Genomic DNA, 247,718 nt, shown 5'->3' with positions numbered 1-247,718 from the left:
TATCTGTATGGCTGAGTCCCTTGCTGTTTATCTGAAACTGTCATAACATTGTTTGTTAATCAGCAATAGAAAATAAAGCATCTTTCTAAAAAAGAAATAAAATGCACAGCAAGTGTAATGTGCTTAATCATCCCCAAGCCACCACCCCAGTCCATGGAAAAACCGTCTTCCACGAAACTGGTCCTTAATGCCAAAAAGGCCGGTGACCGCCGCCTTAAAGGGTTTTGAGGGTCAGTTCCTGGGTTACTCTAATCGGCAGGAGCCACCTGCGAGGGTGCCTGAGCTCTCAGACCCCTCCTGCCTCCCAGCCCAGACTCCCTGAAGCCCTCCTCTGCCAGTTAACCACAGGGAACCGAGTCTAAGTAGTGCCCATCACTCAGGACATCCTCTGTGTCTCCAACGCGGATGGAAGTACCAGTGGTACCTGCTGTCCTGAGGCTCCTTATCTGCCACAGGTGTGCTGACAGGGAAGCTAGCGGAGCGGAGGCACTCTTGTTACGCCGGTCTCTGAATAACAGGACAGCTGATGGCCCTTCACCTTTTGGGGCTGAATGCTCGGAGCGCTCATGACACGCGGGGCTCACTGTTTTCTTCCTGAGGGCAAGGAGCTTTGGCAGGGGAGCTGGCCTTTGGTTTCCTCGGGTCTTTGTGGGCACCATGGCAACATCAAGGAAGGTTCTGAGCACTTCCTGTTCTAGGCTCAGTCCCCTTGCAGGCTGTGGGCTGTGGGAGGGATAGAGTCTTACAGAGATGAACTGGGGTGCCACCGACCTCCACCTCAATCGCCCTCCTTAGGCATGCAATGTCATTACCATTTCTATGTAGCGCCAGGCTTTTTACAGGGCCTGGGGGAACGCAATACTTTAAAAGGGGCCACAGTGAGAACCAACCCCCAAATCCTCAGGCCTCATCTGTAGCATAAGATTAGACTAGATGGTAACGATGACCCTGTAAGCAAGACAGCAAAAGAGACACAGATGTAAAGAACAGACTTTGGGACTCTGTGGGAGAAGGCGAGGGTGGGATGATTTGAGAGAATAGCATTGAAACATGTGTATTATCATATGTGAAATAGATCGCCAGTCCAGGTTTGATGCACGAGCCAGGGTGCTCAGGGATGCTGCACTGGGATGACCCTGAGGGATGGGATGGGGAGGGAGGTGGGAGGGGGGTTCAGGATGGGGAACACATGTACACCCATGGCTGATTCATGTCAATATATGGCAAAACCACTACAATATTGCAAAGTAGTTAGCCTCCAATTAAAATTTAAAAAAAAAGATTAGACTAGAAAGTTCTCATATAGCTCCCAGCCTTGACACTCTGGGGAGCTCCTTTCCTAGTTCTAGTATCTAGAAATGCTTAGACAGAAATATTTAAACAAAAATTGGAGTGTTTTATATTATTCAATGGAGAAGGCAATGGCACCCCACTCCAATACTCTTGCCTAGAAAATCCCATGTAAGAGGAACCTGGTGGGCTGCAGTCCATGGGGTCGGGCATGACTGAGTGACTTCCCTTTCACTTTTCACTTTCATGCATTGGAGAAGGAAATGGCAACCCACTCCCCTGTTCTTGCCTGGAGAATCCCAGGGACGGGGGAGCCTGGTGGGCTGACATCTATGGGGTGGCACAGAGTCAGACACGACTGAAGTGACTTAGCAGCAGCATATTATTCAAAGCTATGCCTATGACTTACTTTGCTGGTAGATGATGTTTAATTTGCTCTCTCTGAGAACTGTCTAAAAGTTGGGGACAGGCTGAGACCCTTCATTCCAGGGGCCAAGGTGGAATCTCACAGTGTTCTCGGTGCCTTGGTCTGTGAAGCCTGTGAGGCGGGGAGGTGGGACCCTCCTCTATCACACCCGTGGAGCCTCACCCATCAAAGTCCTGGACCTCCACCCCAGGGCTCATTGAAACGCCAACAGTAAAAGGGGCCTGGAGTCAGTGCAGCTCGTTAAGGCCTGAGGGTCTTCAAGCACAGCCCTTTCTAAGTCACATAAATTATATAGCAAGATAGGAGAGTAGCTACTCTACCTACTGGTAACTGTGTCCTAGAAACTATAACACACTTGATCAAGGAGAGGCATCTCCGAATGTACCTCGCTCCTCGCCCTCAGATCTGTGGTTCTACCCCCCTGACACCCACTTCCTGCTGTGTAGTCAGTGACAGAGGAGTGTCCACTGGGGGCTTACCCACCCGTGTCCCCCCAGAGCCCAGCACCAAACTCGGGCCCTGGGCCATGCTCAACAAACTTCTCAGCTTGGATAACTGGAGGTACCAGTCCATACCCACCACTCTGTCTCTGTACGTGGATGAGCACTGTGTGTGTGTGTGTGTGTGTGTGTGCGTGTGCGTGTGCATTTCTCTGTGTGTCAAGGTTCCATCTCGGTAGAAGTTTGTCTGCAAATAAGCAGATTCACTCCCTCGCTGTGGCTCTCTTTTATCCACCCAGCTTTCCCCCAGTCACCTGTCCCTGGAGTGCTGGGCCTCATGTAAGATTTCAGTTTAAGTGTGAAAGATCTAGCAGTCCTACTCACTCCACTATGGGCCACACCCGCCGACGCTCTTAGGTACCACTCCTTAGGGCACAGAAAACAGGCCCTTGGGCGCCCTCTGGTGTCCACCCTAAGAAAGCATGCCAGGGTGGCACACTTCTCTGTGCATTAACAGGAACCCTGGCCTTGGCTGCATACATCATTTCCTCCAGTTCTAAGCTCGAGCATCCAGCTTAACAGCTCATTCTAAGCTGAACGTCCTCTTTACATACATCTCTCCACAAATCTTGGGAGCTGAGTTACTAGCCAAAGTCAAAAACAACAAATACAAATAAACAGAAATGGCCCCTCAGCAGGCTTCTCTAAGGGCTTCAGACGGCAACTGAACAACAAATGCTTCCCTAAAGCTCTTTTTCTGGTGGTGTCCAGTTGCTTGGATGTGTAGTGACCCAGCCCCATAGGCCCCACAAGTCAGAAATCCCAAGACTTTGGTGGTCCCAAGACTTCACTTCAGGGGCTCAGACACCAAACCTCACTGAGCACAGCTCTGAGCTACAACCACATTGTACCAAAATCTCCCGCGCCATAGTGACAGGATTCCAGTGTGAGTCCATTTTATTCTAGAACACTCCAGGGATGAGGAGCTCACTCCCTTCCCAGAGGGTCCCAGATGGTCCCTTTCAGCCACTCCATCTGGTGACTCAGTGGACAGGCGGTGGGATACATGGGAACAGCTGACTTGGCTCTGGTTCTAGCACTGGCTTCCCCGATGGCTCAGATGGTAAAGAATCTGCCTGCTATGTGGGAGACCTGGGTTCGAGCCCCGGGTCAGGAAGATCCCGTGAAGAAGGGAATGGCAACCCATTCCAGTATTCTGGCCTAGAGAATTCCATGGACAGAGGACCCTGGCGGGCTACAGTCTGTGGGATCACAAAGAGTTGGACACGACTGTGTGACTAACACACACATTAGCACTGACTAGCTGTGTAACCCTGGCCATGACTTTATCCTCCCTTGGTGGAGAGCGTAGACTCAGAGCCTCTAGGTCTCAGAAACCTGAGTGTTGGCTCTAAAGTCTCTGGTTCTAGAAGAATCAGGACCCTGACACTGTGTGTGTGCAGGGGAAGGCCCCATGGGTATCAGGATCAGCTGGCTGATCCCCAAGGTATGGGGAGCTGTCTGTGCAACGGGTCCAAGCCAAGGCTAGAGTCCTAAGCTAGTCAGTCCCAAGCCTGCTTACCCTGCTCACCTGGTCCTTCCGTCGGGAACCAAGAAGGCGGCTCTCGTGCAAGTTTCCCCCTTTCCCCCTCTACCTCCTGATCGGCCCTAGTGCGTCTCCACCTGGTCCTGCTCCCCTCCTCCTGGGAGCCATAACAATGTCTTCAGTGGCAACTGTCTCCTCATCTGTTGGCCTCATCCTCCCTGAATAATAATAAAAGCTACATTTTCTTGGAGGAAGTGACATTAAGCATGAGCCTCTAGGGGGTAGGGATTGGCTGAGAGACACAATGATGAGGCAGGGGTGTCGCAGGGGGAGGGACCAGCACGTGCTGGACTGGAGTGGAGGAGAGTGTCCATGTAGTCTGATGGCAGGAAAGGCTGGGAACAGGGACTGGGATGTCAGACAGGGAGCAGGGTCCAGGTCTCCCAGGGCTTGGAGGGGCCGAAGAGTCTGGGTTTTGTCTAGTCCTACCACTTTTGATCCCCAGGTTGTTTTTCCCAGCTCCTAATAAACCCAAGGGCTTCCCAGTGGCTCAGGCAGTCATAAAGAATTCACCTGCAATGCAGGAGACATGAGTTCAAACCCTGTGTGGGGAGATCCACTGGAGAAGGGGATGGCTACCCACTCCAGTACTCTTGCCTGGGAAATCCTATGGACAGAGGAGCCTGGCGAGCTACAGTCCATGGGGTCACTAAAAACTGAACAAACTGTCCAAAAGACTGATGTGAACTCTCCAGATTCTGCTGTTGCTGTTTCCGGGAACCCAGAAGCCTGGTTGGGTGCCACCAGCCTGGGGAGGCGCCACAGGTCCACCGACTGCAGAGGGAAACACACAAGAGGCCAGAAGAGCAAAGCCACTCAGGTCAGCCCAACAGTGCACACATGGGGCAGCCTCATTGCCCTTCCCACTCATTGAAATAAACGAACAGGCTTTTCATCATCTGTAAAAAACAATAGTAGAGACAGCCCCAGACTCAAGGCAGAGCCATCAATCAGACGAACGAAAGAATGGGCGTGAGGGCCACAGCAGGCATCAGAGGGCATCCCCTCTCCCCACTTCTCCTCCTGCCACTTCCTGTCCTGACCTCCCGGGGAAGGACTCTCTTAACCTGGGGAAAAGCAAGGACTTTGCAGTCACCGAGGATCTGGAATTCAGTCTCCTGGCTGAGTGATTCAGTCAAGTCCCCGGGGTTTTTTAACCTCTCTGAGCCTCTGTTTCCTTCTTGTAAAATGGAAATAAAAATAGTTCTCACGCACCAGAATATTTCGAGGGTGAAATGAGCTAGAGAACGCTTACCTTGAGGTGCCCCCGTGGGTGCGCACGTGTCAACATCCTTCTGCCTGTCCGGTGCCTCGCACATGCGCACACCTCCACCCCGGCTGCGCGGGGACACCCGCCTCGTCCTGCTCAATTTTTCAAATGCAACGTCCTGGAAAGCACAGAAGCTTTGCTGAGAAACCTCGGCATCCCACAAGGGCCAAGGATTTCGTTAATGGAGCTGGTAAGGGACTCGGGCAGCCCTGTCTGGGCCCATCACCTCCAATGCGGAGCAAAGTCCTTCTTCCCCCATATTCACCCGTTCCTACCTGCCGCTTCTTTCTTCCCAACTCAGAAGCCTGGAGTGGGGAGGGGCGTCGGCAGGGGTTGTCCCTGGCATGACCTCGGGCCCCTCAGATCTCACATTTAAGGGGCTAGTCCCCAGAAACGTGCCCCTCCAGTGCCAGCGACCCCTCCCTCTTTTCTCTCCCCCGCCCCAGGCCCTATGCTCAGAAGGTAATTTTAGTATCTCCCTAAAGTCACCTATGAGAGCCCCAAACGAGCTCTCAGAAAAGAAAAATGATACAAGCAGCCCAAGCCGTCAACTGACTTGGCAAACTGAAGTTCTAAGGATGCTGAGATCTCAAAGGTTGCGATGCCAGGAGGTCAGGTGCCCGCTTCTCCTGTTCCTCCTGCAAAGCCAAGTAACTTAAATGGTCCTCAGCGGCCACCACCTGGGCGAACATTTGCAAGCACAGGTGCCATTATATGAGGCTTCCCAGGTGGCGCTAGTGGTAAAGAACCCGCCTGCCAACACAGGAGATGGGAGCTCGATCCCTGGGTTGGGAAGACCCCCTGTAGGAGGGCACGGCAACCCACTCCAGTATTCTTGCCTGAAGAATGCCATGGACAGAGGAGCCTGGCGGGCTACAATCCATAGGGTTGCAAGGAGGTGGACCCAACTAAAGTGACTTGGCACGTGCGTGTGGCATTATATACACTGAGTGCAGGAAAAGAGTGGCTGATCCCAACCCACAGGGGTCCCGGAGGCCAGGCACTCCCCACGGTCGCCCCAGGTATAGTGAGGTGGCTAAGCTGGAGGGTAGCCTTGGACTTCTGGCCTCTAGAACTGTGAGAGGATAAACTTGTTTAAGCTGTTAAGTGATTTATGACGGCCATCCTGGGAAACTGGACACCTCCCCAACCCCTTTACTCCCCGTATATACCATCCTTCCAACCTGGGGTCCCTGGGAAGGTCAGGAGTAATTAGAGACTCTAACCGCCGATATCCCTCGTTTAATCTCCAAAGTGGCTTAACTATCTGTCACCCATGGTGAATTGCCCACCTTTTCCTATTCCCCTGGGACAGGAATGGACATTTCAGGGTTGATCTGCACAGACTAAAGGAATGAGCACGAAGAGTGACAGCCTGCTGCTTCTTTGAGCCAATAAAGGGAAATAGATTTTGCCCCCTAAAATCAAAGAGAATTTGTAAAAAAACAAAGTCCAAGCTAATTTAATACACTCAATTATTTAAGTAGCAAGTCAATATTCCTCAATTGTTCCATCTTACAAACACAGCCATGATAACAAAGGAAACATTATTTAAATCTGTGGCCAAAAAAGTGAGCCTAGATAAAAAGAGCAAAAGGCTAAATCTGATATGATTTAACAAAGGCGAGAAAAGACCCAACCCTTCCCAGAAAATAAATCATAGCCACACTTATTGCCAAGATCCAAAGAAAAAAATTTATTTACAATAGAGAATTTTATTTGAAACATGCATTTTTCTTTTTTCTTTTTTTTTTTAAACAAATCAGCAAATGCAGATCAAGTTTACACTCCTTAAGGCAAGAGTCCCTTTGCAAGCTGTACATGATCATATTAAATCCAAACCCGCTCACCCTGGAAACTCATGTACAAAGGGCAAGGCCAAGGTCAGCGATTTGTCTTTTACTAGAGAATCAGACAATCTCCCTGATACAGGAACTCTGAGGTCAACTTGCTATGAATTATACTAGGAAAATGCAAACCAATAGCAAGAAATTCTGATCGTCTCCTTAGTACTGCATACAATCAAATCAACTTTATTTAGAAAGGAAATACAGTAGTGCATACGAAAAAGTGAAAACAGAGCCTGTCCACATAACCGGAGGGACAGCAGTGTGCGACGGTCATATTGCACCCAACGGTCGAGTCTAAACATTTGGTTCAGAGTTAGCTTTTCCCCATTTTGGCAATCAGTTCATCACAAATCTTGGTGAGTTCTTCGATCTCTTTATTCTGCAAGTGAAGACAAAAAAAGAGGTTGCTGAAATCTCCTGGTTGTTGGAAATCAAGCCAATCAGAATGGTCACTGGGTTTTTTAGTGTCCACCGGGCTGACTGGTCCCCCTGAGGATATCTAAAGCAGCAAAAGAAATGACCTGGAGCCAAGTAATCTGTACATCCCAGCTCTAGCTGTGTGGCCTTGGGCAAGTTACACAACCTCTCTGAGCCTCGAGTTTCCTTATCTCAAAAGTGTGGATGATCACATCCATCCCTCTCAGAATTTAGTGAGGTAGGAAATGCCAAGCTTCCTAGCACAGGGGCCAGCACAGAGTATGGCTTAACCAGCATTCATCATCTTCTGCTTATTTGTCCCCAAGGCTGCGGGCACAAAAGGGTGGTCTGCAGTGAGCTCTTTGGTAGCTCTTTTTGAGAAATGCCACCAGAGGGGTTAAGCAATTCTACTTGGATGGGACCCGTAGCATTATTCAGAGGATGCCAAGGGAGGCGGTGCTGTGGACACAGGGCGTGCGGAGAGGGGTGAGGGCAGACACAGGACATCTTCAGGGGCTTCTTGGGCCACACCTTGCCCATCCTCTGAAGCCCCATCAAGAGGAGCCAACCACGTGTTCATCTCACAGCAGAGATCTTCAACACTGTCCGTTCTCCAGCAACAGGCATCCAACAGAGTGGGACCTCCATCTGGACGGTGGTGGCTTTGCTCTCAGATGGACTAAATGCCATGCCTGATGCCCATCTGGCTCAGCAGGCAGTCTTGGCGGGTCCTCTCCAACGGGGCGAGACCTTTCCGTATCCCTGGAACATGGTGCAGCCAGCTTTCCTTTGAGGCCCCCGTGGAAGGCAAGTCTTAAGTCACAAGGCTGTGCTCTGAGGCTACACTGAGGCCCTTCTCTAAAAAGCTCCGGGCCTCCTAAGACATGGTCCAGCCGGGAGCCACATGCCCTGGGTACCCGGGCTGGGGTACCCGGGCTGGGCTCCAGGTGCCTCTCATCGCTGAGCCGGTGCTCCGGAGAAATCCGGCCTCCTTAGCAGAGGAGGTTCAGTCCTGCCTCCAGTCCCCACGGGGAGACAGCTCCGCCAGGAATACACCTCGGCCCACCTCCCGCCTAAAGTCCTGTGCTCTCGGAAGCACTGCAATGCCTGTTGGGGGATGGATTCTGCATGGGATGCAGGACAAGCCACTAATCCTGGAATTCCTGTTATCACCGCTCGGGCTGCTCGCAGTGATGTTTCATGTTACTGGAACACTTTTAGCACATGCTGGTCAGCGTGCAAACCCAGCGCAGGCCCTGGATTGTGCTCCATTCTCATCATAATCTCTTAACGGAAGCCATTATTATACCCCTACTTTTCAGTGAGGAGACTGAGGCTCAGAGACGGTAAGCGTTTATGCGTAAGGTCACAGAGTTGGTCAGACACAGCAAACCTGAAACACGAATTCCAGTCGGCCTGGTTCCTAACAGCTTGGTTATTTCACGTGTTAGGCACAACACCTAGTGACTGATGACCCAGGGGCACAAGCAGACCCACTAGCTGTGGATTCTTGGAGGTTCTCCAAGCTCTCTCCTGGTGCCATCAGCCACCAGCCAGGAACCTGCCCTATCACGGAGCTCAGCTCACCAGGCAGAAGTCCCAGGTCCCTTATCAAGTCTCAACTGGGCGAAATGCCCAATGCCTTCACCTAAGAGATGCTTGGGCTGGGGGATAGGGGGAATAATGCTTCTGAATCTCCTGAAAACAGAGACCACCCCCTCCATATCACTTGGAGTCCTTTAGGGAAGAACTCATGTGGTTGACCCACTCCTCCTGAGTTTTAGTTTAAGACAAAATTATGTTTGCGGATACATTTTTGTTTTTCTGTTATCCAAATCAGTGCAGAGCTTACTTGCTTTCTTATTTGTCTTCTAGCTTGCCAGAAAACCTAACATCCATCATCTTCACTTTGCAACTACAATCATCTGAACAGGCCAGGTGCCTTTAAAGCATCTCTCCTGACTCTGGTTTTAGCTTTATTGTTCTAGCTAATATCCTGATGCGATTTAAACACCATCATACCCTGATGGAAATAGGAGGGAACAACTTCACACCTTCAAGATCTTCCGGTTTAGTCCCTCAGCATTACAAACCGAGGTGAAGTGCCGGGCCTGCCAAGGGGCAGGATGGACGGCAGGGAGGTGTGGGGACCTGAATCTCCCGAGTTCCGAGCTCTCTCCCTGAGACCGTGTAGGGGATGTGAGAGGTGGTATCCGCCCACTGCAGAGGTTAGTACTGCTTGGCCCAGAACCCCTGGGGCCCAGCCAGCCACACTGGAAGCCAGCTGGGTGCTTCGAGAGGAGCAGAAGCCATTTGAGAGACAAACTGGACTCTTGATGCCACCTGCCTTTAAAGTACCCACACCAATGCCCATCAAGACCCCAGTGCATGAGAAGCGCTGTTATCCCAGGCCACCAGGCCCTCGATGACCATCCTGGGGCTCAGTAAATCAACCAGAATAGGGGTGCATGTCTGGAAATCCAGGGAGGAATCTGACTAGCGCACACTCACTCAGAATCAGCCTCAAGGCTCTCCTGGGTGGAAGAGACTTTTCTGTAGGACATCCAGGGAGCTGGTGTGTAAGGTGACCCAAGCCCTTGACTTGGACATCAGGAAATCTGGGCGCAAGCTGAGAATCCTCAGGAGTATCCCCCTCTAAGCCTTGGGAGTAGGAGGACACCTGGGGGCCCTTCTGACCCTGGCACTGCCCATGTTTTGCAGGTGTCTGTGCCCAGGGCGTTGCCTGGTGGGCACCATCCTGCTCGCTATGTGCAGGGGTTAAAGCATGATGCTTGGCACACCGCAGCTGCTGAGCAAACATCTGACGAATGAATGTTGAAAAGGAATGGAAAATGATAGTTCCAGGGAAGGCAGAAAGGGAGCCAGTCTCAGGGCTGGGTTAACCTAGAGGGAGGGCAAGGCCACGCCCACGAAGCATGACCCTGCCCCAGGAATGCCTGACGGGTGGCCCAGAGTGAGAAGCCCAGCTCCGTATGTCTGAGCCTCTGAGCTGCCGTGGGCGCAGAGAAGCCCAGCCTCCGTGTGTCTGAGCCTCTGGCCAGCTTCGCCCGCCTGTTACCTTCTGCTCCAGCGTTCTCTCCAGAGCGTCTACTCGCAGCTGCTCCTTCCGTAGGCTGGCCTGGTAGGCAGCCTGTTCCTGCTGGGCCTTGCCCCGGACTTGGGCGATCTCGGCGTTGGCCCTGCAGGAACGGGTTGGGGATGGGGTTCAGAGATGATCAATCTTCCCTGGAGACGCCTCCCACCCTCTTCCTCCCCAGTCTGGGCAAGTGTGCTTGCTCAGTCGCTTCATTCGTGTTCGACTCTGCGACCCCATGGACTGTAGCCCCCAGGCTCCTCTGTCCATGGGATTCTCTGGGCAAGAATACTGGAGTGCGTGGCCATGCCCTCCTCCAGGAGGTCTTCCCGACCCAGGGATCGAACCTGCGTCTCCTGTCTCCTGCATTGGCAGGTGGGTTCTTTATCACTAGCGTCACCCGGGAAGCCCTTCAGATCTGGGCAGGGGGAACCAACCATCTGGCTCCAGCTCCCTCCAACAGGGGCCTGAGCACAGGAGCCCATGAGAACCCCTGTCCCTGTGATGCCGAGCTACTTCCAGTGGGTACTCTGGAGATTGCAACATGCATCCCTCACTTATCAAGATGGATACTGATGGAGAGTGTGTTAATTTATCAAGATGGATACTGACGGAGAGTGTGTTATCCTAAACTGTACTGAAAAATGCAGCTGGATGATCCACTCAGCTGTGGGATTGGGATTGGGAATTATCCATTATCCCAAGGCGATGGCAGGGTGGCCAGGGAGCTCCCAGCCAGCCTTGGCCAGAGCTGGCTACTGAGGGGCCCTTTTGGAGCAGACTCCGGGCGGCCTTACCTGTCTAGCTTCTCCTCCGCATGGACCTTCAGCGCCTGGTACCTCTGTTCCTCTTTCTTTACTCGAGACAGGTACTCTTGTGCACACTTCTTCAGCACCTCTTCATTCTGATGATAGAGCACGGGGGTCAAGGCCACAGAAGAAAACCTAAGGAGGGCTGGGGACCCCGAGGGCTACGGATGTGGGTGTAACCCCTGACCGCCGTGCCCTAGCCCCCATCCGGTGAGGATGGCCTTCCAGAGCACCCCACGATCCTCACAACCTGCGCCTCCTCCCCTACCACGTGGGTCTCGCCCTCCCTCCCCACGAACGCCAGCACACCTTGCGGAAGCCCTCTAGGACCTCCTTCATCTTCTCATATCTCCTGAAGAGATCAGCCAGAGATTTCTCCACGGAGTTCAGGTCGGCCAGGGCCTGCTCCTTCTCCAGGACCAGCTGCTGGACGGTCTGGTGGGAGACCGACTTCTCCCTCTGTTCATCCTCTGGTGGGAGACACAAGGAGCACAACGATGGAGCCCACAGCTTCTGGACCAGGTCTCGGGGGCCAGCAGAGGCCTCGGGTGCAGCTCAAGTCTGACCTGTGGGCCAGCTAGGGCCTCAGCTTTCGGTTGACAGAGACCCACTCCCTCAAGCCCGCCCAGACTCCGCCTCTAAAGGAACAAAATCCACGGCTCCATCATCCCAGACCTGGGCCTGTGCCACGTTAGATGGGATGGAAATGAACCAGTATCTTTTAACCTGATCACTGCAGCCCCTTAAACTACCTTGGAGACCCTACTGATTCTATTTGGTTGTTGATAGCATAAGGACCAATCCATAAGGTAAAAAAGAAAACATCACTCCCGAATTTGGTGTTGAGCCAGAATAAAATGTGCTGTAGACTGAGCTGTGAGGGAAGGAATACCCCTTCTTAAGCATGATGAAGCTAAAGAGATGGGCACTGGAAAAGAAAAAGGCTTCTTTATCCTTAAAACATCCCATTAACCCCAAGCCCACATAACCGTGGCCCTGAAATCCTGCTCCACAAAAACGGCCATTTCTTTTGATACGGCAAGTATCTTCTTTAATTCCCAGGAAAATGGAGCTATTTCTGTTGGAGTGACTTTCTTAGTGTTGCACAAAACAATTAAATTCTGGCCCCATCTGGAGTGGCTGATTCTGGTGGCATGCTCTGTATACCAGTCTGTCATTGGTCTGCGTGGGGAAGGAGCCGCTTGCTCTGATCGGTCTGGAACTTTGCTGGCAGCAGAGAGTTGGTGGAGGGGAGCACCCCTGCTTGGAGCTCCTGTCCGTCCTCAGGTCACCTGGGGGGACGCCTGGGCCAGAGGATGGACAGCAGCTGTCATCGAAGACAGCGCCACAGCAGAGCAGCGGCCTGTGTGTACTGGGCTCCTACACGTGTCAGGCGCTGGGCTGACCGTCCTCTTGACTCAGTGCCCTTCAGCCAGCACCCGGCAGTTGGTCTGGGCTTTGAGAAGTTCAAACCGGGTCAACCCCTCCTCCCAGGGACCCCCCTGTGCACTGGAATAAACCCCCACCCCACATGCTCTCTGCTCTCAGCACTGCTGCAACTCTGCTGGGAAAGCTGACCTGGAGCCCCCCGTGGCCCCACCTCGCTCAGAGACACTTTCCTGAACCCACGTGGGAAACGCCTCATCTCCATGCCCAGCATGGGCTTCCCTGGTGGCTCCATGATAAAAGAATCTGCCTGCCGATGTAGGAGCCGCAGGTTTGATCCCTGGGTCAGGAAGATCCCCTGGAGTGGGAAATGGCAACTCACACCAGTATTCTTTTCTGCTAAATCCCATGGATAGAGGAGCCTGGCAGATTACATACAGTCCATAGAGTCGCAAAAGAGTGGGGCACGACCGAGCGACCAAGCAACCAAGCACCCAGCACGGTGTCTGGCAGTGACCACTCCTTATCGTTACACCAGACGTGTGGTGTGCACGTGTTTGTATAAAGAATGCACACTCCACGAGGGCAGGGTCCTGTGAGTCTGTTCTGTCCACGGCTCTGTCGCAGGCCCACAACAGGGCCTGACTCACAGGACGCAGCAACACACGCCTGTTGTGCAGTGAATGAATGAGCAGGGCAGCCCTAAAGCTGAACTCCAATCTCCTGCACAGGAGAAGCTGAGTCCCTTGTTCACTGAGGATGCAACAGAGCCAGAACCAGACCCAAGGCTGTGCTCGCAGCTGTGTCTCTACGTGAGCCTCTTACTAACGCAACTGGAAGGATCAGTTCAGTTCAGTTCAGTTCAGTTGCTCAGTCATGTCCGAATCTTTGAGACCCCACGGACCACAGCAAGCCAGGCCTCCCTGTCCATCACCAACTCCCGGAGTCTACTCAAAGTCATCTCCACTGAGTCAGTGATGCCATCCAACCATCTCATCCTCTGTCGCCCCCTCCTGCCTTCAATCTTTCCCAGCATCAGAGTCTTTTCAAATGAGTCAGCTCTTCGCATCAGGTGGCCAAAGTATTGGAGTTTCAGCTTCAACATCAGTCCTTCCAGTGGAAGGATGGAGCTCCCTTAAAAGTGGGGAGATGTTGCTTTGGTTTCTCTCTCCTTAGATTCTCAATAGAGAGGCACCTTTCTGTATCCTGACGTTGGGCGTTTTCCTGACTGTGTGTGGACAGGAGTGAAGAGCACAGAACAGGGACCATATTGGGGTTTCGGCTCCAGCCCTGACCGTAAACTTGCCCAAAGTCCTCACTTGAGGTCCCAGGGCCTCAGCTCCAAAATGAGGGGCTTCGCACATGTGAGCGTGCACTCTGATCGACTGGGAGCTTGTTGAAATGCAGGAGACTGAGCCCACCCAGGGGGGTCTGATTCAGTCATTCTGCGGTGGGATCTGTGCGTGTGACAAGGTCCCCAGCAACGCTGAGACGGCTGGTATAGGGACCACGTCTGGAGAACCACAGGCTGGGATGACACCTGATGTCCTGCCTCTCAGAGTTGCTCCTCCCAGGGCAGAGGTGAAGAACCAGGAGCCAGAGTCTGACAGCCCACGTCCCAGTCCTAGCTCTGATAATTCCTGGCAGTGTGACCTTGGGCAGAGCTTTTCAGCTCTGTCCTCCACATCTGAAAACACGGGATGAGAGGATATATCTATGACATTTGGGGAAGATTAAATATAAAGCCCTCAACATATAGTAAGAACTCAGGATCAGTGATCTGTTATCAACAGCATCACTAGCTCCCTGAACTGCTATGATGTCAAGTTGCAGGGACCCACGAAGAGGGAGCTTTTGAACATCGAGTGAGACAAGAACCACCACCAATCTGCTTGCTAAGTCTAGACTCCTAAAAGAAAGGGCACTTCAAAGCTCCACCAGTAACCAAATGCTTGTTTTTGTTCTTTGAATTTTAGCTGCTTCCTTAGTTCTCAGCAAGCTGTATAATACACATTCTGGGCTGGTTTCAGGCCATGTATACATTTCACTTGGCTTGGTAAAGGAGTCATTTATCAAACGGAATCCATCTGATTTCCTGGATCTGAGATTAGACTGCCTCAGGCTTCCTTTCCTCCTCCCCACCGACCACAACCCTTGTAAAAATAGAATTTCCCTGTTCCCAGGAGACCGAAAAGGAGAGAATGCTTCACACATCTTTTTTTTTTTTTTGTAAATGACAAATGCTGCTAGGTTCTTCAAATCAGGAAATCAGCTCAAAACCCAAGATGTTCTAGACAACACAGTAAAACAATGGCCCTGGAGATTTTTTTCGCTTTTTCAGGCAAAACACTATAAAACCCTGTGGGGAATGCAGCCAAAACACAAAAGCAAAAGTAACAAAAATAGAAAAACAAACAAATAAGGGTTGCAATGGGTGGGTGTCAAATTAGATGAAAAAGCATTTACTTACCAGGCTTGCCTGTTTGTTTTGCAAGCAAAGGGAAAGAAGCAACAGAAAATGGAAGCAAAACAGATAATCAGGGCAGTTGTTAGGAAAGCAGGGAGAAAAAAAAAAATCAATTGCAACAACCTGGAATGCAGAAAGCACAGAAATCCCTTTTCATCCTGAATTCTGAACAGTCAATATTTGAACTTAATGAAATAGTCTCTTTAGTATCATATGATGAGAATGAACAGTGATGGCAGGACAGATGTTACACTGACATAGAGCATTTGTAAAGGTTAAATGGAAGCCAGGGAGCCAGGCGGGAACCAGGAAAGGCTAGTGGAGGTGGAGTGGAAGTTGGTTTTAACCTCAGAACGCTGTTACATTTATTCTGGGCCCTGAACTGCCCAGCTCTCTGAGTTTGCCCTTCCATGGGGAAGGTTGGGTGGGTGAGTGGGAATGAGAAGAGACACGATCCAGATAGGAAACATGGCTGGGTTTCCTGCTCAGAAAGAAGGCAGGTCCCACCCATGGCTACAGTGAGTCCCAGCCACGCTGCAGCCCCAGTGTCCTCAGCAAGGACGAGGGCCCTGAAATCGACAGGGGCCCCAGTCGGCGACCTGCACTAATGACTAGGGATGACACGCACAGATGGGCCACCGTGCTCCGATGAGACCCCCTCTGGGAACATGGATGATGAAGAGGGCAGTGAGTGCCAATGGGGATATAAAAGGGCACCACCAGAGTGACAAAGCTGCTTCCAGTGCGGATGTTGGGGGCTGGCAGAGTCACCGGAGAGTGCTCAAGCACCCCCAAACAGGAAATCGCTCAAAGCGGGTGACCTTAGAGCTCTGGAAGAGATGGACCCTCAGGTCAAACACGCCAGGTCTCTTGGGAGGGGAGATTGGGTGTGTGTGGCCTTAATCCCTGGAGTCAGGGTTCCACACGCCCCTCAGATGGTCTAGAACTGAAAACACTGTTCTAATGACTGTCGCCTGCAGATACACAGTAAGAAAAGCATCAGAGGGGAATAAGCTTTCTGTCCCCACTTACGGTGACCACGTAAGGACAGGCCACTTACGTCAACTAGAGATTCTGAATCTTGTCAGTTTTCAAGAGGGAAATGTCAGCTTCTATCAAACTGCCAGTCGAGCAAGTAAGTTAGGTTGCTGTGGACAGCCTGCTGTCAGGGCAAAGGCTCATGTTCTCTCCAACAATGGCCTAACCGTCGTCAAGAATAAAAATAAAAATGTACGACTCCAAGGTGTGGAAGGATGTTTCTAGATGAGCCAGGTAGGTCTGAGTGATGCTTTCATGTCCCGACTCCAGGAGGTGGAAAGGTCTCATTCAGCTCACTAAACAGTGTATATTGCAAGATATAAATGCTTCCTTCTGAACACTTTCAGCAGTACTTTCAGTTCCAGGAATTTTTTTTTTAATCTCATCCATATGTATCCATAAATTTTTATGCCCATTTAACAAAGAGGTTTCATTTAATAGAAAGCATACACCATGAGGCTCATCCTTAAAAAAGATCCCAGTGGGCTTTCCCCTGAGCTCTAGGAGAAATGGCCTTTATTATAATAAACCAAAATGAAACTTTTTTGAAAGGAAAGCACTCAATAGGCAGCTTCTTCAGTGTTCCCAAGGCTCCTGTCATGCTTATCTTGGGACAAAAGCTAGAGGTATGGTATGGCTCATATAATATGAGAAGTCATCAGCTGAAACAAGCATCAAGTTGGGACACAGAAACTGTGGTCTGCAGTGAGCACATGTCCTTAGGAGTAAAAAAAAAAAAAATTTAAATCCAGTATCATGGACCTAAGCAAATGAACAAATAAGCAAAAATTCCACACCTGACCCCCAGAGTCTTAACAGCATTGCTGAATAGTGATCATCAGTGAAAAATCTTGGGCTTGGCACTTCTGCAAGGTCTTTTCTCGATTTGTCTTTAAAAGCACAAGAGCGAGTTACTTGAGGTCTGGTTACTTGAGGCCTTCTTTCATTGCAGGCCAAAGTAATCTGTCACTACTGGCTGCCAGGGATGCTGTGTTAAGACAGTTTCTGAGGCAGTATCCAACCTCAGGAAGAAAGAGCAGTGATCAGTTAATAGGGCAGGCAGCTGGGCTGTCACATGTTCTAATATTCCTTGTTCTGGACCCTATGTAAAGGCCAGTGGTTTTTTTTTGTTTTTTACTTGCATCTAATCTATATTAGGGTTTAGTGATTTGATCTTAGAGATCTAATTCTCCCTCATAAGCAAAAAAGCCTCCAAACATCTTAGGAACCAACCCCAATTTTTGATTAGGGTTGGGCCCCCATGAGGTGGACTATCCTGGCTGGGTCAAGGGGTGACCATCAAGGTGATGGCCATGGGTCCCCACTGCATACTAAGGGATGTGCAGGCGGGCGTTTCCAGGAGGTCCCCAGACTCACCACCTGCAGCAGAGCCTCGTTCTGGGAGCCTCTGGTCCCTCCCTAAAGGGCTTCATGAGCTAAGAGGAGCCTGAGAGGAACACACTCTGGGTCTCTAGCTTCAAAGCCCTCCCCACAGTTCACAAACCTCAGGGCAGGCCTGAGCCCCTGCCAGTGAAGACACTCACCTATCATCTGGGCAATGGTCTTCTCATACTCAGCCACGATTTTCCTGTAAGAGAAGTGGAAACAGGTTGGTACTAGGCCCACACAATGGTTTTTACTTTCACGCGGGTGCCCATGCGCTAGACATCAACAGCTTGAGCACTGTCCAAGAGGACAAGTCCTTTGGGTCCCAGGTGGCTCAGAGGTCGTGGGTCCCCTCCAACCTCAGCCCTCTCCTTGCACACCCAGGTAGGTTCATGCTCCTAGTGCACGACTCTGAACACATCACTCCCTTGTATTATACAAAACATTCTGTGTCTCTTCACTGCTCATTGAGAAAACAGTAAGGCTAAAACTTCAGCCTGATAGTCAAAGCCTTCTGTAACCCAGGCCTGATCTTCTTTGTCAACCATCCTGTGCAATGATAGCAAATGATTTCTTATCTGCTCTGAGCTTTCTTGTCTTTGTGGCCTTGAACATGGTTGTTCACTTCCCCTCTATCTCCACCTGTCAGAATCTGTTTCTCAAGGTCCACTTCAAATGCTCTCTCCTCCAAGAAGTCTTCCTTGATTTCCCTTTAGAACCCAAGAACATTTTCTTTTTTTTAAATTTGGCTTTGGTCAAGTCACTTAACCTCTCTGAGGCTTCAAACGGGGCTGACCATCCCCTTAAGGGCTGTGGGGAGAAACAGATCGTGTGTCTCCAGACAAAAGCACAGAGCTTGGCGCACAGTAGGTGCTTCCCATGTGGTAGACATCATACTTCTACGACTATATGCAGAAAATGAAAATAAATCACTCAGGTGAAATCTGAAAGACACCCTAAATGTTTATCCATTGAGACTGGTGAAATTAATTGTATTAGACCCTCATAAGGACTGTCAAACAATTGAACAATAAGACTGAGATGTATAAAAATCTAAGTTATCTTTTTTTTTTAATAAGTTATCTTAAGTTAAAAAAGAATGTAGGGTCGTGTACACTTCTCTACTACACTAAAGAAAAAAGGAGGTTATACTGATACCTTAACACATTTGGGATCAGAAATGCAAAAGTCTAGGAAGGATACCCCTGAAATGGTACACAGCGGTTACCTGGTTGTGGAACCAGAGGCTGAGTGGGAAGGAGATTTGTTTTTCATTGTAGGTATATTTTGCTGTTGTCCAGTCATCAAGTTGTGCCCGACTCCCTGCGACCTTACAGGCTGCAATGTGCCAGGCTTCTTCAATCATGTCGACTGAGTCGGTGATGCCATCCAACCACCTCAGCCTCTGCCGCCCCTTCGCCTCCGGCCCACAATCTTTCCCAGCATCAGGGTCTTTCCCAATGAGTGCATTTTTTAACTCATGCTCGTGGTATTTTAATAATAGTAATATACTAAGAATCCCCGTGGAATAAAGAGTAACTTCTATAGAGGACACTGTTCACGGGGCCACACCAGTTCTAGCTGTTATCAAACCACAGGTAAGCATTCCCCAGGTCACCAGGAAGCCCAAGCATCACAACTGACCTCATTTCCATCACTTCCCGCCTGCTTTCTTCATATTTATCTTTCCACTCTGAGACCTCTCTCTCCTTGGTTATGATCTAGTATCAGGGCAAAGAAGAGGAAAGGTTAGTCCCAGATGAGTCCATTCTGATATGAGCAATTCACAGACCGAGACAAGGAGACATGAACAAACATGGGATTAAAACCTGCTGCACCAAACAAGTATTGTCCCGAGAGAATTTCCCCAAGCGTGACAGAAATAAGCCATACGCCAGACTTTCACGGTGCCCTCGGAACGCAACAAAAACGTGTGTGCTTTTTTTCGTTATAAATCAAACGAGGCCAACAAAGGCTTACTAAACAATAGTGTCCAAGATCAAAACCCATGGTTTGCTACCTATCTCTGCCGGCAGTGGTCAGAGGAGAAGGTCTGTGTCCAGAGATGCTGGCTTTGTGGGCCATGGGGATGTATGTTTATTTACGAGTGGCAGAATGGGAGTTTTTCGCAGGCACCCAGAGCTAGCCCTGCCTTCTCGGAGGCACCCGCACAGCACAGTACCTCTGCCCTGGCGATCTGGAGCGCGGAGTCCAGGTCGGGCTGCTGGAACAGAAGGCCTGCGGGTTTCTCCACCTCGGCCGTCCCGATGCGGGAATACAAGGCTGTTTTGGAGATGGAGACATCCGGTGGGTGAGCAGCTTCTCTCTGTGGAACGGTTTTTAATTTTAAAAAGTGACCATCACACTTCTGACAAAGAGAACTGCATTCATCCTCTCACGAATGGGTTGGTTGTATGGTTTTGAAACAAAGAACATCGCAAGTATGAGAAAATGCTAAGTCTAATGAATGGGAAATGCCAGATACAGTCTATGGCAGTCTTATCATTTTGCACCTGCACAGGCTGACAAAGAGGCTGGTGGCAGAGGCCTCCCCAGCTCCCGGCCCCTGGAGTCAAGCACGTCTAGTGCCCGTTTATCACTGCTGTTTATCAGACACAGGCATTTAGCCACAGCGAGTATTTACCAAGGCCACCTTCCAGCAGGCACCACTTCCAAAATAAAAGCCTGACGACGAACAATGCTGAATTCTACTCTATGTTTGCCTCATTTTGAATAACCACACATCTGATGGTTTTGTGAGACTGTCCACATTTCAATTTAGGGGGCATCGGTTAGCTCTCTTTGAAAGTATATGTACAAAGTTTTAAGACCTACTGTAGACATCAAGCAATGTCACTTTCAGTGAATGAGTTTCTGGATGCCAAAAGGTAAGCATTACCCTGGAGTTCAACGGTGTCAATGGGAAAATAGAAAATTGGATTACTGACAATGTTCATGTGCGTGAATGTGTGCAAATAAGACCCTCGACGAGCACTGTGATTCCCCACCGCCCACAACTGACACTGGACAGTCACCAGGGAGCAGAGGTCTACACTGACTATTCTTCCTTTTGCACAAACGCTCAGCCGTTTCCAACACACTTGAAATGCAGTGTTAGGAACATCACCAACCAGCGCAGCAGGGTTGTCAGTCTAGCTCTACTGCAAAGAAACGCCAAACCAATCACACTCTCAGTCCCATTCATTAACCTCCTGGCCCGTCGTGGTTGCCAAGGCAAACCTCCACCCTGGTTATTAGAGTCTGATTCGATGCAAAGCAATGGTGGTCCAATGGGAGCAGGGCAACTGCTTCTTCCTTGGGAAACGTGTACAAGAAACGGAGTCATGAACAGAACAGGGATGTAGAAGAAAGAAATGTGGGGATGGAACAGTGAGGATTTATCATGTAGGTGGAAGCAGAGATTAAAGAACCAGTAGTAAGTGGGAAGGGAGTGACCTGAAGGTGCTTGAGCACAGTCTCTCTCTTCAATCATGGGAACAGGTACGCCTACCCTACTGTGGCCTCAGAGACAAGGAACCTGAGACAGCTTGGAAAATGTAGGTAGAAGCTTAATGGATAGGACTGGAGGTCACAGGGTTAGGACTAGTTAGTTGTACACATGCACAATGAACGAAGTGGTTTATGCTCTCCTGAAAGCAAGGGTCTGCTGTGTGGCTGTCACACCCCAGCCTGATCTTGAGTATCTGGGTTAACTCTCACGTGCAGTCAGAACGACTGCTGTTCAGAGGGAAGAACACAGTTTTGTTCAACCAGGTATTAGGGATGCCCACCCATCAGATGGAATGCCAGGATCCTTCAGCCTCAGGTCCTAAAGGTACTCTGTGGCCGGACATTTGAGCAGAACAGCTAACAGCCAGAGCTAACAGCTCTCGGGAGCAGGCAGACTGACCTCTTAGAAGAAAGAGGGCCACCAACCAGATTGGAGGGCAGAACCTCTCCTGTCTAGGGGTTAATCTGTAATGTCTGCAACGTTTTCAACATTCTGCTTGTCAAAAGGGAAACTTCTCAGGAAGTAAATGGAAAATTATAATGGCATCAAGACTCAGTACTTACATTTATCATGAGAGTTCAAAAACATAAAATTCTGGAGAGGATTTTTTTAAAAAATTGTTCCTATCAGTTAAATAAAACAATGTGTTCTTTGAAAAAAAATGAGAATAAAATTTCAAAATGGAAAGAACATCCCAGTCCCTCTGATGATGAAAAAAATGAGAATCTAAATAAGATTTGGCCAAATCATTTCCTAGAATGAGATTTAATTCTGACTCCAAATAAACCAGCTCTTTGAAGTAGAAGAGAAAAATGAATAAAAACTAATTTGACTGTACTGGGCAGAAATGAAATAAGATCAATGCAGGAATTAATTATTTTTAAGCTGCCTCATGTCCTTTGTAAAACAAGGATGAGGATGAAAAACAAACAAAAGGATGAGCTTTCTAAGTAAATGCAAATAGTTACTACCGAAACAGTGATTCACCATCTCTGGTCATCCTGGCCACCTGTGTTTTCAATATAGAAACGATGACTTTCAGAGTCCACCTGAATTATCACCCAAGTAGCTGCATGTCAATGAAATTCAAGATACACATCCTGGTTTTCTCTTACAACCAAGGATTGTTTTAAACTGAAATTAGTAGCTCTGTCTCTTCCTGATATTTTAAGATCAGACTTAGGTTAAGCTGTATTTCTTTCACATACTCTCCCACTTGCTACTTTAGAGGAGCCAGGAAGCCCCTAGAATAGCAAATTAAAATGTGAAATGGCCGTGACTCAGATCACATGGGACTGTGGAATTGACGTCCATGCCTTCAATCCTCTCCCTCGAACTTTGATCCCTATGGGGACCCCTGGGGCACGGTCACCCCAGTGAGACCTACAGACATGCCTGGGGTCCTTCTAGCCTTGCAGCCAGGGGCTGTGGGCCCTGCCCCTCATCCGGGCTCACAGTCCCCGTCCTGGCCAATCCCCTGTTGCCAGGTTTACGGGAAGCTGCCACGTCTGGGACCAAGGCAGGATTGCTGTCCCTCGGAACCGGGAGGCACAGCAGTGAGAGCACAGGAGTGGGGCCCAGGAGACGAGATCGGGCCATGGGCCAAGGTCATGGAGCATGGACACAGGCTGGACGCTTGGGGGTGTCTGGGCCACACAGTGCCAGGTCAGGCAGAGAGCAGCCTCACCCTGCTGCTGTGCTACCCAAGTCTGACAACGGGCGGTCTCGAGCTCAGGATGACAAACAAGAGGAAGGGAGTTGATACGTGCCCTTAATCCACTCGCACAGGAGGCACCACCAGCGCCAACTGGCCACTCCATCCCAGTGGGTCAAGATATGGCCTCAGAAAAGAGGGTGGAACAGATTGAGAGAATAGCTGACATATATTCACTACCATGTATAAAACAGATAGCGAGTGGGAAGCTGTAGAGCACGGCTCAGTGCTCTGACCCAGAGGGGGAGGACGGGGGCCAAGGGGGGAAGGGAGGCTCAAGAGGGAGGGAACAGATGCATACTTATGGCTGATTCATGGTGTCGTAGAGCAGACAGCAACACAGCACTGTAAAGCAGTCATCCTCCAATTAAAACATAGATTTAAAAAGCATGCATTAAAAAAAATAAATTTAAAAATAAAAAATATAAAATATTCTCCCTTTAAAAAAATAATCAAATTTCTGGAGGGTAGGGGGGAAGGCATGGCCTTAACCCTCAATGTTAGGCTGCAGGTGATAACCACAAATTCTTGCAACTGGGCAGTAAGCTGAAACCCATGTGTGAGCCCTTTGTCACTGCTCTTCAGATGGTCGCTGTGGGTTTGAGGCATCATGTGTGGGGGCCTGGACACAGCAGGAGAAAGGGACCCTAGGACATCAGGCTGGTCAGCAACCCTCATTTCTAACCTTTTCTGACTAACGAGGAGGAGGAAACCCCACTGCAGTCCCTGGGAGGCTGGCTTTGCTGACCCTCAGTCTAAAGGGAAACACGAGTGAAGCTGCTCCAAGGAGCGACCAGAAATCACCCCTGACATATTTCACAATGCTTTTCATCCCCTCGGTGTGAGTTTGTTTTTTTTTTTCATTCTGAGAGATTTCATTTTGTGTGAGCCACAGTTTAAGATCACGCTGCCAAAAAGATGGGGGCTGTGTCACTTGCAGCTGAAATATACGGGCAGCAAAAAGAGCCAATTGGATATACAGCTGCTGTTTTCTCTTCCTATATATCAACAGTTTCCAATGCACTAAGGGACTATCAAGCATCTCACGAACAAGAAACCCAGAGGGACCTAATTGGGTTCAGGCAAATGGATCACCCTAGAGCTAATTAACTACAGGAAAGAGCATCTATTTTCCATGGGCCAAGGTCCCTAGATAATAGACTTCTTACAAAAGCGGTACAAGTTCCTACAGTGGAGGAAAATACTCCTCAGACTCCAAGACCCTATGGAATCTTTTAACACGCCCTTCTGGAATATCCAAGGAGGGAGCGGGTGCTGTCTCTCCAAACTACACTCAGGAGATTTCATGTGACAGTATTTTCTAAACCAGAACCAGGACACATGGTCTGAGAACAGGCTGTAACTGCCTGGGAGTCAACTGCTGGCCATCTCTGAGAAAGCAGGCAAGGGTACCACACAGTTCCAAACACTTCATACTCAATAAGAACTACTTAGAACATGATTCTGCCACACACTTCTGGACAAGAATAAACTGTATTCATAGTGACCAAACTTTAAGCAATTCATTCTTTGTTTAGGCCACTAACCAAGAATACCAAGAAATAAACTTAAGGGGGGAAAATTCCTTACTGCGTAATGTATTCTAAAAATCTCATTTCACGGAAATTTAACACAGGTTTACAAGTTGGCCACAAGAACAAGGACACCAACAATTAGACTTTACATTCGTGTCTCGACTCTGGGTCCAAATGCTCCTGGTATGGACATCCAAGAGGAGACATCTCAAGAGATGTATCTGGAAGGGGGGTCCCTGTTTGGCTCCAGGGGGACCACATGCAGGGGGCCCTCACTCAAGGCAGGAGCAGCGTGAATTCCTGATCCTGTATCAAGGATGAGAGATGGTCCTGCTGCTAGGCGAGCTGTCACTTGAGATGGACGGGCAACAGGCTCCCATCTGGAGATGTAAGCACTAGCTCTCAGAAAGCCAGTGAATCACCATCAGGCTTTGGGCTGGCTCCCAGGCTCCATTTTCCCCCTGTGTAAAACAGGACCTGGGCCTGCCGTATGAGGAGAGATGCTGGGAGCGTCTCACTGGGAAACAGAGGCACCAGTGAAGGTCAGCGCCCATTCACTGATTGCAGGCCTACTGTGCACCACGCATGGTGCCGCTCTCTGCACATCACCTACTGTCCTCACAGCAAGCTTGCTATTAGCCTCTTGACACAGATGGAGAACCTGAGGCTCAGCCACTGGTTCAAGGCCATAGAGTGCACTGGGGCTCAGTTCTTATCTAATAGCCCAGGTTTTTACTGGGCTGCCACCTGGGGGTTGGGTGTGGGGGAGGGAATGAGGAGGCTTCTCAAACTCCAAGGGCACCCATCAGCCCTGGGAGTGGGCTAAACCTCCGTGGACCATGTGCTGTATCGCACAGCAACAGTAACTCATCCCAACTGTTGAGCAAAATGACTCCAAACTTGGAAGCCAGCAAAACAATCTCTGCAGGGACTATCAATATCATATTCTCCTCTAGAGAAAGGCTGGCAAACTATAATGAGAAAGCAAAAGTTTGAGTCGCTCAGTCATAGGACTCTTTGCGACCCCATGGACTGTAGCCCACCAAGCTTCTTTGTCCATGGGGATTCTCCAGGCAAGAAGAGTGGAGTAGGTTGCCATTCCCTTCTCCAGGGGATCTTCCCAAGCCAGACATCAAACCTGGGTCTCCTGCACTGCAGGCAGATTCTTTACTGTCTGAGCCAAATTATAGGGTGTGGGCCTCATGGCCTAATGCCATTTCCTGTAAAAGGTTTTTACCAGGCCCCGCCATAGCCAATCATCCAGTGCTGTCCACTGCTGCTTTGGCAAAGCTCCAGAGTTGAGTAGCTGTCCAGAGATCAGATAGATAACCGCAAAGCCTCAAACATTACGCTCTCTACTTGCAGGAAAGGATAGCTTTTTTTGTAATCCTCTTGACCCTGGCCTAAGGGTCATCTGACATGTCAAGAAGGTCTTGTTTTCAGCTATTTACTATTTCACCTATTTACTAGGGTCTAGTCTCAGTATAATCATTAGTATTATTCTATAATAACTGTAGAAAACAGAAAGGCTACAAATTATTTTTCATCAACAGAGAAGCAAATGATTTCTGTAGGAAGAAAAAAGAACTTCAAAGGTCAGGATTTATCTGTCCTGTTTAACTATGAATAGAATTAACCAGTTTTATATCTAACTTTGCGATCTGAATCCAGTTTCCTCCCTCCTCTGACTGTACGTGAGCTTCTCGTATTTTCCTCCATTCAACCAGCTTTTCCACCCACCCTGCTTGGTTCCTCCCTAACTGAGCGGACCAGATCTTAAGACATGCACTCAGTGTGTACTTATGCATGAGCTATGCCTTTAGCTTTTTGGAGGTATCCTTTGTCGAACACCTGCCTGGCCGCAGTTAGCAAAGAAGCTTCTGGACCACACAACATTCTCCAGAGGCAGCACACAGCAGCAGCAAACCGGTACCTTGGTGTCCTGGCGGCTACGGGCAGCCAGGGCGATCTGCCTGGCCAGCTTCAGGGCTTCTATCCGCATGATGGCAAACTCTAACTCCTCCTGCCGGAGGGGTGGGGAATGAGCAGACCGCAGGGAAAATGCAGCGAGACAGGACGGAAATGTTTGTCCACATCCAAGAAACGAATGGGCCACGTGAATGTGTCGTAACAGGTACTCGGGAAAACACACGCACTGGCTTTCTTTCACAATTAACACCTCAGCAGATCATGAAATAGGTGCTTAATTTCCGTTTTTTTTGTTTTGTTAAATCACCCTTTGGAATGTCTGTCAGAAGTATCATGCCATCAAATGTGAAATGATTTTTAAAACGGGGTCAGAATTTTTAGTGCACCGTTTCATTCGATTTCTCTTTTGTTCATTTCATGTAAGGTTGGCCAACAATTTCCGTGAGTGGATCTGCATCTCTCAAAGGACTATAAGCCATCTCTCTAGGTTTGCTCTGCACGTCCCAGTCTAGGGGAATATCAAATTAAGTGGTCAAATTTAAAGCGCAGGGTAGAGAGAATGGTTTTGGTTCCAGATGCGAGACCTGAGTCCAGATGTTATCTCAATGGGGGTCTGAGATAATCTCATATATATAAACAGCCTGGCTCGCTGGTGAGCTAATACCCTTGGTTCCATCAATAAATCACAGAAAGCTGCTTTTGGGGCTATCAAGACGTCTGAAAAATGACTGTTTGGATCCAGTTTCCAAATTGAAATACAAATGGTTTGTTCCATATAGAATGACACGATTTATATCACTCTGGCGTCCCGGGTAGAGAACGCCACATCCATCAGTCTTGGAGGGGAAGTGATTCCATCTGGAATATTCACAGCAATGCTCCATGAACTCCTGCCTCGAGGCTTTTGGAGTTTGGAGATTCATTCTCTACTGAGGTTTTTGACAAACTCCCCCAAAGTCACACATGGGCTACAAACCTGAAGTTTCTGAGCAAAGACTGGGGGGTTCTTTTCTGCTAAGTCGGGCTCCAGATAGTCAAGCGCACCACAGAGAGAGGCTGGATGAGCTAGCCTGCTGAGGAGGGCGTCAGCAGAGGCAAAGGAGCCCTCGGGAGCTGTCTGAAGGCCGGCAGAGGAGGACACAGAGGAAAAACAGAGGAGACAGTGACAGCTTCTGAGCAAGGACCACCCATCTATCGGCTGAACATTTCTGCCTTAAGGCCAAAGAGAGGATCAGGTGCCAATACTTCCCTCTTCACCTGGACGGATGTCCACATGCTGATGACGGGCATCTCGAGACTGGCAGGCCCAACCCCCTCCCCCAAAGCACCGTCTTAGGGTCCTTCCCCACCCCCACCCCACCCCCCACTCCATAACCAGTTGCTGGGAGGACAGCTGTCCTTAGTTACTTGAAAACCTCAGCAGGTGGGAGACAAGCTAGCTGATGGGGATTCCAAACGTAACATAACTCATCAGGAAAATACCTTCCAGTGTAAATATCCAAAGTAAGGTTTTGGTAAAAGGTTATTTTCTAAATAATGGAAAGATGCTTTCAAAAGAAAAAGATCAGAAAGACTTCAAAACCGGAAGCCAACTTGGCAGAAAGTTGAATTAAGCATGACTGCCTCATGATGTCTGTTTGAAAGATGCTCTGAGTCCTGTCTGGACCATGTTTTTGCTCATAATTATCTTTCCAGTGTCCAACAGACAGACACACAGGTGCTAAATTAAGTACTTGATGCAGGCGTTAAATGAACGTCTACTCATCCGGAACAACAAGGTAACATGCTAAGTCAATGGCCTCAAATCCTCTTAGGGACTGCGAGCAGGGAGGTAAAATAAGCAAAAGAAAATTCATCCACAAGGATGATTCACTTTAGATGTGTGGAGGTTGGGGGGGGGGTCTTGAGCTCAGGTCTATTTGCTCTGCGAAAGCCCCACAGGGCTGGGGAAGGAAGAGGTGTTAAGTCCTGGTCTATACGCAGAAGGCACTTCCCATCACCAAGGCCCAGGAGAACCAACTGTCTCTCTAAAGGAGAGCGTTTACCTACTCCACCATTCTCTGCCCTCTGCCAGAGAAGACAGAGAGGTAGGATATAGATGGGTGACAGCTCCAAAGCCACAGTCCAGCTGGAAGGGGCTGGAAGTGGAAAGTTAATAACCCTGACAGCAAATAACGCACTTAGGTGAGAACTGCAAAACCACCTTGGTGAGGACGGAGAGCCTTCCTCTGATCATTACAGGGTGGGGTGACCTAGGCTAGCTTCCAGCCCCATGCCCGGTACCAGGCAAGTGGTGCTTTAAAGACCTGGGCCAAGCAGTGATGGAAGCCCACTGGTCCTGGGTTCATCCACAGTTCATCTCAGGTCCCTCCGACCCCACTTACAATTTCCATCACTTCCGACGCGGTGCCCAAGGCCATGGCCTCCAGCTCTTTCTGGGAGGACTTCTCTGGCACCTGCAAATGTGGCTCCTGGTTGGGGGTCAGCCCTCGTGCAACGGGATGTTGGATCTTTGTCCCGGTATTCACAAGGGCTTCAGTCTCCTCGAAACTTGAGCTGAGGAAGCAAAGGGCATCTTTAGAGTCTGCACTGGAAACCCCACCAAAATCAGCCAGGATACCTCGACTAATATGCCAAGGGATGCTGGACTTTCAGGGTTATATTACCCCAGGAAAACGGACAGGTCTTAGACAGTCAAGGGGCCTGCTGGCTGAGTGGAGGGTGGTCCAGTCCCACCCTAAGGCCTGCTGACACGGTAGAACCAGAAGTCCAGATGCCATCTAGCTAAGGACACAAAGTGTGAAAGTATTAATTGCTCAGTAGTATCTGACTCTTTACAACCCCAGAGACTGTAGCCCACCAGGTTCCTCTGTCCATGAGTTTCTCCACGCAAGAATACTGGAGTAGGTTGCCATGCCCTCCTCCAGGGGATCTTCCCAACCCAGGGATTGAACCCAGGTCTCCTGCATTACTGGCGGATTCTTTACTGTCTGAGCCACCAGGGAAGCCCAAGGACACAAGCTCTGGAGTTAAGCAGACCACTAGGCCCCTGGCTGTGCACCTCAGGAGAGATTAGGGGCTGTAACTTAGTGAAGATCAAGGGAGATGCTGCCTGCATGGGACACATGTTGACACCGTGCTGGTCGCAAGGCACCATGCCTGCTGTTGTAATAATGTCATCATTTCATTCTCCCCGCCCCGGGCAGATTTTGGAGGAAGTGTGGGAAGTCAAAGCAAGTGCTTTCACTCCTGCTCAGTGACCAGCCCAGCAGGGGAGGGCAGGAAGGTCCCAGTCTCAGCATGAAACCCCACCCGCACCCGACCCAGCACCACACAGCTCAGAACCGGACCCTGACAAAGGATTACATTCACATCTTATTAACAATCAGCACTTATCAGGCACTTTATTTGTGCCAGGCCTCGTGACCAGTGTTCTCCTTACAGCATCTCCATTTACTCCACCTGATGACTTTTTGGACAGGGACCCCTAGCTCTGTCCCCACTGGGGGAAGCCTGTAAGACTGAGCACCTCAATTCATCTTCATAAAATCCCTACAAGGACAACTGTATTCCTTACTCTCAGTTTACACATGAGGGCAGAGCAGCCCAGGAGGGCTCAAGTGACCCGTGAGGACCAGCAGTGGGACTGCAACTCGGAATGGAATCCCAGAATCAAGCGGCGTGTGTGCTGGGAGGTGATGAGAGGGGTGCACACGTTCAGTTGGTTAAAGGGCCCCAGCGCAGTCCAAAGGGCAGCCAGGGACAAACCCGCTGCATCTGCGTCAGAGTGGATGCTGAGATGGGGACGTGGGCTGCATGTGTACAAATGAATCGAGGTCAGGAGGGAAGTGTAGGGGCTCAGAGGCCGGGGACCTGCCTCCCAGGGCATAGCTCTCTCATCACGGCAGTCATACCCTGAACACGGCGTTGGAGACTCGGACATCCGGACGGGGGGAGACTTGACCGGGCTCTCCTGAGACGTGTCGAACATAAGGTACAAGGCCTGCTTCTTCGGGGCGTCGCTGTCCTGCTACAGGGATCAAAGTCACATGTCAGCTCAGCCACCGTGGTCTGAATGCACTACTGAGACGAAAACCAGAGCACACTTCGATGGGGACAGCTAACTGGTCAGGAAGGAGCCTTCCTTTCTCTCCAGCCACCCGGAAGAGAGGAGAAAGTGGTACCAGCTAGGAGAGAGGAGACGAGGATGGCAGGAAGGGGAAGGCAGAAAGAGAGAGTGCGACTCCACCCAGGGGGGAACGTTTCCGAGAAGGATTGACTGCGATGGGGTTGGTGTGAGACACGCGCACTGCTGCTCGGCCAATGACTTGAGTGGCCATCCTCTCTGGGTGCACAAGCACGCTGATCACCCGGGATAAACAGAGGGGTCAGAGAAAGCCCGCCCAGGTGTTGCCCACAGTTGAATGGGGGGACGCAGGCGTGATGGATTAGTGTGATCAGCATCACCATCGAGGTTCACTGACTTACAGCAACTGGTTTAGAAGCAGCGACCTCACATCTACGAACGACACAGAGAAAGAAATAGAAGAGCAACAAGTCTGGGATCCTGCGTGTCGCACAAGCGCCACCCCCCACCCCCGGGCATCGCCACGCCCCTGTGGGTGTTGTCTGAAGACAGCACAGCGCAAAGAGGAGTTCAAGACCAAATGCCCGGGGGCAACACATATGAAGCCAGGGAAGACAGCCGCCCATCATAGTGACTCAAAACGAAAAAAGAATGGGGGACAGACTTACTGCTCAAAGGGATCATCTTCAATTACAGAAAACAGTTAGTCTGAAGAAACCAGACCATGGTATATCTTAGAAACCACTAGCCTTCTGCCTTTTCAAAAGAAATCTCTAGCTCTTTCTCAGCCAGAGGAAGTAGTTCTGCAGGAAGTCTAACAGCATCCTATCATTTTCTCCCTGAAAATGGCATCTGAAGTGGACTGAGACAAACCTCAACACCGTCCCTCACTCCAGCCCCGGGTCACTAAACTGACCCCAAAACAGGGTGGAAAGCAAGTCCCCTGCTGGCTGGAGGCAGAAGAACTTACAGGTAAGGAGGAACCGATTTTCTCCATATATTCGATTTCATAGGAGTTTCTGTAATCCAACTCTGCAAAAGAAACAAAAGGAGAGGTGAGCACCAGAGAGGGAAAAAGGAAAACAAAAGATTTATTTGGCTGGGCAAGGTGGGGCCTGGAACAAGGCTTTAAGCTTTCTGACAATGTCCACTGACTGAGATTTCCAATACAGTCAAAAGCAGAGGCTCGCCTTAGCTATTTTCAGACAAGTGGTAAACCTCTTACCATAAAGGGGCTTCGGCCACTTGGGAGTCTGAGAGTCCACAGGAATTAAATGTCAAGACCAAGCACGGATTTGATTGGGAAAAGATCTGAGCATCCTGCACTGAGTTTTCAGATCAGAGCGTGTGTACCCCTGGGTGTTGCTTTCTCTGAAAGTCTCAAGTGCAGTTCAGGGAATCTTCCCAAGTCCTGGTGACATTTTGGAACTGGACCCGAGCTGCCCATCTGGTTGATGGAAGCAAGGGGGAAGAGCAGGGCTGCTATAAGAGAAGCTCTGCAAGTCGCTTAGAACATTCCCCCCAGTTCTGCCAGTACCAAGGGGCTGGTCTGAATCAAATGTTCAGACACAAAGACTATTAAAGTCCAATTTGGTGGAGTAATGGCCTATTTCAAGTTGACAGGAGACTTTAGGCTACAAGGAAAACTCCAGATACTCTCACTGGAGACTAGAAATCCCATTGCCTGCCTCGGCTCCCAGGCAGTTACAGGTGGAGACCCAGCTCTGCCACTCCATCCAAGTCCCTGTCTGGTGAATGGACTCTGAGCACCTACTAAGTGCCTGACAGTGCAGGGCACGGTGGATACGGTAGTGAACAAGACAGAAGAGGACCCTATCATCGCAAAAACCCCAACCCACAGCTACCCGACAGCTCTTTTCCACTTAAGAAAAGCAAGACATGACATGACCCACTCAGAAAGCAAGAGTGTCAATGGCAATCCCTCAAGCCCACTGACTTAATTTTTTTTAAATAAACAGAAATAGCAGCAGTTCTTCTGGTTTAAACTCCCTCATTCCTACCTATTCATAAGCATATGCAACAGAAGGGATCGTTTTTTAAATGATCCTTTAAATATGAGCTTTAAAATGAGATATATCCAGGACTTCCTGGTGGTCCGGCAGTTAAGACTGCAGGAGGTATGGGTTCGATCCCTGGTCAGGGAACTAAGACCCTGCATGCCGTGAGGCAAGGCCAAAAAAATAATAAATGAGGGATTTCCTCAAAGACTTTCTCAAAACTTGCAAGTGTGTGTGGTTTTGGCTGAATAAACTCCAGTACTTAACCCCGTGGATGACTTTTCAGGAATCTCTGGGATGAAGCAAATGCATCTTTCTGGCAGGCGTGACCTGCTCATGGGAATGGAGATGGTTTTGTGGATTAATGGCCAGAAAGACCTCACACATCCTGAAGGTGCTGACTTGTGCATCCCTGGGGAGGAACACGGACTAAGCCGAATCGCATGTTGGGCAGGAGCTCAGTGTCTATAACCGTGCTGTGAACCTGTCCCCGGGGTCTGCCTCGACTGAAGACACAGAAGCGTTCATTTATTAAGACTTACTATCTTCCAAAGGCAGGGGATAGTGAAAGACAGAGTGATTTCTAGGGCCTCTTCTGGACGATGCCAGCGCTCATTTTTATTGTTCTGCTAAAGACTAAGTGGAGAAGATGCTACAAAATCAGCTCTTTGCTCCTCCAAGGTATCACTGCTATTGCCAAGGCATGATTTTATCCTAATTGATTTAACAGAAAGCCTCCCACCACCACCCCCAACACACACACACACACACCCCCTACAGTGGCACAGAGCACCCGGAATGCACCGAATAACCTGGGGGCCACCGTGGAGGTTTTCTGGGCCCTGAGACCCCAGGTTAGCTAGCTCTGGTTACCAGCTCGCCTCAGGGTCCCACCTGGAATCTGTGCTCGTTTTCCTGGCAGCAGATCTGGGTGAGTTTTAGGTCGCTGAGCTCATTTATCTGCCTTCTTTCCTACCTGCCAAGAGCATCTCAGATATATTCTTTTTTGTTTTTTGGCTGCACCACGTGGTATGTGAGGATCTAACTTTTCTGACCAGGGATCAAACTCACACCCCCCTGCAGTGGAAGCATTGAGTTTTAACCACTGGACCACCAAGGAAGTCCCAGGTTCTCAGATATTTTGAGAAAACACCTTACTGAACTTGCTTTTCAAAATCTCACTCACCTGCCTTAAATTCTAAGCCTCAGAGGGTAGGCTCGGAGAGGGGAGCCACATGCAATTTTAGCCCCTTTTTTACATCATGCCACACACAGCTGGCAGACCAGCAAAGAAAGGTAACAGCAATTATACCAAGCAGCTCAATGTCTTTACATCTAAGAGGCAGCTCACTAAAGCATGTGCTGCTCTGAGCTGAAGAGGCCTGACGTTACTGTTAATGAGTCCTGTCATTCTGAAGGCAATGCACAGTGAGAGGGCTGGACTGCTGTTTTCACGGGACTCTCTTTGTTGGAGCTTTGCTAGACGACCAGAAGGAGCCTGAGCAGAAGCCGGAAGGATGCAGCTGAGTCCAGATTGTCATTCCCAGGATCAAGGAAGCCACCTCACCAACTTCTCTAGGCCTACTGACTCATTCATAAAATGGAGTTCAACGTACACAAGTCTTACAGGATAAAATGAATTGATGTAAAGCCCCACATCTGGTCATGCAAAAGATAATGGATTTCAACCAGGTCTATTATTGCTCACTGCTAATATTTCTGAAACTTTTAACATATGTGGTAAGACGAGAAGAGGCTTTCAGAAAGGGACAAGGACACTGCTCCAATTTCCCAGGGTGGCCCTTCTATATGTCTGTATCTCAATGGCAATGGTGCCCACCACTGAAGCTGAAGCTCCAATATTTTGGCCACCTGATGTAAAGAACTGACTCACTGGGAAAGACCCTGATGCTGGGAAAGATTGAAGACGGGAGGAGAAGGTGACGACAGAGGATGAGATGGTTGGATGGCACCATGGACTTGATGGACATGAGTTTGAGTAAACTCTGGGAGTTGGTGATAGACTGGAAAGCCTGGCATGCTGCAGCCCATGGGGTCAAAAAGAGTCAGACACGACTGAGTGACTGAACTGAACTGAAGAATAGGTTAGGCTTCCTCCCGAGGACACCTTCCCCTCTAATGGATGTAGGAGGGAGAGGCTGATGCCCTAGCAATGGGCCGTCCAAATCTGTGAATCTAAAGCCACCACTCCCTCATGGTCTTGGACCAGAGACAGGGGGGATCTCGGAGGCTCTGTCGCCCAGTGGTTCCTAAACTTTTCATCCCTGGGAACCACATGGACTAAGTTTCCTCTCAAGGCATCACGTTTCAAAAGACCACCCTAGAAAATGGCATTTGCTAAGCAAGGGTTCAAAGGAAAATGTTTGATCATAAAGCTCCGGTTTTAAGCAATTGGAGACGACTGGTGTCGCCACAGAGCTGATGTGCTTACAGACCCCAAACATGCAATTCTAACTAGCTGGGCATCCATCTAAACTAGGTCTATTCAGGTTTTTTTTTTTTTTTTGAATATTAAGATGATTTGAATCTCCTGTGGACCCAGGAAAGGAAGTTCAACATCCTCATTCTACACTTAACGAAAGGAAGCCTGAAAGACAGTCACATAAAGACTGTGGTGGGGAAGAAGAGACCCTTCGAGTCGGGCAAACCTGGTCCTACATGGATTAGCCCCTCAACACTGAGCAAATCTTTAACAGCTCAGATCCTCCACGCTCAGGTTCTTTCTGGGGAACATATCTGCTCCCCACCCTCCACCTGGTGTGGCCAGATGTGACCTCATAAACAGGAAGGACAATTCAAGAACAGGGCTCCATCAGTTTCTATGTCCAGTTGCTGGAGGGAATACCCAAGAGATGGACACAGACCACACCTCCCGAAACGGCAGCTCTTCTTTATTCACACGTCCAGTGGATTTCCCATTGCCCACCAGCTACAACTACGGGCAGGGCTTCCCAAATCTTCACAGTTATTTTCTAAGAAGGCAGAGTTTACTAGAGTTTTGTTCCAAACTTATGGATTTACCTATTTGTAAATTTTTTTTGCAGAAAACAATTCTCGAATATGTCAGTGAGCTAGTGAGTGGTCTTCGTTCCAAGTTGAAGATGAAGAAATGGATGTCCCCACTGAATGAGGCACCTATTAGCTTAAAAGGTATTATTAGGATCTTTCTATTTTCTTGCGTGCTTAGTCACTCAGTCATGTCTGAGTCTTTGCAACCCTCTGCACTGTAGCCTGCCAGGCTCCTCTGTCCATAGGTTGCCATTTCCTTCTCCAGTGGATCTTGCTGACCCAGAGATTTTCTGTTTTCTATGAAAATAATGCATGTAAATTTGATTCCTGGTAATACAACCACATATATATACCACAAAACACAGAGACTTTTTGATTCCTGTCTACAATGGCAAGCTCAGGTTGGCTTCTATACATTTCTATGACATTTAACAGAGCCTTTTCAAACCTCAAGAGACGTGAACCAGCAGGAGCTACCAAAATGGCCAGGTCCCCGCTGGTCCTCACCTACTCCTGCTGCGATGCCCACACACCTCCGCACATCTCCCTCACACAGGACGGGAGTGATGCAAAAATCAGACTATGTGGACACTACCCTGTATACCTGCCTAGCCTTCTATTTTCTCTCCCCACAAAGCTGTCTTTAGCTCCCACTGTGTTCATGGCGCTGTGAGAAAAGCTGCCTCAGATAGGGTTCTTGTTGTCAAGAAAGACACAATCTAGGGGAGAGATGCACTTGAATCATTGTTACCGCATCAAGCAACCTCAAAGTAGGTTCAGAGCAGGCACTGAGGATAGGCAGTGAGGGGCCACGACCAGGGAAAGGCTGGGAGTGGGCAGGACAAGCCCGAGAGACAGGGAGGTGTGGGGTATCCTGCAGCAACCACCGCAGAGGGGCTGGATGGGGGTCCCATCCGGTGGGGTTCCTGGCCCAGGGGTGTGTGCAGAGAGGAAGAGGAAGACTGAAGTAGAGCTGAGGCCAGATCCCAGGCCCCCAAGGTCACGGTGGAGTAAGATGGTCACTGTTAAGCCTCCCAAGCCCCGTCCACAGGGCTAACCCGACAGCCAACCAAAGCCTCCATTATTCAGAAAATACAGTGCCCTGAAGTCCAAGTCTTTCAACATCAAAATACAGAAAGGCGTGTCTTAAGATAAGCATCCGCAGTCTCCCCCAGACTTGAAACGGCTCTCACTGTACCACTACTGAGAAACCTCTGGGCACAAAGCAAGCCACCCAGGCCCCGGATCAAGAAGAGCCTCCAGAGGAAGCTTTCCAAGTTAAAAAGGGCAGCAGTGGAGACAAGAACATAGAGCACAGACTTGAGGACACAGTGGGGTAAGGAGAGGGCGGGATGAATTGAGAGAGTGGCATGGACATGTGTAAATTACCACGGGTAAAACAGCCAGAGGGGGTCTGCTGTATGACGCAGGGAGCTCAAATCAGATGCTCTGTGACAACCTAGAGGGGTGGGAGTCCCCTGGTGGTTCAGACGGTAGAGAATCTGCCTGCAATGTGGGAGACGTGGGTTCGATCCCTAGGTCGGGAAGATCCCCTGGAGGAAGGCATGGCAACCCACTCCAGTATTCTTGCCTGGAGAATTCCATGGACAGAGAAGCCTGGTGGGCTACACCCCATGGGGTTGAAAAGAGTCGGACATGACCGAGTGACTTCACTTTCACTTTTCACTTTCAGAGGGGAGGTGGGAGGGAGGTTCAAGAGGGAGGGGACATGCGCACACCCATGGCAGATTCACGTTGACGTATGGCAGCTGCGGCTGCCGCCAAGTCGCTTCAGTCGTGTCCGACTCTGCAGCCCCATAGATGGCAGCCCACCAGGCTCCTCTGTCCCTGGGATTCTCAAGGCAAGAACACTGGAGTGGGTTGCCATTTCCTTCTCCGATATGTATGGCAGAGATCAATACAATATTGTAAAGCAATTTTCCTCCAATTAAAAATAAATTTTAAAAATTTGCTTGGTTACACCCTCGCTCCACCCAGGTCGGGGGCAGGAGGTGGCCTCATAGAGATCACGGTTCCTTATTAGCAGCAAAGAAGTGGATCAGGTTTCCCTGTATGATTGTCCTCATACTGAATGCTACTTAGTTTTTAAGACTTGCTAGAAATTAAGATCTTAGAAAGGGGAAACTTAGACCCATCAACGACAGCCCAGAGTACTGGAATGACGGCCGAAGACTAGGCTCACAAGCCCCACATGAGGTGGGTGGAGGACAGGCCCCATGAGGACTGGGAATGCAGGGTCCCATCATATCCCTCCCTGGAAGGTTCTAGTTGCTGACTTAAAGTATATGGATTTTTCAAGCCAAAGAACCAGGCAGACAGCTGCAAGTTGATACATGTTAAGGGGGAAGAAGATATGAATGAAGTAAGTGACAGGCCTAGGGCCTGTGAGAAGGACTCAGGGTTCTCGCAGGCAAGCCGAGGGGGAGCCTCTGGTTTAGGGCTTGAGCAGAAGGTGCTGGTCACATGGTGGAAGGTCCCTAGGGGCCAATGAACTGTGGGGACCCCGAGAGGCCCCCGGGCCAGTTTACCCAGCTGAGCATTCGACACAAAATCCTCAAGGAACACAAGCCATACAGCTTAGAAGGTACAAAGCTCAGGGGAGCTCAGGGCCAGGTGTTAGTGGGCGCTCTGCCAGCTCTTAGCAGGTGCTTACGGGTCACGGCACAGCTGGGTTCAAGCCTCAGGCTGTGTTAACAGGCAGCCTAGCTGAGGAAGACCCGGGCGGCAGCGATCCACAGCACAGTTACCTGGCTTAGTGGCTTCTTTCCTGGCCCTTTGCTCCCTAGGGGCAATGGCCTCCAAGGCAGGGTGGGAGTCCAGCTGGCCACCACGTTGCTTACCCTCCGTGGGTGAATTGAATTTGGTCTCGTTCACAAAGGTGGACAGGTCCGAGGGCTGGGGGTAGTCCTGTTTGTCAGCCTCCAGATCCACCGTCATGCACGTCCACTTCTGATTGGTGACCGCCAGCTTCTCCTCGTCAGTTGCGTGGACCACCGCTGAGATCACGGGCGGCGTTTCCGGCGTGGCCGCGGGGGTGGGGTCCTACCAGGAGAAGGGAAGCCGTCTCTGCTCTCGTCCCGTATCTGTGCCCACCCACGGGACCTGGGTACCTCCACCAAGGACGGGACCCTGTCACATTCCCTCTGCTCAAAACTGTTCCAAGGAAACAAATTCTTTCCTCTATGAATTTCCTTTTCTGATGGCTTGCTTCAGGGGGTGATGCCCATGGGTTTAAAAAGGAATCAGGATTTTGTGTTTTGATTATTTGAGACATTCCTGCTCATTCACTTTGAGAAAAATAAAAGAAAATTTTTACAACTGGCACTTTTATTAGGACAACTATAGTGTTATGCCCACAAAGGGCTGGACATCAATACCACCGACATCGCCCAACAATCGTCATGCCTGATGCCAGAGGTAGAGAAAGTGAGTTTCAGCCCCATCTCCACAGAGGTGTGCAGCTGAGCAGGGCAGGGTGGGAGCCCAAAAATGTTGCCACAGAGGTGGCCCTGGACCCAAGACCCCTCTGGGGGGGCTGGGCGCCTCTCTGCAGCCCTGCCCTGGCCAGGGTTGGCCTGGCTGGGGTCTCACTGGCTTGGATGAGCGCGACAGAGGAGATCTGCTTGTTTTATGACCTTGAATGGCCTGACACATATTCCTGGTCTATAAAGGTGAGAGGAACTGCTAAGAGGGAGATGGGGAGCTGTATGAAGAAAGATCCCAGCCCCCATTTCTTTAGGGGATGGAGTCCCTTTTCCACCCCAGTCCTGGTGCTGGTTACACAATCCAGGGCTCCTTGCGCACGTTCAGTTCTTTTTTCACTGAATATGCGTTTATCTCCACAGACTTCCTCAACTTCACTGAATATGCGTTTATCTCCACAGACTTCCTCAACTTAATATTTAAGGATGTTCTCAGCAGATTAACTGGCCAGAACGGACTAGCACGATTCCCAGAGAACTAACATTTTTCCTGGGCATCTGCCAATTCTGGGGACATTCTCTGACATTTCCCCAAGGGAAGTGATCAAAACCAAGTCTTGCAAACACTGAGGGACCCTCCATGTAGACAAAAGGAGAAGGTGTTGGAAACACGGCCGTGATGAGCAACTGACTAGTCGAGGATAAACCCCATCAGTCTCGACTCCCGCTCCCCCACCCCCGGGGAGCAATAAAACGATAAATATCAAGGAAACAGTATACCTGAGAAGGTGGATCAGAGAGAGGAGACCGTTTTGGCGACTTTTTCACCCTAAATGTGTCACTGGAAACAAAATGAGAAATGTAAACACAACGGACAGAGGCACAGAACATTCCAGAGCCGACTGAGGCCCGCAGTGTGAGGGCCGAGTATCTGGCCCAGACCACCCTCCCGTCCACACCACTCCCACCCCGAGTGACAGACGCCCACACCGACAATCCATTCTGACTTTTTACAGACACTGTTGCCCTCGAGGGAAAGATTCATCAAGCCAGAAGTGTTTTGAAGAGCTGCCATTGTGGAGAGCTGACCCAGAAAGTGAAGCTAACTTTGCCCAGATGCTCTTATTTTAAAAAACCAGAATCTGGTGAGCGGATTAACACGTCTGCATTCATCCAGGAGGGTCTGAACCAACTAAGGTCGGAGAGGGGATGTGAGTTCATGACACTGATGAACAGGAACCACTGACAGAAGGCCAAGCCAACACGGCACTCAAACAGCTGAAGGAGCCGTGCAGAAATAGGAAGGCAAGGTCTGGGTCTTCGGAGGGAACTGGAAGATTCCCTCCTACGTGCAGCAACTCGGAGCTTAATGGGTTCCCGCACCTCTGACCTTCTGGGTGGGATTCTGACTAAAGGCAGGGCCAGGGGTGACGTCATTTTTTTTTTTCCATTTATGGCAGAATACACATAAAATTTACCATCTCAAACACTCTTAAGTGTACAGTTCAGTGAAGTACATACACACTGCTGGGCAACCAAACTCCAGAACTATTTTTTCAGAGATGAGATCATCAAAAAAAAAAAAAAAAAAGCCTTTCCTAATCACAATTAACGACTCTGGTCGCTTTTTTTTGTCCTTCATATAAATAACTGGGGGTGAGAGTCGGGGAGAGGAGGACCTAGGCAAAGGAGACATCAGCTCAGATTCCTGAAAGAGTCAGAAGGAAGGGATTTTTTAGCATAGATGGTTCCATTATATCTACTGGGTGATCGGGGGGTAATTTCCACAACCAGAATGGAGACTTCTCCACCTGTAGACCAGACTCTGCCCCATGGTCTCAGGCCCCTCAGTGGTCTGGTCTGGCCCCCAGAAAGGCAAGGGCCTGGCGGGGGGTCCCCTCATCTTACACTCCTACTCCCCATCTGCTGCTCCAGTCGGTAACTACATGGACAGAGCAACTGGGCACCAAGTTCCTCCTTGTGTTCTCTCAGATAAAACACTCCGACAATGGCATTCGGTTATGAAAGAAATACCATAAATGGTTATTTACAGCATGTGGCAGCTGTCACGTGAACAGTGCAATTACAGCTTGAAGCATATATTTATTCACGCATTTAAGTACGCAACTGCGTATTTTACAGTTGCTAAGTGGCTCTAAAATACTGGAGAAACCCCTGGGGCAGAAGAGACCCTGAGAGACTCCACTCTATCCCAGGGCTGCTGGGAGCCTGGGACCAGGCCAGCTTCTCTTGGAAAGACATTGAGGCAAAGAAGAAGCCTGTCCATGGGCCCTTGGGAGCGGCCTGCACGATCTCTCACGGCCTGGAGTGCACAGCACTACAGGCACAGAGGTGGTCCGACCTGTTGCTGTTTCCCTCAACAAGGCAACCCCCAGATGGCATGCGGATACCCTGCCCAGAAGCCGCATGGCGATGGCTCTCACAGCTGTGTGCTCCACTCTGAGCTGACCCTGCATTTCAGGGGGCTCCCATCGGTCTCAATTTGAAACAGCCCAAACATTTCTGCTTCACATGTAGCCAGAGCAAGCAACAGCAGTTCCTGCCTGTGGTCGGACTGGATGGTTATTTTAAGGTGAAGCCACAATACTTTGAAAGCAATCGCCTACTTGTCCCGTTTAAAATGGAAGAATGGAATGAGAGTTTAAAAATAAAAAAAAAAAGTATGGGTTTCAGATGAAGACATCCACTATGCAAGGGGAGGAAAAAAAAAAAGAGGTTCCATTCCTGACAAGCAGGCAGATGTTGGATAATCACATTTTCACAGCCAAGCAGTTTCACTTATGCTAATCACTATGAAACAGACAAATAACCTCTGCTACTGGGAAGCCCCATGCCCCGTCATTCCCAGGCCTGCCACAGAAATGTGTAAGCAGCAGCCACGGAAAGGAAATAAAAAAGAGCTTGGAAGCAAAAGCAAAGGCAGGAAAAAGCACATTTGGCATAAGAAGCAGATTCCGTTAAATTTACTTACAACAGAGAACATACAGACATCACATCTTCAACCATCCTAAGACAAGAAGACAAAGAAAAAGAGAGACAGACAGAAGGAACTGACAAAAAAGATAAATCTGCAGGTGACTGGCTATTGAAGGGGCCATCCAGTGTTTGGCTTGGGCGTGGGGGCAACATCCCAGCTTTTTGGAGAGGAGCTGTCAGGGAACACCTTCCTCCCTCGGTTCCAAATATCCCATAAAGTGTTGGTGGCTCAAAGAGTCTTGCAACCCCAATGAAGGACTCCTAGCCATCTGCACCAGAGGTGAGACCTGGGGACAGGTAGGCGTCCCTGATCTCAGCTGGCTCTGGTGACAGAACAGAACAGAACCAAGCTGTCTTGTGGGGAAGGAGAAGGTGATGGCTTCAAGTTGACTCTCATCCCCCAAAATGAGAGAAATGGCTTTGTGGTGTGGGCATTTCCTTTTTCTCCTGTTCAAGGTTTAAAATAAAGCTTCCAACACAGATTCTAGGGAATCCTTAAGAAGGGCCTGGTTTAGCAGGTGATCTAAAAAAAACAAAGTCCAATTTTTGGCCAGGACTGCCTTCCAGCCACCACCACCCAAGGTCAAAGCCTGCTTAGAGACCCTCTTCCCAGGAAGCCTCGGGTTCTTCTCAAATGTTAAATGCTTGAGGGCAGTGGGGAGTGCAGAAAGAGAGGTAAGCAGGTTACCCTATCTTGATCTGTGCCAGGCAGACTCAGAGGGGCCAGCAGCCATGGTCTATTCTGCTGAGGTGCCACCAGAAGCCTGGCCTTCTGGTCAAATGATTGATGATACTTCACTCGAGAGCAAGGAGAAAGGCTCCAAGCACCAAACCACACTACACTTGGACCAAAGCCCCAAGGATGGACCTGCAGCCATCCTGGGCTGGACTCCAGAGGCATGGACACGTGTATCAAGTGCAATCCACTCAGCCACGGTTTGGACAGCAGACCTGATTACTCATGGCCTCCTGAAGACTGTGGGGACCACTTCTCCCTTTCAGGTTCCATTGATCTTTTCTGGATCCACAGGGCCTGTGGACTCATCTATGAAGATGAGTAGATAAAGGGGCAGAAACAACGTGGGTGCTTCCTACAGCGTAGCCGGGGTACAGAAAGGGGCCCAGACCAGGCCCCTCTCTCATGGGCTTCTTGAGTCTATTGTGTTTGCCTCTTGGGCTTGTTGTTGTTCAGTCACTAAGTCGTGTCCAGCTCTTTGCGACCCCATGGACTGCAGCACGCCAGGCTTCCCTGTCCTTCACTATCTCCCTGAGTTTGCTCAAACTCATGTCCACTGAGTCAGTGATGCCATTCAACCATCTCATCCTGTCACCCCCTCTCCTCCTACCTGCAGTTTTTCCCAGAATCAGGGTCTTTCCAATGGCCTAATGTCTCATTAAAAGGGAGAAACAAATACTACAAAATTTTAATAACATTTTAAAGGGTGGATCCCTTAGTTTCCAGGCCACTCCAAAAAGCAATGCACATGTTAAACAGAAAATGCTAAATCACCAATAGGGAGGCTGACCAGGCCACCACTGGGCTGCTCCCTTTCCACGGATTCCCCCACTCTCTCCTGAAGTTCAAGGTCAGGTCTTCAGCTACAAGTAAAGCTTTAGACCACTAACTGATCGAGGCAAGAGGTCAAGGACTCTAGACCCAAAGGGATGTGAGGATGGGACACAGCACCACTATGGGCGCGGAGAGGAATGAAAATGGGTACCCTGCTGCAAGCATGTGGCGCTGTGGCAAATGGCGGGGGGCAAGGCAGCCCAGGTTTCCAGGCAAGTGAGCAATGATGCAGCCAGCGCCCAGGCCCGCCTCTGACCTTACCACCTGCACCCCTGAACTTACGTCTTGAGGGGCGTCTTCTTCTTCTTGGCGGGCTTGTTCAGCCCATCCCCGTCCACTCCATTGGCTTCGACGGCACTGGCTGGGATCTCAAAGGAGGCTGGGGATTTAGAAGGTGAGCTGGGGGCCTTAGAGCACGTCTTAAAGGGATCAGTGGACTCATCACAGGCGTCCGGGTCAAAGTTGTAGGATTGTTGGGGCAGTTTGGGAGACTCCTGCATTTTTGAGGTGGAAGAAAAAGGGTTAAAATTGGGGTCATCCCACTTGTCAATATCAAAGGTGTAGGTACCTTTAGCGATAGGGATGTCATTGGGTTCAGCAGGGGACCTGGTAGGCGAGGCAGGGGTGTTGTCGAGTTTTTCGGCTGTTTTTTTCATCTTTGGCCTCCTTAGGGGCATTTTGGCAACCGGCTTTTTGCCTATCTTTTTAGTGGGAGGCGGGGTTTCCTGCTGGGTGTCCCAACTACCCTTGTCCTCAGAATAGTCAAACTCCAGCCTCACTGAGAGGCCTTTGGCTGGGGAGTCCTCTTGCCCCCCACTATCTGATGGGGTCACCTCCACTGCCTCAGGGGCCGTGGCCGGAGGCAGGGTTCTCCTTCCAACGGGAGGTGAGTTTTGCACTCTGCCACCCCCCGAAGCTGGGGGGACGGCCCTTTCTGCAGCCTCACAGTCCAGAGGGCAGGCCGCCTTGGGGCTAGCAGCAGGTTCTGGGGGTGCCTCCTCTGATAAGGCTGATCTGGAGCCTTCTGCCCTGGCCGGTTCTGGTCTCGTTCCGGCTGTTTGATTCTCTTCGCTGGGGTCAGGGCTCTCTCCGGTCGGCTCGTGCTGTGTCTCTCTCACTGGGGGCGTTTCAGGGGGTTTCTTAGTGGTCTGTTTCTTTTTTAAGGAAGGTGGCCTCGGTTTCTTAGTTCGCTTAAGGGTACTGGAAGCACTGCTCGAACCCGCACTGTACGCATCCGCGACTGGGGCCGTGGCCTCGGGGTTGCCTGAGCAAGAAGCACCATCAAAGTCACTGGCTTGCAGACTGAGCGAGCGGGACAACGTCGACTTAGAGGTGGGGACGGAGTCCGTGGACTTCCTCCGTGAGTTCACCTTGCAGTCCTGATTCTTAGGGTCTGAGGGGCGAGGCTCCAAGGTCTGAAGGTTATCCACCAGCTCGATGTTGTCAAAGTCCAAGTTGTAAGTCCCGCTGCTGGCTATCGGCTTGTCTTCATCGAAGACGGCGGAGAAGGAGTGTGATGGTGGATGGAAAGGACTGCCTTCCACGGAGCTGCTGCGGGGGCCATCGGGGACGGAGACCGGCTCAGAGCCGCATCCTGAGGGAACGGAGACAAAGCCATCATTGAAGGACACAGGACACTTAAGAGAGTCCCTCATCTCGTGTCAGACCATCACCACCCTCTAACACCAGAGCCCTGGGCCAGCCCGCCCACCCCTCAACAAGCACGCTGCTTGGGTACAAATCCTGCTCTCACCAGGCAGCTCCAGGCCCTAGACAAGCAGACCCCCAGATTTCTCATTTGTAAAATGGGACCAATAAGAGCTGTTTAAAGGATACCTTTAAACACTGTCATCTAAAACACATTTACCTAGACTTCCCCAGTGGTCCAGTGGCTAACACTCTGCACTTGCAGTGCAGACGGCCCAGGGTTCGACCCCTGGCTGGGGAACTAGACCCCACATGCTCCAACTAAAGAGCCCTCCTGCTGCAACTTTAAAAAAAGAAGAAGAAAAAAATAAAAACCCTGTATGCCAAAACTAAAAATGCAATGAACATCGATGATCCTGTGTGCCACAACTAAGGCCTGAAACGGCCAAAAAATAAATATTAAAAAAATTTTAAACACATTTACCAAGCGCCAGAACAAAGCAAGGCACCATTCTGGGCATTGGGGCCTCCATAACAAACAAAATCCTTGCCCTCCTGCAAGTTAGGTTCTTTAGGGAGAAGACAATCAAGAAGCAATTAACAAGTAACATGTATGGGCTGTCAGATGGCGGTAAGTGCTAAGGAAAAAAAGAAAGGGTAGGAGTGTTGCAACTTTAAAATAAGGTAGTTGGGCAAAGCCCATCAAGGAAAAAACATTTAAGCCAAGATCAGAAACAAGATAAAGGTGTTTATCTTTATCTGTGGGGATATCTGGGAGAAAGCATCCAAGGCAAAGGGAACAGCAAGTGCAAAGGTCCTGGGGTCAGTCCACACATGGGGTGTTGCAGAAATACCAAAGGCCAGTGTGGCTAAAGTAAAGGAGAGGAGCAGGAAAGGAAGACAGAGAAATAATGCAGGTAAAACATAGTGAGCCTTCAGTAAATCTTAGCTACTATCATCACCCAGCCTGCTGTAGAGTATGCAGAGCCTTTAAGTGCAGGCCCCAGGCAACTGCAGCACAGCTAAGCTTATGCATCTGCCACCTGTCCCGACTCTAGGCACCCCCTGAAATCTCTCCCTCCAACCCTACCTGCCACGCCTCTCTTCTCAACCTCCCTCTCACCCATTCTCTCTCCATTTTTTTGCAGCTTCCTCCCAGCTTCCCCTCCCGCTCAGCCAGTGCCAGCCAAGGATGCTGCTTCTTATTTTAAAACATGCTGTGGATGCCCCAGGGCTTCCCAGGTGGCACGAGGGGTGAAGAACCCACCTGCCAAGGCAGGAAACGGAAGAGATGCGGGTTTGATCCCTGGGTTGGGAATATCCCCTGGAGGAGGGCGCAGCAACCCACTCCAGTATTCTTGTCTGGAGAATGGGCTACAGTCCATGGGGTCGCAAAGAATTGGACACGACAGAGCATACAGGCACGTGGACGCTCCAGATGCTGGTCAAGAGGTGCTCCATCATCTCATGGCCCCGCTGCTCCACGGGGATGCAACCAGCCTGGCCTTGTCTTGGCTGCCCTGGGTTCTGCGTGCTCTCCTGGCTTCACAGAGACCCTGGGCAGTCTAGATGCCAGAAAATGATTGGCCAGAAAACCAAAGATGTGTAAATAGACAAAGGGGAGGAAACATTGCAAAGTGGTCCGCAGGAGAAGGAATTAAAGAGCTGGCACAGGGACTTCCCTGATCCAGTGGTTTGGCCTCCACACTTCCACTGCAAGGGGTGGGGCACGGGTTCAATCCCTGGCCAGGGAACTGTTAATAAGATCCCACATGCTGCATAGTGAAGCCAAAAAAGGGGAAAAAGAGAGAGAGAGCTAGCATATATGCGACTTGGACCAGCATTCCCAAAGTGTGTTTCACTGACAGGAGTTATATCCTGCAGTACCTACCCCATCCCCTGCTAGAACAGCTGCCAGATGAAATATAGGATGTTCAGTTAAATTTGGATTTCGGATAAATGAACATGTTTTTTATATAAATATGTCCCAATCACTCATTATTTATCTAAGATTCTAATTTAACTGGATGCTCTGTACGTTTGTTTGCTAAATCTGGCAGCCCTAACGCCTCATTCCAACAAACTAACAAAGATTGGGAGATGCTTGCTTCCCTGAGAGCTCGGTTGGTAAAGAATCTGCCCGCAATGCCAGAGACCTGGGTTCGATCCCTGGGTTGGGAAGAGCCCCTGGAGAAGGGAAAGGCTACCCACTCCAGTATTCTGGCCTAGAGGGATCACGAAGAGTCGTGCATGATTGAGCGACTTTCACTTTCTTTTTCACTTAACACCCGAACTGGCTTCTCACTGTAGATTTTTCAGGGCCACTCACGCTCATGGCTGCAACTCCAAGGGGGAGAGCACTTGGCAGAGAACCCAAGGAGATGAAGGGCTACCCGGGAGATGACAACACAAGGAAACTTCCAGCCTCCTGAGTTCAGGAGCTGCTCTGATTTATCTTTGTCTTCCCCGGACCTGTTACACTTTCTCTTGCTGGCTGAATAAATGCCTCTGGCATTGAGATGACCTTCTGGAAGCAGCCAATCATGGTTTCAAACCTTCCCTTCTCTTTGGCATCCAAAGCCACCCCAGGCCCTGCTTGGAGCATATGTCCTAGAAGATGGAACCTCTCAACCTTTTCCACCAAAAGATTCGCCATGTCTCAAACACACTCCTGATTCGTGCTCATCTCAAAAGAAGATGTCCCCTCCCTCCTCTTTTCTAAAACCAATTTCCTCCAGAGACTTGCACCCTCCTTCCATCAGCAGTTGGCTCCTCTTCCTGCCTTGGACACATAGTGCAGAGGGCACAGAAGGGCCAGGGAACACAGAGGATGCAGCGTTTCAAGTGGGCCTTGCGGGCAGCAGAAGGAGCCTCAGTGCTTCCCATCATTTCCAAAGCAAGGCCCACAGCTGCCAGCCTGCTTTCTCCCAGACTACTAGGCACATCCCAGCAGCCTTATGAAGCCCTTCAGATGTCAGGAGTTCTCCCCAAACCACGAAACACACAGCAGATACTCAGCTTAACCATCTGCTCACTCTTTTCCCCAGAAGAAAAGCTCTCTGACTGCCTAATGTGGCTTTCCTCTTTAGACATGACATACCATAATTAAATCACCATGGACCAGGAAATCGAATCTTGGTGCAGGGTTTCTAAGCCCCTGCACTGTGCCCATGTCAGGATGGTAAGTATTTTGTCTCAGTGTGTGTGGGGGGGGGGAGTTGGGGGAGATACTGTTCACTGTAGGATATCTAGAAGAATCTTTGGCTTCTGCCTACAAGATGCCTTTACCCTCCCCAACCCTGAACTGTGACAACCAAAAATGTGTCTGAAAGCCTTAGCTGATCAGTCGTGTCCAACTCTTTGCAACCCTATGGACTGTAGCCTGCCAGGCTCCTCTGTCCATGGGGATTCTCCAGGCAAGAATACTGGACTGAGTAACCTATCCCTTCTCCAGGGAATCTTTCCGACTGAGGGATCAAATCCGGATCTCCTGCATTGCAGGTGGATTCTTTTTACAGTCTGAACCAGCAGAGAAGCCCAAAAATGTGTGTCAGTTCAGTTCAGTCGCTCAGTCATATCTGACTCTTTGTGACTGCAACATGACAGGCTTCCCTGTCCATCGCCAACTCCTGGAGCTTGCTCAAACTCATGTCCATCGAGTCCATGATGCCATCCAAAATGTGTCAAAAATGTGTCTCACTCAGTTCAGCTCAGTTCAGTTTAGTCGCTCAGTTGTGTCAGACTCTGCAACCCCATAGACTGCAGCACACCAGGCTTCCCAGTCCATCACCAACTCCCGGAGCTTACTCAAACTCACGTCCATTGAGTTGGTGATGCCATCCAACCATCTCATCTTCTGTTGTCCCTGTCTAGAAATTGCCAAATGTCCCCCGGGGATGGGGCATCCCTGGTTGAGAACCACCGTCTTACTGTCTGGCAACCAGAGCAGGGTTGGGAGGGCCCTTCGGTTCTCTTCAGAAGAAGCCCTAGACCGGAGAAATGGGCCACTGCCACACGCAGGCCTTGATTTTCCAGAGCAGGTGTGGGCCAGTTGGATTCCCAGTAGCCCGCACTGGACTTCTAAATGCTCACACACCATATCAACACGAAGACAATGTATTCATTCATTCCTATATATCGGGGCCTCCCCAGTGGCTCAGTGGTAAAGAGTTGCCCTGCCAATTCAGGAGGTACAGGTTTGATCCCTGGGTTGGGAAGGTCCCCTGGAGAAGAAAATGGCAACCCACTCCAGTATTCTTGCCTGGGAAATCCTATGGACAGAGGAGCCCGGCAGGCTACAGTCTATGGGGTCAGACTGAGCACACACACACATTCCTATACATCAGATAATCTGGGTGCCTCCTATACGTCAGCCACTGGGAGGCATGCTGTGGACACAGAGGTAAAGAAGGTCAGGACCCCAGAGGGATCCACCCAACCAGGGCAGACCTGGACAGTGCTTGCCCTGGCTCCAGATTCTGGCTCACTCTGAGCACAAAGTCAGCCTCCTTGGTTCATGACGCTCAAAGGCTCACTAGGTGGTTCCCAGCTCGGGCCACTGGAACAAATCCACAGGCTGAATGAAGAGCTCTGGAGGCCGGAAGTCCAAGGTCAGGATGTCCCCAGTCCTCCTTGACTTGCCGACGGGCATCTTCTGTCTGTATCGCACACGTATTTGCTCAATATGAACTCACCTCCTGACATCTCCTCTCCCCCGACTGTCTTCAAAGGCCACATCACTTAGCCGCGCTGACCGCTTCTAACTGGAGCATTTCTGCCAGCTGTGCTGCGCGTCTCTCCCCTTCCCCCATCCCCTGTGAGCTCACCCTGGGCAGAGATCCATGGGTCCAGAGGCACAAAGGTGCTAACACAAGGCACCCTTGCCCTCAGACGCTTAGCTTCATCCAATATATCAAAAGGGAAATGGTGCCATACAGAGGGAGCCTAGCTCTACATCCTCCAAGTATATGAATAATAACCGATTGTAATTAATAAGGCCTTCCCTGGTGGCTCAGGGGTAAAGATCTGCCTGCAACGCAGGAGCCCCAGAAGATGTGGGTTCGATCCCTGGATTGGGAAGATCCCCAGGAGGAAGAAATAGCAACCTACTCCAGTATTCTTGCCTGGAGAATCCCATGGACAGAGGAACCACTGGGCTACATTTTATAGGGTTTACTCCCACATCTCACTGGAAAGCAGGTGATGAGATGCCCCACATATACAGGCTTAGAGCCCTGGGGATCCTTCCCTCATCCGAGCTGGGATGAAACGTGCAAATAATTTAGCACAGGTCTGGTACACAGTGGACGCTAAATGGAGCTATTGTTTAATTACAGGACATTTCATTACATCTTTCGGTGGCTAGTCCTGAGTTCGAATAATGCGGCCACCCTACAGCAACCAAGCGTCCTGATCACAGCAGCATGAGAAGTGGGAATGGAAAGGATCTCAGAGGACTCACGGGTGACTCTTTTCATTTTACAGATAAAAAAACTGGACTCAGGTAAGCCACATCCTGGCACAGCCCAGAAGAGCGGCAGACGCAAGGTGGCCACCAGGGTCTCAGCCCCCCTCCTCTCCCGTGGCACACAATCATGCAAAGCCCAAAATAAAGTGATGGATTACTTTGCAAAATGTAAGTTTCCAGGAGGAAAAATTATGTCCTTATTCATAGCCCAAGGTCTCGTCTATTATTTCCTGGGGTTCTCTTGGTACCTTTAGCAATGATGCAGGCACTTCACAGTGGCAAACCAAACTGCCCTTTCTCTCCTGCAGTTCCCAGAAGGATGCTTTCTTCTCCTCCACGGGCATGCACGGCCACCTCCCCACTCTGGGTAATGTCCCATGATGTCTACAGAAGGGACAAGCAGATCTTTCAAATGAATGTGGTAAATCAAACAGACTTCTGTGCAGGCCAAGCCAGGGGGCTTTTAGGCAGACACAATCCCAACCTTCACCGTCCTCACTGTATAACCCACATTTAGCCTCACTGTAGTCTTCCAAGGAGGAGAAGCAAAGTCGGACTCCAACCAGTGCAATCGAAAGTTCTGTGGGGCTGTGACTCATGGCCATGCATGCCTCCAACCCCTTCTGGCAGGGGGTCTCTCTTAATCCTCCATAATATTCACTCTTTCAGAAACTGCCATCTAAGCCAGGGGCGGGTATTGTGCTTGAGAGTGTGTGTGTATGTTAGAATGGAGATTGTTCATTGCTTTATTGAAAAAAGAAGTAGGCAGAAGGAACAAAGACAGGCTGAAGAAAAGAACGAGGGTTGCAAACCATCCCCAGAAGCGATCAGGACATAAAAAACCGGAAATCCCAGAGGACACACGCATGCTGGCGGCAGTGACCGCCCTTGGGAAGCCGTGTGATGCTCAAGGATGGACCACACTTTGTCTTGGGCCTTCATTCTCCTTCTAACATCCTTTCTAAGGTATCCCACACATGCAGAGTGTGAACTTATTACACCCATAAAAAAAGGATCATTTATTCTTAAGTGGATGTTTGATGTAAGGATTAAAATGTATTTGTCATTCAGCTGCTTTCCATTAAAACCTCAGGGTGAAAGTTCTATGATATTGTAGGAAATGGAATTTTTACATACTTTACTATATGCAAAAGACTCTCTGAGAACTATAAGCAGCCCTTCCTGCTTCTTCGCCACCTTAAAATCAAATAAATTTCAATCATCACCCTCTTAGAGCTTAGCACCTAGACTAATGGTGCAGAATCAGGTACTACTAACTGATAGCTGTCAAAAAAGGGAAACTATGAAGACTGCATTCATCAGATCCCAGCAAAGGTGTCTCTTCCTCTCCCCCCAGCACCAGGGAGCATATGTGCTTAGGAACAAAGCCCCAGGAGTATCTGCCTTTAATCAACAGCCAGGCTGAAGCCAGAGCAGATGGAATGGATTCCACCTATTTCTTTCTAAGACCAACATCAAGGTCAAAATGGCCTTTTATCTTGCCATTCACCTGGCTCCTGGCTAGGGCAGGAGTACAAATGGACACTGGCCCCCTCCTCCATTCCCCAGCCTCCATCCCTCACCTGGGGCAGCCTCTAAGCACAGGTGCGTGGACATCCACTTGTATGTCCCAGCCCCGGCCTTGGTTCCTTCTCGGCTAAAGGGTGTAAACATGGGCACAGTCAGCTTCGGGAAGATGGGACAGAAGAAGGAGCCTGGGTGGGCCCAGGAAGCGGGTGCTCCCAGGTATCCAGGACATGGTCCGGGGGAGCTCAGCGCTACAGACTTATCTTACTGCCAGGGCTGCGGCCGAGAAAGGCCAGAGTGGGGGCCTCTGAACTTCAGGGTCCAGAGGAGGCTGTCCAGCTCTGGAGACGGCACCACCTGGCCCCCTAACTGGCCTAAGGGGGCCATTTCTGAGCCACGTGGTCTCTTGACCAGCCTGTGTGGACATTTCTGGGACCACCTGGCCCCCAACCAGCTCGTGGGGTCATTTCCAGCAACCTCCATCTCTTTCCAGGCCTCATGTGAAACTCTGATGCTCGAGGTGGTCCTACGCCTGCTGTTGTCACTGGAGGATACACACAGATGACAGCAGTCAGGTGGGCAGGTTGGAGGCTGGGGCCCGAGATCTGTCCTGTCCTCCCCCATCCCCACCCCCGGTGATCACTGCATCTGAAAGGTCTTTAAGTCACACTAGTGGAGAATGGATGTGGGGAAGTGATAGGAAATCTGGATAGTCTGAAGTTCATGAGGAATAAAGGAGTCACCCCTGCACAGATTCAACCCGCCCATCACTTTCTCTTCTTGCCCATTTACTAATTATCATCCCTAAGCCCACGTGGCCTTCTGTTGTTCAGTCACTCAGTCGTGTCCAGCTCTTTGTGACCCCAAGGATTGCAGCACGCCAGGCTTCCCTGTCTCTCACCACCTCCCAGAGTTTGCTCTAACTCATGTCCATTGAGTCAGTGATGTCATCCAACCATCTCATCCTCTGTCTTTCACTTCTCCTCTCGCCTGTGTCCTTTAATAAAAATGCAGGTCACATGGGTAACCAGAACCAGTGCTCTTATGGGAGCCAGGGGCCAGATATTAGAATCCAAGATTGCACCAGAAAATTCCAAGACCCCACTGTCCCATACAAACCCAGCTCTGGGGGTTGGCTGAAAGGCACCCAGAGTTAAATGCACTATTTCTTCAGAGACCACCTCTAAACTTCTGCAAAGCAAACACAAAATAACCCACCATACTCCTGCACCCTTAGTTTTTACCACATAAAACAAAGCCCAGCGCTGAGAGGCCCAGAGGCTGGGGAGGACCTAAAGAGCTCCAGCGACAGTCCCCGGGGGTGGGCGGCCTCCTCCAGCTGGGTCCCCAGAGGAGCCGCTGTGAGTGTCCCCGGGGACAGTAGGGCTGCTCCCACGCCACCCCAGGGGTGCTGGGCCCTTGGTTACCTGGTTCTTCCAGGGGAGCCTGCACGCTGACCTCAGGTTCTGCAATGACTTCGGGGGGTGGTGGGGGTGGGGCTGGTGGAGCTTTGACGGGGGTCGTGGACTCCGGAGTCTCAAATGCTTCTTCAGAGTCAGAACTCCTGATGGAGAGAGACAGGGAGAAGCACAGGTTAGACAGGGGCCAGGGCTGTATTTGCTCCAAGGGACCGGTGCTGAGGAGCAATGCACGGCCTAATGACCCCTCCCGGGACCACTGCAGCCAGGCCCGCGGCCCAATTAAATGGTCCAGGGCCAGCCTTGAAGCAGCGTGCTCCCCAGGAGTGAATCTCATTATCACCAGCTTTGGACCCAAATGACACAGTCTTTGAACTCAGCTCTACTCGAAATACACATTTCTGACCTCAGTGGCAATACAACAGTAGAATCCTCTGATCGACTCTGGCACGTGTTACTTGGCATCAATTCAGTCAAACCAATAGGAAAGCATTCCCAGGGACACTTGGCAATGCTGTGGTTCCAACGCATTCCAAGGACCCTCACCCCATGAAGTGGAATCTCATTCGGCCCCTTCCCCTCACCCCACCACTCTCTCCCACTGCCGTTCCTTCCCCAGCGCATCACATAACTTGTCATTATAGATGTATTCACTTTCTAATCATGTTAATTATATTTCTCCTCGACTGAGCTGAAAAGGCCAAGAGGGCAGCCTTTTTTGTTTTGTGTTTTTTTATCACTGCCTCCCCGAGTCCAGACCAGGAGGCAGTGAATAAACATCTGTTAAGTCAATGAAGGAAGGCATGAAAGCTGGCAAGTCAGTGGAGCATGTGTCAGACTAAAGCTCAAAGCACAGCCTGCTGATCCTAGCAGTATGAAAATCGCCCTTGCTGGTCTGCGGTGATGTCCGCTCTCAAAGAAGATTCTTCACCCAGAGAAAGACCCCAAAACCCCACCCAGAGGAATGCCCGCCTTTCCACCCTGTAACAAGGGGAAGGGCCTCACAAAGCTAAAAAAGCCTTATCCTGGCTTGAAAATCAAGGGCAGGCAGCCCTTCTCATCACCCTGCTTCCACTAGGGACTCAATTTCGAGCCAGAAAGGATGAGGCATCCCCAGATCACTGAGCCAGGCATGTGTCCTCAGGTTGGAGGGCAGCTCCTTATGGGCTCAGATTGTGGAGGGGTCTGTGGTGCCAGCTTCAGCTCGCTTTGAGGATCAGCAGCATCACCCGGGCTCACTCCCATCTCAGGATATTTTAAGTTGACCAAAATGCCATTTATTTATTTGCAACAAGGAAGGTAACTATCACGACGGTGGATACTTAGGGTTGCTGCTGGCACAAGCGACCCAGCAGGCAATTTGGCAGAAGATATACAATCAGAGAGCGATGCATCAGGTACATGTGGACGCTGAAATGCTCATAGAGCTGAACATCCACAAGGATCAAAGGACCAGTGTCCTCCCCAGAAGTCAGCAGCTTCTAAAGACCGTCTGCCAGCCAGCAGAGAGCATCACAACCAACCAATCCCTCCTCAGTCAGCCAGGGCAGGAGAAAAAGAGCCATTTGGTGAGTCTCCTCCAGAAAATCTCCATCGAGGTTTTTTACAACTTGTGTGTCAGAGACTCACTTTATCGGAGCCAAAGATTCCCCACTCCCATCCTTCCAAGGACCCTGGCTCCTGCAACCAGCCACATAGCTCTCCAGGGACACAAAGAGGTGAAGAGAAATATCAGAGCTGGACTCGACGGAATCCAATGAGCTGAAGCCTGTTTACTATCAAATTTCACAAGACTTAATTTATACAAATGCAACAGGGGCCATACCAACTTTTACAAACACACATTAATATTAAACGTAGCTTTCATCTGGGGTGGCGGGGTGGGGTGGGGGGCGGGGCGGGATTTAAGATCCATGCCTGGACAACCACAGATCTAGGTAGCTGAACTTTTGCAGAATCTTTTTACTGGCATGAAAAACACAAGGAAGTCATGCAACCAAGCATCAAAGACGAACAGTAGTTTAGATCTGCCTGGTGGGCTCTGGGTGTAGACCTGGCCCCCAGCTTTGCACGCATCCGCAGCAATGTTGAAGAGACTCACACAGACAACTTGCCTCTTTCCTCGGTTTCCATGAAGGACCCGCAGACCCGAATCCCTGCTGCCGGTTACCGTCGTCCACATCCACCGGGCCCATTCCACCGGGGGCCATGTCCACCAGGACGCCAAAGCCATTTTCGCTGAAGAAGAGCTTCTGTCCCCAAACTTCTACCCCTAATTCCTTTGCTGAAACGTCTGGGTTCTGAATCTCTTTACGATGCCACAAGAAACTTAGCCGCTGCACCACCAGGCAGGGATGCTCTGAGCTTCCCCAGAGCCCAGCAGAGATGCAGAGGGAGCTCTTCCCGCAGCTTCTGCATCCCCAGGCTCCAGCGATGTGTGGCTTCAGAGCACAAAGGGCCCCTGATCTTTCCCAGCAGCATAAGCAAGCGACAGGGAGGGCCGGACGCTCGTGAATTCAAGCTGCAGAATTCCAATGAGGTCTCCCCAGCTCGCAGCTGCCCAGCATGCACACCTGCTCAGAGAGCACCACTATTCACCAGGGCCCCGTGTGGGAGGCAGTGTCAGGGGAGGGCAAGGGTACACCAGGCCCCTTGTGAGGCTCCTCGCCTTGTTTACTACGAACCTTTTCTGCATCAGAACACCAGAGGCTACCAGGGACCCCTACAGTGGCATTCACTTCCAGCACCACGCGCTGTTTTCATATTTTCACACCCTCCCCCAGGAGTGGAGAGCAAGTTAATTAGAGGAGGTGGACGGCAGCTTTTTTAATTAGCTCTTTTCTCCCTATTCGGCTTCTCAGAGGGGGCTCAGAAACATTCCCAAGAGCGGGGATTTCTGCAGTCCACCCACAAAGAGCCTGGACATAAACATAAAGCAGTATTCCAGAGTCTCAGTGCATGAAAGCAGCTTTCCTTGGCTGTGCAATTATTTTTTTTCCTACAAGAAGAACTGAAAGTACAGGAAATTATTCTGCAAAGGCACCACACGTTTTTAAAATGAAAAAGCAAGTAAGTTAATTTACCAAGAAGCTGTGTCAGAAAGAGAAATGTGCCATTACAGTCCACTAAAATGACTAAATTACAGAGAAATGTATTTACCAGGATATGCAAATACTAGGTTCTCCATAAGTAAATATGTAAATGAATGCAAATATAATAAGGTATATGCACTTCCAAAGTGTAAAGGTGTACCTCTTAATGGCCGGGCATGAAATATAATGACTTTAATTCCCAGCATAAAGAGCATTCTAATAGCTACCATATGTTGAACTTTTTTGTTACATATCAAGCACCGGACTAAGCCATTTGCACATTTCTCTATAAGCTACAAAATATCCCCCTACTGGAGAGCAGGCCCATTCTGCAGATGACACAGCTTAGAGAGGCACACTGCTTAGCCCAAGGCTACCTCATTAGTAAACTAGGGAAGTGCAGGGCTCAAATCTAGAAATGTCTGCCTCTAAAATCTGTGCTGTCTTACTACTACATCAGTGGCTTCTAAACCTTTCCAGCAACAAAACTATTTTTCTAAATGCATCTTATGCGAATTTCCTATGCACAGAGAAAAGTAGTATTTCACTCTCTTTATAAGGTCATTGTATGATATATTCTTATAAAGTCTATAGCCTTTCCTTTCCCTTCTCCAGGGCATCTTTCCAACCCTGGGATCAAACCCAGGTCTCCCCCATTGCAGGCAGATTCTTTACCAGTTGAGCCACCCAGGGAAGCCCAAGAATACTGGAGTGGGTAGCCTATCCCTTCTCCAGCAGATCTTCCCAACCCAGGAATCAAACCGGGGTCTCCTGCATAGCAGGCGGATTCTTTACCAGCTGAGCTACCAGGGAAGTCCATCACTGAGAACAATTAAGCTATTTTTATGAACTTAAACAATCTGACCCTGGGGGGTGAGGATGCCAACTGCAGCACTGAGCCTGTTGATTTCTAGAAGTCCTGATGAGCAACCACGAACAGCACCTGTTCTGAACAGCCTGTCCTGTGACCATGGGACATTCTTTAATAAGGCAGTCAGGACAGGAGAGCTACCTAACTGGGCAAAACCAAATTAATCTATCAGCACAAGGCCATATGCTGGTGGCAGGCGACACACACAGCGTGTGTGTACAGAGAAGGGGAGACGGAAATGCTTAACTACGGGCGTAGACTGTGCTGCCCGCTGAAACCTGAGTCTGCCAGGCTCCCTAGTGTGCTTGCAAAGTTTAAAAATACTTCCTCAAATATTTTTCTCAGATTTTGCAAAGTCTCTATAGGACCTAAAGCCCCACCAAGCACACTATGGAAACCTCCTCCACACAATGAGGAATCCAGACCCTTCATAGATGGCACCTTGCATCAAAACAAGAGTATTTTATCTTCGTTTGGGGTTTTTTTGGGGGGAAGGCGTTGCCTTTATTAACTTTTACTTTGTATTGGGGTATAGCTGGTTAACAATGTTGTGGTAGTTGCAGGTGAACAGTGAAGGGGCTCAGCCATACATACACATGTATCCATTCTCCCCCAAACTCCCCTCCCATCCAGGCGAAAGAGAGTATTTTATGGCAACTCTCCCCAAAGCAAGACAGTTTAGCCAGCAAAATGCAGAACCCTGAGGCCTATCAACCTATATTTTTGGTTTGGTTTAAACACATTACGTTTTATTTCTGTAAACGACAATAGTGAAGGCGTATAAGATCAACATCCACATAATAATAATGTAACACAATATAACAAAGTTATATCATATAGACATAGAAGTTAGTATAATACAATACTTGGCTTCCCTGGTGGCTTAGATGGTAAAGAATCTGCCTGCAATGTACAAGACCCAGGTTCGATCCCTGGGTTGGGAAGATCCCCAGAGAAGGGAATGGCATACACATGCATACGTATAAACACACATATATGTGTGAATATGTGTATTTACATATAAAATATTGGAACCTTTTAATAAAGAACTATAAATGCCATCTTCCAGCATATCATTAAATGGCTTGTTGTTCACGCTCTGTCGTACCCAATTCTTTGCAACCCCATGGACTGCGGCACACCAGGCTTCCCTGTCCTTCACCATCTCCCAGAGTTTGCCCAGACTCACACCCATTGAGTCAATGATGCCATCCATGTATCTTATCCTCTGTTGTCCCCTTCTCCTCCTGCCCTCAATCTTTCACATTTTGCTTAAGTTCTACTACAGATCATTCAAGGGTTCAGAAGAATAAATTTCAGAGAACATAGAATCTTTCACCTTCAAAGCGGGAAGAAAATTTAGAGACTATTTCCTACTTCAATACACTCATCATATCTTTTTATGCAGGTGAGGAAACTTAGGCCTGGAGAGCTGAAGTGCTTCCCAAGGCCTATTCCTGGCAGGTCTTCCATGGAACTGGGCTTGCCTGCATGAAACTGCTGCCAAATAAGAGCTTTAGTTCTAAATATAACTAATATAATTAATATAATATAATTAATGCCCCTCCTGTTCCAGAAATCTAAAATTAACAACGGCACCCCACTCCAGTACCTTTGCCTGGAAAATCCCATGGACAGAGGAGCCGGTAGGCTACAGTCCATGGGGTTGCAAAGAGTCAGACACGACTGAGAGACTTCACTTTCACTTTCACTTTACAGGATATCAGATAGTGATTATCAAAATGCAGTTTGAGCTTAAGGATGGCTAGAGGAAAGGGGGGGTTCCACATGTGAATCAACCCCTCACATGCAGAGCAGCTCCTCAGAACTCCAGTTTGCACTTCTCACCATGAAAGCGATCCGGCGCTGTAAGTTCTTGCCACCACCCACCAAGAGGGAAAGGACACAGTGCAGACACTGAGAGGTGGGGGTCTTCCCAGGACACGAGCCCCAGCCTCTGAGCTCCTGGGGAGACCACCTGAGCAAGAAGTGTGAGCGCTCCTTCTGGTAGCCCTCCCCCTTGAAGACAAACCCAGAGTGTGGGCCCAAAGCCCAGCCAGGGAGGAGAGCTCACGTCCTCCGGGCCAGAAGACCATCTGCCATCCCAGAGACAGAGGGAGACCTTCCAGGAAGGAACCCGGGCTCTCGGCGCATCAGACCACTTCATTCATCTCTGCACCTCGTGTAAGAATCTGATGCGTTTGTGAGTGAGCAGATATCTTAGAAACTGCTGTGCCCTAAATTCTATTCATCAGAATATTCCGCTGTGACAACCTTGTCAAGAAACTCTGTCTCTGCCCCAGTGTGCATGCACGAGCGCATGCGCACACACATGCACACACACTCTTCCCTCCTGCTTAAAACAACTTGGCCACACTGGTCAGTTTTTTTCAGGCTGATGGAAAAGCGTCTGTCGCTTTAATTTCCCCATCCTGGATACAGAAACAGGATTTTGCTCAGCAACGTGACTCCTCAATAAATCAGTGAAGGGAGACTGTGATTTCAACACAGTCAAAGGCTGAGGTGCTCCTTGGTCTGTCAGGTGACCGAGGAGCCAACAGTCAGGTGCTGTCTCCCGTGAACACAGCCCCCAAGCGTCCTGGCCAGGCAGCTAGGATCTTCCAGCCTGACGCTCTAGGCAAAGTCCCACTGATGCCGACACCCGCACCCTAAGATTCCCAGCACCTAACATGCGTCGGGTTATAAGGCAGATGCATTTTCAGATTCAAGCAGCTTTCGTTTGGTGGTTACGAAGAGCTGTCAGCAGGGTTCCCAGGAGTATCAACGCACTGGCTACAAGGGAAATACAATCACAAAGGGGAAGAGTATCCTCAGAGACAGAGGAGTCCCGCAGACCTGGTGATGGCCAGTTGTGAACTGACTAAAGTAAGAAACAGGAACCCGCTAGATAACTAAAGCAACAGTGGAATTTATTAAAAGGCTACGGTGGCTGAGGAGTCAGATTTGAAGAGACAGGACTAAGCATCCAACTGGCCCGCCTTGGGTCGTATGTTCATCATTCAGCTAGAAGAAGGTGTGAGTGCTGAGTGCTCGGTCACTAAGTTGTGTCTGACTCTTGCTACCCATGGACTGTAGCCCGCCAGGCTCCTCCATCCATGGGATTATCCAAGCAAGAATACTGGAGTGGGTTGCCATTTCCTCCTCCTGGGGATCTTCATGACCCAGGGATCAAACTCGCATTTACTGCGTCTCCTGCACTGGTAGGCAGATTCTTTACCACTTAGCCACCTGGGGAAGCCCAGAAAAGGGTGAGGAACCCTAATAAATAAGCAACTCATAACACTCCCTGGAGAAAGAAATGGGAACCCATTCTAGTAGTCTTGCCTGGAGAATCCCACGGACAGAGGAGTCTGGTGGGCTATAGTCCATGGGGTTGTAAAAGAGTCAGACATGACTTAGCACAATCCAGACTCAATGGAATGGGGGAGACAGACTGTCCCCCAAAGAAATCAGCAGTTGGAATGAATGGAACGAAGTCCACAAGCTCTCACTACACTATAACTATGTCACTTGCTGTAACTGAGTCAGCTTAGACAAGTCACTTGACCTCCCAAGCCCTTGGATTGTTGCCCAGTAAGTGGGAATAAAAACGGTGAGGATACTGCTCTCCACCTTATTACTGCAGCTCGGATTCTTTATTTTTAATCTTTATTCATTTATTTGGCTGCACCGTGTCTTAGTTGTGGCATGTGGGATCGAGTTCTCTGACCAGGAATCAAGCCTGGGCTGGGAGCTCGGATCCTTAGCCACTGGACCAGCAGGGATGTCCCTGCAGCTCCGGCTCTGCCCTTGGCATCCAAGCATTAGAAATTCTGGGAAATGTGATTTGCTAGCTAGTTAAGACTCCCATCTGGTCAAAGCTCCTGAGTTAGGCATGAAAGAGAATCTGGAGGCCACACGCAGTGTGGGAGGGCCGCCCTGCCAGGTGGTCCGCGGACACAAGTGTATCCAGGAGAAGCAGCCACACCGAGCTGGACTTCACCCTTCCCTTGAGGGGCACACACCCACTTCGCCAGGGACGGGGAGAAGGCTTGGGGTGGCACTGTGCACATGTGTCTGTGTACACAGGTGCCCAATGAACCCTGCTACCCCTCCCCCCCACACACACAACGCAAGTTTTGAAACTGACTTAACTGTAATGACACCAAGTACTTAGCAAAGGGGAAGGGACTCTCAGTGGCCTCAATCCCCACTGCAGGTAGTAAAGAATCAACCCTGAACGGGCTCTGGGCTCTTGGTGCCCCAGATTTGTAACTGGATCGTGTTGTTCCTTCCTGGAGAAAGGCCAGACTGACTCACGCCTTAGGAAAAATAGAGGGAGAAGGGACTCAGGCAGTCCTTTTATGTTCTTGCTTTCATACACTGGTAGTCCTGAAATCCCATCTTTGTAGCCTAACTCGTTGCTTGAGTAACCTAAATTAGCATCTGTAAGTTCAGATTCTCAAAAAAATCTAACTGGAAATAAGACATTTATGGTGATGGAAGTCGCTCAGTCGTGTCCGACTCTTTGTGACCCCATAGATTGTAGCCTGCCAGGCTCCTCTGTCCGTGGAATTCTCCAGGCAAGAATACTGGAGTGGGTTGCCATTCCCTTCTCCAAAGACATTTATGGATGCTAGTGAAAAAAAAAAAAAAGACTGTAAAAGACACAAGTAGGCGCTTCTGATGGGCTGTCATTTAAAAGTCCTTCTCTTCTCTCTAGCGAGAACTATAGAACACCCTACCTAGTGAGAAGCCACTCAACACGCAGGCAGTATCTTCAGCTGGCCAAGAGACAGCTAGCTTCCAAGAAAATACAAAAATGTCTCTGCTCAACCAAGTCATATGACCCAGAGCTTGCACTAAAGCTCCTGCACTCAGAGAAACCTCTTTTGGTCTTGTTCAACAATACACTTAGCTTTCTTTCATATACTATTCCAACAGGTTGGTGTTATGGACTGAATGTGCGTGTCTCTCCAAATTCACATCAAAACTTCATCCTCGACGTGACGGTATTAGGAGCTGTGGTCCTTAGCAGGTGACCAGGACATGCAGGTGGAACCCTCAGGAATGGGATTAGTACCCTTATAAAAGACCCCAGAGAGCTCCCAGCCCCTTCTGCCATGTGAGGATTCAGTAAGAAGACATCCAGACACCAAATCTGTTCATGCCTTGAGCGTGGACTTTCCAGCTCCAGAACTGTAACATTTGCTGCTTAAGCCCATGAGCCTATGGTAATTTTTACAGCAGCCCAAACAAAGACAATTCAATAATCTGGTTTCTGAAATCAAACCACATTAGAAGACAAAGGGTGCTGTTAAAAACAGGCAGATAAATAACATCTATAAAGAATAAGTGAAAAAAAGAGACAGAACAACGATAGGAGAGGATGTAAAAACTCAAAAAGAGCAGTCAAGTCTGGTCAACCACTAGGACTTCCGCCAGCACCTGGCAAGTATTAATAACAGACCCTCCCTCAGAACCACATGCTGTTTACATGTACAGTCAGGAAAACTGCAAGCTAAATAATTAGTAGAAAAAGATAGCAGATTAAGGAATGTATGTACAGTATGAGCTTATTTTGGATACAACAATTATATATAAACATAACAAATACACATAAACACATATGCATATTTAATACCTCTCTACCGATCCACCAGGGGTTCCCTGGTGGCTAAGACGGTAAAGAGTCTGCCTGCAGCGCAGGAGACCTGGGTTCAATCCCTGGGTCCAGAAGATCCCCTGGAGAAGGAAATGGCAAACCACTCCAGTACTCTTGCCTGGAAAATCCCATGGACGGAGGAGCGTGGCAGGCTACAGCCCATGGGGTCCCAAAGAGTCAGACAAGACTGAGTGGCTTCACTCACTACACACCTATGCAGAGACAAATATACACACATGCAGGCAACATGTACACAGGAGTCCTGGGTCGGGAAGATCCCTGGGAGAAGGGAAAGGCTACCCCACTCCAGTATTCTGGCCTGGAGAATTCCATGGACTGTACAGTCCATGGGGTCGTGAAGAGTTGGACAAGACTGAGCCACTTTCAAGGCTAGGCAACATATATGTGTTGTGATTGTAATCAGAAAAAGATATTGAAACAGGAGGACACGTTTGGCTGGGTACAGGGGAAGATGCAGGCCTGAACAGGGTGGAGCCCAACCCAGCTGCTGGGAACACCTGGGATCTTTCCAGACCTGTCTGGCTTATTCTCCCAGATCTCATTCTGGTCCAGGACACAAGGAATAGAACACAGCTGGGGTCTGATTAGCTGGATTATGTCCAGGTGACAGTGGTAGAAGGGAAGGAGCTGACAAGGAGCCTGGACAAAGCAGAAGGGCAGCTAGAAGGCAGCACCCCGCCCACCCCACCCCCACTGCACGGTTCAGGGCGGACACGCCCACCTGGGGGCAAGCCCCCTGGGGGCTCCACCCTCAGGGGTGCCGTGGGGCCACAGTCCAGGTCCTCTCACAGCCTGAAAGAAGCACCCATCCTTCCACCCTCACCTTCTGCACTCAACAAGCATTCTTCTGCTAACAAGGTGGTCTTCCAGGCAGGTACCTGGGTCCCAGGATGGGGATGCCCCCACCAGGGACTCCGAGGCCCAGGCTGCTCATCTCAGCCAATACTGTGCAATTAGTACCTCGGAATGTCCTTACCCACCCTCTCATGTGATCCTCACAACAGGGCAGGCATGTGAATTTCACTCCATGACAATTTCAGCAGGACCCGTCAGGTGCTGGGCACCTGGGCAGCTGAGTCAGATCAGCTTCCCACTCTCAAGAAGCACGCTTCTTCCCACTCGCAAGGCTCAGTGACCCGTCAAAGGCTCCAGCACGTGTCCTCCATCTCTCACCCTAACCCAGGAGCCATCCTCCACATCCTAGAGGCTCCTGGACATCGACAGGCTGCGCTCCTCACTTGCAAATCAGTCCCTGGTACACTTGGATGCTGTCGGTTTCCCAGGGCATGCTCACTTCCAAGGTGACCGATGAAACGGAGTTTCTGCATCTGGATCCATAACCGGCCACCGGGGCAGCCAGCCAGGCCAGCCTGGGCCCCCTGCCTCTGCACACCCTCTCCCTTTGCTTTCGTTTGTTGTTTAGTTGCTAAGTCATGCCCGACTCTTTTACAATCCCGTGTTCTGTCCGTGGGATTTTTCAAGCAAGAAGACTGGGATGGGTTGCCATTTCCTTCTTCACCCCTTCCTTTTGGCCATACCTTAATTCCCTCCCTCATTCAACCAGTGAGTGTCTAAGCTTAAGGTTCTGGGAACGTACAGGGAGTGAGAGGGGAGGTCATGGGCCACCCAGACCTCTGGGGTCAGGAAAGTGGCCTCTGCCGGAGAGCAGAACAGTGACCCTGAGTGAGGCATGTAGAGACCCTGAGGTTCTGACAACTTAGTACGTGCCTCCAGAAGTGGTTTGGGTTTTGCTGTATTTCTTTTATCTGAACAAATATGTTCCACAGTCGCTTTCTGCTAAGCAGAAAGATGCTTTCTGCAGAAAACCTCTTCCCCAGCTCTGCGAAATGAAGGATAACTTGTGGTCCTCTGTGGGTCTCGATGAGCCTCAGTCATGATGCTGCACACAGAAACGGATGCACACACCTGGACTCAGCGTGGAGTGGCCAGAATACTTAGGTAAAAAGTCGGACGTTTTAAAAGTGTTAAAAGCTCACTTTTTACCACTGTCTGCAAACAGTGCTTCTGTACAATAAAGAGAGAGGAGGACTTCAATCTTTTGTCCCTTTCTTTCCCATCTCTTTACATGATAAAAAGGAGAAAGAACAGCTTGTAAACAGCATGCCAGTTGCAGAGAATAAGTAGTGTTCAACGCCTTGAAAATGTGCTTTTCCCTTGAGGCACTGCCTGTCTCAGTTTATTGTCACGCCCTGTTCACTCATACATAATGCAGCGACACCAATCCAGTCTTTGACCCACTTATTAAAAATTCTGAACTGATGAAATCTAAATGAAAGCACTTTCTTCGTGTATAATATACGAACTTATGATTCTTATCATTTCGTAAATACACACAGCAGAACACGCACCGAATATAAAAAATGAGATCAACAGATTTGGTTCCAAAATTCCTGCTCTGCCACCTGTTAAACACTCAGGACAGTTTCCACAACATTTCCGGGGCCTCAGCCTCCTCGTCTATGCAGTGTGGGCAGTAGCGGGTAATAGGTGGCAGTAATAGCCACCAGCCACATGGGGTGGCTTTGGGAAGTGAGTTTACACCTAGACAGTGCCACGCATGAGGCCAGGAAGTTAGAACACATTTACCCTCGCCAGTCCTCAAAGTGTTAAAATTCTACAACCAAGATCATTGTATCCACACCATCTAAACATAATTCAGAGAATTAGAATAAGTTAGAGAAACACTAAGCGCAGTCTTCTTTTCTTTAAAGCCCCCTGTAGTCAGGGAACAGCTGTACCAGTGATTTCTGAGTTTACAGAGTCATGAAAAAAGAGTGTGATTTCTTGCTCTTCCCACACACCTAACACCAACCCCTGCCCCCAGACAATCACTGCTAAAACGGCTGTGGGCGAGGAATTGTAAAATGAAGCAAGAAACTCCCCTCGAATATTTACTGAATTAATTCACAGCCACTGGGAGAGGAACTGCAATCAGCGAAACAGAAGAGTGCTGACAATGGTTTGTTTCAGGCTCTGGGCTGCACTTGGAGCTTCTCTCTCTCTCTCGGGTTCCCTAGAAGGAAGGCTTTTTAGAGACAGACATGAAGAAGGAGGAAGGAGCCAGACCCCACAGAGCTGGGGAAAGAAGGTTCTGGACAGAGGGAACCACAAGATGAAGTGCCCGGAGGTGAGGAGTTTGCCAAGTGCAAGGAATGGGGCTAAGGCCCCAGATCTTGAGGGCACGGTGGGTGGGTGGGAGGAGAAGGTTGCCTTAAAGAGCTGGACACGGGTCGGGGTTCTACTCAGGGAGACAGCTCACCTTGACTCATGTTTGTATGTTTGTTTGAAGTTTTTTTGTTGTTGTTAATGTAGCTCATTCTTGAAGGCTTCCCTTGTGGTTCTGCCATGCAGTAGACCCGGGTTTGATCCCTGAATCGGGAAGATCCTCTGGATTAGAAAATGGCAATCCATTCCAGTATTTTTGCCTGGAGAATCCCCATGGACGGAGGAGGCTGGCGGGCTACAGTTCATGGGGGTGAAAAGAGTCGGACACGACCAGGCGACTAACACGTTTCTACTTTCACTTTCATTCTTAAAGTTTTTACTGAATCTGTTCTGTTTTGGGCCCCGAGGGATGTGGGATCATAGCTCTCAGACCAGGGATGGAACCCAAATCCCCTTCATTGGAGGGCCAAGTCCCAACCGCTGGACAGCCAAGGAAGTCCCCGACTTATATTCTCAAAAGGTCATTCTGAAGAAACTCACTGACTAAGAGAAGGAACATATGGTTGTCAGTGTGGGAGGGGATAGTTAGGAAGCTTGGGATGGACACGTCCACACTTCTATATTTAAAATGGATAACCAACAAGGACCTACTGCCCCGCACGTGGACGCTACTCAGTGTTCCGAGGCAGGGAGGGGAGTTTGGGGGAGAATGGATGCATGTATCTGAACGGCACAGTACCTTCCCTGTCCACCTGAAACCATCCCAACATTGTTAAACAGGCTATGGTAGCTGCTCAGTCATGTCCAATTCTTGTGACCTCACGGACTGTAGCCTGCCTGGCTCCTCTGTCCATGGGATTCTCCAGTCAAGAATACTGGAGTGGGCAGCCATCCCCTTCTCCTGGGGATCTTCCGGACCTAGGGATCAAACCCGAGTCTCCTACATTGCAGGCAGATTCTTTACCACCATGCCCACCTGGGATGCTGCAATACAAAATAAAAAGATTTAAAAAAAAGGTCATGTGGTTGTTCAGAGAACAGCAGCAGAGGTAGAAGTAGGGTGGGAGGAGGGGGAGATGATCAGATCATCATCAAAGAGATAGTAGAATCCAGAGAAGAAGGGGCTCAGGCCAGCAGATGAGCAAGGACCACGGTCGTGAGCAGTGGCCAGAGCTTCCCAGGTGCCCGTGGAAAGTTCAGAGCTCGCTGTCAGGAATGGAGCAGAGAATGCTTTCAAAAACTTCTGGTTAAACCTGTCTTTTTAATTGCACCATAACTGATACAAGGAAAGAGTTTTTCTCGACTTCGAGAGACTCTGAATCATTTTTTATACCAGTTGATATAATAACAAAAATAGCAGAGTCATATTACTAGTTTAAATATGACAAGGCCGGTAAGTAACCTCAGATTTCAATTATGTATAACAAAGCTCCAACAAACAACACAATCTCCCTCATCAAACAGGCAAACTGTCTCAAAGTTAAGGTATTTGTGACAATAAGCCAATTGGGTTAAAATAGACTCTCAGGGCTGGCCTTCTTGCCACAAACAACTCAATTTCATGATAAAAGGACCAGAACATGGTACAAATCTGACCACAGTCACCGGTTATTTCTGTTCATCTTGCCTTCAAGCCCAATCACTTACAACCATGCTCCAGCCTCCTCCCTCTCTCATTTTTAGGGTAAGATGTTAAAGGCCAGCTTTGTGCTTTGTTTTCCAAATCTCTTGCATCAAAGGCTCAAAGTTCTCCATTATCTCAAGGTTCCTGCTTTGTAAAAGTCCTGTGCTTCTGGTTTCAGCTGAAAATCTTAATGTAAAATGAATTAAATAATTAGGGGCTTATCTCTTCTTTTCTTTGTCTCAGGATATGTGGATGGATGAAGCCACAGGACACATGAGTGGATTAGGTTAGAAGGAAAGAATCAGGAATTTCCTTCAAGCCTTGGCTCACAAAACTGGGGGAGCATGAATGGAGAAAATGATACATTTTACCCAAAATTAAGATGGAAAAGCTCTGACTCTAGACATTTCCACACCCACACTTCCTTCAAAAAACACCAGAGAGGTCTCATTTGCTTGGCTTGGATGATGAGGATCAGTGGGACCACTGGGAGAACTGGTCAGCTGAGATCACAGTCCTGGATGAAAACCCACCAACCGAATCCTCATTCCACAGCCGCTAGCCTCAAGTAAACAGAAATCTTACAACAAAGATTACAGGGACGGAAAAAGAGCACTTCGGCCAAAGAATGAAAAGTACTCGGATATGGAAAAATAATCAGACACTTCCTAAACACCATTTCAAGACGGAGGCCCCACAAACCCTCAATTTCCCCCTTAGACACTATTTTCACCCTAGGCCTTGGAAATCAAGGAAATCAAGTCCTGAATATTCACTGGAAGGACTGATGCTGAAGCTCCAATACCTTGGCCAACTGACTCACTAGAAAAGACCCTGATGCTGGGGAAGATTGAAGGCAGGAGGAGAAGGGGATGACAGAGGATGAGACGGCTGGATGGCATCATCGACTAGATGGACATGAGTCTGAGTAAACTCCGGGAGTTGGTGATGGACAGGGAAGCCTAGCGTGCTGCAGTCCATGGGGTTGCAAAGAGTCAGACACGACTGAGCGACTGAACTAACTAAGGCCTTGGAAGCAATGCCTCAGAATGAGCCAAAAGGAGAGCGAGAAGGGGTGGGTATTTGTCACTCAGAACAAGGACTCCATGGGCACAAACGCTTGCCTCTGAGCCCATAAGAGATGCTCGTCTAAGGGATGCCCAGAGGTCCACTCATCCATCTTTTCTGATGCATTGAATCTGTTACAAAATTGTTTCTGTTCTGTGTTTTGGCATTTTGGCGATGAGGCACGTGGGATCTGAGCTCCCCGACCAGGGAGGGAACCCACACCCCCTACTGGAGGGTCGAGTCCTAGACACTGGACCTCCAGGGAAGTCCCTAACCCACCTTATCATGGAGTATCCAGGGCCCTCCACCTTAGATTCTCCAGGTCCCAGACAAGAGAAGATGAAGACTCACTTCCAACACATGGACACACTGTCAACGGGGTACGTGGAGATCTTGCAAAGACGTGGAATGCTGCTCTGTCGTGTCCCCATACCCGCTGAAGGCTGAGGTCTCCAGCCTGGTCTCGGAAGCCCGGGTGCTCAGCTGGGGTGTGCGGCATCAGCCTCCCCAGCAGATGTGGGTTCGCGGCAGCTCCCTGGCCCCCAATTCCTCATGTGCAGCCATAACTCTGTCACGTGGGTCTCGTCTCTCTTACAACTTGACTGCTCCAATTTCATAGACTTCCATCCCCAGGTTCCTTTTCTTACCAATAAAAGGTTACATCTGGGTGTGGGGGAGATATTCCCCAGGGCCCCTCATATTTGGGCAATCCATACCATCTCCAGGAAAGCTGTACCCATTTGCCCCTACATCTCTGGCCCAGTCCACCCACCACCGTAGGCATTTAAGCCTCGAGGTTTAGAAGAGGTGGTCACATTTGAAGAGGTGGGAGAAAGCCAACATCCAGGAAATTACAAATATCATGTCATGTCATAGTACATTGTTGCTGTTCAGTCACACAGTCATGTCTGGCTCTTTGCAACTGTAGCAAAGTCAGCCTCATAGACTGTATCACTCCAGGCTTTCCTGTCCTTCACCATCTCCCAGAGTTTGCTCAAACTCATTGAGTTGATGATGCCACCCAGCCATCTCATCCTGTCATAGCATATTAATACTATATTAATATAGTATAGTATTAATACCATTTAATACTTTGAGCACAGGTTGGGAAATATAACATGTAAACCCAAGAGAGTGGGCACAGAGAAGTAAAGAGCAGTATTAAGGATCCCCTTCCCTTGCAAGCTGGCTCTGAGATTTAGCATCTTCTTTTCCACTTCACAAGCACTAAGGGCTTTTCCTGTTGTTATAAACCATTCAGACAAGTGATATTAACGTAGGTTCTTTGCTAGTGGCAAAGAACCCATCTTTATGTTCCCTCCAATGCAGGAGACATAAGACACAGGCTTGATCCTTGGGTCAGAAAGATCCTCTGGAGGAGAGCATGGCAACCCACTCCAGTATTCTTGCCTGGAGACTTCAATGGACAGAGGAGCCTGGCAGGCTACAGTCCATAGATCTGCAAAGAGTCGGACACGACTGAAGTGACTAAGGGTGCACACACGTGCTGCCCAAGATGCTGGCATTTCAGGGCATTTCAGGGCTTTCTGCAACAGACTTCAAAGCAACTATGAAAGTGAAGAGAAAGTCGCTCAGCCGTGTTCAACTCTGTGACCCCATGGACTATACAGTCCGTGGAATTCTCCAGGCCAGAACACTGGAGTGGGTAGGCTTTCTCTTCTCCAGGGGATCTTCCCAACCCAGGGATCGAACCCAAGTCTTCTGCATTGCAGGCAGATTCTTTACCAGCTGAGCCACAAGGGAAGCCCCAAAGGAACTATGTTATATTCAAACCCACAAAAAGACAGGAACATTTCATATCATTTCTTCACATATATTCTCTTTCTTAGGTGCAGAATCCTTCTGCAACAAGCAAAGGATGGGGTGTTAACCCCATTTCATGGATGTCATAACTGAGCCGGCAATGCTTTGCGTCCAGGAACCAGGAACAGTTCTGCATTGCGTGCAGTGGTCCCGTGTTTTCAGGTGGTATTTGTTACCTTTGATGTGCTTGTGACCCTGACCTCAGACAGTCCTCAGAGGTCAGGGGCAGGGCCAAGCAATACGGAGAGACTCACACAGAGAGGGCAGGCAGCAGAGAAGCTGCCCGCTACAGCCTCTGCCCACTGTCTCATCGGGACCAAGTGGCCAGTAACCTCGGGGCTATGACTCAATCCCGCGATGGCCTTGGCGGTTGGGGACAGCCCCAATTCCGTGCAGTCTAGCGGGTGGTAAGAGCTATGCCCTGCAGCGGGGTGAGCAATCATGGTGTACGGTCCACAGGGTGGGCTCAGACCCGTTCTCCCTCATCTGTTGCTGGAACAGTTGGGTGTAAGGGGCGTGGAGAACAAGCACCTCTCCACTCCTGACATCCAGCTTCTCTATCCTCAAGGCAGCACGCTGAGCACCACCTCTCCCCAGAGTCGGCCTTGCCCTTCTCACTTGGCGGTCCTTCCCACTGAACCCCACCTCAGGGTATCCCCCAGAACTATTAGCAGCGAGTCTCTGGGGAAATCACAGATAGAAGCTTCCAGCCACGCATGACCAAGCTCCTCCTGCTCTTTACCTCTCCAGGCGCCTGTGGTCTTCTTCCAGGCCTGGCCCTGGGACCCGAACATACTCAAATACAGGCGCCAAAACACCCGAGAGTCATCCCAGGAGCAGGCTCGCCTTCCACGACACGCCTGTTAGGGCCCCAGACACAGGCTGAGCCACCGAAGGTCAGTTCATCAGCCAAGTGAGCACCAGCCCAGAGCACCAACCCATCTCCTCACAGCCCCGCCGGGTCTGAACCCCAGCAGCTGGTAGCCCATAAGGCATCCCAAGGCTAGAGGGGCAGCTCCAGGAGGAACTCAGCTGCTGTAGATCAAAAAAACTTGAGTCTAAACGCTACAAGCTCTGATGCTTTAAATTTTTCAGGTTTTTGTCCAGTTTTTTTTTTTTTTTTTGGCGGGGGGTGGAGTGGGGGAGGAGATCCCATTTTCTAAGCCATCCTGATAATGACCACCTGTCAATTATAGGAAACATTTTTCCTCTTTTCTTTCCTTCTATTTATTTACTTTTTTGCTCTGGACCTTTATTTTATCTTTTAGCCATTTTTCAAAAATTGAAGTATAGCTATTATATTAATAATTTACAAAGTTGTATTAGTTTTGGGTATAGAGCAAAGTGATTCGGTTACATACACACCTATACACATTCTTTTTCAGATTCTTTTCCCTTACAGGTTATTATAAGATAATGAATATAGTTCCCTGTGCTATGCTCAGTAGGTTCTGGTTGGATATTTATTCTATATATAGTGGTGTGTACCTGTTAATCCCAAACTCCTAATTTATCTCTCCCTGCCCTCTTTCTTAAAGTCAGTTTGAAGTTTTGGTTTTCCTAGTGCCAGCAAAGGTGCCTAGCTGAGGCCACAGGTAAAGCCCTGCTGAGAAAGAGACACACTCAGGCTGGAGTCCCAGTCTGACCCCTGCACCACCCACACACACCCATCATCTGTCTCTCACACACTCTCTGGGCACCCCTGCCTCTTCCTTCTCCCCAGAAGCAGAGTTCCTTGGAGACCGATACTATGAGTGTTGACCTCACTCCCCCAGCAGCCCTGAGGGCAGGGAAGTGTCTCCAGGATCAGTCTTTCTCTCCTAGGGCATTAAAGGAAATGAACACAGTCACAGGATCCTCTCTGAACAAAGTCGGGCTGGGAAATTCCACGCAAGGCTACATGTGTGCAGATGTTTCCAAAGTAAAGCCAGCCTCTCCTGCCTCCTTCCTGGAGGGAAAATACTTCCAGACTGCTCCCTTTAAAGGGACTCCCCTTTAAAGGAGAACAATGAATAATTAGCGCATCCCACCAGGGCCCTGACCAAAGAGCAACTCTCAGATGCTGCAGCCCTCTTTGATCCAGATTGCTTCTGAAGTCCCCAAGATCCAGATCCATACCCCATTAAAGATGGAGGCTGCATGCAAGTTGGGGGTGGGGAGTTGCAGAAAGGATGGCTCCTCCTGGGCAGGCAGCCGCTCACGGGCTGGCAAATATCAGTGTGATATTCTCCCCTGGCCTCAATTAAGAGTGGCTGGGTGTTTAATAAGGTCAAATTCAACGTAGATGAACTTCAGCACCTCCCACTTGGATAAACAGGGTAAATGCCCGCTTCCTTTAGAAACTGACCTCTGGAACATCCCTGAGATGATGCAAGGAATAAGAAAAGAAAAAGACACGTGAGGGCAAAGCCACAAGCTGAGACTGGCCTGGACCAAGGGCCCCATCAGTCATTTTTATCCCCAAATAAACTATCCACTACATTTTCTCAGCAGGTAGAGAATTTGCACTCTTAAGAGATTTCACTGGGAACACACCTCTGATTTCAGTCCACCAAATGATATATCTAAATATATTGTTTAAGGGATTTCCTTGGTGGTCCAGTGGTTAAGAATCTGTCTTCCAATGCAGGGGATGTAGGTTTGATCCCTGGTCCGGGAACTAAGATCGCAAATGCCGTGAAGCAGCAAAGCCCAAGAAACGCAACTGGAGAGAAGTCTGTGTGCCATAACAAAGAGCCCATATGCCACAACTAAGACCTGAAGCAGCCAAAATAAATAAATAAATATATATATTTTTAGCAAATCAGAAGTTAAAGGGAAAAGATTAAAAGGATTACCTGACTGAGTCTGAATCATGACTACCAGGAAAGGCCTGAGTGATATTTCATGAATGATATGCGCTCATGAGACAAACTTTCTGTTAGGAAAAAGTCCCTGTGATATCTAAGATCCTGATGCTTCCAGCTCTAAAATTCTCAGGCTCTGGAACTCTAGCAGCACCTTGAAGGAAATGAAGCTGGGATACTGACCGCAAACTGGGTCCAGCAGTTGGCCTGAGCAGTCAGTCCCAGAAGGACACAGAGCTGCCAGGATCCACCTCAGAGCAGGGCTGGAGCAAACTCTGGGCAAAAGGGCCACCCCCACCCCTGTTTCCACCCCACCCTCCCCGGCCCAGAGCCAGGAGCTGCTGCTGCTTCCATTTAAGGAGAAAGCAGGAAACACTGAAAGCAGTAAAGGGAATATTCCTTCTAAATAAGGAAGGTTGGCAAGTACAAAAAACCTGCGGGAAGTCCACCTCTCCAACAGGTAATTTATTGCACACCCGTGGGACGCACTGTGCACAAGGCCCACCTTCCCAACCCCAGGAGGTGCTTTCCTTTGCCAGGGCAAAGAGTGAGAGAACAAAGGCAATTTGCTGCTCACAGCCCAAGCCCAGTTTCCCTGCAAGCCTCTGCTCTGCCTTATCTACCTATCAAGCAGCAGCTTCCAAACGGACAAGGAGATGAAAGCAAGGAAAAGAAACCAGCTGAGAGATGGACAGAGACACCCTTAGGTGCACAGAGGTTTGGGAGACAACAGACATCTAAGAGAAACAAACCATCCAGGAGGGGAGAGGAAAAGGCTGTGGTACGTGTCCAGCGGTGACCTGAGTAATCTGCAGGCTGCAGTGCATGCTGGGATATTCTGCAGGAGCACTGAGGCAGGGATGTGGGCTTTCCAGGTGGCTCAGTGGTAAAGAATCCACCTGCCAACGCTGAAGACAGAAGAGACTCGGGTTCGATCCCTGGTCCGGGAAGATCCCCTGGAGGAGGGTTTGGCAACCCACTCCAGTATTCTTGCCTGGAGAATCCCATGGGCAAAGGAGACTGGCGGGCTAGAGTCCAGAGTATCACAGAGTTGGACGTGCCTGAGCGACTGTGCACGGCGCACACATGTGCTTCCTTTAACCTGGTGCTCTGGCAGGATCCTGAGATGTCACACAGTGGCGACAGGAAGGTTGAGGGTTGAACCGGCTGTCTTCCTGGGTCAAGTCCCACAGAACCTTAATGTCTAGGGTCCAGCTGAGTCTCTCCCTGCCCCTGTAAGTCCCTCATTAGCACAGCTCAGTGTGGAGCAGATATGCCTAGAATTCTTTCAGCTAGTGAGACATTCATTCATTTATTCATGCATTCATTTATTCAACAAATTGTTTACTGAAAAAAGGGATGTGGGTACACAAGCATAAACAAGTAGAATTATAATAACAGAAAAGACCCTGATGCTGGGAAAGATGGAGGGCAAGAGGAGAAATGGAGTGACAGAGGATGAGATGGTTGGATGGCATCACTGATGCAATGGACATGAGCTTGAGCAAACTCAGGGAGATAGTGAAGGACAGAGAAGTTTGGCGTGCTGCAGTTCATGGAGTCGCAAAGAGTCAACATGACTTAGCAACTGAACAACAGCAATGGAAAAAGGCTTCTCGGGTGGCTCAGAAGTAAAGAACCCACCTGCCAATGCAGGAGACTTGGGTTCTATCCCTGGGTTGGGAAGATCCCCTGGAGTAGGAAATGGCAACCCCCTCCAGTATTCTTGCCTGAGAAATCCCATGGACAGAGGAGCCTGGTGGGCTACAGTTCATGGAGTCAAGAGTCAGACACGATTTAGCAACTAAACAACAAACAGCAACAATAATGGAAAAGAATATGAAAAAGAATATATGTATATCTGAGTCACTCTGCTATACAGCAGAAATTAAATACATGGTTCGATCCCTGGGTAGGGAAGATCCACTGGAGAAGGAAATGGCAACCCACTCCAGTATTAGTGCCTGGAAAATCCCATGGACCGAGGAGCCTGGTAGGCTACAGTCCATGGGGTCACAAAGAGTCGGACACAACTGAGTGACTTCACTTTAAATACATTATACTTCAATAAAATTCAAATAAATAAATTAAAAGCTGCAAAAAAGAAAAAAAACAAGGAAAATGCCCTCACATGGATCACATCCTGATAACAACAGTTAAAGACACAAATTAAGAAACTCCACCTTTCGCTAAGTTTTGCAAAGGCCTCAAACAAAAGAGTGACACGCTGAGCTGTGATGACCGTCTGCTACAACAGCCGCTTGCCATATGTGGCTATTTTAATTTAAATCACACTAAATAAAATTAAAGATACAGCTCCTCGGATCCACCATCCACATTTCGAGTGCTCAAGAGCCAAGTGTGGCTAGTGGCTACCATATGGGACCATGAGAATATAGGATCTCTCCATTGTCACAGGTCCTACTGGACAGCACCAGAGATGAGGGCAAGGAAATCCGAGAATGGAAGCTGAAGAAGGACCGGCCATGCCAGCATAGGGCAGAATGCTTCCTAGACGCTTACTGCACGTGCAAAGGCCCCGGAGCAGGTGGGCATTGAATGTTCAGAGAACTGACAGGTGACCAGTGTGCTAGTGGGCTCCAACACGGGGTTGGATTTTAGACTAAAAGCAACAGGAAGCAGACACAGGGAAGAACCATCATCTGAACTGTTTTAGGAAGCAGGGAGCTAAGGGAAAAGGACAAGGCTTGGCCACCAGGTTTCTGCTCAGAGCAGCTGGGAGGCGTGGACCGCATGCTGAGATGGGGAGCTGGGGTGAGGGCTGGGCCGCTTTTGTTTTTGATACAAGGAGCTCCATGAGAAACCCTAGAAGAGATACAAAGTAAGCAGCTGGATAAGCATGGTGTTGTCCCCACGGGATAAGCATATAAATGGGGGCGTTCTGAGTACATGATGGTATTACACCCATGAGTGTGGAGGAGACCTCTTAAAGGAACAAAGAAGGTGGCCCAGGCGGAAGACTCGAAGACTCTAGTGTTGATAAATGGCCATGAGGTCATGAGGGGTGAGCACACGAGTCCAAGCCCTGTACAAGCAGGGGCCAGCAAAATAAAACTCTCTGTCTCTTTTTGTAACTAAAGCGTAACTGGGACATTGATTTACTAACTGTCCGCAGCTACTTTTACACTTGGGTTGTTGCAACGGAGATCTTACACCCTGCAAAGCCAGTCTGGCCCTTCACAGAAGGCGCCTGTCAACCCCTTGATTTAAGCATGGAGTGCCCTCAGTCTCTCGGAGAAGGCAATGGCACCCCACTCCAATACTCTTGCCTGGAAAATCCCATGGATGGAGGAGCCTGGTAGGCTACAGTCCATGGGGTCACGAAGAGTCGGACACAACTGAGCAATTTCACTTTCACTTTTCACTTTCATGCACTGGAGAAGGAAATGGCAACGCACTCCAGTGTTCTTGCCTGGAGAATCCCAGGGACGGGGGAGCCTGGTGGGCTGCCGTCTATGGGGTCGCACAGAGTCGGACACGACTGAAGTGACTTAGCAGCAGCAGCAGCAGCCCTTGTCTCCGTATCTATAAAATGGGGGCGGAAGTGCCTGGGTTGCAGTAATGGATATGTGTCTGCAATGGGAAACACCTGAGTCTATACTCAACAAGGCTAAGAGAGGAGCTCTTCATTCTCACAGCATCCAGCGCTGTTTCCACGTGTGGCAAAAGCACGCAGCACCCACCCGCGCTCTAGAAACAACTGCTAAAGTGAATTTGTAAATATAAACAGAGCCAGTGTCCTCTAAGCCACCATTTCCAATGTAGAATGGATATAAACTGAGCAGTTCTAAGTCTGTTCTTTGTGGCCAACCAATCTCCCTCCGACTCCCATCCAACCTGAAACAAAAGCATGAGTCCACGAACAACTGGTTTTCATGGAAAAAAGTTGTTTACAAAGCCTATGTCCTCATCATTAATCTTAGGTGGAGAGGATGGAATTGTTCACCATCCTCTGCTTACCCCGGAACGCTGCCCCAGCTCAGGCTATCCATCTAGTAAGAACAGCCAATCATATTGGCTATTCAGACTACACTGGTTTCTAGGCAACCAGAACTATAGCCACAGAAACAGGCTGTTGATGGCAGGAAGAAACATGAAGACAGGGACAGGGGGTTGATGCGGAGAGTGCCCTGAAGCCAATGACCTAGACGGAACACTTGCCCAGTCACTTAATCCATCTCCCAATCCTAGCTGCTCACCCGTCATCAGCAGGTGCCCTGTCCCAGGGCCCCAGCAGAAGCGGGTGGCATGACTCCCTGGATCACTGGCAGCTACCTGGATGGCTTTCAGAATGTCCCTGCCTTCAGCCCCCCTTAGCGAAAGCCAGCAGATAAGCAGAGAGAGGGTAGGAAGGGCCAAGATCCTTCTGGACACAGGGCCCATGATGGAGATATTCAGAAATGATAACCAAGGAAAAGTACTTGCTATGGATGGACTCACTGCTTGTGTCTCCCCAAAATTTGTTATGTTGAAACTCTACCCCTCAATGTGATGGTATTAGGAGGTGGGGCCTTTGGGAGATGATTAGGTCATGAGGGGGCTTCCCTCATAGCTCAGTTGGCAAAGAATCCACCTGCAATGCAGGAGATCCCGACTTGATTCCTGGCTCAGGAAGATCCCCTGGAGAACGGATAGGCTACCGACTCCAGTATTCTTGGCCTTCCCTTGTGGCTCAGTTGGTAAATAAGCCATCTGCAACGTAGGAGACCCTGGCTCGATTCCTGGGTCAGGAAGATCCCTAGAGAAGGGAAAGGCTACCCACTCCAGTATTCTGGCTCGGAGAATCCCATGGACTATATAGTCCACGGGGTCGCAAAGAGTCGGACAGGACCGAGCGACTTTCACTTTCACTACCTTCTGGGTCATGAGGGTGGAGCCTTATAAGGGCATCAGTGTCCTTGTAAGAAGAGAACGTGAGTGCTTGCTCTGCTCTCTTTCACTGCCTTGATGTCTGAGGACAAGAAGAGGACAAGGAGACAGCCGTTGACATTGACATTGACAATGATATTGGATTATGTTGCCTCCAGAACTATGAGAAATGCCTATCTGTCGTTTAAGCCGTGTCCTCTGTGGTATTTTATGTTATAGCAACCTGAACTAAGACAGCTCCTTTGGGACTCAGGCAATGTCCATTCTACAAACGACTTTACAGCTTATTCAGTTTCAGGGGGGAAACGGCTCATCCTTTCATCCAACCATAATATCCAAAGTGAAGTATCTGCTTCTAGGAACTGAGAGGCCCACAGTCAAGATGCTGTCGCTGAAGCTAAATGACTTAGCCAAGGGTCACCTTAAGAAATAAGACTTTGAAAGAAATCCAATGAGACCTAAAGAAAGCTCCTGCCAGAAGCCCCAGGGGCCCTTTCTGGGCTTCTGAGCAACGGACATGCTGGCAACTTTCAGACGCAGAAGCATTCCTGCCTTTCCTGCTGGCTGGTGCCTATGTCTTCTCAGGGTCTTCACAGACACGGAACCTCACCCCCGAGAAGCCGTAAGAGGCAGGCCAGGCAAGCTCAGAGCCGCCAGATCCTCTCGACAGCCCCCAGACTGAGAGGGAGAGGAGCCACACGAGAATGCGAGAGACCAAAACTCCACTTTCCCATCTGTGGCCACAGCCGCCCAGAGAGCTCCAACCCCATCCCAGAAGCACTCACCTGGTGCAGCTGATGCCCAGGGCCTCTCGCGTACTGGGCACTCTCTCGGCTACAATTCTGATCCCAGCCCAAACTCATCAACCTTCCCCCAGATGCGCTCCCAAATTCCACTTCCTTGTCTTGGCAAACGCCGCATCCTCTCCTTGGACATGTAAGCATAAATCCTCTGGTTGTATTCCCCGCTGTCTTTATAACCTTCCCTCCCCTGCTCATCAATCACTGCAGCCTGTTGCTTCATCCTTCATCACTTCCCACCATCCCTCCCAGCCCTTCTATTTTGCTGCTCACGGGTCCACACAGGCAGCAGTTTCCCTATTTGTGATTTTGGGGTTTTTGTTTTTTTTTTTTTTCGGGTCATGAGCGGTTCCACAGCTGAAGCAGGCTGAACTCACCCATACAACCACCACTTTTACCCTCAGATGCTGATGGCCCTTGGCTGTCCCTGCAGAGCCTGGGTGTGGGAATCTGCAGGAAGCAGGGGGAGCCCCCGGGGTGGGGGTCTCTGGCTGCACAAAAGACAGAGCACTTAACGCTGCTTTTCTCAGCAGAAGCCCAGCCTCGAGGGGCTGCAGCGGAAGGAGGGCACAGCAGCGGGGTCTAATCGATGGACTCAGATCACATTGAAGCAAGTACGTCCCGTCCCTTTCCTGTGTGTGTCTCAAGCGTCCGTGCTGAGAAGTAAGTGTCTTCTGCAGCGGAATTCTCCTCTCCCTGACTCCTCCACCACCACCCCCACCCCCCGCCCCGCCCCCGCCGTCTTCTATCTGGAAACAAAGGCTACTATTGCTACCAGAACTTCTTTTCCAGATAAGAAAGCGGCAGTTAGAGAAGTGTCCAGCGGTTTCTTAGGAACCCAGATGGAGGGACTCAACCCGGATGGAGAAGCTCAGGGCTTCTCAAACTTTCCTGCCTAAAAGTCATCTGGGCATCTTTATAAATCACTGGTTAAATGGAGATTCTGACTTAGACTCAAAGGTGGGCCCTTTGATTCTGCCTTTCTAAGGAGCAAAGCGGAGGGTGATGCTGCCCTCCCGGGAGGGGTGGACCATCCCAAGAGTCACAGGGATTTCAACATGTGAACCTCCATCTCCGCCTCCCCTCTCAATCCCATGTGCCATCCTGCACCTCCAGTCTGCTGCTGCACCCAAGAGGGGAGACACAGGACTCCCCATCTTCCTCCTTCCTTATTCCACTGCTCTCCGGGGACAGAATGAAGCTATCAGGTGGGGCTACAAAAGTTGCCCAAAGGCACCCCAAACCTGAATGCAGAAGCACAGAAATCCTGCAACTAATAGAGACAATATTCTGCAGGGACTTTCAAAACATCCCCGTCTTCGGTTTCACTCTTACACCCAGAGCCTCCTTGATTTGCTCTTTCACAGGGAACCATCATAGAAAAAGAGACACGTGTTCAGTCTAGTTACCAGCTGTCATGGACTGTACCCCGCCAAGGCAGGTTGTGCTCCCTGAGTTCCTCTCCACCCCTGCAGCCCTGACAGCATTACCCTGCAGTGAAAGCTTCTTTCCTGCCACAGACCACACATGGCTACCCTGTCTTATTATTCTTCACAAGCATGTGACTTTAGATGCACAGAAAGGTACTCTCTTAATACACTTTTTAAAATCTCTAGACTGGAAATAAGCAAATCGATAGTAGAAAAACTCCCAGTTATTCAGACAGCAGAGACGCGATTTTAGAGAACAGTTGCCAGGTATGGAACCAGCCCCAATCATTTCCACTCTCTCCATTTTTAAAAAACAAAAGTGTTAGGGGATGGAGGGTGGGATTCTGTGAAGGAGTAAATATACTATCTTAAAGATTTAAAGACATTTCAGAAATTGTTTCAAGGAGAGAAGACTCTGGCTAGTACACATGGACCAGCTCATCCAGGCAATATTTGAGAAGGAGCTTCCATTACAACGTGGCCGTTTGGCCTGGAGTTTTATTTAAACACCCTGGTAGGTGGGCTTCCCAGGTGGCGCTAGTGGTAAAGAACCCGCGTGCCAATGCAGTGAGACGTGTGTGGGTTTGAACCCTGGGTCAAACATGGCAACCCACCCCAGCATGCTTGCCTGGAGAATCCCATGGACAGAGGAACCTGGTGGGCTCTAGTCCACAGGGTCACAAAAGAGTCAGATATGACTGAAGCAACTTAGCACACACTTCCCTGGTGGCTCAGCAGTAAAGAATCCACCTGCCAATAGAGCAGATGCCAGTTTGATCCTTGGGTTGGGAAGATCCCCTGGAGAAGGAAATGGCAACCCATTCCAGTATTCTTGCCTGGGAAATCCCATGGACAGAGGAGCCTGGAGGGCTACAGTCCATGGCGTCACAAAAGAGTCAGACACGACTTAGTGACTAAAACAATAACATCCTCCTAGGATGGACTTAGGACACCTTAACCCAGCGTCCATCTAACAGAATCTCTCCCAACTCAGCCCTCAGCCAACAGAACCCTGGTCATTTATTAACTCAACTGGGAAAGAGGGCAGGGACGCTGGGGACACATGAACTGAATCCCTGATGGCTGAGAAGCGGATTTTCCCAAACACATGGTCACATTATCTTTTTTGTGTCTCCCGAAAGCTTTTAGACAGATCAGAGCCCTGACAGCTAGCTAGGTCAGTAGCCGATTAGCGCCTACCACTCTTTAACTGATTTTCAGTTTAGAGACTTCTCAAAAATAGGTTGGAACTGTTCTTTTCGGCTTAGGCTCAAGTCCCAGGTGGTAGTACATATTTCCATGCATCGAACAATACTACATACGAATGAAAACCAGGGCAGGCAAAGCGCAGGGCTCCTGGCACTGAAAAGCCTCCAACACGGCACGCCTCCATTGTAAGATGATGCTGTCTGGAGCTACGAGGAGGAAGACAAATGATCGGTGCACACCTGCTCTTTAGAATGGTTCGCCTCTAAAGAGCTGGAGCCTGGAAAACCACGAGGCTCAGCCTAGCATTACATCACCGCACTGAGCCAGGTCCTCATTGAAACCCCAGGCACAGGGACGAGTGAGGAAGCCCCACATGGCACCCCGCGTCCCTACTACAACACACAGACCAATCCCTGGAGTCCTTTCATCTACACATCAGCGGCTCCCATGACCACTTTACTGCCTCTCCACCCCCAAACCCCCACAGAACACTCTTCTCTGAAACACATTCTTCTCTTTGGGAAAGGATAGCAGGTAAGGAGGGGATGACCTGCAGCCAGATCTATTCAATAAGCCCCATCCTCCAGACAGGCCCAGGTAGGTAATGGAGATGACCATTTAAAAACGGAAATCCTAATAAACACCCATCCAGTATAAAGGCCCCATTGGCTCTTGGTTTACAGAAACTGGATGCACAGTCAAATGCTGCTTCCACCAATGGACCAATGACAAGACTGTTTGGCTGGCTTTACTAATAGCGAGCAGCCTTGTCTTCCGATGTTCACCAGTCAGTGTGTGGACGCTTGGGTTAATCCTACAGAACGTCTAGCAACGAAGCTCCACGCCAATACGTCTAGCTAGCTATGTGAGTGGCTGCCCCTAAACTGGTCTGTCTCCATGGGCACGGCACTGCCACCCTCAAGGATTCTTCCCATGAGGCCCTTGTTAATGCCCGGCTGTTCCCTTTGCAGGAAATACCACTGTGCCGGGGGGGTGCGGTGTTAAGATGCAGGGAGAAGCCCCCCAAGCACGCACTGGGCTGCTGAACAACCATCAAATTCCAGAGGGGTCATTTCTGCCCCCAGGAATCTCCACGGGCTGCCAGATGCTCATTCCAGAGGGGGGCGCGAAACGCTAAAAGGGGAGCCACCAGGTAAAAACCACGCTAGGCTGCCCGAGAACATCAGGGCCAGCCCCAGCTCCAGGCTGCACGGGGCATCAGGGGAAACGATACTAACAAAGCCCCAGCACCCTCTCCTCCTGGGAGGATTCGGGGGGGCCCTCCGGAACGACGGGCGGAGCACTTACATTGCCTCGGAAGCCTCCTGGTTCAGGTCGCTGGCTGGGACTGGCTGCAGAGACTGCGACCCTCCCATCCTCGCTGCGCCCTGGAGTGCAGGCTAGCCGCGAGCAGGGCCAGCGTCCTGGCACGGTACTTCCAGCGGGAGCCCGGGGTGGGCCGGCCGGCGGCCGGGGCTGCTGCACTGCAGATGGGAGCAGCTGCTGGCATCCGGGGCGGCGGCGGCGGCGGCGGCGGGGAGCTGCGGCTTTGGGGCCCGAGCCGGAGCCCGGGGAGCGAGCGCCGCGGAGGTGTGCGCGCGAGGGTGACCGGCGCGCGCCCCCAGTGTGTGCGCGAGGGTGGCCGGCGCGCGCGGTTCTGCCCGGGGCGCGCAAGTGTGAGCGTGAGCGCCGGCGGGGTCCGAAGGGATCTGCTCTTAAAGCCCCCGGCAGCTCGGCTCCCGCGTAGGACACGGTGATGTCATCATCCGCGAGCAGCCCCCGACGCCTGCATCTTCACAAAGCTCCAGCGCTGGCTCGGGAAACCGGGCCGGGGGGAGGGCGGGCGAAGACCCTCCCTCTCTACCCCCGAGTCGCCTCCCCCAGCCTTCCGCAGCCTCGCCCCGATCGCCGGCATTGTGTGGCTTGGAAATGCAAATACACTTCGGCCCCGGGAGCCGGGGGCCCCGGGCGGGAGGGCCTTGGTGGTCCCGGCCAGGCGCACCATGGTAGGGGGCGGGGGAGGGCATCCTCTTCCCGGCCGGCTCACCCCTCCCGGAGGGAGGCAATGGACTCTCCCAGGGCCGGGCGGGCAGGTACACAGGCTGCAGCGGAAAATGTGCTAGACGCTTGCAGTGTCCCGGCGGCTTCTGCCTCCTTCAGGCTGAGGCCTGTACCAGGGAGATGCGACGGCCTGGCTCCCGGGTCCCCCCCTGCCACCCGCCCCGCCACCTCACCTGAGCCCAAGTCCGGCCTCCAAGGACACAGTTTGGGGGTAGGGCGGATTGGGGCAAGCCTGCAGCACCCCCCATCTTTAGCCACCACAGGAGGCTCCACGGAGACGCCCCTTGCAAAGGCTCATTCCCAGCCATCAGAGGTCAGACCAGCTGAGAGGGCCCATCCGTGTCAGGCCTTTAAGACCACCAGAGTGTCCAGGGGAAAAGCAGCTCTCCATGACACACGATCTAACCATCTGTCTCCGTGATTCTGAGCCCAAACCGGGGCTGCAGGAATGCCTGTGACACCCTATTAAGTGACCCCAGCCCCCACCCCCATTCCTCTGCTGGGGTAACCTGTTACCTGCTAGCCAGGCCCCCTCACCAGGCTCTGGCTGCTCTCAAACCCTCCAGACTTCCTTGGGCTCCTGGGCCTCCTCCTTGCAGGCTACTCAAGAAGGATTTCATCTCCTTTTGGTTCAGGAGATTTGGGGGCCCACCTGGAAACTGACCGTCCATCCCCATTCTGAGCTCCAATCAGACTCACAATGGAATTAAAGTGGAACCTCTGAGGAAATGGCAACCCACTCCAGGATTCTTGCCTGGGAAATCCCAGAGAGAGAGGAGCCTGGTGGGCTACAGTCCAAGAGGTCGCAAAAGAGTCGGACAAGACTGAGCTACTGAGCACATCTGATGTGTAAGTTGAAAACTCATCTTCATTTTCCCAGCATTTCTTTAGAGTCAGCCTAAAATGCATGTAAATTATGGCCAAAACAAAAATAAAATGGAAACAAAACTGCTCAAAACATTCTGAAATGTCCTCCACACACTGAGTGTTTCCTAAAACTGTGGCTGAGGATGTTTGGACAGCTACTTTTGAAGTTGTGACTCAAATGTCAGGATGGTTCCAGAGCTTCATGGTGGGCTGACTTTCCTCTGCTGATATTTAAAATTAGTGTCAAACAGAGACCCAGAAAGCCAAAATTGTTTCCTGGGCTGCAACAACATGAAATGTCCAGGCTACACTAAGAAGGTTGACTTTCTCAAATTTATATGAAAACAGCTAATGATCCTGTCAGTCTCACAGAGAAGGTGACTGTCGGGGGTGGCCGGGTGAGGCTTGCTCCTGAAAGCACGTCCCATGACCTGTCACTCACAGTTAGTGCCAAGAGTCACCTGGTGGAAGGGATTCTGAGCTTTGCTCATCCAGTCATTCTCGGCACCCCGAGGGTCTGTTTTTTCATCAGAAAACAGACCTCTTGGGCCTCATATGCAGTTAGAAGTCCAAAGAACCTTACCATGTGGAGCTGAAAACTTCCTAAGTGCTAACTTAGGGAAAGCTATGACAAACCTAGACAGCATATTAAAAAGCAGAGACATCACTTTGCCGACAAAGGTCGTTATGTCAAAGCTACGGTTTTTCCAGTAGTCATGTATGGTTGTGAGAGTTGGGCCATAAAGAAGGCTGAGCGCTGAAGAATTGATGCTTATGAATTGTGGTGCTGGAGGAGACTCTTAAGAGTCCCTCAGACAGCAAGGAGATTAAGCCAGTCAATTCAAAAGGGAATCAACCCCGAGTGTTCACTGAAAGGAATGATGCTGAAGCTGAAGCTCCAATATTTTGGCCGCCTGATGTGAAAAGACCCTGAGGCTGGGAAAGACTGAAGGCAGGAGGACAAGCGGGCGATGGAGGATGAGATGCTTGGATAGTATCACTGACTGAATGGATATGAATTTGAGCAAACTCGGGGAGACAGTGGAGGTCAGAGGAGCCTGGTGTTCTGCAGCTCACAGGGTCCCAAAGGGTCAGATACAACTTAGCGACTGAAGAACAACAAGCCTAGACTTCACCTTGTGAGGAAAGTGACCACTTCCCTGGGCGTTGATGGTGTATGTATGGCCTGCAGCCAAACCCAGCCCTAGGAAAATACACAGGGAAAAAAATGAGAAACAACCATTAGAACTCTCCGCTCATTTTTTTTCATGATACACAAAAGCACAAAACCTTCCAAGTGTCCTGATCCGTAACAGGTAGGGGTCTGCTACAATTACTAGAGAGGGCTTTGAAATGAGACAGGAGGTCAAATCCTGACTTCTCCCTCGTTTGCTGTGTGGCCTTGAGCCAACTGCTTGAAGGTACTGAACCACCGATTCCTCAGCTGGCAAGAGAGAGAAAGCATCTGTTTTGCATAGTATTGGGAAAACTGAATTCTATATATGAAATCCCAGAACCAGGACTAACTGATGCTTGAGCGGTGTTAATTTTCTTTCCCTCTTTATTAGGAACATTTTCCCCTGAGCACAGCACCACATAGAAAATGAGGGGGCATTACAGCGAAGGGCTTTTATTTAGAATCTCAACAATCGTAAAGTTACGATCCAGTGACACTTCATTTATGTGTCACTGACACCATCGCAGTGATGTTAACAATGTGGCCAAGAACCAGGGGAAAAACAAATACAATCTGGATGCCGTTGAGGTCAATGCAACTGAAATCCGTGCGTTACTAGTTTGTATAATAAACTTCTGGAAGAACTTTTCAGACTCTCATTTAAGACATTTGATGGTTTACTTTACACACAGTTTACAACAAGCCTGAGGACTTCCTTGGCAGTCCAGCGGTTAACACGCCGCACTTCCACCGCAGGGGCATGGGTCTGACCCCTGGTCAGGGAACGAGGATCCCTGCATGCCACACAGTGCAGCCCAAAAATAATTATAAAACAAGCTTGGCTATCTAGTAATTCAGCCTACAGGAAAAAAAAAAGGAAAACGTAAAAACCATGGAGAGCGGGAGTGATTAGAGAGGAAAAGAGCTGTGCTATGGACTGAATGTATCTACCCCAAAAATGTCATATACTGAAGCCCGGATATCCAATTTGATGGTATCTGGAGGGGGCCTTTGGGATGTAATTAGGGTTAGATTAAGTCACAAGGGTCTAGCATCTCCAACTCAATGGACATGAATCTGAGCAAATTCTGGGAAACAGTGAAGGAGAAGCCTGGCGTGCTACAGTCCACGGGGTCACAAAGAGTCAAGACACGACTTAAGAGACAGAACTACAGCGACAAAAGGAGAAAGAGACACATAATCTCTCTCTCTGCTGTTTCAAGGACACAGCAAGAAGGCAACCATCTGCACACCAGAAGCAGGGCTCTCTTTAACCTGACCATGCTCGCACCCTGATCCCGCCTCACAACTGTGAGAAATCAGTGTTTTTGTTGAAGTCACCAGGCCCAGTTCTTTGTGTTATAGCGGCCCAAGCAGACCAAGCAAGACAGGCTGTTTAAGATACAGTGCTAAGGGACCAAGAATAACTAAGAAGAAGGTAAAAGATTAAAAAAAGAAAGAAAGAAACAACTCTCCAAGTTAGAACAAGGAAATTCGAAACAATTTCAGGGCCATGTAACCCAGCTCAAATGCATCGCAGATCCTGGGTTCTTGTTCCACAGGAACCACTGATAGCTCAGAAACCACTGGCTACATCCCACTCTGGCCTGTTTACTGCCTCCAAATCCTCTCTTCCTCACCCACCCCCACCCCAAGTGATGGCCAAGGAAGCTAAATAATGGGTTTGCACAATAAGAAAGCACAAGTTCCACCCCAAATTATTAAAATGCAAGCAGCTAGCCTTGCAATCACACATTCCCTAGTGTATTGAAACCTGCACTGAGCACTCACTTGGGCCAGGCCCTTGGCTGGAGCTGAGGCTGCAGACAACCTGTCAGTGTGCTCCGCTTTGTCCCGACCTTCCTTGCCAGGCGCTGCTCTCAGGCGGCCCACTCCTCCCCTCCTTACCGCCTCTTCACGCCCAGCCCACACCCCAGACTCTACCCTGGCCACCCTGGGAGGGGCAGAGGCCGCCATCGCAGGGCACCTCCTCTCTCCACCAAATCAGGGATGCCGGGACTTCCTAACCGCGGCCCTTGTTGCTAAGCCGTGTCCGACTCCTGTGACCCCGTGGGCTGTAGCCCACCAGGCTCCTCTGTCTATGGGATTTCCCAGGCAAGAGTACTGGAGTGGGGCTGCCATTTCCATCTCCAGGGGATCTTCCCAAATCTGGGGTGGAAACTGCGTCTCCTGCGTTGGGAGGTGGATCCTTTACCACCGAGCCACCAGGGAGACCCTGAGGTCCCTCCCTCTGTCAGCTTCTGGACCGGAGCATGCATATTCTACGATGCTAAAGGTAGGCTAAGCCCACTTAGATGGGCTCCACTGCCAACCCTCCTACTGATGGCCCCAAGACATCCTAGAAACCTAGATAAATCAAAGAATGCACCCATCATTTCTAGAACAATTAGAGACTCCACACATACTAGTGCACTTAGCATCTGCCTGGCCTATAGAAGATGAATCTGTTCTCAAGTTACTTCCTGACACATATGTACCAGAAAGTTCAGCAAACCTGCCCAATCCCGTAGCTGAGAGATAAGATATATGATACAGACTCTGAAATCCCACTCAGGTCCAAGGGACTGAACCACACATAGTCAGAAAGGGCAAGTAATTTGAAGCACCTCTGACACCCCAAGGAAAACACACTTAAACGGCTTTATCTTTGTATCCAGCCTCAGGGAAGTCTCCAGTTGCCATAGCAGCAATGCTCTCCAAACAGGACCAATGGACCCCTGTGCTGCTAATTAGCCTGTGCACACTTGCTAAAAGAAAGTAGGTCAGATTACAGGAAAATCCATCTGGAGAGCACTGGGAATGTAAATACAGATGGAAAATGGGCCTGGGCAAGGTCCTGTTTCTTCAAGTCTCTCGCCTTCACCATCATGGGGGGTGGAGGGGGTAGCAGCTAGTGGGGGGACAGCAGAGAGGCTGCACAAAAGCACGTGGAGCTTCTCTTCAGGAAGCCGACCTTTCCACAGGTTCCAGCATCGCCACCCGCTTGCAACTTGTTCCTTCATCTGAGACCCAGAAAGTGCAGCTGCACACCCCACAACTCCACCCAGCTTGTCACGTACTGCCTTGCCTAAAACTGCAAGAGCTGTGGACTTTCCTGGTGGTCCAGTGGCTAGGACTCCACGCTCCCAGTGCAGGGGACCCAGGTTCGTTCCCCAGTCAGGGAATTAGATCCTACATGCCGCAACAAAAATCGAAGACCCCAACTGAGACCTGGCATAGCCAAATAAATAAAATTAAAAAGAAAAAATACTTTTATTTTTTTCCCAGCTGTAAGAGCTGGGAGCCGTTTGATTTCAGACCCGAGTTCAGGCCCATGTTCAGCAACCGAGGTAAACAGGAGCCTGAGACAAACGAAGCTGACCAGCAAATAGGAGACCAGCCTGCAGGTCAAGAGTGGCATGTTGCTGGCACTTTATCCATCCAGGTTTTATGTGCTGGGGTCCATTTCCCTGGGCTTTTGAAGACACAGCTTTTATGTCGCAGAGCCATGCTCTAAAAGTTGTCCGCTGGCTTCAGGAGAAAGTCCCAATACGATATCCTGGCCTTGATCCCAACATTGGGTCCATCCTGCACTGGAACAGGGCTCAGGTCCCCCCATTCCTCCTGTGCATCAGCGCCTAACTCCCACTCAGCTTCTACAAGGGGTAAGTCTCCAGCCCACAGATGTCCTCACCATGCGCTACCTCCAGCAACTTTTAGCTTTGGTGCTTTCTCACCTCATCGGAATCTCACTGTATCCTGTGCCTGTGTCTGGCATCCCTGCTCTCCTGCCTGCCCTGGCAAAAGTCTTCATTCTTACGATGAACAGAGAAAAGGGAGCAGCTTGTCAGGCTTCCCAGGTGGTTCAGTGGTAGAGAATTCATCTGTCTACGCAAGAGACGCAGGAGAGTCGGGTTCGATCCCTGGATTGGGAAAATTCCCCTAGAGTAGGAAATGGTAACCCACTCCAGTATTCTTGCCTGGAAAATCCCATGAGTGGAGGAGCCTGGCGGGCTACAGTCCATGGGGTTGCAAAGAGTTGGACACGACTGAGCAGCTGAGCTCATTGTCAGGTCCCCTCATTTTCAAATCTGACCATCTTTTACACTCCAACATTAAATCTCATGTGGTCACCCTGGGCAGTCTGAGTGGTTAACTTGGGCTGAAGAGCCAGCTCAGGTAAAACCCCATCTTTTCCAGCGTTCTCTTGCTCATTCTTTGAAAAGGGCTGATCTATATTTTTTTCACCTCCTTTACCATATTTACACCTGAGATCTTTCAAAGATCCTTTCAAGCAAGGACCACTCCAACAGCTACTCTTCATGGGGGAAAAATTCATTTCTGTTATGATGCAGCCATGAAATTAAAAGATGCTTGCTCCTAGGAAGGAAAACTATGACCGGCCTTGACAGCATATTAAAAAACACAGACATCACTTTGCTGACAAAGGTCCGCACAGTCAAAGCTATGGTTTTTCCAGCAGTCCTGTACATATGTGAGAGTTGGATCATAAGACGGCTGAGCACCAAAGAACTGATGCTTTTCAAACTGGGGTGCTGGAGTAGACTCTTGAGAATCCCTTGGACAGCAAGGAGATTCAACCAGTCAAACTGAAAGGAAATCAGTCCCTAAGATTCATTGGAAGGACTGAAGCTGAAGCTCCAATACTTTGGCCATCAGATGCAAAGAGTGGACTCATTGGAAAAGACTCTGATGTTGGGAAAGATTGAAGGCAGGAGGAGAAGGGGGCAATAGAGGATGAGATGGTTGGATGGCATCACTGACTCAATGGACATGAGTTTGAGCAAATCCAGGAAGGCAACCCAGAATGTGCTAGAAAAGGAATCAGTAAAGAGATCTCTCATCAGTAAAGAGACTCATCTTTTTTTTTTTTGGCTGCACTGGGTCTTAGTTGTAGCATGCAGGATCCTCATAGCTGAAAGCAGGCTCTTTAGCTGCAGCATATGGGGATCTAGTTCCCTGAGCAGGGATCGAACCCCGGACCCCTGCATTGGGAGGGTGGAATCTTAACCACTGGACCACCAGGGAACTCCCAAGACTCACTTTTATTTTAAAATTAAGAATTCAGGATACATTTTACATCTTTGATTCCTACAAGAAGGAAGGAAAGCAGGCCAACATTAAAACCCAGGGCTATGCACAAGTTAGGACAGCACAGTATTAAGAAGTCTCATCACATATGAAAAAGAAATCAGTAACACAAACACCACATCCCAAAAGATTAAATAAAAGCCTTAAAGTCTTTCTTTCTTTACCAAATAAATTCAGCTCTTTTGAGATGGAAATGGTAGAAGACACTCTTGAGATAACATTTTAGAAAATATATCCTACCATTTCAAGAAATGAGTCAAGCTTGCAACTCAAGACAGCAAAAGAATCTTGAAAGAAAAGTTAGATAAAAGCCAGAGAGAGTGAGCTTATCCTGAAAGGACTTGCCTGAGCCCTGGCTGGAGTCAGCTGCAGGCCTGGAGCAGCCAAAGCAAAAAGGAAATCAGCACTGAATATTCATTGGAAGGACTGCTGCTGAAGCTGAAGCCCCAATACTTTGGCCACCTGATGTGAACAACTGACTCGTTGGAAAGCACCCTGGTGCTGGGAAAGATTGAAGGCAGGAGGAGAAGGGGATGACAGAGAATGAGATGGTTGGATGGTATCACCAACTCAATGGACATGACTTTGAGCAAACTCTGAGAGATGATGACGGACAGGGAAGCCTGGTGTGCTGGTCCACGGGGTCGCAAAGAGTCAGATGCGACTGACCGACTGAACAACAACAACAAGCAAAAAGGGAAACAATCATTTTCAGTTATACAATTCATAAAACCCAGCAGATTTTTTTTAAAAGGCCATTCCACGGATAAACAGCTTTTTGCATGATTGCCATTCTCAATATGTTCATTCCTATGGGTTCTCCGTCAGGAGATGGTGTATACAGTAGACAGTGCCGTCAACAATATCCTTCCACTAACACGACCTTCAGTTTCATGTGGCTACTTCAGCAAGCACACCAGCAGCTACCCAGCTCCTCCAGCAATTAATAAAATCAGAAGTTCTGGGAAGGATAGGGACTTCCCTGGTGGTCCAGTGGTTAAGATTTTGCCCTCCAGTGCAGGCGGGTGAGGGTTTGCTCCCTGGTTAGGGAGCTAGGATCCCACATGCCTCACGGCCAAAAAACCGAAATATGAAATGGAAACAATATTGTAACAAATTCAATAAAACTTTACAAATGGTCCACATCAAAAAACGATATTGAAAAAATAAATGAACTTCCCTGAGGATATTTTTCTGGTTGTCCCATCCTACAGAGAGGGTCTCCCCATCTATGCTCCCGAAAAGACTCAAATGTTTCTATAGTTACATAAGGCAAAGGTTACAAAGAGGAAGCAAAGGTCAGCCTTGGAAGATGTTTATCAACAAAGCAACCACTTCTGGACTCAGCTGTCCCTCACATCCTCCTGGCTTCACAAGTCCTTGCCAGTGTTGATTGTGGGGAAATATACACCACCAACCGGAGAAGGCAATGGCACCCCCCTCCAGTACTCTTCCCTGGAAAATCCCATGGACGGAGGAGCCTGGTGGGCTGCAGTCCATGGGGTTGCTAAGAGTCAGACACGACTGAGCGACTTCACTTTCGCGCATTGGAGAAGGAAATGGCAACCCACTCCAGTGTTCTTGCCTGGAGAATCCCAGGGACAGGGGAGCCTGGTGGGTTGCCATCTATGGGGTCACATAGAGTCGGACACGACTGAAGCGACTTAGCAGCAGCAGCAGCAGCATACACCACCAACTGCAAAGAAAACTGCCAACCCATCAGAAGCTGCAGGACAGCATGAAGTGGACGAATCTGATCCTGAGGACTTGCTCAAAAGCCACCCAGAGCCATGAGAAATGGCGATCTGTGAACAACCGAAGAGGAAAAACTCTCAAAGATGAGGAAGAAGGTAGCTTCCAAGAGAGGACGTCCAAGAAAGGAAAGAGCCCTTCAGAAAACTGCTGAAGCATGTATATTAAATGAAACATTTATGTTAAAACTGAAGCATTTATGTTAAAAGTGACTCTGTTCTTGAGATGCAGGAGTCAAGTGTGAAGAATATGCGAGTCTGAAAATATGCCAGAAAAATATGGCCAAAATCCTTTGTTCATGCTAAGCATTAACATGTGGTTATCATTAAAGTCCACATTCTGTTAAATATAAATCATTTTCATAATTTTTTCACTTCTTTCTTCAACATCAAGTCCCAATCAAACATTTTCCACACAATCACCTTAAAAGTTCGATTCAGTAAGTAGTTTCATGTTAAGTGGCCTTTCTCAGGGAACAGTTTTCTCTAGATAATCTGGACTCTTTCCTGTAGCTAATTTTATCAACTAAGTTTAAGATCATAGGCAAAACCAAACAGGTAGACATTTGGCCAAATAAAACTCCAACCTCCGGAGGGCAAGCTTCTGTGTAGAAATAGTGGAGTTTCATTCAAGCCTGGGAACAGAGAACCAGCTGACTGTTTGGGGCCAAAAACATAACCAGTGAAATCCATCTTTCTTCCCAGAGAACTATTTCCAAGAAGAACCGAACATTGCAAAAGCACTGTAAAAACATTTCAGTCCTTGTTAGAAAGGCTTAAATATTGTATTTGATTGGACTGTTGATGTGTTAATCCACAGAATTCCTCTAGAGCTTAAGCTTACTGGTTTTAGAGGCTACTGTGTACCAGGAATAAGAGGCCTTTTAAAGAGAACATCCAAGGGTAAACAGAGAGGGAACCTCACCGCTGCCAAAATGGACAGCAAAGCTGCTTTCCGAAGCCGGACTGGAGAAATGGGTTGAGAAGTGCAGGTGCCGCCTGTCTGGACTGGGGGAGGTCTCTCCTCAGTGGCACCACCGTGGCCGTTCAGCAGGGAAACGCTTCCAAGATGGAAATGCAAACAAGCGCGGGCCGGAGTGCTGGACTCTGTGGCCCTTGCTTCGCTGGGTCCCTGGGACGACCCCTGCCCTGGAGCAGCGCCCCCCTCAGGAAGGCGGCCAGGCTGTCAGCTAGTCTGGAATCACTGACTTCCTTCCCACCCGCGACGAGCGGTTTGACACAGAGCCTGCCACGGGACTGCCCTACTTGTGAGCGGAGCAGTGGAAACCGAGCACCAAGGCCCAGAACTGCTGACTCAAGGCTCTGGGATGGAAGAGAAATCCAGAACGGCTGGGCCAGAACTAGCAGCCGTGAGCATCTTCCGAGAGATAATTAGCATAGCATCTGAGAGCGGAGGGGGTGAATGAGTGTGAGTGTGTGTGCGTGCAGGCATGTGTGTGTCCACCCATGTGCTACCAAACCCTAAAAATGCATCCTTCTTTTCATAACCACCCTCACAGGCCCTGTCTGTGTAATTCCCAAGGCACTTGCCTATCCGTCACTAGATGTAATTAGCTTTTAACCGTGCCTGAGGAAAAGGGATTATTTTTACCGGATTATTTTTCCCCAATACTCAGATTTTTAAGAATCGATCTCTCCACGGGAAGACAGTCTTTCCATGACAACAGACTGACCCAATTCTGCCTCATCTCGTTGACCTTAAGAAAATGTGTAAGAGACATTTCTAGGTCTCCTGACAGCTTTCAGAGGCTGATGACTTATAAAAAGCTCAGTGCAGAGTTAAGTGCATGGTATATTCACATTATTATTATTATTTTTTGCATCTCTTTAAGCCATTAATCCAGAAAGATGAAGGGGTCCTACTTTATGTGAACATTTCCATGGGGCAGTGACTGTCCAGCCTGGGAACATGCCTCTGGTCCCCTAGCATCAGGGGTACCAAAGGTTCCTGGTTTCTGGAAGGTCAGCTTCGCTCTCCAGAGGGGCCTGCTCTGACCCTTACAAACTAGGGTGGCCGCTGTCCCCAGGCCCCTCAGCACCCAGCTTCTCCTTACAAAGCAGAGGTCTGGGTCAGGTCCACTCACAGAGGGCTGAGGCCATACCCCACACGTGCCCCACGGAATGCCCACTGCCGGCACTTGGAGACCTTCAACAGCTGTGGATGGACAGATGGGTGGACAGATCTGTACTTAAGAGACACAGAGGAGAGAGGCAGAAACCAGAGTCCTTTCCCAGTGAGGCCAGAGCTAAAGGAGGATCGGCGGAGTGATCCCAAGGAGACGTCTTCTCGCTGGTATCCCATGCAAGTGCCAGCCCCACCACCAACCTCATCACCCTCCTCGATGGCAAGACCTGATTTCTGTGTGTGTGATACTGGGAGAGACGGCCAGGCTGGGTGCCCAGGAACGAGGTCTGACTTAAACTCTCTTCCCCAGACACCTAAATCAAAAAGTTGAGTGGGGAATGTTTTCACTCATCTGAATCCTTAAACTGACCCAAAGAAGTTACTTAACCCTCCTGTTCCTGTTTTCTCATCTGTGCAATGGAAATGATAATAATTGTACCTTCCCACCAACATGGACAGTGTAAGATTTAAATGAGATGATATATGAAAAGTTCTTAGTACAGTTGTGCCAGGTTTATAGCAAGTGCTCATCCAGATTACCTGCTGCTGCAGCTGTTTTGTGAAAAAGCAAGTCACTTTGTCCAGTGGAGGACTCCATGTCCCTGCTTCACTGACTCTTAACAGCATCTCTGGGACACCAAGCCCAGTGCGCCTCATTCAGGCATCAGAAGCTGGCAGGCATCCTGCAGGAGTCCTGGAAATGACCCAACCCAAATGCCTCCCACCTCAGTTTTGGTCTAGGAGCTTGTGACCTTAGGCAAGGCCCTGACCTCACTGAGCCTCAGCTTTCCCATCTATACAATGGGGACAATAAAAATGGGGAGCCGTGTTACAGAAACCTGAGAAAGGCCTCAGACTCTGTGGTTTCGTGAAGCTACCAGGTGATGATAGTGCTCAGTGAGATGGTTTTTAGACAGAGTTGGAGTCAGGGCTGCTGAGGTGGGTCACAAGGTGGGCGAGTCATCCCCAAGGAGCCAGAAGGAAACACTAGGGGCTCTGTCCTAGGTGGAACCACGTGGGCCCTGCACCCCATCCACCCTGAGCCCAGCCTGGGTAGGATGGGAGGAAATGTTGGGAGAGGACCTCGGAGACTGGGAGACTCGTCCAGGAGCTCCTGCCCAGAATCCCAGTCCAGCTGGGAATGGCCATTCCTGTGGGGTCCCCTTCAGAAGAATGTGCCTGTGTCTTTGGGGGCACCACTATATCCCCAGCCCCCAGCTTCAAGCCAGCCCACAGCAGAATGAATGAACGCAAGCCCGAAAGACCAGCTCCTATCCTCCCCAATCCCATGGCCACTGCCCTAGTTTAGGCCACCATCGCCTCCCTTTGGACCATGGTAATAACTCCAGTGGTCCAGAGACTTCCAGCCTCTCCTCGCCATCCACCCTCCCCTTGGCCTCCAGAGACAGTTCCCCAGACTAAATCCAGTCGTGACTGTCCCCTGCTTAAAAAGAGGAGACAATCCTTTCACTTATGGAACTTCCCAGCCTGGCTGCAGATCTGAAAATCACTGCCACATCCTCCTCCTGGTCCCTCTAGGCTTCTCCCGACCTGCTGCTGGAAACTGCTGAGCCTCCCACCAGGCCTTGCATGTGTGGTTCCCCCTCCCTGAGGTGCCTTCCAGCTTGGCTCTGCCGGGTCCTCTGTTCTCAACTCTGCTGGAGAGCCTGCATGCTGATCACACTCTGTCTACAGAACAGCCTTCTCTGTCTGCTCCCGTTCTCCCAGCATCTCTGGGCATCAGGGGAGTTGATGCTGATGAAATGATAGCTCAGTTGGTAAAGAATCCACCTGCAATGCAGGAGACCCCGGTTCATTCCTGGGTTGGGAAGATCCCCTGGAGAAGGGATAGGCTACCCACTCCAGTATTATTGGGCTTCCCTTGTGGCCACGACTGAGCAACTTTCACTTTTCACCTGTGGAGCACCAGGCGACATTTTTCACTGACCTCATTTACTCCTCACAGTTACCTCCAAGAGGTGGGTACTACCTAGACTATTTCACAGACAGGTCAACAAAGGCTCAGAGTGGTTGGGTAACTTGTCCAAGGTCACACAGCTCACAGATGGGCCAGGAGCCCATCTCTCCGACTTTATGCACCTTCCCCTGTGCTGTGCCATACACGGGATACAGCATAGAATCCACCCAGGATGTGTGGGCTGTGTGGGTGGATGGACACAAATGAGTGGAGGACTGGATAGGGGGATGTCCAGATGGACAGATGGACAGAAACAAAGCAGAAGACGCATTACAGGACCACTGAGACTCAGCGCACTCAGCACATCCTGTCGCTGAGAGCATCGCGCCTGTGACTTCATCCCCAGAGTCAAAGTGTAACAGAAACAGACTCACCAACAAAGACCCAGCAACTGGAGATGGGGGCCCTGAGCTGAGCATGTCCTGACAAGGAGCCCTTCTCCCACCCTGCCTCCCTGGGTCCTGTCTCCTTCCCGGCTCCTCCTTCAATTCAGGGGTCTACTTCTCCACCTGCTCCTGGCAACCCCCCTTATGCCTCCTGCTGGGTCTGAGGGTTCAAAGGCATATCCTTGGTTTGGAAGAAAAGCAACCCCTTGAAATGCAAAATCTACAATTATAAAGTGGCAGCCAACCTAACATAGGATCCGGGGCACTACTGGGAATGGGGAGTGAGCTTGCAGGCTTCTTGCTGCCCTGATACCTCCCACCAAACTGGAGCTGGGCCAGGCAGGCCCTCACTGGTTCTGCAAACTTCCAAGGCCACCCCCTGCTCCTCACTGAGCCCCAAATCAGGTTGGACTCCCTTCCAGGCTTTGGAGAAGGTCCTGGGACTTCAGAGCAGGGATGTCCCAGCTGTGCCCCAATAAGCAGGGTCAGGGGAGCACTGCTTGGTGGCCCACTCTCTGTCACCCCTTAGAAATGGGAAGAAGAATTTGAGGGCTGGAGCATGGGGCGACCCACTCCATGCAGGCTCTGCCCAGAATGGGGAGTCCACCTTCTGCTGCACTGCATTTGGAGAGAGGGTACCAGCTTCCCTCCCTCCCTGGGCTCCCGGGGCTGAAGTCAGTCAGGTGTAGCTCCCGGACACGCCTGCCACAAACAATGGGAAGCTGAGCAGCTCACAAACACTGGGGCCTGTTCTTGAGAATGACTGAAAGCCAGGGAGGCCCAGGTCAGACGGCCTCTGCTGGTCCCGCCAGGATGGGGATGCTTGGCAACATAGCCACGCCCAGGCTGCCCTGCAAGAAGCGGGTCTGATAGGCAGGAGAGTGGCTGAAATGGACCATGAGGCTGGATCAGACCCCAGTCTGCTTGGTGCAGCGGCTCGTCATCAGCAAACCCAAGAATGGTCCTGATCAGCTTCCCTGATGGCCCTGCGGTAAAGAATCCACCTGCAAATGCAGGAGACAGGGATTCGATCTCTGGGTCGGGAAGATCCCCTGGAAGAGGACATGGCAACCCACTCCAGTACTCTTGGCTGGGAAACCCCATGGACAGAGGAGCCTGGTGGGCTACAATCCGTGGAATCACAAGAGTTGCACATGACTTAGCAACTAAACCACCACCTATAAAATGAACCACTGAGCTGTGAGTGGACAAATGAACTGGCTCTGTGTGCAAGGATGTGCAGTATTTCTCAAGGGGCCCACTCCCCAGACCTGGCAGGAGGAGTGGACCACCCTAGGTGGGGCCAGGGAGCAGAGCTTTCTGCTCCCTCTCCTTCTGGGCAAAGCTCTCAAATCCTGGAGAAGGATTGACAGAGCCAAGAGCTCTTGGGGGCTGCCAATGGCAAGCAGGGGCTGGGGACATCTCACCAGACACCCTGGTGAGCCCAGACCGCCTGCCTCTCCCCAAACCCCCGACTGCGTTCAGGGTGGTATTTTTTAGGGATGTTGTTCCCTGGCCTTCCTGCATCAACATGGAATGAGCTTCTTCCTTGCAAGAAGCTCAGTTGCCCGCCCCCGGCCCCCGTCTCATTCCTTCTGGGCCATGCAGGCAGCCGTTGGCCAGGTTTCCAAGTTACCGTTTCCTTAAGGACAACCGTCCCCGGCAGGCAGAGTGGGAGGTCAGCTCTGATGTGTACTCAGGCTCACGTCTGCCTGGCCCACACGCCAACTCAGCAGGCTCTTTGCCACAAGCCCCCCGAGGTCCCAAGACCAGCGGTGGCTGCCTTGGTAAGAGTGAGGGCTTTGGACCTGCATTCCTAGAAATGCGTTATCTTCAGACGCTGTGCCTGGCTTCAGCCTCTCAAAGCTCAATTAATTGCTGCATAACGCCTTCCAAACAGCTTTAGTAGGTCAGACTGTCTGCTGAGCACAAAGGCCACAGACAGGTCGTGCTGCAGGAGCAAGGAGGGCCTATCAGAGCGCTGCCACCTTGGTGGACAGTGTCCCTCCCAGGATGAGCTCTTTGCTTCGGGCAGGGTTGGGAAGCAGAGAAACTGAAGCTCTCTTTCCTCCTCCCCTCCCTTGGACTCTGTCAAAGTCACATCTGTTCTCCCCGAGGCTTGCAGCCTAATGATTAGCAATGGGCACGGGGGAGGGGTGGGGTGGGAAAACCCCAGAGAAAAGCCATTTGCACTGGAAATGTGGGTTGATGTCATCATTTCCACAGCAGCCATCAGAAGCCGGAGGAGGCTGCAGGAAGTCACCCGGCGTGCTTGCAAGAACAGAACATCTGTCGATTCTGTAATGAGACGTGCCTTGGGCTTTCTTTGTTAAGATGCCGGGTCTCGATGCCCTCCTGGTCCCCTCCAAGCCCAAAAAGGGGAAGACAAAGCCACCGCAGTCGCCTGAGCATGGAGAAAACACAAAAACACAGAGAGCGTGTGCCAGCTCCAGCGAAGAGAGGCCTGGCTGGAAACGGGCACTGGGGGTGGTTTAGTTGCTCAGTTGTGTCCAACTCTCTGTGACTCCATGGGCTGTAGCCCACCAGGATCCTCTGTCCATGGAATTTTCCAGGCAAGAATACTGGAGTAGGTTGCCATTTCCTCCTCCAGGGGATCTTCCTGACCCAGGAATCAAACCCAGATGTTCTGCATGGAAGGCAGATTTTCTACCTACTGAGCCACCAGGTAAACCTGGAAATCATACTGATGAAGGATATGTCTCTGAATCGTGAGACTAGTGGGGACGTCGGACTCTAGCCTAGACCTGAATAACAACCTCCATCTCAGTGAAATGAAATTTTCATCTGTGCATTTTTGAAACTTGCTTTGAAAACTTTCAAGGACCCGGCAAAGGCAAAAAGACAGGATTTATGTGGATCCCTGGATCCAGGCCACAGCCCCGTTGTAAAAAGCAGCCATGGAAAGGGTGGAGGGTGGAGCTGGCAACCCTGAAGGCACAGCTGAGATGTACTTAGGGTGATGGGACCGCAGCTGCCCCGGTCCCATCCAATCCACTGGGCCAGGACACAGAGCCCTAAACCCTGGGGGCCCTGATCCACCCTGAAACCACTCCTGCCCTGCCAAGCAGCTGGAGAGATCCTTCAAAAATGCAAATCTGCTCAAATCTCTGCCTGCCTTGGGGCTTCTGGACCTTCTTAAAATAAAGCCCTAAGTGCCAACGGTTCAGTGGTCAAAGTTGGAATAACAATCTGAGTAACCAAATAAAGTAGTATTGTACTGTATAACTCATAAAATAGATACCCTTGAGTCCAGAGTGATATAGATAAATGACTAAACACATTAATAAATGAGGGAGAAGAGACAAATCTCCCATATACATTTCCAAAAATCTGTGGATAGATAATCCCCATAAAAGAAGGGGTACAACGCTCCAGTCTTGAGGTATGCCCACAGTGACTTCCTTCCAAAGAGGGCAATGTGGAAAAGGGGAAAAAAGAGAAGCTTGACAGTGGAGAAATCTGGCAAACACAACCCCATCCGAGCAATCAAGGTCAACACGAACAGAAATAAACCACGCTGAGAGTAATCACCCTTGACATGATGTGATGAAAACGGCATTTAACCTCTGTGATCTTCCTCCCCACACCCCGTAAGTCTCATCAGAAGAAAAATGCCAGACAAATTTCAACTATGGGACATCCTACAAAACACCTGACCCGTCCTCCTCAAAACAAACATGGTCAAGGTCACTACGAACATGAATGTCTGAGAAACTGTCACAGCCAAGAGGAACCTAAGGAGATGTGAAGACTAAATGCCATGTCATGTCTTGGATGAGGTCCTGAGACAGAAAAAGGATATTAGGAGAAAAAAATATGGAAATCGGAATAAACTATGGGCTTGAGTTAATAATCATGTGTCAGTATTGGTTCACGAATTGTATCAAATGTACCACGATATTGTTAAGGTGTTAGTATCAGGGGAAACGGTGAGTGAGTGAGCGATAGTTATGCGTGTATAAATGGGAACTCTCTACACTATCGTCTCAGTTTTCTGGTAAATCTAAAACTATTCTTAAAGAAATCTATTAGGCCTTCCCTGGTGCCCCAGTGGTTAAGGATCCGCCCGCCGATGCAGGGGACACGGGTTCAATCCGCCTGTGGTCCAGGAAGACCCACGTGCCATGGGGCAGCTAAGCCCGTGCGCCACAACTAGAGAGAAGCCCCCATTCCCTGCAACTGGAGAAAACCCACACACAGCAAAAAAGATCCAGCACACTCAAAAATAAAGAAATATTAACTAAATAAAAATTTTTTTAAAGAAATACATTAAAAAAAATTCCACCAAGAAAAATGATAAAGCCCCCCAATCCTTCCCATGAGCCACGGTGTGCCAACCACCTGCCCCGGTGCCCTGGGCCACCCCCAGCCCCGCCTCCTCCACAAGACGCTTCAGCTTTGCTCCCGTCTCTACCTCTGAGGTTTCTGCAGACGCTGCGCCTTGCCCTGCCCATACATAGTTAAGTCCGTTCAGCCTTCAGCTCTCAGCTTGGAAGACACCTCCTCCGGGGAAAACTTCCCCAGTCACCCAGATGGAAAGAGGTTCCTCTACCGCCCGGCACTGCACCCTTCTTCTGACCCATTCAACACTGCTTGCTCAGCTGTCTTCCCCAGCAAGCTGTAAGAGCCACAGGGGCAGTGCCTGTCTATAGCCCAGAAAACCTCAAGTTCATACTACTGAACCCTCATATGCATGAATGAATGAGATTCAGAAGCAACCCAAGAAGACTGGCTCCAAGGAATAAACCCCAGGGGTGAGGTGAACCAGACACACCTTGTGTGCGAGGTTTAAAATGTGGAACCCAGGTGACCTCAGGGAGGGGACCCTGAGCAGATGGGCTATGGTACCAGACTGTATGTACGTACGGTGCAGCCTGGATGACTGTACTTCCGGTACAGTCTAGATGACATAGTTGTTTTGGGTGCAGTTTTTGTGTGTGATTTCATCAAAAACTTACTCCAGCCTTTGGATAAGCTTCGTTCTTTTTCCTTATTTTATGTTTCAAATTTTACTTTTTTAAAAGATGTAAACTAAAGGTAGAGGCTACCCTAAGTGGCAGTTATGGGCTATCATAACTTTTTTTTTTAATTGAGACATAACTTATTGACAGTGAAATTCATCCTTTTCAGATGTAGAGTTCCAAGAACTTTGACATGTAACCTCCACATCCATCAAGACATGGAACATTTCTATCGCCCGCTAAAGATCTCCCAAGGCCTTCTGTAGTCAATTCCCAGCCCTGGCAACCACCGACATGGCGTCCATTCCTTACAGCCTTGCCTCTTCCAGAATATCAAATAAATGGACTCACACAACATGTAGTCTTCTGAGCCTGACCTTTCCCACTTAGCATAATATACTTAAGATTCATCTATTTTGTTGCATGAATCAGTGGTTTGTTTCTTTTCATGTCGCACAGTAGTCTATAGGATAAATAGACCAGAATTTGTTTATTCATTTACCAGCTGGTAGACATTTGGGTTGTTTCAGTTTGGGGGTGATTATGAATAAAGCTGCTATAAACATACAAGTATTTAGGTAGATACATATTTTCATTTTTCATGGATAAATATCTGAAAATGGCTTTCCTGTAAAGTGTCTGTCTACAATGTGGGAGACCCGGGTTCGATCCCTGGGTCAGGAAGATCCACTGGAGAAGGAAATGGCAATCCACTCTAGTACTATTGCCTGGAAAATCCCATGGACAGAGGAGCCTAGTAGGCTACAGTCCATGGGGTCGCAAAGAGTTGGACATGACTGAGCGACTTCACTTATGGTAGATGCATGCTTACTTTTTAAGAAACTAAAGGACAGACTATTTAAGAACCCTACTTCTTTCTTAAACACATTTTTATCAAGCACCTACTATGTCCTAAGGCAAACCAAGAGGGGCTCCCCAAACACCCATAAATAAAGGCTCATGCAATCTCACCACCAGAAGCCAGGCTTCCCAGACCTTTCTCACTCAGCCTGAGGCCAGCAGCAGTAGATAAAGCAGTGTCCTGGAACCAGGAGGGGTAGGATGAGGTTCCTGCTCTGCCACCAAGGAGTTGAGGGGTTGCAGATAAATTATCCCATCCATCCTTCTGCGTCTCCAGACCAGCAGAGCAGCAGGTCGATCTCAGGAGATGATGGGAGGGAAAGAGCTTCTACTCCAAGATGCACCATCCAGATAAGAGGGACTCAGACTAGCTCCATCCCTACCTACTGCCTCCCCAGTAGTAGACTTTCTGAGGTCACAGGCTGCCCATTCACAACACATCAAGGTGTGTTTAGCTCTACACAAGAAAAGGCTGTCCAAGAACATTCTTCAGAGGACTTAGTAGCTAAGCAGAAAAGTCTCTAATCAGCATCAATTGTTTTGCATGAAACAGGATTTCTGACTACTTGCTGTGAGGGTTAATTTTAAGCGTTGACTTGGCCATCGTACTCATTTAGTCAAACACCACTGTAGATGTCACTGTGAAGATATTTTTTTAGATGAGTCGTTATTGTTCAGTCACCCAGTCCTGTTCGACTCTGTGTGACCCCATGGACTGCAGCACACCAGGCCGCCCTGTCCCTCACCATCTCCCGAAGTTTGCCTAAGTTCACGTCCATTGCATCAGTGATGCCATCCAGCCATCTCATCCTCTAACACCCTCTTCTTCTTCTGCCCTCAGTCTTTCCGAGCATTAGGGACTTTTCCAATGAAAGTAGCATTTAACCCAGTAGACTTTGAATAAGAAGATTACCCTTTATAATGTGGGTGGACCTCACCCAATCAGTTGAAGGCTTTAAGACAGAAAGAATAAGATCCACCAAAGAAGAGGGAGGTCTGCCAGGACGTTTAACTTTAAACTCCAGTTACAAGATCAGTTCTTCCCCAGGTCTCCAGCCTGCTGGTCTGCCTTGCAAATTTTGGATTTGCCAGTCTCCACATTTGTATGAACCAATTCCTTAAGATAAATTTCTCTCTAAAGAGGTAGTAGTGCTAAGCCGCTCAGTCGTGTCTGACTTTTTGTGACCCCATGGACTGTAGCCTGCCAGGCTCCTCCATCCATGGGGGTCTCCAGGCAAGAATACTGGAGTGGGTTGCCATTTCCTTCTCCAGGCTAAAGAGGTAGACCTCAGAGGTATTACAGGTTTGGTTTCAGACCACCATAATAAAGAAAGTATCACAATAAAGTGAGTGACAAGAATTTTTTGGTTTCCCAATGCAAAAAAAAATTTTTTATACTATACTGTAGACCAGTAAGTGGGCTGTACTATGTGTAAAAAAAACAATGTGCATACCTTCATTAAAAAAATACTGTTAAAACATGCTAATCAGTGAAAAATGCTAATTACTGAGCCTTCAATGAGTGAAAATCTTTTTGCAAAAGTAACATCAAAACTCACTGATCACAGGAACTTCACTGGTGCTCCACTGGCTAAGGGCCTGGGTTCCATTCCTGGTCGGGGAACTAGACCCCACACACTGCACTAAAAGTCTGCATACCGCAACTAAAGATCCCGCGTGCTACAACTCAGAGCCAGTGCAGGCAAATAAATAAATAAAATCGGTAGATATGCAAAAGGTCACTAGTCACAGATGATCGTAACATATATAGTAGTGAGAAAGTTTGATGTGGCACGGAAACATGAAGTGAAAAAAAACGCTGTTGGAAAAATGTCACCAACAGACTTCCCAACTCAGGGTTGCCACAAGCCTTCACTCCATACAAAACTCAGTATCTGCAAAGCACAATAAAATAAGTTATGCCTGTATATGTGAATACATATCCTATTGGTACTGCTTCTCTGGAATACGCCGACTAATACTAATACATGAACGCTCACACAGGGTGTCCCCACTGTTACATGGAGAGCTTGCTTGCAAGGGTAAACTTCAGATCAACCACAGGCCAAACGATCATACTTGGCATCACAGGTCCAAACTCTCAATGCCTTCTTGGCACCCTCCTAAATGCAGCTCCCTCAGGGTTTATGGGGCAGAGACGGCGAGGCCCCTCCTCTCTGGGGGCAGCAGCTAGGAAGGAGGGTTCTGTACAATACCTGCTTAAGTCCTTGGCCAGACGTTGGCAGGAGGGAACGGAAGCTTCGACTCCATCACCAGCTGGGGCGGAAGGCAAAGATGCGTATTCTGAGGCTGGGGCAGTGAGATCCACACGGGCAGCAGCTGGGATGGTGCTGGGGACACAAAGGGAGAATTATTCCCAGTGGAACTCGGCTCATTAACGGCACATTCATCAGCCCCCTCTCATCCCTCCCAACCCACCCACACACATGGCGTGGGGTATTTAAAGACCCAGCACACTGCTGGCCAGGGCACCCCACAGAGTTCCCCAGGCCTCTGCGTAGGCACAGTGGAGGGGGGTTCATCCTCCCGTGCGGCAGCCCCCAGGCCAGGCCGTGAATCCCCCTCCACACGGAGGCTGCAGCAGAACCTTGGGTTTCTTTGACGGAGTAGCTGGGGTGTCAGAACAGTCTGAGCTGAGTTGTCTGGAGTTTTGTGTTTGTTTCATATGGTCCTTTCTAATCGCTTTTTAATAGGCAGTGAATCTCTGCGAGTTGAAAATTAAAATACAATTTTGCAAACTCCCCAGGATTTGCCCCCACCAAATCTGAGGCTGAGAAAAATCAAGGTGGAGCGGCTGATGGGTAAATCAAGGAAACTGCACCAGGGACCTTTCGGGATGCCTTTTCCCTGGTTGAAGGTGTTTCAGAGCAGAGCCTTGTCCCTGGTTCAATGGGTGAGTGCCCCCTGCTGGACACACAGGGAAACGCTGGGAGTGCAGGGTGGTCTCCAGCAGGTGGGAAGGCAGGAAGGACGGCCACCTGCAAACACGCCCTTGGAGCCAACAGGCACCAGGCGTGGAGCTCAAAAGAGGTTTTCATTTTCCCCTCTGGCAAAAGCAAGACGAGCAATGCCGCCCACAGACTTCCAGGGAAGGCCAGCCCTCCCAGCCTCTCCGGCTATCCAAACGGCTGTCTGGGGTGGGGCTGGAATTAGAAGGGACTCAGCACAGAGCCTGAAGCCCAGTCAGAGGTCGAAGCTGGGGTTACAAGTTTCACAGCCTCGTGGCGGGGACTCATTTCTTCCCTGTGGGCGTGAGTTCCTGCAGGAAGCTCCCCCACGGCAGGAAGGCAGGAGGCTTGGCCTTCCGTGTCAAGGTTCTGCTAATCTCCACCTCCTCCAAGTCCACCTACGAGGTGGCTTCCTGGCCTGAAGGACGGGTGTGCAGCCCCGTCCCCTGCCCAGGCAAGCAATTCTGAGTCCTGGCATGGTCTTCACTCATCAACAGCTATAAAAACAGCAGCAGCTCAACCTGGCTGAGGCCCGCTCCTACATGCCTGACCCTGGGTGCCCAGGCATGAGTGGCTCTGTTCTAGGTGCCTGACCCTGTGTACCTGGTCCTGTGTTAGGAGCTTCACGTATGTAACCTCAGGAACCCCTGCAACAACCTCTGAGTTATATGCCATCATCCTCGCTCGACAGAGATCAAAACTAAGCCCAGTACTTGCTTTGGCAGCACGTACACTAAAATTGGAACGATACAGAGGATCAGCATGGCCCCTGTGCAAGGATGACACGCAAACTTGTGAAGCGTTTGATATTTCTGAATGACGAGACTAGCCTGGAAGCATATACAAATACACAGTCAGTGGGAATTTGCTGTATGACTCAGGGAACTCAAAGGCTTCCCAGGTGACGCTAGTGGTAAAGAACCCGCCTGCCAAAGCAGGAGACATAAGAGACGTGGGTTCAATCCCTGAGTTGGGAAGATCTCCTGGAGGACAGCGTGGCAACCCACTCCAGTATTCTTGCCTGGAGAATCCCCATGGACAGAGCAGCCTGGGGGGCTAACAGGGCACAGGGTCGCACAGAGTCAGACACCACTGAAGCAACTGAGCACGCACACACATACGCAGGGAGCCCAAACCAGGGCTCTGTGACCACTTAGAGGGGTGGGATGGAGTGGGAGGTAGGACAGGGAGGTTCAAGAGGGAGGGGACATATGTATACCCATGGCTGATTCATGCTGATCTATGGCAGAAACCAACACAACATTGTAAAGCAATTACCCTTCGATTAAAAATAAATAAGTTAAAAAAAAAAAACAAAACTAAGGCTCAGAGAGGTGAGGTCACTTGCCCCAGGTCACAGAGTGGGAAGTGGAGCCAGGATGTGAACCCAGACTCTGAATCCTTAGCCTCTTCCCCGTCCACTTTTAATGGACTCCCCAGCACACACCCGGAAGCCCCTAACTCCTCCTCAGTGACACGCACCACCAGGGACTTGAAGACCACTAGGAGACTGAATACCTTGAGGACAGGGGCTGCACCTGTCAAGAGTCATCCCAGCAGCCCATCGTCTAGCCGGGCCACCCCCAGTACTCACTCAGACGGGCAGAGGAAGAGCGGGGAAGGGCTCCCAAAGGGCTATGACCACACAAGGTTTGGGGAGCAGGAGCAGAGCAGGAACCCCCAAGACCTTCGCCCCTGGGCCTCATGGAAACAAGGGGCAAAGCAGACCTGAGAGTAAAGACCTTGGATAAGCCCAGAGCAAGGCAATCCACACGTGAACAAAAATTACAATGAGTTCGTGGACAGGACCAGCAAACGTTCAGAGCGGGGTTGCAGACGGCACGATGCCTCCGCCGTTCACACTGCTGTTTGTAACAACGTGGGCAGTGGCTGGAATGTTTTGTAAATGTTCATGCTCAGTCACGTCCGACACTTTGTGACGCCATGGCCTGTGGCCCAGCAGGCTCCTCTGTCCATGGGATTTCCCAGGAGAGATCACTGGAGTGGGGTGCCATTTCCTTTTTCAGGGGATCTTTTCAACCCAGGGATCAAACCTGTGTCTCCCGAGTTTCCTGCACTGGCAGACATACTCTTTACCACTAGGGCCACCTGGGAAGGTATTTCATAAAGGAATGACTCAAATGAATAATGCAAATTACTGGGGGCTGTTAAACTCCTTAAGAAAGCCATTTTACCATCTGGAAACTGACATTTATTCTTATTCATGAGCAGTGAACAGGCTACTCACAAACCCAAACTCCTAGTCTAAAATTTATTTTTCTAAAGAAATTACACTGGCCGGGCCCCTTTCTCTGCACACCCTCTGAAGATCTTATTTTGCTGTTGTTCAGTTGCTTAAGTCGTGTCCGACTCTTTGTGACCGCATGGACTGCAACACACCAGGCTTCCCTGTCCTTCACCATCTCCTGAGAATTTGCTCAGATTCATGTCCCTTGAGTTGGTGATGCTATCCAACTATCTCATCCTTTGCCACCCCCTTCTCCTTTTGCCTTCAATCTTTGCCAGCATCAGGGTCTTTTCCAATGAGTTGGCTCTTCGTATCAGGTGGCCAAAGTACTGGAGATTCAGCTTCAGCAACAGTCCTTCCAATGAATATTCAGGGTTGATTTCCTTTAGAATTGACTGTTTTGATCTCCTTGCAGTCCAGGGGTCTGCAGTCTTCTCTAGCACTACAATTCAAAAGCATCAGCTTTCCAGCACTCAAGTCTTCTTTACGGTCTGACTCTCACATCCATACATGACTACTGGAAAAACCAGAGCTTTGACTAGACGGACCTCTGTCAGCAAAGTGATGTCTCTGCTTTTTAATATGCTGTCTAGGTTGGTCATAGCTTTCCTTCCAAGGAGCAAGCGTCTTTTAATTTCATGGCTGCAATCATTGTCCACAGTGATTTTGGAGACCAACAATATAAAGCCTGTCACTGCTTCCACTTACTCTCCTTCTATTTGCCATGAAGTGTCTTGTTTAATGCAAACCGAGGACAGGTGACGCGGTTTGTGGTTCTGCACTTTACGACTCCCAATAAAGAGCAAGGAAAGGTCTCCGTCTTTGAAAACGCTGGCAGAGGGCAGGCTCTGCGGGCTCAGAAGAAGGCCAGGCCCGCAGAGGAGGCACAAAGGCAATTTCATTGTGATGAGGATGCCCCAAGGCTGACTGTCCCCACCCGAGAACGCCCTGGGGTCCCCTCAGTTCTCTGGCCAGGAGACCAGGGTGCCTGCCCCCTCCACCCTTCACTCCATTGGCACCTGATCACCATGGCCACACCCGTCCTGCATTCGCCTGTTCCCATCAGCTAAAGGCACCAAACAAATGACTCAACAGCTCTCTTAAGAATGACGGCACCCCTCCTTCCTGGTCTGCAGCCTGCCCTTGGCCCAACCCCAGAGGCGGGGAGGTCAGGTCCCAACAGGGAAGGACTCAGTGACTCACGACTGATGTTCTGGCACGTGGGCACCAACTGATGCCTCCCAACCCCACAGAACTCCTCCTCTTCCCTCCTCACCCTCCTCCCCTCCCCAATTTCTCCCCAGCTTGGCAAGTGGCCCCATCAGCCATGCAGGCCCTGGACCAGAAGTTGAAACTGTCCTGGACTCTCCCCCCATGATCACCCTTTGTGCTGAGTCACCTCCTTTTTCCTTCCAGAATCTGCCCTCTTTGTCCCACTGGTCCAAGCTGGCAGCCTCTCTGAGCGGGGCTCTGGCACGTCCTATTTTTGTCCCCTGCATCCATCTCCCCCAGACACCAGAATGCCCCACCCTGAATCCTGATGAGGTCCTTTCCTTGCCAGAAGCCCTCGCCCACTTTCCACATTTTACATCTAACAGAATGCAGGTGAAACTCCTGGGCTTCAAAAGCTGGGGCTCCATCAGCCTGCCTCTGTTCCCTCGCAGGTTTACCTTGTCGCTGTCCTGACCCCACCAAGCCATTCTGGGGGCTCCTGGTAGCTTCTTGCCTCTGTGTCTTTGCCCTGAATCCCCACCTACCTCTCTCAGATCCCCTCCTGTGCTAAGTGGATTTAGTCCTGTCTGGCTCTTTGCGACCCTATGGACTAGAGTCTGCCAGGCTCCTCAGTCCATAGGATTTTCCAGACAAGAATACTGGAGTGAGTTGCCATGCCCTTCTCCAGGGGAGCTCCCCAACCCAGGGATCGAACTCGAATCTCCTGTGTCTCCTCTATTGGCAGGCAGGTTCTTTGCCACTCGCGCCACCTGGGAAGCCCTCCTAGCACCCCTCCTAGCTGACCCCATAAGCAAGGAAGTGCCCCCCACCCCCGGCAGGGGTAATGATGCCCGCCTTGGATTGCTGGGCTGGGCTGGGCTGAGCCTGGCTTCTGTGTCTCCCGCTGTTTTCTACTAACTCATCCTGTTCTCTGACTAGAGTCTCGGCCTCCGTGGTCTCTCCAGCCCCCAGCACAGAGCCAGGTCGGGAGCAAGGATGAAACACCGAGCAGCTCTTTCCCTCCTGCCCCTGGCCTCCCAGACATGCGGGCCACCGACAGCGGGACAACGATCTTCTCTTCTTGGAATCCCAGAGTGCAACCAGCTTGAGGTGGGACCAGCAACATAAGCCGCAGCAATGCAAATGAAAGCGAAGTGAAAACGCAGGGCCCCGCATTCCAAAAGGGTAAGACTTTCAGGAAGGTGATGGCAGAGTGTTGAACCAAGCACGGGGCCCCGGGCAACTGCCCAAGTCATATGCCCTTGAAGCTAGCCCTGGTTCTGGCCTCCGAGGGAAAGCTTCCATAGGGCCCCCCGCCCCGAAAAGCCTCTTGAGCTGCCAAGGGCCGGGATGCTGGAGCAGATGAGAGGCAGTTAACCAGGTTGGCATTCCCTTGCCAGCTCCTGTCCACTCAAGCCTCCCTTGAGCAGCAATGACTCGTCTTAGGGACCTCATCCCCAGTGAGTCAGGTCCTTTCGGATGTCCAGTACCACTCCCAGCCTCACTGGGAACTCCAGCACAGCTGCCAAGCCCAGCACTGAGGTGGGCAGCACCCTGAGACAGGGTCCACAGCGCATTCTCAGGTGGCTTCTGCAAGACGCTTACATTCACTTGCCCTTGACCTCTGTCCTTATAAAACAGGCCAGGAATAGGACTGTGAAGGCCCTTCTGGTTGTGAAAGTCCACTAATCCCTTTTCCCATTTACGGAGTTAATCAATATTTCCTATGGAATAACAAAGAAACTGAATTCAAATTCTTGTTAAGTTTTTGTATTTTGGGAAGATGCAGGAAATGCTGATTTAATTTAAGCCCCCGCCTCTTTTTTTTTTTTTAAGAGAAGAGTTGACCCCAAAAAAGGCAAATAAACTCACCATACTGTTAGCAGATGGAAATGGCCTATTGATCAAGGCATCTTTCCTGAGAGGCCCAGCTGGACGAGACTTCTGAATCCTTCTCAACACAGATCCCTAGGGAACCACTACTAACGGGTCAGAGCTGGCCTCCCCTGATGCAGGACCTCACCAAGGTCACCACTACCAACAGCTGGTCCTGTTAACCATGAAGGACGCAGTCTCTGCCCGCAGAGAACCAGAGAACACAGAGGATGTTGCTTCGGGGCTTGCACTCAGCCCGACCGTCCTCCAGGCCCAGCTGCAGTGATTTGCTGTCACTAACTGTGGTCTTTTGAGTCCCTGTTCAGGGCTTTTGAGTCCTTCTTGGCAGACCCCCACTGACCTGACAGCAGATTTCATTTCGGAGAGTGGCTCGAGTTGCCAAGTTAAGCCCCTGTCCAAGGACAAACACCAGACTGACCCTGGCTGTCACGGGAGGGTGATAACAGCCCCAAAGATACGAGCGGAGCGTATCACGTCCTGTCGGGCCAGATGGGCGGCAGCATCTTATCTCCCATTTCACATCGCCATCTGGAAGGTATTAGCCCAAGAGCCCCTTCCTCACAGGCCCCTTGATTTTATTCTTCTTGAATCCCCAAGTGCACACGATCACGTAATAGGACAAGAGCTAAGGCCAAGACTCGGCTCAGACTGAAAGTGCAATGCAAGCCAAAGGAAAAAAAAAAAAGCAATTAGAAATTGCTGGCTTAGAGAGCTACTCTCAGTCCATAGGAGCACCAGACAATCAGTCCAGCAGAGGCCTGGGGTTTGATACAAGGAGTCATCGAGATGGGAGATCCAGGATTGTCCTCTTTCGAGACACAGCCACCGAGAAGCAGCTGAGCCAAAATCAGAAGGTGCCCAGAGAGGCTTGCAAATTGGCTGGAAACTCCAAAGCAGGCACATTAAGAGATCTCCAGTTGCCAGCAGCAGCCCACGTGAGCATGTACACAGCCCCTAAACACCACTGACCTTTAGATGTCCAGCCAGCTGTAGGCTGGCTTCACACGTTAACCCTGAGCTGGCTTGTCAATTCCGACCCAGCACATTCATACCCTTTTCAAAGAGCGAGTCTGTGCTCAGAGGGGAGAAATTACTATTAAACTTGGCTGAAGCAAATCTTAATCAGGAAGGAAAATATTAACTAAAGGAAAAGTCGTAAATACCATCCCAAGACCACAAGAGGCTTTGATCTGGGTTGGACCATCCAGCCCATTAATTCCCACCATTGTCTTTCCCAGTCCTTTGCATCCTCTCTCCAGGTACAAGACTCCTTGCGTGGTTACAGAGAATGCAGAGATGTGGATTCAGAGGACCAACCGGAAGCTGACATCAGATATCCAAGATTTAACTTCTTATTCAGAAAGTCTAAACCTATCTACTACATAAAGCAGCTTCAGAACCATGAAAAAGCAGACCAAGAACAAGATCCTGTGCTACTTTGAACCATATGAAATTGCCAATATTTTGACAGTTGCCAGTGTGGCAATTCATGTGCTTCAACCTAACAGCACCCAGCTCAACACTGGAAACTCAAAGGTTCTGAACAAATATAGGTGCAACCAAGTGACTCAGCCTGCTGGGTACTGGTTATGTAAATTTGTCTCAAGAGCATGTAAATAGCTTCAACATGTACTTCTGAAATGGTGTAAAGGAATCCCGTTATTCAGAAGAGACTTGAAAGTGAAAGTGAAGTCGCTCAGTTGCGTCCGACTCTTTTCGACCCAACCCGTGGACTGTAGCCCACCAGGCTCCTCCCTCCATAGGATTCTCCAGGCAAGAATACTGGAGTGGGTTGCCATTTCCTTCTCCAAGAATACTGGAGTGGGTTGCCAGGATCTTCCCCACCCAGGGATCAAACCCAGGTCTCCCACATTGCAGGCAGACTCTTTAACCTCTGAGCCACCAGGGAAGCTTAGGTGATTCCTTTTCTAAATTAAAAAAAAAAAACAACAGTCCCACTTTATCATTCAGTTTTAACAAGGTACTTGCCTAAATAAAGGTTCAGCTAACCTTTCTGAAGTAGTTAAACCCACTGAGGCACATCCATAGCAGAAAGACAAAAAAAAAAAAAAAAAACTCACAGTACAAACAGAGGAAACCAAAAGAAACCACGCTATTTGGAGCAAGAGGAAGAACAGAAGCTGCAAGTCACTATGAATTCCTTGTGCTTTCAACTTTGGAAAATCCTGAAGCTCCGTTTCGGAATCGGGAAACTCTAGAGAGGCTGTCACACAGAGCAGGGGCTCTCCCCCGGCCCTGGCTCTCCTGTCTGAAGTTGGAGATTAATCAGAAACTTCAGACACCAGCTGCTGGGTCAGGACTTCCCTACCCTGAGGAGCTGTGAACAGCCTGACAGGTGAGGAGAAAGCATCTGGACACAACTGCCTTACCCAGCGGTTCTCCAAGTGCGGACCCCAGACCAGCAGAAGCAGTAGCACCTGGGAACTTGTAAAAAACGCAAAGTTTGCGGAGGCGGGGGGGCCCCTCTGCAGACCTCCTGAATCAGACACTCAAGGAATGGAGCAGAAATCTGGGCTGGAACCGGGTTCCTTTGAGGCATGCTAACCTTTGGACCCCGCGGACATGACTCAAGTGAATAGTTTCCCAGCTGTATCCAGGGAGTCCTCAAGATCTAAAAAGACCCCTCTGCTTGGAGTCCTGACTATGGGAAAAACACCAGAGTTCCCAGATGTAACCAGGGTGCCTTATATTACTCTGTTTAACAAATGGTAGTACAGCTGCATGGTTTCAATTGAAAAGCAATTCTGCTGCTTATTTTTAAAATAATAGAAAATATTGAACAGATGGGAGTACAAGTGGCCACAGGCAATCTGGTCATTTGTAGAATGCTCTAGAGGGTCTGGGTTGGACTTTCTGTGCCATCCCCGGATGCCGAAAGTCAAAGGGAAGCCCAACCACCATAGCGGGTTCAGAGGCTCTTCCCCGAGGAGGGGGCAGGTGTGCTGTTCTCCAGCGGCTTTAATTGGGCGGGGCAGGGGGGAGGGTGCATTGAAATCCGGTCCACTGTATTTGAGAACTGCTGCAAGGACCAGGGTGTCCTGGCGGTTCTTATTCAGAAAGAAGAGTTCTTAAAAGGGAAAGATCGAGGGCCAAAGAAATAGTAGCGGCAGAAAGGAGGGAGAAAGCTCTGCTTTCTCTCCAGGGGCTTAAAGAAAATGCTCCAGCCCCACTTTCCTTATTTTAGTGAATTTTTTAAACATGTTTTTATTTAAATTTAATTTTTTTAACTTAAGGTCCCAACCCTGCTCAGGCGGGGTGGAAAAACTCCAGGGAGGATGTTCCAGACTGCCCTCTGCTTTCTTCCCTCCTTGCCTCTGCTCACTCTCCTGCCTCTCCTGTCCCTGCTCTGAACAGGAACTTGGGTGATGCTATGGCCTGAATGTCTGTATCCTGGCATTCATACATGGACATCCCAATGCCCAAGGTGATGGCATTAGGAGGTGGGGCCTTCGGTAGGTGATAGGTCATAAGGGTGGTGTCCTCATGAAAGGGATTAGTGACAATATAAAAGAGACCCTGCAGAGTTCCCCAGGGACCCCCACCCTGTAAGGGCATGGTGAGACATCTGCAACCAGGAAGAGGGCCCTCACTCGAATCATGCTGGCACCCTGACTGTGGCCTTCCAGCCTCCAGAACTGTGAGCAATACTTTTTGCTGTTTTGTTTGTTTGGCTGCATCTCGTGGCATCAGGATCTGCCCCAGTGAGAGACTGAACCCATGCCCCCTGCACTAAAAACTCAGTCTTAATCACTGGACCACCAGGGAAGTCCAATAATTTCTGCTGCTTATAAGTCACCCAGTCTGTGATATTTTGTTATGGCAGCAGGAAGAGACGAAAACAGATGGGGTGAGTAGGCAGGGCCATTTCTGAGGTTTAAAAAGCCACCACCACACACCCAGAATGGCCTTCTTAATTACTCCCACAGAGCAGCAAAGTGAAGTACAGTTGATTCTCTTTATTTGCAGTAATTACATTCTATAAAGTCATGTAGACACTGAATTAGCAAACACTGAACCACTGTTCCTAGGGGAATATAGGGGTAGGTTCCTGTGAGCCAATGGCCATAGCGTTTTTGTCAACCAATCAAAATATAACCTTGTTTTATGTGACTTTCTGTTTAAAAATATTTTATCTAATATGTAGCTAATATATATTCCTTAATATAAATTTATATATATTCCTTGGGTTTTCCCCGGTGCCTCAGTGGTAAACAATTTGCCTGCAATGCTGGAGATGCAGGTTTGATCTCTGGGTGAGGAAGCTCCCCTGGAGGAGGGCATGGCAACCCACTCAACTATTCTTGCCTGGAGAGTCCCATGGACAGAGGGGCCTGGCAGGCTATAGTCCATAGAGTCACAAAGAGATGGACGTGACTGAAGCAACTTAGCAGGCATGCACACAATATATATTCCTTAATGTTGAATTCATAGAAAACAGCACACCCAAATGAAGCTTATCTAACACAAGCATTTTCTACATCAGGCTCATCATAGCCTTCCTGTGCTTTGAAACAGCAACATCACCAACAAAATGCACAAAATCAGGAAAAGCATGGCAGTAAATATGCACTACCCCTTCCCCACCAATTTCCAGTAAGAATAGGGCAATACGACTCTGGACAGAAGTCCAATCACGCTGGCAAGGCACCAAAATCGCTCGTCGGCACAGAGATCTACCGAATCCCTCCACTGGAAAATAAAGCCAGAGGGCTGGCCAGGCTCTCAGCATGGATGGAATCAGCCCTTGGAACTTAGTCATCGGTTCCTTCCTGCATCCTGTGTTCACGCTTGGTCCTGGTCACAGGTGACACGGAGTCTTTACTCATGTCTTCCTCGGACTTGGGAGAGGCCAGTGTGTGGGCAGGACCCCACGGCCTGGGGGAAGGAAGGAACCCAGTTCGCTGCAGCCAGGGGAGAAGTTCAGAACCAGGCTTGGTAGCCAAGCTGGACCTGCTTCAAAGCCCAGCTCTGCCACTCAATAGCTACATGTCCTTGAACACATTGGTATCGCTGAGCCTCGGTCTGCTCATCTGTAACAGAGCAGTCATAACAGAACCCCCTCTCTACTGGGGGAGTTGTGAGCATTTACAGTGAGCAGTCTGCATGGCCCCTAGACCACAGAAAGTGCCCTCAGCGGGAGCTCAAAGAGCAGACATCACTGGACTATAGTGGGGCCTGGACAAGCCGTTTAAAATACACAGTCTTGGGGTGGGGAGAGGACTTTAGGGGCACCAGTAACACCCCCAGTGGACTTTAGTTCTCCTGAGAGCCGCCCAGCCAAGTCCTCCTGTAGCCTTTGCTCCTACGGCCCCTGGGTCTCCCTGGAGCTCTGAATAAGGATGATCTCAGCCCCTCTCCAGGCCCCACTAAGGGTGAGCCCCTCCCACTGCAGCTGGAGGCCCCTTGGCCTTGCTAAAATGGTGGGGGAGGACTTCCCCGGTCTTTACTCCACTCCACTGGTCCAGTGGTTAAGAGAGCGCCTGCCAAAGCAGGAGACGCGGGTTTGATCCCTGGTTGGAGAAGACAACGAAGCCCGTGCACCACAACTTCCGAGCCTGTGCTCTAGAGTCCAAGAGCCACAGCTCCTGAAGCCCGGGCACCCTACAGCCTGTCCCCTAAAACAAGAGAGGCCACTGCAACGAGAAGCCCGTTCCCCACAACTAGAGAGTGGCCCTCACTTACCAAAAGCAGAGAAAGCCCATACGCAGCAAAGAAGACCCAGTGCAGCCAAAAATAAATAAACATAAAGAAATTTTAAAAAATAAAAACGGTGTGGGTCAGGGAGAGCCATGGGGGAGGGGAGGAAGCCAAGCAGGAGGACGGTAAGGCATGCCTGACTTCACCCTAGAAGCTTCTGCATACTCCTTGGGTGCTGACGGTCTTATTCCCCAGCTAGATTTCTCTTTAAGAAGTTAAATTCACACATAAGAACTATGGTTGGCTCCCACCAGTAACAAACATTCAGAATCCGATGTCAACATGTAGCCTCCTTAGAGCATCTGTTTCTGGCCTAAAGCTTCCTACCGTGTCAACCTACCCTGACATTTCTCCTCCACCAGGCAAACCTCCTCCCAGTTTATGAAGAGGTCGCTCGACACTGTCCCAGCGGGACAGCAGGAATGGACGGCCTGCCCCCTGAGACAGCCAGCTGTGAGGTGGTCAGCACACCCTGACCCCCAAGCAGACAGAGAAGGAAGCCCTCCCCATCACTCCCCTCTAACCCGTTTCAAGTTCAGCAACATTTCCCAAGGGCCAGCCGGACTCAGGCTGGGTGCTGTGGTTCCAGAGGTCACAACTGATCCAGTTCCTCCATTCACAGAGAGGGCCTCTGAGACAGATAATCCATAGGTATCTGAGAAGGGCAGTGACACCTAGGGCAAGGGTGGCTGAAAGAGTTCAGAGGGAGGCTCGGGTCTCAGCCTGCGGAGAAGGGACTCCTAGCCTGTTCCATTCACTATAGCTCCCCAGTGCCACGCACTAGGCAGCCAAAAGCAGCAGTTTTACTGATAAGATATAATTAAAATGTGTGCAGGGGGAATTTTCTGGCAGTCCAGTTGTTGGGGGGTGTGAGGGAGGGCTTCCCAGGTGGTGCTAGTGGTAAAGAAACTGCCTGAAAACCCAGGAAAATTAACAGAGGTGGTGGGTTCAGTCCCTGGGTCAGGAAGATCCCTGCAGGAGGGCATGGGAACCCACTCCAGTATTTTTGCCTGGAAAAACCTATTGATAGAGAAACCTGGTGGGCTATGGTCCACAGGGTTGCAAACAGTCCGAGAGGACTGAAGCAACGTTACACGCACACCAGTTGTTAGGAGTCCGTGCTTGCACTGCTCAGGGCTCAGGTTTGATCCCTGGTCAGGAAACTAAGATCCCACAATCGCACACCGAGGTCAAAAAAAAAAAAAAAAAATACAGTCAAGGCTCTTTTAAAAAGCAGAGACATTACTGTGCCAATACAGGTCCATATAGTGGAAGCTATGGTATTACCAGTAATCATGTATGAATGAGAAAGGCGGACAGTATAAAAGGCTGAGCCCCGAAGAGTGGATACCTTTGAACTGGGGTGCTGGAGAAGAATCTTGAGAATCCCTTGGACTGCAAGGAGATCAAGCCAGTCAATCCTGAAGGAAATCAACCCTGAATATTCATTGGAAGGACTGATGCTGAAGCTGAAACTCCAATACTTTGGCCACCTGATGTGAGGAACTAACTCATTTGAAAAGACCCTGATGCTGGGAAAGACTGAAGGCAGGAGAAGGGGACGACAGAGGATGAGATGGTTGGATGGCATCACCTACTCAATGGACAAGAGTTTGAGCAAGCTCCGGGAGTTGGTGATGGACAGGGAGGCGTGGCGTGCTGCAGTCCAAGGGGTCGCAAAGAGTCGGGCACGACTAAGGGACTGAAAAACAATGAACAACAACAACATGTATATATACATTCAGGTTCAGCTTCCGGGACACCTCTGGGACGGCAGTGGCTCCGCCCCTCTTCCGGGGTAATTTGCATACGTTCGTTGATTCCCAACAGCGATCTGCATTATAATTGGTGAAGCAACAAACGCTTTCTCAGTTTCAGTGAATAACTCCCTTAGATTCAGCTATTATTGCACTAATACAGTTTAAAAAAAGGGGGGTGGGGAAAGAATGGCTGAATTGGTTTTAATGGAATTCACCCTCAGCGAAAAGTTTTTAATTCTGTCCACTATAAATAGTTCTGGAGTCAACACACAGTTTGTGCTTGCTTCGGCAGCGCACATACTAAAATTGTGAACGATACAGAGAAGATTAGCATGGCCCCTGCGCAAGGATGACACGCAAATTCGTGAAGCGTTCCATATTTTGCCATTTTCCCCCATATCCATATCTATATGGATAATCTATTATCCATGTGATAATCTAGTCACATCAGTTTATTAGCTGTAACTCGCTCATAAGCAAGGTAACTTAACCCATCGAGGGCCCCTGGATTCAGTCTGCAATTCCTCCTCCAAAAGCTGTCGAACTCTCCCCAGTTTGGAAGCTTTTTTCCAGAAAGACCTGGGGTTGATTGTAGGGAAGGGTACACCAGGAAGCAGGCACTACCTAGGCAAAGGTCTAGGGGCTAGGCTGTCTAGGGTCGCGGGGTGGGGAGAACCCACACAGCCAACCAGGACCCTGGACAGGGTGGGGTCCACCAGGGTTTGGAGGCAGCCTATGGGCTTGCCCTGATCCCCTAGTGGGTCCTTTCAGTTCAGTCGCTCAGTCCTGTCGGAGACTCTTTGTGACCCCATGGACTGCTGCACGCCAGACTTCCCTGTCCATCACCAATTCCTGGAGCTTGATCAAAGTCATGTCCATCCAGTCGGTGATGCCATCCAACCATTCATCCTCTGCCGTCCCCTTCTCCTACTGCCTTTAATCTTTCCCAGCATCAGGGTCTTTTCAAATGAGTCAGTTCCTCACATCAGGTGGCCAAAGGATTGGAGTTTCAGCTTCAGCATCAGTCCTTCCAATGAATATTCAGGACTGATTTTCTTCAGGATGGACGGGTTGGATCTCCTTGCAGTCCAAAGGACTCTCAAGAGTCTTCTCCAACACCACACTTCAAAAGCATCAATTCTTCTGTGCTCAGCTTTCTTTATAGTCCAACTCTCACATCCATACATGACTACTGGAAAAATCATAGCTTTGACTAGAACGACCTTTGTGGGCAAAATAATGTCTCTGCTTTTTAACAATCTGTCTAAATGGGTCATAGCTTTTCTTTCAAGGAGCAAGAGTCTTTTAATTTCATGGCTGCAGTCACCATCTGCAGTGATTTTAGAGCCCCCCCAAATTAACTCTGTCACTTTTTCCACTGTTTCCCCATCTATTTCCCATTAAGTGATGGGACCAGATGCCATAATCTTAGTTTTCTGAATGTTTAATTTTAAGCCAACTTTTTCACTCTCCTCTTTCACTTTCATCAAGAGGCTCTTTAGTTCCTCTTCACTTTCTGCCATAAGGGTGGTGTCATCTGCGTATCTGAGGTTATTGATATTTCTCCCGGCAATCTTGATTCCAGCTTGCCCTTCATCTAGACCTGAGTTTCACATGATGTACTCTGCATGTAAGTTAAATAAGAAGGATGACAATACACAGCCTTGATGTACTCCTTTCCCAATTTAGAACCTGTCCGTTATTCCATGTCCAGTTCTAACTGTTGCTTCTTGACCTACATACAGATTTCTCAGGAGGCAGGTAAGGTGGTCTGATATTCCCATCTCTTTAAGAATTTTCCACAGTTTGCTGTGATCCATACAGTTAAAGGCTTTAGCATAGTCAATAAAGCAGAAGTAGTATATACATACATATATATAAATACATATAAATACACACATATTTATATATTATATAATTATACATTATATAATAAATATACTATACATATATATCAATATAAACCAGAAGTGTGTGTATATTTATATATATATACATACATGTGCATCATAGAGACACACATATATATACACCTGTGTGTAGAGAGAGAGAGAGATTACATGTGTGTGTATGCGTGTGTGTGTAAAGGCATCTGAGCCAAGTCCCAAGGCTGGCTATGAGCAAGCCTGGTTTCAATAAACTAAGTGTGAAGTCCGCAGGCAGACGCACAATGAACACACTGCACACGGGTGAGGGGTGGGGTGCAGGGTACACAGGGCAGGGCAGGCAGGCGGGCAGGCGGGCAGCTCGAAGGTGAGGAAGAGTCCCCAGCCAGGCCCATTTGCTGAGCGAAGGCACAGGATCTGGTCCCTTTCCTGTGGGCTGCTGGCTCCTATAGTCTCTGACCACCTCCCAAAGATAAAGAACTCAAGCATCTACCCCAGCTTGTGTCCTGGGAGGCCAGAGGCAGCTAAGTCATTCCTGGGAAAGTATAAATAGCACCATGTCACTCCTGGAGGACTTCTATTTAAATAAGAACACAAGAGGACAAATCTCTAAAATGGCCTTTGTGTGTGGTGGGGGGGCGGGTAGGGGAAAGCTCCTTCCTGGGGTCCCCTCAGGTCATCCCTAAGGCCCCAGGAGAGCTTCCCTAGTGGCTCAGATGATAAAGCCTCCACCTGCAAGGCAGGAGGCCTGGGTTCAATTCCTGCACTGGGAAAATCCCTGAAGAACAGAATGGCTACCCGCTCCAGTATTCTTGCCTAGAGAATTCCATGGACAGAGGAGCCTGGCGGGCTACAGTCCAGGGGGTTGCAAAGAGTCGGATACCACTGAGCGACTTAGCCCAGCCCCATGCAAGGGAGTGTGCACCCCGGGGCTGGGGGTATAGGGGTGGGGGGCTGGAACTGTGGGCATTAGAGGGGAGGGGAGGATGGGAGGCAGCCTCAGAGACTGGGCCCCAGGGTCCCACCATCAGCCACCGGCCCACCCCCACCCTACCTCTGGGCTGTCAGATCCGTGGAGACCTGGCCGCTGACATCACTGTGCGAGGTCGAGGCAGCTAAGAGTGAATTTTCCAGGTCTTCAAGGGCAGCCGGCTGGATGACATCATCTGGTACAAGTGAACTAGGAGAGGAAAAAACCAAGGCTCAGAAATGTTCCTGAACGTCTTCAATGTGTTTCAACTGCACATTTTCTCTGGGTCCCACGTAGGGCCTCAGTTTCCCTTCCTGTAGAGGAAGGAGCTGGGCTGCTCCAAGCATGGCCCACAGTGGTGCTGATCCAGGAGGGGTTGGTTACTGCTCCACAAAGACACACACCCGGGGTAAGGGCCTAGAGGCCTTCAGAGGAACACGGTATTCATTCTGTCTGTTGACTCCAGTAATGAAAGTTGGGGCTTGTCTTCTGTAGGTCTTGATGGGCGGTTCTCAACAAGGGGTGATTTCTGCCAACCAGAGGACATTTGGCAATATCCGAAGACAATTCTGGTCATCACAACCAGAGGGCCAGGTGCAGCTGGCATCCAGGGATACTGCTAAATATCCTACAATACACAGGGCATACCCACAACAAAGAATTATCTGGCCCCAGAGGTCAGTATGCCCGGGTTGAGAAACCCTGGCCTTGAGCTTTGTTTTGCTTTCTAGTAATTCTCTTAAATATGTTTTCAGAAGTTTAGACCTTAAAGTGAGCTAGAAATTAAAAACTACACTGGCCCTTTGTCCACTGAGAAGGTTGGCATTAGACAACCTCAAAGAGCAGGCTTCTTTGAAAGTTCAGAGGGATGCCGGACACTGTCGCTGGTCCCACATATCCTTTCACTCTTCTGGGAATACCCTTCCATGACCAGTTATGTCTTAGCTTATCAGGGAGGGTCATTACTTCTTGCTGATGAACTTGGCTCTGTGGCAGTCAGTAACGAGACCATTAACTTCAGTCCTTGAGCAGACACTGACTGAATAACAACTATGTTATTATTACAACAACCCTGTACGGTGGTCCCTGCCCTCATGGAGCTTACAGTCTCAGGCAACAGCCAAAGGTAAAAAAAAAAAATTTTTTTTTCTTAATGCTTATTCACTGTTTACAATAGCCAAGACACAGAAGCAACCTAAATGTCCATCACCAGAGGAATGGATAAAGATGTGATACATATATATAAGGAATATCACTCAGCCATTAAAAAGAATGAAATAATGCCATTTGCAGCAACATGGATAGACCTAGAGAGTTATGAAGTAAGTCAGACAGACAAGGAGAAATATCATATGACATTCCTTATATGTGGAATCTAAAAAGAAACTATACAAACGGGCTTACTTATAAAACAGAAAACAGACTTAGAAAAGAAATTTATGGTAAACAGGGGGAAGAGATGGTTAGGGACTGTGGGAGGTCACACACACAATGCTATATTTAAAATGGATAACCAACAATGACCTATTGTATAGCATATGGAACTCTGTTCAATGTTATGTGCCGGCCCGGATGGGAGAGGGGTTTGGGGGAGAATGGATAAATGTGTATGTATAGCTAAGTCCCTCTGCTGTTCACCTGAAACTACCACAACATTTTAATCAACTCTACCCCGATACAAAATGTTTTTGGTGTTAAAAAATAAAATAAAAATACTTATTTATCCAGTAAAAACTGTTGTAACTGCTAAGATGGAAAGATACAAATGGCTAAGAAAACATAAACTAGGAGGTCCCAGCCTGGAGTGCGGATCAGGGAAAATGTCTTTGTAACGTTATAAGCTGAAGCCAGCGATCAGCTCAGTGACAGCTAATGTTTACTCACACGTGCTTTGTGACAGGAACTAAGATCTAAGTGTTCACAGCCATCCCCATATTCAATGCTCACAACCATCCTATGAGATGGGTATTATCATTAGTCCCATTTTACAGATGAGGAAACCAATGCACAGAGAAGTTGAATAATTTGTCCAAGGTTGCACAGCTGGTAAAAGGCAGAACCAGGATACAAACCCAAGCCAGACACCAGGAGCCATGCCCTTAATCGCTCCACTGGGTTTTGTCCCAAGGGCGGAAGAGCAAGGGAAGGAGCGCCCGCAGCAGAGGCAGCCGCAGATCTGAAAGCCCAGTCCAGGAAGGAGTGTGCTGGTCTGGAGGAATGCGGAAAGGCCACTGCAGCTGCAGCACAGATGGAAACGACCAGGAAGGAGACAGGAGGGCCGGAGCCAGATCACAAGGCCCGGGCGAGGGACTGGGGCTCGATCTTAAGCTGGAGAACCAGCCCAAAGCCTCACATGCCCCAAAGTGCTTCCCTTGGCACTGAGACGAAAGAGAGGCGCGGAGGCTCAGGGTGAGCGTTCCGAAACTATGTTCTAAATAGGACTGGACTGGCACACACTTGTGCCCACGCCTTTCTATTTATTCCCATGGATCTTGTGACGCTTCCTCCTTCCTTCACAGTTCCACCCACCATCCCAAGCCCTCCGACCCTAGAGCACTGTGATGACCACACCCGAGGAGTCAGAGGGAGATGGGCAGAGAGGGAAGGGCAGGAAGGGGCAGGCCTGGAGGAGGAGGCCCGCAGGGACTCAGGATGTCTCTGCTGGACCACAGTTCGGAGAATCCTTAACCACAGGCAAAATCGGCCTTCCAAAGTCATAAAACCTGAGCGGAAAAACACGGCCCAGGAGTTCTGGCAACACACACCAAAAGTCATAAAAGACTCTGTTTCTTTTGACACAACCATTCTACTTCCAAGAATTTATTCTAAGGAGATGATTAAGGGTGTGAGCAAAGATGCCAATCACAGCTGTGACCACAATAGGAAAAAAAAAAAAAAGGAAACAACCAGAATGTCCACACTAGGGGACAGTTAATCAAGTTAGAGCAGTCACAGAATGGACTCACTTGCAGCCATGTGAAAAAAAGGTTAGAAAATTAACTTTAAAAATTTCAAAAAGAAGGTAGATCTCCATGTATTCAAAAATAAAGACATCCATTATTAACTAAAAATAGGTTAAAAAAAACTACTGGCAGCATGATCAAGACTTTATGTGCATGTGCGTATGAATATATATGTATCTGTTTGTATGTGTGTATACACGCATGTATGTACAAACACCAACACAGGAAGCAACTGACAGTGAACAAACCAAGCAATGTGGAAAGATATATACATCAAGGGGTTAACTGCAACTCTCTTTCAGTAGTCAAGTTAGCAGTGTTTCTTTTCTTTTTCGTTGAGTCTAACTCTATTTTCTAGTTCTATTCTGAACATATGCGGCTTTTATAAGCAAAAGAAAAAGCATCTTTGAGGAAAATTTCGATGGCAGGGAGCAACTTCAATTCATAATTCAGTGAAAATTTTAAGAGAGGGGACAAGCAGAGCAACGCTTCTAAACTCACCCCTATAGTGACTTCTCTACTCACACCTTCCCTCCTGGGAGGACCCAGGCTTGCCAGCCTCATCCTGGGGACAGCAACCCAGCCGTGCCTCTCTCAACAGGCACCACTGGGGAAAATTAAGGTCCCGGTGGAGAATCTGTCAGATAACAGTATCTCCCCGCACAGTCTATGAGATGGCATTTTAACTCATTGCGGACGGAATTAATTTTCAAAGCGTGTTGGACAATTGCTTGACGGCTGGGGTTTTTTTGGAACAGAGAATCCTGAATATAATTAAACACTTTGTCAATGACACATGATCAGCGTCTTGAGCGACTATGATGTAAGTGAGGAGGTATGCCATGGCCCTAAAACACAATTGTATATGGAGTCATGAGGGCTGGATTCTAGACCAAGCCCCACCTTGGGATCTCAGCCAGGTGACTGCTCTGAGCTTAACTTTTCCATCTCTAAAAGGGAAGGCCCTGGACAGCACCATGGCTGAGGACTCTGCAAACTCAGTCTGGCCTCTCCCTCACAGGCTGTGAGCCAGCACGTCTGCCTCCACCACCTCACCTGACTATCTTTTTACTTTGTGCTTTCCAATTCTCTGCTCCTAACGTACTGCAGATTAAAGGGCATTCGAATAGTGTTCAGAGTTAATAGGCTCAGATAAAGGTTTATAAGCCTCCCACGCTGCTGTTTAGTCACTCAGTTGAGTCCGACTCTCTGAGACCCCCTGGGTTGCAGCACACCAGGCTCCCCTGTCCTTCAGTGTCTCCCAGAGTTTGCTCAAACTCTTGTCCATTGAGTCGGTGATGCCATCCAACCATCATCCTCTGTCGCCCGCTTCTCCCCCTCAATCTTTCCGAGCATCAGGGTCTTTTCCAATGAGGTCGGCTCTTCGCATCAGATGGCCAAAGGATTGGAGTTTCAGCTTCAGCATCAGTCCTTCCAATGAATATTCAGGGGTGATTAAAATATACATATATGTGTGTGTGTATACCTATATATTAAACTGAACCAAGTGAGATTACTAAAAGAAAAAAACCATCAAATTCACACTGCACCATCAGCCCCAGGATCTTCCTGTCTTACTTTGCAGGGATGGGTCATGCTCCAGATGGCTTAGGGGAGAGCTGACTTATGAGGACCGAGAGGAATTCTTCTCAGACCAACTGTAAGCAGCTATAAATGGCTTCCAAATTCTACAAGTGGTGGAGCTGGGACCAGAGTGTCTGAAATATTTTTCAGAGGAGAAAAAAAAAATCTGTCAGAGATTTTAACTACCAGCTGCTGCCACCAGCTGTTGGGGCCAACCCTGTATAAATTTAGTCAGGCCAGCAAAGGGTTGATTTTCCAGTGGAATGTCAGGGAGGGAGGCTTGCATCAACAAGTGCTTCTCCAAAGGGCCATGAGTCACCTTCCTTCAGAGGCTGAGGCAGAGGGGACTCTGCTTCAAAGAGGCAGGCATTCAGATTTTGGTCTAAAAAGCCAACAGCTTCAGCTTTTGCATACACATGAGATCTATGCAAAAGGAACAGCTCTGGTGCCAGCACCAAGAGAAGCTAAATGGGGATCAGATTAATAATCCTCATATGTTCCTCGTAGATCAGATGATAAAGAATCCATCTGCAATGCAAGAGACCCGGGTTTGGTCCCTGAATCGGGAAGATCCCCTGGAGAAGGGAATGGCAACCCACTCCAGTATCCTTGCCTGGAGAATCCCATGGACAGAGGAGCCTGGAGGGCTACAGTCCATGAGGTCGCAAACAGCTGGACACGACTGAGTAACTAAGCACGCATATTAATAACAGTAACAGCAATGGGGATGGGAGGACACTTTGGGAGGTGATAGATACGTTTATTGCCTTGATGGCAGTGATGGTCTCACAGGCATATACTTATCCCTCAACCCGTTGAATTGTATAAATTAAATATGCATAGCACAGCTTTTATATGTCATGGAATTCTCCAGGCAAGAATACTGAAGTGGTTGCCATTCCCTTCTCCAGGGCATCTTCCTGGTCCAGGGATTTGAACCTGGGTCTCCCACATTGCAGGCAGATTCTTTATCGTCTGAGGCACCAGGAAAGTCCCTCGTTTATGTTGATCACATCTCAATCAAGTAGTTTTTAAGACGAGGAGGACTGCACACTGCAGGGTTGATCGGCTAAGTGAGAGCAAGGCAAGCTGAAAACCTAACACACAAAAAAAACTAAGAAGGCTGGTAATAGAAAAACAAGCTGCAGCAGAAAAAAAAATGGGCTCCTTTCAGGCCAGGGCTATCTGGGAAGAGCCTATGAGGGGACAGGAGTAAGCCAAGTGTTTCAGCAGACATACGTGTGCAGAGGGCTTTCCAGATTAAAAATGCTTCTCCCTCCCTCTCTCCCTGATGGTTTGGGCAGGAAAAGAAAGAAGTACAGGAGAAAGGATGGGGCCACAGTGGCAGGGAGGATGAGACTGGTGTCTTAAGGAAATTGTTACCCACATGGAGATTAGCAGAAAAATAACCGTATCGAGAATAAAGGGAGCAGGTTCTCACAGTCAGGGGAAGACTTGCCTATACAAAGGCAATTTAGGCTTGAAAGAACTCTCAGGGCTGGGCGCTAATCAGAGGCACCAGATAAACACTAGCTATAGATAAAACACTTGCTCCTTGGAAGAAAAGTTATGACCAACCTAGACAGCATGTTAAAAAGCAGAGACATTACTTTGCCAACAAAGGTCCATCTAGTCAACGTTATGGTTTTTCCAGTGGTCATGTATGGATGTGAGAGTTGGACTATAAAGAAAGCTGAGCACCGAAGAATTGATGCTTTTGAACTGTGGTATTGGAGAGTCCCTTGGACAGCAATGAGATCACACTAGCCCATCCTGAAGGAAATCAGTCCTGAATATTCATTGGAAGGACTGATGCTGAAGCTGAAACTCCAATACTTTGGCCACCTGATGCGAAGAGCTGACTCATTTGAATAGACCCTGATGCTGGAAAAGATTGAAGGCAGGAACAGAAGGGGACGACAGAGGATGAGATGGCTGGATGGCATCACCGACTCAATGGACATGAGTTTGAGTAAGCTCCAGGAGTTGGTGATGGACAGGGAGGCGTGGCGTGCTGCAGTCCATGGGGTTGCAAAGAGTCAGGCACGACTGAGTGACTGAATTGAACTGAACTCATAGATAAAAGGGATGTGTGTGTGTGTGTGTGTGCATGTGTGTATATACACATCTATCTCCCAGCTTTGTCTGCTGAAAGAGGTCATGTCAAAAGGACATCAGAATCACCTCAAAGAGGCCACCACCAGCCAGATAAGGACTATTTGGGCATTAAAAAGAAATACAGATAGTAATAAAACCCACTGAGTAAAGTAATAATCTATGAGTCCATACAAAGACATGAACACATACATAAAAGGGGAGGGGTGAAAGTTCCTTTTTACTGTACAGTGTCAACTGGTAAACGTAAAAGAAGTGATGAAAACTGAAAATGCCCCGTGTAAGAACCATCAGAGTGGTGGTGAAGTCAGTCAGGAGCTATCAAAGGGCTCTAAGGTGGGTGGAGAGAGGTTTAAAGAAGTGAAGGGCAAGCGCGTGGGCTTGGAGGACTCTCCCACCTGACCAGCAGGTGGGACTCAAAGTTAGAGAAACAGTGTGGGCACTGACTCGGCCAGGTGTTGACCAGGATCACGTCCTCAGCAGTGGGTGGTCCACACCCTGCGTCACTTCTGTGGGACCCCTGCCCCAAGTGACAGCCAGAGTCTGGTTACGGGGAAGCTCTGGAGGATGCTGGTTGAGGGATCTTCCCAGAATGAAGGAGCTGTACTCCAGAAGGTCATGAAAGACAGCAAGAGACAGAGGAGTCCTTCCAGACTAAAGGAGAGTCTGCGGGCATTCTTAGAGCGCAACACATGCCTCTGGGCTGGACCCCAGATCGGACGGAAAAGAGACCGTGTGGATGAATCCGAATGACTTCTGATGACTAAGTGATGGCCGGACGTATCATAGTGATTTCCAGCTGGATGGCTGGCTCAGTGTTGTGCTGGAGAGGGGCCTTGTTTGGGGAAACTGGTCACTGGACTGTTCAGTTTCGTATGGATGGGGACACCTTTGAGTCGCAAAAAGTGTTAGTCACCCAGTCGTGTCCGACTCTGCAACCGCATGGACCGTAGCCCGCCAGGCTCCTCTGTCCATGGAATTCTCCAGGCAAGAACACTGGAGTGGGTAGCCATTCCCTTCTCCAGTCTGCAACTGGCTCTCAAATGATTCAGAAAAACAGTGATGATGATGGATAAATAAATGTATCTCCATCCACACCTACACATATAAAGTGGGGGTACGAGAGCACAGGAGGTAAAATGGCAACAATTCAGGAATTTGGGCAAAGGGAGTAGGGAGGTCTTTGGGCTACTTGTGCAACTTTTCTAAGTAGGAAATTATTTCAGAAAGAAGCAAACAAAAATGTTCTGGAGTAAAGGCATGCAGACACCAGCCTCTCCCAGCACCCGCAGAGCTCATCTGGGCTCGGGAGGGCACAGCATGGTCACAAGGGGAGCAGCACGGAATGGGGATCCATGGGGTGTTCATTCACCTAGACAGCCGGGCCCAGGCCAGCCTGCAGAGAAGGCTTCAAACATTAGGCTGAGGACAGGCTGTCCTGCAAGGGGTGGGAAGAGACTAGCTGGAGTGGGCAGGAGATGCAGGAACCGTGGAGCAGGGCCAGGGAATTCGGGGCGGAATCCCGGCAGGTGCAGAGGAGACGGGGTCAGTCCTGCGTCGAACTTCACAACATCCACCCAACACCAGGTGTGAGGGAAGGGCCCTGGGGAGCGATCCAGGCCAAGTAGGGGACTTCCTGGGTGGTCCAGTGGTTCAGACTCCACACTCCCAATGCAGGGGGTTCGGGTTCAATCCCTGGCCAGGGAACTAGGTCCTACATGCTGCAACTAAGAGCCTCTACAGCCAAACAAATAAACAGATGATTTTAAAAAAAGACCACGTGGGTTTTGAGCATCTGATTGGTTGGAAGGTCACCTTATTAACCACATGCTTCACGGATAATACCTCAGACTCCAGCCCCCACTCCGTATGATTATTTATTTCAACTTACAGTGAAATCAGCTGCTCAAATTAAATAAAGGTACATCATTCTGAGGAACAGAAAACTATGAGTCGGTGGTTTTGCTGTGCTTTTACTTTTTTCTAACACAGAGTGAGGAACAGATAACTCAGCAGGATCAGGCAGCCCCCAACTAAGTTCAGGTCAGCCCCCACCCCTGGGAGCTGGGGCAGCCCTCACCAACACAGCTGTGCGAGCCTGCGAGAAGTTTCCTCCGAGGTCAGCCTCCCCACCTGTCAGCAAGGGCAAGGGCCGTCCTGCCTGGAAAGGGCGTGAGGAGAGTCCACTGAGAGCAGTCAGGTCAAGGTTTCTCTAGCTAAGGGCCCGGCAGGTGGGAATCGCTCTACAAACAATGGTGTCAGCAATGCAAACAACAGGACATGCTGAATATGCTTTTCCAGGGTACCCGGGCCCCTGCACCGGCTACCCCTGGCCAGGTGAGTGCCTTCAGGTGTGCACTGCCCCTTCAGCCATCCCAGGCCCCGTGTGCACGTCGGCTGGGGCCATGGAACGGGCGTGGCAACAAGCAAAGGGAACCAGGACTTATAAGCACCTACTGTGGGCTGCTGGGCACTGTGCAGGCCCTCTGCCACTGTGAGCCACGGGACAGCCCATTTCAGGAGGAGCAAATGGAGTCCCCCGGGTGGGAAAAGTCCCTCCACGCGTGGCCTCGCTGAGCTGAGCTCCATCCAGCTGTTCCACAGACCTCAGGCCCACAGGACCCCGGGCCTCAAGCACCTCTCAAGGATACAGAGAGAAGACAGCGGGTGCAAAGGCACCCAGTGGGGTCGGCCTCCCCACGGAAAGCCTGTCAGCTGCCAGCAGGGGCGCGGGCATGGCTCTGATCCAAGGGATGTGGGCAAGACCCTTCCTTGATCCAGGGGAGGTGGGCAAGACCTCTCCCCACCTGGCCTGCAAGTGCCTCCTCCATAAAGTGAGGGCTTGGACTGTTGGGTCTCCAGGGTCCCTTCCAGGCCTCTGATTTTCTGATCTGAAAAACCCAAGGCTCCAGAGGCGCAGCCCTCTGGGCTGGCTGAGAAGGGACAGCTTGGAGGAGGCGCTGGGCAGTGCCCACAGTGGCTCAGCCCCAGCTGGCCTGGCGCTTTGGCCAGAGGCCAGGATCCTGGTCAGGATGTACGGGTGGGAGGTGGAGGGGACCAGCTCCCCGGGGAAACCTGATGGTGGGGAGGGGGTGCAGAGGGCAAGCCTTCCTCTTGTATACAACTTCAGCACTCCTTAAAATTGGACTATCATTCCCACACCTCTCAGGGTTAATGAGCTGGAGGACTGGGGTTTATGCAAAGCTCAAAGGGGAGGAAGTTATTCTAGGACAAGGCAAGGAGAGAGCAGTCACTGTTCTTTTTAAAAGACAAATAAACCCATCCAAGCCCTGGGAGAGGCTGCATGCTCAGGCTAAGTGATGACATCACTATCCTTCTGATCAGAGTGCACAAAGTGAAGGGGGTATGCCTGCTGAACAGGCCATAGGGGCAAGACCTCAGCCAAGGCTGCCAACCTCTCCCAAGAGCCAGGGTGTGAAACGCAACAGGTGCCCCGACTTCACCAGAACACTAGGCACAGAAATCAAAGAAATCAACCTGAGGCATCCACTGCGTGCGCGAGCAGGGCAGCCAGTGCAGACAGACAGCACAGCTCAGGCAGACGCGAGCCTGAACGCAGCTCTGCCATTGACCAGGCTGCTGCAGTCCTCTTTGAGCCTCAGTTTCTGAATCTGTAAAATGGGGACATTTTGAATCACTGGGAAAGATTATTAAAAGAAATAAGAGGGCTTCCCTGGTGGACTCAGTGGTAAAGAATCCTCACACCAATGCAGGAGACACAGGTTCAATCCCTGGTCCAGGAAGATCCCACATGCCTTGGAGCCCCTGCACCACAAACATTGAACCTGTGCTCGAGAGACTGGGAGCCGCAACTACTGAGGCCCATGTACCCTAAAGCCCATGCTCCTCAACGAGAGAAGCCACGGCAATGAGAAACCTGTGTATCACTACTAGAGAGTAGCTCCCACTTGCTGAAACTCGAGAAGAGCCCACATGGCAACGAAGATCCAGCAAAGTCAAAAACAAATGATCATAATTTTTTTTAAGAAAAGAGCAAAATGTGTATGTAAAGCATAATGTGAATCTCAAAACAGGTCCTCAACAAGCAGCAAGTGTCTGATAAATATAAGCTGGATATATGGATATGCGGCAAGTAACAAGGACAGAAAGACGTTGCCACCAGAGCTGTCTAGCTGCCACTTAACTCAGGCCAGAACCAGCTTCTTCTCTAACTTTTCTGCACCGAGAGCAGGCAACTCAGCTCAATTAAGCTGTGTGTTAGTCGCTTAGTTGTGTCCAACTCTTTGCACCCCCACAAACTGTAGCCTCCAGGCTTCACTGTCCATGGAATTCTCCAAGCAAGAGTAATGGAGTGGATTGCCATTCCCTTCTCCAGAGGATATTCCCCAGCCAGGGATCAAACCCTGGTCTCCTGCATCGCAGGCAGATTCTTTACAGTTTGAGCTACAGGGACGTCTACAATTAAGCTGCTGCTACTCCTAAGTCACTCCAGTTGTGTCCGACTCTGTGCGACCCCAGAGACGGCAGCCTACCAGGCTCCCCTGTCCCTGGGATTCTCCAGGCAAGAACACTGGAGTGGGTTGCCATTTCCTTCTCCAATGCATGAAAGTGAAAAGTGAAAGAGAAGTCGCTCAGTTGTGTCCGACTCCCAGAGACCCCATAGACTGCAGCCCACCAGGCTCCTCCGTCCATGGGATTTGCCAGACAAGAGCACTGGAGTGGGGTGCCACAATTAAGCTGAGGACTGCACAAATGCCTTGATTATTGACAAGGCAAAATGTAGTGTTTCTTTTTTCAAAAAACTTGTGGGACTTCCCTGGCGGTACAGTGGATAAGAATCCACCTCCCAATGCAGTGGACGTGGGTTTGAGCCTTGGTCCCGGAAGATTCCACATGCCATAGAGCAACAAACCCACAGCTATTGAGCTGACCCCCTAGAGCCAATGCTCTGCGATAAGAGAAACCACCGCAATGAGAAGCCTGCACACTTCTGACGAAGAGCAGTCCCCCACAACTAGAGAAAGCCTGAGTGCAGCAGTGAAGACCCAGCTCAACCAAAAAAGTGAAGTAAATAAATAATTTTTTTTTAAGCCTCTTGGAGTCCTCAGTACCTTATAACAATGACAGACTTTCCCTGATTCCAAAACCACACAAGTAGCAACATTGACTCCAAAAGCTCTCCCTACCCACGAATGCAAGGAGAGGTCTAGAACTCAGGCAAGGAATAAAGGCTTGTACCCGCCCTTCCAGAGAGAAGTCAAGGCAGAGAGTCACCAACCCAAGAAGGAACTGCTGGAAATGCATCCTGCCTGGCACAGCACTGGGTACAAGGAAGCTGGGAGAAGTGAGTCAGGGTCTTGTCAGCCCTGAAGGAGAGGGACCCTAGCACACACAGCTGGACACGAGACAACCTGTGAGCTGGAAGCAGGAAGCAGCGGAATGCAGGCGAGCACGCCTCCGTCAAGGTTTGAAGGAAACACTGGACCTTTCCTTGTTTGCTGTGAAGCACACAGCTGCAGAGCAGGCAGCCAGGGGAAGCCCGCGGGTTGGAGGGAGAGACGTCCTGACAAGAAGGAAGAAGAAGATGCTCCGGACATTGACATGACCCAGCCGCCTCTTCTCAGTTTGGAATAGGCCCCCATCAGGGAAATGGAACCAACTTGTGCCCTCAGGAGCTTAAACATGAGGATGCCAGCCAGGAGCTGTATGCTCTCGATGACCCCAGAGGGAGAGCTCTGGACCTCAGAGGACCACTGAGACATAGTCAGTCAGTAACAGGAGTTAGAAGGACTGTAAATAGCCAATCCTGCATGAGCCAGTAAAGCAACTGCCTTCTCTTTCCTTTTTTCCCCCCAGACTTGTTCTCTGTAAGCAGAACCAAGATGCATTTCCTATTCTTTTATTTTTACTTGCTTTGTGGGGGAACGTATAAACAAGCAATTAAAATGGAGGGTGACAAAACCCGGGAGGATGGAAAGAAAGAAAACCTACATAAGCAGCTTCCAAATAAAAGAGATCTGCATGGAAGAGCACCCTTCCTCATTCCCAGTTAAAAATAACGTGTGCTCAGTTGTGTCCGACTCTTTGCAACCCCACGGACTGTAGCCCACCGGGTTCCTCCTTCCATGGAATTTTTCAGGGAAGAATACTGGAGCGGGTTGCCATTTCCTCCTCCAAGGGATCTTCCCAACCCAGGGATCAAACCCATGTCTCTTGCATCTGCCGCATTGGCAGGAGAATTCTTTACCACTAGTGCCACATGGGAAGCACCTCCTTTCCAGTTAAAAACAATAAGCAACAAAAATAAGCCTCAGAAGGGCTTAGGAAAACAAGCTCTTCTAATTAAATCCCTTTCAATCTAACAAGGTGAAAAATCCTTGCATGACTTTCCATTTGCACAGCACTTCACAGTGTGCCAAGTATTTTCATGCACAGGACTTTTCTTGCCCCCACAGATCTGTGAGCCAGGCGGGCAGGGTAAGTATCCCCAGCCTTTAAAAGTGGAAATCATGATTCAGAGAGACTCTTCATGACTTGTTCAAGGTCACACAGCTGGTGAGAGTGGGGCAGGAATTCTCATGGAGAATCTCTGCCTAAATTTGGAGCTAGCTCTGTCCTGCCTTTCTCCAACCCAGGGAAAAAAAAGTCTTGGGAACTTTGCTTTCTTTTAACTGGCAGCACTGGCTACATTTGCTAAATGACAGATTGAAACTACACACCAGAGAGGATCAGATAAGAAGGGAAGGGGGGTGCCGCTGATACCCAACAGATCTGAAACGAAACCCCCATCACAGATCATTGCTCTGTAGTCCCTGGAGAATTTCGCCTGCCCTCTACTCTATTTTTAGAGGCACTTCCCCACAAACTTGTTTCTCCAGCTCTTCTTTTTCATGCCTTCTTTCCTCTCGAATGATTTCATAATTCATGGGCTGTTTTGTCATCAGGATGAGTTGCTGTAGAAATGATTATTGAGGCTATAAACAAAGGACTGTAACCTCAGTGGGGGCAGGGAGGACAAAACCCAGCCACCAGGATGGACTTCACGCACCTTGGCCACAGGTCACAGCAAGAGAGACCAAGGCACCCAGCCCTTCTCCCTAAATTTTCTCCTCCACCGGAACTAGTCAGCGATACCACCACCAGCTTCCTAAACCTACTCCTCAATGTGCAAAAGGTGCCAGGGCCTGCTAGACTCAAACCACAGTTAATTCAAGAACCATCTGCTTTTGGTTGTGGAACTGAGCCCCACACACACACAGGAAACACACACACACGTGCTTTTGACTCCACCCTCAGTCTCTCCCAGCCTCACCCAATCCTGAAGCCTGGGCTCCAGCAAACTCACAGGTCGGCATCTCTCATCTTCCCAATTAGAACTGGTCTCTCCCTACTCCTCAAGCCCTTGAGGTGTCCTTTACAGGGGGTGCTATCGGCATTTGGAGTGAGGCGGTTCTCAGTTGGACAGGACTGTCCCCGTACACAGCATTGCTGGCTCTTACCAAACAGGGCCCGCTCTAGTCACTGAAGCGGCCAAAACATCCTTATGCGTATCCAGACATCCCTTCCTGGGACACTATCCCCACCATGAAGTTTGGCCAATGTGTGTATGTCAGGTATATCTCTCTCACACACACACACACACACACACACCCCTTTGGTCAATGTGTATATGCTCAGGTATATCACACACACACACACACACACACACACACACACACACACACCCACACACACACCTACCTCCCAGCAAGTAGGGACAGGCTTACTACTTACTTCAATCACCATTTACCCCCAGGCCCCTCCTCACTCATGGAGTGGTACCACAAACTAGACAAGTATCTGGCAAGCAGTGTCTGTTTCCCTGGCAATGATAAATGTAAATATCCATGGTACAAAGTGGGATGGAACCAAAGACGCTGCAGGATTTGGCCACCAGGCCAGCATTCTGTGGTCTAGAGTTTGAGTCCCACCTTCACGTGTGACCATGGCCAAGACCTGAGACTTATCTGAGTCTCCCTTTTCACATCTATAAGATAAAACCTTGACCTTCAAGTTTCCTCTCAGCTAAAATATTCTAAGTGGCCAAGCTTAGAGAGACAAAAGGGATGGAGAACAAAAGGAATGGATGGAGGAAACAGAGGCCAGTTCTAACCCTCCCAGGGCAGCCAGGAGAGGCACCCTGGCTCCATGGGGTTCCATAAGCAGTAATGCCTCTGTATGTCACACTCCATGTTGCCCGGCCTGAGACTCAGGAAGTTAACTTCTGATGAGAAACCAGTAACAACACAAGGGCCAAAGGGGAGGCTCTGGGTAGCTGAGAGCTGGCTGTGGTGTCTGCAAAAGGAGGCGGGTCCCTGACCTATTTACTGCTCCGACTCTCCTCGGAGGAGAATGCCCAGCCCCAGACACTGCCTGTGAGAAGCCCCATGGGAATTCAGTCCCTTCTCACCTGCCCAGCTCAACTGGCCCCATTCTCTGCAGGAGCTCCCAGCTCCACCTGAGAACAGGGAAACCAAACAGTCTAAGAGGTCACTCACTCCACAGTTCCCAACTAAATCCTTCCTCTGCTTCTCATAAATTGTCCAAACGGGCCCCATAAAAACACTAGTGAAGACTAGCTCTGAAATACACAAGTGAATCTGAATGGATGGAACCCCCAGATGACAACCAGCCTTGGGACAAGACCCCTGACAAAGTCATTTCCAAATACAGTGAAAACAGCTTCTGAGATGTGGCCTCCATAGGGAATCCTAGAAAAATAAAAAGTTCTCCACCAATTAACAGAGTTGCACCTTCCTCTAGCATAAAACAGAAAGGAAATTCACTAGGACCCTTGCTTTTCCATGTACTGTGATAAAAATTACTTGGGATAGTCATGTGTACACATGCACATATGAAGACGTGCACGCGCGCGCGCGCACACACACACACACACACACACACACACTCAGGCACCAACCAAGACCCCTGGCTACCCTTCCCAGACTTGGCTTCTATTTCCATTCCCCCAGGCCACCTTGGAGACATTTGTCTCACAGTGTCTATTTCATTGCAGCTCAACCCACTCTCACTTTTTCCTGTCCGTGCACTTGACGGAGGCAAAAGATAACAAAATATCACGGTGATGATGCCGTTTTTTTCAGAAAAGACAGGCACCGCGGGAGCACCATGCATCAACAGCTTGCTGCAGAACCCCGCTGTGAATCACTACTTTTGAAGTCGCCTTTCCAGGACGCCCCGAAGGGCAGGGAAGACCCGGCCGCCGAGGCCGCGGGAGCCAAGGACGCCGAAGGAGGGCGGGGGTGGGGGGGTGAAAGCGGGGGCGGGTCACGTGGTGCTCGGGAGCCCCGAAGTGCGCTCGCCCGGCTGACGTAACTGTTAGAGAATTTAAAAGTCCCAAACTCGGAGACAATCCAGTGCAGAGTTTTATGGCTCATCCACGCGCCGCGGTGGCCCGCCAGGGGAGCCCCCCGCGCTACCGGGTGGGACCACACCAGCTCGCCAGGAACCCGGCGGGGATGGCGCGGAGCCGGGGACGGGCGGGAACCCCGACCACGGATGGGGCCCCGGGCCGCGGGCAGATTCCCTCCACCGTGGGCGGGATCGCAGCCGCCGGCTCGCACCCCGACCTCGGGCGCCGAGTCCGACCGCCCCACCGGACGGCACGAGCTTCCTGGGCCGACGCCGAGGGCGTCTGCCCGGCAGACACACACACACTCCGCCGGCAAGGGGACATATGTGTGTCCAGTCCCTTTCCTCCCCTTAACCAGTTCCCGGTGGGGAGAGATGACATGAGCTTTGGTTACTTCTAGCACGCCTTTGTGTGGCGGCCAAGGTCCGGGGACGCGGGTCTCCTCCCCGACCCCGGGCGCTCGCCCTCCCGCCCGCCCTTGGCCGCGGCGCACTTACCAGTTGGGGGCGATTGCAGATGGCCCGCCAGGGAGCCGCCTTCCTTCGCGGGGACGCAAGTGCCCGAGAACCACCCCCCCGCCCCCGGAGAGGCTGAGGTTTCCGAGGCCGGCGGCGGCGCTGCGCGCGGAGTCTCCACAGCCCGGCTCGGCCCGGGGACGCAAACTTTCCCGGGGCAACGACGCGGGGAGGCGCGGCTCCCTGAAGGGCTCGGGCAAAGTGGCGGCACAAAAGGCCAAGGAGTGGGGAGAGCGGCGGCGGCCGGGCCAGGCTCCTCCCCCAGCTCTCGGCGCTCCGGGCCGGCCAGCGCGCAGCCAGCTGCTCGCGCAGGGCGCCCGCCGCGTTCTCCTCCCGGGCCAGGAATGCGCGGGGCCGGCCGCGGCGCGCCCAGGCCACCGAGGGGCCCACGTGGCGGCGCGCCCACTCGCCCCGCGGCCGCACAGCGCGCAGGGGACAGAAGGCTAGTGGGACGGACGCACGGACGCGCGGCCCGGCCGTGGGTCCTGAAAAGCACTGCCAACTTCCTCCAGAAGAAGTCTGAGTCATGACAACTTGTCACAGTTCTTAAGTTTTTCCACGGCGCTTTCCACTACGCAGGGCACCTCGGGGAAGGCACCGGCGTGTGAACGCACTGAGAAGGCCAAGTACAGGCCGGTGCCCCAACTCGAAGTTCCAGGCGCGCTCGTGGGGGCGGACGTGAGGAGGGGAGATGCCAGCCCGCTGCCCTCTGGGGAGTCAGAAAGAAGCTGGGGGTGTTATGGGGCCTCACTTGTTCCTGGAGCCAAATTCTGGCCCTTTATTTCTTTATCTGCGGAGTCCTAACGCTGCTTAACCACGGATCCGTAGAGCACACGGCGCTCTACAGTTTGCAAAATCTATTAACATGCCTTCTCCTGGGCTGAGGTACCCTCTAAAATGGTTTAGTTGCTCAGTCGTGTCTGGCTCTTTGCGACCCCATGGACAGTAGCCGGCCAGGCTCCTCTGTCTATGGGATTCTCCAGGCAAGAACACTGGAGTGGGTTACCATTTCCTTCTCCAGGGGATCTTCCCCATTCAGGGATGGAACCTGAGTCTCCTGCATTGCAGGCAAATTCTTTACCAACTGAATTGGTCAGAAGCTAAATCCAACCACCCGTTCCTGGGCCGTACTGTCAGGGAAGGAGTTGCCATTTGTGAGCTGTGGATTTTGCTTTGTTTCCTCAGAAGGCCCCAGATCAGCTCCTTGGCTGACATAGACCTCTCACCCAGAGTGGCGCTTACCTGCCCATGCCACTAAAAGGAAGCACATTTTCTCTGGAAATTTCTGCATCTAGGCCCCCATGGGGAAGAGCCTGTGGCTATAGGTGGATGCCAAGCTTTCTATCTTTAGAGTCAAGAAAGCATTGCTATGTTTTATATCCTCTGGGACCAAAGGGCAAGAGACTCACAGACTCCAGGCTTCATTTCTTCCTCTTAAAGAAACAGATGCCCCAAGGCTTGATGGCCCTAAACAAGAATTCTCTGCAGCATAAATAAATATACTTTTGGGACTTCCCTGGTGGTCCAGTGGTTAAGACTCTGCCTTCCAATGCAGGGGGGGTTCAGGTTCAGGCCCTGGTTGGGGAACTAAGATCCCAGATGCCAAAAAGGTTTAAAAAAAAAAAAGAAAAAGAAAAAGAAATACACCTTTATTGCAAAACACCAGGGGCTTCCCTGGTAGCTTAGATGGTAAAGAATCCACCTTCAATGCAGGAGACCTGGGTTCAATCCCTGGGTAGGGAATATCTCCTGGAGAAGGAAATGGCAACCCACTCCAGTATTCTTGCCTGGAGAATCCCATGGACGGAGGAGTCTGGCAGGCTACAGTCCATGGGATCAAAAAGAGTCGAATACGACTGAATGACTAACACACACATACTTCTAAGAGTCACATTTAAATTTAAATAGATGGAAATTTAAATAGATTCCTTCTCCATATGCTTATCATGGACTCCATGGTTTACTTTTAAAGTGCCTATTTCACTGTAATAACTGACACTCAAATAGGCTAATTTGTTAGAATATATACCATCAGCTATTGGTAACACAAGAATTGGAACGCCCAGTCTTCTGTGTCCTGTACCCTGATCCCAGGTCATACCCACTTACGTAAAAAAGGTGCTCCACTCACCACCTCCTAAGCTTGAGCATTCCGATTAAATATAGAGCTTCCTTCCCTGGTGGCGTAGTGGTAAAGAATATGCCTACCAATGAGAATACAAAAGAGACCTGGGTTCGATCCCTGAGTCAGGAAGACGCCCTGGAAAAGGAAATGGCAACCCACTCCAGTATTCTTGCCTGGAGAATCCCCATGGACAGGGGAGCCTGGTGAGCCACACTCCATGGGGTCACAAAGAGGTGGACACGACTGAGCACATTGGGTGGTGGGGGTCAGGTGAATTTGGGATATAGCTGGCTGTGCCAGGTCTTTGTTGCAGCACTGGGGGTTCCTCTAGTTGCGCTCAGCAGGGACTCCTCTCCTGTTGTGGGGCACAGGCTCTAGAGCATGGGCTCAGTAGTCGTGGCACATGGGCTCAGGTGCCCCGAGGCATGTGGCATTTTCCCAGAGCAGGGATCAAACCGGTGTTCCCTGCATTGGCAGGCAGATTCTTAACCACTGGACCACCAGGGACGTCTACGAGATTTTTTTTTTTTTTAACTTAAGTAAACTGAACAATATAATGAACTCTATTATATCAAACAGTTTCAATATTATCAGATCAGGACCAACTCTGTTGTATTCACATACTCTCTTCTCCCCTGCTATTCAGATTATTTTAAAGCAAATCCTAGATATCATCATTGTATCAGTTAATATTTCTGTTTGAATCTCCAAAGGGCTAGGGCTGGGAAGGGAATTTTTGAAGGCTGAATCTGTCTTCTCCTCCTCCTGTCAAGAGGATCAATACTGCTGAAGGATCGTCTGCACCTTGTAAATATTGATAAGTGACAACCCAAACACCAGACTATGGATCTGAAGCCTTCTGCATCTAAGACCCCGAGGATTATTGTTAAAATATTCCCAGAGCTTCTGACTAAAATGGTCACGAAGAGCTCAGGAATGTGCATTTTAGCAAGCATATTCTAGATGATTCTGGGGGTGATGCTTTCCAAATCACAGTAGGAGAAACTCTGAATCTGAACTTTTGTGGCAGAAGTCATTTTTTGCCTCCAAAACCTATGTTCCCTCTCCTGTTTACATACTTACTAATGTTCAAATAATTAGCTTAGATATGGTCATGTGACATACACTTGGGCCAATGAAACAGAAAAGACAGCCAGCTGTGCTTCTGGGGTCATTTTCCTCACTCTTTAGGGGAGATACAAGACTATAAATTTTATGTTCTTCAGATATGTTCCTGCCACTCAACACTGTCATATGGGACCTGATAGTTAGAGCTGCTGCAGCCAGCCAGAAACAGTGAAAGGACACTAACCAACACACTGAATTCAGGCAGAGGCAGGTAAAAAGAGCTACTCTTGAGAGTCCCTTGGACTGCAAGGAGATGAAACCAGTCAATCCTAAAGGAAATCAACCCTGAATATTCATTGGAAGGACTGATGATGCAGCTGAAGCTCCAGTACTTTGGCCATCTGATGTGAAGAGCCAACTCACTGGTAAAGACCTTGATGCTGGCAAAGACTGAAGGCAGGAGGAGAAGGGGATGACAGAGGATGAGATGGCTGGATAGCATCATCGACTCAATGGATACGAGTTTGAGCAAGCTCCGGGAGATAGTGAAGGACAGGGAAGCCTGCCGTGCTGCAGGCAGTCCATGGGGTCACAAAGAGTCACGCATGACTTGGCAACTGAATGACAACAGCGAACACTGTTTTCTTGTATTGGGTTATCTGTTACTTGAAGCCAAAAGCATCCTGAAAAGGCTGTCAACTGTGACACTGCGAAGCACTCAGTTACAGAAAAGAACGTAAAACCACAACGCAAATCAAAGATTCTTTGCCAACAGAGTTCTCTAACAAAAGGAGAATCAGTGTCTAGGAAATATCCCCAGCCCTGTCCACCAAGCAGTGCCCTGTTCTGGGTTTGCAGCTTCCTTTACACTCTGTTGGGACAACAATATTTTGTTTTAGCTAAGAAGTGACAAGCCAAGTGAAAACTGGAAAGCCAAGCTAGAAAACTATGCCCAAATTGGCCTGATACGTACATTATATCATGACCTAATCAAATATTCACTGAGCACTGTCGCAAGTGCAGAAGGGGGTAGTAAAACTTTATAAGACAGGACCCTGCCTGTACAGACAGACTCATGTTGGAGGGGCAAGAAGCAAGAGTATGGGATCAAGAACACTGGCAGACACCAGATGCAGTCAGTGTTCAGATTAAGAAGAACGGAGAGTACAGTGTGTATATAAGAAGTTATTCAGGAGACTGAAAGGAACCTTCAGCCCCTCCAATTCTATTCATTCTGTTTTACTTGTGTCTGCCCCACTGGGCCAACGGCACCTCCCTAGTCTGCCAATGGCACGAATTCATACATGAAGCAACCTGGGAAGCAAAGCCAGAGACTGGAAACATGCAAGGCTGGCTGGTTAACTGATGGGGAATGTGTGATGCTGAAGGGCAGAGGCCAAACTCTCCCTCTGCAAAGAACACACTAGCTCCCTGCTGGGGGTGTGAGTCGAAATGGAAGTTCATATATCTGACTTGTGGATGGCACCCACATGGAAGGCTGACTACAGCCAACTGTCTTCAGAGAATCCTAGGGCATCCACTCAGGGCACCCACACGTGGCCCGACAGCACAAACTGCTAGACTCGAGGGGTTTCCTTCAGTCTTTGAAAATCAGGTACTAAGGACCGACTGCATTCCTGGCCCTGTACCAAGTCAGAAGCCTCATAGTCCCCTGCCCACTTCTGTAGATGGCTGATGGAAAGGTTGCCACGTGACAGAAACATAAAAGCAATGTTTAAATCCGCCTTGGAAGAGGTCTGGGAAGGTTTACCAGAAGAGGGAATATTTGAGTTTTATAGGATAAGGAGGTGTTAACCATAGTCAAGTTTCTTATATGAGGATATTTTTAATAGTTATACATTTAAAGCATATTAGGGAAAAGTTATTAGTGCACCAAACCTGTAACTTCACCGACATCACCTAAAACAAAACTAATGCAATATGTTGAAATAAAAAAGTGAATCAATGTAAAGAAAAATAGTAAGTAGATAATAATACAAGTGGTATACAGACATGGTAAAAAGTCTTGAAAGTGGTAGAGGGGAGACACACACTGATGAAACTCTGAGCCAAAAAGAGGTAAATGGACTTGGAGAAGAGAAGTAGAATGTGCTGGGCAGTGGGAATGAAATCTCCTCTTGAGTATAACCAGGAACTGGCTGTGATAAGGAGGCATGGGATTAAGTCATTTAACAAGTATTTCTCGGCGGGCACTTTCTAGGAGCAGGGAGATAGGAGTGAACAGAAGAGACAACATATCTGCTCTTGTGGAGAATACCTTCTCAGCTCATTCAGTCTCAGTCGTGTCCCACTCTGTGCGACCCCATGGACTGCAGCACGCCAGGCCTCCCTGTCCATCACCAACTCCCGGAGCTCACTCAAACTCCTGTCCATTGTGTTGATGATGCCATCCAACTATCTCATCCTCTGTCGTCCCCTTCTCCTCCGGCCTTTAATCTTTCCCAGCATCAGAGTCTTTTCAAATGAGTCAGCTCTTCGCATCAGGTGACCAAAGTATTGGAGTTTCAGCTTCAACATCAATCCTTCCAATGAACAGCCAGGACTGATCTCCTTTAGGATGGACTGGTTGGATCTCCTTGCAGTCCAAGGGACTCTCGAGAGTCTTCTCTAACACCACACTTCAAAAGCATCAATTCTTCTGCACTCAGCTTTCTTTATAGTCCAACTCTCACATCCATACATGACCACCGGAAAAACCATAGCCTTGACTAGATGGACCTTTGTTGGCAAAGTAATGTCTCTGCTTTTTAATACTTTCTAGATAAATACTAATGGCCACCTACATTAATTACCAAATGAGAGGCAAAGACAATTAGGGCCGTGTGCGTTGTAATCCTTTAATGCTGTCTCTTGGACCAGACTGTCAGCTCAAGGGCAGAAAAACGAGACTTCCTATGCCCACTGGCAGCGGTGCTGACACGCAGCCAAGTGCTTGTCGCCCACCGTCCTTCTGCGCGGCTGGCAGACTCTCCCGCTGCAGGGCCAGACTCCCCCAGCCCTCCCTACTGCCTGAACTTCCCTGTTCCCTGAGGCCCTTCTCCAGCATGGCAACATCTCAGTTCAGTTCAGTTCAGTTCAGTCGCTCAGTCGTGTCCGACTCTTTGTGACCCCATGGACTGCAACACACCAGGCCTCCCTGTCCATCACCAACTCCTGGAGTTTACTCAAACTCACGTTCATTGAGTCAGTGACGTCATTCAACCATCTCATCCTCTGTCATCCCCTTCTCCTCCTGCCCTCAATCTTTCCCAGCATCATGGTCTTTCCAAATGACTCAGCTTTTTGCATCAGGTGGCCAAAGTATTGGAGTTTCAGCTTCAACATCAGTCCTTCCAATGAACGGCCAGGACTGATCTCCTTTAGGATGGACTGGTTGGATCTCAAGAGTCTTCTCCAACACCACACTTCAAAAGTATCAATTCTTCGGCACTCAGCTTTCTTTATTGTCCAACTCTCTCATCTATACATGACCACTCGAAAAACCATAGCCTTGACTAGATGGACCTTTGTTGGCAAAGTAATGTCTCTGCTTTTTAAATGTCTCAGGGCTTCATCCAACTACCAGAAACCCAAACTGGAAGGGCATTTTCACCTAGAAGATTATCCTGTCATCTGCCAGCTTTGAAGGGTGACACAATGCCACCCAAAAGACAGTGTGCACTCTACTGTCCTCATTCCATTATCAGATCATGAAAACCAAAAAGGCAGCAACTGAAAAAAACTGTTTGAAATGACCACTCTAATATTAGCTGACATTTCTGAGCACTTGCTACCCAGCCAGCACTCTGCTAAGGGGCTTCCATCTCTCCTCCGACTTCATTCTTACATGACCCTGTGTGGTGGGCACTGCTATTATCCTTTGCAAAGGAAGAAACAGACTTGGAGTGGTGATGTCTCTTACCCAAGGTCACCCCAAGCAAAGCCAGGTTCACGCAGAGGCTGTGTGTCAACAAACCCAAACTCCTAACCCATCCACAGTGACAAACAGCTAGCTTCAGGTTATTTTTATATACTCTGAACACATCAGCAAAGGAATATGCCATGAGGAACACAGGACCAGTGCCTGGCTCAAGCATGAGAGTTCAGCTCTCACACTAATAACATAAGATCCACTTCTGGGAAAAAAAAAATTTTTTTTTAGAAGGAATCCCTGCTTTGGGCTTCTGAGCTACATCCTCGCATTCTATGAATGGCTGTCCAGGCAGGGAGTTATGTTTCTGAACTGCAGCCCAGCAAAATGTAGTTGTAAGCACAAAGTGAAACACTGGATTCAGGCCTTCAAAAATTCAGCCATAGCCTCCAGCCATGCTAAGATAAAATGTCAGCCTGCACCCAAAATCTACGCAGAAAAAGGGTGGGGGCCGTTCCATGTGACTTCTGAGCCTCATCCAGGATTTCTAGACGTGGCTTTGGAATTTTCCTTGAGTGCACACGAAGCCACCCTTTTCAAGGATCTGCATCTCTTGAACATGTACTCAGCTGTACCTGTATTTGAATTTGACCTAATCCTAATTTTAAGTAAGTCTGACTAAATATAAAGCAAGCCCTGACTGCTATACCACCTTGCTGGGCAAAAAAGCAATCATCCCTGGAAGTCAGAGTTGGATGTCTTTGTCACATCAAGGCAATGGTAGAAAACAGAGTATTTGATGAAAAAAGCACAGCTGAACAGGCTCCAAGGTGATGCCAAAGCTGTTGGTCTAAGGAACCACACCTTGGGTAGCACAGCCCCAGAGCAGTGGTTCTCCAAGGGCAGTTTTGCCCACTGGGGACATTTGGAGCAGGAGTACCTGGGGGCATTTTTGACTGTCATGACTTGGGGGATACGACTGGCATCCAGGGCTGCCAGTCAGCCTACTATGTGCAAGACGACCCTCTCCATCAGTTACCCAGCTAAGTGCTGGGTAATAGTGCTGAAGATCAGAAACTCTGCCTAGAGCACCTAGCCTTGACCTTCATGGAAGAGGCCCTCAGTCTGAGTGGATGAAAAAATGAATGAATGTATGATTTATAAGTACAATCATTTTGTTATTGTGTTACTGAACTAACCTGGCCAGTAGACCTGGATTTCTCTTCTGAGGGAGGCATCAAAGAGACACACCTTCTATCTGCTGGACAATACACAACCAACCTACAAACATCTGTTGAAGACCTACTATGTGCAGTCCATTGCACTAAAAACTCGGACCCTGTCCTCAAAGACCTCATCCTCAAACGGGGACAGACCTGCTTTGGGCGCTTGCCTGTGCCAGCCCCTAGCTAGCACTTCCCATACACCATCACACGATCCTCTGGAGGGTGGTACTGACTTTATACCAATCGTACAGATGAGGAAACTGAGGCCTCAAGAGAGCAAGTAACCTGATTGAAGTCCTAGAGTGAATAAGTGACCAATTTGAACCTGTATCTGCCCAGTTCACAACATCTAATCTCTTCTGCAAAAGATGAAATCCTATACAAATTATAACACATTTGCTTTGTCTTAAAACTGTGGTCAGGCTACAGAAAGAACTCTTGATGCTTGGGCAGGGCAGGAGTAGGGGTTCTCCTGGGGTGCTGGAGAATGGGAAGGTTCCATAGGCACTACATTTGCCTGATCGTCTATGGTTTCAGGAGAAAGAGGTTCCCCAGGGGGTGGAGATGGAGAGGGAGGGGCAAAGCAGGCAGAGGGCTCACCCAGGGATGAGTCTGGCCAGCATCTCTCAGCCACACTGGAGTTCCTGCCTCTAATGCTTTTTAATGTCTGCCTTCCCCTGGTGGCTAAGACTCTGCCATGCAATGCAGGAGATGTGGGTTTGACCTCTGGTCAGGGAACTAAGATCCCACATGCCATGAGCAACTAAACCCATGCACCACAACTAGAATCTGTGTACCCCAATGAAAGATCCCACGTACTATACTAAGATCCAGAGCAGCCAAATAAATCATTTTTTTTTAAGTCTGGACTTGGCTCTGCATTTACACATTCCTCCAATTCTTATACCAAAAGAAAAGAGATTTAGAAGAGAAAATATAAAATGCCCTTCGTGAACCTTGTAGAGCCAGTGGCTTTTCAGGACTGCCGGGAAAAAGTAGGAAGGGGTAACACTTTCCCATTTGGGGCAGTTATAGTTCCCGAACACAAAACGCAAAACCAGTTTCTGAAAAGCAAAACTGTCCTCCCCCACATCGCCCCCATGCAGGACTACTTCTGCAGAATAGTTTCTCTCCACCGAAGATCAAAGATGAACCAAAGAAGAGGTATAAACAGCAAGTCAACAGGGAGTCTGGTGGCTTCTAATATAAACTTCCCATCTTCATGCAAAAACAAAACTAGACCCTGCAGTGATCATTAAGAGCGTTTTATCTTCCAAGGATTCATGGCTCAACTGTTTGGGAAGAAACCTGACACAGACTGCAGTATCCTCTGAGAGTTTCCTCAGTAAACTGCTCACACAGACACACTGGGACAGAAGGCGAGATCTCAAGTTTCAGCACAACTCTCTCCTGAGTTAACTCTAATCAGACTCTAATCTAACTTCCCTCCCCACCAGTATCTGCACACTCCCCAAATCATAGCAAATTAGAGAATCTGTGAGCCCCTGTCCAATCAGCTTCTCACAGTGGTTTTCCTGCAATCCTACAGCAAATGCTACTGGCCACAAGCAAAGGAAAGCCAGGGTCACCAGAGCACAGAGGCTGCAGTTTAACTCATTTTGCAAAACAGCTGGAGCAAGCCTGCATAGGCAGGGGCTTCCCTGGTGGCTCAGTAGTAAAACATTCCCCTGCCAATGCAGGGGACACAGGTTCGATCCCTGGTCCGGGAAGATCCCACGTGCCGCGGAGAAACTGAGTCCATGTGTCACAGCTACAGAAGCCCAGGCACCTAGAGCCCATTCTCTGCAAAAGAGAAGCCCCACAGTGAGAAACCCAAGCATCACAACAGAGGCCCCGCTTGCCACAACTGAAGACAGCCCGCACAGCCCACAAAGACCCAGAACAGCCAAAAATAAATAAATACATAAAATTATTTTTAAAGGACTGCATATGTAGCTTTCTCAGATACAACTAGAGGACAAGATAACTTTAGAACGCTGCCACCACCTCCAGAAAACCTTCTATAATGCCAGTTCATACCAGGCCCACCTGGGGTGCTTGTTGTGTAGAGGAAAGGGGGTGCCTGCTCACTAGAGCGCCAGTGGGTTTGTTGGAAAGAGCGCTGGTCTCGAGGCTGAAAGAACTGCGTCCAGTATGGGTCAGTGGTCCCCCGACAAGCTGTGTGGGCCGTAAGGAAGTCACACATCCTCTCAAGGTCTCAAGTTTCTCATCTGTAGAATGAGGAGCCCGAAGATCCTTCTGGTCCAGATGTTTCATGACTATGAACACCTGAGATGGGTGGGTGGCACTCGTCTCCAAGGGTGAGCATCCTGCTAAGGGCCTAAGGGACTGTCTGCCCCAGACACTCTTCATAGGTGGCCCCCCCTGAAAGGCAGTCTGGCCTAAACTGAGACTTCAAGCCCAAGGTTGGCACTCTCCCTGCATTCAAAATTCTCACTTTCTGACAACTCTGGCTGTGCCCATTTAAATACCAGCTGTTTGGTCATCTGCCAGGAAGGGGTCTCCTTCACCAGCTACTGCGCTACAGCATCTGGCAGGCAGGCAGGGCCAGACAACTCTCATCCCTGCCCCTTCCTCTAGGAGGTTTTGGATGGGCCAGCTGCTCCAAACGTCGTGCCAGACAGCTGGGCAATTTGCCCCATAAGATGTACTCCAAGCCTGCGTTCCTCCGGTGCAGGCCCAGCCGGGCTCCCACACACAGGCACTCCTCCCTGCCACAAATGTTAGGTTTCAGCCTCTTTGCAGCCACTCTTGGCAAGAGGTTAACCCCAAAGCCCTAGTGTTGTCAAGGCAGAGAACCTTTCCCCATATGTGCCTGAAGGCTTGCACTGCATCAAATACAACATTGCAACACTGAGGCCACCCCAGTGGGGAGGCTACAGGCCGCAGGATGGGAGATAGTTTTAGAAGGTAATGACACTTTCTGAAGAATCCAGTTATTAGTTGCTCAGTTGTGTCTGACTCTTTGTGACCCCATGGACTGTAGCTCGCCAGGCTCCTCTGTCCATGGGATTCTCCAGGCAAGAGTATTGGAGTGGGTTGCCATGCCCTCCTCCAGGGGATCTTCCCGACCCAGGGATTGAACCTGGGTCTCCGGCATTGCCGGCAGATTCTTTACCATCTGAGCCACCAAGGAAGCCCCATTATCATAGTAATAATGAGAGTAATAAAAATTACCCCTTATATGTAAGTGCTTACTGCATGCCAGGCAAGAACTCTACTAAGCTTTTAACACACATGTAATCTCCCTAATATCTCTCTGTGGTGGCAGCTAGTATTATATACATTTTACAGATGAGGAAACTGAGGCGTAGCATAGCTAAGGAATTTAAGAGGAACTGAAGAGTCTAATGGCAGTGCCAGAAGTTAGACCCAGCCATCTGCCTCCAGAGTCTCATTTGACCTGGTTTTCCAGGACAGAAAGCCTCCAACTGATAGCGAGCTGGGATGAATTATTCAGCAAGGGCTTACGGAGTGCCCACTGTGCGCCAGGCAGAGTATCAGGTGCTGGGTAACCAAGAGCTACATCTGCAAGTCTAACCGTCCCAAAGAAACAAGATCGTGACTTCTTCTCCTAGCCAGAGGCTGAGATCCACTCTTTACAGAGATGACCGCTGCCGTGTGTTTGAGCAAACATTTCTAGGTGGAGAACTCAGGCTTATGACACCCACCTCCTGACCTCTGTCAGAGGACACTGAGGCCCAGGGAGGGGAAGGAAGGGCTGTCTGTTGGTGAAGGCACGACGGCACACGTAAGCAGACAGGAGCTGGTGAGCCACCCGACCCCTTGGGACGAAGGCTGCTGAGCACTGGGCTGGGACTCAACAGACCATGCACATCACTCCCTGGCAGTGTGTCTGCCCACCAGCTGCCCACCTACCGAGCCACCCCAGCCCTCTTTCCAAGGGAGGACTGCCCAGTGTCCCGGCTCCTCCCTATCACGGGACGCTCTGGCTTCCCTCCTAAGCCACCGGCCTGGTGCACGCTTGCTGGAGGACAGGGCCGGCTGTGGGGGTGGACCTGCCTGCTGAGGCCCCCGCGGCCCAGGGACCTTGTCTCTGGCTCTGCGGTCACAGCTCCTAGCTATGGAGGGCTGGCTTGTGCAGGCTGCTCTGCGTCTTGCCTCCTCTAAACCCGTTTAAACTTCCTTTAAGCCCCGGGAGACGTCAGTGGCCCACTGACCCAAGAAGCAGCTGAGACTGGTGCAGTGACCTAATCGCCCAACACGGTCCAAGATGGGGGAGGGATTTCAACTCCAGGACCTAAGGCTTCCCTCTCTCGGCCTCTGGTCCCTCTTCCTTCGCCCTCCACACTCACCTCTCGGGGGCCCAGCTTCCCTCCACTTACAGGTGCTCCGGGCCTGAGGACTCAGTGCTGATTGCGTCCCCTGCACACTGCGGTCCTCTCTCACCCAGCCCGCCCACTCCAGGACACAGCTGTCCCCCCTCCCCTGAGGATTTGCTTCCCAAACACCCTCTGACCGCCTTACAAAAGGAAAAGGCATTACAAGTCTCAGTAATCAGACCTGTTCCAGCACCTTCCCTGGAAACAGAGAAACACTTGCGCACCTCGGAGTCAGCAGGCTGCTAAAATATTTAATGCTGGATGACTTAACAGGCCTGAGAAGAAAGGGAGGCTGAAATGCAGTTAGCTGGGGTCACCAGCCCTGCACACCCCATAGGAAGCCTCTTTTCCACGCTGGCAGTTTCTAGGGACAGATGGCAACTGGCAATCCATTCTCTGCTATGGACCCATGTCAGCTCCCTACGATCCTGGAGGGGCACCCCTGTAGGTGCAGCCAGTGGGGATGGGTGAGCACAGAGGGTTCTAGATTAAGTGTTTGAAACCAGCTGATTGGATTCCCTGAGCCCCCTTACCAGGCCTGGGTGTGAGGTTGCACTGGCTAAGCCCAAGGCCTCTGGTCAGCCCAGTGGTGAACCTCCTTGGTTCAGGAGCCAGGGAGACGCCTCCTGCTGATCCATGTTGTCAGGCACATGTCCCATGAACGCACCCCAGTCTCCACTCTGGAGACACAGTGGCCTGGCTTTCCCACTAGCAGAGCTGGGGGGAGGCAGTGAGGAGGAACCCAGCACTCACTGGACACCACCAGGGATCTAAGCCTTGTGAGAGCTTCACCCAGAAACTCTCAAAATCCACACTGCTGGCAGGGATGACTCATCTCTTATGTATACGAGATGAAACTATATCTTCAGGTTGGGCTGTGCCATGCAGAGTCCCACATGGCTATTTAAATTTCAGTTTTAATTAATGAAAGTTGGGACTTCCCTGGCAGTCCAGTGGCTAAGACTTCACCTTCCAATGTGGGGGTGAAAATCAAAACAGAAGAAATAGTGTAATGAAGTCAATAAAGATTTTAAAAATAGTCCACATAAAAAAAATCAATAAAAAATTAGTCACAGTTAGTTAAAATCCACAGTTTCAGTTCCTCCGTGACCCTGAAGCCACGTCACCCTGAAATGGACCCCAGGTTTTCAAGTGGCCTCATTTTAGACGTGTAATATCCACATGTGACTAGTGGCTGCCTTACTGGATACTGGAGACACAGAATACTTCCATCATCATCGAAAGTCCCAGTGGATAGCATGTTTCAGAGTAACATCGCCAAGATTCCTTCTGGCTAATATTACTGATCAGAGATCCAAAAATGGATTTGATGTCTGAAGACCTCTCCAGAAGAGAGATTCCAGTCCCGACTCTAACTCTCATTAGCCCACTGACCTTGGGCAAGCCATGTCACCTGTCCCAGCATCCACTTCCTCCTCTACAGAAGAAGGGCACAAATGGTACCTAAGAAGGCTCAAGGTGAGGATGAAATAAGATGCTGGATGTAGAAGTACCTTGGCTCAGAGGGAGGAATAAGTAAAAAGGAACTTACACTGAGCAGTAATTAGTGTTGGGCACTCTAAATAAAGTGGCTCACTGAATCCTAGGTTCTATATGCCCCCACTTTACAAGTAAGTAAACAGGTTCATCAAAGGTGATGCCCCCAAAGTCAGAGAACTAGAACTTGAGCAGTAACTTATTTGTAAACCTCAAGGCAGAAGCTGGTCTCACACCATAGAACTCAATTCTACATCTTCTCACTAAAGCCTAGAAGCAGGTTCGGGGTGGAGTTGCTGAGAACAGCCCCCTCCCCCAGGGCAGGTCACTGGGTCAGCTCAGCTCTCCAGGGGGGAGGCCTGGCATCGGAGGTCAGATTCTGTTAGGTGCTCCCTTCCCTATTCCCAGTCTCAACAAGAATGCACCCAAATTTCCTTCCAGATAGCCAGCTAGAGTCTAAAATATCCATTTCTCAAATACGGCTGCTGAAACAAACCTGAATCCCCGTCTAACAGAGTGGAGGTAATGAGAGGTTCCAGGAAGAAAAGAGGGTCGGTCTGGGCACATTCATTTGGAAAATCACCACCTTGCCCTGAAATTGGCCCGGAATCTCAAGTGGCTCTTCCCCCACTCAGATCCACATAACACAGGCCTCAGAGCAGAGAGGCCCAGAAACCCAGAAGGGCGGGAAGCCAAGGTGTTGGGTCCCATCAGAGGCTCCTGGAGGCACAGTCAGCCCCTGGCCTCTGAAGAGGCTGCTGCCTTCAGTGCAGGTGTCTCCTAACCCAGCTCTCCACGGCGACTTGGCGTTTTTCCAAAGGATGGGTTCACCTCTTTAAAAAATCGCTTTAATTATGGAACACAAAACCTTCAGAACATAAAGGCGGATTTTAAAAGGTCCTTTGACTTTTATAATACGATGGTTCACAATGATTGAAGCTGTTGATCGTAATCCGCATCCTTCGTAGAGTCGTTAGTTCTGCGGTTGCTTTGAACCATTAACAAGCCCCCGTGAGCCGGCAGCATTAGTGGGGCTCCCATATGACAGAGACACACAGAAGCAGAGGCACGCACAGTCTCACCCAGTCTCACAGCCCCCCCTCCCTGCAGGGTCTGTTCCCATTTCATTTGGAGACCTCGGGCATGTTCTTTGTTTGCTTGATTTTCGAGATGTATGTTTTAATAAATACATTGAAAATGAGAATAATGGTTACCATTTGTATTTTACACTTACCATATAGCAGGCATTATACTAGATCGCTTTGGAAACATTCCATTTTAATCTTAATTCCAACCCTAATGGGGAAGGGTGGAATGTTCCCATTTTATAGATTTGGAAACTGAGGACTGAAAAGTCAAGAAGCTTCTCCAGGCATCACACAGATAGGAAGAGGTTGCTGGGATGTGAACCCTCTGTCTTACTCTATCATCTCCTATTTGGGAAGAAAACTGCTCCAAGGGAATGAAGTGTCAGTGTAGCTCTGTAATAGCCCTGTAATAGCCCAGAACTTCTCAAAAGAAAGTTTAAAATAGTCCAAGCAACATAATATACAATCAAACCCAGAAGGATGGGGTTGGGGACAGGATGGGTCTGTTGTCCTGGCTTTATCTGCTAGGCTTGCTAGCTTCTTTTCTTTTCCTTAATTTATATGACTATAGCCCTCTTGAAAACCTTATTCTTAAACTTGAAAACCTGGTGTCACAGCTGCTAATTTTAGAAAGAAGAGGCGAGAGAAGGAAGAAGCAGACAGAGTAGGAGGAAGGGTGGCAACCCACTCCAGCCCCACCTTCAGGTCCAGCCTGGGCCTCCTGGGCAAGAGGCCGGCTGGACCTTGCTGGTCCCTCCCTCTGCTCCTCAACCAACTGCCCCTTGTGGTTGGGCCTAGGTGTACTCAAAGACCTGAAGCATCTGAGGATCATTTAATTATCTCAAAAGCACTAGTAATTGAAAGTGATACCTCTCCAGCCATTTCCTCAAATGGAAGAAAAGAGAGACCCCTTGAAATAAATATTCAGCAAAAGCAAGCTGGTGATGTCCACAATGGATTCAGAACTACACATCTGATCATCAGTGGCGTGAAAGCAAAATGGCAAATTCTAATAATAGACTTTTCATCCCCTGAAGACAGTTGGATGGATACAAAGTCAAAATCATTCAAGCCTCTTCTGTAGAACATTCTAAAAATAAAATCTATGGGTTCCAGAATCTTCCACAGGGAGGGACCACACGATGTATACAGAAATCCAGAGCCAAGCTATCTGTCATCGCCTATTTCTCAGAGATGGGTGTACACATACCCCTTAGGTGGAGGTGAGCAAAGCCACAGGATACCCACAGCACATGCACCAGCAGGCCCAATCTGACTTCAAAAGATGGGAAATAAAGCAGCAAAATATCTGCTCCCTGCATCTACATGGAAATGAGATTGAGTTTTCAAATGATCCTGTCACCAAGATGGAAAAGAGACCCTTTTTAGGTACTGAGTCTGATCTGTGGGATCAGCTCTAACCAAGTCAAAAGAATCTCCAAATTTCAGTAGATTCAACAGAACTGTGTCACCCGATAACCAAGAGAGTAGACAATTTGGTTTTGACTTGCTTCTTCTCATGGCAAATCAAAGTATTATTTTTATGTTGAAATACAATACAATACACAATAAAGAACACACAAAGGTTTACAATAAAACACAATCTCAAAATGTTTAAACTTGAAGCAGATTGTTGTGGGCAGTAAATTCCCTCTCCTCTGCCAAGAAGACATTTTAACAAAGAAGTTAGTTCTGGAAAAGAAAGACGGCCAGGCTGGAACCTCAACCCCAGGAAGACGAACACTGGCCACGCAGTGCACTGCAGGAGAAAAGCCTGTCCCACAGAATTGCAAAGAGAAAACCTAAGCTCTGTCTGGGCCGGAACGCACCTCGATTGCATCTGATCACTTATCCTGGCCCTCACTGCAACTCAGGGAGGCAATTACAGCTGTGACCTCCCCATTCTACAGATGGACAAACTGAGATTAGACATGAAACCAGTAAGGGACACAGCTGGGTGTGAACCCAAACTCCACCACCACCCAGCTCCTGGTAGCATCTGCCATAGTGTGACCACACAACCTCCCCCAGACTGCTGCTGAATTTACCTTCACGTGCAGCACCTGCCATTCCCAGGGCACACACGCCCGACTTTGGCCGGACTTTCTCTGAGGCCCGCTCAGATCCACAGCACAGCTCCCTCAGGGTGAAAGGTGCACTGGAGCTACTGAGCTTCCCCTCAAGGCAAAGAAGCATTCCCAGCACTGGTGTTAAAGTAGGAATGAAGTTGCTGGGCTGAGAGAGGAGGGCCTTTGGGGGCCCCGTGGGAAGGCTTGGCCTTATGGATCATTCGATGACTCTGAGAGCTCTGGGAGGAGCTGGGGTGTCCCTGGCAGCAGCCACTCACCATATGGAACCGTTGAGGGCTTGATGTGTGACCAGTCCAAACGGAGATGTGCTGTGGATATGAAATACACCCCAGCATGCAGAGACTTCATATGCAAATAAGAATGCAGAATATCAAGTTAATAATTTATATATTGATTGCATGTTGAAGTGATAATATCTGTCATATATTGGGTTTTGTTGCTGTTGTTTAGTTGGTAAGACATGCCTGACTCTTTTGCAACCCCATGGACAGTAGCCTGCCAGGCTCCTCTGTCCATGGGATTTCCTGGGCAATAATATGGAGTGGGTTGTCATTTCCTTCTCCAGGGGACCTTCCCAACCCAGGGATCAAACCTCAGTCTCCTGAATTGGCAGGCAAGTTAATTAATTAATTTTAATATTTCAATTTTAATTTATTTAATTTTAATTAAAATTTTAATAATTTCTATTTGTTTTGAATGTGGCTACTATAAAATTTAAGATTATGTTTGCAGCTTATGTCCTATTTCAATTGGACAGAGCTGGTCTGTACCTTCAGGAGACCTTCGATTGTCTATTGAGTATAAAGTAGACTCTGTTGTGGTCCATTTGCTCAGATGTGGCTGTCCCTGTAATTGCCCTCAAGGGAGGGGAGCCAGAGGTCACCCCACCTGCAATTCTTTCTGGAAATCCTCAGCCAGTGGGAGAGTAGCAAGCCTTTTTCCTAAGAACCCAAAGCACAGGAAAGGTGAGCCCTCTTCCATCCTCATTTCCTTCAAGGACCAGAGCAAAGCAAATGATCTAAATAGAAGTAGACCATGGGTTGGAAAGATACCCCTGAGGAGGAAATGACAACCCTCTCCAGTATTCTTGACTGGAAAATCCCATGGACAAAGGAGCCTGACGGACTACAGTCCATGGGATCTCAAAGAATCAGACACAACTGAGCAAGCAAGGCCACACGGGTCACAAATGCAAGTCATGAATGCAAAAGCCACTTAGGTAATTTTTAAATGTTGGTAGCCAAGTAAAAACAAGAAAAAAATATGAAAATAATTTCAGTAACATATTCTAACCTAGTACATCCAAAATATTACCATTTTAACATACAATATAAAAATTATTAATGATGTTTCTTGTATTTTTTTTTGGTCACATTATGTAGCTTGTGGGATTCTAGTTCAAAGTGCAGAGTCCTAACCACTGGACAACCAGGGAATTCCATGTATTCTTTGCTTCACATTGAGAGAGCCAGTCCTTAGGTAGGTTGATAAGGAGTCCGGGGCCCTCAAGGAGGAAGGGGTCCAGAAGGAGAAAAGGACAAACTTTTTCCCCTACATTCCTTAGTCTTAGTCACATAAGATGTTATTTTCTTTAAGCCCAGAGCTAATGATTAAACAATAAAACAAAAGATGTAGGTTGTGGGACCTTTCTATTGTTAGTTCTAATCTTTCTCATTTAAAATGTATGTTGAGGGAGTGGGTCTGGTAAAAGCATTTAAGGCCTTGGTAAGACTAGTGAGTGGAGCACTCTTCGTTCCCCTCGTGATGTCTATGTCAGAAACTTTCTCTGTCTCTTTTTATACTTTAATAAAACTCTCCTACACAAAAGCTCTTGAGTGATCAAGTCTGGTCCCTGCTCCTGGAGCTAAATCTTCTTCGGAGATCACGAATCCGACATCGTTCACCATAAGCTTTCAACACTAAATCTTCAACATCTGAGATGCGTTTTACCCTCACAGCACATCTCCGAACACATGTGACCAGGGCTGCCAAAATGAACAACACAACTCGAGAATCTGAAAGTCTATCACCCAACAAATCCTCAACGAGGGCAAAGTGCACAGAACACCCATTATATTGAGGTCAATAGCTACTGCTCTGTAAATTATAAGTCATACACTTTGAGCCACTAAGATTTATGTCTGCAAAGAGTTCTGATGGCAGCAGGAAAAAAAGGACTCTGAGAATTTAAACAGAAAAAAAAAAAAAAAAACAGTGGATGAAACTACCCTAACATAATGTGTGTTTGTGCACACACTAACATCATAAATACCAGCAATCATTAGGTGGTGGGGCTGTGGATTTTTCTCTTTTTCCTTATACTTTTCTACACCTAACACATATCTAGTGTTAATTTAGAAATTATAATTTTAAAATCAAAAATGATTAGAACATCGAGTCATGATCTATTTATTAGATTACTATATGCCTTGTCCTAAGACCTTCTTGTTCTCCAGGAAGGATGATAAAACATCTGGGGACTGAGAAAGAGCTAATATAACATTTGTGGGGAGAGGAAGGGGAGGATTTTTCAAGTTAGACATCTTTTCCTATACTTTTACTGGGAATGTCAAAAATACATATAAGCAAGAGCCGTGGGGAATTTTGTGCTAAGTCAGCAGCAGAGACAAGTGTCCAGTGCAGATTAAACTTGCATCTGTCTTGGCAACAGGGCTTGCAACTCTGTTGGCCCAGAGTTATGAGAGTTGCCCTCATTTGGAAGGCAAGGCAGTTGGGTGGAAGTGCTCAGACTTGAAAAACAGGTGATCATGCATTCTTTTGGCGAGTGCAAAACATGCATCAAATCATTTACAAAATGCCTGCAGCTGTTTGGTAGGATACTCTGGGCTAGCCACAGGTACTAATTTAAAATCCAACCCCGCCTCACTCACATGAGTATGTGCCTGTGTGTGTGTGCACACACATGTACACACACACACACACAGAGCTCTGGAGGAGCCAAAGAGCTAAGGATGCCGCAAAGCTTGTTCAGAATGTGTTTATGCCCAAAGCACCTCCCTCTCCCCTGAAGGATGTCATTTCCCAGCAGCAGCTGGTGCCCAGCCACGGGTGACATTTCACTTAAGAAAGAACAGGCAGGTACCCTGCAAAGTGTGAAGGTCTGGGATTCCTTCTTGCATCTGTCATTTGTCCTCCTTCCTAGGGGGCATGACTGCTGTTGGTGATTAGACATTCCTGCTCAAGATTAAATCAGACGTGAACCCGTTTACCTCAAAAGGTAATGAACTAGATTAGGAGGTGTCAGGCTTGGAGAGCTGGGAGATATGGGGCGTGTTGTCCAAGGGGTGCAGGGTTTCTTGGAGGGGATGACAATGTTCTAAAATTGACTACAGAGTTGAGAACTGCACAACTCTGTGAATATATTAAAAGCCACTGACTTGTATACCTTAAATGAACAAATGAAATGGTATGTGAATTACGTCTCAATAAAGATGTTAAGAAAAACAAAGATAAGCTCAGATGTGAAAACAATTCCTTTATACAAGCAATGGAGATCATAGTTATCTCAAGCACTGTGTAAAGAATCAGAATGGCAAGGTGCATCTTTCTTAGATTAAGACGCATACGTTAGCAGTACTATCCTTTGCAAAACATCTAGCATGTCTCTGCCAAAGGCAGGCAGGGTTCTCCAAAAGCTGATGCCTTTTCACTGACCTTTCTGCTCCTCCTGCACTGCTGGCATCATCTGAAATAACCTCGTCCGTGATGTCTGGAGCATCCTTCTCAGGAACCAAAGGTAACGTGGATGGGCCAGCCTTGGGGATCTTTCTGGGATAATGTAAAGAAAGCAATACATCTTAGAAAGGGCATTTCTCTCCATGTCCTATTGAAAAGCCCTTTTCCCAGTTTAAGCTTTAAGTGGCTACTTCAGGAAAATCTCTAGAAAAAAAAAAAAATTAGCTTCAGGCAGTGAAAGGCTTTGAGATGCTTTGGGATCGTTTAGGCCTCTCTGCATAAATAAATCCAGATTCAAAAGCAAATGTATCTGGACACCAGAAAAATAGTCTGACTGACTGACCATAACCTATGACCCCATAGTCCACTGCTGGCCTGTAAATATTTCATGCTTTACAGTTTCAGTTAGAAGAATTAAAGAACACAAGGAAAGGAAAAAAGATGTGTTAAACAGACAGCTCCTCCAAACCAAACAGACGCCTCCAAACCATTTCTCATGTTTTCAGACTCTCAGCACATCCAGAGATTGTAAGTAGGGAAGTTTAAACAATTAGATACGGAAAAATGAAGCTTCTTTAAAGCCACTCATCACTTTGACTTTTAAAAATGAGAATCACTTTTACGGCTGACCCCGCATTAGCGTGTGAATTTATCTAAGTACCTCTCAGCGTCCAGTGTTTCTGGATCCAGGTTTTGCAGCTTCAGGTTCCGAGTTTCGTCAGGTTCTGGGGGTGAGGAGACACCTATCTTCCCATCCTCCGCAAAAGCAGGGAACTCAGGCCTGGGTTGCTCCTCAGCCTGTGGGGGCCCGGCTGGGCGGCCCCCACCTAGGGCGACTTCAGCATCCATCCTCAGAGCCCCTTCTGAGCAGCCTGGGTCCCCAGGGCTTCCTGGCACAGCCGAGGCAGCAGCCGCACCAGAGAACATTCTCGTAGTACCTGTTTCAGGCAGGTCCTCAGACACACATGCCCGGGTCCCAGCTGTGTTCAAAGTGACGTCACCCTCTGCTTCCCCAGCAGCTCCAGCTTCCAAGCTGGGCTCCAGCGGATTATCTGCCACTTCCCCAGCTGGGGGCTCCAGGACGCCCTGGGTGCCCAGGGCATCTTGTGTTTCTGAGATGCCAGCTGCACCTGCACGCCTCCTCTCACCCCCAATTGGGTCTGGGGTGCAGGGCTCACCAACGGCCTTGGGCGGAGGTGGGATGTCCCCATGGGGAGATGCTCCCTGGGCAGAGGTGGATCCTGGCGTGTCACCCAGAGCCCGGGGGAGAGAAGAGCCCCGGGGGCCATCTTCTCTGGGTTGACTGTCCTGGCGGGCTGTTTCCTGGCTCTGTTTTCCAGAAGGAATAATGTCATCTGGACCAGAGTCCCCTGCTGCATGGCTCTGGGGAGCCACCTGCAAGTCAGCCCCGGAAGTCTCTGGAGAAGCCGCCTGTGAAGACAGATCTGAAGCTGCTTCCTGTGGGCCACCTGCCTGCTGTGAATGGGCTTGGCCTTCCCCAGGTCCCGGCCACCAGCCTTCCCCGGGCCCCTCCGGCTTCTTGCTGTCCGCCAGCATCTGCGGGGCTTCACTTACTTCCTTTCTCTCACTGGCACCCGGCAGGGTGTGCTCTGCAGCCAGCCAGGCCAGCCCAGGCAGCTTTCCTAGAGCTGGATCCTGGGGACCCAGACAAGAAATCTCAGCTTCTACAGCCAGCTCTTGCTTCCTCTCCTTTGAGTCCACCCAAAGACCAGTGGGAAGGGTGGGGAGAGGGGTGACGGCCACTCCTTGAGTCCCATCTGGAAGCTTCTCTGGGCTTGGCACCATGAGGCCCTTGCCCATCACCCTCTTCCTGGCTCCCGCATTTTCTCCCTGTGTGCTCTGCGGCCAATCGGTGGTCAGGGCTCCAAGCACAGACTTCTCGAAGATCTTGGTGATGTGCTCCCTGAAATCAGGCAACCCAGTGAGCATCCCAGTCTGCCTGCAGCTTGCATCTACATCAGCTGATGCTCCCCGCCTGGGGTCCTTGGAAGGCTCTAGCATCCTCTCCCCGCTGCCCTCGGTCTCTCTTGCTGCTTCCCCTGCCTTGCTCTCCTCACTGATGGGGCATGCTGGAATTTCGCCGGGCTCAGCACTTGCACCAGGATCTCCTGACCATTTCTCCTCCCCCGTGGTCTCCTTACTCTTGGCCAGAAACGGCATCCTGTCCAAGTAGGGCACAGAGTCCACAGGACCCTCAGAGGTCGCAGCTTTGGAGCTGCCAAGGCTGGCTGGCACTGCAGAGATTCCCTCACCTGCAGCTCCTGCTTGCAAGAAGGAGGACTCAGCAGAGCCCTCCCTGGAGGAGGCTATTTCCGAGGCAAGCAGGGGCTCCTGAGTGGAACAAGGGCTTTCCCCAGGGGCTCCAGGGCCTTGGGGTGAAACAGCTTTCACAACACTGTCTTCCAGCCCTTTCCTGGCAGCACCCTCGATGTGCAAGTAAGGAGTACCAGGGGCAGCCTCCTCCAGGGGTCCAGACGGCAGGAGCCTCTTTGGGTCGGGGACAACCTGTGCTGCAGAAAGATCCACCACGCTCCTGGGACTCTCAGCCAGCTCCCCGGCTAGTGGCCAGGCATCCTGGCAGCTGGCCAAGTGCTGCTCACCTAGAGCAGAGGTAGAGGCTTCCTCCCCAGGGGAAGAGTGCTGCTCTATTTGGAGGGAGCCTGGCTCCCCCGGAGCCTGCCACATCCCCAGGGCTCCTCCGTCCGCCTTCCCACAAGTCTCAGCACCATCCACACCTTGATCCTTGGCTGATGGGAAAATTCCAGAAAGCTCCGGGACCTCTGCATCTGAGGCAGTGAGGTGCTCCATTTCCTTCTGTGGGACCAACCCCGGTTGCTGCCCGCCCTCCTGGGTTTCTTCACCTGCCTCTCTCACTGGGGCATCCTGGGCGGGTGTGGCTCGGGGGCTGGCAGGTGCTGGAACCGGCTGGCTGTGAGCTGCCTCCGGGAGAGCTACTGGGTCAGGCCGACAAGGCAGAGCCCCCACGGTGTTTCCACTTGCCTTCTCTGTCTCGCCCAAGTCCTGGAGCTGGGGCCAAGCGTCAGCTGCTCCTGAAATGCCTGCGTCCTCAAGACATGCTTCTTCATGCTGGCTGCCGGCGTTCAGCCCGTCAACCAGCTCCTGTTGGGACTCGTTTGGCCCCTGCCCAGCACAGCTATATTCCTTTGTGCTCAAGCTACCTGCAAAAGAAGGGTCTTGGGAAGTGTCTGCTGCAGGAGATGAGCTCCTGGACGGCTGACTGCTGCTGCATTCTCCCTCTTGCCCCTTCTCCCTGCGTGCAGGCAACTCAGGCTTCATGTGTGCTGACAACTGTGACTTCTCGGTCGCAGGATTCTCCAGAACTGTGCCCCCAGGAGGTGAACTCGGAGCATCAGATAGACTGCCTTTGGGGAGCTCACTTTGAAGTTCTGTTTCAGAAGCCGATTGCTTGCCTCCATGAGTGGACAAGTTCACATCTTCCCGCGGTCCCACGGGTATATGGATTTGGGGAGAATCGGCACCCAGGTTCTTAAAATCCGTATCACCTGGATAAGTCTCTTCCTTGCTTCCGCACCCTTGGGATGTCTCCCTGAGCATATTGAAGACCGACGCTTCTGGGTATGTCTGGGATGTTTGGAGATGGTTCTCAGGACACAATAAGGGCCTCTCGGATGCAGTCACTTCTATACCGCTGTCCCCCGGGTGGGATAGGTTTCCCTGCCGACCTTGCTCCAGGCTGAGCGTCGTGAGCCTGCAGTCCACTGCCCAGTTCTCCTCCTCAGGAGGAGGGGGCCCATCAGCGTGGACTTCCTGTCCAGCTGTGTCACGCCCCGGCCCACGGGGGTGGGGGGATCTTAGCGAGCCCTCCCCCTCCCCATGGCCGGGCCTCTGTGCGGATGGGTGGCTCCCTGACTTTATTTCAGGCATGCTCTCCGCCTCCTGGGCTTTGGGGACAACCTCTGGAGCAGGAGCCGACAGGAAATCTGATTTCTCAGATTCTAAAGCAGGAAGAGAGTCCATTCTTCCCAGTCCCTCCACGTCCTGAAGGGTGTCGGGACATTTGGTCTGTGGTCCCGGCCCCGCCCAGACGGTTCCCCGGGAAAGAACACATTCACCAGCTCCTTCTGGCCCAGAGGGTGGGCTAGGATGCTGTTCAGGGAGCTGGTGCAGTGAGCCCGATGCATGGACCACTTGAGATTCTCCCATCATCCCACGGGCCACCACGTTCCAAGCTGCATCTTCTGAGGGAGAGTCAGACCTGTCCACGTGCCCGGGGATCTCCTCTCCAAGTGGCTGTGCTAGGACTGTGTTCAGAAGGCCTTTGCTCTCCTCATTGCCAGTCAGCTGTGAAACCTCGTCCTTGTCCACCTCTGAGTCAGGCTTGCAGTCCCAGGCCTCAGGTTGTTCTGCCTGTAGATTCCCAGGATCTGCACCATAAAGGGGCCCTGGGGCCGCTCCCTGTCCTCTAGGATCAGCCCCAGAGACTCTGCTTTCTTTGTTAGCCACAGCTGGGCCTTCGGGGGGCTCAGCTTCATCCTTTGGCCCTGGTGACCTGCTGGCACTCTCATCTGATGCACTGGGAGTGGGGAGAGCTGGAACCTTTGGTTGGACTTCATGGCTTAGCTCTCTATTCCCAAGCTCTGCCCTCTCCTTCAGTGGGGCAGGAGCAGGAATCTCTCTGGGGCCTTCTTCCAGACCCTCTCCTTCTCCTCTGAGGTCTGATGCTTGCTTCTCCAGTCCTGAAAACACTGCTTCTGCCCACTCTGTAGCCAGATCTGTGAGAACAGGCATCTCGGCCATGGAAACCATCTCCTTGGCTTGTTCTGCAGCCATGGAGGCCAGAGCAGCTGGCTGGGAGGGGAGGCTTGAAGCCGGACCCAAATCCTCAGTTGAGGCATGTGGGGCAGGCTCAGGGCTCATGAACAAAATTCCCTCGGGCTGGTCACCTGTTGCTGCCCAGGTGACTTGACTAGGCTCAGCATCTTGGCTCCCAGTCTGCGAGTGACCCTGAGCATCAAGGGCACCCAGAGTCTCCTCCCAAGAGCCCTTGTCCCCCGGCACCAGGGCAGGACCCAGTGAATCCCAGGGCAGCCCTGTGGGCGGGAGTGCTCCCATCGGCTGCTGGCAGCTTTCCTGGAAATCGGCCTTCGCTTTGGCTTCTTGGGCGGCCCCTGAACTGGTCCCAGTGGGAGGGCAGGCCCCGAGGAACCCTGCATCATCGGTGAAATCCTGAGGTGGCCCCTCCACTGGGCATTCAGGGGCTGGCTCTTGCGAGGTTGAGATCTCGGGTTTTAGGGGAGGCTCCTCCAGGCTGGCTGAGCTCTCCTGGCCTAGGTGGGCAGCAGGGGCCTTGGGGGTTCCCTGCCGGGACTCTGGCCGTGGTAAGCCAGCTGCAGCCTCTTGCCCTTGGGATTTGAAATCACCAGGCCGGGCATCCTCTCCACGCAGCTGCACCTTCATCGGCTCTGGAGGAGCAGTTGGTGGAATTCCTGCCAACTGGTCAGTGGAGCTGGAGGAAGACAGTCTCTGCCCTTCTTCCTTCGAGCTTGTCTCTCCTTCGGCACTGGGGATGACAGAAACCACCTTGCGCTGAGTCAAGTTGTCGTCCTGAGGGACAGAGGCTGCTGGGGCCTCTCCTGGGCCATTTGGAGGAAGTTCCCTCCAAGGCTGTTGAACCAGGGGCCAACCTTCAGGTTCCCCTTCTGGGCTTGCCAAGCAACCTTCCGGGGGGCCCTCGGCAAAGCGCATGGAGGACGAGGGACTCTCCCACTCCTGGGGCTCCGGTGCTCTGGGACGTGGAGAATCTTCTGGACCCCTGGCTGCCTGTGGGTGCTCTCTCGGCTCAGTCACCTCTGGGGACACGAGGCAGGGGTCTGGAGTGGCAGCAGCCTCAGAAGCAGAGCTGGAACCTCCATGCCAGACGCTGCCAACAATGAAAACATTTAATGTTTCATCAGTTCTCATGGATGGCAAGGAGAGAGTAAAGCACAGGCACAATCACTCCACCCCTCTCCCACTTAAGGACGTAACACACCATCCTCATGTGGCTCATTCTCCCCATGAAGAGAGCCCCCTCTGTGTCCCACCACACCCATAACCATGACTTTCTCCAAAAATCAATGCAGAGAATCTCAAACATTCAGTCTGAGGTTTTCCATGCTGGTCAGTAGTGAATAGGGAAATTAAATACCAAGGAGATCAAACCAATCAATCCTAAAGGAAATCAACTCTGAATATTCATTGGAAAGACTGATACTAAAGCTGAACCTCCAATACTTTGGCCACCTGATGCAAAGAGCCGATTCACTGGAAAAGACCCTGATGCTGGGAAAGATTGAAAGCAGGAGGAGAAGGGGATGACAGAGAATGAGATGGTTGGGTGGCATCATCAACACAATGGACAGGAGTTTGAGCAGTCTGGGAGATAGTGAAAGACAGGGAAGCCTGCCTGGCATGCTGTGAGGTCACAAACAGTTGGATGTGACTTAGTGACTGAACAAAAACAACAATTATGGACTGAACTGTGTCCCCCTGAAAATCCATATTGAAGTTTTAATCCATAATGTGACTGTATATGTGGACATAGGGCCTTTAAGAAGGTAATTAAATGTAAGTGAGGTCATAAGAGTGGGGCACTAATCTAGGAGAACTGAAGTCCCTGTAAGAAGAAGGGGGACACCAGGAGTTACTCATACCAAGAGGCCTTAGCAGACACAGCAGGAAGGTGCCATCTGCAAACCAGGAAGAAAGGTCTCACCAGAAGCCACCTTTGCCAGCACCCTAACCTTGGAATCCCAGCCTCTGGAACTGTGAAAAAACAAAATTCTGTTGTTGAAGCTACCCAGTCTGTGGGTTTCTCTATGGCACTGTGAACAAACTACTACAATGGGTATATTGGATAATATTCTACTATCCTTTCAACATTTTTAAGGTTTCAAATTTTCCAAAATGAAAAGTTGGGAAAATACTTGGAAAATGGATGAAATTTACTGAACATCAGTGCTTTACATGGATTATCTCATTTAACCCTACCAATAGCCTTGCAAGGTGAATATTACTACTGCCATTTTGCAGAGAAGAACCCTGAGAACAGAGGGGTTAAGCTTGAATCTGGCGGACCATGATCTTCTTATTCATTCTATGCCTCCAAAAGCAAAAACTTTTAAGGAGGGAGACACGAAAAAATTCATAGGTTGAAAACTAATCCCCAAGACGATGGTGAAAGGTTGAGGTTGCAAGCCATGTGCTACATGGGGATTCGTGGCCTCCGAAGGAGAATTCAGTCCGGTGCCAGAGACGAGGCTTGACTACAAGGAGCTTTTGTGTAGCAATGTTTTATTATTAAAGCATAATAGAGATAGGGAAACTTCTGACATAGACATCAGAAGGGGACAGAAAGAGTGCCTGCATGCTAGTTTTTAGCAAGATGTTTTATGTCTGTTAGCAAGCTGTTAATCAGACAAGAGAGACCCCCCCAAGGCCGAGGGAGTTATACCAGGCCCCTCTCCCACATTATACGTTTCTGAGATAGAACGGCACAAGGTGTGTCATCCCTGGCCATAAAACAACTGACATGAATGTTGGTTTGCTGAGCCATTATCAGCCCAAGGTCTGAGAAAAGAAAAAAAAAAAAAGGTTCCTCTTACACAAACTGGTTTGAAGAAAGACAAATTTTAAAGCAAATACATAGTTTCATTAACATAGCTCAAGAAAAACACTTCTATAAGAAAAACGCATTGGTTATCTCAAGGTTTGAAAAAAGTTAAGTTTAGGCAGAACCAAGTGTCCTCAACAGAGAAGGGGGGGAAGTGTCTTGCAGTTTATTTTCTCCCGCCACTTGGGGACCTCTGGCCTTCCTACCTATTAACCCTCTCAATGGTGTTAGGAAAGGAGGGTCTTTGGAAGGTGATTAAGTCATGAGGGTTACTGCCCTTATAAAAGAGATGCTGGGAAAGATTGAGGGCAGGAGGAGAAGGGGATGACAAAGGATGAGATGGTTGGATGACATCACCAACTCAATGGACATGGGTTTGGGTGGACTCCAGCAGTTGGTGATGGACAGGGAGGCCTGGCGTGCTGTGGTTCATGGGGTCGCAGAGTCAGACATGACTGAGGGACCAAACTGAACTGAAAAGAGATCCCCAGAGATTTCCCTTGACCCTTTTGCCATGTGAGGACTCCCAGAGAAGGCATCCACCCACCCATGAACTAGGAAATGGGTCCTCAGCAGATTTGAAATCTGCTGGCACCTTGATATTAGATTTCTAGCCTCCAGAGTCACAAGAAACACATGTCTGTTGGCTAAGCCATCCAGTCTATGTCATTTTTATAGCAGCCTGAATGAACTAGGACAGAAGGCAAGAGGCTCTGTACCTGACTCCATTCTAGCCTCTCACCAAGCCCCTCACCTATGAATTATATATACATGACATCACATGACAACCTCAAAGGAGATGTGTTCAGGTGTCACTACACCAGTCATCCCGATTTAATGCCTATCTCTGCACATCAGTTCAGTATCAGTTCAGTTGCTCAGCCGTGTCTGACTCTTTGAGACCCCATGGACTGCAGCACACCAGGCCTCCCTGTCCATCACCAACTCCCAGAGCTCACTCAAACTCATGGCCATTGTGTTGGTGGTGCCATCCAACCATCTCATCCTTTGTCATTCCCTTCTCCTCCTGCCTTCAATCTTGCCCAGCACCAGGGTGTTTTCCAATGAGTCAGTTCTTCACATCAGGTGACCAAAGTATTGGAGTTTCAGCTTCAAAATCAGTCCTTCCAATGAATATTCAGGACTGATTTCCTTTAGGAAGGACTGGTTGGACCTCCTTGCAGTCCAAGGGACTCTCGAGAGTCTTCTCCAACACCACAGTTCAAAAGCATCAATTCTTCAGTGCTCAGCTTTCTTGAGAGTCCAACTCTCACACCCATACACGACCACTGGAAAAAACATAGCCTTGACTAGACGGACCTTAATGGTAAAGAAATGCCTCTGCACATATGCCACTGAAAATATTTCAGATGGACCCGAGAGAGAGCTGGCTACTATCTCAACAAGATTAGCATTTTGAGACAAAAAGCAGGGCTCACAAGAGCAAAGAAGAGAAAACTAAAGAGGGTTGCTGCTGCTGCTGCTGCTAAGTTGCTTCAGTCGTGTCCGACTCTGTGCGACCCCAAAGACAGCAGCCCACCAGGCTCCCCAGTTGGGACCTAACAAACGCCATGATAGGCTTCAGGGACTAAGGTAGGACTCACGGGAAAAGCTGAGTCATCGCCCAGTGAGGTCATCCCCGCGGATGCCAGGACTTGTCTAATCAGCATACTCCCCATAATCTGGTTTGAGTTTATCAGGACATAAAAGACATCCCCCTGCAGCCAACAGCCAATTAGTAAATACCAGGAAACCCCTGCAGCCAATAAAGATTAGCCAATTAGTAAATACTAGGAAACTACTGCAGCCAATCAGCCCTTGCCAACGCTCTGTTCTAAAACCTATAAATACTGCTGTAAATCTGGGTTCGGGGCTCCTTGCTCCACTCCACTGCGTTGGATGTGGCGGGAGCCCTAGCTCGAGCTAGAAATAAAACCCCTTCATGCTTTTGCATTGCTGTGGACGTCTTATTCTCTCAGTTTTGGGGACTCGGACTCTGGGCATAACATCCCCTATCCCTGGGATTCTCCAGGCAAGAGCACTGGAGTGGGTTGCCATGTCATTCTCCAGTGCATGAAAGTGAAAAGTGAAAGTGAAGTCGCCCAGTTGTGTCCGACTCTTCGCGACCCCATGAACTGCAGCCTACCAGGCTCCTCCATCCATGGGATTTTCCAGGCAAGAGTACTGGAGTAGGGTGCCGTTGCCTCCTCCGAGGGTTAAGTTACATGAATCCCTCCAATCCCCAAGTGATCACTAGGACAGACGTGCCCATGGATAGTCCTGGCCTTGTGCTGATGGACAGGGGTGAAACCACTAAAATTGCAGGTAACATTCCTTGACATGACCTTTGCAGAGCAGGATTTCTCAAATTCAATGGATTGTTCCAGAACCAGCAACTCTGTACTTGTGAACCTATTTTCCTTTTAATAGGCACTTTATGCTTAATTGTGTTCCACTCATTAAGTAGGGGGTCAAATCATTTAGTAGCTAATGAGATTAACGGCATGTAATTCAGAAATGAAGCATTCCTACTGACGTCTGCTTGTAAGCAGAGAACACAGCTCCCTCTGCGCTGGCAACAAGAGAACAAAGCGGCTTTACTGATCTGCCTCTGAGAGCAGTGGCCAACTCAGGAGAGTGTGTGACTTCCCTTCAGGCTACTTGAAGTCATGACCGTCTGGGGACAGGATGATAAATTCACTCCACTGGGGCACCTTGAAGACCTGTGGGTCTTATAAGAGAACAACCAGGAATACATCCCCCAGAGTGTGAACTCGGACTCCCTTCTAAATAAAGACCCAGTCTTGGCTCTCTTTCACCTGAACTGAGCAGCTGTAATCTGCGTGATTGCCCATCAGAAGCCAATTTTTAAACCAGATTAAAGTCACTCACCAGGAGGAGCTTTGCCCCAGGGCAAGAAAAATTCTACAAAGTGATCTGTAAGGGCTCTGTATTAATTGGAGCTTGCACAATGTCCTTTTGTGCCTCAAGAAGGAATAAAAAATGTGTAGGATGGAGGTTCAGCTCAGAATCTAAAGGCGAGCTCTTGTGGGCTGGGCAGCATGTTCTAAATGCAAGGCTCTCAGCCCAAAGGAGGGGGGGGCACTGCCTTTGAGCTGAGGAGGGCAGAGCGTAGAGACCACAGCCTCCCCGGTGCAGCCCTGATGCCCCCCGCCAACAAAGGGAGAGGCAGGGAGTGCAGAGATCTGGGAGGAGAGCTGATTCGCTGCAGCGAAGGGCTGAGCAGATGATAAAGATGCAGAGAAGGCCCTCCCCACCACCCGGGCTGGAGACAATCACATCCAGATGGGCTCCTAAGGCGTAGTTCCGAAGACGCACACTCAAGCCAACTAGGAATGCTTGAGAAGAGGAAGGAGACTGGCTGGGGAAAGACAAGCACAGTCTCTGCACTGCCAGGCTTCAAGGGAACCAGCAAAACCATAAAGCAAAATCGCCAGGATGGACAGCTGCCACATCCGCACTTTTCAGTTCTGATGACATTTAATTCACACAGTAGCTAGGCAGAGTGGATGTCGCCCCGCCCCTCAATACACAAATGAAAAAATATCCACACAGAGCTTCCGGACCAGACCCGGGTCGCACGCAGAGCTCCTGGTACAAAGTGAGACCAAGCCCCGCTGGGCTCCAGGCTCCCGCCACCTCTGGCTGCCTCGTACTTGCTGGCCTCGCCTCTCCTGGACCAGGGCAGCAAACTCTTCTCCTACCCACTCCGGCCCCTGCACTCTGTTCTCCAGGCTGCAGCCAGAACTACGGCGTAGACATGAAAGCCTGATCCTGTCACCCTCGTGGGAAGACCCTCCGGTGATGACTTCAGTTTGCAGCCATCTGTGCCCCCAGCCTGCCCTTCCCGCAGCATCCCACACAGAGCTCCCCATCCCTGCATCTTCCTGGAGCTGGCGCGCTCCTGCTTCTCCCTGAGAATCTCAGACCCAATCTCCACTTCTCAACGCAGCCTCCATGGCCTGGCCTCTGGGATCAGATCTCCTTCGACAGCCCCGCAGAGTGACGGCACTAGTCATGGCTGCCATCAAGAAGGATGACCCTTTCTCCCTCTGAAGTATGACGGAGACTGGGTCTTGCCTTTTTTAAGTATGATGTCTCTGGTGCTTGGCATATAGCAAACGTTGAATATATGAATGTGGCAGTGGACGGATGGGTGTGTGCATGAATGGATGGATGGATGGATAGGTTGTTTTTCAGTCGCTCAGTCACGTCTAACTCTTTCCGACCCCATGGACTCAGCACTCCAGGCTTCCCTGTCCTTCACTATCTCCCTGAACTTGCTCAAACTCATGTCCATCGAGTTGGTGATGCCATCCAACCATCTCATCCTCTGTTGTCCCCTTCTCCTCCTGCCTTCAATCTTTCCCAGCATCAGGGTCTTTCCCAATGAGTCAGCTCTTCGCATCAGGTGGCCAAAGTATTGGAGTTTCAACTTCAGCATCAGTCCTTCCAATGAATATTCAGGACAGATTTCCTTTAGGATTGACTGGTTTGATCTCCTTGCAGTCCAAGGCACTCTCAAGAGTCTTGACTTCAATACCACAGTTCAAAAGCATCAATTCTTCAGCACTGAGCCTTTTTTATTGTCCAGCTCTCACATCCGTACATGACTACTGGAAAAACCATAGCTTTGACTATACAGGCCTTTGTCAGCAAAGTAATGTCTCTGCTTTTTAATATGTCATCTAGGTTTGTTGTAGCTTTCCTTCCAAGGAGCAAGTGCCTTTTAATTTTGTGGCTGCAGTCACTGTCTGCAGTGATTTTGGAGCCCAAGAAAATAAAATCTGCCACTGTTTCCACTTTCTTCCACATCAGTGAGACCGGATGCCATGATATTTGTTTTTTGAATGTTGAGCTTTAAACCAGTTTAGCTCACATATCTAGAAAAAGACTAAAATCATTAACAGAGACATCTTCTCATGACTAGCAGCAAGCTTCTACCAAGATGTGTGCTTGACTGCATGTACCCCCTTCACTGAAATCATATATAACACTGACTCTCCCCCCACCTCATTGGAGCAGTTCCTCAGAGTTCTCTGAACTGCTGTCTCCCAGCTATAGGCCCTCATTTGCCCCCAATAAAACTTAACTCACAACTCTCACATTGTGCCTTTTTTTTTTTCAGTTGACAATGGGATGAATAGATAAGTGAAAAAAAAAATTTTTTTTAACTGACACCATAACTGCTCACTTAGGTTGACTCCTGAACTGTGGGTATGGATCACCATCCCAGAGACTTCAGAGAAGAAATTTACCTTCTGAGTGATCTGTGCAAAGAACTCTCAAGTTAATAAGGCAATGACAGCCGCCATGCTTTAACAACCATAAATAACATAGTATTTCATAGAGAAAGGCACCTCTTCAGCAACTTCTTTGTGATCCTAGCAAATTAGGTCCGATCCACATTCACGGTCCTAACTTATCCAAACAACACTCCCTACATGGATGCCAGGGAGCCTGCTGACCTTGGCAGCCCGATCAGACTCAATTGTATATTTTAAATGCAGTTTTAACTCTTTTCTGTGCTCATTCTGTGTTAGAAAAAAGAGAGACCACAATGCTTGGGCAATTCAAGCAATAGATGAAAGGAAAATATTGGTAGGGTCTAAAACGTTATCGGGGAGAAACGGGTATGTGTGAGGGTGGATAAAATACCAAAGCATTCTTAATATTTACCCTACACTTTGCCACGTGAACTTTTATATGACTTTAAGGTCAACATGTTGGCACACTCATGAGACTCCATTATCCAATGTGAAGAACTGACTCATTTGAAAAGACCCTGATGCTGGGAAAGACTGAAGGCAAGAGGAGAAGGGGACGGCAGAGGATGAGATGGTTGGATGGCATCACCGACTCGATGAACACGAGTATGAGTAAATTCTGGGAGTTGGTGATAGACAGGGAGGGCTGGCGTGCTGCAGTCCATGGGGTCACAGAGAGTCGGACAAAACTGAGCAACTGAACTGAACTGAAAGGTCGATGTGTTGGCACACTCATGAACTCCATTATCCAGCATAGTGGAGGTGGGTACAGGCAACTGAATTCCAAAGAAAGTTAAAAAACTGTCTTGTCATCGATTTTTCTCAGCACCCCCAAATGCGGGGCTGACCCAGTTGTGTGGTCCCCAGCTTCAGTGCTGGGCTTGAAGTGTGACCCACAAGCCTTCCCTGCAGCTGGAATGAATTCTGTGTCTCTTCCTTCTGTCTGTCACTGTACTGCAAATGTATGTAGATATTAGCACAATAAAACAGAAATTCACTTAAATACATTTATGGCATAATAATTATTTCTGGTCATTTGAATGCTTCTTAACAATCAAACATCAAAAATAAAACTACAATCCCATCAGAGGAGATATCTGGGGCTTTATTTGTTTTTAATCTAATAAGATATTTATTGGGTAAAATTAGTAAGATGTGATCACAAAGTGAAATTTCCATAACTGTTTTTCACAGTTAGTCAGTCAATGTCTTTAATGCTGTATACAGGTAGTTTTTTGTGCATATTTATATATAAATATATATGGCTTCCCTGATGGCTCAGATGATGAATCTGACTGCAACGTGGGAGACCTGGATTTGAACCCTGGGTTGGGAATATCCCCTGGAGGAGCGCATAGCAACCCTCTCCAGTATTCTTGCCTGGAGACTCCCATAGACAGAAGAGCCTGGCAGGCTACAGTCCATGGGGTCACAGAGTTGGATATGACTGAGTGACTAGGCAGAGCACAGCACATCTACTCCTTTTCAGATTCTTTTCCATTATAGGTTATTACAAGATATTGACTAGAGTTCCTTGTGCTACATAGAAGGCTCTTGTGATTTACTTACTTTATATATGGTAGTGTGTATATGTTAATCTCAAATTCCCAATTTACCTCCACCACCCCACCCAGCCTCCACTATGCTCTTTGGTAACCACAGTTTTGCTTTCTTACAGATATTTATTTTTATGCACAATAAAAAAAGATTTTTAAAACTCTAATAAGCACAAATCAAGAAAGTGGGCAGAATATTTAACTGAGAACATGAACTCCTTAAATCCTACTAGTCATCCTTGGAAAAATGCAAATGACAGTTTTGTCCATATGATTAGATTATGGGGTATTTATTTTGATACCACAAAGGTATTTTGAATAAGAAATAGTGGTAAACATATTTTTGTTATATTCCTTCTTGATAAGGCTTCTAACGTATTTTAGAAAAATTTTCCTCCCTTAGCCAGCAAAGTACAACATCAGGGAACATAATGCAGTTTTCTCTTGATGACTGAAAAATCCTTCAGGGAATTTGGGCCACCCTCTGAAAAAGAAGATATTACCAATGTTGCCTGTGTGCTACTGAGTTCAAAAATGTGACTAAGGATTTCTTGTTAGAACAATCCCCAGCCACAAGCCATTTTGCTGAGATCTGTCTCTCTGTAATCCCATTGGTCTACACGGCAGGGGGGCAGGGCGGGGGTGCCGAGTCAACATTAGTGGGGGCCAAGCTAGTTCAATGTCAAAGACATAAAGACCATACTAGGCTCCTTCCCGGCTCTAACACAGCAGCAGTGATGCATTTTGGAAGATTAATTGCTGTCAAAGTTGGCATTTGAGGCTGTAAAAAAGACACAAGAGACAGCAAGTGTCTGCGATACAAGCTGCTCTTGAAGAGAAAAAAGAAACAACTCTTGCTCCTGGCATCCTCTCTCTTATTATTTTTTTTTCTAGAAGGACTCCCCACTGCTCCCAAAATAAATGCCAGGTGTTTTTTTTTGCTGCATTTCCATTTAAAGAAAGAAATTTGATATAGTAGATTTTCCAAAGTTTTCAGGGAGCCAGGGTTGGAGAATGTCACATAAAGAATTATTAACTAACGGGGGTTTGGGCTGATAGGAGATTGGCTGCTTTTGGAGTCATGGGAGATGGAGGGCAGGGATCCCTGGAGATGGGAAGGAGCAGAGTAAGTCCTGCTATTGCCTCAGCTTATGGCCTGCAGAGTGTCCCAGGGCAGGGGACCCCAGCTTGAGCCAGTTAGCCTCCCTGACTTAAGGAGATGAAGCTGGATGTCAGCAGTGACCAAGGCATCTAGAGTTCCCAAGACAAATTACCAAGACACAAAAGCTGCACAAAAAGAGAACTCCAGAGATACACTAAATACTGATTGGCGTGTATATGTATGGAAACCACGTGAGACTAGGTACCGACCACCTGCAAGGTTTATAAGAGAGAATCCTAAAAGCTCATACAGGGCTGGGAATAGTTCCCATTCCTACCAACCAGGGTGGAAAACTTCATAATTGATGGGACATCTGTTAGAGTACTAAGAAGGGTCTTGCCTCAGTAGTGGAGAAAATTAACACTGCTCTAGTGCCTCCTAACAAAGCTTAAAAGCAAAACCCCAAAAGATTAAGCTGTTCCAAATAACTGCATCCCAGAGCAGAGTTCAAGAATATTTATAGGAATTCAAAAATATCCAGAATCTGGAAGCATAAAGTCCACAGTGTCTGGCATTCAAAGAAACAGGAAAATAGACCCATGTTGAAAACTCAGTTCATCAAAGCCAACCCAGAAATTGTGCAAATAACAGAATTAGTATACAAAGACTTTTTAAAGTAGTATAACTGTAGTACCTATGTTCAGGATGCTAGAGAAAAGTACATGTGTTATGAATTGGACATTGAGTGTTATTGGATGCTAGAGTGTTAAGTACAGACATGGACAATAGTAATATAAAAAAGACCTAAATCAAACTTCTAGAGATGAAAAAATACAGTTCCTGAAATGAAAAACACACTGGGATGGATTAAAAACAGATTAGTCATTACAGAGAAAATTAGTGAACTTGAAGACATAGCAATAGAAATTCTCCCAAAATGAAACACAAAGAGAAAAAGACTTGAAAAAAAGAAGAAGAACAGATTCAGATTATCAGTGAACTGTAGGACAACTTCAAGCAGCTGGAGGTATGTGTAGTTGGAGTCCCAGGGTGGCAAGGAGATTAAAAAAAAAAAAAAAACTTGAAGAAATAATGACTGCAAAATTTCCAAATATGGTGCAAACTATAAACCCACAAATCTAACTATTAATAATTTCAAGCATAAAAAATAAGAAGACACTTATACCAAGGCATATCATAACCAAATTGCTTAAAACCAGTGAAAAACTAAAATATGATAAAGTCAGTCAGTGTGGGAAAAAAAAAGACAGAAGAACTTAAGGATGACATCAGATTTTGGTTGGAAACAATGCAAGCTACAATACAATGGAGTAAAAACAAACTGTCTACTTGTAACTCTTTGCCCAGTGAAAATAAATTTCTAAAACATAGATGAAATAAAGATTTTTTTCAGACATACAAAAGCTAAAAGAATTCAACACCAGCAGATCAGTATCTCAAGAAATATTGAAGGCAGTCCCTTAAATCGAAAGAAAATAATACCAGATGGACATCAGTATTTATGTAAAAGAATAAAGAGCACCAGAAATGCTAACTATGCAGGTAAATGTAAAGTCAATTTTCCTTATTATTTAAGTAGCTTTTAAAAGATAACTGACTATGTAAAGCAAAAATAACATATATTGTAGGATTTGTAACACAATAGTAGGAGTAAAATGTCTATCAACAATAACAACAGCACAAAGGCCAAAAGAGGAGAAACCAAGTATACTTTTGCAAGATGCTTCTAATACATGTGAAAGATGAAATACCACTTAATAGTAGATTGTGATACATTAAAGACACATATTATAGATCCTGAAGCAACCACTTAAGGTAACACAAACTGTAGCTAACAAATCTAAAGGGAAGTAAAGGAGAATCGTAAAAATAATAAAAATTTTTAAAAGGCCAAAAAGGAGGGAAAATGAACCAAACAAGAGATGGACAGAGAAAACAATAGGACTGTAGATTTAAACCAACCATATTAATAGTCATGTTAAATGTAAATGTTATAAGCACTCCAATCAAAAGTTGGAGATACTCAGAGTGTATTGAAAAAGCAAGATCCAACTTATATGCGGGCTACAGAAAAGGCACTGCAAACTGTGCTTAACAAGCACAAATCTGTTAATAGTCAGAAAATGAAGGGGGGAAAGATAAAGCATGAAAACACCAGTCAATAGAAAGCTGTTGTCTCTATATTACATCAAAGTCAATTTTACGGCAAAAACATTACCAAGTGGGAAAAAAATTAAATGAAAAAGAGGTCAATTCATTAAGAGGATGTAACCATTCTGAAAGTTTATCTACCTAATAACCGAGCTTCAAAGCACATAACACAAAAACTGATAAAAGGAGAAATGAACAAATCCACAATTAAAAGGCAATAGTTCCATACACTTTTCTCAATAATCGATAGAAGAGATAGACAATCAGCACAGATACAGAAGACTGGAACAACTACCACAACCAACTTGACTCTCTGACATTTATTACACACTAGTCCATAGTGGCAGAATTAATTTTTTTCAAGTGTTAAGTGAAACATTTATAAGACAGATGATATTCTACACATTAAAAAAATCTCAATAAATTTTAAAAGATTTAAATTATTCAAAGTATATTATCTGGTTACAATGGTATTCTATTAGAAATCAACAACAGAAAGGTAACTGGAAAATCCCCAACTATTTGGAAATTAAATAATACACTTCTAAATAGCCTATGAGTCAAAGAAGAAATGAAACTGGTACATTAGAGAGTATTTGAACAAAATGAAAACTCAAATATCAAAGTGAGTCAGATACAGTTAAAGCAGCATTTAGAGTGGCTTTTAAGACACTCAAACACCTACACTAAAAAAGGAAGATTCAAACAAATGACCTGTTTCTACCATAAGAAACTAAGAAACTATAACACGTGTTATACTTAACACCACTGAATGGTACTACTAAACACTACACTGGTTAAGACAGTAAATGGAAGCTTTGCCTTTTTAAACCACAATAAAAGCAATTTTAGAAAATCAGTAAGTAGCAGTATGTAAAAGAAACCAGATACCAAAGTATACATGCTGTTCAATACCATTTGTACGATGCTCAAGAATCGGCAAAACTAGTCACCGGTGGAAGAAGTTCAAACAGTTGTTATTCGAGGACAGAGGTACTGACAGGGAAGTGACATGAGTGAATGTTCTGGGGTGATGGAAACAGATCTGAGTGTGATTACAGCTGCACAGGAGTGCAAATACTCATCAAGCTCAGATTTATATACTTAAACAGTGTGCATTTTATACTGATAAAAAAAAGGTAATAGGGAGAAAAAGAAACTACGGAGACCCAAAATACTGGTGTTGCCAGGGGAGGGAGGAAAGGGAGGAGGGAGTAAGGGGTGAATAAGCGGAACCCAGGAGATGTTTAAGGCGGGGAAACCATCCTGTACGGTATTATAATGGTGAACACACGCAATGTATAATACAAAGAGTGAACCTTAATGGAAAGTACAGATTTTAGTTCATAATTATCAACACTGGTTCATTAACTGTAGCAAATGTACCACACTAATGCAAAATCTTAATAATAAGGGGGAACTGTTGGTGATGGAGAAGGAGATGGCAACCCACTCCAGTATTCTTGCCTGGAGAATCCCGGGGACGGGGGAGCCTGGTGGGCTGCCGTCTATGGGGTCGCACAGAGTCGGACACGACTGAAACGACTTAGCAGCAGTAGCAGTTGGTGATGGACAGGGAGGCCGGCGTGCTGCAATTCATGGGGTCGCAAAGAGTCAGACATGACTGAGCGACTGAACTGAACTGAACTGAACTGTACAGAGAAGGGATGGCTTCAGGGAATTCTCTGTACCATTGTTCTTCGGTAAAATTGCTCTAAAAATAGCTTATTAATTATTCAGATATATTATACATTTATATAACATGTATATTAACGTTTAAATATTTTTATATTTAAATATATAATTTATTATCATATATATTTAATAGTTTATAATTTTTTAAACTGACTCATTGGAAAAGACCCTGATGCTGGGAAAGATTGAAGGCAGGAGGAGAAGGGGATGACAGAGGATAAGGTGGTTGGATGGCATCACCGAGTCAATGGACTGAGTTTGAGCAACTTCCGGGAGTTGGCGATGGACAGGGAGGCCTGGCGTGCTGCAGCCCATGGGGTCTCAAAGAGTCAGACACGACTGAGCGACTGAACTGAATGATATATAAAATGTATATATGTACAGAGCTATCACAATCAATGAAGAACTAGAAATAAACAGAGAACTCTGAGGGAAACACACTAATATTTTAAGAACAGTTGTCTGTAGATGGTGATTTCTCGCCCCCCCCCCCCCCTTTCTAATTTCCTTTGTTTTCCAAGTACTGTTTCAGAATGGAACAGCGCTATTCTCCACTTCTTAAAGGTTCTGGGCTGAAACCAGAAGAACAGACACTCACCTAACTCAGCACGTGACCTTCTTTCCCAGTCAGCGTCAAGTCAGCTCCCTCCTTCCCTCCCTCCCTCCCTCTCTCCTCCCGTGTTTACTTCCTGCCAGAGATAAACAGTGAGTCAGAAGTTGGACCGGCCGCACCCCGCCCTGCCTGACACACCCTGCCTTGGCTGGAGCCTGTTACGGGATTGGGATCCGGAATCCAGGACTTCACAAAGCTTCGTTTAAAGGAACAGAATCCACTGCTTTAGGAAACATGGGTCCCGGTAGTGAAGCGCCGGCCCTCAGCCGCTGCTCATAAAACTGATCAGATCTTTTTTGCTTTTTCTTTTTTTCTGGGTCTGAGAACTGACCTTCTTTAAAACAGACTGAAGTTTGCTTTCTAATTATGGAGACCACAACACAAATCTTTTCAGGCACCTGTAAGAATTCAGCCTCGATTGTGGGCCTGGGCTCTGGGTGGCATCAAACCAAACTGGATTCCAGTCCTCAGCATGCCAGGTTCTACCTGTGTGACCTGGGGGCTAGCTAGTTCCTTAACCCCTCTGAACCTCAGTTTCCTCATATAACCCCTCAGGTCACCTGCATTCATCCACACAGAGTTGCTGGGTAAGGTATGTGTTTATGTCCTGAGTCCACTGACCAGCATGCAGTGGCCTTAGTTCAAAAATAATCGATAAGGAAAACGAATCTGAAAAAGAATATATATGTATAGTAGTTGGTGTTGTTTAGTCGATAAGTCGTGTCCAACTCTTTCTGGCCCCATGTAGCCCATCAGTCTGCTCTGTCCATGGGATTTCCCAGGCAAGAATACTGAAGTGGGTTGCCACTTCCTCCTCCATGGGATCTTTCCAACCCAGGGACTCGACCCTGAGTCCTCATTTCCTGCATTGGCAGGCAGGTTAGGGAAGCCTATATATATATATACTGAATCACTTCACTGTGCAACTGAAACTAACACAACGTTATAAATCAACCATACTTCACCTGGTGGCTCAGATGGTAAAGAATCGGCCTGCAATGCAGGGGACCCCGGTTTGATCCCTGGGTTGGGAAAATCCCCTGGAGAAGGGCATGGCAACCCACTCCAGTATTCTTGCCTGGAGAATTCCATGGACAGAGGAGCCTGGTGGGCTACACTCCACAGGGTCGCAAAGAGTCAGACATGGCTGAGTGACTAACACACTTCAAATTTAAAAATAAAAATGAATTTTAAACAAGTCAGTACGTGGGAATTCCCTGGGTCCACTGGTTAAGAATCTGCCTTATAATGCCCCAGTCCCTGATGGAGGAACTAAGATCCCCTACGCCACAGGGCAACTAAGCCCACGACACAACTAGAGAGACGCCCAGGGCTGCAACTAAGGTCCAATGCAGACAAAATAAATTAATTAATTATATTTTCTAAAATACATAAAATTTTAAAAGTCAGCACAATAAGTCCCCTACAGAGGAACCTCTAAGTTTTTAATTTTCAAGGTCCTAACCGGCAAATCACAGAGTTGGTTCCCCTGGCAGCCAGCCCCCACTTTTAAGTGCTTTCCAAAAGTTGCTTCATTAGCATAACAAAAGACACCTTTATTGCTCTCGCCACTTAGGAAATTCCAAAGGTCTTAGGAGCTCAGTGCCAGGGCTGGGATGGAGACCAAATATATGTTTCTTATTATCAATCACCAGTCTAATCCAAGACCACAGGTATACAGCAGGAAATGAGCCATCTGTGAAGAACAAAAGAGAACACTGCTCTCTTCTCTTAAATGTGGGGGGCAGCCCTAAGTTTCCCCTAGTTTGAGACAGGGTTTGTGATAGTCAGTTCGCTGTCTGGTCAGACTGGTACCTGGTAGCAACAGGGGGTTTCCTCCTGGACACTGGGTCTGTGACTATGGAACTTGGCAGATAGACCTGATCAGGCCAGTTTTTCATATCTCAGCAAATGTCTCCGTTTACTTAACTGCTCAAGCCCATACTTCAAGAATCTTCTTGATTCTTCTCTCCCTCCTAAATCCCATCCTTCAGCAAGTCCTGGCATCTTTAGCTTCAAAATACACAAGATATTTGAAGCTGCATATGTTTCTCCATCTTCACTGTTATCACCCTAGTCCTTGTATCATCAGTGGGTCAATATCACCCACAGAAGGGTAAAACTGGCTCTCAGGAGGCAGAAAAAACCTTAGCTATTACATCTGATGTGCTCAGATACTCGGTCATGTCCGACTCTTTGCAACCCTATGGACTGTAAGCCTGCCAGGCTCCTCTGTCCATGGGATTCTCCCAGGAAGAATACTGGAGTGGGTTGCCATTTCTTCCTCCAAGGGATCTTCCCTACCCAGGGACTGAACCAGAGTGTCCTGTGTCTCTTGCATTGGCAGGCGGATTCTTTACCACTGGCACCACCTGGTTTGTGGCCCTGCAAAGACCCCAGTCCACAGACATGCACAATAGATCTATGGGACTGAACCTTCTCGGGGAAAGGGAAGGCAATGAGGAATGACGTATCTACAGAGGTTCCCGTGGGAGGACAGAGAAAAGAAGATCATGAAAATAAGGATGGGTTTCTCTGTCCTACTTCCAGGCACCCCTGCTCCTTTCAGGGTCCTGCAGTGGCCTCTCCTCAGACCTCCTGGCCTGCAGTCTTGCTCCCTCGTGGTCTCCATACAGCAAACAGAGAGGTCCTGCTGAAATGCATATTGGTTCACGGGTTCTAAATCTACAAGTCTTACCATAGCTGACCTTCAAGGCCCAAGCCTGGCTGACCTGGCCCCTGCCCACCTCCCGCTCCTTCACTAGCCTCCTTCAGTTTCTCTAACAAATTCATTTCCCCCTCAGGTCTTCGCACTGCCTGATCCTCCCCCTAGATCTTCCCTTGCCTGACCCCTTTCTGTCATTCCAAATTTAGTTCAAGTATCATCCCCCACCTTGACCATCTAATCCAATGGTGCTCAAACCTTAGGGTGCATCAGAACAGCCTAATTGCTTCTGGGGAGGGCTCACCCTAGAGCCTGGAGAAGAACCCAAGACTTAGTATCTCTATCAAGTTCCCAGGTGGTGCGGAGCCTGCTGATCTGGGATCCCCACTTTGACAATCACCAGTCTAATCCAAACCAGCCACTCCCTTCTTCCTTACTGTCTATCACAACACCCACTGCTGTCTTTCAGAGCTGTGACACTGCCTGAAAGGGCCCCTCTTCCCTTGGTTTCCTACGTCTATGTCTGACTTCCTCACTACAACCTACTCATCCACTGGAACCAAAGTCCCCAGCCTCCTAGGATGCGTGTGTCCCCAGTGCCTTCCAGAAAAACAGGCCCCAAAGGGATTCCCAATAGACATTTAGTGAAAGAAAAACACAGAGGAGTAAATAAGAGGCGGCAGGAGTTTAATGTATGCTAATTATCCCCGATTTCTGAGCCATACATATAAATATAAATATAAATATAAATATAAATATATATATATATATATATATATATATATGAACTTCAGAGAAGAGCAAACAAGAGTCAGCTATGGTTATTGACCTGAGAGTAACCCCTGGGTCAGTGTGTCTCAAACTTTATCATGAGAGTCACATGGCTTTTTTATTAAACACAGATTTAGGGACCTCACCCCAAACCTACTAGATCAGCCTCTTTAAGGGAGGGGGTTAAGAAACAGGGTATTTTAACTCTCAAGAAGGTGACCCTGGCAGTCGATCACTATTCACAAATGTCCTGGCTGGAAACAATCACCCAGGGTGTTTACTCAAAACACAGATTCCTTGACTCCACATCTAGTGATTCTGGTTCGGAAGGATGAGGATGGGGTCTAACAAACACCTGGGTAAATCCTGTGATCTGAGAAGTCTGGAAAACACCGTCCCTTATGATCTCACTTACTATCTTTCAATCTTTCACCCCAACCCTGATCTGTTTCTAAGCTATTAAATATGGTTTTAGAGTCACACCACACACACACACACACACACACACACACACACAGAAGCAGCAACACAGGAATGAGCCAAGCTATCTGAGAACAACTTGTGTAAATAACTGAAGCCACCAAGAGGATATTAGAGCATTTGAGGCCACAAGGCTCCATCATCACCCCATTAAACTGTCACTCCTCCCCAAGCCAGGGGCCCGCTTACATAACGACCATACCAGCAGGGTTCCCAGAAAGCCTGATGCTCTTTTCTTCAATGTGTCTAAAATTGATCACAGTTTCCCTATAGCAGTTCTCACTTTGGATGTTCTAGTTTCTAATGTTGCATCCTTCTTTTAGGTTCTTGGTCTAGAACCTTAGCATCTTCTTAGACTCTCTCTCCTCTGCCTACATCCAGACCATCTCCAGGTTCTGTGAGTTTGAAACCAAGGAAGACTCTGTGGGGCCTTTCTGGGTACAAACCACTCCCTTGTTCCCTGCCTCTTTTTGACCTTCCCTGAATTCCAAAGAGCAGACTCAAGCAGTTAATGATTAGACCAACTGAGTCACAGGACTGCTGGTTCCTCCTGAAGGGATTAAATAAAAATATCCTGGTGGAGGATGGTGACTGCGTGCTGACCAAAAGCATGTAGACACCAGACTGGTTGGAACTAGAAAGCTGGTGACTGAGATTCCACAATCACCACCCTGTTGTTATTGCCAGTCATGTCCAATTCTTTGCGACCCCATGGACTGCAGCTGGCCAGGCTTCCCTGTCCTTTACTATCTCCTGGAGTTTGCTCAAACTTATGTCCACTGAGTCAATGATGCTATCCAACCATCTCATCCTCTGCTGCCCCCTTCTCCTCCTGCCCTCAGTCTTTCCTAGTATCAGGATCTTTTCCAATGAGTTGGCTCTTCACATCAGGTGGGCAAAGTATTGGAGCTTCAGCTTCAGCATCAGTCCTTCCAGTGAATACTCAGAGTTGATTTCCTTTAGGATTGACTGGTTTAATCTCCTTGCTCTCCAAGAGACTCTCAAGAATCTTCCTCAGTACCAGTTTGAAAGCATCAGTTCTTCGGTGCTCAGCCTTCTGTATGATCCAACTCTCGCATCCGTACATGACTACTGGAAAAACCATAGCTTTGACTACATGGACCTTGGTCGGCAAAGTGATGACTCTGCTTTTTAATACGCTGTCTAGGCTTGTCATAGCCTCACCCTGTTACCTACCATCAACCAGTAAGAAAATTGTTCATGAGGTGATCAACCCTCATCCATTAATATTGCCTTTAAAATCCCTCCTCTGAAAGCCATCAAGCAGTTTAGATCTTTTGAGCATTAGATGCCCATTCTCCTTACTTGGTGGCCTGAAACAAACACTGTACTTTCACTCACCACAGCTGTGTCAGTAGATCAGCTTTGCTGCAAGTGCAGCAGACCCGAGTTAGGTTCAGTAACAGGTTCTACCCTGGGATGGTTTCCCAGCCACCATCCTTCTACTAAAGAGCATCCCCTGGGGCCCTTCCAGCCTCCCAGCTCCAGTGCGTTAATCTGGAACACTTTGCTTGCTCGCAGAAACCCTTGTTTAAATACAAACCAACCAACCACAAAGCACTTCCCCAGCTTCCTGTTACCTGCAGGATAAAATCTCAACCCTTCCCCTGACCTCCAAATTCTCCTCAATCTGGCGTCACTTCTCCAGCCTTGTTTTTAATGAACATCCACCCCCAGGTCTGGGCTCACTTCCTGCTCTGCCTCGGAGAGGTCCAGCTGGAAACTCTGCCCCTACCTGAAACGGCCTCTACAGTCATCCTTTGGTTCAAGTTCCCCAGGACCCCAGCAGCACAGACCAACGGCTCACGCAGATCTCCAGCACAATGCAGTGCTTCTCAAGTGCAATCCCAGGACCAGGAGCACCTTGGAACTTGTCAGAAATGCTCATTCTCAGGCCTGGCCCCAGACCTACTGAATCAGAATCTCTGGAGGATGGGTCTAGCAACCAGGGTATTAAGCAGCCTTGCAGGTGATTCTGATGCCTGCTCACATTTGAGAGCCAAAGAAGAGCAGTTAAGACTGCTGGCTGTTGAGTTTCCACTCTTATTTCAGGGACAAAGCGGTGCCAGAAGTTTACCCAGGAATCTCTTAGGGACCCTCCTTGAGAAAGGTCAGTTATCTCTGAAACATTGCTTGGCGCCTTCCTCTGAGAATGAGCAGGTATGATGGGGAAGCACAGGAAATGGCCACTATCCAAGATCTTTCTTAACCTGCCAAAACTGTAATTTCTGCTGGTGCAAGTGCAACCTGATGGCTTCATTATCTGGGGGAAGACTGTATCATAAGATCCATCACGTTGTGAGTGTTCTGAAGGCAAGGGTTCTTGGGACCCAAAGAGGGGAAGGCTCCAAAAGACTGGACCGTGGAGCTGGAACCAGGCCAGATGCGTTTCCAGGGCAGCTGTGCTCGAGGGTGGACACAGATGAGCAGTAAGAGGGGCAGCCTAGGGTTACGCTCGTCGTGAGTGGGGACCGGGCCTCACACTCAAGAGCCCACGGATTTAGGCAAGGCGGAGCACCTGGGAGGCTCCGCCCAGCCTCTGCACAAGTTTGGCCAATGCAGGGCTAAGTTACAACAGCGACACCCTGTGGCAACTGGAAAGCAAAGCAGCTGAACGGCGGGGACTCCCTACTGGATGAAGATAGAACGTCTTTGCGGACGTATGAATCCGTCTTATGTATTCAGAGGATAGAAGAGCTTCCAGGGGGATACAATGGACTTTCTACCACTAAGGCTTGGATGGCATAGCGCTCCAAGCCTCAGTTTCCTTCTCTGGAGAGTAGAGATGACGGCTTGTGCAGAAGGACAAATCTTTGGCTATATATATATATATATATATATATATACAGCAAGCAGGATCTTAGTTCTCCGGACCAGGAATTGAACCCATGCTCCCTGAAAGGGAAGCACAGAGTCCTAAGCACTGGGAAACCAGGGAGTTCCTTTTCCCCTCTCACTAACCATTGCCAATATTAACGTATGCCTTCCTCCTTATATTCTCTTGCCTCCAGGTCCACAGGGCCACTGCAGCCCTTTCTGTGTTTTCCAAGTAGAAAGCAGAAATAGTTTGAGGTCACTGGCATTTTCTATCTTTTGTAAAAATCTGTATCATGTCCTTTGAAGAAAAAGTGCTGGCTATCCATTGAGGGAAATGCATTCAAGAACGATGAGGAGAGAGCAGGGGAAGGTCACAGGAAGTAGGGAATCGCCCAGCCTCCCTCCCTGCTTCCTGACTGTGTCCTCAGGTTCAAGATAAGATGAGCCCAGAGTGCCAAAGGGAATAACCAGGGCTCCCAGCCTCACCAAAGCTCCCCCTGTGCCAGATGTACTGTGAAAGCAGCCGTCTTAGGGCCCGAGGGACAGCAGGGCCTGAGCCAGTGGGCATCTCAGTGATGATGGGGTGGGAGGAGACAGGCGACCGTCCCAGTAGATCAGGTCAGGAGAGGGGTTCCCAAGGACGACGACAGGGGCTTTCTCGCCAGCCTGGTGGAGTAAGGGCTCAACTGGAAATGAATTCATTTAAAGAAAAAAAAAATTTGTCTTGTATGCGTAGAGCATTTGGCATCGTTTTTGGTGCCCCATCTGCAAAATGAATGTCAAATGCTAGGGTGATCATTATTGTAGATGCCAAGGGTGGCGTGCCCCACTGAAACATCGCACGGGGGAACCTGGGTTCACACTCTCTTCCTGTAAACATCCTGTTTCCTGGCCGCTTCTTGCTAGTTTCTGAGTGAGTTAGTGCAGAGCCCTGTGCGATAGACATGGGCACATTCATGGAGGGGAATCATGTTTTTAATTGCGAACAGAAAGTTGCTTTTTTTGAGCTTGCTCTTAGAAGGCACCTCTTATGTTCAATTTGCATGCCAATTAGAGACAATTCGTCTTCAAGGCAAAGTTAATTGACTAAAGCTGAGGAACAAGAAATGAAAGACCTTTGAGCTGCTGTTCCTCCCCAGTCCAGCTGGGACACAGGCCTCCCCAGGTAATTCCCAAACCTCTCAAGGAACCCCAGAACCACATGAAGACGGAGACAGAAGAGCTGGACGTTGGGTATCAGCCATGAGTGACTTCCCTTGTGCAGGATTCCAGATCATTCGATTCACGATCACTGGGAGCCAATCTAGGCTATCACCCAGTCAATTTAGAGCCAAATAGTAAACCTTTTGTCCTGATTTTTTTTTTAAAGTTCATGAAGGCAGAACAGCCATGGGATTCTGGGAGGCAAAGGAGGCTCCTATTTTGCAAAGAATTAAGATCAAAGGTGCCATTCAAGTTCAAGCCTGTCTCAGCAAAAAAAGAAACCTCTGCCCCATATGATCATCATTTCCCTAAAGAAATCCAATGTTTATGCAAGATGTTCAAAGCGCCTTCTCCTCAAACCACATAATCAGTTGTTCTTCAGTTGCTAAGTCATGTCCCACTCTGTTGCGACCCAGTGGACTGCGTAACCAAAGCCACCCAGAAAATAACACCAGCAGGCATGGAAATTCCTGCCACCAGGGGCCGCTCTTACTCACCCAGGACCTTCCATAGTTCAAAGCCAAAGCAAAACATGTTGCTAAATTCTTCAAGTGAAAAGTGATTGCACACGGGGATGATCCAGAGAGATGATATGGGGTGAGAGGTGGGAGGGGGGTTCAGGATTGGGAACTCATGTACACCCGTGGCTGATTCATGTCAATGTATGGCAAAACCAATACAGTATTGTAAAGCAAAATAAAGTAAAAATAATAATTAAAAAAAAGTGATTGCAAAGCTTTTGAAATCCAGAGTCAATGACAGGGACTTGGTGGTGGGTGTGACGGGATGGTGATGGACGGGGGACAGTGTGTATCACTCAGTTTTGCATTTTTGGTCCTTGTTCATTTGTTCCTTTAAGGTCTATAACTACAGCCTCCCAGAAGCTGGGCTTCAATTTGTTAAGCAAGGTTTTTCTAACCAGACCATATGTTGAACTCACAATTATTCATTGCTTCCAGTGTCCTGACCTGTGTCTGTTCTGGGGACAGAATGTTCATGTATGCTCGCCCTCTACTTCTGAATGATTCCAAACCTGTGGGTGCTGAACAATAGCCCCAACAGGGATATCAGGGCCCAACTGTGGGTCAGAATGAGCAACCACTGACGACTGGGCCACACCTGCACTGGCCGAGTTCCACTGTGGCACGGTAGCCTTGCTGATTTCTGAAATGCGTCCACCAGCCTCCCTGGGACTGGATGATTGCTCTTTGACTCCTCTGTCTCACCCTCCAGAAGCCTACCTTGACTTCTGTCTTGGAATACAGACTCCAGCTTTGCCACAGATTAGCCACAACCTCCTAAGGGCCTTGGCAGCCTCGATCTTTTTTATTGTAAGTTCTGATAATGAGGAATAAAGACCTGGAATGCTGTGGTATGGAAGTCTATCGTTACTAATTGCATCTCTGGGCAGGAAAATACTAATTTTCCAATCAGGCAGGTCTAGGCAAATCACAAAGAGGTCTAGGAACCACTGCTTGGAACATCTCGCCACCGACGACTACATCATGGATTTTAGGATAAAATTTCCGAAGCAAATGGAGCAAAACAAACGCCGAGCAGGCCAAGAGCTGGCCACACCTTGAGCTGGGTCACGCCTCTGGACCTGGTCCTACCTGGGCTGGTCTCCTGGGTCCGTGCCTTCGGGTGCCTCCTCGGGCTTCCTTTCTACTCTCTGACTGTTCCCAGGCAGTTGCACAGATCCTGGACTTCGCGCCAAAGAAGTCTTCTGGGCCACAAGAAAGAGAAATTGGAAAGGAAATCAAGTAGGAATCTTTGAAAACACAGAGACTTTATCACTAGGTCACTGATCACAACATTGAAGAGCCACGGGTGTTTTTGTTTGTTCGTGGTTTTGCTTTACTGTCCGTCTGAGCATTGACTGTCCTAGGTGCTGAGCGAGGCTTTGGAGGCACATGGTGAGCAAAGGCCTGCTCTCACCTAATGGAGGAGAAACACAGCAAACCAGCGATTTGTGCTGAGTAGGCTGACTGTTTCAGTAAAAAAAAAAAAAAAAAACATACTGGGGACACCCATCACACTTTGGGGGCCATCTGCTTCTGAAGAAAGTGGGATATTGAATCTAAGATCTTAGTGCATCTTGTCTGTGGCCTCACCTCAATGAAAATACACTTCTTGCCCCTGCCCTATGGTTTGCACACCAGAATTCAGCTGAAAACCGGAAAAAAAAACACTGAAGGGAGAAAATGAGGAGGAACCCTGGGGCCACTCACTGAGGTCCCAACCATTCTAAGAGTTGGTCATCATTTCTTAAAGGGCACAATAAGCTTGTCTGCTGTTCACATGATTTTTTCAAACCAAAATGCAAACATGTAAAGCACATTCAAAACGTCAAATCATAGGACAGAAAGAGATGAGATGTTTTAAAAACTCAATTTAAATGATGCTCGTTTAAGTCTGATACAAGTATCAGAAATGAGGGAAAGGACTTCTAGGAATCCCCAGCAGTATTCCTCAAAGCAGTGATTGTCTTCTTTTTTTAAAAAACAGCTTTTTATGTATTTATTTTGGTTTTTGGTTGCACTGAGAGGCTTGTGGGATCTTACTTCCCCGCAGAATTGAATCCATGTCTCTTGCAGTGGGAATTGAACTCATGTCTCCTGCAATGGAAGCACAGAGTTTTAACCATTGGACCACCAGGGAAGTCCCCAGTGGCTGTCTTTTGTCTTCGCAGTGGGGTTCCCGAACCCCCGCACCCCAAAACAACACACACACTTTCCTTTGGGGCCAGATCTGCCTCTTCTAAAGAACTGCTCTTCTGTCCATCTGTCCCTAAGGTTCGCATGGAAACGTCAGTCCTAGCGCCCCTCACCCCTGCCCATCCGGATATGCACAAGACTCGGGTTAAGGCAGGTCCTTCCCCAAGACTCCCCAGAGAACCAGAGGGAGGGTAAACTGGTCGCTGGCTCTGTTAGACTATGAACGCAAGAGCTCCTGGCAGTCTGTCTCTGCCATGGTGGAGGAAGGTGGGCTGCAGCAGAGAGTGCAGACTCAGCCGGTAGAGAAAAGCCAAGACGGAATGTTTCCCCATCTGGTCTCTTTCGCTGAGTGGTTGGCTGCTTGTAGTCACCCCATTGTGTCCAGAGGTAAAGTATAAAAGATGCTTCAGCTCTCGAGAGCTCAAACTTTCCAGTGCTAAATAGGAATACTACAATTCGAAAAATCTTCATTCACTCTTGCTGAGACAGAATGAAGGGAAAGAACACAGCAATAATAACAGCACCTGTTTATTGAGCATTTCCTAAGTGCCAGGCACTGGGCCAGTAGCTTTGCTTTCCACCTTCACTGCAACCTTATGAGGAAGATGCTATGGGTGCCACTGGGGATTTTTTTTTTTTTGGTTATTTAAAAAATTTAATGGTAAATCTCATATATGGTAAATCTGACATACTTATACTATCACTAGATAGCTAGTGGGAAGGTGCTGCATAGCACAGGGAGCTCAGCTCTGGGATGACCCCAAGGAGTGAGGCGGGGGTGGGAAGGAGGCTTAAGAGGGTGGCAGAGAGTCAGACATGACTGGGCGACTGAACAACAACAAATATATCCGTATAGCTGAACATAGCACTGTAAAGGACCATACGCCAACGAAAAATAAAAAAGTAACAGTAAGTCTACTTATGGGCTTATTTTTGATTTATCATCCCATTACTCAAATTTCTACATGAAGCCACTCCAGCCAAAAATTTGAAGTATTTTGAGCTGTATTATCAGCACTCGTGTCGCTGTCTTAGAACAGGGTTTTAAAGAGGTTATGTATCTAGCCAAGATCACACAGCAGGGGAGTCTGGTAGACCTGATCCTCTCTGATCCCAAAGCCAGGGAGAGGCATCTCAGTGGAGGTGGGGAGCTGGGGTCGATTCCTCACCTAAGAGGGGAACTGTGGACCCCAGGCTGGCTTGACCTCCATGCTGGCTGACCCATTCCCTGCTCTGTCCTGTGGACCTCAGTCTTCTGATCTGTGAGTCCTGGACAGAAATCATTCTCTAGAGCAGCATCAACACAATACAAACTTCCAGTCACAGTAAATTCCAACTCCAAAGTGTCCCTGACTCTTCTGAAGAAGGCTCTTTATACCATCTTACTACCTTTGGGTGCCTGCTTTACAATTTTTACTATGATGACTCCAGAATCATAATACAGGGTGAGTGACATTTTCATATCAGCGTCCTGAATTTTTGAAACGTTAACCCAATTCCTGCTTGTCTAACTGTCATACAGGTCTCAGCTCCAAATACCTTCTGCAGCCAGGCTTCCCTTTCAATCACCACATTATCTGCAAATAATTGAACAGATAAATCTCCTGCTCTTTATTCCATGATCAAGGGTAATTTAAAGCAATTCTGGAAAGACACTGATGTGTCTAACAGCTCAGACAGATGCAAACAACAGATGGAATCAGGAAGCAGAGCTCTGCTCTCACCAAAGGTGGGGAGGGGACCACGTGCTGAATTTCCTCCAGCAAAGGAAACATGACAAGGCCTCAGATTTGTCTTCAGAGAAGAAAATAGGGTAGACCTTTATCACTTTTCAGCCCCATCTGTCCTCCTAACAGAAAGCGAATCTGTAAGAAGAACAGCAGTTCTCTCCAGCGAAAACAGACCTGGAGTCAAAATAAAGGCAGCTGTACTACCTGCGGGGACAGCACACTGCACTTAGCAGTTACTTCACACCCTCCGATTCTCACAAAACTCCCCGTGTGCTAAGCAGGCAGGCAAAATACTGTTTTCCACTTCTCAGAAACAGAACGTTAAGGAGCTTTCGCCAGGTCTCCTGCCTTGAAGTCCAATACTCTTTCCACAATAATAACACCCAATGCCTACATTGCATATTTTTTGGTCTAATAATCACAGCAGACATTATCATGAACACTTTCTATGTCCCACATACAGGGCTCCACTGATTTCTCAAGCTTGCTTTACATCACTTCTCTTTCACAAAAGACCTGTACATGTTTTCCTGAAATGCACGCACCACAATTTCTGAGTCCACGTGGTGCAACCACTGAAGTCCACATGCCACGCGCCTTCCCTGGAAGCCACACTCAGCATCCCAGCGTCACGTTGCCGTGTCTCTGAACTGTGTCTGTGAGCACCTGGGCTTTATCCAGTTTATTTTGTGCATCTATCAGCAAGAGGTGTCCTAAGGTAACCACTTCTTCGCTTTAAGCCATATCAGCTTCCAAAAGCTTTTCTAGAAATGCTCTACATGCAGAAGGCGGACAACCAGGGTAGCCTGTACTATTTTTTTAAAGTGCGTAACGTATTTGAACTCATCCAGTTCTTACAACAGCCCTATTTACTACTAAGATCATTTAGCACAGAGAAGTTAAGCCACTTGCCCCAAATCACACGGTCTGGAAGCGGTGAAGCCAGGACTTGGACTCATATGGTTTGGCGCCCTTGACCCCCTGCCTCATGCTGCCTCACTGGGCAGTGGAAATAGTTGCCTATGACTCCCATCATCTTCCTGCCATGCTCCAAGGAACTAAACCAACTGGACATCTATGAACACTGTGGTACAGAGGCCTGGAGTCAATGCCCAGAATGGTCCCCTGGCACGGAGAGGCATTCCAGAAATACTTGTTGAATGTATGAAAAATAGATCATTCCTGTTTAGTCTGCTAGCCACCTCTGCAAATCGAGGGGCACACACTCGGTCCGTGGAGCTCTCACCTCTCCCTCATTTCCCGCGGTGCCTTTGAGCTCTTCCTCCCTCGTCCCGCCCCCTCCCCACCCCCACCACTCCCGGTCCAGTCTCCCCATCCTAGCAACAGTACTAAGCCCTGTTGTTTACAGGATTCCTAGGGGTCTGCTGTGTCAACAGGCGTCACTACATAACAGGATACGTTTCTAAAGTTACCCCTTACACTTCCAAACAGCAGGCTGGCAAAAAAAGAAAAAACTGGCAATGTTCCACATGACAGACTTGTCAGGTTGCTTCTTCAAACCTTGCCTTTGCTGCGATTGCTTGAGTAAACAAACAGCTTTTCTTTGGCTCAGGAATACTCCAGAGCTCTGGGTTTATTTAAAAGCAGTCTTCAAACAGTCATAACTTTCCAGTCCTAAAAAATACACTTTATCCAAAGCTAAAGTGCTTCCCTACTAAAAAAGAAAAACTCCCCTGACCTTACCTCTCAAATATGCTCCACCTCTCCGGACCACAGCTTATTGGTCATGCCAATAAAGAGGTTTAATTAACACGGTTAGATCATGACCAGGGTGTCTTGCCAAGTCGCCCACTCTTGGAATGAGCTTCTGGGGAGCAGTGTGACTGCAGGTGAATGCTGGGAAGTAGACCAAAGGTCATCCCCATGGCATTAGGAATCGGATTTCAGAAACAACTGCCAGGCTGCCAAATATGGAGGGGGAACACATGTTCTGCGCTAGGGCCGGTGGGCTGCCCATCCTCCCTGTCAAACGAGGGCAGAGGCTTAGACCGGTTCTGCTAGATCATCCCAACCATTTCTTCACCTCCCTGTCTCTCTGTCAGGCCAAGAACGGGGAGGCCCCCAGGCGGAATTTTGGGCTTCCCCAAATGGAATGATTTCTCATGAAACATGGTGCGACATGGTAGGATAAATGAACGAGCTTTGGAGTCAGAGAGAGCTGGGTTTGAACCCCCACTCTACCTTGAGAAGGTGGAGAAAATAAGAGAATCGAGTTTGCGTGGGGGTTTGGGTGATTCCGTCTCATGTTCAGGAAGGGCTGAGTCTAGACTTCAGGATGATACAGAAGATTTTAAAAGATAAGGCGTGGACCTCCCTGGTGGTCCAGTGGTTAAGAAGCCGCCTGTCAATGCGGGGATCCGGGTTTGATCCCTGGTCTTGGAAGATTCCACAGGCTGCAGGGCAACTAAGCCCACGGGTCACAGCTACTGAAGCCCACACGCCCTGGAGCCTGGGCTTCGCAAGAGAAGCCCCCCCGCAGAGAGAAGCCCTCGCAGAGAGAAGGCCCTGCAGAGAGAAGGCCCCGAAGCACAAGTACAAATAGAGAGGCCCTGCTTGCCACAGCTAGAGGAAAATCTGTGTGCAACAGCGAAGACCCAGTGCAGCCAAAAATAAAGAAATTTTAAAAGATAGATGTATTATAAATATATACATATATATTTTAAAAGATATGGTGTAAGATACTAACTTTAGGGGAAGTTGAGGGAAAGAGTAAGGGAGTTCTCTCTATTCTCTTTGCAATTTTTCTGTAAATCTGAAAATATTTCCAAATAAAACGTTTAATTAGAATAAGAGTCATGGTTCCTACCCTCATGGAACTTAGTTTAGTGAATGAACGAGAGATAACATTCAATGAATAATATCTATCTTCGCTTCCTCAAAATTGTTGCCATCAAAAGTGGTAAGACTTATTCCCCAAAGGACCCAGGAACCTCAAAGATGCTGGAGTTTACAAGTTCAGCATCTGGAGTCTGAGGGGAGAGGAAAACATTTGAGACTTCAAAAAACTGCTCAATATTAACATCTTGTCTGTGCTTAATATTTAGTATCAGTGTGATTTAAAGAGAGATACATAAGGTCAGGAAACCCAAATCATTTCACCCCAATCCCCGACCTGCCCGCCCCAAGTGAGTGACGAGAGAACTTTGTCAATACGGGAAACAAAAAAAGAACTGTCCAAATGGAGCAGAGTCCCTTTATTCAGAATTGGGGTTGTCAGATGGACTGTAATGTCCTATGATTTTTTTTTTACATGATTGCACTTGAAATACAGATATAAATCTTATTTTTTGCTCCTCTAGAATTTCTTCAATACATCTATTCATTTTCATGCTAAAGTAGCATGACGCTTGATTCAAGAATAAGGGTGCAACTGTTGATGGGAATATAAATTGATACAGCCACTGTGGAGAACAGTGGAGATTCCTTTACAAACTAGGAATAAAACTACCACATGACCAGCATTCGAAAAACTAAGATCATGGCATTCGGTCCCATCACTTCTTGGCAAATAGATGGGGAAACAGTGGTGACTTTATTTTCTTGGGCTCCAAAAATCACTGCAGATGGTGACTGCAGCCATGAAATTAAAAGACGCTTGTTCCTTGGAAAGAAAGCTATGACAAACTTAGATGACATATTAAAAAGCACAGACATTACTTTGGGGACTAAGATCTGTATAATCAAAGCTACAGTTTTTCCAGTAGTCATGTATGGATGTGAGAGTTGGATCATATAGAAGGATGAGCACAAAAGAATTGATGCTTTTGAACTGTGGTGTTGGAGAAGACTCTTGGACTGCAAGGAGATCCAACCAGTCCATCCTAAAGGAAATCAACCCTGAATGTTCATTGGAAGGACTGATGCTGAAGCTGAAACTCCAATACTTTGGCCACCTGATTTGAAGAACTGACTCATTGGAAAAGACCCTGATTTGGGGACAGACTGAAAGCAGGAGGAGAAGGGGACGACAGAGGATGAGATGGTTGGATGGCATCACCGACTCGATGGACATGAGTTTGAGCAAGCTCCATGAGTTGGTGATGGACAGGGAGGCCTTGAGTGCTGCAGTCCATGGGGTCACAGAGTCCGACACAACTGAGCGACTGAACTGAACTGATGACCCAGCAATCCTACTACTGGACATACACCCTGAGGAAACCATAACTGAAAAAGACACATGCAGCCCATGTTCATTACAGCACTGTTTATACTAGCTAGGACGTGGGAGCAGCCCAGATGGCCATCAGATGAATGAATAAAGAAGTTGTGGTACATAAATACAATGGAATATTATTCGGCCATTAAAAGTAATGCATTTGAGTCAGTTCTAAAGAGATGGATGAACCTAGAGCCTATTATACAAAGTGAAGTAAGTTAGAAAGAGAAAAACAACTATTTATATTAACTCATATTTAAGGAATCTGGAAAGGTGGAACTGATGAACCTACGTGCAGGGCAGCAACGGAAATGCAGACACAGTGAGCAGATGCGGACACGGTGGAGGAAGCAGAGGATGCGGTGAACTGAGAGAAGAGCGTTGAAACATAGACGTCACCATATGCCAAACAGAGAGCCAGTGAACTTGCTGTCAGACAAGGCGATGGCACCCCACCCCAGTACTCTTGCCTGGAAAATCCCATGGATGGAGGAGCCTGGTGGGCTGCAGTCCATGGGGTCGCTAAGAGTAGGACACGACTGAGCGACTTCACTTTCACTTTTCACTTTCATGCTTTGGAGAAGGAAATAGCAACCCACTCCAGTGTTCTTGCCTGGAGAATCCCAGGGATGGGGGAGCCTGGTGGGCTGCCGTCTATGGGGTCGCACAGAGTCGGACAAGACTGAAGTGACCTAGCAGCGGCAGCAGCAGAGAATTTGCTGTATAACACAGGGAGCTCAAATCTGGTGCTCTGTGATAACGTAGAGGGGTGGGAGGTGGGAGGGAGGTTCAAGAAGGAGGGGACATATGTATACCCATGGCTGATTCATGTTGGTATATGGCAGAAACCAATGCAATATTAAAAAGCAATTATCCTCCAATTACCTTCTCCAGGGGATCTTCCCAACCCAGGGATCGAACCCAGGTCTCCCACACTGCAGGTGCATTCTTTACCAGCTGAGCCACAAGGGAAACCCCCAATTAAAAATAAATAAATTTAAAAAATAATAAGGGTTCAAGAAAGCAACTATACTCCAATAAAAATAAAAGAAAAAAGAACAAGGGTGCAGGAAGCCAGGTGCAGTGGTTCAAAGCCAAACTATAGTGTATATTTAGCCGTAAGTCCTCTCTGCCTCTAGTATCATATCTGGAAAAGAGGGATCATATTTACAGGGTTGTTTCGAAGGTTAAATAAAATATGTGTGAAGCACAAGGTACTAGGCTAGATCAAAGTAGACACTCATATATGTTAGTTATAATTATAAAGAAGAAACTGATCCGGAACTCATTAACTAGGAGCCCCAGTGCCTTTCTCAGCTTGGAGTTAAAACAGTTAATCCTATTCTTCAGATGTGGCATCCGGCCAAACCTGGAGCCATGCAGTTCACAAACTTTAATAATTACTCCAGCAAAAATTAGCACCAACCCTCTGGGCTGGGCCATCAGACGTCATACTAAACAAACTCTCTCCACTGTTACCAGCATTGCATTCATGCTGTTTAATTGTCTTTGTTCAATTTATTTCTCTTTAAGCACACTTAAATCATCCCAGGTGCCCACTTACTTCAGTAGACTATTAGAAGATGCTGTTCTGCCAATGCCATCATATTGCTGAGTATCCTGGGTTCCTCTGGAAATAGAGAGACTCCCTCCAAGCTGAACTTGGGATCCCAGGCATTTGTAGATTTAAACAACATATACACATACTTGTGTGCCTGTGTGCGTGCTCTTTCACTAAGCCATGCCTGATTCTTTGCAACGCCAAGGACAGTAGCCCACCAGGCTCCTCTGTCTATGGGATTTCCCAGGCAAGAATACTGGAGTGGGTTGCTATTTCCTCTCCAGGGGATATTCCCGAACCAGAGACGGAACCCTCCTCTCCTGCCCTGGCAAGCGTATCCTTTACCATCTGAGCCACCAGGGAAGACCATGCAGATACTTAGCGGCCGTTTACCTAGAAGCAAAATAATAATCACACAGTGCCTGAGCCACAGCTGACCTCAGCCTGTGGAAGCACGCCCTGGGGTGCCTTGCATAGCACAGATTCTCTCGTCCTGCTCGGTGGATGTCAGAGAATCTGAAGCCACCGTGCTGAGGTCGCTTTCAGGAATGAACCTCAGACCCAGCTGCCGCATGGGCCCTGAGCCAGAACCAGAAAGACCTGCCCCAGTGAGGTCTGGGCTGGGGAGGCCTGCGCAGTGACTTGCCCTCAAGCCTCCTTACGCCGCTTGTTTACTGCTCATCCTCCAGCTCCCCAGAGTCTTCCAGGATGCCCAGGGCCAGCTCAGCTTCCTTGCTCCCACCCTCTTGCTTCACAGAACTGACCACAGTTTCTATAGTGGAAAATCCTTTTTTTCAAACTACAGAAACATCCAGACGATGGAGCTGCTTTAAAAGGGCATTTTTAATGATCATATTTTTTTAAGTCAAGCCATAATATTAATAAAAAAATAATAATAGGATTGACTGTCTTTCTTTTCCTCCCCATGCTGTCAGAGCCATAAACAGGTCCCCTGACAGCCCCAAGGCCAAGAGAGAGGTCAGAGGTGGTAAAGCAGGGTGGGACGAGTGTTGCCCTTCTGCTCTGGAATCCACGTACTCAGAGCTCAGGTGTCTCTGCAGGGCTCCCCAGAACCAAACACTCAGGAAAACACTGAATCACTGTTATGCCTGCTTTCAGGTGTTGGGGCTGTGCGCTGACAAGGCCCTTATCTCACCATAAATCCTTCTGTGAGAGTCCTGATGCATGAAACCCCAGGAAGGGCTGTTGGATGGAAGCTACCCTCATTACCATAACCACTTCCACGCCAGTTAGGATCCTGAGACTAACCGGTGCGTTGGTCAGCAGCTCAGGCTCAGGCCGCTCAGCTGCCCTTGGCTCAGTGTTAGTCACTCTAGTGACCTCCCACTGCACTGCACCCACTTGCCCCCAAGCCAGTCCCCCTTCACAGCCTTGGTTGGACATACAGCTTTCTTCTCATTCCCAGCTGACATGTCTGATGCTCACAGGAAGATGAGTCACCAGCAAGGAAAGGCCTATGAGTCACAGCTGTGCATTTTAGTAGCTGTGGTTGCTCTGGGCTTCTGAGAGCAGTCTGCCTGCCAGGAGGCCTCAGTGAATCAGTCAGCGGAGGGAAGGAGTGGGAGTAACAAGCAGGACTCAGCATGCAGGAACAGGCATCCAGGAGGGGCTGAGTCTCCTCCAAGGTCAAAAGGCCTCAGTCACTAAGGAACCTTCAATAAATGGATGGAGTTGGTCTAGTCTGCATGTGTGAATTTCCCCACCAATGACTTCTCTTCCCTTGGGAATACAGACAGGAAACTAAGGCCACACGACTAAATTTCAGAGTTTGAAGAGTGTTTGTGCTGACGAAGGAAGAAATAACATGCTCTTTGGCAGATTCTAGATATAGGACAATTGTAATGTTATTAAACTTGACTTCTTAAGGTAAAATGGTGAATAATTAATTTGACACATCAGTTGCTTCCCAAAAATGCCAGTAGCAAAAAACCATTAAGCTAATTTGCTGGCCTACTGCCAAGAGACTATGAAGAGAGGTCCTACCATGGCTCGTACCCGGCTTCCCTCAGTGACTATGTGAAGGTCTAGTCTCCCCAGGTACCTGTTATCCCCCCAGCTTCCATGCTTAGTACACTTCCTGCCTCTGGCCGCATCTCTACACCCTCCACGTGCACTTCTTTCTCTGCACCCTTATCAGCCATCCCAGCTGCATCTGCTTTTGTCCTCTCTCCCCTAGTCCACAGTGGTGGAAATGTCTCTCCTCTAAGCCCACTTCTACTCCAGCCCCATTCCCTCTCAAACACTCAAGGTCAGCCTTCTTTCCACTGACCTCTCTCATTCATCCTCCACTGATCCCTGTCTCTCTTCCACAAGCCCACTGGAACAAGGGCATCCAGTATCTTCAGTCTTTAATTAAAGCTTCCAGGCAACTTTCTCCACTAGCTACTGTCCCAATATTCTGCTCCTTTTCCTAGGAAAACCTCTTGGATGACCTACATACCTCTTTCCACTTCCTTATCCCCAGTTTCCACATCAGATCTCCCCCCTGCAACCTGCATCCCCGTCCTCACTGGACCTGTGCCTGTCAAGGACCTGCAGGGCACTATGAGGCTTTCCTCATGCGGCCGGCACATCGTCAACTCAATGGACAGGTGTCTGCTCCTTGTTTGTCAGCAGCGTCTGACGCCACGATACCCTGTCTGTTCCTCGACACTCATGATCACTTAGGTCCTTCATTTTCCTTTGTGTTGAACCAGATTCAGTTCCTTCAAAAATCCCCCCCACCCTGGCTCTCCCATTTCCCCTGGGCTTCTGTCTAAATGTTGGAGCATCTCCAATTAATCAAGTCCCTCACTCTCTCCCAATGGCCTTCCCTGGTGACTCAATGGCTACAGGATCCATCTGCAATGCAAGAGACCCAGGAGACTCGGGCTTCACCCCCGGTCAGGAAGATTGCCTGGAGGAGGAAATGGAAACCCACGCCATTATTCTTGCCTGGAGAATCCCATGGACAGAGGTCCAGTCGGATGGATTTAAATACCTGTGCTGATGAATGAAATATACATCTCAGGCCCCATCTCTTATGTATCCAAATGCCCACCAGATCTCTTCACTGTAGCTCCCAATAGGCATTCAGATTTTATGCCAGACCAGAACCTCTGATTTTCTCCCTTCTCCCTAAAACTTCCTCTCCTCCCATCCTCCCCATCTAAGGAAATGACATTCCCCTCTACCCAAAGGCTCAGGCCCAACACCTAGGGCTCCTTCTCAGTTCTGCTCTTTCCCCCACCCCCTAGGTTCGATCCCTCATTAAGCATTTCTCTCTGCCTTCAAAATACATCCCCATCCAGGAACCCTCTTCCCTGATACTTCATTCCAGGCCATAATCATCTATCTTTTTGACCTCTAGATAACCTCTTAATCAATGCCCCTTCTCTACTCCTGCCTTCTGCCCCCTAAAGACCATGCCCAACCTAGCAACCACAACTTTCTTTTTAAAATCTCCAGTCAGGAACTTACCTGGTGGTCCAAGGTGGGGGGCCTGAGTTCAATCCCCGGCCAGGGAACTAGATCCCACATGCTGCAAGTAAGAGTTCACATGCCACAACTAAGACCCCTCAGTGCAGCCAAACAAATAAATAAATTTTTAAAAATTAAAAAAAAATATCTAATCAGTTCAAGTCATTCCTCCTCTGAAAACTCTCAGGGGCAGTTTCTCAGAGTAATCTGGGAAGCTAGGATTCTGGGCTAGTCCTAAGTTTGGCTCAAATAAAACTCTTTCCTTATTATTGATTATTTTCATCAACAGCACCAAGCAGAGCTTCTGGAAGCCACACTTGGTAGGTGGAGCTACTCTTTCCTTAAAGCAAGGAACTCAGCACGTGGGTGACTAACACACCTCCCCCTGAGAGTGGGGATGTCACAGCAGGCTACATTTTATCGCCTCACACTTGACCACACTCATAAGCACACACCTACCTTGACGCTGTCTCCAGGATAAATCTCCGTGAAAGGGAGGCAAAGCCCCCAGTTTGCCCTCCTTCTCGGTGGATGGCAAACACTTCGGGAAGAGCTCAAACGAGGGGACTCAGCCAGCTGCACGACGCACACCCACACTGAGGGCGCTTGGGAAAGCAATATTCCTTAGGACAAACCAGCTTTGCCCACTGGTGGCAAAGGGCGGCCAGCACCCCATACTCAGCCTCCCTCCAGGATAAAGGAAATCAAAGCAGGACTATTTGGAAGGGTCAGTATTGGCAGTTTCATTACCTTGAGAACATAAGCCATACTCAGCATCTCACAGCATAGCAACTGAGCCAGATCTTAGGTGTTGTTTAACTGCTAAGTCGTGTCCGACTCTTTGCTACCCCATGGATGGTAGCCCGTGAGGCTCCCCTGTCCATGCTACTTCCCAGGCAAGAATACTGGAGTGGGTTGCCACTTCCTCCTCCAGGGGATCTTCCTGACCAAGGGATCAGACCCACGTCTCCTGCACTGGCTGGCAGGTTCTTTACCACTGAGCCACCAGGGAAGCCCAGATGTTTGGCAGACACACCAAAATGTTAGTTTAAAAATCCACACATATATTGCAGATATCTACTGTTTTATCACTTATTTGAGGTGGGCAGGAGGAGGCAATGGGAGAGGGAAGAGGTGGAGAAAAACTAAAAATGCAAACAAACACAGCACGCGAAAAGTCTGCAACCAATTAGAGGTTAGGAAGGAGTCTGACAGCAAACCATACAGAGCAATCTCTCAGTACCTGCAGAGGCTCAGGGTTTGGAGGCCACAGGATGACGTTATTCAAGCCAGAGTCCTCTTGCTGAAAGCAAAGTGTCTTGCTGTTAGGATGGGCCACAGTGAATGGTAATCCCCCCAAGAACCAGAGAGAGACCCTAACTTGCTGGAGGCGCTCCCACCTTGCCCACCGCTACCCAGGGGAAGTTAGACAAAAGAAGGACCTGCAGCCCTGTTTGAAGGAGGCAAGGACTAGGCAGGACTAGGAAGACCCATCTCTCATCCACTGCACTGGTGATGTTGCTGGTTCTCAATGCCTGGTCCTTAATCTGTGAAGAGAGGTTCATCCGGACCTGGATCTTTCCCTCCGGGAGTTCACTTGTAAGCAGGATACAGGCACCTCCCAGTGCATCTTCACAGAGAAAAAGCTTCTGAGAGAGAGGACTGGGAGCAAGGGTGGGATGGGAGAGGGTGTGGAGGCAGAGGAACTAGTTTGGAGGTGTTTGCAGGGACCCAGTTATAAGGATATAGAGCTGTGATGATGGGAATGGAGAGGAAAAAGGGTGTTAGAAGGCAGGACTTCTAACACGTACTATATGGATGTATGATATTCATGACATGTATGTATATACACACGTTTTTATGATATACATATACATGATATACACGTATATATACATGTATACCTACACGTGTGTATATAGTATATATGTATATATGTGTGTACACGTGTATATCCATGCGTATTCTAACACACGGATCTATGCTATATTTTTTGTCTTTTGAGAAAGTGCTCTAAACTATACTGATGGGACTGTCATTGCCCTGGAGCTACCTTTCCCCACCAGGCATGGGGTCATGACTCAGGCTGTCCCACATTCCAGGACACATGTATGTATGATATACATATACATGATATACACGTATATATACACGTATACCTACACGTGTGTATATGGTATATATGTATATGTGTGTGTGTACACACGTATACCCATGTGTATTCTAACACACGGATCTATGCTATATTTTTTGTCTTTTGAGAAAGTGCTCTAAACTACACTGATGGGACTGTCATTGCCTTGGAGCCACCTTTCCCCATCAGGCATGGGGACATGACTCGGGCTGTTCCACCTTCCAGGACACAGCGATTAACCCCAGCTGGAGAGGGCACGGGACAGATCAGGGCCCATCAGATTCCTTAGAGAGAGCCAATCAGGGGCTAGACCATTAGCTGGAAGAAGCGTGGAGCTGCCTATAGGGCTGGGGGCACCTCCCTGAGAACTAGGGTGTCAGAGAGGAAAGCAGAGCAAAATCCAGAGAGGAGAGATCGCCAGCGACATCTTTTGAAACCCCGTGACTACTGCAGCTAGACCCTCTCTGGGGACTTCTCGGTTCTTTAGGACAGATGAGCCCCTTCTCTGCATGTGGCCCCTGGAGATGGGCTTCTGTCTCTCACAACCCAAAACAGTCCTGATTAAACAGAAATTTGGAAAACTAAACAGCCAGTCCACTAATCAATCAATCAATCGTAGGGTGATGTATTAAAGGCAGAGAACGGGAACGGGTGGAGTTAAAGGTGACTCCCACGTCTCTGTCTTGAAAGGTAGGATAGGTCATGGTACCCAAGAGAGAGAATGCGGAGGGGAGGATCAGGAAAGGAAGCCGAGGAGTTATCCACAGAGAGGCATCCAGGAGATGCTGGAAAGATGGGACTGGAGCTTCTGCCCCATGGGGGACCCTGAGCTCTGAAGCCAAATGTACTTGTGCTTAATTTCCATTTGTTTCTCCCAGGAAGGCAAGCCTTGTTCTGATCCTGGAGTCCTAAAGGCAACCCATGATGCTCCATTGGGTCACGCTTGGCTGAGGTTGGAAATGTAAAAAATTGTGGTGCCAGAAAAACACCTCCGGTCTGCTCCAGGAAGGTGGGCTGTGGGGAGGGAGCCTCGGGTTGGGAGCTGGCAGGAGATGAGGAGTGTGGGTGAAGAGTCTTCAAACCTCTGAGCATTTTTACCCCTAATCAATAACAATCTAAGACACTAAAATAGTCACTGCTTGCAGGAATACAGTGAGATGGGCCTTCATATCCTGTTGAGAGACATATAAATTGTCATCACCTTTCTAGAAGGCATTTTGTATAGAGATACTGCTACAGGTATAGCTATTAATATATAGCAAGAACCTTTCAAAAATACCCTTCATTTGCTCCACCAGTTCCATTTCTGTGTATCTATTATAAATAAACCAGCCTTCAATTCTGCACAGTGAGGTTTAGTATAGATAATGGAGAGAAAATATAAACTACTTTAACTCTGTCTATATTCAAGTAGAAATTCTTCTCAGCTTAGGGAAGATACCAAAAGCGCCAACTATAAAAGGAAAAACTGATCTATCGTACTTCTTAAAAGCTTCTCTGTAAGAGAACTTGGTAAGAGGATGAAAAGAAAAGCTACCAATAGGAGAAAATATGTGCAAACCACAATTTGAAAAAGGATCAGTATCTAGACATTATAAAAATTCTCAAAACTCCACAGTAAGAAAAACCCAGGGAGGAAACGGGAAAAAGACACAGATATTTCACCAAAGTGAATAAACAGATGGTAATAAGCATGTAAAAGATGTTCAACATCATCCGTCATTGGGAAAATGCAAATTAAAAGCATAATGAGATATCACAACAGACACATCAGAACGTCAGCACCAAACAGGGACAATACCAGTTGACAGCCAGAATGCAGAGAAACTGGCTCATACAGACACTGCTGGTGGGAAGGTAAAGTGATTCAGGGATTCTAGCAGATGGTTTGGTGGTTCCTTATAAAACTACGCATGCAATTACCACATGACCAAGCAGCTGCACTCTTGGGCTTTATGTCCGAGAAATGAAAACTTACATTCACCAAAAAAAAAAAACCTGTCTACAAATGTCCATAACAGCTTTCTTTGTAGTAGCCCCAAACTGGAAACAGCCCAGACGTCCTTCACTAAATGACGGTTCAGCCAACGGTAGCAGGGAATGCTACCCAGCAATAAAAAAGAATGGACTACTGACATACACAACAATGTGGATGAATCTCCAGGAAATCATGCTGAGTGAAAAAAGCCAGTTCCAGAAGGTCACCTACTGTGTGGTTCCTCTGATGTAACAGGGTATGACATTCTCTAGCTCATCTCTATAGAGATAGAGAACAAATTAGAAATTGCCAGAATAGGGCCCCAGGGGAGGTGGGTGTGGCTCTAAGGGCAGCGAAAGAAATTCTGCCTCTGGAAATATTCTGTATCTAGATGGTGGCAACGTCAGTATCTAGATGGTGGCAATGTCAGTATCTAGATGGTGGCAATGTCTGTATCTAGATGGTGGCAATGTCTGTATCTAGATGGTGGCAATGTCTGTATCTAGATGGTGGCAATGTCTGTATCTAGATGGTGGCAATGTCAGTATCTGGCTTGTGAGACTGTACTCTAGTTTTGGAAAATATTGCCCTTGGGGTAAACTAGGTAAAGGGGTATCTGGGATCTCTCTGTATTACTTCTTTTTTAAAAAAACTTTTTTTTAAGATTTTTTTTTTTAATGTGGAACACTTTTTTAAAAATCGTTATGGAATTTGTCACAATATTGTTTCTGCTTTCTGTTTTGGTTTTTTGGTCACCAGGCATGTGGGATCTTGGCTCCCCAACCAAGGATCAAACCTGTACCCCCTGCACTGGAAGGCGGAGTCTTAACCACTGGACCACCAGGGAAGTACCTCTTTGTATTATATCTTCCAACATCATGTCAATCCACCACTCTCTCAACAACAAAAAGTATAATTTTAAAAACTGCAAGATTTTTAGAAAAAACACAGGTTTCTGCCTTCTCTTGAAGGCACAGGAAGGTCTTGTAACACTGGGCCCACATTCCCACTTGGCAACCTCTGCTGGAGTTGATGGCAGCGCTCTCTTTTAGACAATGGAACAGAAGCCCCTGTTTGCTACAGTCCCCACCTCTCCCCATTGCCCCCCTCCAGCCATTTAACACCATCACCGTTTCTTCTCTGCCCCTAAATACTGAAGTTGGGCACCTTTTCATTTCTTTTTTAGGGACTTCCCGGGTGATCCAGTGCCTGAGACTCTGTGCTCCCAATTCAGGGGTCCGGGTTCGATTTCTGTTCCAGCAAGTAGATCCCACTAGGAGTTAACATGCCCAACTAAGAGTTGGCATGTCACAACTAAAGATCCTGTGCGACACAACTGGGACCCGGCACAGCCAAGTAAGTAAATAAATATTATCTTTTTACATTTTTTTGGGGGGTGGGGGGTGCTGCACTGTGTACTGCTTAAAGGATCTCAGTTCCCAGACCAAGGACTGAACCCAGGCTACAGCAGTGAAAGCCCAGAATCCTAACCACTAGGTCAACAGGAAACTCCCTACCTTTTCTTTTGATTATTCCTATTTTCCTGCTTGAGAAAAGATAGGGAAGAAAAAAGCCTAAGGGAAAATGAATTGCCCAAGGGTGGCTTTTAGGTCCAATTTTCTCATCCAAAAAACTCTGTACTATTAATCCAAGATTTCCATTGTGTGTTAGATCAATGGGAAAGTGTTTCCCTAATTTTGTTCACCAGGGCATTGAATTACAACTCTCAAACTTAAGATAAAATCTGTATTTATTTTATTTATTTATTTTTATTTTTTTTATTTTTTATTTTTTAAATTTATTTATTTTTTATTTTACTTTACAATTCTGTATTGGTTTTGCCATACATTGACATGAATCCACCACGGTGTATTTATTTTAATATCCCAATATTACGCACAGTTAAGCAAAGTCTATTCCTCAATTTTGAAAACCTTACCTAACATGGAAATGATAGTTCACATTTAATCTGCTCAACATTGATACATTTAAAAACTTTTTCCAGACCTTAATTTTTTTTTTTTTTTTATTTTGCGGCAGGGGGCTGGGGAGGCTGTGGTAGGGGAGTGTGGAAATGATTTTATTTTAACCTATGATATATCCATGTAGGTTAGTGGATGGGGGAGGGGCAAAATCCGGGGGTGGGGGGTGGGAAATGTGCCAAACTCTCCTATGTCAATTTTAAAAGCATAGAATAAGAAGTAAAACTAGTTTTTATATAATTTATAAAATCAAGGCTAGACTTACTACCAAGGACTTCCCTGGTAGCTCAGATGGTAAAGAATCTGCCCAAAGTACGGGAGACCCAGGTTCGACGCTTGGGTTGGGAAGATTCCCCTGGAGAAGGAAATGGCAACCCACTGCAGTATGCTCGCCTGGAGAATCCAATGGACAGAGGAGCCTGGGGGGACTACAGTCCATGGGGTTGCAAAGACTCAGACATGACTGAGCTGACTGAGTGACTAACATACACTTAATACGAAACTTCTGAAAATGGAATGAGAAACACCTACACGAATACAGAGAGGAGAGGAGACGGACAGAGAGGAGATGCTGGAAACGTCTAGTCAGTGTCACTCAAGAGCCCCGCGCAGGTCAAGGGGAAACCCCGTGACACCCACCTGGTTGCCCGAGGAGCTGTTCTCGTTGCCCATGACGACTCAGGGTGCTCAGCGTCCCTCCGGATTTGATTAGTGCCGACTGGAAGAAACGAAAGGGTATGTACATCTGTAAAACTGAAGGAGGTCTGGGGCTTTTTCTGCCTACTCATCTCCCGGAACTTAAAAACCAGATGATGGGGAGTGTTTATCTCTAGAGTCTCATCATGGAAAACTGCATTTGAAGGGCTTTCCTTTGCGAAGTGCCACCCAGCCGTCTTTCCCAGTACAGGCTGGTGTTTAACTCCCATCCACGGTTGGCAGACACTTCTGAAAGACAAGTTTGTTACTGAGTCTCTGACTTAACGCCAAGGTACACATATACGGAGATAGACGAACGGAGTGACAAGGGGGCTGGTGTGCCAAGGAGAGCATGAGGCACGCCGCTGTCAGAGTGTTTTCTGTTTCCAATTGTGTTCGGTTTGGAAATCCAGAGCGCGGCTGGGGTCTCACCGTGGGGGACAGCAGAGCTGGGTGCCTAACATTAGCAGGCGTGAAATCCACTGCTCCTCGGGAACATGTGGTTTTGATATTTTTTTACTCTAAACACTTGTTTCAGCAAATCAGTTTCACTTCTGCACATATTTCTCTGAAGGCAGCACGGTTTTCTTGCTGAGGAAAATGGGTTGTTGTTGCCAGACAGTGAATAAATAATCATGAAAGGCGGCTTGCTGCCCGGACACCCAGAGTCACTGCATCGGGCTCCCTTGATGACACTGCTTATTAATCATCGTCGTAATGAAGGTGCTTCCCACACAGCCCACAGAGAGACCCAGGATGTCTGCTGACATCACCCAACAGAGTTCCAGCTCCGAGACCCCATAACAGAAGCAGGAGTAGGACTATTTGTTCTCTTTTCCAGGTGGAGAAACCAAGTTACAGAAAGCTTTTAAAATTACAGACTTTTCAATACATGTACCCCTATGTTCACAGTAGCACTGTTCACAATAGCCAAGCCATGGAAGCAACCTAAGTGTCCCTTGACAGATGAATGGATAAAGAAAATGTGGTACTTTATACACAATGGAATACTACTCAGTCATAAAAAAAAGAATAAAATAACGCCATTTGCAGCAATATGGCTACTAGGTAAGCTTTTATATATAGAACAGATAAACAGAGACCTATATTCAATATCCTATGATAAACCAGAATGGAAAATAATATTCTAAAAGAGAATGTGTATATGTGTGTATTGGCTTCCCTAGTGGCTCAGTGGTAAAAAAAAATCTGCCTGCCAATGCAGGTGATGTGGGTTCGATCCCTGGGTTGGGAAGATCCCCTGGAGAAGAAAATGGCAACCCATTCCAGTATTCTTGTCTCGGAAATCCCATGGACAGAAGAGCCTAGCAGGCTACAGTCCATGGGGTGCAAAAGATTTAGAGACAATTTAGTGACTAAACAACAACATATATGTGTGTGTGTGTGTGTGTGTGTGTCTGAATCACTTGGCTATGCAGCAGTAACTAACACAACATTGTATTTTTTTAATATTTGTTTTTACTTTTGACTGCACCGTGTGACACACAGGAGCCTACTTCCCCAACCAGTGATCAAACATTGGGAGCACCGAGTCTCAAATCACTGGTCCACCCAGGGAAGCCCCACCATATCATTGTATTAAATCGACTATACTTCAATAAATAAATAAATTAAACTACAGACTATTTGAGCTGGAGCCTTAGAGATCACCAATTTAATCCAGTGGCAAAACAGGCTGCAGAGAAGGCCGGGCATTTGCCGAAGACCCAGCTGGAGAAGCCAAAGCTGGAAACAGACCCCAGCCTCCTTCCTTCTGATTCAAGATTTCTTCCATGGCAGGATGGCTCAGCGATGGACGTACTCAAAATAAAACGTGTCCGTCGATTTGCTTAGGCATTCAACCAACATTGAGTGAGTAGCTACCACATACTATGTGTCATTAACAGTCCCAGGAAAATAAAATATAAATTTTTGAACAAGTCCAGTTAGAAAGCCCCCAAGAGAATGGATACATGTATATGTATGGCTGAGTCCCTTTATGGTCCGCCTGAAACTATCACAACATTGTTAACTGGCTATACTCCAACATAAAAAGTTTTTCAATAAATTAAATAAATAAAATGCCCCAAACAGAGAAAATGAGTGGCATCACTGTAAAGATCCACCCTCTCCCTCCTAACTCTTTAATCAAAAATTTGCAATTGCTCAATCCTATTTTGCCTTTTGCTGTTTATAAGATGGACCAAAAAAAGGAAGTATATGCTTACTTATAGAATGTAAATGTTCATTTATTTAAAATCAATCACTTCAGTTTATCTTTTCTATTCATTTTCAAAATGATGCCTCGCTAGGAAACAATGGTGAATGTTAAAATCACTGCACCCTTCTCCATTAAAATAACTTCCTTGCACCTGCCAGGCTGAACCACACACAGCTGGAATTACACATGATTTGATGCGACATTAATTTTTCAAACTCATTCATCAAATAAAATTCAATCAATTTTCTTAAGAATCAGACCATCTAAATTAGGTTTTCAGTTTTTAAAATTTTTATTGGAGTACAATTGCTTTACAATGTTGTGTGAGTTTCTACCCTACAGCAAAGTGAATCAGCTAGACATATTCATTTATCTCCTCTTTTTTAGATTTCTTTCCCATGTAGGTCACCACAGAGCACTGTGGAGAGTTCCCTGTGCTATACAGTAGGTTCTCATTACTTACCTGTTGAACTAGATTTTTTAAACTAGCTTTTAAAACGGCCTCTGGCTCAGTGTAAATTTCAAAACCTCCTGGAGGGAAGCCTGACTGTGTCTGGAAGTCTCTCCCAGTGACCTCTAGAACTGCCCCGCTTTGGCTTCCCCAAGACCAGGGTGGGGGTAAGTACCACTCTGCCATCTACTTACGGTCGGGGATAGTCTGTTGACTTTGGAGGCCGAGGCCCACGGAAAGTCTGCGTGTCAGCAACTGGACTTTCTCTTCCTCCATTCAGAAGCAGGCGAGGTCTAAGCAGAGGCGCTGACCCACCTAAAGCCGTCGGGCAAGCAGCCCAAACAGTCTCCACCCACGACGCTGACACAAACCAGCTGCACCCCATACCTGGGCAGAGCCTGCGAGCCGCGCAGTGAATACACAGACATCAGCATTTCCCAGCCCATTGAGGCTGGCCTTTCACGCGGAGGATTTTCCCCGTTTGTACATAAGCTGGGCTCCTTTCAGCAAAGGCTTATCTATACCAACACTGGCCCCTGTGATCTGATTGGCCGCACCTAGGGGAGCAGGACTGCCCTGCCCCGGGAGCAGGGGCACCATGAGTCACTCTGGCGCCCTTACGGTTTGGAGAGAGGGCCAAACCTTTCCTTCTAGAAAATGCTCCAAGGGCTTCCCGTTTGCACCTGGGAAAATTCCACCGTAAATAACATGGAAAGACAAAGAAAACTTGTGGAAACAGGATGACGCCAGCAATCTGGCACCTGTTTATAGTGTGATGCGTGCAGAATGTACTTACCCAGGCGTGGCTTGAGTTTCAACAAGTGAAGTCGTAAAAAGCCCAGACTGCGGGTAGGCAGACCTGTCTGCCCAAGAAGGAGGCTCTGGAGCCGGAGGGTGGGGCTGGAGATGGGTGTGCCCCCGAAGACCCTTGTGTCCAGCAGCTTCCTTCCTCCCCCGGATTCCAGTGATTAACAATCAGCCACCTATTTGCATGAATACAGCCAATTTTAACATATAATATGCATATATTTTTTGTAGTGGCAGACTTTCATTCATTCTGCAGAAAACCCTTACTTCTGTCCCCACTGTGTGACTCCTCCAGGTAAACAAGTCAGCATTTCATCAGAGGTTTCCTGGAGACCAGGTGTCAACAAGCTCAGAGGAGTCAGGACCTCCTTGGAGGGGAAAATTGGATGTGGAGGGGGATCTCAGGGCCCCACTTCTGCTTCAAACAGAGCTGAAGTGTGTATGTTTCAGCAGGCAATGGATAAGCGAGTTGAGATCTATCCATACAGTGGAATACTATTCAGCTGTAAAAAGGAATGAAATTCTGACACATTCTGTAACTTGGACAAACCTTGAAAGTACTGTGTTAAATGAAAGCAGCCAGATACAAAAGATCACATATTATGTAAATTTTTTTTAACATGCAATGTCCAGAATAGGTAAATCCAGAGAGGCAGATACCAGCATTGTGAATGTATCAAATGCCACTTAATTGCTCACTTAAAAATGGTTAATCCATTTGCAGCGACATGGATGACCTAGAGATTATCATACTGAGTAAAGTCAGACAGAGACAAATATATGATATCACTTATATGTGGAATCTAAAATAAAAATGATACTAAGACACTTTTTATAAAACAGAGATAGGGACTCCCATGGAGACCCGGTGGTTAAGATGCTGCACTTGTATTGCAGGGGTGGTGGGCAGGGTTCGATCTCTGGCCAGGGAACTAAGATCCCACCTGTGCTGTGCGGATTAATGTATATACCCTGCTGTATACAAAATAGATAACCAATAAGGACCTGCTATGTAACACAGGGAGCTCAGCCCAGTATTCTCTAACAACCTATATGGGAACAGAATCTGAAAAAGAATGGGTGACTCACTTCACTGTACACCTTAAATTAATACAACGTTGTGAATCAACTATACTCTAATAATAATAAAATAAAATGGTTAATTTTGTATCATGTGAATTTCACCTCAATTTTTAAAAGTGAATGTGTTTCATATCTTGAGATTCTGCATAAGATATTGCTTGAAAAAATAAATCTACTACTGGGGGAAAATTTTGCAAATGATTGCTTTTGGGTTTACTAATACTAGAGTTCCATAAAATTAAGAATTCAAGGGATAAGAAACAGGAACATTGGCCTACCCTCATCCCCTACTCCCATCAAAAAATCAACAGAGAATTCTTTTAGGGAAGAGGAACTTTTTAAGCAAAATATCTTAGATGAGCCCATTGAGAATGAAGAAAAGTTTCAAGCAAGTCTTCAGCAGGTGAGCAAACATAGCAAAACCCTGACAAAGAGAAGGAGGGAATGGAGGGCTCCCTCCCAAGGAGAGGGGTGAAGGGCAGAGAGAGGATGGCCAACCCAAATGGCAGAGTCCCGTTAAGACCGTGAAGGTGGGGGATGTTTGGTATTCAATTTTCAGCTGTGTACACTTCAGCAGGGCAAAGCCCCTCCAGGAACCACTCCCTCGGTCAACTCTGCAGCCTCATCTGTTGCTGTGACCACCACGAGCCCCTGGACCACGGCTACCAGACATTAAGCATCGTTGTTGACAGCTGTCTCACTGCTGTTGTCCTGACCACCACCAGGCATCAAAGTCACTGCCACTGGGGAAGAGAGTGAAGGAGTAGACAGACTTTTCAGCTTCTATCCCAGGAACCAGTGCTCGGCCTCTTTTAAAAAGATAGATTTCCCAGACACAGGGGATGGACCCAGAGGCAGGGCATCATGGAATCCAGAGTACCTTCATTCCTTAGCCGTGACCCCTTTTCCTCAAGGCAATACTCTGACAGGACCCCAACAGCAGTCTTATCACAGTCTATACATGTTTGTAGTTAATCAGCTTCCCTCTCTTTATGCCGTTTTCTTCCAAGCTGGACATTCAGCAACTGACCAGTCTCCACTTCCTGCCACAGATGGTGAAAGGCTCACGTATGTGAGCTCCATCATCTGTCTCTGGGACAACCTACCTTTGGAGGCAGGATAAGGTTGTGATTATGAACCAGCCCCTGGGGCCAGAGCACTGCCCAGGGAACACCAACTCCACCACCTACCTGATGTATAAATGCTGGCAAATTGTTTAACTTCTCTGTGCTCAGCTTGCCATCTCTAAAATGGGAATCAGAACAATTCGTCCCTCGTGACTGTGGTGAGATACGTTCCATAAAGCTCTTGCAATAGATTAAGCACTTGATAAATTGTTGGCTATTATACTATTACTGTCAGTGGGTCTCTTTGGAGCCCCCAACAGGCAAATCCCACAGCGAAACAAAGCTTATGCTGCCTTCTTTTTTATCCCTTCAGAAAAATCACGAATTCAGGTGTTACTAACTAGAAATCGGTACGTCAGCTAAACTGACTCATGCATTAAGAGACAGATGTTGATGAAGACTATGTATAACATAGGCCAATGAGAACTACATGGTTTAACACTGACAAAGCAATTGACGTTGAAATATTTACTGGGCAAGTTACACGTCGTTCCAATTCTGTCCCTCTATGTGATCATCGCTAGGTGCCCGATGGTAATTTAACTAGAGTTACTCTATGTCCCTGGGTGAATGAAACTGCACTTGTTCAAAAATGACCCACGGTTTAGGTTTCTAACTGATTCAAGGCAGCTCGCCACAAGCAAGACTGAATTCACAAGCATTTCGTCTACCCACCTAGTCTCCTGTAGATTCAAATACAAACTTTGTTTTAAAAGACAGTTGTTTGCAAGAATTTTTATTTTTCAACTGGTGTATGGATTGGTGTCATATCATCACAGCTGCAAATATAAACCAGGACAGCCTTTTTTCCCCTTTTTTAAAAAGACATTTATTTGGCTGTGACAGGTCTTAGCTGCTGCATGAGGGATCTAGTTTCCTGACCAGGGATCAAACTCCTGCATTGAAAACGCAGAATCCCAACCACTGGACCACCAAATCAGGACTGTCCCCAGGACTGTCCTCAGTTCATTCATGCAGTTACTCATCTATTTAATAAATACTGAGCTCTTTCTACATGCTAAGCACTGAGGTGCTTATGTTCCCCCGCACTTACAGCAAAACTATTAATATGAGGCAGGGTATGTTCTTTTTGTATGGATAAACAGTTGAAGTTCAGGCGAAAGTAAGAGGAAGGATGGAGTCTGGTTGGTCCCCACCTCAGTATTCAATGGACAGTGTAGTGCGGTCACCCTGGAAGATTGTCACCTAGAGTCCAAAGGTAACTAGCTGCCTTTATTGCTCACTCATTTATTTCCGTAGCCGAGCATGGAGTTTCCAGCTGTTGTCCACTGAGGCTTCTTGGGAAGGCCCCAGCTTATGAATTCCGCCCATTAATCTGGAGGAGGGTAGAAGGTAAGGTTTGGGCTGGTGATGAACAATCATGGCTGGGGCAGCCTGGCGGGGGTGGGTAGCCAGAAGCATTGCTGAGAGGAGCCAAGAGCATCACTGGGGAAATGGGACTTGGAGTCAAGTCCGACAGAGGAGGGGATGAAGCCAGGAGAAGCAGCACGGCAGCTAAACTGCAGGATGGGGGTGGAGGACTCGGCTCAGAACCCAGATTGTGCTGTCTGGGCTGACCCCCCACTTTATCTGCTGTGTACGGGGTGGGAGGCACAAGAAGTTAGAGAAACAGAGCTGAGATCATGCACGCCTGGTTTCATCGATGATAACACCTGGACTCAGAGAGGTTTTGCAGCCAAATTCCCACCTGTGAATGATCTACTGGGATGTATTGATTCATCAGTCTCTTTGAGTTTTCTGTGCAGGGCTTTTAATTCTCTATTTTAAAAACTCTTTTTTTTGTGTGGGGGAAATGTATATATTTTACAGGCTTAATACATTTTGATTCTTCTTCAACATTGAGTCGTCTCGATTGTTGACCTTGGAGATCACCTTCTCTAGCACAGATGAGGAAGTGGAGGCCTAGAGGGTGAAAATGATCTGCCTGTCCTCTCACAGCAAACCCGGGTTGGAACCAGAATTGGACTCAGACCAGGTTTGCTTCCAAGAGGCAGGCTGCCCTGCCAAGGCCTCTGCAGGCTCCAGAGTGGTCTCCAGAACAGCCTAGCAAGATCAGATAGACCCATCTTTCCTGCGTGGCACTGCCCTCTGGGCACAGTGGCCTCTGGCCATTCAAGTCCTGAGTCAGCCCAGGATGTGGGGGGCCTGACTGGGAGGGAACGCTTGCTCGCTGGCAGTGAGCTCAGATTCACCTGACCCAGCAGCTCCTTTGGCTGCTTGGCAAACCCAGTGATCTCAGCTAGCTGCTGTTCCCACAAATGGCCCCAACCCTCACTCCAAGCAGGCAGCAGCCTCAGCCTCTTCCTCCAGTGGCTGAATTCAGTTCTACTAAGTCCCTACCTTGCACAGCTGAGCACGGAGCTACTTATAGCTCTGTTATCATGTTCCTGTTTTACTACAAACAAACACCCGTAGCCTGGGAGGGGATTTATTAATATTAAGAGGCACTGCTTGCTTTCTGCCCTGGCAGAGGCCCTCCCTGAGCACCGCGGACCTGGCTGCTCCAGGGGTTTGAGTGAAATCACAACTCTTCCCTCATATCCTCCCTTAGCCTCTTGTCTTCTTCTCTCTCCCATCTCTGAAAGTCAAAGTTGCTCAGTCGCGTCTGACTCTTTGTGACCCATGGGCTATACAGTCCATGGAATTCTCCAGGCCAGAATACTGGAGTGGGTAGCCTTTCCCTTCTCCAGGGGATCTTCCCAACCCAGGGATCAAACTCAGGTCTCCTGCATTGTGGCAGATTCTTTACCAGCTGAGCCACCAGGGAAGCCCAAGAATACTGGAGTGGGTAGCCTATCCCTCCTCCAGCGGATCTTCCCAACCCAGGAATCAAACCGGGGTCTCCTGCATTGCAGGCAGACTCTTTACCAACTGAGCTATCAGGGAAGCCCCCCATCTCTGAAGCCACCTGGAAACTTTGATGTGAAAAGTTGAGTCTCACGGAACTTAGAAATCACCTGTTCTCACACCATGGAGATCAGACACAAGACTCTGCTCGGCTGGGCCAGTTATTAAGTTCTTGTTTTTCAGCTCCAAATCCACTCTATTCAGATGCTGGGAGGCTCTGAAAACCCCACTTCTGCTTTGCCAACTGCTCCTTAAGAGTCTCTGCCAGGGGAAGGCAGAGCCCAGAGGAGTGAGGCAGAAGTAAGGCACACAACTTCCTGTCTGCCTCCCGCCTCTGGGAGCATCACCCCAGGCTCACCACTCCCCCTCAGCAGCCACAGTCCCCTCCCGGGGCAGCGGAGGAGTCCAGTTTTCCCAGCTCTCACAGAGCTAGCCTCATAGACATCAGCCGCAACTGACTGGAAATCCCTCCACAGAGGTCTGAGGTCCCCTTCCGTGGGGCCCCTGCTCCACGCCCCTAAATAATAACCCCTACTTCTCTGTGCTCCCTAAGCCCTAAGTGTGACGCCTGCTTCCTGCAGTGGCTGCCTTCCATCATCCCTTAAAGTCTGCCTTTGTATTTACCTAGATAGCAATCCTTTATATTAAATTCTTGCTGTTGAAATAACTGGGACATTCTGCCTTCTGACTTGACTCTGATATGCTGGCAGAGCTGAGATCAAACCCAAGTCTTCTTTCTCCTGGTTCTGGACTCTCTGTCCTGAAACCCAATAACCATGGGTCCAATTAAATGAAAAAGTAAAGCGAGTTCACTCCATCAGCAGTTCTAACTTTTATGGTGGCTTAGCGCTAAATCGTGTCTGACTCTTTGCAACCCCATGGCCTATAGCCCACCAGGCTCCTCTGTCCATGGGATTTCCCAAGCAAGGATACTGGAATGGGTTGTCATTTCCTTCTCCAGGGGATCTTCCTGACCCAGCGATCGAACCCAGGTCTCCTGCATTACAGGTGATCTCTTGCATTGCAGGAAGATTCTTTACCAACTGAGCCACCAGGGAGGGAAGCCCTTAGGGAGTTGTTTAGGATTCCCCATCACCAACAATGTACTCGAACCCAATTACAACCTGGACTTCCTGTCATCCAAATGTCGATCTCTATTACCAGCTATTAGAATTGGGAGGGACTACAGCTCTGGCCTCTAAGGCTCCCAAGCTTTTCACATAACGGCACACAGAATTTATTGTTGTTGTTTAGTGGATAAGTCGTGTCCGATTCATTTGCAGACCCCATGGACTGCAGCCCAACAGGTTCCTCTGTCCATGGGATTTCCCAGGTAAGAATACTGGAGTGGGTTACCATTTCCTTCTCCAGGGGATCTTTCCGACCCAGGCATCGAACCCACATCTCCTGCATTGGCCAGTGGATTATTTACCTTTGAGCCCCCAGGAAGCCCCCTCACACAGATTATGATCACAGAAATATAGCCCCTGATTGGGGACAAGGCTCCTGGATGGCTTGTCCACTGCCCAGTCCCCATCTGGTCACATCAAGAATTGAGGATATCAAAATCTTGTAACTTGTCTCCCCAGCAGAGGGCTACTGGCCTAGAGTGGAGAAGCAGAAAGCTAATATAAGGCTTTTGTTGACAGATGTTGAGGATAAGGCCAGAGAGTTTAGGTACCTGGCCCCTGTGTAAAGAGCCTCACTCTTGGTGGACTATCTCAGCTCTTCTCCATCCTGCAGCGGGCCAGACTGGGCTCCTTTTCAAGCCCAGCTCAGTATTCCTGCAAAGAAGAAATGGTCTTCCTGTAGCAGAAGAACATGATTTAATCTGTGTAGATGCAAATACTGGCAGAAGCTGGAGCTCAGGAAAATGAGTTGTTTACCCTGCTCCCGTGTAAAATGACAGCACTTGGGGTTTGGTTCCTGAGGTGGAAGGTCAGAGAAGAGGTCGCAAGGTCAGAGAAGAGGTCGCAAGGTCAGAGAAAGGAACTGGGGGCTGGAGGAGATGAACCTGGGCTTTGGTGTGAGACAGAGAAAAAGGTAAAGGGGCGGTGGAACTTCCCCTGAAATGGGGTAACTTGAATAATAAGAATGTCTAACATCATTTTAACGTTAACGTTGTTTTAACGTTGTTTTCTGTTATCGTATCGCAAAGTCTCATGTACAGATGTGAGAGTTGGACAATAAAAAAGGCTGAGCACCGAAGAATTGATGCCTTCAAACCGTGGTACTGGAGAAGACTCTTGAGAGTGCCTTGGACAGCAAGGAGATCAAGGTAATCAATCCTAAAGAAAATCAACCCTGAATATTCATCAGCAGGACTGATGCTGAAGCTCCAATACTTTGGCCACCTGATGCTAAGAGTTGATTCATTGGAAAAGACCCTGATGCTGGGAAAGATTGAAGAGGAGAAGGGGATGACAGAGGATGAGATGGTTGGATGGCATCACCGACACAATGGACATGAGTTTGAGCAAGCTCCGGCAGATGGTGAAGGACAGGAAAACCTGGCGTGCTGCAGTCCCTGGGGTTGCAAAGAGTCTCGGACACAACTGAGCAACTGAACAGAACAGATCACAGAGTCCTTCTCTCTCCCCCAAGTTTTCACGCTACATTCACCTGTGCTTCGCAAGTACTGTGTCTTGCTTTATGTGGTTTTTGGCTATGACTGGGGTTTGCAGCTTGAGGAAAGTGCTGCGTTTTATTCATATTTGAGTCAGTACAGTATGGAACAAAGACAGCATAAAGTAGGGGCCTGATGTAGAGGAGACAGAGAGTATCATAAACCTTTGGGGATTCATGGAAATCTGAGGGTGGACTTTGGAGATCTCATAGGCATGGACTTGAACTGGAGTCTAGAAGGGCAGGGAGGTCTGCAGGCATTGTGGTAGAGCTGATGGTGACCTCCAAAAGTGCTCAAACCAAGGGGCACCTCCCACTACTGCGGCCAGTGCCCCTGGCCCTGTGGTGAGCCATCCTGACCCATGCCTCCGCGGGAGACCCTCCAGCATTAGCCGGTGAAGAACGTTACGGCATTTCTCAAAGCTGCTTGTTGTTTATGGTATTATGGCGATGCCATCAACAAGTTCTGTGCCTCTGATCTCCATGACCCATCGAGGAATCGTCTGGACCCAGAGAGGTGTTCAGGACTGTTCATTGCTCATGCCATTTTATCAGACTCTCTGCATTTCAAATTGCATCTTAACCATCACAGGCAACTGTTATTCAATCAGCATTCAATGCCTATTCTCTAAATCTCTCCAAATAAATTATTCCACTTTTAAATTTAAAAAAGGGCAGGGAGACCCCATCTGACATCTGGGTAAGCATGTATTTATAAACTTAAATAAAATCCACAAAAATAAAAGTCGGGGATCACACATACTGTTTGTATTCTTTTTGAAACTTTTTTTCCATTTAACAGTAACATATCAAAAATATTTTCCCATGGCTACAGTATCGTATTTAATAGCTACAGTGCATAATAAGTGGTTGCCAAATTTTAGCTGTTTAAAAACACACATCTCATTCCTTATAACTTCTTTCTGCCTGGGATGGTGGAGGAGGTTGTAGAGTGAGGCAGGTCGCGGGGGACAGGGGTGTGGTTAGCCTAGACCGTCTGCCTTAGGTTAGATGAAGCAGGAAGGTACTGAATCCAGAGACTTGTGAAGGGGGGATAGACTTAGGGGCACAATCAGGTTGGCAGGGTCAGAAATGGGGGCAAGGACAGAGCCAGCACAAGCAGATACGGTGGAGAGGGGAGGATTCTTGTGTCAGGAGAGTTCTGGAGCCCTATGCTCCTTTTTAACAGGGAGATCTGGGGTCTCCACTGGCAGTCACGTCCCAGGATATTTGACACAGGTCTTCAAAGGTCTAGTTCATGAGCTGGAATCTGGTTCTTTGGGGACAGAGGCCAGGTATCCATGGTGATGATGCTCTCTAAATTTTGAACCTCTAAACTAGAACCTGGGGATAATCATGGAATCCCTGCTTGAATACCTGCAGTGATGGGAAACTCACTCCATCCTGAGGCATCTTGTCTGGAGAGAGGTATACTGGTTCACTGGAGAGTTACTTCTATTGCTTCACAGTCTAGATTCCCACTCATGATTCCATGAGAACTGAACTAAGGGCTCTGGACAATAGTGACTGCAACTTGGATGTGGGCTGGGCAGTAGCCAGTGCTGAGGCCTGAGAACCAACAGGGCCAATCTAGCTGACTTTATGGACCATTATCTTAGACATGGGTATAGACCTCTAGTCAAGGACCAATCTAAATCTGCCTTGTTCTGAGACTGCATTCAATCAGCATGTTCTCTTGTCTTCATGATTGATGAGTGGTAGCTGTCAGTTAGCCAGCCCACAGCTGACCACAGACACGTGAGGGATCATAGCTGAGACCAGCCAAAATTGCCAATCCACAGAATCAGAGGCTAAACGAGTGGTTATTGTTGTCAACCACCAAGTTTTGGGATGGTTTATTACATTGTTGTTGTTTGGTCGCTAAATCATGTCCAACTCTTCATGACTCCGTAAACTACAGCACGCCAGGCTGCCCTGTCCTTAACTTTCTGCTGGAGTTTGCTCAAACTCATGTCCATTGAGCTAGTGATGCCATTCAACCTTCTCGTCCCCTGTCCTCCCCTTCTCCTCTTGCCCTCAGTCTTTCCCAGCCTCAGGATCTTTGCCAATGAGTTGGTTCTTCGCATCAGGTGGCCAACGTATTGGAGTTTCAGCTTCTGCCTCAGTCCTTCCCATGAATATTCAGGGTTGATTTCCTTTAGGATTGACTGGTTTAGGGGTATCCTTTTAATATTCTGTCATACCAGCCTGCACCTAGTTCTGCTTGGCCATCTTGAAAACATCACAAAGAACACTACGTGAGAGAGAATCAAGGGATGGATCAAATCCCTCTCGAGCGGTGAGATGACAGCTTACAAGAACAGCTCCTCGACAGGTGACCACTAGTGGCATCGTGGTCTGGACCAGACGAAGGGTCACTGCCCTGTCGATCCCTGAGGACGGTGCTCTGAGCATCCCATGTTACAAACCACGCTTAAAGCCTTAGCCCAAAGTGGAAACACGAAGCTGAGTATTGATTTGCAGTAAGAGGTCTCTCTTTTTTTTCCTGTCAAAACAAATCTTTGCTGATACATTTAAATATAAGGTTCTCCTTACTCACAATTTCCATACAGTCCTTCTCTGTGGACTGGATACTAGCAAAACCTATTTCTTATGAAAACAAGCTGTTGAAACCCACAAAAATTCAGACATCACTTTGAATCCAAAAGCTGAACTGTGCTGTCATTTTTGGAAATTAAATACGGTATCAACCTAATTGGGAACTGTAGGCTAAGGTGAAAGGAGGCTGGAACGAGGGCTAGGAAGGCTGTTTCAAAGCAAACAACACGATAAAGATCTTGAGTGTAGATATAGTACCAGTGCCAATCACATCAGAGCCAAAGATATTAACATGGATGAGTCATGAGTTAGAGCTAAACTAAGAAACGGAAGATATTTGCCTTCTCAGATGGTAAAGAGTCTGCCTGCCATGCACAGCAGACCCAGGTTCAGTCCCTGGATTAGGAAGATCCCCTGGAGAAGAGAGTGGCAACCCACTGCAGTACTCTTGCCTGGGAAATCCCACGGACAGAGGAGCCTGGTGGGCTACAGTCCATGGGATTGCAAAGAGTCAACACAACTAGGCGATTAACACACCGTGACATGACACAATTCATAAGACTTTGCAAATGTAATTGTTAGGCTTTAGAGAGAGTTTTGGCTAACATCGGGCACTTTCATTATGTAAAACAGAAAATAGCTTTCTAAAACCTCTGTTCTTCAGGTAAGTTTATTGTAAATTTATCTTTAAAATATTAGAGGACTTCTCCAGAGAAGGCAATGGCACCCCACTCCAGTACTGTTGCCTGGAAAATCCCATGGATGGAGGAGCCTGGTAGGCTGCAGTCCATGGGATCTCGAAGAGTCGGACATGACTGAGCGACTTCACTTTCACTTTTCACTTTCACGCATTGGAGAAGGAAATGGCAACCCACTCCAGTGGGTTCTCCAGGCAAGGAGAATCCCAGGGACGGGGGAGCCTGGTGGGCTGCTGTCTATGGGGTTGCACAGAGTCGGACACGACTGAAGCAACTTAGCAGCTGGTGGTTCCAGTGACTAAGACTCCATGCCCCCAATGTAGAGGGACTGGATTCAATCCCTGGTCAGGGAACTAGATCCTACATGCCACAACTAAGACCGGTGCAGCCAGAAAAATAATTAATTGATTTTTAAACATAAGGATAAAAATAGTTATTATATAATTTTTAAAGTCCTAAGGATAAAAATAGTTATTATATAATTTTTAAAGTCCTAATAAATAAGATTTTGTTAAGTCTTTTTTTTTTTAAGACTTTGTTAAGTCTTATTCTTTTCAGCAAGAACAAAAGAACATCTTAATCCTATTTTCCTTTTATTTTTTTAAGGACTGAAGAGCATCTGCTGGTCTCGAACCAGCCTCAGAGAGGGTAATTGGGTAATTTGATCACTATGTAGTTGAAGGAACCACTGAGCTACAGACAGCCCCTGTTTTCCTGTTTTTAAGTTAGCTATGGGGACAGCTGAAACAATAGAGGTATCCGAACCACCTGCCTCCCACTATTTCCGCCCCGAATGATACAAAACAATGAGAAAGAGAAAGGAAATGTATGCAAAAACCAGGTCCTTGGTATAAAAGAGAAGTTTAAGCAGTCTTCAAAATAACTGAAAATAAAAACAGAAAACTCAGACAAGTCCCAGAGCACAATTCCTCAGCTCCCATGCTCACCCCAGCACAGAACTTTGTAGAAAGCACAGACAGACCTAGTACCCTAGTGATGGAATAAAAATTCCCACCTTAGAGACTTTCCTGGTGCTCTAGTGGTTAAGATTCTACACTTCTAGTGCAGCGGGCACAGGTTTGATTCCTGGTCAGGGAAGATCCTGCATGTCACATGGTGTAGCCAGGAAAAATTCACTTCAAAGCAAAATAAGAAAAATTTAAACAGAACAATTTTCTCTGCCCACTTGAGCTTCCTCCCTTCCCTCTGTGATGTAGCATGTATCTGTATTATACCTCAACAGACTCCCCCTCAACAGTGGCAGAAATACCCATCCAACCATAAAGACCAATTTTTCTCCTTCTGGCACAAGTCAGGTAACTCCTTAGAGTAAAATATTTCTTTCTCAGTCTTGTAAGGGGTTATGATGACCCGCCACTTGCCTTGTACATGTGGACATCTTTTGTGAACTTTATGTATAATGTCGATATATCATTTCCCTTAAAGATAGTGATTGGTGCAGAACAGACAGATCAGATAACCTGGGACGATACTGGGTGGCTCCTAATGGAAGTTCTTTGCTTAATTCCCTACTTGCGTATGTGTGCTAAGTCGCTACAGTCATGTCTGACTCTGGAATCCTAGGACCTGTAGCCCACCCGGCTCCTTTGTCCATGGGATTCTTCAGGCAAGAATATTGGTGTGGGTTGCCATGCCTTCCTCCAGGGGATCTTCCCAACCCAGGGATTGAACCTGAGTCTCATATCTCCTGCACTGGCAGGTGGGTTCTTTACCACTAGCACTATCTGGAAAGCCCCAGTACTTACTTAGGACCTTGTTAGTGTTACTAGATGTATTACTTGTTTTCTGCCTATTTACTAGATCCTTGGTTCTTGCATTATCAAATGTGTGACTGAGCTGCAGATAAAATGAACAATGATTAGATTACTTGAAATGATTGATCAAATATATAGTCCTATAAGACCATGATGGTAATAGTCTAACTCCTAGATAAGAGTCAACAAGAAGAAACCATTTCCTGAACCAAACAGACTAATAAGACAGATGGCCCAGAGACTTTGGACTTCTGTTAACAGAGCTAATCCAGCAACAGCACATTGAGGGGCTTATCAACAAAATCATCACCTGAAATAGGAATGAGAATTCCCAGGGCAGTGGGACAAATTAGACACAAAATGCCTCCCAAACCGTGGGAGGAATTAATATGCTTCCAAAAGATAAGCACTACCCAGTTCTACCAGACACAAGTCATTAGCCACTACAGTCACAGCCCTGCCTACGATCTACCTTGAAAGGAATTCAGGGCAAAGGTCAGGATGAGGCACTCTATACTCTGGGAAAACTGACAAAACAGGCCTTTCAGATAGTTAGATATCTTCAGGAGAAAATTTTTATGAACCTCGATTCTTGCATCTTCTTTTACTTAAAAAAGCACTAAAACTATTAACTAAAATGTCTGCTCCTGCGGCTAGCAGCAAACTTCTGTTCAAGTGTGTCCCTGATTGCATGTATTCTCTTCTGCAAAATCACAGACATATTGGCCTCCTCTTTTACCTCTTCAGAGCACTTCTCAGAGCTCTCTGGGAGGCTGTCTCATGGATTATAATCCTCAATTTGAATGGAATGAAATTTTCCTCTTTCTCAGACTGACTTTGATTTTTTTTTTCTTTGCTATCAGAAAAACAGTGAAGACGGAAGGAAGATGAAGTTGGTCTAAAATTATTGTCAGAATGATTAAGTCTGACTTATTACTCTAAGTCAGAAAATACCAAAAAAAAAAAAAAGTTTGTGAGCAAAAAGAGCCTGGACTTCAAAGGGGCAGGGTCTCAAAACACAGGGCATTTAAAGAGACAGGTGTGATGTAAAACGCAGTGCTCTGGGGGAGGGGAAAAAAAGCAAAAACCACAGGAGAAGCACTCTATGGTAACTGCGTACTGAATGGGGAAAAGAAGGAGCAAGAGAAAATTTAGAGACTGACAAGGAAAAAAGGGAACCACAAAACCTTCCCCACCCTGTGCCACCAAACTTGGCAGACAGAACAGGGCAGTATTAACCCAGCAATCCTGCAGAGCATCCCAATTTATAAAAATGCAAAAGAGGAATGTCAACAAATCTATACAGGGCTATTGCAAAACAGGAAATATCAGGAGACAGCAATTCATATATATCACCTGGGGAAAATCTTTCCCCCACCCTCAAAACAGCTAGAAAGTAGAAGAAAATTGTCAGTCAGTCCACCAACCCTGAATATTCATGGGAAGGACTGATGCTGAAGCTGAAGTCCAATCCTTTGACCACCTCATGAAGAGCAGACTCACCGGAAAAGACCCTGATGCTGGGAATGATAGAAGGCAAAAGGAGAAGAGGGTGGCAGAGAATGAGATGGTTGGATAGTATCACCAACTCAATACACATGAATATGCGCAAACTCTGGGAGATAGTGAAGGACGGAATAGCCTGGTGTGCTGGAGTCCATGGGGTCACAAAAAGTTGGACACAACTTGGCAACTGAACAACAACAACACCAAACAATTAAATATTCTTAAACAAGCATTCGAGCATAAGTCAGTTCAGTTCAGTCACTCAGTCGTGTCTGACTCTTTGCGACCCCATGGACTGCAGCATGCCAGGCCTTCCTGTCCATCACCAACTCCTTGAGCTTGCTCAAACTCATTACCATCAAGTCTGTGATGCCATCCAACCATCTCTGTTGTCCCCCTCTCCTCCTGCCTTCCATCTTTCCCAGGATCAGGGTCTTTTCCAATGAGTCAGTTCTTCGCATCAGATGGCCAGAGTATTGGAGTTTCAGCTTCAGCATCAGTCCTTCCAATGATATTTGGAACTGATTTCCTTTAGAATGGACTGGTTTAATCTCCTTGCAGTCTAAGGTACTCTCAAGAGTCTTCTTCAACACCACAGTTCAAAAGCATCAATTCTTCAGTGCTCAGCTTTCTTTATAGTCCAATTCTCATATCCAAACATGACTACTGGAAAAATCATAGCTTTGACTAGATGGACCTTTGTTGGCAAAGTAACGTCTCTGCTTTTTAACATGCTGTCGAGCATATGTAAAACACTTCAGATTGGAAACTCAAAAATTCAATGAACAAAAACCAGGGAGAAATGTAAAGACAGTTGACTGGACTCAGGAAGGAAATAGAAAACAGCTGGATTACCTCAGAAATAAATAAATCATGAGGCACCCAAGAAAGAATAGATTCAAAAAAAAAAAGTTAAACAAGGGCACTGAAGAAAATCAGGTAAATGATGCCGAGAATGAGAAAAGACACAAGAGAGAAGCAAATAAGACTTTCCTGGTGACCTAGTGGGTAAGAATCTGCCGCCAATGCAGGGAACATGGTTCGATCCTTGGCCCGAGAAGATCCCACGTGCCACGGTGCAACTAAGTCATGAGTCACCACTGCTGAGCCCATGCTCTGGAGCTGTGCTCTGCAACGAGAGAAGCCAGCTCACTGAGAAGCCTCCACACTGCATCGAGAGAGCAGCCGCCACGCCACAACCAGAGAGAGCCCACGCACAGCAATGAAAACCCAGTGCAGCCAACAACACTGAACAACATTTTAAAGTAAATAAATTCTAGTTGTGGCATCAGCCATAATTAAAACTATTTTTTTTAAGAAGAAGAAAGAAGCAAATAGGGTCAGAGAGAAAATATGGAAATGGGAGACAAAGAGAGTAATATCCCTTTTGTTGAAGTCCTTGAACAAGAAAACAAAGCAATGGAGGAGAGTAGATATTTAAAAACTTTGATCCAAGAAAAAATTCCTGAAATAGAAAAATACCTGAATCTGTACATATTGAAAGGAATCACTGAATACCTGGGAAAATTTACCCAGAACAATCAATTCCCGAGGCAGCAGAATTCGTAAGTTATTATATGCTGAAACCTGTTTTATTCTAGCCTTGAGAGATGAAGAACAGGTTAACTGAAGATGAACTCCTTCATTCACACTTTAGTTCATTGGGATTTGGAGGGGTTTTAAAATGCTATTGCATGATTGCTTTGCTTTGTGTGTTGATTTTTAATAATATGAAAGCACTCTAATTCTTTTGGCTGTATAAGTTATTTGATATTTCTCTCTGGAGGTGATGAGAATTTTATCTTTTATCTTTGAAATCTAATAGTTTTACTATTTGATAAATGGGGACCAAAACTCATGCAGAAAATCTCACTGTTGCTAAGTTAAAGAAACAGAGTTTGAGTCTGCCAGAGAGGAAAGAATTGAAGGGGGAAGCTCTTTAGGGAAAGAGCCAAAATCTGTACACAGATTCCCCTCAAGTCTCTGACCAATTCCTAGAAAGCACAACCTCAGGTGAGTGAAGTCACTCAGTCGTGTCCAACTCTTTTCGACCCCGTGGACTGTAACCTACCAGGCTCCTCCGTCCATGGGATTTTCCAGGCAAGGATACTGGAGTGGGTTGCCATTTCCTTCTCCAGGGGATCTTCCCGACCCAGGGATTGAACCTGGGTCTCCCACCTTGCAGGCAAACGCTTTAACCTATGAGCCACTAGGGAAGCCTGAGTGAGCTCCAAAAAGCTCAAGAAAAAGCAACAGCTAGAAGCTAAAAGATCTGAGAGGGGGTTATAGCAACTGCCCAGTGTTGAGAGGGTAGTTTGCAGTTCAAAGTCCCATGGAATTAGAAGTGTAGTGAAAGTGTTAGTTGCTCAGTCATGTTCAACTCTTCTCGACCCCACAGACTGTAGCCCGCCAGACTCCTCTGTTCATGGAATTCTCCAGGTAAGAATACTGGAGTGGGTAGCCATTCCCTTCTCCAGCATTTCTTCATGACCCAGGGGTCAAACCTGAGTCTCCCACATTGCCAGCAGATTCTTTACTGTCTGAGCCATCAGAGAAGGCCCCCCCAACCCCCCAGCATGGAATTAGAGGGGCTTGGTTAATGCTTTGCAGTTCTCATTAAAACCCTGGAATAACTACACCATATGAATAAAGACTATATTTCAGGACTAAACATTATCCCCTAGGAATAAGGGCTAAATCAAAATAGACCTACCTTAACAAAGCTGAGCGCCAAAGAATTGATGCTTTTGAACTGTAGTGTTAGAGAAGACTCTTGAGAGTCCCTTGGACTGCAAGGAGATCCAACCAGTCCATTCTAAAGGAGATCAGTCCTGGGTGTTCTTTGGAAGGAATAATGCTAAAAAGCTGAAACTCCAGTACTTTGGCCACCTCATGCGAAGAGTTGACTCATTGGAAAAGACTCTGATGCTGGGAGGGATTGAGGGCAGGAGGAGAAGGGGACGACAGAGGATGAGATGGCTGGATGGCATCACCGACTCGATGGACGTGAGTCTGAGTGAACTCCAGGAGTTGGTGATGGACAGGGAGGCCTGGTGTGCTGCAATTCATGGGGTTGCAAAGAGTCGGACATGACTGAGCGACTGAACTGAACTGAACAAGGTCTAAAACTAAGCCACCACATGATCAAGGCAATCTATCAGTAACTTAACTGCCTGTAGAGGAAAATACAATATTATTTAAAGGAAGAGAATAGAATGTAGTACCTACTGTGATACCCAATACATAATAACAGACTGCTGGATATGTGAGGAAGGAGGAAAACAGAACAGAAAACAGAAATCAAGAGGGAGAATGATCAATAAAAGCAGACACACAGATGTCCTAGAGGCGGAAGTAGCTGACAAGAACTTATAGGTAACTGTAATGGTGAAAGACAGGAAGTTTCTGGAGGACATATATAATGGAGGATATAGGAGAGTTATGGGAACTTGGGCGGAAGTGGGGTGTGAAATAGAAAAGAACCTTAAGAGACATATCAACCCAAGGAAATTTGTGGTTCTTGTTTGAGCCCTGATTGAAATAAACTGCCTTAAAAAATGAGACAACCAGCGATATTTGAATACCAACAGGATTTTTAATATTAAGGAGTTATCATTTATTTTTAGGTATGATGTTATTATTATACACATATTAAAAAGAGTCCTCATCTTTTAGAGGTACATACCTTAATATTACTGATTAAATGATGGAATGATTTGCTTGAAAACAATATCATAGTTGGGACAGACATTAATGGCAAGTAGAGTTATAAATGAAATAAGATTGTCCAGATGTGGATAATCATTGAAACTAGTAATTGGTATATGAGGATTCTTATAATATTCCCCTTACCTTTGTGCATGCTTGAAAAGCACAATAAAAAGTGAAGAAAGGGAAGGGGATTGGGAGAGAGGGAAAGAAATTCTTCCTCTTTCATGTGTGACTCCAGTTCTCCAACAATCCCAGCTGAGTCAATCTTTGCCCCATCCATGGTGATGATTGCAGTCAGATCATCCCTTTCCAAGCATGCATGAAGGTGACCTGCTAGTAATTTGTTGTTGTTGTTGTTGTTCAGTTGCTAAGTCGTGTCTGATTCTTTGCAACCCCGTGGACTGTTGCCTGCCAGGCTCCTCTGTCCATGGGATTTCCCAGGCAAGAATACTGGAGTGGGTAGCCATTTGCTTCTCCAGGAGATCTTCCTGACCCAGGGATCGAACCCTGGTCTCTTACACTGCAGGTGGTCTCCTGCATTGCAGGCAGATTCTTTACTGAGTGAGCCACCAGTGCTGTGTGCTGTGTGCTAAGTCACTTCAGTCATGTCCAGCCCTTTGTGATCCCATGGACTGTAGCCCCCAGGCTTCCCTGTCCATGGAATTTCCGAGGCAAGAATACTGGAGTGGGTTGTCATGCCCTTCTCCAGAGGATCTTCCTGACTCAGGGACTGAACCCATGTCTCTTGTTTCCTGCTTTGGCAGGTAGCTTCTTTACCACTAGCACCACCTGGGAAGGCCCAAGCCACCAAGGAATGAGGCATTTGCAAAAGCATCTCAATCTTAGACAGCCTGGGGCTTGTGCTGGGGAAGAGGGAAGTACACTCAACAGACATCACATCGCGATGCTTCTGCCAGAGGCTGCTGCACACGATACCCTCACCTAATGTTCTTCAAAGAACTGGAACACATAAGAGGATGATCTTGTGACTAACAGGATTCAAGAGTTGTTGTCTCATCTGTTTGCTATGAAATACAAGATGCAAAATAACGTCATCAGATCCTAACTTGAACCTATGTTTCGGCAGAAGTGTAGTCATAGAGATGGTTTCTTGAGTGACCAGAAGTGAATACAGAGCCATGTTTTTCCTTGTTTTTTTTTTTTTTTTCTTGTTTTTTGTTTCTTTGTTTGTCTTGGCTATGCCCCTCAGCTTGTGTGATCTTAGATCCCTGGCCAGAGATTGAACCCAGGTCCTTGGCAGTGAAAACACTGGACCATGAGGGAATTTCCAGGGCCATTTTTCTAAATTCATAGAGTCACCTACAAAATTGTGTCCCCACAAAATGAGAAACCTGGTCCTACTTAGAAATGATCACTTCAGCTTCACCCACCTCCAAACCCTTCACAGTCCTTTCATACCAAAGGAGCACAAGCAGAAAGAAATAATAGTTCATGGTTTAAATCTTGCAACTCGGGATTTGATCAGCACCAAAGGCAACTATTCAGAGGTGAGTTGGACCTTGGTAGAGTCTGGATGTTACCTTGGTGCCCCGGAACCCTGAGTTACAGCCAGTTTTAGGCATTCCAGAACTTCGTGCAGATATAAGCAGTCTGGCTACAGAAAGCGAGCCCTCTTTGCTGGAACAACATTAGCCTGCGTTGCTGGGTTTAATCTCTTTATAATTCTTTGGCACCACTTCTGGCACTGGGCTTAGCCAAGTTGTTCCCTGACTCGAGTGTGGAGCAGAAATTCCCCTTTTTAGGTCACAAACTCAGAGCACCCACTCACACCAGTGACTCCACTGTGTCAATTTTAAATATCTCCATTAACATTTATGAAATGTTAGCAAAGTGGCAGCTATCCTGAGTTGCCCCTGCTGTACGTAGGCATTGCCCATGATTGAAACACACACACAAACTTGCCTGCCAGGCTAGGATTGTAAAAACACATGGATCTCCACCTCTTCTGAACACAACTGAATCAAGAACCCCAGGAAAAGGGTCATGGGTTATTCAGCGACCGTCAGAGGGTGCAGCCAAGCCCACAAAGATTGTCTCTCTGTGTGAGTTTCTTGGTTGGTGTCTGGCTGCTCCTCTCTTGTTTCACCACGTGGAGTCTTGGTCCCCATGCCCTGCCTTTGGTGTTGGGATGGGATCTCTTGTGCTGAGCTGGACAAACCTCACCTAGGCTTGTCATCTCCTTGGGAATCAGAGCATTGGACCAGCGTGAGCATCACAGTGAGTTTGGTTTTCTGCTGGCCGATACTCCACAATCTGGTCAATGGCGTTTGTCCTGGCTCCCTCCCTTCCCCATCAGCCACCCACTGCCGTCCCCTACCCCTGGCCTATTAAATCCACATCCTTGCCTGCACTTGTCACAGCCGCCCAGCTTATACTTCTCTACTCCCTCCAAATCACACACTCAAGCAGGAGACTTACAAGGGCTTGCCTTTATCCTTTGCTGTGAAACCTACACTTTCATCCTTCTCCTCTCTGCCCATCACATACTGACTAAGGACTCATAATACCCAGGTCCTTGGCAATGAAAGCACTGGACTGCCAGGGAATTCCCAGGGCCATGTTTTATAAACTCATTGAGTCACCTACAAAATTGTGTCCCCGCAAAATGAGAAACCTGGTCCTACTTAGAAATGATTACTCCAGCTTCACCCACCTCCAAACCCTCACTGTCCTTTTGTACCAAAGGAGCACAAGCAGAAAGAAATAATAGTTCATGGTTTAAATTTTGCAACTCGGGATTTGATCAGCACCAAAGGCAACTATTCAGAGGTGAGTTGGACCTTGGTGTCCGGACGTTACCTTGGTGCCCCGGAACCCTGAGCCACAACCAGTTTTAGGCATTCCAGAACTTCGCGCAGATATAAGCAGCCTGGCTGCAGAAAGCAAGCCCTCTGTTGCTATTTGATAGGGGTCTTGGAAGTCCATGAAGGAGGCTACAAGCCAGGAGGCAATAAGAAGGAGGGCTTAGCTCAGTGCCAGAGACCCCCAGAGCCTGTGCATGCTGACCTGAGTGGGGACTTGGAATGGGTGCCCAGCAGAGATGGGCCCACCTTCAGACTGGAATGAAGCAGGTAGGAACCGAGAAGTAGGGGTTAAAAGAGTTGCTACAACCCAGAGCTGTGTCTTCTCAATGAATCCCCCCTTCTCTTTTTAAATGAGTTTCTGTTTCTTGCAACCAAATGTTCCTGGATTAAAACCACACTCAAAAGTTGCCCATGACCTTCACACTCTGGCCTCTTCACAGTCCTCATCTTCTAGCATTTCCATAGTACCTGATACTGTTACGCCACCCTCCCCCACAAACTCCCTCCACTTAGGACTTTTCTGAAAGGTGCTGCTAAACCTCGTTCTCTTTTTCCTTCTCCAGTGCTCCTTTTCTCCTCTTTGTAAAGCCCTCTAATGAGATTCAGGATTTGGTCTTCCAGCCTGGGTTTCTCCTAGAAGATTCCACAGGTCCCCTTGCTTCCTCTACTGAGCCCATGGAGAAGACACCCCATCTAGACAACAGCCCTGACCTCTCCCTTCAACCTCCACCGCATTTTTAACTCTCTGATGGATATCTCCACTTGGATGACGCATAGTCACTCAACCTCCTGAAATGCACATTTGATATCTCCCAGCCAATCCCTCTCCTGACTTTCCCATTTCCGCTGAGAGGCCCACATTCTTTTAGCCACATCCCCTGGGGCTCTCATGGTAACTCTACACTGTGTTGTGATTGCTTACTTAGTCTCTATCTCCCCACTAGCCTGGGGGCTCCACAGGGGCCTGGATTATGTGACTTTCCTGCCACTGTTTCCAGGGGTCTGGTACATGGAGATCACTTAAATGTTCGCTGAATGAATCGATGATTATCTTGTATTTGCCCCTCTGCTTCATTCCTCTCATCTCTCCAATACATACTCACCAAGTCCTCTGAATTCTTCCTTCCCGAGATCTCTTTTCTTGTCCCCTTCCTACCCGTTGCCTTGGCTCCTGGGCCAGACCCTCATGACTACCCATAAGTGCTCTTGCAGAAGCAAGCTGGTCTCCCTGAGTGCAATTAAATGCCTGCAGAGTGGAAATGCCACCAGCAGAGTTTTCAGGTCTTCCCCAAACCCCTCTTGTAAACAGACAGAACAAAGTGCATAGTAAAAGTAAAAACCTGTGGACACTCACAACAGAACTGAATTATAAGGGTTCCCCTAACCTCAGCCATCCACAGGGCCCACCTGGTTTCGGCATCTGTGCAGGAGGACACAGAGAGAAGCAATAGGGCAAGGTCAGCTAGACCTGAGAGCAGGAACCCCCCCAGGGAGCCCACAGGTATTCACTGGAGACGATGGTGGGCCAATATGGGAGCCGCAGCTAAAACTGGGAGGAGCTTTGTCCCCTGCATCCACACAAACTCAGCTATTACACACTGGATTATACGCAAGAGTAAGTGGGATAAAGAATTTCGGTCTGTGCATTTCTGTTGCACGGAACGTGCTGTGAAATAAAACACACACACACACTCACGTATACACACACACTCCCACACTCCACTGTGTTTAACTGAGCTGCTAGATTCTCTCCTGAGGCTAAGTTCACTGCCTTACTTCAGTGTGATCTGATGACTGGGTTATAGCTGACACCAATCAAACTCAGAAACACTCGGCTTTTGTTGAAATCACATGGCAGCTCAAGTTGGCAGCCACGACGTCAGAAGCAGGTCTGAAAAGGTACTTGTGGAGTCTAGAGAGACGCTGTGCAAACATGTCAAAATCAACAGCATCGCCAGCTTTAAAATAACTTGTTGTCATAAAGTCTTGGTGTCTCAGGCCCTCAGGGCTGTCTTAAATCATCATTCCACAGGCTCATAAATACTTGAAAATCCAGTTTGCCGTTGGCAGAATCATCACAGAAGCCAGAAGAAATTTCAATAATCACCTAGCCCAAACTTTATTTTACCAGGGAAGAGACGGAGGTCTACGTTAACTAGGACTTGTCCTACCAAAAGCAACAAATCACTAAGTGGAAAGAAAAAAATACGGTTTATGTGGCTTTGGAGACAATCAGAAGGGGAGAAATAAGAAGCACAGATGGGCCTTCAATTTCCCTTTATAAGGGAAAAAAAGAAAGAAATGCATTTACCCCGCTAATCTCGGCAGCCAAACCAGTTTAAAGCACATGTTGCTCAAAGGAATAAAGCCATCAATCTGAGGCTTACTTACCCAGTATCCTCTCAGCATGAGGGGCAGAGAGGGGGAGAGGCCCTCTCTTCCTGATGTTACGGCTCTTCAGCACTGCCCTCCGCCCGCGGTCTGTCTTCCCAGGATCACATGGAAGCGTTCTATAAATGTGCCTTGGCTTAAGGTTGGGAACGCTGGCCTGGGAGCCGGCAGTGTGTAAGCAATCTGACCCAGGCCAGAGGCAACTTTCCAGAAACCTCTGCTGCCCAGAAGGAGGACAACAAGGGGCAGAGAGCTTGTAGGTACTGAGAGCCCGAGGTGCTCTGTTTTTCTGAGTGTATCTGGGATCTGAAGCCAGTCTCTACTGCTTCAGGCTGCAATCAAATTTACTTGAGGGCAGTTCTATAGTTTGCTTACTTTTCAAAACAAAACGGTCTTTAAAAAAAAAAAAAAAGCTATAAAATGAGAAGTGCTTTTGGTAAATGGGGACAGGCCACTTTCAACTTCTACCAGCCTTGTAAAATCAAGTTGTCTTTTTTGAAAATGTCACTAGGCCCCTTTGGGAAAGGGGAAGTGAGCAAAGGCTGTTAATGCCGATTCTAAATGGCAAAGATACCTAAAAAAAAAAAAAAAAATCCATCAATATTTTATTGTAGCCACACATTCTGGGAAACACTCACTGAGAAGGACAACGCAGATAGTGGAGTACAGTTTATTACACCCGCGAGCCCAAGGCAGAGTATCCTCTTAGCCAAGGACCCGGACCAGCTTTTGTGAAAACGTTATATACCCTAAGCGTATGTGTCCAAACCCACATCCCCAAAATTCCCTGAAACTAGTCTGAGCAAAGGAAAAAGAGATACAATTAAAGTTAACCCGTGATTCATAAGCCTTAAGCCTAGGTAGCTAACAGCAGACAATTGTCAATAGGTTGTGGTCATTCCCCAATAAGCATAATAGAAGGTATGATTCTATTCGGTTACACAGATAATTAGGGTATCGTTTCCATAGATACTGGGCATATAGCTCATAGTCTGGCCCAAGATGGAGTCTTGCTTTCAAGATAGAGCCTGTTCTGTTTCCTCCTTCATTTAATGAATTAAATGTGCAACTATGCAGTGGGAAACTGAGCAACTCTTAGAAATGATGGGGTGCTCTTTACGTGCCAACACTGAAAACTCTCCAAGATACATCATTAAGTGAAAAAAATTAAGATGCAGCACGGTGTGTCTAATATGTCACCCACCATCTACGTAAAAAAAAGGAGGGTATAAGCTTGCATGTGTATACAATGTATAGTATTATGTATAGTATATAAATTCTATGTTCTGAAAAACTTACACTATACTGTATTATGATACATAAATTAATGACTCTTTTTAGGAATTCACAGGAGAAACTAGTGACAGAGGCTGCTTCCGGGGGGCAGGCCAGGATGGGCCAGGGAGGGGGGGAGACTGGGGTCCAGAGAAAGAGGAAGAGTGCCTCCTTTTCTGGTCTAGGAATTTTATCTCATGTGAATAGTAATTTTTCGAAGAAAATTTGAAGGGTGATCTAATTTTCATTAGCGCAAATATTTAATTTTCAAAACTATTCTACTACTCAGAGCACGGAATTCAATTGATCATAAATCCTACTTCTCATATATTTAAATATTTTGATTGAATTGAGAAGGAATTCCTTAAGAAGATGGAGTTCTGTGGTGTGTGTGTATGTGTGTGTAAAAACCCTATAATAGCAAAACACCTGAGTGAGTTTTGAAATGAGGCATCTGAATGTTGGATGCTTAGTCCCAGTGGACTTGGGTCAAGTGTCCCAACATTATATGTTCAGTTTCATCAGGTGTAAAATTGTCCCCCACCTTACCTTCTCCACGGGCCTACAGAGTCCAAATAAGACAAGGATATAAAAACCCTCTAAAAGCAGAAAACCCCGATTCAGGAATTGGATGGTTCAGGGTGATCACATTTGATGTTTTCTTGAAGTTTTTGTGTAATTCAACCCTCAAGTATTTTAAGTCATATTTTCCCTTAAGAACAAGCATGGAAGTCAAAGGCATAGTTTCAGAGGAGGGTCCATGGTCATTGTGGTTAATGTGCATCTTAGTGCTATCCGTAATTTTCTCAGCATCACCTCCCATATTGTACATGATGTCTTCTTCTAAACAACCTCCTGTCCTGTCATTGTGAGCTGTCTTGCCCTCCTGCAAGGTTTTCTATCAAATCTTAGTTCTGTTCCCAGTTCATTTACCCAGAAGCATTTTTTTTAGTCCTCACATTAGTACCAAAGCATCATGGTTGGGCTAGTCTGCCTTGAGATATTAAAAAAAAAACTTTCGATTACACTAAAATTACTTTGCCAACAAAGGTCCGTCTAGTCAAAGCTATGGTTTTTCCGGTAGTCATGTATGGATGTGAGAGTTGGACTGTGAAGAAAGCTGAGCGCCAAAGAGCTGATGCTTTTGAATTGTGGTGTTGGAGAAGACTCTCGAGAGTCCCTTGGACTGCAAGTTCATCCTAAAGAAGATCAGTCCTGATTATTCATTGGAAGGACTGATGCTGAAGCTGAAACTCCAATATGCTGGCCACCTGACGCAAAGAACTGAGTCACCTGGAAAGACCTTGATGCTGGGAAAGGTTGAAGGCAGGAGGAGAAGGGGACGACAGAGGATGAGATGGTTGGATGGCATCACTGACTCAACGGAGGAGTTTGAGTAAACTCCGGGAGTTGATGATGGACAGGGAAGCCTGGCGTGCTGCAGTCCATGGGGTTGCAAAGCGTCGGACATGACTGAGCGACTGAACTGAGCTGACTGAAAATCACAAGCGAAAGTCCCAATGCCTATGAACTATGTGGTTCCTTCCCTCAGTCCTGAAGAAAAACGGCAGATACGTTGTACCAGCGGAGGTGGCGCCACCACATGGCTTCTGTGGCGATGCAGGTTTCATTTGTCCAGTCAGCTTTGAAAGGATTCTTAACCTAAAAACTAATTAATTAACAAAAGAAAAAAAGATAGTTTTTAATTTGAAGATATTTGACATATTTCAAAATTTGCTTATAAAGCAAGGTTTTATAATATTTTTATTTTGTATTACTTATTTGCCCAATTCAAATTCATGTAAATCCAGACTTGCTGAAAATTACTAGCATATGGCCGAGAATGAAAAGGAAACAAAACATTTCCCAGGAAATGCCTAGAACTGCTGATTATTTAAAAGTTCTAAAGTAAATTCAAACTAATGTTTATTATGACAGTAAACAGGTGGATTTATTAAAATAAAAAGATAATGTTTACAGTTCATTATCTCCTTATGCAGTGAAAAAGAAACTCCCATTAAGGAAGCAAGTGGAACATACACACTAAACCCTTTCCCTTCAAGGTACTTCATTAAAGTGATCTCTAAAGGATGTTTTTTGTTTTCAAGCATCTTAGGGCAATAATGAAACAAACTGGACGGCACATCAGCCAAGAGATGGCTCCATGTTTGTGGGTAACGGGAAGGGGATGGAGACTGATCACAGGGGAATCAGAGCTGAGGTGTCCCAGCCCAGAGCTCGGGGCAGAGGGGCAATGAAACGCCAGGAAAGTTGCAGAGAGCTGAAAACTCCCAAGAGAACCAAGAGAACGGGCTGAAAATAAAAACCAGGTGTAAGTGAAGCCAACTCCCCATCTCACCCCTTCCTGGTGCCTATCAATCAGACAAAACCAAAACCAAAACCAAAAACCACACTTGCCACGTATTCTGGAAAAAGAAACAACAGCAGAAAGTTAAAGGTAAGTTTAATGAAATAACTTACAAGTAGATTTAAAGAAAGATTTAAAATATGAACGCATATGAGAGACTTAGGGAGTCAGTCCATGACGTCTCACATCTGATTAACAGGAGATCCAGACATGCAACAAAAAAGAAGGAAGAAATTATCAAAGAGAAAATATGAGAATAACGAAAATATTTTCCAAAGTTGAAGGAGATGAATCTCCAGATTGAAAAAGCATCTGGTAAAATAACTAAAACTATTTCTCACTGTCCTGTGAGTTGACAGGGCTCAGCTAGCCAATTCTCATGTTGGGAGAAGGCTCTCACGTGGCTGCAATGAGACTGCCGCTAAAACCAGAGTCATTCCAAGGCTCCATGGATTTGGGTTTTCAAAACACTCACTCCCATGGCTGGCAGGTCACACAGACTGGCTAGAAGCTCAGCAGTGGCCTGCCTATGGCCTCTTCGTCTGTCTTGAACTTCTTACAGCATGGCAGATGGGTTCCAAGAGCTACTGTTTCAATACACAGGAAAGAGAAACTAACAATCTTTGGAATCCAGAAACGGACACAGTGTCATTTCTGCTATATTGTACCAGATTAAAGGGGAGGAAACATAGGTCTTCCATTTCAGTGCGAGAAATAGCAGAGTTTTCACAGCCATCTCAAGTTACCACCATCCCCTAAATGCTTCTAGAAATAAAACATACTAGGTCACTTACAAAGTAAAAAGAATCAGAACCATCATTTTCCAGCGTTTCCTCCCTTGTGTACCACACTCCAGTTACATGTGCCAGACTCATTTTATCCTCGAGGACTTTTCTCTGCCATTGTCTCTGACTAGAACACATGTTCCCTGAATCTTTGCATGACTCACTACTTCTCACAATTCAACTCTCATCTCAAATGTCACCTCCTCTGAGGTGTCCCTGCTCATCATATCTAAAATAGCATAGTACTCGTGCCTGGCAAATCCCATGGACGGAGGAGCCTGGTAGGGCACAGTCCATGGGGTCGCTAAGAGTCAGACACGACTGAGCGACTTCATCTTCACTTTTCACTTTCATGCATTGGAGAAGGAAATAGCAACCCACTCCAGCGTTCTTGCCTGGAGAATCCCAGGGACGGGGGAGCCTGGTGGGCTGCCATCTCTGGGGTCGCAGAGAGTCAGACACGACTGAAGCCGACTTAGCAACAGCAGTCAGCATTTATATCCTTAGCCTTACTTAAATTCTTCATAGCACAAACCAAGTCTTTTTTTCTTGTTTCTTATTATGTCTCCTTCATGAGAGTAGCAACTTTGTCTTTTTTTTAAAGTTTTTTTTTTGATGTGGACTATTTTTAAAGTCTTTATTGAATTTGTTACCATATTGTCTCCATTTTGTTTTGGTTTTTTTTTTTTTTGGCTGCAGGGCATGGGGGATCCTAGCTCCCAGATCAGGGATGGAATCCCCAACCCTCTGCACTGGGAGGTGAAGTCTTAACCACTGGATGACATCAGGAGGCCTGCAACTTTGTCGTATTCAACATTGTATCTGCAATGCCTACAGCACTACCTGGAATGTTTGTTGAGCAGCTATTGAATCAGAATCCATCTCAAGCAGACAACAAAGCAATGCCTTTAAGTTTCTGATTAAAAAAAACAAACACCATTTTCAACTCAAAATTCTATGTCCAGTCAAATCATCCACCAAATGGAAAGACAGATTAGAGACATTTTTCAGACTCATAAAAATTTCCCCTTTACCACTCTTCTAAGAAAGTGCCTCCACAAAATCAGAGCATAAATTAAGAAAGGTTTTAAACATGGAATCCAGAAAACAATGGATTTAACAGAAGGAAGCAGGAATGGGAAGCCCCTTGAGAACTGTACACAAGACTGGAACAGCAGTGCCTTCAAATTGAAGTAGGCAGATAGAGGGTGCTGGGGTGGAAATCTCCAGATTAAAAGAGAATTCCAGTAGAATAGCTGAAGTGAAGGAAAAGAGTTGGGAAAAGATGACAAAATGTTTCTTCAAATAGTGCAATCAAAGCAATCATAAACTGTAGGAGAAATCTAAAGTATAAGAAAAAAATGTAACCAGCAATCATATTCATCACTAGCTCCTTGCTAAACAATACTCACAGAAATCCAATAAAACATTGCTTGTCATTTCCAGATTCAGAAATCAATCTAGGAAGAAGCACAAATGGTTCACCTAAGAATTGCAGTGCCACCTCTCTGCCAGGGACGATCTGTGTATCATCTGCCCCCAGTGATAGTATCCTCAGTGTCAGCCAGGTGGCAAGTGGTCTGGCTCTGAAATTCCACCTCCTCTTCTGAGTATTTATGCAAAGAAAACAAAAACACTAAGCTGAAAAGATGTATGCACCCCTATGTTCATTGCAGCGTTATTTACAGTAGCCAAGATATGGACACAACCTAAGTAAGATCAATGGATGAATGAATTAGAAAGAAAACGCTGGTATAAACTTACAATGGAATATTATTCAGTCATTAACAAAGAATGAAATCATGCCATTTGTGATGACATGGATAGAGTTCAAGGGTATTAAGCAAAACAAGTCAGAGAGAGGGAAACAAATACCATATGATCTTTCTTCTATGTGGAATTTAATACATATACATACATATATACCTATGTAACATCAAGCTCATAGATACAGAGAAAAGTGGTTTCCAGAGGCAGGGTGTGGATGGGAGATATCAGTGAATTGCTTTTTTCATTTAAATTAAATTGAATTATTTAAAGTTTTTTTTAAGATTTATGTCTTGATTTTATTTTTTGGCTACGGTAGGCCTTTGTTGCTGCATGTGGGCTTTCTCTGGTTGTGGTGAGCAGGGGCTCCGCGTCGCTGCGGTGCGTGGACTGCTCATTGCCGTGGGTTCTCTTGTTGCAGAGTGTGGACTCGAGGCACTCAGGCTTCAGTAGCTGCAGTGCATGGACTCAGTAGTTGTGGCTGAAAGAATTAGCTGTTCAGCGGCATGTGGGTTCTTCACGGACCGGGGATGGAACCGGTGTCCCTTGCATGGCAAGGTGGATTTTTAACCACTGAACCACCAGGGAAGCCCCTGAACTGAACTTTTAAAGAAGAAAAAAAATCTCTACAAATTCCTGACCCAAATTCAGTGAAACTGGAGACTAATTTCAAAGAATGACAAAAGCAAACAAACAAAAGCCAATTTAAAAAATCTTACAACACCCCCTAGGATCACCAAAGAATTCACGCTTTTGAACTCTGGTGTTGGAGAAGACTCTTGAGAGTCCCTTGAACAGTAAGATCCAACCAGTCCATCCTAAAGGAAATCAGTCTTGAATATTCATTGGAAGTTGAAACTCCAATACTCTGGCCCCCTGATGTGAAGAACTGACTCACTGGAAAAAAACCCTGATGCTAGCAAAGATTGAAGGTGGGAGGAGAAGGAGACAACAGAGGATGAGACGGTTGGATGGCATCACTGACTCGATGGACATGAGTTTGAGTAAACTCCAAGAGCTGGTGATGGACAGGGAAGCCTGGCGTGCTGCAGTCCTGGGGATCACAAAGAGTCGGACATGACTGAGCAACTGAACTGAACTGAGGATCCTTATCATTAATCCTACTAGGTATAAGAAAACTAAAGGTCAGGGTGGTGAGGTAGCTTCCAGAGTCCCGTAGTTTATATGTGCAAGAGTAGAAATCTGAAACTTCCTCTCTGAGAGTTTCCCAGGTGGCATTAGTGGTAAAGAATCTGTCTGCTGGTGCAGGAGACGTAAGAGACGTGGGTTCGATCCCTGGTTGGGAAGATCCCCTGGAGAAGGGCATGGCCACCCACTCCAGGACTCTTGCCTGGAGAATCCCATGGACTAAGGAGCCTGGAGGGCTACGGTCCATGGGGTCACAGAGTTGAACACGACTGAAGCGACTAAGCACACAGGATCATTAGCTGAAAAAGAGGAAAAATATAAATTAAAATTGATGCCTATTTTACAAAAATGAAATAAAAGTACTAGCTCTCAAGTTTAAGGTATATAGTGGAAAACTAACACTATGAATGAATTTATTTTAAAATAAAGAAGGAACACAAAATGAGGAAGACTAAAAGTAAATAAGTAAATGTACTCAAGATATTGTGAAAGAAGAGCTAAATTAACCTTCAGAAATTAGAAAGTAGGAGTGCTATGAAAAGCAGAAATTAACTAAATTTTAAATAAATAGGGAGAGGACATATGTATACCTATGACTGATTCATGTTGATGTTTGACAGGAACCAACACAATTCTGTAAAGCAATTATCCTTCAATTAAAAAACAAATAAATTCAAAATAAAAAATAATATATTTTAGGGACTTCTCTGGTGGCCCAGTGGCCTAGACACCACGCTCCCAATGCAGGGGGCCCAGATTTGATTGCTGGTCAGGGAACTAGATCCCACATGGCGCAACTAAGACTTGGTGCAGCCAAATAAATATTTTTAAAAATAAAAATAAATATTTATTTTAATCTAAATTTGAATTTAAAATAAATATAAAAACAAATAATGGTAATTAAAACCTAGTTACAAACAATATTTACAAAGAATAGAGAAAGTCTAAAAATTTAGATTAAGAAAAGAATAATACGTGTTAACTAACATGATTCACTTTTTATGGTTTTTCTACTTTGCAGATTTTAATTTTTCTTTATTGCCTTTGATCCATTTTCATGAAGCTTCCATGAGTATTTGAAAGATGTGCATTCTTATGCTTACAAAGTTCTACACATCAAATCAAGTTGCAAACTGTCCACTTTGCACACAGAGTGGTCAATAAATAATAATAAAGAAAAACAAAGCTGCTCTATTTTGAAGCCCTTTATAATACGCATTGGGCTTCCCAGGTGGCACTAGTGGTAAAGAGCTCGCCTGCCAATGCTTGAGTTTGATCCCTGGGTTGGGAAGATCTCCTGGAGAAGGGCATGCAGCCCACTCCAGTATTCCTGCCTGGGAAATCCCATGGACAGAGGAGTCTTGCAGGCCACAGTCCATGGGGTCGCAGAGAGTGAGATGTGAAGAGACCTAGCATGCATGCATGCATAATGTGCCTTAGATCAACTTTCCTAAGCTGGGTTCCAACCAGTATCAAGTGTAAATCATCCATTCCTGTTAGTCCCTTAATCACCTCCCATGTTTATTTTTCCTTCCTGCCTTTTCTTCCTTCATATTTCCTACCAGGGCACTCCTTAAGTAACACAAAACTAACAAGAACAAAAATACTTAAGCTAAAATATATGTATTTCTTAGCTTGTGCTAAGAACTTTAATATTGACCGATTTTAATATTTTATAATAACTCTCTGATGCCAAATTATTGTCCTCATTTTAGAGGTAAGGGCAGTAAGTCAACACAGTTAAGTAATGTGCCTAAATTAGTAAGAAATTAGCTCAAGTCTATTTCACAATGAAGCCTGGTTAACCATTATGCCTACAGTCTCATCTGTTTCATTTGGCCAAGAGAGGATATCTGATAGCTTTGCCCAGAAGGATAGAGTGTGCTGTTTTTCCATTGTCAGAGAAGTATATCAGCTAAAGAAGAGAGAGAGTGTGTGTGTGTGTGTGTGTGTGTGTGTGTGTGTGTGTGCGCGCATGAGGGTATGTGTGTGTGTGTTAAAACTGGAGATCCAGAATATCAACTTAAGTGAGCATTCCCAAAGAGTGCTAGAATGTAATGAAAATTTCATCCCCTTTGCAATATTTTCAATATTAATTTCAACCACTAATTTCAATGTTCAGAGTTTTGCTAAACTGCATTACTCTCTATATCTTAAAATACATTGAGAGAGTAGTATTGAAACATGTACATCATGTACATTACATTATGGTACATGTACCCTATGTAAAATAGCAGTGGGAATTTGCTGTATGATGTAGGGAGTCCAAAGCTGATGCTCTGTGACAACCCAGAGGGGTGGGAGGGGGAGGGAGATGAGAGGGAGTTTAAGAGGGAGGGGACATATGTATACGTATGGCTGATTCATGTTGATGTATGGCAGAAACTGTCACAATATTGTAATCATTCTCCAATTAAAATTAAATAAATACACTGAGTATCAGGTTTGGTATGTGTTTTTAAAAGAGTGCTGTGTATAAAAAATAACAGGGCAATAGACTAAAAAGTAGTAGACATATACCATGTTTCTGATGTGAGATAAATACAATGAGAATTTCTGTGCAAGAAGAAATAATTACATTTAGGCAAACATTCGCATTCTCTTACACAATTGAGAAGACCAATATTAATATGTAAACCTGTTTTCTGCGCCAAAAACATTTTTGAAAACTATCTCAATTATGTTTTGAGATTGGGATATTTAAAAGTTAGCAAACAGTACTCATGAAATCGATCAGTAATTAAAAATGAAAATAACACCAATTTTGTAGCATTATTAACATCCTTATTATCAGGCAAAATAGCACAGCTAAGGCTGATTTTTAAAAAAGAGAAAAAATATGATAAGAATATTGAGAGGAGAAGGAGGGCATAAATGAAATGTTCACAACAGATCATACTCCTGGGATTTCCCTGGGGTCCAGTGGTTTAGACTCAGGGCTTCCAATGCAGGGGGCGCTGGTTTGATCTCTGGTTGGGGAACTAAGATCCCACATGCCTTATATGCAACCAACTCTTGGATGAACAGGTGAGTGTGGCACAACAGGGGCCCCTTTGCACTCTTGAAAAATGCCAAGATAGCATTCACGATAGTGAAAGGTAAGAGTAGCTAAGTGTCTATTAGCTGATGAATGGCTAGATCAAATGTGGTCAATCCACACAGTGGATTATCATCCAGCCAGAGAAAGGACTGAAGCATGCTACAACTTGGACACACCTTGGAAACATCATGCTAAATGAAGGCCGCCACATATAAAAAGACAACACATGATTGCGTGGTTCCACTAATGTGAAATGTCCAGAGAAAAATGGCAAATCAGGAGGAACAGAAAATAGGTTCCTGGTTGCCAGTGGCTGGGGGAGGCTTGGGGGTAGTGAGGGAGAGTCTGCTGATAGGCATGGGGTTTTTCCCTCAGGTGATGAAAATGTTCTAAAATAATTGTGGTGATATTTGCAAAACTCTGTAAATATAATAAAAAAAAATTGAATGATACACCGTAAAAGAATGGATTTTATGATATGTGAATTATATCTAAACGAGACGAAAAATCTTACTGTAGTGCCCCGAGGCAAGCACTGTGTATTGAAACGGTTCTGCTCTACCAAATCATCTGGTTCTGGGGTTGGTCCATGAGTAGCATCATAGGCACTGCCTGAGGGTGAGACATGGACAATGAGAGGCCTTCTCCCAGGCCTACGGAAATCACCATCTGTACCTTAACAGGGCCCCTTCCCAGGTAACGCATATGTACATTCAAATTAGAGACACCATGATCCAAAGCATTAATGAGGTCTTAAGAGTCTAGCATCGAATGACAAGTATATAGAACAAGCGATCATACGAACACACTTGATTTCAAAGGCATGAGAGAGATTAGAAAAAAATGTGAGAACAAATTTTAATTTAGAAAAAAAATTGTTTAATTTGTCGGCCTTTATTTCTTTACAGGTTTCTCTTTTCTTTTATAAGCAATAACTTGCTTTAAAAATATATATATCTATCCTTTTTATTTATTTGTAGGTCTTAGTTCCCCAACCAGGGATTGAACCTATGCCCTTGGCAGTGAAAGCTCAGAGTCCTAACCACTGGACCACCAGAGAACTTCCTACAAGTTCTCTTTAATGTTAAAAAAAGAAAGAAAAGAAATCGGGGGTGGGGGAAATTTTGGATAAATGGTGTGAAGTCCAGGGCTTAAGCATGCTATAAAAGGTCCTTGAGCTAATATCATTTGTGGGTTTTTTTCTTTTTTTGTCAGCTAGAAATCACTTCAAGTGTAGAACTTTCTCTGACCAGCTGTTGTTCTAAGTGCTGTTGACTAGCATGGCTGTGGACTCTTTTCTAAAAAACACAGGGCAATGCTTGTGGGGTGAGAAGGTTAACAGACAACCATATTTAGACCTTGAGACCCTTAAACACCTATAGCCTTGAAAATGTTGATTTGCACTTTTTGATTACTAATTTGTACTTATTGTTCCACAGTACAGATTGAAAATTAACATTTTAAAGTTTAATTTCTCTTCTGAAATGATACAATTAACATATCACTGAAGCAGTACAGATTTAATAACCTATTTCTCTTCTTATTTCTACTCCAGGTAAGCAGTATTAACAGTACACCATCAACCCTGAGATCAAAGGTTTCTGCATTCACGGATTCAATCGACCAAGGATAAAAAAATATTTTAGAAAAATTTTTTCTCTGGAAAGTTTCAAAAGGTAAAATTTGAATTTGCTATGCACTGGCAACACTTAGGTAGCACTTACATTATATTTAAAGCTATTTATGTAGTATTTGGAATTCCCTGGTGGCTTAGACAGTAAAGTGCCTGTCTACTATGCGGGAGACCTGGGTTCGATCCCTGGGTCGGGAAGATCCCCTGGAGAAGGAAATGGCAATCAACTCCAGTACTATTGCTTGGAAAATCCATGGACAGAGGAGCTTGGTAGGCTACAGTTCATGGGGTCGCATTGAATTATCTTGGTACTTTTGTAGAAAATCAGTTGACCATGCATGTATGACAGGCTTCCCACGTGGCTCAATGGTAAAGAACCTGCCTGCCAATGCAGGAGATACAAAAGACTCGGGTTCACTTCCTTGGGTAAGGAAATCCCCTGGAGGAGGAAATGGCAACCTGCTCCAATATTTTTGCCTGGGAAACCCCAAGGACAGAGGAGCCTGGCAGGCTACAGTCCATGGGGTTGCAAAGAGCTGGGCATGACTGAACATGCACATACCTGCACACGTAGATGTATGGGTTGATTTCTGGACTTTAAGTTCTATTCTATTGATCTTTATGTCTATCTTCATGACAGTATTACAGTCTTGGTTACTATAGCTTTGTAGTAACTTTTGGAATTAAGTATGTGTCCTTCCAACTTGGTCTTTCTTTTTCAAGGTTATTTTGGCTATTCTGGGTCCCATAGGGCTTCCCTGGTGGCTCAGAGGTCAAAGCGTCTGCCTGCAATGCGGGAGACCTGGGTTCGATTCCTGGGTCGGGAAGATCCCCTGGAGAAGGAAATGGCAACCCACTCCAGTATTCTTGTCTGGAGAATCCCATGGATAGAGGAGCCTGGTGGGCTACAGTCCACAGGGTTCCAAAGAGTCAGACACGACTGAGCATCTAACACTTTGACTTAACAAGGAGTCTGGAGGTAGGCAGACTCCAAGACACTCAGCAATTCAGTCACGTCTATGTCCATCCTTGCCCTCCAGTGTTCCCAGTATTCTGGTCTTTTCTCATGCTTGTCTTCTCGTCAGTA

At 48.0% G+C, this 247,718-nt stretch overlaps 1 protein-coding gene and 2 non-coding genes across 29 annotated transcripts; 2 read left to right on the top strand and 1 right to left on the bottom strand.

The window, feature by feature from the left end:
* Positions 1-6,777: 6,777 nt before the first annotated feature.
* Positions 6,778-234,701, bottom strand: TACC2 (transforming acidic coiled-coil containing protein 2). Of its 27 annotated transcripts, XM_040254930.1 has the most exons (26): positions 234,615-234,701; positions 207,911-207,989; positions 202,421-202,480; positions 189,126-189,238; positions 160,137-165,398; positions 159,455-159,568; positions 121,964-122,089; positions 105,437-105,571; positions 53,383-53,519; positions 44,685-44,908; positions 43,597-43,808; positions 41,740-41,775; positions 39,528-39,588; positions 38,073-38,367; positions 31,227-31,288; positions 30,084-30,199; positions 28,554-28,725; positions 27,146-27,286; positions 26,174-26,263; positions 19,663-19,806; positions 19,125-19,201; positions 17,639-17,682; positions 11,513-11,673; positions 11,192-11,298; positions 10,380-10,500; positions 6,778-7,262 (listed from the first exon to the last, which is right to left on the bottom strand). In XM_040254930.1, the coding sequence occupies exons 2-26, from the start codon at positions 207,941-207,943 to the stop codon at positions 7,197-7,199; spliced, it is 8,109 nt and encodes a 2,702-aa protein (XP_040110864.1). In that variant the 5' UTR covers positions 207,944-207,989; positions 234,615-234,701; the 3' UTR covers positions 6,778-7,196. The 27 variants fall into 27 exon arrangements, with proteins under 27 accessions (XP_040110864.1, XP_040110842.1, XP_040110845.1 ...); XM_040254908.1 differs by having other exon boundaries at positions 43,597-44,908; XM_040254911.1 differs by having other exon boundaries at positions 30,084-30,196; positions 43,597-44,908.
* Positions 106,899-107,003, top strand: LOC120874003. Its single transcript, XR_005723577.1, has one exon. It is a non-coding gene; the product is annotated as a U6 spliceosomal RNA (small nuclear RNA).
* Positions 119,300-119,407, top strand: LOC120873998. Its single transcript, XR_005723572.1, has one exon. It is a non-coding gene; the product is annotated as a U6 spliceosomal RNA (small nuclear RNA).
* Positions 234,702-247,718: the final 13,017 nt, after the last annotated feature.

Source organism: Oryx dammah, unplaced genomic scaffold (genome assembly GCF_014754425.2).
Source record: "Oryx dammah isolate SB20612 unplaced genomic scaffold, SCBI_Odam_1.1 HiC_scaffold_14, whole genome shotgun sequence".
Taxonomy (NCBI): domain Eukaryota; kingdom Metazoa; phylum Chordata; class Mammalia; order Artiodactyla; family Bovidae; genus Oryx; species Oryx dammah.
Note: the sequence above shows the minus strand (reverse complement) of the source record. Positions and strands in the feature narration are given on the sequence as shown.

What these genes read in the sequence shown, in the direction of transcription:
- TACC2 (XM_040254908.1), bottom strand. Translation starts at nt 207,943, where the DNA reads ATGGGCAACGAGAACAGCTCCTCGGGCAACCAG. An exon ending in GACCCAGGAGACCAGCCCAG is followed by an intron (nt 165,399 to 189,125) that starts GTAGGACCAGGT and finishes CATTGTTGGCAG; the next exon opens with CGTCTGGCATGGAGGTTCCA. An exon ending in AGTGCAGGAGGAGCAGAAAG is followed by an intron (nt 122,090 to 159,454) that starts GTCAGTGAAAAG and finishes TTCCTCTCCTAG; the next exon opens with TTCACTTGTACCAGATGATG.